Source organism: Salminus brasiliensis, chromosome 21, assembly GCF_030463535.1.
Source record: "Salminus brasiliensis chromosome 21, fSalBra1.hap2, whole genome shotgun sequence".
In the NCBI taxonomy this organism is placed as follows: Eukaryota; Metazoa; Chordata; class Actinopteri; order Characiformes; family Bryconidae; genus Salminus; species Salminus brasiliensis.
Genome location: NC_132898.1, coordinates 23,311,018 through 23,595,663, shown reverse-complemented (window position 1 = coordinate 23,595,663; position 284,646 = coordinate 23,311,018). Strand labels below are relative to the sequence as shown.

The 284,646-nt window shown below is 39.0% G+C and overlaps 13 protein-coding genes and 2 pseudogenes across 13 annotated transcripts in view; 2 read left to right on the top strand and 13 right to left on the bottom strand.

Moving 5' to 3' along the window:
• Window positions 1-4,022, top strand: part of LOC140543236 (aminoacylase-1-like) — a 10,895-nt gene extending 6,873 nt beyond the window's left edge. Inside the window, exons 12-15 of the mRNA XM_072666288.1 lie at window positions 78-146; window positions 254-333; window positions 1,148-1,208; window positions 2,001-4,022. Coding sequence (XP_072522389.1) covers window positions 78-146; window positions 254-333; window positions 1,148-1,208; window positions 2,001-2,165 — 375 coding nt within the window. The 3' untranslated portion in view covers window positions 2,166-4,022. The remainder of the gene's footprint in view (window positions 1-77; window positions 147-253; window positions 334-1,147; window positions 1,209-2,000) is intronic.
• Window positions 4,023-11,128: 7,106 nt separating this feature from the next.
• Window positions 11,129-62,564, top strand: cacna2d2b (calcium channel, voltage-dependent, alpha 2/delta subunit 2b). Its single transcript, XM_072666588.1, has 38 exons — window positions 11,129-11,464; window positions 23,266-23,347; window positions 29,291-29,407; window positions 29,693-29,752; window positions 31,521-31,565; window positions 31,704-31,827; window positions 33,603-33,734; window positions 34,093-34,150; window positions 34,321-34,371; window positions 34,788-34,887; window positions 35,138-35,299; window positions 36,093-36,203; window positions 36,688-36,766; window positions 39,851-39,900; window positions 40,172-40,261; window positions 43,830-43,895; window positions 44,814-44,888; window positions 44,986-45,060; window positions 45,612-45,683; window positions 45,952-46,023; window positions 46,213-46,274; window positions 47,356-47,432; window positions 49,261-49,321; window positions 51,589-51,686; window positions 51,892-51,982; window positions 52,128-52,190; window positions 53,002-53,105; window positions 53,343-53,441; window positions 55,267-55,358; window positions 55,666-55,713; window positions 55,819-55,890; window positions 56,368-56,520; window positions 56,928-56,980; window positions 57,453-57,508; window positions 58,160-58,286; window positions 58,585-58,694; window positions 58,984-59,066; window positions 59,560-62,564. Exons 1-38 carry the CDS (start codon window positions 11,349-11,351, stop codon window positions 59,659-59,661), a joined length of 3,288 nt encoding a protein of 1,095 aa, XP_072522689.1. The 5' UTR covers window positions 11,129-11,348; the 3' UTR covers window positions 59,662-62,564.
• Window positions 62,565-62,785: 221 nt separating this feature from the next.
• Window positions 62,786-78,354, bottom strand: LOC140543450 (myosin heavy chain, fast skeletal muscle-like). The gene is made up of 39 exons (XM_072666587.1): window positions 78,267-78,354; window positions 78,017-78,150; window positions 77,686-77,842; window positions 76,414-76,441; window positions 76,219-76,330; window positions 76,046-76,138; window positions 75,890-75,953; window positions 75,703-75,801; window positions 75,500-75,603; window positions 75,053-75,191; window positions 74,843-74,961; window positions 74,611-74,760; window positions 74,340-74,510; window positions 73,951-74,239; window positions 73,734-73,819; window positions 73,547-73,634; window positions 73,332-73,449; window positions 73,091-73,214; window positions 72,830-72,966; window positions 72,466-72,721; window positions 72,141-72,383; window positions 71,879-72,055; window positions 71,656-71,801; window positions 71,469-71,559; window positions 70,986-71,375; window positions 70,783-70,909; window positions 70,591-70,709; window positions 70,045-70,241; window positions 69,777-69,960; window positions 69,312-69,477; window positions 69,105-69,229; window positions 68,718-69,026; window positions 68,325-68,528; window positions 68,119-68,244; window positions 67,707-67,877; window positions 67,529-67,633; window positions 67,341-67,436; window positions 63,996-64,127; window positions 62,786-62,848 (listed from the first exon to the last, which is right to left on the bottom strand). The coding sequence occupies exons 1-39, from the start codon at window positions 78,337-78,339 to the stop codon at window positions 62,831-62,833; spliced, it is 5,667 nt and encodes a 1,888-aa protein (XP_072522688.1). The 5' UTR covers window positions 78,340-78,354; the 3' UTR covers window positions 62,786-62,830.
• Window positions 78,355-84,395: 6,041 nt separating this feature from the next.
• LOC140543449 (myosin heavy chain, fast skeletal muscle-like) lies at window positions 84,396-96,913 on the bottom strand. Its single transcript, XM_072666586.1, has 39 exons — window positions 96,713-96,913; window positions 96,472-96,615; window positions 96,239-96,395; window positions 96,065-96,092; window positions 94,348-94,459; window positions 94,173-94,265; window positions 94,018-94,081; window positions 93,008-93,106; window positions 92,765-92,868; window positions 92,543-92,681; window positions 92,323-92,441; window positions 92,074-92,223; window positions 91,818-91,988; window positions 91,408-91,714; window positions 91,117-91,187; window positions 90,932-91,019; window positions 90,735-90,852; window positions 90,476-90,599; window positions 90,238-90,374; window positions 89,912-90,167; window positions 89,587-89,829; window positions 89,316-89,492; window positions 89,077-89,222; window positions 88,913-89,003; window positions 88,439-88,828; window positions 88,224-88,350; window positions 88,015-88,133; window positions 87,716-87,912; window positions 87,423-87,606; window positions 87,176-87,341; window positions 86,939-87,063; window positions 86,509-86,817; window positions 86,030-86,233; window positions 85,818-85,943; window positions 85,554-85,724; window positions 85,371-85,475; window positions 85,191-85,286; window positions 84,814-84,945; window positions 84,396-84,413 (listed from the first exon to the last, which is right to left on the bottom strand). Exons 1-39 carry the CDS (start codon window positions 96,911-96,913, stop codon window positions 84,396-84,398), a joined length of 5,808 nt encoding a protein of 1,935 aa, XP_072522687.1.
• Window positions 96,914-104,233: 7,320 nt separating this feature from the next.
• On the bottom strand, window positions 104,234-114,666 carry LOC140542969 (myosin heavy chain, fast skeletal muscle-like). Its single transcript, XM_072665936.1, has 39 exons — window positions 114,579-114,666; window positions 114,103-114,236; window positions 113,853-114,009; window positions 113,721-113,748; window positions 113,478-113,589; window positions 113,297-113,389; window positions 113,138-113,201; window positions 112,940-113,038; window positions 112,740-112,843; window positions 112,516-112,654; window positions 112,300-112,418; window positions 112,056-112,205; window positions 111,802-111,972; window positions 111,416-111,716; window positions 111,217-111,290; window positions 111,052-111,139; window positions 110,820-110,937; window positions 110,604-110,727; window positions 110,022-110,158; window positions 109,671-109,926; window positions 109,348-109,590; window positions 108,901-109,077; window positions 108,658-108,803; window positions 108,437-108,527; window positions 107,968-108,357; window positions 107,656-107,782; window positions 107,457-107,575; window positions 107,162-107,358; window positions 106,875-107,058; window positions 106,622-106,787; window positions 106,409-106,533; window positions 106,022-106,330; window positions 105,747-105,950; window positions 105,335-105,460; window positions 105,079-105,249; window positions 104,892-104,996; window positions 104,716-104,811; window positions 104,425-104,556; window positions 104,234-104,254 (listed from the first exon to the last, which is right to left on the bottom strand). The coding sequence occupies exons 1-39, from the start codon at window positions 114,649-114,651 to the stop codon at window positions 104,234-104,236; spliced, it is 5,670 nt and encodes a 1,889-aa protein (XP_072522037.1). The 5' UTR covers window positions 114,652-114,666.
• An 8,144-nt stretch (window positions 114,667-122,810) lies between these two features.
• On the bottom strand, window positions 122,811-133,423 carry LOC140543091 (myosin heavy chain, fast skeletal muscle-like). Its single transcript, XM_072666105.1, has 39 exons — window positions 133,336-133,423; window positions 133,038-133,171; window positions 132,799-132,955; window positions 132,620-132,647; window positions 132,419-132,530; window positions 132,248-132,340; window positions 132,082-132,145; window positions 131,498-131,596; window positions 131,307-131,410; window positions 131,080-131,218; window positions 130,876-130,994; window positions 130,631-130,780; window positions 130,360-130,530; window positions 129,959-130,265; window positions 129,745-129,809; window positions 129,534-129,621; window positions 129,318-129,435; window positions 129,106-129,229; window positions 128,830-128,966; window positions 128,479-128,734; window positions 128,156-128,398; window positions 127,871-128,047; window positions 127,631-127,776; window positions 127,436-127,526; window positions 126,964-127,353; window positions 126,679-126,805; window positions 126,474-126,592; window positions 126,174-126,370; window positions 125,898-126,081; window positions 125,658-125,823; window positions 125,446-125,570; window positions 125,059-125,367; window positions 124,759-124,962; window positions 124,552-124,677; window positions 124,301-124,471; window positions 124,073-124,177; window positions 123,884-123,979; window positions 123,331-123,462; window positions 122,811-122,831 (listed from the first exon to the last, which is right to left on the bottom strand). The coding sequence occupies exons 1-39, from the start codon at window positions 133,406-133,408 to the stop codon at window positions 122,811-122,813; spliced, it is 5,667 nt and encodes a 1,888-aa protein (XP_072522206.1). The 5' UTR covers window positions 133,409-133,423.
• Window positions 133,424-140,797: 7,374 nt separating this feature from the next.
• LOC140543090 (myosin heavy chain, fast skeletal muscle) lies at window positions 140,798-151,982 on the bottom strand. Its single transcript, XM_072666104.1, has 39 exons — window positions 151,782-151,982; window positions 151,005-151,148; window positions 150,766-150,922; window positions 150,587-150,614; window positions 150,386-150,497; window positions 150,215-150,307; window positions 150,049-150,112; window positions 149,712-149,810; window positions 149,522-149,625; window positions 149,293-149,431; window positions 149,089-149,207; window positions 148,846-148,995; window positions 148,578-148,748; window positions 148,177-148,474; window positions 147,977-148,050; window positions 147,767-147,854; window positions 147,551-147,668; window positions 147,312-147,435; window positions 146,145-146,281; window positions 145,770-146,025; window positions 145,447-145,689; window positions 145,152-145,328; window positions 144,916-145,061; window positions 144,721-144,811; window positions 144,238-144,627; window positions 143,902-144,028; window positions 143,697-143,815; window positions 143,401-143,597; window positions 143,125-143,308; window positions 142,885-143,050; window positions 142,673-142,797; window positions 142,286-142,594; window positions 141,999-142,202; window positions 141,783-141,908; window positions 141,531-141,701; window positions 141,337-141,441; window positions 141,159-141,254; window positions 140,901-141,032; window positions 140,798-140,815 (listed from the first exon to the last, which is right to left on the bottom strand). Exons 1-39 carry the CDS (start codon window positions 151,980-151,982, stop codon window positions 140,798-140,800), a joined length of 5,802 nt encoding a protein of 1,933 aa, XP_072522205.1.
• Window positions 151,983-157,799: 5,817 nt separating this feature from the next.
• LOC140543087 (myosin heavy chain, fast skeletal muscle-like) lies at window positions 157,800-169,710 on the bottom strand. The gene is made up of 39 exons (XM_072666102.1): window positions 169,510-169,710; window positions 168,092-168,235; window positions 167,853-168,009; window positions 167,668-167,695; window positions 167,164-167,272; window positions 166,980-167,072; window positions 166,806-166,869; window positions 166,431-166,529; window positions 166,254-166,357; window positions 166,027-166,165; window positions 165,578-165,696; window positions 165,344-165,493; window positions 165,086-165,256; window positions 164,685-164,991; window positions 164,503-164,576; window positions 164,293-164,380; window positions 164,078-164,195; window positions 163,862-163,985; window positions 163,267-163,403; window positions 162,892-163,147; window positions 162,569-162,811; window positions 162,293-162,469; window positions 162,057-162,202; window positions 161,861-161,951; window positions 161,378-161,767; window positions 161,034-161,160; window positions 160,829-160,947; window positions 160,532-160,728; window positions 160,256-160,439; window positions 160,016-160,181; window positions 159,804-159,928; window positions 159,412-159,720; window positions 159,125-159,328; window positions 158,918-159,043; window positions 158,666-158,836; window positions 158,491-158,595; window positions 158,316-158,411; window positions 158,057-158,188; window positions 157,800-157,820 (listed from the first exon to the last, which is right to left on the bottom strand). Exons 1-39 carry the CDS (start codon window positions 169,708-169,710, stop codon window positions 157,800-157,802), a joined length of 5,811 nt encoding a protein of 1,936 aa, XP_072522203.1.
• A 3,259-nt stretch (window positions 169,711-172,969) lies between these two features.
• Window positions 172,970-184,922, bottom strand: LOC140543089 (myosin heavy chain, fast skeletal muscle-like). Its single transcript, XM_072666103.1, has 39 exons — window positions 184,722-184,922; window positions 183,298-183,441; window positions 183,059-183,215; window positions 182,874-182,901; window positions 182,370-182,478; window positions 182,186-182,278; window positions 182,012-182,075; window positions 181,637-181,735; window positions 181,453-181,556; window positions 181,226-181,364; window positions 180,777-180,895; window positions 180,532-180,681; window positions 180,274-180,444; window positions 179,873-180,179; window positions 179,691-179,764; window positions 179,481-179,568; window positions 179,266-179,383; window positions 179,051-179,174; window positions 178,454-178,590; window positions 178,079-178,334; window positions 177,756-177,998; window positions 177,460-177,636; window positions 177,224-177,369; window positions 177,028-177,118; window positions 176,552-176,941; window positions 176,216-176,342; window positions 176,011-176,129; window positions 175,713-175,909; window positions 175,437-175,620; window positions 175,186-175,351; window positions 174,974-175,098; window positions 174,582-174,890; window positions 174,295-174,498; window positions 174,088-174,213; window positions 173,836-174,006; window positions 173,661-173,765; window positions 173,486-173,581; window positions 173,228-173,359; window positions 172,970-172,990 (listed from the first exon to the last, which is right to left on the bottom strand). Exons 1-39 carry the CDS (start codon window positions 184,920-184,922, stop codon window positions 172,970-172,972), a joined length of 5,811 nt encoding a protein of 1,936 aa, XP_072522204.1.
• Window positions 184,923-188,181: 3,259 nt separating this feature from the next.
• LOC140543415 (uncharacterized) lies at window positions 188,182-214,281 on the bottom strand (annotated as a pseudogene).
• Window positions 214,282-217,751: 3,470 nt separating this feature from the next.
• LOC140543043 (myosin heavy chain, fast skeletal muscle-like) lies at window positions 217,752-229,032 on the bottom strand. Its single transcript, XM_072666058.1, has 39 exons — window positions 228,832-229,032; window positions 228,025-228,168; window positions 227,785-227,941; window positions 227,600-227,627; window positions 227,098-227,206; window positions 226,928-227,020; window positions 226,754-226,817; window positions 226,379-226,477; window positions 226,202-226,305; window positions 225,973-226,111; window positions 225,524-225,642; window positions 225,279-225,428; window positions 225,021-225,191; window positions 224,620-224,926; window positions 224,433-224,509; window positions 224,223-224,310; window positions 224,009-224,126; window positions 223,792-223,915; window positions 223,204-223,340; window positions 222,831-223,086; window positions 222,508-222,750; window positions 222,229-222,405; window positions 221,993-222,138; window positions 221,797-221,887; window positions 221,314-221,703; window positions 220,978-221,104; window positions 220,773-220,891; window positions 220,476-220,672; window positions 220,200-220,383; window positions 219,960-220,125; window positions 219,748-219,872; window positions 219,356-219,664; window positions 219,069-219,272; window positions 218,861-218,986; window positions 218,609-218,779; window positions 218,434-218,538; window positions 218,259-218,354; window positions 218,001-218,132; window positions 217,752-217,772 (listed from the first exon to the last, which is right to left on the bottom strand). The coding sequence occupies exons 1-39, from the start codon at window positions 229,030-229,032 to the stop codon at window positions 217,752-217,754; spliced, it is 5,814 nt and encodes a 1,937-aa protein (XP_072522159.1).
• A 3,489-nt stretch (window positions 229,033-232,521) lies between these two features.
• On the bottom strand, window positions 232,522-243,762 carry LOC140543300 (myosin heavy chain, fast skeletal muscle-like). The gene is made up of 39 exons (XM_072666367.1): window positions 243,562-243,762; window positions 242,748-242,891; window positions 242,509-242,665; window positions 242,324-242,351; window positions 241,820-241,928; window positions 241,650-241,742; window positions 241,476-241,539; window positions 241,101-241,199; window positions 240,924-241,027; window positions 240,697-240,835; window positions 240,248-240,366; window positions 240,004-240,153; window positions 239,746-239,916; window positions 239,345-239,651; window positions 239,154-239,227; window positions 238,944-239,031; window positions 238,727-238,844; window positions 238,512-238,635; window positions 237,962-238,098; window positions 237,587-237,842; window positions 237,264-237,506; window positions 236,988-237,164; window positions 236,752-236,897; window positions 236,556-236,646; window positions 236,073-236,462; window positions 235,737-235,863; window positions 235,532-235,650; window positions 235,235-235,431; window positions 234,959-235,142; window positions 234,720-234,885; window positions 234,508-234,632; window positions 234,116-234,424; window positions 233,829-234,032; window positions 233,622-233,747; window positions 233,371-233,541; window positions 233,196-233,300; window positions 233,021-233,116; window positions 232,780-232,911; window positions 232,522-232,542 (listed from the first exon to the last, which is right to left on the bottom strand). The coding sequence occupies exons 1-39, from the start codon at window positions 243,760-243,762 to the stop codon at window positions 232,522-232,524; spliced, it is 5,811 nt and encodes a 1,936-aa protein (XP_072522468.1).
• A 2,997-nt stretch (window positions 243,763-246,759) lies between these two features.
• Window positions 246,760-256,920, bottom strand: LOC140542908 (myosin heavy chain, fast skeletal muscle-like; annotated as a pseudogene).
• Window positions 256,921-268,191: 11,271 nt separating this feature from the next.
• LOC140542906 (myosin heavy chain, fast skeletal muscle-like) lies at window positions 268,192-278,800 on the bottom strand. The gene is made up of 39 exons (XM_072665861.1): window positions 278,600-278,800; window positions 278,162-278,305; window positions 277,923-278,079; window positions 277,750-277,777; window positions 277,433-277,541; window positions 277,262-277,354; window positions 277,104-277,167; window positions 276,740-276,838; window positions 276,548-276,651; window positions 276,321-276,459; window positions 276,113-276,231; window positions 275,886-276,035; window positions 275,630-275,800; window positions 275,233-275,539; window positions 275,070-275,131; window positions 274,843-274,930; window positions 274,636-274,753; window positions 274,430-274,553; window positions 274,019-274,155; window positions 273,675-273,930; window positions 273,344-273,586; window positions 273,030-273,206; window positions 272,794-272,939; window positions 272,606-272,696; window positions 272,123-272,512; window positions 271,789-271,915; window positions 271,577-271,695; window positions 271,280-271,476; window positions 271,011-271,194; window positions 270,771-270,936; window positions 270,559-270,683; window positions 270,169-270,477; window positions 269,883-270,086; window positions 269,676-269,801; window positions 269,424-269,594; window positions 269,230-269,334; window positions 269,050-269,145; window positions 268,833-268,964; window positions 268,192-268,209 (listed from the first exon to the last, which is right to left on the bottom strand). Exons 1-39 carry the CDS (start codon window positions 278,798-278,800, stop codon window positions 268,192-268,194), a joined length of 5,796 nt encoding a protein of 1,931 aa, XP_072521962.1.
• Window positions 278,801-284,129: 5,329 nt separating this feature from the next.
• Window positions 284,130-284,646, bottom strand: part of LOC140543330 (myosin heavy chain, fast skeletal muscle-like) — a 13,553-nt gene continuing 13,036 nt past the window's right edge. The window contains exon 40 of the mRNA XM_072666410.1: window positions 284,130-284,147. Within this exon, the coding sequence (XP_072522511.1) occupies window positions 284,130-284,147 (18 nt within the window). The remainder of the gene's footprint in view (window positions 284,148-284,646) is intronic.

Sequence of the window (284,646 nt, the reverse complement as noted above, 5' to 3'; positions counted from 1 at the left end):
AGTTAAATTCAAAACCAGGTAACACTAACCTGCACAGCAGAGCTGTAAACATGGCATGTATGTGTGTTTCTCTGCAGGAGTTTGAGGAGCAGATTAAGGCCTGGTGTGCGGAAGCTGGTGAGGGCATCACATATACATTTGCGCAGGTCAGTGAAAAACCTCAAATAACCACCATCTGTTGTATTTTATAGTTAATGACTGGTCAGTGATTTGTTTTGGTTTTCTTTCCCCTTCCTCTCGCTCTCATTAACAGAAATTTATGCACCAGAACACCACCTCCACAGAGGACAGTGACCCCTGGTGGCATGCTTTCAGTTCCACCTGCAAAGCCATGTAAGAAACCATCCCTCTAACAAACCAAACTATTTTCTAATATTAAATAAGAAAGTAGAATAGAATGAAAATAGACTGAGACAGACACCTTAAACCGCACCAGACCAAACTCCTTATGGTTAAAGGGGTAGTTTCTCAAGATGCACAGAACCAACAGTGGTTTAAGGCTTCCTCATTCTTATAACTTAGGAATAAACAAACAGTTTTGTGTAATTATTGTTGTATAATTACTGATTCAAAAAAGAATATACTGAAATTACTGGATATAGGAAAAAAAACACAGTTGAGGGGGGTCTTCCGGCTGAATGGCCACTTCACTGCAGGGATTGTAAAAAATTACATTTACAGAGTTACATAAAAAAAAATTACTGAAGAATGAAGAATGTCTGTCTTCTGTTATACAGTGTTTTAAATATGAAGCATCTGAAAGACCTGGCTTTTAACTTACTCGCGTTTAGCAGGCTGAAGATTTTTCACAAGATGTGTGTACTCAAATAGCTCTCTGTGCTTTGCATCAGTGATACTGTGTGACATTGTCAATGACACTGTATCCTTCTTACAGGGAAAGGCATACTTGCCAAGAAAAATGATTGATTGTGTAAGATCTTTACGCCGCACTGTATATCCAACAAGACAGGGTGGCGTTTAAATTGTTTTCAGCTTGGCTAATGTACTTTAGTCCATGTTTCTTGATAACAGTGAGCCATACAGTAACAGAACCCACAAACTTGTGAAGAAAGTATAAGACTCGCTCTAATATGGAGTGGCATGGACTCTGCTGCTGTGATGAACCATTGAACTGTGTCTCTGACAGGAACATGACGCTGCAGAAGGAGATTTTTCCAGCTGCTACAGACAGCCGCTTCATCAGGGCGGTGAGTGGCTGCTGCTGTTAGCATTTCAACAGCATTTCATCTTCCTTAGCCGAGCTCATTTCATTACCACAGTGCTCACTTCAGTCTAGAGTGTCATACATCTCTATTTCTGTCTGCAGATTGGACCAGTCTGTGACTGGGATGTATGAGACGTTTTATAGAGGCTTTTTTTTTTTTTTAATTCCAGAGAGATGCAGAAGTGTGTATGTGTATGTGAGGGAGAAAGAGAGAGAGTCTGTATTACCTGTTGTCATTATAATACATTAAAAAATTATGTTTGAATGGATGTGTTATGGCAAATAACAAGAATAAGAATATGAGGACATCATTGCTGTTACACAAAAATCTCTAGCATCAAGTTTAAAAGTAATGGAAAGACCTTCCTAACATTAGTTAAGTTATTACAATGGATTGATGGAGTGTTTATATTGGTCCTTTTATCATGACACAAAGATTCACATTATGTCGGAAAGTGAAAAACAGCATTTACAGATTTACTATTAAAGATAGATTTATTTTGGGTTCGGTTTATTCTAATTTTGGATTAGAATAATTTCAGTTATTTTCAGTTTTTTCTTATTATTGCCTATTCTACTGAATCATTTCCACTAGATAGTGAATCATTATACTGAGACACTGAGTAGCAGGCCTTAAAATCAAGACAGGGGGTTAAAAATTTAGGAACTCTTTCTGAGATGTGGTGGATTTGCCCCAGGGTGAAACAAAAGCTTCCTTTGGTCTAATGTTTTTGTGTGTGTGTGTGTGTGTGTGTGTGTGTGTGTGTGTGTGTAGGCTGGTCTACCTGCTATTGGCTTTTCCCCGATGAACTGCACCCCCATTCTCCTGCACGACCACAACGAGTTCCTGAACGAGGGAGTGTTTCTGAAGGGTATCACAGTGTACGAGAGACTGCTGCCCGTCCTGGCCTCTGTACCATCACAGAAAGGAGAGGAATAATCACACACATGCACGCACACACTCTTCTTACAAATATGCACATCCTTTGCTCTCTCTGGATCTTCCTTTTGCTCCCTGCATTAACACACTCTTTCTGTTTTCTTCTGCTCACTCTCATTTTCTTTTTCTTAGACTGCTGACTGTAGCATTCACACTTTCTTCCTTTACTTTTTTGTCTTTCTTCCTCCCCTCTTCTCTTTCATTCTCCAATCTTTTGGCTCTCCAATCTGTCTATCAACACTAGTGTTTTGCACTTTTCTCTGCTTTTTTTAAAAGCATCTTTAACACCAAAGAACAGGCTGCACCCATCCAATAAGAGACTTCAGCCACTCGTGTGCTTTTAATTCAATAACTCAGGAGAACCTCCACACAGCGCTGCTGTAGCGCTGCTGTAGCGTTGCTTCAGTTCACATAATTTTACATGTTGCTTTTCTGCTTTACAAATCCGAACTTTGTTTTAAAGAATGTAAACACTCATATCCCATGTCCGTATTTAAAGGGCCCATATCACAGAAAACCAAATGTTCCTTATTTTTTTAAATAAGGGGGTTAATATCATATGTAAACTTTATCTGTACAGTCCATATAAAGAAACTAAGCTGCTAAACATCCTGTTTTTAAGACCTGTTTTTGTGATGTCACAGAAACCAAATACAATACATCTACTATATAGACCAATTTGGCCTATAGCTGTTTAGTCTTGCTCACTCACACTGAAGTTATAAGGTGTGTCCCAATTCATGCGTTGCATCCTTAGAAAGACGTCAACGAAGGCATAGACTGTGTAGGCAGAACCAGAATGAGACAGACTACGGCGGATTTCCTGTTTGCGTCACAGCACTGCTGTCCAAGCCTTTATTGTTACAAAACGAAACTCATTTGTACCCTAATTTGCAGTAGTAATTTGTAAATTGTAGTTTATCTTTGTTTGGATGTCCTTAATATTAATGCTATATGCATATATATATTCAGAAAATGATAATAAAATACAACAAAGTTCTGCAAAAATGTGTTTATTGACATCCTCGTTGACACGCAATGAATCTCGAGATATGTAGGCTGGCGGAGGATCCACTCGACGGATCCTTCGGTACCATGGAAAAAAAGGACGTATTTCTTGGTCTCATTTGAAGGACCTACTGGACACTACTGTTACACAACCTGCTTTTAAATACAGCTTTCGAAGGATGCAGCCCTTGAATTGGGACACACTAATGGAGTGTTTCAGCCTGTACTGCATTTTGAATGAGGCGCAGCCAATCGGAACAAAGCTATTTTACATATGTCAGTCTTAAAGGGACAGTAACCAAAGCAGGCTGTTAAGTCTAAGGGATAAAGAGAGGTGGAATGTTTTTTGGCACTCAAAAATAATGATATATAGTATGATATGAGCCCTTTAAATAGCATGTCCTGTCTGTGTGAGGAGTTTATGAGGGTCTACACAGGGTCTACACATTGATTGTATAAGTGTATAAGTGCGGTAGATGTGTGTGTAAAGTTACCTCTTGGAGAATCTGATTCAGGGATGCTGTCTCAGTCTTAAAGGAACAGAAATGGGAATATAAAAAATATATATTGATGGTAGAGCTGTGTAGAAATGTCTTATGTGATTATTATAGTCAAAATGTGTTCTATAATACTGTGTCATTTAAAATCTGCTTTAAAAAACAAAAAAAAGAAACCAATTACATAAAAAATATTTGGAGAAGTTAATCTGCTTATGTTTACAATCACTTGGCCTGTAATCAGTTCAAAATTAACATGGTGAAATACTGGATGATGAATTAATTGTTTTTTTTCTATTACATGGTCATAGAGTTGATTTTTAAACCTGTTTTACTTAATTAAACACTTCAAGCCTGAATCTTACTGTTTCCTTCTTTTAATCCAGTCAACCATATCATTAAGACCACCTTCCTAAAATTGTGTAGGTCCCCCTCGTGCCACCAAAACAGCTCTGTCCCATCGAGGCCTGGACTCCACAGGACCTCTGAAGGTGCCCTGTGGTATATGGCACCCAATATTAACGTTAGCAGCAGATTCTTTAAGTCCTGTAAGCTGTGAGGTGGGGATTCTTCTAGGCATCAATGAGCCACTTCATCGGTTTTCCTTTGGAGCACTAAGTCAGTAGATACTGACTGCTGCATACCGGGAACACCCCACAAGACTGGCCTGATGTTTAGGGGATGCTCTGACCCAGTCATCTAGAACATCGCAGTTGCTTCATGTAAAAGTGTCTCAGAGCTTCTTACGCTTGTTGCTCTTTCCTTCTTCCAACTCTTCACTTTCAAAAACTGACTGTTCACTTCCTGCCTAATATATGCACTCCCGGACCAGTGCTATTGGATGCCTCTGGATTGGATACAGAAAAGCAATGTTATTCACTTTACCTGGTAGTGGTTTTAATGTCATGGCTGATAGGTGTCTATCAGTCTTTTGTGGAAATGGAAATGAAGCAAAGTGTGGCCAGTAGGGGGCAAGCATGTCCTGAGCTTAATGACCACTACAGAAAAAAATAAAATAACATTTGAGCACCCACCTGCAAATCTACCATCCTGCAGACCCCACCAATTCTCACCTCAAACTAATTCTCACCTTCAGAAGTGCTTGAAGAGCTGAATGGGCTGTATATAGATTTGGGTTGGAGCTGAAGTCTGCAGGAGCAGGGTTGGTGACCACTGGTATAATGGCATAAATAAATGTCCAAGTCACTGAACATCCCCTGGAGTTAATCAGTATTCCTGGCAACAAAAACATGAAGACCAACTTCTAACTAACTACATTAACTCAGGGTTATTTAAGAATATACATCTGGAGTTCAGTTAAATCCATCATTAAGAAAGTCATAGGTGTGTTGGTGACCTCCCTCACTAGTTTCCTTCAGTTTGTGAGGAAGGACAGATTTATATGTGCCATATTCCTTCCATTTCTTAATGATGGATTTAACTGACCTCCAGACGTATATTCTTAAATACCCCCTTTTCTCTGAGTTATGTAGTGTTCCTTGGTCTTCATGGTGTTTTTGTTGCCAGGAATACTGATTAACCAGTGACTGGACCTTCCAGACAGGCGTTTTAATACTACATTCACATTCACTGCACTCAGGTGATCTTCATTTCACTAATTGTGAGGCTACTAGAACCAACTGCCTGGGCTGCTGTTTAATTAGGTTAGTCACTTTTGGATGAATATTTATGCAATCTCTTGTTTTGCATGATCTGTTTTTATTTATTTGACATTACTTTGTAGAAACCTGATTTCACTTTGACATTCAAGAGTTTTTTCTTGTAAAAAGCCAAATGATATTGATTCTATTTATAAAGCAATGAAAGGGAAAAAACATCCAAATGGGTGACTACTTTTTATAGACACTGTATGTGGTTGTCCATAGCAACAGATGAGCTACGGCCTCTAACTGTAAACCTACACAGTGAACTTGTATGTTTCGGATAAATTGTAGGATCGGCTTAGAATATTACTTCTCTCTCTCTCTCTCTTTCCTCAGTCACACTCCATCTCTTAAAGTCTCTCACGCTTCGTTTCTCTCACACTCGTTACCTCTCTCTCTACACCCTCCTCCTCTTTCTCCCTTCTGTTTCTCGTGTTCTCTCTCTCTCTCTCTCTCTCTCTGCTGGAGTTGGAGCTGTAAGGTCAGGTTCATTACCACTGAGGAACTCCTGCGGAGAGAAAGATTAAAACCTGCAGAGGACACGAGAAGAAAGAGTGAGAACAGATTGAGGAAAAAGGAGTGAAGGAGAAGGACTGAGGGATGAGAGTGTAAAGCCTGCAGTGTTGCTGATTTTCCAGCACTTTTGCTGCCTTAACTGAAAAAAGCCACTTAGCATTGCTCAAGCAGCAACCTAGAAACCACCTAACATCTGACTACTGATGGCTTTGCAACCACTTTAGTACCTTAACACCCCAGTAACCACCAGATTGCCACCAGAAGTAGTTCCTGGGATTAAGGTACCAAGGTGATTGCTAGGGCATCACTAGTTGCTAGGTTGTTGCTACCACCTACGTACCTTCGAACTATCTGGACTGCCTACCCGGCAGGCACTGGACATCAATGTCATGCAAGAAAGACATTGGATTCTTAACATCAGATTTGAGGTTGTTGTAAAAACAACCTCAATAAACCAAAATATTTGTTTGGAAATCAAAGTCACAAATATGTCAACAAACAATATTTACTTGTTCATATTTTCTTGTAACTTAAAGACAGTGTTCATTATTCTGGAGAACAACGGTTGATATTTGAACTTAACAGCAAAACAAAAACACCCCTCCCTTCAGTGCTCCTTCGGAAGCTCCAAAACCCAAATTTTTGCAGCCGCATTGCCAAGGTAACAACACTGAGCTTGCAGACCAGAGACAGTAAACACACAACATCCAGAGTCTGAACACACCAAGCAAAACACAACAGAGTAAAAACTAGCGAGTATTAGCAAACCTGCTGCCGGCTTCACATGCTGGTTGCCGGCCTCGAACAACATCGCTACCATCCCGTTAGCACGCCAGCTGAGGTTTCCTAGTTTGCATGACCTTGCTAATGTTACTTAGCATAGCATTTCAAATTATGCATGAATATATATAATCCTATTGCTTATAAATAAACACAAACACATGCATTTTCTTCTCACTGTCTGAAATAAAATTAGAATAAACTTTTCCCATTTTAGGTCAATTAGGATTACCAAAATTATTTATATTTGCTAAATGCCAGAATAATGAGAGAGAGACATTTTTAGGACAATTTTTATTACTTTCATCAAGATCTACATTTCATTAGTATTTGGTACCATTGCCCTTAAACTGTATGACTTGGGTCAAACGTTTTAGATATCCTTCCATAAGCTTCTCACAATAATTTTGGCCCATTCTTCCTGACAGAACTGGTGTAACTGAGCCATGTTTGTAACCAGTTTGGCAGTCTGCTTCGGGTCGTTGTCCATTTGGAAGACCCATTTGCGTCCAAGACTTAACTTCCTGGCTGATGTTTTGAGCTGTATTTCCACATATTGCCATCTATTTTGTGCACCAGTGCACCAGTCCCTCCCGCAGCAAAACAACCCCACAACCCCACACATGATTCTTCCACCCCCATGTTTCACAGTTGGGATGGTGTTCCAAACGTAACAATGGTCGTTATGGCCAAACAGTTTTGTCAGACCACAGAACATGTCTCCAAAAATGAAGGTCTTTGTCCCTGTGTGCATTCTGGCTTTTTTCTGTTTCTTTTGTAGTAATGGCTTCTTCCTGGAACAGTGGCCTTTTAGCCCATGTTGATACAGTACTCTTTTCACTGTGGATAACGACACACTCTTACCAGCTTCAGCCAGCATCTTCACAAGGTCTTTAGCTTTTGTTCTTGGGCTGATATGCACATTTCGGACCAAAGCATGTTCATCTGTCTCCTTCCTGAGCGGTATGATGGCTGGACATTCCCATCTTGTTTGTACTTGCGTATAATTGTTTGTACAGATGAACGAGGCTCCTTCAGGCATCTGGAAATTGCACCCAAGGATGAACCGGACTTGTGCAAGTCCACAATTCTCTTCCTGATATCTTGGCTAATTTCTTTCGACTTTCCCATGATGTTACACAAAGAAGCAGTGTGTTTCAGTTGTGCCTTAATACATTCACAGGTGTGTCTCTAATTAACTCAGATGTTGCCAATAAACCTATGAGAAGCTTCCAAAGATATGACATCATCATATGGGCTGTCCCAAATGGTTTAAAGACATAGCTAGCTAGCTAGCAAGCGCCAGGTCCAGTCTCCCCTGCCCTCCCCTTCCCCCATCCTGTACACGAGCATGGGCAGTATGAAGTTAGCATGTAATGTTTAGAAAATGTTGGGATTTGGGTTACTTTAAACTTAAAACTAAGAACCGGTTCACTATTCATCACTATTCTACATCAAGTTGATGTTGGCATTAGACGTTGGCCTGATGTTGAATTTCAATCAGCCGCCGTTACAACCTACATTCAACATGATAACAATGTCTATCGATGTTGGTAGCTAGGTAGCCCTAATAGTCCTGCTTCACCACTGCATCTGGTTAAACAGACAGAGACTAAGAAAGGCTGTAGTATCCCTTTAACAACCCTTCATTCTGCCCCCTGGGGTTGGTGTGCGGGACGTTTCCATTTGGAGAAGATTACAGCCTGCAGCCAGGCACAAACACAAACTGCAGAAACACACAGACACAGCTCGGCAACATCCGCAACAACCACAAACCGAAGTATGTGTGTGTGTGTGTGTGTGTATGGCTTGCATGTAGAGGAGAAAGAGAACAAGTCAGTGCATTTAATCAGACTGGTGTGTGTGTGTGTGTGTGTGTGTGTCCCTCCTGCAGTGCACAGCATGGTCAGTGTGTGTCAGTAATTAGGCTGTGCAATTCAGGCCCTGGCAGCTGGATTACAGCCTGCTGCACTGTCACACACACACACACACACACACACACACACACATACTGAGTTTTTATACTCTGCTGTTAATCTTAAAAGAATAGTTTGGTACAAAACTGCTAAAATCTGATTTGCAGTTTTCCACAATCAGACAGTCTGCAGTCTAAATCTGACTTCTTTATTTTTAAAGCAGAGCTACAAGGCTAATGTAGCTAACAAGTCAGTAGTCCCCCAAATGTCCATCCACACACCTCTCACAACCCACTCAAACTGCATCTAGGTCTTCACTAAAGTGGCGCAGACTAGACGATGTGGGTTAGTATGATTTTTGCACCATGTCCTAAACTATATGGACGCCTGCTCATTGTTTCTTTCAAAATCAAGGGTATTAAAAAGGGTTTATCCTGCTTTGGTTGGGGGATCTGTCTCTACTGTCCAGGAAAGACGGCTTTCTACTAGATTTTGGAGTATTGCTGTGAGGATTTGATTGCAATCAGTGACAAGCAGTGTTAATGAGGTCAGGACGTTGGATGATCACCATCCCACCTTAAGCCCAACTCTCCAACTCATCCCATTCCAGAGAACACAGTTCCACTGCTCCACAGCTCAATGCTCCACCGTCATTCCTTAGATTCCTTAGTTTCACTGTTGGCATTAGGGATGGTGCCAATAGGTTTATGTTTATCTGCTCCAGTCCTATTCTATTGGCAATACTCTAGAGGGACTAGACAAGCTACGTGTAGGCATTTGCACATCTCTGTCAGCAATGGATGCAACGTAAAGTAGCTGAAAGCATTCATTAGAAGGGGTGTCCACAAATATTTGGACATATAGTGGATCAAATGAGTGTTAATATGCAGTACCATTTCGCATGGATAGGCCTTAGGCATGTCTACACTGGGAACGCTGAGTGTCTCCACTTTTATATTGTATTGAAAAGCTACACAGTATCAGTAGCTCACAGCCGAGAAAACCACGTTACTACTGCAATCTGAACCCCTTCAGTAATCCAGTGATTTCTCTGTGTTCCAGTGGGTTCAACTGGGAAAACTACAGTGCCCCTCTACACCGTGCAGCTGGCACATTAACAGGTGCAACGTGGGGCAGTGTGTAAAAACACCACACTCTGCTGTAACACACCTGACTCAACTCACAGAGGGCTTAACCACGAGCTGACGAGTTGACTCAGGTGTGCTGGAGCAAGATATCGTCTCTCCGAAATACAGTTACAGGACTATACAATTCCACTGACAAGAATTAAGCATCAGTGGACTACACCTATTCCCATGGTTATGTTACACCAGTTTCCACGACTACGCATCACCTATTCCCATTTTTATGCTCCACCCATTTCCTTGGTCACTCTATATCAATTTACATAGTTATGGTACACCCATTTTCATGACTATACTACATCCATGACCCGGCCCGTTCCAAAGGTTACACTACACCTATTCCCATGGTTACACTATACCTATTTCCGTAGTTATACCCCACCCACTTTCATGGTTATACACATGAATTTTCGTAGCTATGCCCCACCTATTACCATGACTACTACATCCATTTATACAGTTATGGCCACACCCATTTCCATGGTCACAGAACATACACATCCACAGTTACACAACGCCTCCTACTTCCCATATCTCAGCAAATCCATTTTTTCCCTTTTTCATGAAGTCTGTTTTCCTTCAGTATAAATCAGTTTATTAAGACCAGTAATGTAAAAAGTTGTGACAAATGGGAATTAATGTTACATCCAAACCATTTATCGTGGAGGTAACCACACCAATGCTGGAGGTATATATATATATATATATATATATATATATATATATATATATATAAACATGGGGAGTTTCTATAAAGCTGTTTGTAACACACAGTACCTGCGTAGTCAATGACTTGTAGAAGAGTTGATTCGTTTGAATCAATTATTTTTAAATGAACTGATCGATTCAATTCACAGTCCAGCTGAAGTGAATGTTTTTGTAGACAATATATTTACACAATATTTACGTTCTGGATCTGATATATGACTCTGAGACCAGCTAGCACAGCGTTTTCTCTGTATAACAGGTGGAGTAAGTGAAACGTGACAACCCGGGTAAATAGTATTCGTCCCCACCCATTGGTGCACAGTGACGTTGTCAAAAATGAAGATGTTTTAGAGGTGACAAACGTCTTAACATTAAAGCAAATGAATGATATGATGTGACGTTTTTAATATTATCAGAGACACAGACTCACTGTGCTAATCGTTTTCATTCTGATGTAGACAGATTGGCTTCTGTCCAGGGAGTTTTTTTTTTAATTAATCCATGCAGTAAAGAGAAGCAGTGAATCATTGTAAAGGTTAAAGACAGGCTTCACAAACAGATGAGAGTAAAGCTGCCTTGGCTAATCAATGTGGACTCCGTTGAGAAACCTCATTGCACATGAAGGCGATTCGAATCCATCTGCCTTAACTTTGGGAATCGGTGACTCGTTGCATCGAACGTTCGCTGAGTGGAGACGAACGGTTCCAAAAAAGAATCGGTTCGCTAAATTGAATCGAACTCTCCATCACTAGTCTCCTCACACACGCAGCATCACCGCCACAAAACCCCCCTCACGGGCATCACCAGCTTTTCTGCGCCCCCTACTACCCAAACGGAGATTATCTCTACGGTCTCCACGCCCCGGCGCCGCGGATATCTGGATATTCCTCTTCTCCCTTAAGGTTTCAAGCCATTTTGTGGACCTCGTTTTGACCGGTTTTAATGGAACATGGCGATACTGACTCGCTCCTGCAGCGTTGTCTGCTTGGTTTCCCTCCAGATTGTGCTGATCTTTATCGTGCCGTGGACCGGAGTGGAAAGCCTCACCTTTCCGCAGCATTACACGTAAGTGTTGGCACCCCTACACGACTGAAAAAAGCCGTTAACTGCTGTTTGGGATTTGAATTTGGGCTGCGCGCCAAGTTTCAGCGCGCGGCGCTTTTGAGGTAACCGTTAAAAAGCCCGAATTGAGAGATTTTAGCCTGTTAGCTTCGCGCCTCAGCTTTGTTCGCCTGTCTTTTGGTCTATTTTTCCACACTACCAGTTGCTGTAGTCGGCCACTGGTCACTTTTCGGGGCTAAACGGAGAAAGTTAATCGGTCAGCCACCGGTTTTCGCAGCTGTTACGCAATCCAGCTGTCGTTTTTCCCTCCGTGTGGGAAGTCGCTATAGCAAACTGAGCTGTTTTATTTGACAGCTCTCTGGCTGCGCGTTTTTCTCCCTGTCCCACCCGTATTCAGGCAAGCCCCGCCGCCCGCGCTTCAGTTGGGCGGTAGTGCCCCGCCCCCTCCTTTCTTGCCCACACGATGGTTACGAGTAATTAGCCAATCGCAGCGCAAAAGGCGGCACACAACTAGCCAATCGCAGCGCAGGAGTCGGAGGAGTTCCGAATACGGGTGGAAAAAGAAGCATATCGCTCCCGCTGCAGTAACGTTACAGCCTGCATTCCTCTGGTGAAGCTCAGTAATGGATGCATCCAGTTTACAGGCTTTGTCTTAAAGCCACCACTAGTTCCCTACATAGTAAGGTAGTCTGGGGAAATAAGGACAGTGATTGGATTAATTGAAAAAAAAGAGACTAAGCATGGCACATAATCATCAGCAATAATAATCCATGTATGTTCTATATAATTATATTTACATATATTTATATATTATTTTACATTTGTAGCACATTTTAAATGTTTGTGACAGAAATATCATGAAGGAATTTGGAACCGAACAAGATGTGGTTTATGGTGATCTGCATCTCATAAACTGAAGTCGAGAAGTTAGCTAGCACTGCTAACCTGTTGAGAAGAGATGCTGTTAAGTTGCTGAAACACTTCCATAAAACTTTAAACCACACATGTAAACAAACTGCACTCTTGATTTTCTATAGTACTCTTATAGTACGTACTAGATGTTCACGAGTTAGCTGACAGCTAACTGCCTATGTTCCCTGTGTGTTGAGGTGCATTGCAGGCCATCATAACCTTTCCAGCGAGGTCATTTTAACAGTTATTGCTAATGTTAGTGCTGGGGTCACATGTATTCTGCTGTCCTTTGCTCACATTCATGATGTTAGAAAGTGATTATGAGCGTGGCATGATTGTCCTGGTTTGAGAATTTCTGCTGAAACGGATCTTCAGATCTTGTGGGATTCTCAGCACAACAGTCTCTACTCAGAAGGGAAACACCCTGTTGATTAGAGAGGTCAATGGAGAACGTCCAGACTGGTTGGAGCTGACAGAAAGGCTACAGTAACACAGAAAAACACCCTGTACACTTGTTGTGAGCAGAATAGCATCTCGCAACCTTGAGGAGGATGGGCTACAACAGCAGAAGACCATGTCGAGTTCCACTTCTGTCAGCCAAGAGCAGGAAGATCAGCTGAGGAGCTGAGGCTGCAAAACGGGACAGCCTTACCGGAGTAATGTGGCCTGGTGTGATGAATGTATTTCTGCTGAGGCACACAGATGGTAGGGTCAGAATTTGACCTTATATGGAGTATGTTCCCAACATGTCTGGCTGGGTTACTGTTAGCATTGTTCTTGTGAATTTACTGCAAAAGGTTACTGTTAGCATTACTCTTCTGATCCTACTGTACAGGGTTTACTGTTAACAGTATTCTGGTGTATTTAATGCTCAGGTCACGATTGTTCGCTGGAACAGTAATCCCTAGTGTATGACTGCACACTCTCCTGTGGGACAGTCCTCCCCTCAGAATATACAGTCATGAGTGTGTGTGTATATGTGTGTGTATATGTGTGTGTTTGTGTGTGTGTGTGTGGAGAGAGAGCTCTGTTTTTGGCTGCTCTGCCTGTCTTTCTCAGGAAAAGAAGAGGGAGAGAGAGAGAGAGAGAGAGAGAGAGAGAGAGAAAGCAGAGGCACAGCCAGACTCTCTGGGGCAGCGATAAAATCCAATCACAGCATGATTTGCTGGGAGGAGGAAGCCATTGACCAATCAGAGAGCAGCTCTGTGGGGCAGGAGGAATCAGAGCTTGTTTGGGAATGATGAATCGCATAGAAGTGTGAGGAGGAGAACCACAACACACTCTCTCTTGCGCTCTCTCGCTCTCTCTAAATCCTCTCGCTATTTATTATTTTTTTATATCTTCTCATGTCTTCCTTTCCTTATATCTATCTCTCTGTATCTCTGCTTAAGTATCTGCTTCTCCACCCCCACTGCTAATGAGGCTTGGCTCCTCTGCATCTTTATCTCTCTCTCTCTCTCTCTCTCTCTGTCTTTCTCTCTCATTACCTTCTCTCTCTCTAGCTCACTCTCTGTATATCACTTTCTCTCTACCCCCCCTTTTTCCACCCTCTCTCTCCCTCTTTCTCTCTGTCTCTCTCTCTCTCACCTTCTCTCTTTTCTCATTTTATTTGTCTCTAACTTTACCTTCTCTTTCTTTTTACCCCTCTTTGTCTATCCATCCATCTATCTATGGTGGGCCCTGGGGACGGGGTGTGCCCATGGCAACCCAGTAGTTCAGCTCAGCCCAGACAACAGACAAACATGTTCAGTGAAACCCCAAATGCATATTTATTTAGAACATACACAATGCTCAATAGCCCAGTACAGTTTTACCCCTGGTTCTCACCTCCTTTTTTAGCATCTCTGCCCCTCACCCCCTGTGTCTCACCCTAGTGAGGGCTGCGTTGACTTTTTTAAGCAACATCTGGAGCATGTTGCCTTAACCAGTTCCAGGTGTGCGACATCAGGGCGGGACCCAGGCTGCAGTGAGGCCTTTGCACCCAACCCTCCTCCGCCTCCTCACCGCCACACTATCTCAAGCTTTTCTGGATCTTTCGATCTATCTATGTTTCTCTCTTTATATATATATATATATATATATATATATATATATATATATATATATATATATATATGAGATATCACATATTTATAAATATATCGCTGCTGTCCATCCTACACTGTGTCACTAATTCTGTACCTGGTCAAACACAAGATTTACATTTAAAAGTGTACCACGTTAGCAGCATGACGATGAAGCACACATGGCTGCAGAACCACTGCATTCAATTCTGTTACGCAGATAGATACCCAGATAGAAAATATGTCGCAGTTTTTCAGGTTTGTTTTTTACTCAGCCAAAGCTGAGTTGAGTAAGCTGAGTACCGGAACCAAATTCCAAGAACTGGTACCAGTAACCGTAAAATCTATACATTTATAGCACTCTCTCTATATGTCTATTTCTCTCTGCCCTCCCTCTCTCTCTGTCTCCAATAATGCTCAGATTCTGCCTGGGTTTGAAATCAAGCTGAATCGCCACGGCAACGAGCACTAACTCGTCCAATAAAGAATTAATACTGCACCAGCCAGAGCATATTCACTCTCTCTCTCTCACACACGCTCCCTTCCCCCTCTTTTCCCTCTCTCTCTCTCTCTCTCCCCCACCTGTCCCTCCAGTTTGCTTCTTTCTCTACACCTCCTTCATTGTTTCCATCCCTCCATATCTTCTCCCTTCTGTCTGCCATCCATCTGAACCTTCCCCCCCCCATTTCTCTCACTCACTCTCTTATTTTCCTCTCTCTGTGTCTCGCCCTGTGGTGTGGATGTCAGGTGAGAATGGAGAAATGGTGTAGAGCTCACTGCTACATGCTGTTATTGTGTGTGTGTGTGTGTGTGTGTGTGCATATGTAAGTGTGTCGACCCAGAGGGAGAATGAAGAAGAGTAGGACTCACTCTGAGAAAACCACAGCACTGTTTGTTCTTTACACCATCTGAGGAACACTGAGTAAATGTAGGTGATATTTGTTTTGGATTTACACAGATTATATTTTAAAAGCTGTTGGTGAGCTACCTACAAGAGGTTCTCCTTGTATACGAGTACCCTTTTAACCAGGAAAAGAACAGTTTATACATTCAGATGCTCTGAGTTGTCACCTCTATAGAACCAATGAAGAATCCATGAAGAACCTTTTTAAAAAGAGTGTAGCTCAAAGAATATCTAACCGTCAGATTTACACACCCCAAACAGCCCACTCCAAAGCTTTTCAGCATTCAAGACATGGCAAGTAATGGAAGCTTATATCCCACCAGTTAGCTGTTACACTGTTTTAGATCCTTTTAGATGTTTTAGAGGTATAGACTGTGCACTTCAGTAGTAATGTCAATGACACAGGACCAGAGGCTTGGTTCTTTAGTTTTGTGCTGGAGCTACAAGGACAATGTAGCTAACATTCAACATAAGCTTATAGCCCAACAATTAGCGTGGTGCTAACTGCATGTCTAAATCATCAGTGGAGGTGTTCTCTAACAACCTTGCTTATGTAGTTTCTGATCAATGATGCCAACCTAGCGATGACCTTTTAGGCCCCTCTAGCCAGTTATTTTAATAAAATCTTGTGACCTTTGGTCCAAACCCTATCTACTTCCCAGAGAAAAGAATCGCAAAAACTGGCTGTGAGTGTGAGGCACTCTGCAGCTCCTCTGCTCCCCAGAGACAGAGCAGCACATTCAGTCTGCATGGCAGCTCACACAGACGTGAATAAGCTGCGCATGTGCAAATAGTGCTGCCGAGGACCAATTACTAATCTGTTGGTTTCCCCTCCTTTATGTTTATTTCTGTCCCGTTTCTGAATTCTGAATTTAACATATATGTGGTGCTCATGTCTGATACATTAGTGCATATAAGTTCATATAGCTCATTAACTCATTCTGTTAAAATTTATTAAATTATAGTATTTGCATAGTTTAGCTTCATTTTTGTGAATTTCAGTCCAATAACATTTATATTTTATGGCATTTAGCAGACACACTTATCCAGAGCGACTTACAAGGTTACCCGTAATACAGAGGTGGGTCATTGCAGTGTTAGGAGTCTTGCCCAAGGACTCTTTATTTGTGTAGCGCAGCATAGTCACCCAGAACAGGAATCGAACCCCAGTCTCCTACATGGTGTGGTAGGTCAGTGGCATGTAGTGGTGTTATCTGTTGCGCCACACCAACCACTACACACTACGACTACAATAACCAGTTGCTAGTTACATACTAGTGTTGCACCAATAACGATACTGTATCAGTATTGGTGCTGATACTGGCACTTATACACAGTGTCGGGGTCAGCAGTAGAGAGCACCGATACCATGAAGCCTACTGATGCCTTACTTTTTTTTTATTACATGGAACATTTTTGTTTGCATAATTTGATATGAAACCAAATGTTTAAACAACCAATAATTATGAAACCAAAAGTTGAGTTTAAGCTGCTTGCACTAAGGTTCAGTAACTTTTTACATAGAGACTTGTACTTAAATGTGAAGTTGCTGCATAAGCACTTTCTGTTTTTAAACTGGCATTTTTCCACTGCTCTGAAATGTGAATTTTAAACACCAGTTAAAAAGCTTCTTGGTTTACAAAGATTATGCTTCCCTACTTGGTTGTGTTTCTGCATTAAGGCATTTTTTACTTTTTCAGAGCTCTGAAACTTTTCAAATGTGCAGTTACTCAACCAGTAAATGCTGTTCTTTCAAGCTTATTATATCTTATTTGGGATAAAATATTAAAAAGTACAACTCATAAAAAAGTGGAACACTATAAATATCTGGATTTATAGCCATCTACTCAAGTCAGAGTTGGTATCGGTACTCTGTATCGGCAGATATAAAAAAAAATCGGTATTGGAAGGAAAAAAGGGTATTGGTGCATCCTTAGTACATACTGTTCTTCTTTTGTAAAGATGTACGTAGTTCGTTCGGTTTGTCCTGTACAAAGAGTAAGAAATAGGCAACTAGATGTAAAGGACGGAGACCATCTGACTCTAGGCAGACTGTAAATAGGACATGATGAAGTCACAAATGTGTAAATCAGCGCATCCTGTCATCTAGGAAAACCTCTGAAAAACGTTTGGCAACACTGTTTCTTACACTGTATAACTCTCTGTTATCTATAATCATGGGCTTAAGAATGTTGGCAGAGCTTAAACACAGTAGCCAACAATAATGCACCCCACCCGCAAACTCGACTAAAATCAGTCTAGTCAAACTTGAAATTGCCTGCTACTGTTTCTAGCTGTGCTAATGTATTTTAGTACATATCTATAGATTAAAGTGAGCCCTACAGGGCGTAGGCAACCACATAGGCATTTTACAGATACTCCCGAAGAACCTTAGCCTTAGCTGAATTAACCTCTAAAATTAGCCCGTCTGAGATGTCCAAGAACATGTCCTCAGCGGTCATTCGAGGGTTATTTAAAAGATGAGTTTTAATGAAATTAATTAAATCCCTAGAAGCACACGAGACATCTGAGAGACATTGTCTGGATTGCCCTCATTAGCTAAGTGCGGCAGCTACGCTCTGTGTGGGACAGTTTTATGCCAACAGAGCCATGTTAGTCCTGAATTGTATAATACAGACTACAGATCAATGACCATTGACATTGTTTGTGCTGTTTTCCCACTAGGTGGCTGTTATTCATGGGATTCATGGGAATTGTGCTGTGTGTGTTTGTGGCATGAAAAGGCAAAGATTAAAGCCATAGCTAAAGGTTGTTAGAGGTTGGCTAACCTTTTTATGACTTTGTTTGGATTCAATCTAGTGAGAAGTCACTAGAAAAGTATCGTTCTTCTATACACTCTAAGAAGAAGGATTCTCTATAGTACTGAAATTGGACTTTTGTAACATAAGCAGAATCCATTTTCCACCAGTGTGAAGAGCCCATTTTCCAAAAGTATGCATCCAAATGGTTCTCTGAGTTGTCATGATTCTTTTTAGAGCCACTGGCCAAGCTAAAGAACCCTAAAAGCCCCATGTTTAGACACAAGGCTTCAGACAGTTACTGTTTCATTATTAAGCTAATTTGAGCCTTGTACAGTAAACCAGCTTTCTATGCTGTTTTTAGTAATGGTAGGATCGCTCTACTTAGCAACGTGTCTCTGCTAAAACAGGGCTAGTGAGGCCCGGTGGGCCTTCAATTTTTTATGACCTCACTCACTCCAGTGAAATCATAAATCGGCCTCTCCAAGGAGATGGTGTCTGCAACATATCGATGGGCGTGGAGAAAAAACAGCGCTATTCTGTTCTGCTGAATTTTATGATTCTGTGCTGTAAAGCAGAAGAGAACATTTGTTTTAAAAGCAAATAACATTAATACAAAATATATAATACAAAAACATTAATACACATGTGTTACAATGGCTGGAGGCCATTATTTGGAGTTCCCATCCAACACCTAGTTTATCTAATCTAATTAAACCCTTTTTTGTAAAGGTTTATAAAAAGAGACATCTACAGGAGGGACTGCATCTCGGGGCTGCGAGGTCTTACTTACGTCAGAAACGTTATATTTATCTCTTGTTTGTCTGTTCATTTATAGATACTCTCTCCAGCTATAAAGCTGTCTCCTCGGGTAGTTTCTCTCTCTCCTGTCTCTCGACCCAGCCTTCACCTCACAGTTGTCCTGCACATGCATTCACCCTTCATACTGGACCAGCGTGTTCTTCCTTTGTTTCACTGTATATAAACTTCATCCCTGCAGTACTGGACTTACAGCATAAACACTGGTATATTTAAGCCATATTTACGCCATCAGAACACAACGGTATGTTATATTTAACGATTATGTTATATGGTAATTGACTAAAAGTTGACTGCATTGGTATTGATCAGTTTGCTGTGTGTGTACATAATAGATCACTATTACAGTGTAGTTTATCATGCTTGCTAAATGTCAAAGGTGCAGTGATATTGATTCGTCTAACTGCACCTATAAATACTAATACAGCCTGTCAGTAGTGGAAACACTACGACAACAAATGCTGTACATATGTGAAGGCTCCAGGCCATGGTTGGGGAACACACCTGCTTCTACTCATTAGATAATTGCCATGTTTAGTGGGTGTATTACAGCAGGGGAAATCAGTGCAATAATTGGGGTGACCAGTCGGCACAGAGGACAAATTTACAGGGGAAAATTTTTTTAATGTTATTTCAAGAAATTTTGGAGCATTTATATTGGTCCATTCATCATGAAATGTAATGTAAGAAAAACTGCCAGATTCACATTTTACATGTCAGAAAGTGAAATATGAACTTTGACACTAATTTTGTTTATGCCAGTTGACACTAACAAAGTGCCATCAATTAGTGTTCTCCTCCAAGCATGTTGAGCTGTCCAGTGATGTAAGTGTCAACTCTTTTTGAATGCGGTGTCACTGAACTGATCAACAGGGAAGAGAAGCGAACACTTTTGATGTCATTGAGTGACTGGCAGTTGGCCTGGATGAAACTAACAGACGGCCAATGTGGATATCATCAAGCTGGGTGATGGGGCGGGGGGGATTGGGGCATCCTTGTGTTGTTGATGTTGTAAGTGTAAATACGCAAACTGATTTTTTACAGAAAACAAACACATATATATATATATACCAGTGATGAATGTGGGTCACATACTTCCTCTTCTTCCTCACCATCCTCTTCTGCAAATGCTTCGCAACCCGATACCATTTTTTGCTGTTTGTACTTTGGCCAAATTATGCCTTTAAAACAGCAGTTTCAGAATCGTGTTGATGCTTCACTGACTGTAACAGAGAGAATGCGGTCTCTGTCATTCCCATTCAGGGCTGGAACGCTGCTACTGCACTATGGAAATTTGGTGGAGCTGCATGAGAGCCTCTCTCCAGAACTGTGTAACGCTGCTTAGCCTGAGTCATTCTTATGTAAAATCCTCAGTCCACATGCTTCTTTACCTTCAGATGCAGCTTCTGCATCTCTCATCTCTCTTGGCAACAAATGCATGCATACAGCTGTCCATGAGGGGGTGCTCAAGGCCCGATTTGTGTTTGTGGCAGTGGTGTAAAACTGTAAGGGGAGCCCAGGATGCTGCTTTAAATACACTATATATCCAATTGTTTGTGGACACCTCTTCTGAAGGGGGCATTCAGGTGCTTTGAACTAGAGGGGTATAAATCCACCCAGCATTGAGCTGTGGACGTATGTTCTCTGGAATTATGGTGCTCCATCCAATACTTGGGATGGGTGGGGTGGTGATCTTCCAACATCCTGACCTCACTAATGCTCTGGTCACTGAATGCAATCAAATCCTCACAGCAATGCTCCAAAATCTAGTAGAAAGCCTTCTTCCTTGGACAGACCTTTTTTAATACCTTTGAATTCAGAAGAAACAATGAATGACTTTTGTCTATATATTGTGAATATGCTAGTGTTGCAAATAATGAATGAACAGTAATAACCCATAGTTATTACTGTAAGCCTTTGATAAAGCAGTTGTTAGTGATATGCTGTTGATTTAGTTTCAGATCCAGTATACCAGAATACAGAGCCAAAACAACACAAACTGGGCCACTGTCCAAATACTTATGGAGTGCACTGCAGCCCTAGTGTACGGATTCGTTGGTGTGTGTTGAGTGTCTGGCCTGTTTGGTGGTGGAGGGTATTAAGACATAACTCTGCTGAGTGTGGTTTTGTTGCTGCGCTGCTGCAGATGTGTTGTTGGTAGAGGAGGAGGATAATTGCTGGTGTGTGTTACACAGTCGGAGTGCGTTCCTCATCCTTTTATGTCTCACTCGCTGTCAGCGGTGGCTATAATAAGTGTTCCTATCCCCCATTCTCTCTGCATCTCTCTCTCCCTCCCTCCCTCTCTCTCAAAAAAGAATAAATTGGCTTTATTTACATAAACTGTAATTAACTGCAAAGTCAGTAAAGACTTGCTTAATACTAATCATCAGACATAGACAGATATGAAAATGTGCATTGGCCAATTTCTGTCTGAAACGAAAAAACATGTTTGTTATACACACCGATCAGCCATAACATTAAAACCACTGCCAGGTGAGGCGAATATATTGATCATCTGGTTCAAATGGCTCCTGTCAAGGGGTGAATATATTAGGCAGTAAGTGAACAGTCAGTTCTTGAAGGTGATTTGTTGGAAGCAGGAAAAATGGGCAAGCAAAAGAATCGGAAACACTTTGACCAAAACAGAACTGGAACGACTGGGTCAGAACATCTACAAAACGGACAAAACAGAAATCAGACGGGTCTTGTGGGGTGTTCCCGGTATGCAGTGGTCAGTACCTACTAGGGGAATCTATTTATAACGATCCATAATGAATTTACTTCCAGTATCTTTTATAGAAGCGATGTGGCTGGAAGGCAACTGGAAGTTTTTGCAGTAGGGCTGTGGTGGAAAAACGTCTCCACACAGTGGGCAGCTTGAGCGCTTGCTGAAAGGCCAGGTTTAGCATGTGGGCTTAGCTTTTCACTGGTAGGAATTTACCCTGGTTCAGCAGCAAAAGCCATGAATTTTATCAGCTAAACCTTTCTTAGTGATCTGCCGTTCCTCTGCTACACTCTTTAACAGCTCAGCCAGATGTTCATCCATGTGGTTCTCATTCACTGCTCTTGTTTGAGATGCTAGCTGCCACTAATCGGTGATAAAATGCACAGTTACAGTGGCATAAGATTCTGTTGTAATGGATGTCCATGACTCACATGTTACAGCTATCCTACCCATCTTCTTCACTGATTCCATGACTTAGCGTCAAATCCTTGGCAATAAATGTTGTGATGGAGTTTGTTATTAGCTTTAATCTTTGCCCGAGTTAGGTGGCAGCTTTGACATTGCTTGCTTGGTGGTCATCTGAGTTGGGTAACAGCTTTGACAGGGAAGCTTGCTTGATGGTCCTCTTTCAACCAGAGCACCATTAAGCAAGCTTCCATGTCAAAGCTGTCACTCAACTTTTATTGCCAAAGATTTGCATCTGTATACAGTGGAAATGTGTAATGTGGTTTCTCATGTTTGTCGTGTTTCCAAAATACTTTAGTTTGATGCAACTTGTATATAGTGTGGTTCTTTCCTTTCTCCCTTCAACTTAATAGGAGCCAAAGTGTCTCCCTAAGCCAGCATGTAATACGGAGGGTGTCGGTCAGATTTCTCACTCGTCTCTCTTATGGTCACGCCACAGACAGTCTAGACACTACACTTCCGTGCTTCCGAGATATGCATTGTTACATTCTGTCAACACTATGTTATCAATTAACTTTTAGAAAATCGATGCACATCATCTTAGAATCAGTTTTGTCCCCCACCTCTAGTACCTACCAAAAGTGCTCCAAGCAAGAACAACTGTTGAACCAACGACAGAGTAATTTATGCTCGTAGAGGTCCCTCTTCTCAACTTACAAGACTTAAAGGATCTGCTGCTAAATCTGCTCTTGGTGCCAGATACCACAGGGCCCCTTTCAGAGGTCTTTGTATCTTTCAATGGAAGTCAATGCAAAAAGTATTTCTGTTGGTTCATTTATCATGAACGTTGGACACATTGTAAAAAAAACAACTGCCAGATTCGCATTATGTCAAAAAATGTAATATGTGTGGACTCCAGTGTGAATCGTTTAGCCCCGGTGTGCTTTTACACATTCTCCCCTGCTCATCACAGGTTTGACACTTGTCTGATGTGTTGAGACCGGAGAGAAGGTGAAAAGCTGATGAAAGCCTGCAGAACCTTAAGCATCTCCAGGATCTGGAGGAGACTGAATAAAGTTAATCTGTTGAAACAGTTAAAGCTGACCGTGTTGAAACATGAGAAATTATAGATCACTGAGCAAAGTAATTACATGGAGGGATTTTACATATACTCAAAACACTGACAACTGTGTGTGTGTGTGTGTGTATTTGTGTAGAATAATGCACTGGGCCCGGCGGATAGAGCAAGAGATTGACAGAGTCCTGCAGCACATCAGTGGAGCGCAGCAGCTAAAGGCGGTAAGAGTTTGTGTGTGTGTGTGTGTGTGTGTGTGTGTGTGTGTGTGTTTGATTGGCGGATACTGTCGTTTTCCATGGAATATTCTGATGAAATAATCTTTGTGTGTGTGTGTGTGTATGTGTGTATGTGTGAGTGTATGTTAATGTCATGCCTGTCAGTAGCTGTGTGTGTGTGTGTGTGATGTGCATGTATGTGTGTGTGTTTGATTGGCAGGTAATGCTGCTTTCCACAGAGTATTCTGAGGGTGTGTGTGTATATGTGAGGGAGAGAGAGCAGTAAAAATAACCATTCTGCCTTTCCAGAATTTTCTGCCAAATATTGGTGTGTGTTATTCGGAGGCTGAAATGTCAGGCTGTGAGTCATCTCTACACTCCACCACAGCACACTTTTGTCACAGTGTGACACTAATAACTAACACTAATCAATAATCAGCCATATATCAATATGCTACATGTATTCAGTCTATTTATGCTATTTGACTAAAAGTAGCCATTAAATATTCTTCCTCTTATTAACCACAGTATTCATGACATTTATTACCATTGACAATTATTACCAAATCTAATACAGCATCTGATTATAGTTATAGATTAAGTTTGCATTAGTAAAGTCATATTTAGCGAGTAGCTTAGCGGTCTGTTGTGCTGCTACTATGGCCCAAGGGTCACATGTTCGAATCCTGAGCAATTCTGCCTTGCCATTGGCAGCCTGAGTCTAAGAGAGCACAACTGGACCCAGAATTCGATACCTGCATTAAAAGAGAGTGGACATCCCTTATAGAAAAAAATGATTCTCCAGAAACACCATCTGCATAACTTTGGGAGACTGGAAAAGCTGTCTTAAGAGGAAAAATAATATCATTTGCTACATAAAGGAAAAAGAAAGACAGACAGAAAACAAAAAAGTAATTAAAAATTAGAGATTTAGAAAATGTAATCCTAAACTACCCATCTAAATAAGCACAAAATACAATAAGAAAACTAAAATAGCAGTTAAATGAATAGACAAATAAGAGAACTAAATTCCTGCTACAAAGACTCAGGCACTAAAGCATTGAATACAGCTAATCTGGAAAGTACCTGGCAAAGCTCATTAAGCAAAATAAATAAAAAACAATAATTCCAGTGATTAAAAGAAATAAATAATACTTTTAAAATGTGTTTTTAAAAATTTCCTAAAAAACCTTCCCAAATAAACCTTCCACCTTCCTAAAAAAATACTGTCCTAAATGAACTCAAGAACAAGAACAAACACTTGAAGAACCAGTATCGCTAGAAGAATTTCATAGTGCTTTAAAACACATGCCTAACAAGGCTCCAGGAGCAGATGGATTTCCTGCCGAGTTTTACGAGCATTTTTGGCCAATCCTAACAACACTTTTTAAGAGAGTAATGCTAGAAATTAAACATAATATGATTATGTGTATGAATGTGTATTCAATATGTATAAATATTATAATATGATATATAATTACCGACAGATATGAATGCTGCAATTATCTCCCTTCATCTCAAACCGAATAAAGACCCCAATCTACCCTCCAGCTCCAGACCTCTAGCACTTATGAACACAGACACAGAAATTATAAGTAAAGCTCTAGCCAATAATGATCTGATACATCACAACCAAACGGGTTTCCTCAAAGGCTGATATTCCTCCGAGGACTATGCGTAGACTGTTGAATTTAATTGATTACACCTCTCATTAAAAACACCCATTGAAATTGTCCCCTTGGATGCAGAGAGAGCTTCTACCAGGCTGTAAATGTTCCTGGTTTGGCAGAGTTTGCAGTAACAGGTTGTCTGAATGCCTGTCGCCTGATTCCTTTCTGATGAGTTTGGACTGAAAGAGAGATAGAGATGGACCGATAGAGGGATGTGTGTCCTTCATGCTGTCTTTAAGCTGAGCAGATGGTTTGGCTGTAGATTAAAAAGTCTTAATGAGATTTTTTTCTACTTTATTTACACAGAAGCAGTGTGGACTGCTCCACCAATCAGAAACTGAGCTGTGTCGCAGAGCCCTTCCTGGACACTTTATCAAACACCCTTCTATTGTAGCTCCACCTTGCTGGTTAAGAGACTACAGCCGTTAGTGTTAGTGTCCATGCTAAAGCTTATTGTGTCAATGGAGTGTAGTCAAGCTTAAGTGCATTTGTGATTATGTAAGCATGTTATGATATACTTTGCTTCTGCAAAAAGACGAGCGCACTGTGACCAGTTTGCCAGGAAACTGTAATAAAGCTATCTACTCTAGACAACATAAACAAACATGTTGGTTACATCCAGCATCCAATGAGAAGAAAAAAAACATATAGACCTTCTCAACATCTACTGATGCATAGGTTAGCTCTGGTGTTAGCATTAGTTCATTAGCTCATGTAAACAGGTAGCCTACTTTACTTTAGCCAAAACAGAGACCTGATAAGTGAGGAGGCCGGACACTGGTTGAAATATTAATGTGAGAACACTCATCATGGCGTCTGTTTACAGATAAAGTCCCCCTTTCAACAAAAAGAGGGTGAAGGTGCTAGTGAGGAGAACAGAGTCGCCAGAACAAGCCAAAAATCAAAGATTTAGTGTCTTACTTGGCCGAACGCTACAAACTATTCACGTGGTTTTTGTCAAATTTGGTATGTTTAAAATATGTGATTTCTGGTGATTTGACCAGAATTGAGAGACCAGCTTTGATTCTTGGTCTCTCCCCATTCATAGAGATCGAAGCTTGGTCTTATTTGTGGAAAGAACTGCCTGGCGAAGTTGTAAAGATGACCACCGAGTGAACAGACTTTCCTATAAGCACTTTGCGCCTGGCCCTTCTTTTTCGTCAGTAGTAATACGCCACTGCATTGCATTATGGCATTAATTAGAAATTTGTACATACAAACGTACATAATTTGTACACTGTACATTTTAAGATATAATGAACTATATAGAGATTGGACTGCGCTGTAGATTTTAAACAACACTACAAAATGGCTGACACACTATATAGTGCACTATTTCTACCAGAAGTAAATCGTAAATTTAGTCCTGACAGTTAATAAGATTTGATTGTCTTTGGCGTAGGCCCTTTCGTCAGCACAGGTTTTGCAACATCGGGACAGCAAAAAAAGGTGTAATTAGTCTCTTAACACAGGTGGTAGCTGGTCATTGTCTGAAGAAAGGTGACGCTGCTCTTTTAGTTCTGTAAAAAGGATAGATTCCAAACACAGCTAGAGATTTTTAGCTCACAGCAGTAAACTGTTTAGACCCTCTCACACGGATTCAAAATTAAAACCTTAGTGAAAATGAGCGGCAGGTTGGGTCAAAGCTAACTGTGGTATACCTTAAATAATATCCAGATGTATGGAACCAAAAGCGGATAGTTCTGCATGCTAACATTAGCAGTGTAGGATAATAAATGTCTCAGTGATGATGTGTGAAACTACCACTGGCATTCAGTTATATGAAGCTAGTTTTTACTGGCTTGATGCCATTGCTTTAATAAATTGCATTAAAATAAAACGTCCAGTGTTTCACTAAGGATATGCACTACGATTGCTATAAGGCTGCTGTCGGAGTTAATGGATTTAATTAAATTTGCTGGTCCATTTTGATCTTCTGTGACCTTTTTTAAGGTCAGAAGCTTTTTTCTGTCGGAGTGTAAAATGAATGCCCCCACTGGCTTTGGTATTACAAAGTGGTTTCTGTAATAATATTGGACCGACAAGGCATCTGGACAAGAGCCATGGAGAATTTAAAAAGCATATAGATAATTCTGGAGCAGTCAGGCCCTGCAGTATCATAGACGCAGCACCATTGTATTATTTTGTTAATTCCTGAGAGGTTGTGACCTCTGGCTAAATGTCCTCTGGGAGAATCTATGGGGTAATGGAAGAACGTTTCTTGAATTCTAATTTTCATAATAGTTCAATTTTATAGTTAGCCACTAGCTAATTTCCATCTAACCCTAGAGTTACTTACTGGGGGAAGACTGTCCTACCCACCCAGAGAAAGAAAGAGGACAGTCTTCTCCCCGGGAATGACTGTGGCATCTGGCAACCTCCCGATGGCAGAGCCAACGTTTAGATGGCCCTGGCTACGGGTTCATTTCCATCTAATTACAACTCTAGAGTTGTCCATCTCAGCCTAATTCTAGAGTTAGCTCCTTTCTGATTTTCATGTCAGTTGAATTCTTGGATGTCCATCCAATCCTAAGCCTGGAGTAAGAACTGCTTGCTCATTTCTGTCTAACTCTATCTAGGTAATTTCTGTCTCAGCCTAACCCCAATTTTCATTCCTTGCCCTGAGTTGAATGTTCAGTCTCCAGATGGGATAGTGGGTCTTTTTTGCCAGCTGGGTGTTCAGGCCTAGAGGTCCCTGAGTGACTCTCTCTCTCTCTCTCTCTCTCTCTCTCTCCCTCCCTCTGGACTTTTCCTCTTCACTGCAGCTTCTTTTTGAGGCTGTTATGAAGCCATATGTCATAAAACTCAAAAAGAATGGCACAGAGGAAATTTCTTGGCCAGGTCTTTACTGTTATAACAAACCGTTTTTTTATGTCTGGAATGGTAACGTTCTTTATTTGAATGTATGTTTATGTAAAGAGTTATGTGTAAAGAGTTGGTGTAAAGGTGATAAGCAACGTAAAGCGCACACAAGAATTGAGTTATAAGGTTCTAAAGCATCAGCGAAGATATGAGAAGATGTAAATGAGTGCTTTACGCCGGTGGATGCTGTATATTGCGAGAGCGGATGTGTTTTCTTGTTGATTTACACGCAGGGGGCTATAAATAAACTGTAGTTATGGAAGATGGAGGTGTGGTGTGAGTGTATGTACTTCTGACAGTGTGTGTGTGCGTGTATGACGTGGAGCTGTGTGTAGGAGTCATGCCCAGTTGGACATGGTGGTATTGATCTGAGCACTAAATATTGGAGGTTCTTCCTGTGAGAAGCTCCGTTTTGTTTTTTACAGAACTAATGAGGCGCTCTCGCTCGACGGAGCTGCTTGCATAAGCATTAGCTTCTCAGTTCTTTCACTGATGGAGAAAAGACCTCTGCAACACCACTGGATAAAACCAACAGATCAGTCCCACAAAATATTTCACCCCAGAGCAAAATGTTTACGTTTCACATTCTTGATTGAGTGAAAACCATTAGCAGCCAGCTGCATGTTCGTACACTGGGTTATTATTGTCATGTAACCCCTCAACACTCCAAGGCTTATTACACACGTTACTCAGTAATCTGTGCAAACTGGTGGGGCTATTCTTTGGTAATTGAAGTTTGTAACTCAAGTAAACTGAAACTGGCTCGGAAGACACCCAGCAAACCTAAGACGAGAGTAGGAATTAGATAGGACTATGCTTCTACTTCATTTGCTGAAGAGAATAGAATAGAGGTGAAACAAATCATTGACTACACTTAAATTGTAGACTCTAACCCTAACCCTAAACCCAAACCATAACTCTAATTCTAAACCCTAACCACCAACTCTAAACTCTAACCCTAACCTATCTCTAACTCTGATACTAAACCCTAACCCATAATCCTAATCCTAATCCCTGACCCCAAACTCTAAACTCTAACTCATAATCCTAAACCCTAACATTTAAACCTAAACTCTAACTCTAAACCCAAACCTAATTCTAACCCTTACCATAATGAGCCTTACCATAAGCCCTAACCTAACACCTAAATCCTAACTCAATCCCAACCCTTAATCCCTGATCCTAATCCTTTTTTCTAACCCTAAATCCTGGCCTAACTGTTTTTATGTAGTTCCACCGAGACGTTTACGTAAACGAACATGCCCGCTGCAAGCCAGCATGCTAACTGTGAAATTAATATGGACTGGTTTAACGTGGTTAGCATGTAGAAGGTCTGGGTTAAACAGTGTCATAAATAAACTACTCGTGTAGTTACAATTGGAGAAGGAATTCTGGACTATTCTTGCCTCTGTTTCAGATTTACAGTGAGAAGAGGAGGCAATACAGCCTTGTCAGGAACAACCCTAGAGAGATAGTGGAGAAGGTGGCATCGGACATCGAGAAGCTCCTGGCAAAGAAAAAGAGAGCGCTAGAAGTGAGTAAAGCGATCTGTCTTAGTGATGCTGTTTGATTGATGTTGAAATCAGGTCATGTTCCTCCTTGATATGTGCCAGCTTGATGCTCCTGAGGTAGAATACTGCTTAGAAGCTCAGTGGCAGAGATATGAAGTGAGATACCAGCCAGTCTAATGACTGAACAGCCATGTTACAGACTCTAGTGCTTGCTGTTGGAACATTTTAAGTGTGAGAATTAGTGCTTTTTACTACTATATTACAGAAAAATTGTTATAGCAATTATAAATAATACTTTTTTCTCACAGAAACTGGCCAGTGAAGCAGAGAGGGTACAAAAAGCGCATCGATGGCAGGACAGCATCAAGGTCAGGTGGCCTGTTCATTTCTGTCACTTTATTTATTATTTTCAGTTCTCTCAGTCACTATGAAATGACAGCCTAGTTCAGCATGCACGATTTGATCATGTATAAAGTCTGGTTTAGCCTTTAAGAATTCAGGTTTAAGCTTTATGACCTGGGTTAGCATGGTTTAGTATGTGAAAGGCATGGGTCAGCATGATTGCACCACGGTCTACCATTGTTTCAGCATCTAGAAGATCTGGGTTAACCTGTTTTATCTTGTGAAAGGCTTGGATTAGAGGATGCAGAGGCCATGGCTTGGCTTTGTTTAGCATGGTTTAGCACTTAGGATCGCTTGGTTAGCCAGTTTAGCATTCCAAAGGCCTTGTTTATTCTGCTTTTGCATAAATAAGGCTTAGATTAGTGTCTTTTAGCATGTAGATGACCAGGTTTAGCCTGATTTTCCATATTAAACACTATTAACCTAAAATGGATTAGCATGCAGAAGGCTTGGGTTACCCTGGGTAATGCCGTAGAAAGCAGTGTTTAGCTTTGTTTACCATGTTGAAGGCCTAAGTTAGCCCGGTTAAACATGTAAAGGGCCTGGAATGTCTTAGTTTAGCAAGTATAAAATCTAGTTCAGTCTTTTTTAGTAAGTGTGAGTTTTTTAATTAGCCTTGTTTAGCATAATGAAGGTCTTTTTTTCCCGGTTTGGCGTGTAAAAGGCTTGGGTTAGCCCGGTTAACTTGGAGGGTGTGGGATTTTTTTTTCTGGTTTAGTGTTCACCCTGTAAGTGGCCTGGTTTAGATTTATGTCACACCATCACCAGCAGCCCGGATGCCAGTGTATCGCAGCACAGATGCTCCTGCTTTGATGTAGAGGATGCGTGATGAAGATCAGCACTGCTCCTCTTCCTCTGACCTCATTTACAGAGAGAGAGAGGGAGGGGGGAATACAAAGTGAAAGCCACCGGTTGGGGACTCCTAACAGACACATCCACACACACACACATACACAGACACACACTCATTCTGACTCATTGAGCAGTGGTAGTGATGTCCACCCTGTTACAGCTGTTGAATTGGATTTCATGCTGTAGGGCTTGAAGGTGTGCAGACAGTAGCAGCTCATTTTTCCAGCTGATTTAACCTGTTGGACTGAATTTATTGTGATAGGACTCAGAAACAGGACAGAGCCAGTTGAAGCCTCCACTGTCCACTAACATTCAGCTGGATTAAATCCAATTTAATCCAACAGGACAATTTACACAGATCAGCCATAACAATAAAACCACCAGCCTAATATTGTGTATGTCCCACTCATGCTGCCAAAACAGCTCTGATCTGTCAAAGCATTAAATCCACAAGACCTCTGATGGTGTAATGTGGTTTCTGGACACCTTCAGACATTAGCAGCAGACCCTTAAAGTCCTGCAAATTCTTAGCATCAATGACCCTGTTGCTGGTTGTCTTTTTTTGGAGCACTTTTGGGAGGGACTGTCCACTGCATACCAGGAACAACCCACAAGACCTGCCTGATGCCTTGGAGATGTTCTAACCCAGTCACCTAACCATCACAGGTCTTGTGGCTCTTGTCAAAGTGGCTCAGGTTTTTATGTATACCCAACATAACACCTTCAAGAACTGACTGTTTGCTTGCTGCCTGATATATCCACCCTTGACTGGAGCTATTGGAACCAGATTGTCAACGTTATTCACTTCACCTCTCAGTGGTTTTATTGTTATGGCAGATCAGTGTATGGTGTAATATGTGTGTATGGTTTGTGGTTTTGCAGGAGTGGGACATTGAGTACTATGACTCTAAAGCTGAGCTGGACTATGTAAGTGTATTGTTTATTTTATTTTATCTGATCATCTCTTTCTCATCACTTACTTTATTGATGCTGACTTTACTGTCAAAACCTCAGTGTGTGTGTGAGTGTACATAGATCTCAGTTTGACACTGTTTGTATCTGCAGGATGGTGATGAGATTGAAGCTCAGATGTCTCTGAAGCTGGAGTTTGTTTACGACCCAAACTTCAAGAACAACGTCAACTACTCCTACACTGCAGTGCAGATCCCCACTGACATCTACAAAGGCGGTACACATAAATGATTCCTTTTTGCAACAGAGGCCAGAGCACACTGACCCGACATTTTCCCACAAACCCTAAAATATCCAAACACTGGGTTGTTAGTCTATAGGTTTGAGCAATCTGTCCCAGAAATCTCCCCTCTCCTTCTGTATGTTCCAGCAATATGGTGTAAATTGACTTGTAATATTCTTTCAAATTTAAATGAAATGATATTTTGTATTTTAGACATCTGATCAGTTGAAATAAGATGCAAAAAATTGAAGACCCCCTTTACACCTGGTCACTTACAAAAAGTGTAAATGTTTTATTTTAAATGTTAAAACCATTTTAGCCACATGCATTTACACTTAGTAGTCAAGTGTAGTCAGAAATCAGAAAGTCAGAAGTCAGAAATCTGAAATCTGATTGCTGTGTGGGATGGAATTTGATAATTTGCTGGAGGAGTTTTAATTGTTGAATGCGTCTTGGAAAGACAAATATGTCTAATAAAGGGAGGATCTGCAAAACTCACACCTGATTGCCATCTTCTTCTCACAGGCTAATATGTTAATATTTCTATGTACTAACCTGCCAAACTCGCACTATTAAGGTTAGTATATTGTATATATTTTAGTATTAGTGTGTCGTGTGCAAGCGGAACACAGCCCTGATTTCAATTACCCTCTAAATGAACTAACACTCATAGAGGTTCCTTTTTAACGTTGGATAGTTTTGCTCAATAAATAAATGTAAAAACTGTGTGTTTTTGCATCATTGGGTTTCCTTTGTTTAGTTTAAGGACTGTAGTTTTGATCACATTTATACAGAACTACAGTTTTCGATATCATTGTAGGTTTGTTGGAGAATGTTGGGGCGGTGTGCCAGAATTTGCTATACATTGAATCTGATATACTGTGCTCTTATAATAATTCTAATAGTTCTAGTAATTATTTATAATATTGTTAATAATGTATAAGAAGGGGATTTGTGTTAGGTTTCATATGAAGAGTTCACTTGCACAAAACACATAAAGGTATGTTCAAAGAAGAAATGTCCCAGGCCAATACAGCGGATTGGGATCAGGGCTGATCCAGGCCTCTTTTAATGGCTTGGGTATTGGCTAGTGTTCAGAGCATCATATGGTGTCCTTAGGGCACCATTAATGGACATTATTGCCCATCCATTACTGCAGCAATAAGGATGTTCTCAGAAGGTAAATAAAAGAGTCTGCAGTGTGGAACTAGTTTACAAATATACATATATTACATATATCTGAACTTTTTTCATATATTACATATATCTGAAGTTTTTCTGAAACTTCTTTATGAAACTATTGTGGAAACACTGTTATACTGGTGGGAAAACCATGCGCCTTTCTTGGTTTTAAACCAAGGATACCATTTATTTGGAGATCCGCCTTGGCCTTCAGACGTTTCTGAATGCTACCATCTGTTTCCAGTCTGCAGGTGACTGTAAACTGTGAACGGAGAGAAACTCTGCAGAACACTGCAGTGGAATGTGGGAAAGATTGATAATGTTTTGAATATGCACTACCCGCAGGACTCTCCTGTGGCACGGCAGTATAATTATAGCAGGTCCAGACTTTGATGGCGTGGACTTGTCGAGGCAGGGGAAAGACCCAGCGCTGGGGGAATTAACTACAGCTAACAAAAAACTGATCTGATTTACAGAGAGTAAAGATTGATAGCTGTGGGAAATGGGAATGAAACCCAGGGTTTTTTTAAATGAATTAATGAAGTCTAATGTCTCTCTCTCTCCCTCACTCTCTCTCACTGCTGTAGCCCCAGTGATTCTGAATGAGCTGAACTGGACACAGGCTTTGGAAAGGGTTTTTATGGAGAACAGTAGAGAGGACCCTTCACTGCTCTGGCAGGCTTTCGGCAGTGCCACCGGGGTAACCAGGTATTATCCAGGTATGACCTTTGACCCCTGACCCAATAATGCCATATACTATACATATTCCTTAAACACTGTCAGAGATTTTGCAATATTCGTCACGCTCTTACACTGTAATACACAATAAACACTACAATACACTAAATACACTATTCACTGTAATGTATGTGGATACACACATACACTCTATAGAGCACACACACATGACATTGTGCCATCGCTGCAGCACCTAGGGAGCAGAGAGGGACAAGGGCCCAACAGTGGCAGCTTAGCAAACCCAGGTATCAAACCCACAAGCCTGTCATCAATAACCCAGTGTTCTAACCACTGGGGCACCACTGCCATGACAGCCAATGTATATGTTTCTGTTTGTAGCTACACCGTGGAGAGCGCCGGATAAGATTGACCTCTATGATGTGCGACGGAGACCCTGGTTAGCCTTTACTTTTGTCCTCTAAAACAACAGTCTGGCTATTTACTGTCATTAATGCTTAGCAACTTCAGCGTTATTAAAAGACAAAAGTGTATATTTGTGAGTGACCTAATTTGAATAAATTTGCTTGATTATCTGTTTGGTGAGATTTATCTGGTTGTGTTCTGCAGGTATATCCAAGGAGCTTCGTCTCCCAAAGACATGGTCATCCTTGTAGATGTGTGAGTGCCTCTACCCCTCTGTTTTATTTAGTATGTTTAGTTGTATTCACTGGTAAATTCCTGTGGAATGTAATGCTTGCGTCGGCCAAAAGGTAACATCATGACTGTTTTCGACTCACAAGAGCACATTTTAATCTTTAGTTGAGCTAAAATTCTTAAAATTTGTTTCTAGGACAAATATAGAAGTAGAAGTGTGATAATGAATCACTAAAGAATCACAACAGTCATAATTCACTTCGATATACTAAAACAAGAAGCAGCTGAAATGAAATAAGCACAAAAACCTCCACAGTGTAGCCAAATGCTGACCGTAACACCTATATGAGCTTGTTAGACATCCTGTTCTAGAGCAGTAGGCTTTAATATGGAGCTCACGGCCTCTCTCTCTCTCTCTCTCTCTCTCTCTTTCTCTGCAGTAGTGGGAGTGTAAGTGGTCTGACTCTGAAGCTGATCAAGGCCTCTGTGACGGAGATGCTGGACACGCTGTCTGATGACGACTACGTTAATGTGGCACGGGTGAGAGAGTGGAGTTCTGATGACCTTTAACCTTTTGCATTTTTCCTATGGGCCTGAAACACTGAGTCTAACACACACACACATACACACATATGCACATACACACAGAGCGTGAGAGCTTTCTAAATATAGACATTCTCACATCTCCAGGGAGTGATCTTATGACTCATTCTCTCTCTCTCTCCCTCTTACATCTCTCATTTTTCTTCCTCTCTTTCTTTCTTCTCTCTCTCTTTCTGTCTCTCTGCAGTTTAATGAAAAGGCAGAGGCGGTGGTGCCGTGTTTTAAACACTTGGTTCAGGCGAATGTGAGGAATAAAAGAATCTTTAAGGAGCATGTGTCTCAGATGCAGGCCAAAGGAACCACAGACTACAAATCCGGCTTCCGCTTCGCCTTCAACCAGCTGCTCAACGTAAGACCTTTAACAACGCCTGCAACGAAACTACAAGAAAACTGCAGTAAACTATGCGAGAGCTTCTTCACCCAGAGATCAGAGCCCAGTCCTCCCTAAGCACTGTAGACCACCTCACCTGTCAGAGAGGGGATAAAGTCACGTTAAGTCCTAAAGACTAGTGCAGAACCAGGCCGATTTGGAAAAGCTCTCAAAAGGTTTTAACCATTTAAAAACACCAGCTGCCTTACACCAATACAAACAACCAACATGACTAAAAAAAATAATAAGGGTGTTATTAAGACCTCTCCTTTCCCGTAGTTATCTCGTCAAAGATAGGAGGTTTCGTTTCGACAACAGTGATGATTTAAAAAGCACCAGCTCTTTACATTGTGTTATATATATACTTACATTAGCTTTAACATATCTACAATTTAACATATAAACACTACATTGACAAAAGTATTGGAACAGCTGCTCCTTCATTGTTTCTTCATAATCAAGGGTATTAAAAGAGTTTATCCTGCTATTGTTTGAGTACCTGTCTCTACTGTCCTACTAGGCAGTACTGTAAACTAGATTTACTAAGATTTCATTGCATTTAGTGACAAGAGACTTAGTGAGGTCAGGATGTTGGATGATCCCCACCGCACCTCATTCCTAACTCCCCAACTCCCCTAATACTAGACTTCCATAAGGAGAATTCTGGACATGCTATAATGAAACACAACTTTTATAAGGATGTTATTAGTATTCATTCTAATATCAGTGTTCATTGAGTAAACACACTCTCTGTTTCTCTCTCTCTCTGCAGAACACTAACGTACCCAGAGCAAACTGCAATAAAATCATAATGCTCTTTACGGATGGCGGTGAGGACAGGGCTCAGGACATTTTTGAGCAGCACAACTGGCCCAACAAGACAGTGAGTGTCCAGCTGTACTGACCGCTCCCCTGATAATTTCAGCTATTACAGCTATTAGTTCTTTTTCCCACTCTAATCTCCTGTACATTCTCACATATCCACTGTTGTGAAGTTGAATGTAGTTTTGTCCGACCTATAAAAGAAAGCGAGTTGGGGATGGCGTGATCTGTTTCAGGATCATTTTCTCCTGCATTGAGGGAGGGTGTTGTACTTGAGTGCTAGATGAAGTAGCTACATGCTAAATGCTACATTGATTTCTGTTGGTGTTTGGTGTCTCAGTGACAGTGATGAGCTGTTGGTTACAGCTAACTCCAATTACAGCCTGTTAACTACACCTCAGCTCCATCACTGCAGTGTGTGTAGCATCTTCGCTGTGCTCGGGTGAACGGACTCTGGCTAATTAGTGCTGCTGTCTGCATGCAGGGCTGAGCGGGTGTGTGTAATTTAGCCTGAATAAATGTGAGCTGTTTGAACTCTCCTGAAGGTGCGAGTGTTTACATTCTCTGTGGGGCAGCATAATTACGACGTCACTCCGCTGCAGTGGATCGCCTGCGCAAACAAAGGTGAGCGGGGTCTGTAAGTGTACAGTAGTTTTCAAACCCTTCTAAAGTTATTGTTGTTTTCACGCACTAGTTACATTTAATTATTTCATTGAATGATTAATTACTTGCTTAGTGTTATAATGAATTATATTTACATTCAGTCTAACTTGTTTGAGAATTTCTCTGCTCAATTTCCTTTTTTTTGTTTATTAGGGCCACCTGCAAAAGTCACTAGAGCTCTCCTCAGAAAAGCCACAGCAATAATCAATAAATATACTGATTACTATAGCGTATATATACAGTGGGGGAAAAAGTATTTAGTCAGTCACCAATTGTGCAAGTTTTCCAACTTAAAAAAATGAGAGAGGCCTGTAATTGACATCATAGGTAGACCTCAACTATGAGAGACAAAATGAGAAAAAAAATCAGAAAATCACATTGTCTGATTTATAAAGAATTTATTTGCAAATAATGGTGGAAAATAAGTATTTGGTCAATAACAAAAGTTCATCTCAATACTTTGTTATATATCCTTTGTTGGCAATGACAGAGGTCAAATGTTTTCTGTAAGTCTTCACAAGGTTGGCACACACGTTGCTGGTATGTTGGCCCATTCCTCCATGCAGATCTCCTCTAGAGCAGTGATGTTTTGTGGCTGTCGGCGAGCAACACAGACTTTCAACTCCCTCTGGAGACTGGCTAGGCCACTCCAGGACTTTAAAATGCTTCTTACGAAGCCACTCCTTTGTTGCCCTGGCAGTGTGCTTGGGATCATTGTCATGCTGAAAGACCCAGCCACATTTCATCTTCAATGCCCTTGCTGATGGAAGGAGGTTTGCACTCAAAATCTCACAATACATGGCCCCATTTATTCTTTCATGTACACGGACCAGTCGTCCTAGTCCCTTTGCAGAGAAACAGCCCCAAAGCATGATATTGCCACCCCCATGCTTCACAGTTGGTATGGTGTTCTTTGGATGCAACTCAGCATTCACTCTCCTCCAAACACAACGAGTTGTGTTTGTACCAAACAGTTCTACTTTGGTTTCATCTGACCATAAGACATTCTCCCAATAGTCTTCTGGAACATCCAAATGCTCTCTAGCAAACTTCAGACGTGCCCGGATATGTACTGGCTTAAGCAGGGAAACACGTCTGGCACTGCAAGATCTGAGTCCCTGGCGGCGTAGTGTGTTACTGACGGTAGCCTTTGTAACGTTGGTCCCAGCTTTCTGCAGGTCATTCACTAGGTCCCCCCGTGTGGTTCTGGGATTTTTGCTCACCGTTCTTGTGATCATTTTGACCCCACGGGCTGAGATCTTGCGTGGAGACCCTGATCGAGAGAGATTAGCAGTGGTCTTGTAGGTCTACCATTTTCTGATTATTGCTCCCACAGTAGATTTCTTCACACCAAGCTGCTTGCCTATTGCAGATTCAGTCTTCCCAGCCTGGTGCAGGTCTACAGTTTTGTTTCTGGTGTCCTTCGACAGCTCTTTGGTCTTCACCATAGTGGAGTTTGGAGTGTGACTGTTTGAGGTTGTGGGCAGATGTCTTTTATACTGTTAACGAGTTCAAACAGGTGCCATTAATACAGGTAATGAGTGGAGGACAGAGAAGACTCTTAAAGAAGAAGTTACAGGCCTGTGACAGCCAGATATCTTGTTTGTTTGTAGGTGACCAAATACTTATTTTCCACCATTATTTGCAAATAAATTCTTTAAAAATCAGACAATGTGATTTTCAGAATTTTTTTTTTCTCATTTTGTCTTTTATAGTTGAGGTCCACCAATGATGTCAATTACAGGCCTCTCTCATTTTTTTAAGTGGGAGAACTTGCACAATTGTTCCTAATGCTTATAATTATATTAACATATCACATTTATTCGTATGAAGCATCTTGTATATTATGTGTATATTGTAATGTGTTGTGTATTATGAAGTGAATTAGAAATGTTTAGCCAGTTTTCCTCCCCAATTTTAGATTAGTAAACTTCAATCGATTCAGTCAATTGCCCAACTCACTCGTTAGTACTCTTCCCTAATCACATGTATTGCTCCCGACGCTGGGAGGGTCAGGACTGATATACGCCTCCTCCAACACATGCACAACCAGATACTGCCTCTTTTTAACCTGCCACCGATGCAACATCACTGGGGAACCAACACTCTCTGAGAAAAGCGCCGGGTGCCCAGCTCTGACACCTGTGCCGAACTGAAGTGATGTGGGGGGAGACAGAGGAATCTACTCACCCAGCTAGAGCAAGGCCTATTGTGCTCTTTTAGGTTCCGACTGCTGATGGCCTGAGATTCTAACAAGCAATCCTTAGTCTGCTAGACCACTCAGAGCCCATACATTTTCTGCTTTGGCTGGACAATAAAGTTCTGTTCTATTCTATTCTATTACTAAACAAACATATTCAAAATGTACACAAGTTTCACCAAACTCAGTTCTGAACTCTCGTCTTTATCTTATCTTGTCTACTCGTTTCTATTAGTTCATCATAAAATCTAACATTTTACAACAGTTTGATAATAATATGACTATGAATGAATTTATTTTTTATTTTAGATTATATTATTTTTATTTGAAAAAAAAAACTGAAAATGTTCTGGAGAAGACATAAACAGACATAAACCAATTGTAAACATATATCTACATTTTTTTGAGCGGGCTAAAAGAAATGCTCCAAAACCATTAAAATAAAATGCTACTAACACATCCACAGTGCTTAATGATGTGAAATCAGCTGATGTTGGAACTGAATACATCCATGCAATACGTGTTCAATTGCATCAGCAGCTCACCTGATTTAATGTCATTAAGCACTGATTTGCCAAACCAGGTGTTGGATGAGAACTATAACTAATGGAGATGTTTTAATCAACAGAGGACTGAAACCTTCACACAGTACTGTGTATTAGACTTTGTATTATCCTTTGAATAGATGCTGTAAGTTCAGATTTTTCAGTAATTATGCATGTATTATATATAATGTATTGTATCTGCTGTTTTGTATCTAATGGAGGATGCATTAGCATTAACAATGCATTGTGGTGAAAGAACAATTCATTTTTCTCTCCTACCCCCCTCCCCCCCTCCTGCAGGTTACTATTTTGAGATTCGCTCCATCTGTGCCATAAGGATTAACACCCAGGTGAGAATGTCTCTCTCACACACACATACTCATATACATGCATAAATTGCACATTGATGCTCTGAGCACAGATTATTGATACAGAATGTGAATTAGTGTTTATTAGCATTAATAATTAAAGCTGGTCTAAGCAGCATTTTGATAGAATCCCTTTCGGCTCAGCCTGACTGCATCAGTATCCTTTATTAATACCAAGCAGCCCTGTGCTGTACTAATTAGGTCCTAAATGTCTGTGTGTGTGTGTGTGTGTATGTCTGTTTGTGTGTTATAGGAGTATTTGGATGTGCTGGGACGTCCCATGGTCTTGGCTGGGAGGAGTGCCAAGCAGGTGCAGTGGACCAACGTCTATCAGGACGCCCTGGTGAGAGAGTCTCTCTGATTCATTAAACTGTGCTCACTCGCCCCTGAGCTGCATTCTGCTGTCTTTTTGACATATGGCCACTGCTGAGGGTTCTGACTGGGCGCGTGAGATGAGCACTGACGTAGGACGGGGGTGGGGGTTGGGGGGGGGGGGGGGTGCGGCGGAGCTTATTATAAAAAAATTAGAGAGTTTTCTATAATGGCTAGTAAGGCACGAAAAATATGTGTTTGCGCGTGATCAGTGCACCAGCCCACATCCAGTAGGAGAACCAAGGAGAAACCAGCCTAAACATACACCGATCAGCCATAACATTAAAACTGTCTAACGTTGTGTAGGTACTCCTTGTGACACCAAAACAGCTCTGACCCGTCGCCAAACTTACAAGACCACCAAAGGTGTCCTTTGGTTTTTGGCACCAAGACTAATGTTGGCAGCAGATCCTTTAAGTCCTGTATGTTGTGAGGTGGGGCCTACATTAGCATCAGTAAGCCTTAGGTGCTCATGATCCTGTTGCCGGCTCACTTGTCGTTCTTCCTTGGAGCACTTTGGATCACTCCATACTGGGAACACCCCACAAGACCTGCCTGATGTCTTGGAGATGTTCTGACCCAGTCATGTAGAACATCACAGTTTGATTCCTGTCAAAGTGGCTCAGATCCTTAAGCTCACACATTTTTCCCGCTTCCAACACATCACCTTTAAGAACTCATATATCCACCCCTTGACAGAGGAAGTTGGAACCCAACAATCAATGTTATTCACTTCACCTGGCAGTGGTTTTACTGTAATGGTTGACCTGTCCCCTACTCATGGATGATTAAATCTTTTCTAGTCATGAAAGTGAAATATTTCAGTGCTGACTTTTTTGTGGTGAGATGTTGCTTCACTTTCACTGAGAACACCAGCAGAGCCCACAGAGCACAGTGGATCGGAAATTAAAATAGTGTCAGGAACTGAGAAAAGCTGCTCTGCAGGGTCACGAAGACACAAGCCTGGCAGTTTGAATTCTCCTCCAAACACGTTGAGTTTCTTTGGGAGGCTGTGTGGGCGACAGTTTGAGAAGAAACCGGAGCTGGCTTCACACTCTTCACAGAAAGGCTGGAAGGCTTGTGCTAGCCTTCTCTCTCACTCTCACACACTCCACGGTCACACCGTGCAGGAGACAGCTTCAACAAAGGGCTAGCACTGACAGGCGGAGAACAACCGAATAAGAAATGTTTCTAAAAAAGGGAAACATTTCAAACGTTTCACTCTTAATGAAGGGGTTCTTTAAGGGTTCTTTAAGAAAGGCAGTGGTTCTGTATAGATGGTTCTCCGCTGGATTACATGGCAAGTCATATACAGTACAACCTTTTTTTTTCTTAGTAAAAACATTTAAAAATGGTCAATAGAGCTACAAGGGTTCAACTCATAGAACCATTTTTCAGAATTGTAAAGAACCATTTTTGCAGAGTGTACAGCAGCTTCAACTTAGGTAACATCATATTCAAATAGAGCCAAACCTGAGGCTTAAGGGAGTCTTTTGAAGTAACCTAGGTGTAGTTGATCAGCCAAAGCATGTTTGGTGTCACTGGAGCTATGAGGCTAATGTAGCTAACAAACGCTAGAAGTTAGTAGTCACTCAAGTACACACACAAACACTCACACGTCTCAGGCTGCTCAAATCACATGTCTATATTAAGGTGGTACAGACGTGTCAACACAGTAAAGAAAGTAGTGTCTTAACTTAATAATAATGAAATAGTAATATTAATATTAATAATAAGTAATATTACAGTAAGGAATAGCAAGACTATATGCCTTAAGTTCTACTAAAGCCACTGGGAGCCTAAGTTCTGAGTTTTCTTTCTAATATTCTAAGTAGTATTCTAAGTGAATCCGGCTCCTCAGGGCCCCCAGCGTAAATGTCCAAAGTTATGAATATCTTTCCACAGTCCAATAAATGTCTATGGGGCTGGTAACTCAGGCATCGGATATAAGGAACTCAGATCTAAAAATCTGTGAAATCACAACCATAGTTCAAAGTATACTGCCAAAAAACACATCTCTTCTGTCTTAAGGCCCAGACGGTTCTCAGAGAGGCCTGATGAGTGCATTATGGATGTTTCTTTTTTAAGTTTTATCATATTTCTGCTTGTGTTTTCTTATTAAACTTGAAGCTGAATGCTTCACTTAACACCCACATTTAGTATCATCCAAAAACTCAGTATATCAAAATGTGTTTGCAGTGGCTTTAACTTATTGTTAGAAGTTTGGTTTACTTAATGTGTATGGCATTAGTTACATACTAACATTGTTAAGTTAGTACAGTGAATGTGGTTTATTGCTTACTCTCCAGAAAGCGTACTACTTGTAACAATAGTGGAACCTTTACCTTGTGCTATAAAGAACCCATTTTTAAAGCGTTTAACTCAATGACAATAAAAAGCCTGGACAGTACAACAAAAGTCTCTCAAAACTAAAGCCACCACAGGTCTAGCGCCTCCTCTTAAGTGTCTTTTCATCTCCAGTGTCTAATTTCAACAGTTAGTTTTCCCTGTGCTAATTGAGTTGAATTGATTTTTATGTTCCCCCAGAAATCAGTTTTCAAAGTATCCTCCAAAATTAAATTAACCCCTTACTTTGCTATATCGTAAGAAGGTGGGGTTATACCTAGGAATTAAGTGATTGACAGCCTTGGCTGGAACAGACCACTTGCAGAACCTCAAGTGAGTAACTGGGTACTCCATTGAACCTTCAATGGAGTAACTGGGTTGTAGTCGAGCAACTAGCATCTTGATCTACTATTGCTTATAATTTTGTGTTGTGCTGTTGGTCGCATTAACGGAAACTATTTTTTTGTCTGATGTTCGCGTTAAGTGGCTAGTGTGTTGTTAGTTGTTAGCCAGCCAGATAACGTTAGTGGAGTTAGAAGTGCTAGACTCCAGAAGAACCACAATAATGGTTATGCATAATAGCTGCTTTAGTTTACAACAGGAGAAGCCAATGAACAGTCGACTGTCACCAATCTCACCTTCATAAGCGCACACCCATAAATGTTTGTCTCTCAACTCAGCATGACAATTTTGTCTGTGCATTTACAAAGAGGTAACGTGACAGTGTTTGTCCAGTCCAGTGTTTGTTAGAAACATTAGCCTAGCACATGTCAGATACCAGACATGTCTTGGCTTACTCCTTAAATACACCATAAAACTGAATATACTACTTCTGCACTGTTTGCACTGTTCAGACTGGAAACAGCACACACTGCATTTTACCTCCTGAGGCTGCGATGATAATTGGTGAATCCATTGTGTTTGTGCTACTCTGTGTGTTCTGTTTTATTTATAATGGAAGAGCAGCCTGCCCCGGTGCTGGTTCTCAGGGATGAACAATGGTGTTGTCATCTAGCATCTGGACATTTGCCCTTTTATCCTGTCAGTTGCTCATTCATTCATTCATTAAGTGAGCTGCAGGAGATCATAACAAAGTATTTGCAGTCAAAATGTGTTCCAGCGCAGCTCTCCATGTTTCTAAAGTATACCATGTGGAAAGTATCTCTGATAGTATAATGATGTGTGTTCTGCAGGGTCTGGGGCTGGTGGTAACAGGGACGATGCCTGTCTTTAATCTCTCTATGGATGGAAACTCTCAGGTAAGAACTTATCATGGTAGCTTTAGGGCTGGGACAAAATTGATCATTTGACTGCAGTCAAGGCAAAGAAGTATCTTTCTGAATATCAATAATTTAAGTAAGACATTTAATTAAATAATTAAATTATTGATATTCAGGCAAAGTGTAGTGTATGTTGAGTTTTGTGTATCTATGTATCCATACTGGCTTAGTATTTGGCAGCATCAAGCTTAGATGGATCTTTGGATCCTAGTCTATACAAAGTAGCTAAGGTCATTTTCTGAGTGAAGCTCTTTTATAAGTCGCTCTGGATGAGAGCGTCTGCTAAATGCCTAAAAGACGTTTGAAGACAGCGTGTGACTCCGCCATTCCGACACCAAGGGGAAGTTCGTTCCATCACTTCGGTCAGTAAAAAGTCTGGATGCTTGTCTTCCATGCATTCTAAAGGATGGTGGGTCAAGCCGAGCCATACTTGAAGCTCGAAGGGCTCTTGGTACAGATTGGGTTTTGGACCACTCTTCTTTTTGCCAGCTGCTCCAGGTCTCTTAGATTTGAAGTCTCTCCACTGGTGTTCTATATGATTTAGATCTGGACTCACTGATGGCGCCTTTAGAACTCTCCAGCACTTTGTTTGAAACCATTTCTGGGAGTTTTCTGATGCTCGGGGTGATTGTCCTGCTGCAAGACCTATGACCTCTGTCGGACACCTAGCTTTCTGACACTGGGCCCTACAATGCAAGGGACAGATGCAGCAAAACAACCCTAAAATATCTTTGAACCTTTGAACAGATTTCAGGAAAAGGTGGTGCAGAGTCCCCACAAATTTGACAATGACTGTATAAAGTACTGGAAAGGCTTTGATAATAATAGTGGAATACTATTTGGTTAAAACTATCTACAAGACATTTGAACTTGTATCTAAACACTCCGTTTGTGTAGAACCAGCTGATCTTGGGAGTGATGGGTGTGGACGTCCACCTGGATGAACTGAAGAGGCTTGCACCGCGCTACAATGTGAGCTTTACTTTTACACACCGTATTCAACTTCTAGTTTCTAGTCTCATCCTCAGCTGAGAGCTGGAAACACTCACTCTTATCCTTCTGTTTCTAGCTGGGAGCCAATGGATACATATTTGCTATTGATCCAAATGGTTACCTGCTCTTTCACCCTAACCTCCAGGCCAAGGTATGAGATGTGTCTCTGATGAACATGATAATGTCTGAGCTATAATGAGGAAGAAGTCTTTCATATACACTAATAAACTTTTTCCATTGACTCTGCACATGTGTTCTGGTTCTGCATCATCATCTTTGGTTACTTCAAAAAATCAGCTGCACTTTATTCATTATTATCAAAATCTCCTCTTTGACTAGTACCACTACTACTACTACTACTACTGAGCAGCACAATATTATATTTTATAAGTTATAAGTTATATTTTAATTAAGTTGTTATATTTTCATAAATATAAATAATTCTGTTCAATGTTTACATTATTGTCATGAATTCCCACCTGAATATATTGCTCTTAAATCATTGTCAAAAATATCATTGTAATTCATTTGAATACGTTGTTTAATTTATTTTCATAAATATCCACATAAATCATTTCCGGGATGCAGACACTCCAAATATGAGCAGTACCAGTTCCAGTCCAGGAAAAGAAATTGTTTAATTAATAACTGGTTTCCTCCCACCTCTGGATGAACTGTATCCGAATCATTTTTTGGCTCCAGGTGGTTGATCTGCCTGAGCCGGTGACTCTGGACTTCTTGGATGCTGAAGTGGAAGACACCAGTAAACAAGAGGTAAAACACTGAAAACAACAAACAAAAACAAACATAAGAAAATCCCAAACACAGGTATCTTTTTTGCTGCAAGTCACTACCAGTCACAGCTCTTGATTACCAAACTTCAAACTTAAAAAACATACACACACCTGTCTTTAAACACACCTTGTGCTACTATATTATCAGATTTATAAGATTTTATTACTATATTACCTCTACAGACAAGATAATGTCAATTCTCCTATATATATCTCCAATTCTCCATTTCTCGCTTTCGTTTTTTAAGATTCGACGGCAGATGATAGACGGCAGAGCAGGCGAGATGACCATCAAGACTCTGGTCAAGGCAATGGACGAGGTGCCTAACAAGTGGTTTAAGATATGATCTACCTTTTGTGTGCAGAGATGGAGCCATATGCTAATCTCTGCCTGGAATAATTTGCTTAAAAGACTGTTTTTACCACACAATCAATAAAACCTCAATAAACCCAGTATTCTGGTTTTCCCAGAAGTGAAATTTAACTTTACTCTCTTTTACTGTGTCCAGCGTTACATAGACGAGGCAGTGAGGATATACACCTGGACACCTATCAACGACACTGACTACAGGTGAGACTTAACGTGAAAGTGCTTAAGGTTGCCTTAGTGGTTTATTAGTTAATGTTCAGATAGATTTCCAACAAAGTACGTGTCTGACAGTAGCCCTAAAAAAACATTAAAGTTACAATTTATTTATCGTTAAACAGAGCAAGTGATTGATGTTTTGGGTATATTGTGATCCATTGTGTGAGTATACACCAGTCAGCCATAACATTAATACCATCCTCTTGTGCCTACACTCATTGTGTATTCTGTATAGTTCTACAATTCCAAACTGTAGTCCATCTGTTTCTCTGCATACTTTGTTAGCCTCCTTTCACCCTGTTCTTCAATGGTCAATTCTTAACTTTGACACTGACATGTTGGTGGTGTTAGTGTGTATTGTAGTGTAGTGTACTGGTACGAGTAGATCAGACACAGCAGTGCTTCTGGAGTTTTTACACAGCCTCACTGCTGGACTAAGAACAGTCCACCAACCAGAAATATCCAGCCAACAGCCTCCAGTGGGAACTGATGACGGGCTAGAGGATCACCAACACAAACTGTCCAGGAACAGATGAGCCTCTGTCTCTGACTTTACATCTACAAGGTGGACCAGACCAGCTAGGTAGAAGTGTCTAATGGAGTGGACAGTGAGTGGACACAGTGTTTAAACACTCCAGCAGCACTGCTGTGTCTGATCCACTCATACCAACACAACACACACTAACACAGAACCAACATGTCATTGTCACTGCAGTGCTGAGAATGACCAATGACACAAATAGTAGCTGCTCTACATGGGTTCTTTGGGGTCCTGCCTATTGAAGAACAGGGTGAAAGGAGGCTAATAAAGTATGCAGAGAAACAGATGGACTACAGTCTGTAATTGTAGAACTACAAAGCGCTCCTATATAGGAAGTGGAGCTGATGAAACGGATGATGAATGAAGAAACAAGAAGGTAGTATGTAGTATTAATGTTACCGCTGGTTGGTATATATATAATTTTTCTTTGTTGTTTAATGATCATTTGTTTTATCATAATCCAAATGCTTGCTCTGATGTTTCCTGTTCATTTTTTTATTTCTGATTCTGTGCTGCCCTCTCCAGTCTGGGACTGGTACTGCCTCTGTACAGCGAGTATTACATCCAGGCTGACCTCAGTGATGTCATGCTCCAGCTGCAATGTGAGTACTTGTCCTTACACTAAAGCCATAAACTTTTTTTATGGCAGGAAAAGTAAAGTATTAAATAGAGTAGATTAAAGAAGAAATAATATAAGAATATTCCACAGGAGTGTCCTGTGCTTTAACACAGTATATAATACAGTATATAATACTGTAATAGATTTATTTTTAGGAGATCAATGTCTCATGTAAATATCTGTAACAGTAAGTCAAAAAATAGAAGCTTACTCTGCTTCAGGTATTCCAGCCATAATGTATAAAACTGCTGATAAATGTAAGAACAGTGCAAGGAATTTTCCTGACCAAGTGCAATAAACTTAAAACTAGTAAATACATCAAATATTATTGTTATAAAATTGGTATAAGAATATTATTGTAAGATTATAAAACTTATTCTCCTCCCATATATACTTTAGTTATAGTTATAGTTGTAGAGACTAAAAATGATACTTTTATGAAAAAGTAGCTTAAATAAATAATGCTAGCAAAATTATCTGCCAAAATAAGTTACTTATAACAAGCAAAACCAGTTGAACACATTTGCAATATTGTTGTTGCAAAAACATATGTTTTACACACCAGTCTGTAAAGTGCATGTATGGAAATAGTTATTTATTTATTGAAATAAACTGAAATAAGTATTTATATGTGGAACATTATTTTCCTTTAAAATAACCTGATTAGTCTGTTTATTTTAATGTGAACGTCCTTAAAAAATCATAAGATGCTAAAAACTAGTAAAAAGTAAAAATAGGTGTCTACAGACTTGACAGGCGTGCAAATGTGAGGGACCATCTGAGGCAGGAGCTGACCCACAGTTGCTGCTGGAAATGAATTAAAGGTCAGCCAGTGTGTGTCTGATTGTTGAAAGTCGTCTGAAGGTTTATGGTGCTTCGCTCGGCTTGTCAGTTCTTTTTCTGGAACAGTAGAAAGTAGTCTGTCAACACTGGATTGGTGATATTTGTTGGAGAAGCTTAGCCAGTTGGGGTCAGTATGCCGGTTGGGCAGGGGTCAGAATGCTCTAAATCGTCCAAATGATCTCAACACTAAGAAGGTTTGGGAAACTGGCCCAGATATGTGAACTTGACCTTGCTTGAGGACTGACCGGAGTCTTAAATGACAACTTGAGACTCGACTTGGCGAACTGGAACACATTCTGCTGTTTTAAAAAGAAATTGATTTACCACAGAACCCACCTTGTGTTGAGACTGAAACCTGAAACTTAACACTTGTGACTTCAGTTGTCTTGAACTCACCACTGAAATAGAGAGACCTATCCATGACAGCTTGGTGAACAAGCCAAGACTTCTGGAAGATAAACAGCACAGTGCCTGTAGGGGCGCTTCTGACTCACTCTTACCAGTCTGCTTACTGCACTCAGCTTTGTGTATATATATAGCCTTTATTCAGTCACAGCACAAACCTAAAAAGACAAAAAGTAAAAAACAATATAAAACTATTATAATTGCAACAATCACTCTGTGAAAAAGTATATATTGGTAAATTAAGTTGTCTTGATTTTGATGATGTTTCTCATTTTGAGAATAATATGTTTAAAAAACAATAAATTTATCTTCCATAGATTGGGATGATGTTGCTTGATATAATTACTTACAACAGTGACCAAAACAAATTAAATAATATAATCATAATTATAATAGTTTCTTACAATTATCACCTAAATATTAGATTTAATAATAAGCTTATCAATAACTTAGGGTAATAAATTAGGGTTGAATATTAATAACTCAGCTCTAGAGTCTCTCATGTAGGTCTAATCTAAATGTAGGTATTGTGATATACACTGTTTGTATGTGTGTGTGTACAGATCTACAGTCTCTGCTGCCCAGCTCATTCGAATCCACTGGACATGTCTTCTTAGCCCCAAGGTAAGTGTGTGTGATTATGAGAGAGAAAGAAGTAGCCAAGTTGTGTGTGTATGTGTGTATTTATGAGAGAAAATGAAATTGAGAAGTTGTTTGTGGAAAGGAAAGAGATGCTGTGTTTGTGCGTATGCGTTACAATATGATGAAGTGTTATAAACATCAAGGCATGTGATATATGAGTGTGTGTGTGTGACGGAGTGTTAAGACCAGTGAATGTGTTTGATGTATGTGTTTGTGAGTGTGTGAGTGTGTTAAGCAAGGCAGTATTTTAAAATAATTATCACAATATATAATATAATACAATATAATTCATTCCTGCTGGTGGGGAGCCAAAGCGGCCCCTGCTGGAGCAAATTCACACTGCTATACCTGCACAAATAAATGAGTGAGTTCTCAAGCTATGCTCACATGTTTTGCATTGTTGAAGTGTTGCTGTGTAACTGTGACATAGATGATCTTTTGATTGGCCCTGTATTATCCTGTATTGTAATTCATTAAGAAAGAAGTCTGAGCTGAATCACTTTTCACAACTTCAGAGCGAGTGGCAGGGCCAAACTGCTGTAGGTCGAACAGGTGGATACAGTGCCTATAAAAAAGATTCACCCCTTTGGATGTTTTCCCCTTTTCTCACTTTTATAAATGGAATCACGGTCAATATCATTTTGCTTTTTATAGAACAATTTACAAAAAAACAGATTTCTACAAGGCAATGTCAAATAAATAAACATATATAATGTTAAAGAAGTGTTTGCATAAATAAAAATAAAAATCACTAAACAATTGGTGCTAGTGGTCGGACAATTAGTGAAATGGAGATCACCTGAGCGCGGTAAATGTGTCTCAAGTGACTGTAGTGTAAAGACACCTGTCACCTTCACGCAGCTCTAAGACGAGCTTATTGAAGCAATAGAACACAATATGGAGTTTCACAATGACACACAACCTTGAGATCTATTGCTTTTATAGAACAGTTATGAGAATAAATAAAGTAGGGAATAATTTAATTGAGTTATAAATGTAACCTTTAATATGTTTTAATGTTAATTTCCTTCCGCCAGATTATAGTTCCTTTACAAGCAGCTTGTTGCTACATCACCTTCTCCAGCTCCTTACACCTTACATAGACCTACTAATTAAACTCACAGTTTTTTTTCTTGATGATTTATTTTGTTTGTTTGTTTGTTTGTTTGTTTCTGTCCTCATAAACTGAGTTTTCCAACCTCTCTTTATTTCTGTATTTGTATTGTATTATTGAACAAAACATATTTATTACTGTGACTTCTGATTGGCCATGTATTGTAACTTATTAAAAAGAGTCTGAGCTGAGCTGAGTCTGAGTCTCTGAAACACTCCTTAACTTCAGAATAGCAGTGCCAAAATAGAAAATGTAGATACAGTGCATTTACATGTGCAAGTCGTCGTAGAGCAGGTCGTTCTCACAAACTTAGTGATCGTGCAAGAAGGAGACTAGTGAGGGAAGCCACTAAGACACCTACGGCTACTCTGAAGGAGTTACAAGCTTCAGCAGCTGAGATGGGAGAGACTCTGCATACGACAACTGTTGCTCGGGTTCTTTACAAGTCAAAGCTTTATGTGTAGTATTTGGTGGCCAGATATAGCGTCTAGTCTGATTGCCAAAAAGCTCCATTTTGGTCTCATGAGACCAAAGAACCTTCTTCTAGTTGACCTTGGAGTCTCCCACATGCCTCTGGACTTGACTGTAGTCGAGGTGAAGCACCCGTCAACAGTTGTTGTATGCAGAGTCCCTCCCATCTCAGCTGCTGAAGCTTGTTACTCCTTTAGAGTAGTCATAGGTGTCTTGCCGGCCTCCCTCACTTGTCTACTTCTTGCACGGTCACTCAGTATGTGAGGACGGCCTGCTCTAGGCGTATTCACACATCTAAAGGCACTGTATCCACCTGTTCAGCGTACAGCAGTTTGGCTACTACTCACTCTGAAGTTAAGGAGTGTTACACTAACACTGACTCAGCTCAGACTGCGTTTTTAATGAGCTGCATAACATAGCAAAGATACACTGTTTAATACTATACAGGGACCAAGAGAAGTTGGAAAATGGCAGCGTAAAAATGTTTGGTTTATAAAACCATGTCATAAGCCTCCAAAGTTCTGTCAGTTTCTTTCCTAACATGGTGATTATCGCCTTTAAAGCCCTGTCATCGAATTACATGTCAATCATCAGCTGTATCTGATTACATTGCTATAACTGGCTGTGTGTGAGGGGGTTAATGTGGTGTATTGTGTCTTTGTAGGGAGTACTGTAAGCGTCTGCACTTGGCTGAGAATAACACTCAGTTTCTGGAAAACTTCCTCTCCCTGATGGTGGAAATCACGCCAGAGTCTGAGGACTGTATGTATACCTCTACATCTCTCTCTCTACGTATATCTCCTTATACAGTTTATATGTTGTAGTATTGTGTGTGTTTGTGTCCAAATGTGTGGACCCCCCTTTAAACTTTAATACCCTTAATTTCAGAAGAAACAATAAATAAGCAGGTGTCCCAATACTTTTGTCTAGTTTGTCCTTGTATATTTAAGTGTTCTGTCTCAAACAGGTGATCAAGGCCTCATTCATAACCTGATTTTGGATTCTGGTATTATCTGGCAGCTGGCCACGAGAGTCTGGAAGAACAAAGATCTGAACACGTGAGAGCATTTAGACACTCACTGATTGAATAAATACACACTGTGTATGATTACACTGATCACACAGAGTAATACACTGATCAGGACTGTGATTTGTATGGAGATGAGTTTATTGAAATAAGTGGTGTTCTTTTCTCCTGGACAGGTACGGCTTTCTGGCATTGTTCGCCATCACAGATGGAGGTGTAACAAGAGTGTATCCAAACACGTGAGTGTATGAGAAGACGCAGTTTGTGGGGCATGGAAACTGGTTAATAGGACAGCAAGACTTTTTCCAAAGTGCAGTTTTTCATAATCATTGCAGTACATGATGGTAATTGATACTAAACTGTGTTGGTTAATAAAAAATTATAATAATAATTCACTGTGCTCCTGTGGACTAAAGCGCTGTCACTACGATAATATGAATTGCTGGTTCAAATTCCAGGTCATTCTACATACCATCAGCTTCCTCCGCACATCACTCGTAGTGTGATGTTGGTCAGCACAGGTGTCTGTTAGCTGTGACTTTCCTCCAAGCGAGCTGGCTATCGAGCAATGCTGCATTAGCAGCAGTTTGTAAAAAGGTGGTGGCTTGCTTCACATGTGTCCATGAAGACGTGCTAGTCTTCATTGCTAGTATTCACATGAATAGGGATTGGGTATTTGGTCTTCCGTATTTTATAGAAAATAAAAACATTAAAATAGTGTAGTAATTATAAATAAATAAATCAATAATTTAAATTATTTGTGTAATTGCACATTCTGAAACTAGAGTTGATCTGAAGTGTTTGTGAGATTAGAATTTATATACAAAATCCCTTTTGTTTATCTAACATATTCACTTTCTTTGTGTTGTTTCATATCTTTCACGTATTTCTCATAGAATAAAAGCATTTAAACTGTTCTCTACCACATAAAATCATTTAGTAGGTTAAACTGACAAAACTTTTTTTTACCGGTCTAGACTTGCAACAGCCCTATTTTGGAAGTGTAATGTGTTTTTGTATATATCTGTGTTTATTTGTGGACCTTTTCAGAGCTGCTGAATCATGGGATGAAGATTTAGAGCCTCTAAATTCCAACTTTTACCGCCGTAGCCTGGACAATAAGGGTTACATCTTCAGGGCCCCGACACGCACATGTGAGCTACACATGACATCAGACATCAAAAACTGAACATTGTCTCAACTTTTTTTTTATGATAAAAGAACCAAAAGAAAATGACCTAAAATAAAGATAAAGAAAAATGAAAATAAAGATACAAGAAGGTTTTGTTCCGACAGTGAGGAAAGGTTCTAAAGCTGATGTATAATAAGATAAACTGACCTCTTGTTTCCCACTCACTGAACTTTTGCCTCTGTTACCTTTGACCTAAAAGCCATGGAAGACCCGTTAGTCACGGAGAATGGCACAGTAGGGATCCTCGTCACAACTGCAGTGGAGATCACCGTGGGTGGCAAAATCCTGAAGCCGGCAGGTGTGTGTGTGTGTGTGTGTGTGTTTGTGCTTTCTAAAAGGGCGAGATGTAATTCTGCCTAATGAGTATCTCTTCACAACTCTAAAGTAAAAACTGTTTCCTCAGCTCTCTGGAGTAAAGAGGTTCAGATAACAGTGTTGACTGTCCCCTATAAATATATTCATCACACTTTAAACAAAGTAATTGAACCTGTGTGTGTGTGTGTGTGTGTACTCTGAGATGGTGTATACTACAAATGTCAAGCCCCCAAGCCCTGCTCTTGAAGGACCACAACACCAAATCCACCAGGGAACTTACACGAGTTACACAAGTTTTATACACTGAAGAACCTACTTAAAATATAGTGTAGCGTTTTTGCAAGATTTTTTAAGTAAAACCAACTAAACTTTTTTTACAAAGAAACTTAAACTGACATTACTAACAATATTTTGTTTTGTTCCGTGTCTTTACTTTAGAAAATATGTCTCTCCAGTCAGTAAAATTAAGCTGTTTTTAGACTTTCTTAATATTTTAAGATGAAGTAAGAATGTGCATTAATACTACAACTGATGACTATGGCAGATTGTACTACAGCTGTATGTCAAATAAGCACTACACAAATCTTTTTTAGTAAGTCTTTTAGTGACCCTCAAAACATTTAATTTCAAGAAATGGTATACAAAACACAAAATACCACAACCACTGTATTCTTCCCTATGGATGAAAGTAAAAAATGTACAGGTGAAAAACAAAAATCCCTCAAAAATGTTTTACTTAGTAGTAGTAATGTATGTTAAAAAAACCTGCTAACAATTAGCATGCAATGCTACCTTTGAAGAGCAGGGGACAGAAGAGCTCTGCTTTCTGCTTATCCTTCAGGGCACAAAACACAGCACAGGAGTCTGATCAACAAAGGCTTCCCTGAATCAGATATAACAAAGAAAAAGAAACATTTATCAGTTAATTTTGTAGTGTGTACACTGTCAGTATGAGCTGACAATAAATAAATACACTGCAATGGATGTGGAACACTCTGCTCTCCTTTTTTTTTAAGCTTTTGAACTGTTTTTGAACTAAAAAGGCGGAGCACCACACGTAAGAACACACAGTTAACAGCTACATAATCAAATGTTCAAACTCAAAAACGACTCAAAACATGTGTCATGTGGTGTCCCAAAAAGTCTTAAAATATTTAGTTATGTATACTATAGTCACGCTGACATTCCTCAAAATTACAATGTTTCTGCAAAATTAAAAAAATGAGTATAACAAACACGCAAAATATTGGGCTGCTCATGTTCTTTTAATTAAGTGTAAATCAAGCGTGTAATTTCAAGTAAAATCTTTTAATTTTAATGAGCGATAATTACTGGACTCAATAATCATTTTTTAGAGTGTATGCTGTGTTGATTAAAAACATTTTTGTTGGGGATTATTTTGAGGCACAATGCCATGTATGTATCCCTCCAACATAAATGAATTTTAAAACACATTTTAGAACCAACAATCTTATCAAAGCTATGGAAAAAAGGTCTCAGGCATCAGGCAGTGTATTAATAACTATTTGTTGTAATAAGTTCTGTGAGGGAACTTTCAGAGGTTCAGTCTTGTTTGTTTCACCTCCACTCTGAACCAAAGTTTCACACCAAACCCACTCTGAATGACTATAATTACATCTCTTCATCTCTTCACCTCAACCACAGCTTCGCTTTGAGACACGTCTGTCTCAAAGTCTTAAATTAAACAGTGCCCCCCAGCACTAGATTCTGACTGACAGCACTGGTATAAACAGCCGCAGGTTTGTTTTGTGACGTACGTATCTGTGTATTCTCCTGTGTGTATTCAGTGGTGGGGGTTAAGCTGGACTTGGAAGCGTGGGTCGACAAGTTCAAGATCCTGGCCAGTAATGTCTCTGACAGCAGACAGGGCTCCCATAAGGTAGGGTGGACAAATACTGGACTTCAGTGAATATCAGAGTCAGAAACCACATAAGTAAGTCTTATAGAGATTCCTGAATACCTCACAGTTTGAAGAGAGTATTGGATTTAGGGTATTGCTAATTGGTGGGATGTAAGCTTTCATTTCTTGTTAGCTACATTAGCCTTGTAGTGTAAAACTAAAGAAGCAAACTTCAAACACTAAAGATGACCTAGCCAATTGGCTTTATGTAGGGTTGGGGTGTCATGTAAATTAGACATGTGTCATTCACATGTCACACGTGTATGCCTATGCTTGTATTTTACAGTGTGGTCCTTCCAGATCCTGTGAGATGGACTGTGAAGTCAACAGTGATGTAAGAAACTTTAATTAGCATGTCTATGCCTACATCAAGTAAACATATTGTATATTATGTTTGTTTACATTGTTGGTTGTGTATCTAAATCTGCTGCTATTTCAGGATCTGCTTTGTTACCTGATCGATGATGGTGGGTTTTTGGTGATGTCTAATCAGAGGGACCACTGGAAAAAGGTATTGTGCTCCAGTTCTGTAACTTTGGCTTTTCCAAAAATCCACTTGCAAGCTTACTTTAAATTTTTAACTTTCATACAGTACATGAGGATTGCAGTAGCCTCTGTTTCTGGGACATTGAACTACCTGACATGTAAATGCTGGCTGGTATTTTGTAGTCCTCATTATACAGCACTACTCAAAACCACTTAGAGCCATCAAAACCAATTTCTTCCATTTCGTTCTGGAAGCCCCAGGTGGTGCTCACCTTGCTTTTAACATCTTGTCAGTGATGATGAGCCAACGCTTAGACAGCTGGGCCACTTAAGAGCCTATTGATTATGTTATTGACTTATACCTTCATTTTCTCTAGGGCTTATTTTTCAGAACTGAATAAACACTCACTAATTACTATCCACATTTGCACACTTTTCTATTTCTGTACTTTGACACTAACTAAGTTATTTTTCTTGCTCATTCTGCTTCCCTTTCTTCCAGGTTGGGATGTTTTTTGGAGATGTTGACCCCTACCTGATGCATGCGCTCTACAATAACTCCATCTACGCCCGCCGCCAGTCATTCCAGTATCAGTCAGCCTGTGAGCCCACAGCCAGCAGCCGCACTGGAGCTGCCCCACGCTGCTTTTTCGTGGTGAGTTTTTGAGAAAACCTGTCTGTGCTGATCTGAGCTCATTACACTTCATAATCTTGCCCCTGAAATTGCATTCAGGGACTATTCAGTTCACAGTCATCCAAACAGAGACGGCCTCAGCAGGCCAAGACGTAATGTGAAAAAAAATTTGCTATTATTGAAATGGTTTTGTGCGGAACATGCTGTAGATGTTTAAAGGACACCAGCTTAGTCCTTTAAAAATGGGTCCATTTCTCTACCTGACTGGAAGGATCCTTCAGAACAGAGGAGCCTTGAAAAAAAGCTTCTGCAAACAAGATTCTGCTTTTAGGATGGGAATTTTTAGCCTTACAATGTATATGTGTGTTTTTATATATGAATGTTATCTATTCAATTCTTCCAACGGTCTCTCTGTTTTCCTTCTGTAGCCCTCTATCGCTGATGTGCTCAATATAGCTTGGTGGACGTCTGCAGTAGCTTGGTAAACATCTCTTTTTCTCTCAGTTTGGTTTATTTTTTAATCAATTTTAAATAACATTCAATTCCTTGTACATCACCAATTATGAAAAATGGATTTTCAGAAATATAAAACCAACTTGGTTGCAGATTAATATATAAAATAATATATATATGTCTTGTGCAAATTCACTAGTTTTAAATATAAGAAGCAACCATTTCCTATATCCTTGTAATCCTTTTACTGAATTACAACAAAATCTACATTGTGTTGCTTATTATTTGATAAAAAAATACAAAATTTGTTAATATGACTAGTGATTGTAAGCATTTGTACGCTTACACAGGAGAGTACATATACAGAATGTGAATGCTTGGGGCAATGCTTGTTTCTGTACGCTGCACTGTACAGGGAAACCTCAGTGGACTGCCCTACTGGTCTTCAACCTTGATCTGACTCCATACAGAGAAAAGCGTTTAACTTGTTGATGTTTCAGGTCTCTGATGCAGCAGCTTTTCTATGGCCTGGCCTACAACAGCTGGTTAAACACAGGTCAGTGTGGGTTTTTTTCAGCACACCCAACAGCCAAATGAACAATTCAAATGAATAAAATTGATTCCATACCACATATAGTGATATTTAAGTGAAATTATAATACATTTGTTAATATATGCAATATTTTTCATTATGAGAATATTGTAAGATGTTTCAATATATTTAAGCCCTTTAATGTAAGCATAGAACCACAAACAAGTGAAAAATGCTTGGACATTGGACAAAAACACTGTACAATAGTCGTACAGTAGTTGTATAATTAAAAATATAAGGTATGCTGGCAAGATTTAATAAGATTTTACTTGCTGCAAAATAATGTACTGACACAGATTTTATATGGATTGATTGTGTTTTTACTTTTGTTCATCAGAGTTTATCACAGTTCACTAAATTTCCTAATTTTCCCAACGTGCCAAACTCACAGAGCAAGCAGACCTGGGTCTGAAAAGAATGTATGAAAATTAGGGTGCACTCACAAATTAGGGTGTAGAGTGCTTGAGTTCCATGAGTCTACCTCATCAAGCAGGTCCGGGCACGGTTTACTATTGTTCACTGTATCCTTTGAATCCACACTTGTTTCAGTGAGCTACAAGTGAGAAACAGATAAGCTCTAGATGCCAGCTCTTGATCATTTAAGCTGTGTTGCAGGTGATGTTTTTGCTGAGGGGACAGATGCAAAAGGCAGCAGCAGCTGTGTGACCATCCAGAGCCAGTTCTATTTCACCAACTCCACCAACTCCTTCAACGTGCTACAGGACTGTGGGAACTGCTCCAGGTAATGCATTCGTTTTTTACACTTATGAGATGCACACACTCGTTACAGTATAGTATATTGTAGTGTGTGACACACCGGCCACCCTGTTGTTTGTTGGGATGATATTGCTGGGGCTTATTTGGTTTATTATGGAACTCTGTTGTATTTATTGTTCTCTCAGATACCATCATGGTTGGATAATCTTCTGCAACAAAAGTCCCAGTCGGGATGTTATTCACCATAAGACACAATCTTGAATGTTCTGCGGCTGAACTCACATATGGTCACTGACTGTATCTCCCTTTTCTCTGCCTGTCAGGTTATTTCATGCTAAGAGGATAGACAACACTAACCTGCTGTTTGTTGTGGCTGAAACGCTGCCCTGCAGCTCTTGTGAGATCGAGAAGCTCACACAAGTGAGGACAGAGTGTATCCTTTCAGTCTGCCCTCACATTACCTGTATATACAGTATTGCCTCCTTACTGCTAGCTACAAGTGCACCTAACCTGTACAGTCTCAGAATCACTCTTTGGTCACACTAATCTGTTGTTCCCCTATATCCTAACTGTTTCTTTACTGTTGTCAAATATATACTGTGTACAAATCTGGGAGGTTTTCCTAATTAATAACTAAGTAAGCAGGTAAATAAATAAATACTTGAGAAATACATATATACTGTGTACAAATCAGGGGGAGTTCCTTAATGTGACCTGTCCAGTTCAAGAGGAGATTCCATGTGAAGTTTTGAGTTCTGCTCGATACAGGAAAGGACCAGAAAAGTGTTTCGACTACAATGAGGGGGTGAGAGGCCTAGATGTAATTACACATTACGTACACTGTCGCTATCACACAGAAATCTCCAAAATGGCAACTTTACAGGAAGAAAAAAAAACTATAAAAATATAATAGAACATAGTAGAAGTCCATTCAAAAGATTGTATTCCAAGTCATTTTGGAGGAAAAATACACAGTTATATAACATTAGGACCACCATTTCTATCAGCTCTCCTTATCATATAGGGACACTTTGTAGTTCTATAATTACAGACTGTAGAAATAGATCTCTGCATATTCTGGCAGCCTTCTTTCACCCTGTTTTTCCAAAGGTCAGGACCACACAAGACCACCACAGAGGAGCTATTATTTGGGTGGTGACTGCAGAGGAGATACTATTTGGTCTCAGCTGCAGTGTCACTAACATGGTGGTGTGCTGGTGGTGTGCGCTGGTACGAGTGGAACACACACAACAATAATGATTTATTGTTACTTACTTTCATTTCTGTCCCCTTTTCAGGAGAACACCTCAGAATGTGGAAGGGGCCATTCCTTACACTGTCCAGTGGGCGTCCTTATCTTGGTCCAGCTGATGTTGCTTTACCCCCTTTTTCAACGTTGAGTTTCTCTCACTGCCCTTTTCCTGTGTGATTTTCTCAAACCCAATCTCACAATCTTCTCTGTTCTCACAACCTCCTCCATGTTCCCTTTTTGCTCCTGTTGTCTTCCCAAACCTCCGTGCCCCATTCTGAAGTGCTTTCTGAAAGAGCAGCTGATGTTCTCAACAAAGCCGGATGGGTTGATTGAGATGCTGTTTGTGTCTTGGTGACCTGTCGTTGTGCATATCTTCTACAGACTCCTCTGGGTCGTACATTTTTGAACATGATTTCGTTCGTTATTTTATTATCTTTTTTCTTTTGAAAAACATTATTCAAGTTGCCATAAATGTAATGTGTGCTCCGAAGCCTGCTTGCTAAGTCCAACATTTGATCAAGGACAAGGTGTTTTGGTTGTTGGATCTTGACCAGTGTTTACAATAATGATACTCTCTGTTGAAATGTAACGACGACTACAGCACTTCTTTTGAAAATGTGCATCTTGCAATCTTAAAGCTTAGCTTGTTTTTGTTTTGTTCCGTTTTTTTTTTTTTTATTAACGCCTTGCTACTTTCTGGTTTTAACATCATGCCCAGTGCTTTGTGGTTTCAACAGCCTGGGATGTTTTAAATTTACTCCAAATATTTCCCCTGTTATGCATATCTTCTCTGCCTAGAAGGCACGGCCCTTATTGGTTGTCTGCTTTGTGTAAAATAGGACAAAAGTCATATTTTGACGTTATTTGAGAAAAGATGTTCGTAGAATGTTTAAAGGGCATATATTGTGTACAAAAGTGGCTGCCTGATTTGCTACCCAACAGTGCCTTGGTGCACTACTCCTATTGGACAGACGTGTCGTAGGGGCCTTGAGTTTGGCCAATTCTGAATTCATGAGAATAGCTGAGGAAGACGATTAGTTTGAAATCTTACAGTCTTGGTTCTTTAGCTAAGCCTCTAGCATTGGCTTGGCGACATGCTCCCTCTTCTAAACTCTGGGCCTGTACCATTGCCTCTGTCTATAGGAAAGCGATACTATTTTGCCTGTGTGTTGTATTGATGTAAATATGAGGTTCTAAAACCATGCTGAGCTGAATGAGCTCAGTGTAATTTATTGTTTATTTATTTAGTTTTTCTTTGATGAAGAGAATGTTTTCTGGGGTGTTGTTTCCCTGTGCATGATGGGAAAGTGACAGTCCTTACTTCCAGGCTAATTCTAAAATGGTTTGTGTTTTGATATGTGGTGCACTGTACACTTTACCCAGTGCACTGGATATCATTTAGGTAACTATTACAAAACACTGTATGCTTGCATAAAACATCTTAAGTGATGAATTTAAAGCTGTAAGTTGATATTTAAACTTTGCAACTGTCAAAAACTAAAGTGCTTAACTGTGTCAGACCTAACACCTCACACTCGCAAAATATAGGTTCCTAAATTGTACTTTGTTCAAACATAAAATTCCGGGAAAAATATTTAACTGGGATATTATGTTTACCTGATGTAGAGGTTATTTCATCTTTAAAGTTTAAATAACCTCAGCATAAGGTGAAGGTTCTATATCTAGAACTGTAGGGTTTAAGCCAAGAACCATTTAGAAGCCTTAGTAAAATAAGTGTAAGATGTCAGGAATGATTTAGACGAGCATAAAGTAAAAGTTGTATACCCATTTAAAAGTTTTCCTAGAACTGCATGCCCAAGCCAAGAATCATGGTTCGTTTTACAGTTCTGTTTTAGTTCTATCAGATTTTCTTTTGAAGGAGGAAAAAGAGTGATCACGGTTTGTCACTTCCATGATGCCAGAAACTCATTATTCAGCCAGAATGAATACAATTCTTCATTCTTGAGCACCTTTAAACATGTGAATATGTTCCAAATTCTGTTTAAATTTTCCTATTTGAACTTTTTCCCATTTAAGAGATTTTATGTGGCTTAATTAGAGCGAAATTGGCAGAATTCACATACGATGTTTTATACAAGTGACCACAGAACTTTAATTCTCCACAGAAGCACATTCATAGCTCGGAAACTGCCCAAGACTCTACAGCCGTTGTCCTAACTGGGTACATACTTTGTTTTTTAAAAAAAAAGGTATTTCAGATATCCTGAGTTTATGTGGGATTTTTAAAAGCTTTGTTTTGATATGTATACTGCATGAAAGTATTTATTGAGATTTAGATTTTTAGAAGCGTAGTTGCGCCTAAGTTTTATGGAATCGTTTTATTTTTCCTTCAGAGATCCCGCAGTTTTAATTTGGCCAAAAGAAGAAAAAGTCAGTATCTGGCATTCCAAAGTGTTTACTTACTAGAGGCAACCTAAAAAAAGGTATTTTCAGATGGTTTAGTTTTAAATGACGTCATGGGTTACCTTAGGTCTGTGCGGATTCTCAATTGAATTGACTTTTTTAAGGACAGCTGTTTGTGTTCAGAAAACAAAGGAAACGATTTAGCAATACTGGATTTAATATTGAGTATAATTCTTCATAAGAGCACAATAAAGAACACAGAGACTGACTGAGAGAAACAGCATGACGCAGCTTCATTGTGACCATTTTGGTTTAAGGCTTGGCTTTGATGTTTGTATTGTTAAAAAAATTGCCATAATTAAGTTATTACTAACATAATCAGTATTATGTAAAAGCCTTCAGTATTACAGTGAATTGAATAATGTGAATAGGAATGTTTGTCTCCCTCTGCTTTTTTATTTATTTTTTTTTTACATTTCTTTTTGTTGAAGTTTGTGAGGGAGATGAGGGAGGTCCCTTTTTCTCCAGTCTTCCGTATTGCTCCATTTTGTACAGATGGCACAAAAATGTCCAGAATGGCTAACTTTGTATCATATTGTGTCATTCACCTCTGAGAAATTGAAAAAAAAAGAAAATGTTTATAAGAGAATTAGTGATAAAGACATTCATATTTTTCACGTCAGAAAAGTGTGATGTGTTTGTTGTTTCATGTTTTAGAGCTGATGGAAAAGCACAACACAATGAAATCAGACTTCTCTTAAAGGGCCCATATGCTATTTTTATGTTATTTTTCTTGATGACATTTCAGTTTCTCTTTATATGGGCCCTTTAATAACGTCTGAGAAATTCTATCACAAACTTAATACATAAACATCCTTTATTACTGTCACGTTGCAAAAACCTTTACCCAGCTTATTCCTTTATTATGACCATTTCCTTCTCATGTCCTTTCTCTAGTCGCCATCCTTGCCCTGAAATGAAAAAAAGAAACACTGTCAATATTTTTTATTTGTTATCTTACTTAATTCTTATTAAGCATTAGAAAACATGGTTAGCATCAAATCCATGTCACAGGTTCTCAGATGTTGTTGCACGTTATGCATGGTTTCTAAATGTTATTTTTTTTGGACTGTAGCTAACCAAATTATGTAAAAAAGAATCCTAAAATATCAAATGACTGCAGTAACATCTACCAAACAAAAACTGCTAAATTAAAGTGAAACACTGCCAAAAAAAAAATTCTGGGAGCATGAGAGTAAACACTAGGACAGAGCCAGAGACACACTCAGCAACACAGAAGAACGTTATGTGCTCTTAAGATCTACAGGTCTGAGGCCAGACTGTCCCCAATTACATAAAACATGCAAGGACACCTAAGAGAAGGTAGCCCAGGGGAAACAACAACACAATGAGTGTCAGTGACTGTAGGACATGCCCTGTATGTAAATAGAAGGTGCCAGGAGCCAATGGGAAAGATGCATATGTTTGCTGCAGAACTTATACAAAAATATAAAAGGATGAAATTCATCCTAAAATTGCAAAGTTTTTTTTTTTATGAACAATAAACCATTGTTATCTGCATGCTTGATTACAGATAATGGTTGTCATTTTAAATAAATCTAATCATATGCAAGAAAGTAGAATACTAAATACTAAATAATAGTAAAGAAATGTCATTTGTAATTATTGGCAAAGTACTTTTAAGTTGTTAATTTCTGTAATTCTACAATGTTTTGTATACAATTAAAAGAAGCAAACTAATTTAAAAATTTTTACTGTGTATGGACAACAGATGTTGTGCTGATTTCAAAGGTACCCACAGAATCCATCTCCCCTACATGTACACGTATGCCACAGAAACTTTAAAGATCTATTACTGCTGAATTTCAAACAAAGGCTTTAGTCCACATCTTCTATTTTTCCCCTGAGCTCCACTTCTGACATTTATGTGGGTTCATGTACCACCATATTATAAATTATTTAAACATCACCATTTTCAAAACACTCAGTGGGCATGTATAAATGGAATAGATTTGGGTGACTGAATTTAATGTTCAGTGTTCAAACATTCAGTGGCCTTGGAGCAACCGTCTCAAAAGGTAACCAGATGCCACTTACCTTTCCAACATCTCGGCTCTTGGCTCTCAGCTTGTTGACCTGGGTCTCAGCAATGTCAACACGCTCCTGAGCCTCCTCCAGCTCATGCTGCACCTTCCTGAACCTGGACAGGTGAGTGTTAGCTTGCTCCTCCTGCGGAAGAAGACCATTCATAAGCCATGGGTCTCATTTCCACTTCGAACAAAACCCTCAAAATTCCAGACGTCCCCTCCTCTACTTTCTGAGCTTCCCTTTACTGAATTTGTGAATTTGTAAAGTGTATGTGTTGCTGATACACTGTTTGTACTAAGTAATCCCTTATGTATAGGCAATAGAATGGGACACTCTGGACCCACCACACACGAGCCTAAGCATTGAGCTGTGGAGCAGTGGAACTATGATGGCGCTCCACCCAAAACCTTTGGGATGAGTTGGAGTGTCAGAACTCCTCATCCAACACCAGTACCTGACCTCACTGATGCTCTATTAGGGTGAATGCAATTAAAAATCCTCCTCACAGTAATGTGAGACATTTAATGTAAAATGGTAATGTAGGGTGAACATATTGACCCTGACCCTGACACTGACCCTGGGGGCCTTGGTTGTAGGACCATGGTGATGTGTGTATGTGTGTGTGTATGTGATGCTAGGAGGGAGTTAAATATCTCTGAAATCATGTTAATGAACTATGTTAACGAACATAACTATAAAAACATAACATAACAAAACTAGTAAATTGCCTTAATAGCATATGTTGATATCTCACAAGTAAAATATTATTATTATTATTAATAATAAGAAGAAAGGTCCATCTTTACTACCATTATGTTTTTATCTCCATGCCAATGTAAGAAATATATACATGAATTGAATAAAAAGCTCAGGTAAAGTCAAACTGATTTGTTACATTTGCATTTGACTTTAAGCATTTTTAGACTGAGCTCAGCTGTTTGTGGTGGGGAGCAGTTTGACTGATGTAGGTGTAGGTGCAGGTGTAGCTGCAGGTGTAGGTGTAGGTGCAGGTGTAGGTGTAGGTGTAGGTGCAGGTGCAGGTGTAGGTGCAGGTGCAGGTGTAGGTGCAGGTGTAGGTGTAGGTGCAGGTGTAGGTGTAGGTGCAGGTGCAGGTGCAGGTGCAGGTGCAGGTGTAGGTGCAGGTGCAGGTGCAGGTGCAGGTGTAGGTGTAGGTGCAGGTGTAGGTGCAGGTGCAGGTGCAGGTATAGGTGTAGGTGCAGGTGCAGGTGCAGGTGCAGGTGTAGGTGCAGGTGCAGGTGCAGGTGCAGGTGTAGGTGCAGGTGCAGGTGCAGGTGTAGGTGCAGGTGCAGGTGTAGGTGCAGGTGCAGGTGCAGGTGCAGGTGCAGGTGTAGGTGTAGGTGCAGGTGTAGGTGCCTGTAGAACAGCAGTGGCGGTGAGAAAGCCCGGACATGTAGCTACCCAGTTTAGTAACACAGAATATGTACATGTACAAGAAAAGAGGACGTCTGGTTATGTTTATTATATACAGGCGTTACTAGAAAAGGTATCAGTCAGCTTCAGTCTTTCAATGGACAGGAAGGCTTCCCGCGCTTCCCGCCAAATGTGACCTGAGAGGGCGCGCGCACTGCCTGCGCGTTATTCTGAGGTAAACTCTGCGGCAGTGAGGCAGAAATAACCGAACATAGCGAAATATTACAGAACAAATGAGGAATAAGAGAAGGAAATAAGTCATAAGGGATCATTTATCAACGCTATATAGTTTTTGGGTGATATTGCTGATTTTGTTTTTTATCAGCAATAATGTTAATTAATATTTACTGAGGTTAGAAGTAGGGCTGCCGTTACAGTGAAATTAGCGCTAGCTTCATGTTAGCAGTAAACCAAACACAGCCAGCTAATGATATTTTGGTAGGATTGTTTCTTAAAATGTTTAATTATTATTACAGTTATTATGTGTATAAACATGGGCAATGTTAACATGAAAACAGCAACAGTGAAATGTGAGTATTTAACAAACAGGGTTCTCCTAATTTCATTGCTAAACCAGTCCCTCAGTTTAGAGGAGAAGCTTTAGTTTAACTGCTATCTAGGTGAAGTGGGAAAGATTAAAAAAATTGAGGGAACAGTTTATTAGCTATATTGTTACACCTCAAAATCTTAGTTTATTAGCTATTTACTAGCTATATTTTTAATGAATTTCTACCTTGCAACTTCTGGGACTGTCAAGCTGGCAGCATTTTTATTTTGTAGTTTGGATGTCATTTTTCTGATTATCTAAAATTGTCCCCACCACTATTTTGATAGCCTGTTGATCCCAAATGTGTTTAAATTAAAATTTACTGTACTTTTCTTCTGTAAGCTCCTTTCCACTGGGTGAGAAACAGGGTTTGTATTGGGTGTAGGGTGTGTATGGTGTTTCGTTTGTACAGGTATCATAGACAGACTGTGTTATTGTTAAAAACACATTTCCCAATTATCCATACAGGCAGAGAGAGAGAGAGAGAGAGAGAGAGAGAGAGAGAGTCCAGGCCAGACAGAGCGGGAGAGATGACCAGATGACCAGGTAAGCGCTTCAGATGGGTGATTTGGTGCTGTCTAAGGCCTTGTCCCATTTCTCACACTAAGCTCTAAGCTTAGTCCCTGGAAAAAGGGGCATGGAAAGTTTAGGGCGTGTCTCAGGTCCCTTCACCTGTGTAGGACACTGCTGCTTAAATACCACAGTTGCCACAATGCTGGGTTTAACAGTTGCTATTTTAACTGTGCTGCTGACAGAACCCACACAGAATTTAGAGGGACTGGGCTGTACACTTTTGTTTGTCTAATAATACTACTAGTTAATAATAATAATAAAAAAATACCAAAAATGGTTCATAATCATGCTAGTAATAATATTACTAATTATTATTATTATTATTATTATTATACTATATATTAGTAATATGACTGTCAAACACATGCATTAAATATTTCCTTCGCGGCATTAAAGTACATGTGAAATTGCCTTTGCATCATCAATTCATATTAGCTAGCTTTTAAAATGAATAGTTTACTGTTATGTTCTCTAGTTCATAACATCATTTTGGAAACTAGCGTTCTTACAAGCTTTGTGTTGCCACTTTTACTGGCTAGCATAAATAAAGCCTAGAAATTGATGCTGGTTTAATCATTTCGCTTTAATGGTCTAATATACGTCTTGGGTAGGTCTGTAACCAAAACATATGTCGTTTCTGTATCCAAAACACATGTATAAAGGTGCCTCGCACTGTGTCTGCTATCAGAGATAGTACCATTTTTGTCACTAATGGAAGAGAAAAGTGTTTTACCATTGAAAAGAGGATTCTGGCCTGAAACGTGTACAGTGCTACAGGCATGCAGTCTTGCATTTTTACTTACAGCTTCCTCAGCCTGTCTCTTGTAGGCCTTCACCTTTAGCTGCAGCTTTTCCACAAGATCCTGTAATCTGTTCACATTCTTCTTATCCTCTTCTGTCTGTATACAAGAACAGTAGTGTGAGTTTTGTAATGCATGCAGAATGCATTAAGTCTTGCGCTTCAAAAAATAGAAGGTATTTAAAAATGTACCTGGTAGGTCAGTTCCTTTACTCTCCTTTCATATTTGCGGACCCCTTTAATTGCATCAGCACTGCGTCTCTGCTCAGCTTCAACTTCTGACTCCAACTCACGTACCTGGAATATATATTTCATACTACAGCTTCCTCCTTCTGTTTTTAATGTTTAGAATTTGCTGAATGCGACATACCCTAAATTCTAGTTTCTGGAGCTGCTTCTTTCCACCTTTCATGGCAAGACTTTCAGCCTCATCCAGACGATGCTGCAGATCCTTGACGGTAACCTCAAGGTTCTTCTTCATCCTCTCAAGGTGAGCACTGGTATCCTGTTCTTTCTTCAGCTCCTCTGCCATCATGGCAGCCTAGTGGAAAATATAAATCACAACTTTTGTTTACTCACAAATTTTGTTAATTTGTTTGTTAATTACAATACAAAATAGCAATTTAAACAAAGCAGTTTGAAAAAAAGGAATTGTTTTTGCCACTTTGTGTGTTACTCCTGCACATTTGATGTACATATGTACATACCCTCCTTTTTATATTTATATTAATTTATTACATTTACATTGACACTGGATCAGAACTGTGCAGTTTAACACTCACGTCACTTATAGCTTTTTTGGCCTTCTCCTCTGCATTTCTTGTGTCCTGGATTGTTTCATCCATCTCATTTTTTATCTGTATGAGGTCAGCGTCCATCTTCTTTTTGGTGTTAAGTAGGCTGATGTTCTTTTGGGAAAAAGAAGCCATTATTATTGTAAATAATTTAACTAATGTCAGAAGTAAATTTAAAAGCTGGCAGAACTTACCTGGGAGTGCAGTAGTGCCACACGCTCACTGGCATCCATGAGCTCCTGTTCAGCCACTTTGCAACCTCTCTCTGTCTGTTCTAGTGCTGCTCTTAGTTCCTCAATCTCTGACAGCATCAGGTAATTCCTGCGTTCGACCATGGCAACCTGCTCCTTCATGTCTTCCTCTCCTCTGATAGCCTCATCAAGGTGCAGTTGGGCATCCTGACACATTTAGAAATGAAGAGTATCCTTAGTCTATGTGTATATATAATTTCATTAACTTTTATTTTCAGTTAAAAAAGATTAAAATAATGTTAATTCTGATCCCACATTGATTGGGTTTAAGTTACTTTCAACAGTCTAACATTTCAGGGGCACAGCTTCAATAAAAAAACTATACTGGCAACATACCTTAAGCTGTCCTTGGACATTCCTGAGCTGTTTCTGGGCTTCAGCAGCCTGACGGTTGGCATGGCTCAGCTGAATTTCCATCTCGTTGAGATCTCCCTCCATTTTCTTCTTGATTCTCAGGGCATCATTCCTGCTCCTGATCTCAGAGTCCAGAGTGCTCTGCATGGACTCAGTGACCCTCTGGCTGTTCCTCTTGATCTGCTCCATCTCTTCATCCTTCTCAGCCAGCTTCCTGTCAATCTCACTCTTAAGTTGGTTGAATTCAAGCTGGACTTGAAGAATTTTGGACTCCTCATGCTCAAGTGTGCCCTGAGAAATATCATGTTCTTATTTAAAAAATCATGGATAGATTCTGTCAATCCAAAATGAAAAGCAAACCCAACATACCTCGGCTTCCTCGAGAGCAGTTTGTATTTCTGATTTCTCGGTTTCCACTGTCTTTTTTGCCTTTTCCAGCTCATGAATTGTCTTTCCAGTTTCTCCAAGTTGTTCAGTCAGATCAGAGATCTCCTCTGTTGAAATATTGGAGGGATTATGTAATCTATATGCATGCAAGTATAGCATTGCATGCATGTTTATGATTGCTTTACATACGCTGCAGATTCTTGTTCTCCCTCTTCAGGGTTTCCAGCTGGTCAAGAGCTTCCTCGTATGAGTTCTTTATCTTAAAGAGTTCAGTGCTGAGACAGCGAACCTCTTTCTGAGATCCCTCCAGCTCAGCCTGGCCTTCTTCATACTTCTGCTTCCATTCTGCCAAGATCTAAAAATGTGGAACAAAGTCTTGTTCACATGTATCTGCATATTTTTAAACATTTCTCTGTGTTTCAGCTTCTTTCCAGGGTGAAGGTGTTTGAGGTGATCACAATGATCACTGGCATTTTCGAGTTGCTTTTGCATTGTTGTGTGGATGCCAATATTTTTTAAAAAGCTGCTTAAGACAATATCCGGGCATTTCTGGATGGGGTCTTAGATTGTATGGTAACAATTCTTTCTTTTTTAAGTCAGTAATGGAGGATAAAGGGATTTATATATAAAAACAAACTCTTAATATGTTATTACCTTGTCAAAGTTCCTTTGCTTCTTATCAAGATTGGCTGCAAGTGCATTGGCTCTCACCACATCATTCATTAGATCTTCAACTTCACCCTGAAGTCTCTGCTTAGTTTTTTCCAAAGAAGTGCACTTAGAGTTCACAGCTTCAGTGGTTTCTTCAGCCTCCTGCAGACGCTGGGCAAGCCTTTTCCTTTGTGTGAATTCACAAACAGTGAAATCTTAATTAATAAAGAGATCTAATATGTTTTTATTTATTTTGTTTTTTTACACTTACTTCGACTCCTCAAGCTCCTCAGTACGTTGGATGGCATCTGTCTCATATTTGGTTCTCCACTGAGCCACCTCGCTGTTGGCCTTGGACAGTGAACGCTGAAGCTCAGCCTTGGCTTCCTGCTCTTCTTCAAATTGCTCTCTGAGCAAGTCACAATCATGACGTGCTGACTGGACAGCATGAGCCAGGGCATTCTTGGCCTTAAAAGCAACATTTGTGTGATTGACTTGATTTGATTTGTGTGATTGTATTAATGTCAGACTCTTATGCATGTTTGGACCAATTTTAAGTTATTAAAGGCTTGAATGCAACAGGGATGTTCAACTGATAAAAGTTGACTACAGTGTAGCCAACTGAATAATTAGTGCAGCATGTATTTATGCAGCAATCTATAAAGTAAGATATTTTACAAATCATCCATTATAGACTTAAGCTGAATGTATAATGTTTAGCATTTTGTCAATAACTTGTGTGTGTTTATATAGTCACAAATGAATTTGACTCAAATTAGTATGGATTATGTAAGTTAATTAACAGTTAACACTTTACCTTCACCTCCTCTTCAATGTGCCTCTTAAGATCTTCCATTTGCTGCGTGTAGGCCTGCTTTCCCCTGGTGAGCTGAGAAACTAGAGACTCTTTTTCCTCTAGTTGATGTCCAAGTTCACCTGTTTAGTAGCTTAATTTAGTGCTAGTTTAATTAAGGGAAAATTGTGAATGTATTGTATGTTTTCCACTCACCAGCCTCTTTGGTGAGTCTAGCTTTCTGAGTACTCAAGTCGTTTAACTGCCGAACGTTTTCATCAAATGTAGTTTTGAGTTCAGTCAGTTGGTCCTCAAGGGTTCGGCACATTTTCTCCAGATTAGCCTGTCAGAAAGCTTTGTTTACTATTGAAGTTTCAAACAAATGTATTTAAGTCTTATGTTAAAGCATTAAGTCATACCTTTGATTTTGCCACAACCTCCATGTTACTGCACAGGTCATCTATCTCCATTTTATATTCACTCTTCTCTTTCTCCAGCTTCTGTTTGACCCTCTGAAGGTTGTCGATCTGCTCTCCAAGCTCAGCAACACTGTCAGCTTGTTTCTTGCGGAGAGCAGCAGCTGTGGCTTCATGCTGCAGAGTGGATTCTTCTAGATCACGGCGCAGCTTCTGGAACTCAGCCTCACGCTTCTTATTCATCTCAATCTGAGCAGCAGTGGCACCACCAGCCTCCTCGAGCCTCTCACTGATCTCTTCAAGTTCCCTGGAGAGATCAGCTCTCTGCTTCTCAACTTTAGCTCGAGCTGCACGCTCAGCCTCAATTTCCTCCTCCAGCTCCTCAATTCGAGCCTAAAGGGAACCAAAAGTAATAGTCAGTTCTCTTTAAAACCTCTTCTTTTAGCCTAACAGTGAGTGAAAAAAATGATTAAACTTAAAGGTTACCAGTAATTCCTTTATCTTTTTCTGAAGTTGGGCAGTTACAGCCTGTTCATCTTCAATCTTGCTTAAAAGCTGGTTTGTTTCAAATTCCTTCCTGTGGTAGAACATTGACATGAAGAGCTATAAACACACTCTTATTTTTTATCATGTTTTAATGAATTTGGATACAATTTTTTATTTACAAACTTACTTTTTGTTTTTTTCCTCAGACTGCTGCTTGTCATTCTCCAAGTCCATTATATTCTCCTGGGCCAGTTTCAAATCACCCTCTAGCTTCCTCTTGGCTCTCTCAAGGTCCATACGGAGTTTTTTCTCTTGTTCTAGAGAACCTTCAAGCTGTGTGGGAAATTGGACATATTGTAATTGTACTCCACTGCACATAAATATTCCTGACACTGATGATAGAAACTTACATCATCAGCTTGTTGTTCGAGCTTTATCTTGGATTTAGTCAGAGTGTTGACTTTGTCTTCCTCTGCCTGGAGATCATCTAGAGTCTGTTGGTGTGCCTCCTGGAGTGCTTTCTTCTCCTTGGTGAGTTTGGCAATGCTCTCATCCTGAGTGGCCATCTCATCAGTCAAATTCCTCACCTGTGATAGATGTGATTTAATTTGCTCATTATGGCAGCATTTCCCTTACTTAGGAAACACGCAGTTAGTTTAATCAGATATCAACCTTGTTCTCAGTGGCATGTTTCTCTTTCTCCACTTTAGCCAAGGTGAGCTCCAGATCATCAATATCTTTCTTCAGCTCGGAGCACTCATCCTCCAGTTTCCTTTTCTTGGCAGTCAGCTCAGCATTGATTTCCTCCTCATCCTCCAGTCTTTCAGTTGTTTCTTTGAGTTTGGCTTCAAGCTGGATTTTGCTCTTGATAAGTCCTTCACATCTTTCTTCAGCATCAGAGAGGTTCTCACCTTCCTATTAAAACAAAAACCAATGTTTTCACAATGTATGGCCACCCAAAAAGTAATGATTATATGGTGTGTGTTTTAATACATACAGATGCCACTTGCAACTGCAGGTAATTTTTTTCCTGCAGTAGCATCACCATTTTCTCCTCAACCTCCTTTCTTTTAGCAAGAGCTTTAGCAAGGTCTTCTTTCATTTTCTCATAATTCTCCTTCAGTTGTGCTAGTTCTTTCTCAGTCTCTGCACTCTTCAGAAGAGGCTTGATCTTGAAATACAGTTTCATCCATGGCCAGTGTTTCACATTCATGAATGAGCGAGTATTATATTGAATAATGAAGATAGACTCTCTGTTGGCACATTTTTTAGAAGGCATGATTAAAGTAAAATCATATAGTATATATTGCACAACAGGTTATTATATTAGCTATCTAGTTATCTATGTCCTATATCCATACCTTCTCTTCATCATTTTGGCAAACTCCTTCCTCATGAGGTAGCCACGGCACAGAGCCTGAGTCATCGTCACTAGGTTTGCTAGTTTTTCATCTCGCATTTCCTCAAGGGTTCCTAGGAGACCAGCTTTGAAAAATACCTATCAGAAAAAAGTGACATTTATCCCAATGGAGTTTGAGGACAGTTGATACTAAAAAATACAACAAAAGTATTTGTAATAATTGTACTACCACTTTACTGTAAGTTTTGATTACATCACTTACTTTTGTGTGTCCAAACTTGTACTGGTTGTGATCTACATCAATGGAACTTAGCAGTTTTTCTGCAGCTTTCTTATTGTCAATAAACTGTCCCTCTGGGATGACACTTGCATTTAGCACTTTGTACCTGAAAAACGTATTTCAAATTTTAGCATTTAAAAGTAGCAAGGTATCTTGAGTATTAAGTTGAAGGTGTCCTATGAGTAAAAGTATTTGCCATAGGGTCCAAGTATTGTAATTGTACCTCTGCTTAAAATCACCATAAAGGATTCTGCTGGGAAATCCCTTTCTGCAAATTCTGATGCCCTCTAGCACACCATTACATCTCAGCTGGTGGATGACTAGGAAATTCTCCATTAGACCTAGACAAGGACAGAATATATTATTGGTACAGAACTTGTTGTACACTCCAGTACATGAACATGGTGCTGACCAATTGTTGATATTCAGTTCACTTACCTGGTGTCTTGGATTCATTGGGAATCAAGCATCGCACAAAATGTGGGTGAGTACTCTTCAGGTTAGTCATCAGCTTTCCCAGGTTCTCCTGTGGAAAAAGCGTAGGTTTGGAACATACCTGGTGATTTAAATCTTGCATATACACTTTAAATATTCAAAGTTTATATATTTACAAGGAAGCACACACCCGAAATAGAGCAGACACTGTCTGGAATGAACCACCCTTCTTCTTTCCACCTCTCTTACAGACACCACCAGTTTTGCTTACAGCATCTAGTTTACCATTAAAACATCCAAGTGCATCTTCATTAGTTTTTCAGTTTTATGTTTGTTTATTTGTTTATTTTAGTCAATATTTATATAATATTATTAAATATTAATCTCACCTTCAGCAGAGGCACGACTTGCATAAAGGAAGGCCAGCAGTTTGTTTGCTGATTTCTGGTACAGCTGCACAACAGAGTCATTCAGGGGGTCCTTATTCTTGTCCAACCAGCCAACAATGTTGTAGTCCACAGTTCCGGCGTAGTGCACCAGAGAGAAGTGAGCTTCTGCTTTACCCTTGGTGGGCTTTGGCTTCTGGAAAGCATTACACTTGCCAAGGTGCTGGTCGTGCAGCTTGTTCTTGAAGGATGTGTCTGTTGCCTTGGGGAACATGCACTCCTCTTCCAGGATGGAGAAGATGCCCATTGGCTGTGGAAAACATTCACTTTTTAAATAACCCGAGAAGATGATTACTTAAATATGTCTGATAACATTTATTCCTGGAGATTTTTTTTGCTAAGTAGCTTACCTTCTCAATCAGCTCAATGCAGGCAGCCAAGTCCATACCAAAGTCAATGAACTCCCACTCAATTCCCTCTTTCTTGTACTCCTCTTGTTCCAGCACAAACATGTGGTGGTTGAAGAACTGTTGCAGTTTCTCATTTGTGAAGTTAATGCAGAGCTGCTCCAAGCTGTTGAACTGTTACAGTATGCAAAATATATTTGAAAATGCCTTTTGACTATGTTCCTATTAAATATAATAATATATGATGTGACCATAAAAATGAGGAAGTACTTACATCAAAGATCTCAAATCCAGCGATGTCCAGCACACCAATGAAGAACTGTCTTGGCTGCTTTGTGTCCAACATCTCATTGATACGCACAACCATCCATAAGAACATTGTCTCATAGACTGACTTAGAAAGAGCCATGACTGAATTGTTGACCTGTACAGTCCAACAGTACACTTTGTTGAGAAAAATATTCATTAATTTTTAGACAAACAAAAAGTAATTTTCGACTCATTACCTGAGGTACAGTCTGGCCTTTGGTCACAAACTCATTTCCGACCTTCACTCTGGGATAGCACAGAGCTTTTAGCATGTCAGCTGAGTTAAGGCCCATAAGGTAGGCGATTTTGTCAGCCACTGAAGAGAAGGAAGTGATTAATCAAAAATTAAAGCCACAATTTGTATTTTATATGGATAGATTAAATTAATTCTTTGAAAAATAAATTACCCTCAGTGCCATCAGGCTCAGCCTGCTCCTCTCTCTGCTTCTGCTTGAACTTCATATTGCCATGATGCATCACAGCACCAGTCAGCTTGTAGATGTTGATTTTCTCATCAGCGCTGAAGCCCAGGATGTCAATAGCAGTCTAAACAAGAAACATGCACTTTCAGAAAAAGGAACTAAATTGCACAGTGACTGGATTGGTGTAAATCTTTTTTTTGTCCCTTTATTTGTGGTACATAAGTGTATAATTTTCAGCCTTCTTTTGGCATTCGCTACATATATCCTTGTATGTCCTTACTCTAGCTGTTATATTGTATCCTGCCGTAAAACATTGCTAAAAGCCAATGGGCAGCAGAGATTCTAATCTCCTGTGAAAAGAAATCTTAGGACAAATGTTTGCAAAGAGTACTGGTTAAACTAAAAGTCAAGTGTGCATGTTTGAGTACTTACATCAGTGGCTGTGAACTCCTCCACATCATTGATGCTTTTTACTGCAATTTCACCCTGGCTGATCATAGGGTAGTCATATGGATTGGTGGTAATGAGCAGTGCCTCTGTAAAATCAAAATTAAACGATGACTTGATAGAATATATAAAAAATAAAGTAAAATGAAAATTGGGAGGTTTATCTGAAATGGGATCAAATTCCATACCAAGCAGCTCTGGTTTGTGTCCAGTCATAAGCTGGTAGAAGATGTGGTAACTCCTTTCAGCAGACAGCTGGAATGTTACTCTTGACTTTTCAAGTAGATCTACAGGTTAGGAAAAATAATATACTGTTACACTTGAACTTATTATTAAACAAAAACATAAAACTCTGAAGCTGTAAACTTTTCTTACATGTTTCAACATCAGCAGAAGCCAGCTTTCCAGTAGATCCGAAATGAATCCTTATGAATTTACCCTGCTCATTGTGTGTCCCAAAAATATACACAATTACCACCAAGATGTATGAGCCATATTTGACAGTTATTTACTTTGCTTAAAATCACTCACGAAACGAGAAGAGTTGTCATTCCTCACAGTCTTGGCATTACCATAAGCTTCTAGCAGGGGGTTGGCCGCAATGATTTGGTCCTCCAGTGATCCCTGGAGGGATGATAGATCATTTAACAAAGAGTTTGAGCTCAGATACTATCAGATACTTGATACAAGATTTATTTACTCACCTGCATTTTACCAGTAGCGGGCTCTATCTTCTTCTGTCCAGACACTGCAATTGTCGCAAAGTATTGAATGACACGTTTTGTGTTAACAGTTTTTCCTGCACCAGATTCTCCACTGTGGGTACAACATACAGATTTGTAAATGCAGTTGAGGTATAATTTAAGAAAATTTGGTTTTGATTTGCATGAGAAGCTTACGTGATTAGGATGGACTGGTTCTCCCGATCTACAGGAGTTAAAAAACAAGAGTAATAAGTAATAAATTCACATGTACTTTTTTACTCTTTGTACACATTAGACTCTTCTAGACTGTTGTGGTGGAAGTAACCTTAGACTACGTTTACACAGCGGGTAATTTCTTTTTTTTCATATGTGACAGATTTGTTACTTGCATGGCTGTGTAAACAGCAAAACCAATTTTAATTCTGGTTATGCCACATTCATACTGGTACTAAATGCTTATACGTAGTTGATATGTGGCAATGTGACCTTAGTCTGAAAGGGTGAGTTTCCTGAAAGCGATACATTTTAGCGAATAATGAAGCAAAATTTAACAAATGAACTCAAAGAACATCTTTGTTGACTCCTCCACATTTCTAAATGTGTAATCAATAAAAATATTGATTCTGTAATCTGATTGACTGAGAGATGTTTTTAGCTGTTGTAAAAATACTCAGATGCACACATAACTACATATACAACTAACATCTTTATTAATGATAAATTATTAAAAATGCATTATTATTATTATTAATATTCAGAGGATTTATTTTCACTATTCACTAAATTATCTTCATTCTTTTTATTTACACTTTTTATTTTTATTTACACAAAGGTTTGGCTATCGCTGGTCAGATTACACATGCAGATTTTCCTTCAGAAACATTCCCCTGAACTTCAGCCAAAACCCAAGTAAAAATTCACTTTGTGAATAACGAGTAGGTTGGGTTAATAGTTAATTTCAATCAAGTTCAAGTAGGTTTTGTAAAAAAAAAAAAAAAATTAACAAACACTCCTAAGAACTAGTTAACTGGCAAAAATAAATGATAAGCATTACAAAAACTCTGATCCACTGATTAAACTGATCCAGCTTAATGTTCATCATAAATTTGCATTTGTTGAAATATTCCTTTTACAGCATCAAATGAAGTCATCAGATGATACTGTGGTTATACTTTGTTCTTGTCATTTAGTGGTCTTTTTAGTGGTTGTTTTAGTAAGTTTTTAAATAGTTGTTCACTCATTCGATGTTTACGGCACATGAAAAAAGCTGTTAAGGACAGACGTTTTGCACATGCGGGTCAGTTCAGCAGTGTGATCTGTTCAGACTGATGTCAGATGCAGCAATATGTAAAAGAAAACAATGTGAACAAACATACAAAACAGTCAGACTTGGGTTGTAATTGTGTGAATGTAACCTTAGTTGCCCAGAGAGTCATGCTGGCTGTTTTTTAGTTCAGTTTTTTATACCTGTGAGCATGAACTGGTAGGCGTTATCAGAGATGGAGAAGATGTGAGGTGGAGCTTCAATTCTCTTCTTGCCTCGGTATCCAGCCACAACAACTGCATCGTATACTGGAAGCCATTTGTAGGGGTTCACAGTGACGCAGAACAACCCTGAGTAGGTCTGCAAAAGTGTTAAATTACAAATTAACGTTTGCATATAATAACATTTGTTACAAACAGTGGTGAGTGGAATTGTCCATTTTAATTTGATGTAATTAACCCTAATTACCTGCAAAATGTTCTGGCAGAGTGTAAAAATTGAATAAATGGGCTACAAAGCTTGTTTAGTACTTACATAGATCATCCATGCTGCGTAACGCTCTTTGAGATTATACAACACAGCAGGTTCATTGAGGTGGGTCATCATGGCCATGTCTTCAATTTTGTCAAACTTAGGAGGATTCATGGGAAAGACCTCATTCTCTTTAACTGTAAGGGTCTGTTGACAAAAAACAGAAAATACTGTTGGGCAAAACATTCTAAGATAATTCCTGGATCTGGACAGATAATGATGTAAACATCTTTTACAGACAGCAAATCTACACTTACTTTGCCACACAGAGTTTCAACAGTGGCTTTTCCACCCTCTCTACTCTTTAGTGTACCCTTAAGGTACATCTCATTGGCCTCCGACACAAAGTATGCTGTTTTGGCATCAAAGGGTTTGTTCTGTGCCTCAATCCTCTCCTTTTCCGGCTTACGGAGGTAGACAGCAGCTGTGCCAAAACACTCCATGTCTTTGTCTCCCATAATTGCCTTTCGTATGGAAAAAAAGAAAGTGACGTTTCTGTTATTATATTTATTTCACAATTAGGTTTTGAGGCACACATAAATAAAATGTAAGCTGAATTTCTTTTTTTACTTTACCTTTTTAAGATGTCCTGAAACAAAAACTGTTGTCTTATGTTATGCTGAGAAGGGAAACAACATTTTTGTTGTTCAGTTATAAATAACAACACTGCAGTTATGTTTTTCTAATGTAAATGTAACATTGTGAACTACTAAATCCCTCGAAGTAACAACATGTCTAAACATTCAGAAATATTTATAGTTAGACTGTCCCCCAAGCCTTGTTTCGTATCCACCGCCTTACCTTGCCTGGGTCTCTTCTGTGCTTAGGAAATCCTTTCTCTTTTAAAGCAGTGTTTCTGTTGACTCAGCAAAAAACACGTTCTCTACTTGGTCACATAGTTTTTGTCTCTGTGGTGACTTGCACTGTTTGTAGATGCTTGCCAATAATAGATTTGTATTCAGTCCCGCTGTACTGAAGCATTGAGTGTTTCAGGAAGTAACTTTTCTATACTTTTCTATACTATTCAATATACATTTTATATATGCATCAGTGTTCAGACAGTAGCTTATCATATGTAAATGTGCCCTGTTTATAAGCCAAAACATGCAGAGAAAATCATTTTATATTTATTTCATTCAGTGAACCATCTAAATAGAGAACCTTCTTAACAATGTTAGAGTGAGGCCTTAGAAATGTCACAGCTTTATTTTAATGTGACATCGACTGTAGGAAAATCACATAGAAATCAAAGTGTCTGAGCCACCTTTAACAGTGCTGCTACCCTGTAGACAAATCTTTAAATATGACTTTAAAGTGTTAAAGTGAATTAAAGCGACAGCTTCAGCTTCAGTGGCAGGGTTTTTCTTTAAAACTATTTTTTGGCTTTAAACCAGGATGACAGTATAAAGGGTTCAATCCTCTCAGCTGTGCAGAAGGGTCAAATGTCACCGGCACATGGTAACAGGAGGTTTACGTCATGTGTTTTTGCCTGTGTGCCCACAAATGCATGTATTAGACTATTTTAGCTTGATCTAAAAACTCTGACTATTAAGAAGAGCTGCTTAAAAGTATATGTATCACAATGAATTATATTTGTCATATTTGCTAAAAATGAACTGTATCTTTTTCATTTAAAAGTTTCCTGCTACAGGGAAATAAGTGGACAAAATGAGCTTCATCTAAATTTTTTGTAAATCTTTAACAATGTTTTCATGGTATGAACTTTCGTACTCTACACCGCCTCCCAAAGAAGTGGACCTGTCTATGGTTAAAGAAAAAAAAAACACCCACCCAAATGTTTATACGTCTGTTTTTACAGTTTTGTTTGGGGGAAACCGACAGAATGTTTTTACTTAAAGAAACTGATCTGTTATCGCGCCGGTGAAGCGAATGTGATGGGTGCTTGTGAGGCTTTTAGATAGGTTAGCACTAGACTGTCGTCTTACCTGACAGCCTCACTAGTTCCTGATGTGTCCACTTCACCAAAGCTTCATAACTGAGCCATTTCTCTTGGTAAAGACTTGGTAAAGACATCTAGTGTTGGGGTTCTCCTCACAAAACAGTAGAAGAAGACGTTTGGCTGGATGTTTCAAATTTAGTGCCTTAAACCACAGACGCAGCTCCTTTTCTTTAAATATGGTGCCCCACAGGACTCCAGTCTTTTTGTTGTGTTCGAAAGTTAGCTGTGCTCTAAATAGCGTTAAATAGCTTGCTGACATTGTGGTTTAGCACAGTAAGCCACTTTATGATCAGTGTCCTCAGTAGTAGCCTACTTCAGACTGTATTTACTTTAAATACAATATGACCACAAATCATTTAATACTAAACACTAAACATTTTGCATGAAGTGAAGTGGAAGAAAGAAACTCTTGAAAGTGGGCGTGGCAAAATAAGGTGGATAGATCATATATGTTACCTATACAGTCAGTGGTTCAGTTTTTACTCTTTTAATCGTGGCTCTTGGTCATACTGCTTGTGGTATTCTTGTTGCAGTTGAAGCTCTTGTGGAAAGAATATCAGAATAGTGCATGCAGATGGCTGTGATGGACCTTTTAACTTATACCTTTTTAACTGAAGAGAAACGGACTGCAACTATGCATGTGTGTGCTCTCCAGGAATGAAGGCTGAGTGGTGAGACAGCTGGTGAATGTTAGTGCTCTTTTCCAGGATTTACTGCCTTAGCATTTTGGTGTTGCATTCAGCTGTTTTACTTGGCTTTAGGTCAACAGCTGGCTGCCCAAGTGACAAATTTGGTATGAGACTGTGAATATAATAGTTTTTAGAATAAAAGATTTCAGAATAAAAGATTTTACATAATAAATGTGGAGAGGGTTTGTTGCTGATATTAGCCCCATGTGATACCAGGTATCAGATCTGTGCCATTTCTACTTTGCTCACAGTTCACATGTACCTTTAACATGTCTCAGATGAGTATGTCATTAAGTACATAACTCGTCTGATTAAATCACTTCTGTATATATATATATAATACCTGCCATTCATAATGAAAAGCAGAGGCAGTTAGGAGAGCAAAGTTAGGCTCCCAGCTATAGCCACTAGGGTTTTAATCATGAGAGCACCTGGTACAAATGTATTGTAATCGTTTGAACACAATATAAAGTAAACCTGTTGTGTCCTACTCTTTTTTGTGCAATAGAGATGCCCACAGCTCTTTAGTCCTGTAACTAATATAACCAGTAATTAGAAGAAACTAATGTTCAGTTTAACTAAGTAGTATATTAAGACACAAATGTCATCGGTATACAGTTGCAGTTCTTGTGTTGGCCATTAACCTAATAATGGAACAAGAATAGCAGGGAGAGTATTTGATTTAATAATCTGTTCTGGGAAAACAATACACAAGTTGGCTTTAGTTCAGGGTTGGTGAACCGGGAGAGAGCAGAGTTCAAAAACCTATTAAAAGTAAGCTTACACCAGGGATCGACTGACCATCAGGAGGCCTGAGCCAATGTGTGTGTGTGGCGCAAATAGAGTGAAAAAGAGACAATTAGCATTACTGTATTCACACTGCACAAATGCTGCTTTGGAGACCACCATGGACAAGCTTTAAGTTCTGAAGTGCACATACCTAGATATTTTAGTGGTTAAACTGTATTCTCAGTATTGGTGTGTTAGTAAAGGTGTGTTAAAATGCGTATGGTAAAAGAAAAATACAAGACATGAAATTAACAAAACTATATACTATTTGTTTGGCTATCAGAGTAAGTAAAGTACAGAAGGGGCGACTTTAGAACAGGTCAGGCCTTTGCTTGGTTAGCTAGCTAGCTAAGTTAGCATGTTTATTTGGCCTAACTATAAGCTAAAGCTGTAGATGACTAGCTTCGTATAACATACTATCACCTGTTAATTAACAAGCTGTAGTGTCTTTGTGGAGTTACTATGATTGTAGTAGGTTGGGTTCAGGGCAGAAACTTTACAGGGGGAAAGTGTTGTTTGAGTGTTATTAAAACTGAACACCAGACCTAATGGTAAACTCATTCTGTGTCCTTGTATGCAACTATCTGCTTGACCTTTCGTGCCAGAGGTCTCTGTTAAGTAACTTTGATAATGCTGATGGCCAGAACATTAGCTCCAAACATCTGTTGCACAAAGGGAACAGTGACACCTCTGGCAACGACAACTCTGCTGGTTAATACATTTTCCCCAGACATTTACTATGTCCTGTACTCAAGACTGATATTAAGTGTGAAATGCGCACTTTCTTTGTTCAGAGTCAATGCAGTGTTTGTTGTCTGGAAAACGTGTGAATGACACAGAAATTAACTCCTTTTGAAATGAACAAGTGACATTGGATAGCCATGTGTCAGGCAGCCTTAAGAGATAATGAATACCCATAACTTCTCTTTTATAAGTATGATCTCACAGCATCACAGCTTGGCACCAGTGATTAAGCCTCATTGTGTTACTAAAGAACTGGAGAATCCTTTGCTCCCATAACCAAAACGACCTTCCACACAACAAACAGTTGCACCCAGTTGAAGATGTCAAAGGGCGTAAGAAACAAAAGTGAGTATTTTTCTTTTAACAGGAAGATGTTACTGACACATAACTTAATATCCACAACAGTGGCATATATTGTAAATATACAATGTAGATTGTATTGTAATTAGTTTTTTTGAAATGGCAAAACCAAAGATTTTACTTGCATTTTGCAATTTAGTTATCTGTCCTGGCAGCTGTTTAATATACATGTTTTTCATAGTAGTACTAATGTAGGTAAATGTATGTAGTAGACCACTTCACCTCTTCATGGACAGATCTTACTTGGAACTATAGTCGAGTACATTGATGTCACTAGTACACTGTTGCAGGAGTATCGCTGACATATAATATTGAAATAATAATAATATTTAATCTACATAAACCATGTTAGCATAATTGTTGGACATCTGCTTTAGTGACATGAAATATTTGCTGGAAGTTATTGCAAATACACTTTTCAGTTAAGTAGTATATTAAGTTCCAAACTTGAAATAATGGAAACATACAATTTAGATACAATTTAGTTTAGTAACTTATCTCTGCTTAAGGAACAGTGCAAACATTCATGTTGGATTTATGCCATATGTAGAAATAGGACAAATTAGCACCCTTGGTGATAACAAAAGTGAAAAATATAATTTGTCTTAAAAACATAACACAGTTATTGGTTCAATACATAGTATTGCACTGTAAGCAAGGTGATATGTTGCTATTTTGTTTTAGGGGAATCGTCATGGTGCAAAAAACACATTGTATGTATAAAACCTGCATAAAAGAAGTTTTCTTTTTTATGCAGTCAGAACACAGGGATCAAAACACAGAGTAAAACACGGTTATCTAGCAGTCAGGGTTTAAACACACAACAAAATTAACCACTGTCTGCTCCCAATGTGCATATAAACTATTAATTTTAAAATGTTTACTGTTTTTGTAAATCAATACAGTATTAAAAACTTATTGTGACATATTCAATAAATCACTATTTTTTTACACTTATATTTGAAAACTATAGTTTGCATAGACATGGCATTTAATTGTTGTCATTTTGGAGTTATTAGGTTAGGTAGATTAGCAGTAACTTTTGTAATCTCTGTGGTGTGATATCTAGGGATGTAACGAAACATGTATTTTAATTTTTTTATACTAATTTCTAAAACCGATATTTTATGTGCTACAGATGTCTAATTATTATATATCTGGAAACACTTTTATATCAATCATATTTTATGTTATATTGAATGTTTAAGAAACAGTCATGGCATTTGATTAATGTTAACTGACAAATACTCAAATTTTGTGAGGTATTTCGTTTTGTATCTCTAGTGACTACAATCTATTCCTTAAGTCCTTCCACAAGTGTAAAAATGCTATGTGCCATAGTTGACATTGCAGTGATTGCTGAAATTAGAACCTGGAATAGAGCTGGGCAATATGACCAAATTTTATTGTAGCGTGATAAATTTTGTTATCGTGATACACAATATGTTGTGATACTTGTAGTATATCTGTTTCATTAGAAACAGTGAAATGTCTGGCTTAACTGGATGAAGTGCGGCACATTTTAAATAAAAATTACTGTACTAAATAAGGGAGAGTGTTTGGATAGTTTTTAAAAATATGTCACTATAGATGGATTTTGTCCGCGATCACGTCTATCGTGATAAATATTGTGTGTTCTGAAAATGGCTCTAAATATTGTGATATAATATTTTTACCATATCGCCCAGCCCTAAACTGGAGTATAATGAAAAACATAAAATACTTAGTAATGACAAACAAGACTGGTTGGCTCTGTTTATTCTTATTGGTCTATTAACATCATTTCACAAGTAATTCATATTATATGAAGGCTTGCTATGCTGTCAGAACTGGGTTTCCATCATTCAGCCTCTTTGCCCTTGGAATAAACAGAAGAGAAGATAAATTAAAGCAAAGAAGATGGCAATGAAGCAGTCTATATTGTATACTCCAATGCGAATCTCTACAGATAATGGTTTTTCAGGTTGAATGTTTATGACAGTGTTGCCTAAGTCTGGTTCTGGTGATCTACTATACTTGGTGAAGTAAACAGTTGTAGACCAATGTGGCTGGACTTGAAAACTGGATGTTTATCTGAGGATTTTTTCTGGATTTTAATTTCTCACATGAACACCTGTTCACCTTTCACTTTCAATAAAAATGGGATGTAGTTTCAACGAACAGCATGGACATTTTTTAACAACATATGACATAAGACATACTCCAGTATACATCTTGCACATTTTTCACAATCAGATTATTCATATTTGAAAATGTACCTTTCCTGCATCACGGCTCTTGGCTCTCATTTTATTGACTTGGGATTCAGCGATGTCAGCACGCTCCTGAGCTTCCTCAAGCTCATGTTGTACCTTTCGGAATCTGGATAGATGAGTATTGGCCTGCTCTTCCTAGTAGAGAGTATTTTATTATGATATTAGGCTTATGAAGTGGTTAGTAGCTGTGCTCATCTATTTGGCTTCCACCACATTTTGAGTTCGTTTTCCACACAGGAATTGAGCCTAGCCCTAGAATAAATATTTTCTTTTTAATTGGATTTAAATGGTGTTTGGCAAACCAACCTTAATTTTACAATTCATTATAAGGATTGGGAATTACCATTGAAGATTGTACAATTACAATATAATGAACTCACAGCTTCCTCAGCCTGTCTCTTGTAGACTTTCACTTTCAGCTGCAGCTTGTCCACCAGATCCTGTAGTCTAGTCACATTCTTCTTGTCTTCTTCGGTCTGCATAGAAAAATGAATAAAAGTCTTATGTGTCCATTTTTTGTACCATCTAATTGTGATAGTATGTATAGTGTGTTTTGTTACCTGGTAAGTGAGCTCCTTCACTCTTCTCTCATATTTACGGACTCCTTTAACAGCATCAGCGCTACGTCTCTGTTCAGCTTCAATTTCACCTTCCAGCTCACGCACCTGTAACAGAGTTTTTTTCTTAAGTGCAGATTGTTAATTGTTCAAACAAAATTAGTCTTGTTTTTCAGTGCAGCTTACCCTAGCCTCCAGTTTCTGAAGTTGTTTCTTTCCACCCTTCATGGCAAGGTTCTCAGCCTCATCCAGACGATTTTGCAGATCTTTGACTGTAACCTCAAGGTTCTTTTTCATCCTCTCAAGGTGAGCACTGGTGTCCTGCTCCTTCTTTAACTCCTCTGCCATCATGGCAGCCTGAAATGATAGGGGAATATGGTTTTAATGAATGATCTTTAAGAATGCATTAGCATCAAAAATATTTCAGTTACTGGGATGTAAGACACTGACATCTGTAATGGCCTTCTTTGCTTTTTCCTCTGCATTCCTTGCCTCCTGTACTGTATCTTCTACTTCACTTTGGATTTGAACAAAGTCAGCCTCAAGCTTCTTCTTGGTGTTGACAAGGCTTGTGTTCTGATGGAAAATATTTTTAATTACTGTTCTGGAAAATCACTATTATTAGCTTGCATTATTACTGTTTAAAAATGCTTTTTGCATACTTGAGAGTGCAGAAGTGACACACGTTCACTTGCATCCACCAGCTCTTGTTCTGCCACTTTGCGGCCTCTCTCTGTCTGTTCCAGTGCAGCCCTCAGCTCCTCAATTTCTGCCATCATCAGAGTATTCCTTCGTTCCACCATGACAACCTGCTCCTTCATATCTTCCTGTCCTCTAAGAGCATCATCAAGGTGCAGTTGGGCATCCTGTGGTAGATTTGGGGAGCTGTCATTTCTGTTACTTAAAACAATAGATTAGGAGTGTCCAGTCTTATCCACAGACAGTCAGTGTGGCTACAGGTCCATGAAAGCTGGAGCACCCCTGATTCCATTTGAATCAGTTGTTTTTTTTACTTGTTAAACAGATGAGATGAAAACCTACACCAGCACTTAGCATATGTTTGGACATTCTAGTGAAGTCTGAAAGTACAGTAGGTAAGACGTAAGTAAGAGTCAGTGAAAATTAGCATGTATAACATTACCTTTAGCTGTCCTTGAATGTTCCTAAGTTGCTTCTGTGCCTCAGCAGACTGTCGGTTTGCATGACTCAGTTGCACCTCCATCTCATTGAGATCTCCTTCCATCTTCTTTTTAATTCTTAGAGCATCATTCCTGCTCCTGACCTCAGCATCAAGTGTGCTTTGCATTGAATCAATGACCCTCTGACTGTTTCTCTTAATCTGCTCCATCTCCTCATCTTTTTCTGCAAGCTTTCGGTCTACTTCACTTTTCACTTGAGTGAGCTCCAATTGAATGCGAAGAATCTTGGACTCTTCATGTTCAAGTGTTCCCTAAAGGACCATGAAGATAACATATTTTACTAACATATACTTAATTTTTACTTTTTTGCTGGGTGTGGGTTAAGTTAGTTTTAATTGAGAATTATGTATAACTATAAATCCAAATTGGTACCTCAGCCTCTTCAAGAGCAGTCTGAATCTCTGATTTCTCAGTCTCCACTGTCTTCTTTGCCTTCTCCAGTTCATGAATTGTTTTTCCAGTTTCACCAAGTTGTTCAGTTAAGTCAGAAATTTCCTCTGTGGGATTTATCAGATTGTACAAATAGTAGGTGCAAATGTTAAATGTTAGAATGTTAGAATTTGCTAATATTATAATAATTACACATTTGCATGTTTTAATGGTACACACGCTGCAGATTCTTGTTCTCTCTCTTGAGGGTCTCTAGCTGATCAAGAGCTTCTTCATATGAATTCTTCATTTTAAAGAGCTCAGTGCTAAGAGAGCGAGCCTCTTTCAGAGCTCCCTCAAGTTCAGCTTGGCCTTCTTCATACTTCTGTTTCCATTCTGCTAAATCCTGAAGGTCAAAACACATAAAACGTTTACTTGTGCTTTTGTATGTACCTTTAGGTAAAGGTACATAAAAAAAAAGACTAACCTTGTCAAAGTTTCTTTGTTTCTTGTCAAGGTTGGCAGCTAATGCATTGGCTCTTTCCACATCAATCATGAGGTCCTCTACTTCACCCTGCAGTCTCTGCTTGGTCTTCTCCAGAGAGGCACACTTGGAGTTCACAGCTTCAATAGATTCCTCAGCCTCCTGAAGACGCTGTGCAAGCTTTTTCCTGACAAGAGTGATGATGCAATGACACGTTATTGTAATTTGTTAATTTGCATCAAACGTGTACTTTTGTGTGTAAAAATAGCATTGCTTTGTGTGTTCAGTATTCGTACTTGGCATCCTCAAGCTCCTCAGTACGCTGGATGGCATCTGTCTCGTATTTGGTTCTCCACTGAGCCACTTCACTGTTGGCCTTGGACATTCCACGCTGAAGCTCAGCCTTGGCCTCCTGCTCTTCTTCAAACTGCTCTCTGAGTAAATCACTGTCATGGCTTGCTGATTGAACAGCATGAGCCAGGGCGTTCTTTGCCTGAAGGTTAATTAAATGTATTATATAAAAATTGTTTTGTATTATGTCACAGAATTATCAGAGTTCTTAATATTATACATAGTTTTAATTGCTTATACACACCTTGACCTCCTCTTCAATTTGTCTTTTGAGCTCCTCAATTTGTTGGGTATATGCCTGCTTCCCTCTGGTCAGCTGAGAAACTAGTGCCTCTTTCTCTTCTAGTTGGCGTCCAGACTCACCTTTTATTATTGAAGATTACCATTGTGATTATTACTTTATTTTGTCTTTTTCTTTATCACATGTAGTTTCATTAGATATTATGTACCTACCATTTTCAGTTTGAAGCCTTGCTTTCTGCACATTTAGGTCATTAAGTTGTCGATTTTGTTCTTCATTTTTTGTTTTTAGTTCACTTACTTGGTCCTCTAAAGTACGGCACATTTTTTCAAGATTAGCCTGTGAGTTTAAATGAAGACAATTAATATATATTTTTTGATCCTCATGTAGTCAAGAGATAGTCTCATTTTTTTCAGGGAAAGTTTACCTTTGATTTTGCCACAGCCTCCATGTTGCTGTACAGGTCATCTATCTCCATCTTATATTCACTCTTCTCTTTCTCCAGCTTCTGTTTGACCCTCTGAAGGTTGTCGATCTGCTCTCCAAGCTCAGCAACACTGTCAGCTTGTTTCTTGCGGAGAGCAGCAGCTGTGGCTTCATGCTGCAGAGTGGATTCTTCTAGATCACGGCGCAGCTTCTGGAACTCAGCCTCACGCTTCTTATTCATCTCAATCTGAGCAGCAGTGGCACCACCAGCCTCCTCGAGCCTCTCACTGATCTCTTCAAGTTCCCTGGAGAGATCAGCTCTCTGCTTCTCAACTTTAGCTCGAGCTGCACGCTCAGCCTCAATTTCCTCCTCCAGCTCCTCAATTCGAGCCTATAAAATGTTGAAAGTATTGTGAGGTTCTGCAACTTTGATTTGATTCCTTTAATTCTGTGTTTACTGAATCTTGCCGCTCACCTGAAGTTCCTTAATCTTCTTTTGTAATTGAGCACCCAAAGACTGTTCATCCTCTATTTTGCTTAGAAGCTGACTTGTCTCAAAGTCCTTCCTGAGAATGAAAGGGACATTTATCATGGATGCACAGTAAAAATTTAATCTTAAGTTGTAAGAATTGCCCTCACTTTTTGAGTTTCTCTTCTGACTGCTGTTTGTCATTCTCCAGATCCATTATAGACTCCTGAGCTAGCTTAAGATCACCTTCAAGCTTCCTCTTAGCTCTCTCAAGATCCATACGGATCTTCTTCTCTTGTTCCAAGGAGCCTTCCAGCTATAGCATTTATAAGACATTTGTTCGCATTGTGTGATAATGTAGTTGAATAAGGTTTACATTTTGATAGTGGAATACATTTTACATTCTTACATCATCAACTTGTTGTTCCAGTTTGGTTTTAGCTTTTGTAAGAGTATTGACTTTGTCTTCCTCTGTCTGGAGATCATCCAGAGTCTGCTGGTGTGCTTCTTGTAGAGCTTTTTTTTCCTTGGTTAGCTTAGCAATAGCCTCATCTTGTGAAACCATCTCTTCAGTAAGATTTTTCACCTAAATGGACAATGTATTCTTTTTTATATTCATACATTCGAATACATTAATAGTACTATAATTTTCAACATAAACTAAAATTTGTTGTAAAAACCTTGTTCTCAGTGGCATGTTTCTCCTTTTCCACTTTTGCCAAGGTGAGCTCCAGATCATCAATATCCTTCTTCAGCTCAGAGCACTCATCCTCCAGTTTCCTCTTCTTGGCGGTCAGCTCAGCATTGATTTCCTCCTCATCCTCCAGTCTCTCAGATGTTTCTTTGAGTTTGGCCTCAAGCTGGATCTTACTCTTGATGAGGCCCTCACACCTTTCCTCAGCATCTGAGAGGTTCTCTGTTTCCTGTCAGTTTTTTTGTAGCATTATTCAACTTTATTGAAAACAACCATCATTGATATGTACCACCTTTACTTTAAATACTTACAGCTGCTACTTGCAGTTGCAGGTCATTTTTCTCCTGAAGAAGTGACACCATCTTCTCCTCAAGATCTTTCTTCTTGGCCAGTGCCTTTGCCAGATCCTCCTTCATTTTCTCAAAGTTCTCCTTCATGGCAGCCATTTCTTTCTCTGTCTCTGCACTCTTCAGCAGAGGCTTGATCTTGAAGTACAACTTCATCCATGGCCAGTGTTTCACATTCATGAATGAGCGGATGTTGTATTGAATAGCGAAAATAGACTCTCTGTTAAAAAAGAAATCATGTCAGTAAACTTCATGATGAAGTATAAAAAGAATTCCAAATTGCATGTTACCTCCTCTCCATCATCTTCACAAACTCCCTCCTCATGAGGAAACCACGGCATAAAGCCTGAGTCATAGTCACTAGCTCAGCTAGTTTCTCATCACGCATCTCCTCAAGGGTACCCAGCAGACCAGCTTTGAAAAACACCTGTTGCAAGAAATTGTTATTTTATCAAAAGATTAAGGACTTTATTATTTACAAGTAATCCGAGGAGTGATATATTATCAAATATATTTTGCATTACTTACTTTTGTGTGGCCAAACTTGTACTGAGTGTGGTCCACATCAATGGAGCTCAAGAGTTTCTCTGACGCTTTCTTGTTGTCAATAAATTGACCCTCTGGTATGACACTTGCATTAAGGACTTTGTACCTTCATGCACGTGTCATAAAAATACATGAAAAATATAAATACTCCATGTTAAAATTGTGGTAAATAAGTATGTGACAAAATATATATATAATAATAAGTATGTGAAAAAGTCACACATTTTACTTGTGTGAATACCTTTGCTTGAAGTCCCCATAGAGGATTCTGCTTGGAAATCCTTTTCGGCAGATTCTGATGCCCTCCAGCACACCATTACACCTCAACTGATGTATGACCAGATGATTCTCCATCAGGCCTAGAATTTAAGAAGTATTTGAATTTTCTAGGGAATCATTTACACTCAGGGTAAATGGTGCTATCCAGATGAAGCTTACCTGGAGTTTTGGATTCATTGGGAATTAAACAGCGCACAAAGTGAGGGTGAGTGCTCCTCAAGTTAGTCATCAGTTTCCCTAGGTTTTCCTGTGGAATCAGATATGAAGATATAAACGTTTATTTATCGGACATGTTAGGTCATATACTGGCTTTCCAAAATGACCTGTCCAAAAGATTGTCTTACCCTAAACAGAGCAGACACTGTCTGGAAAGAGCCACCCTTCTTTTTCCCACCTTTTTTCCCACCACCACTCTCTGCTGTTTAGTAGACATGGCAAAATTAAATTTGTTTAATAGGTTTTGGTACCAAATTAATCACACTTTTTTGCTGAATTATTATTTGATTGATTATTAGAAGTTGTTTCAGTGATGCCAAGCAATGCTGTTTACAATTTTACTGGTAATACCAAAAGTCTGCATCTATTACTGAATAAATGAAGATTGTTGATTACTGAGATTATTTGAATTTTAATACCGTCAGCAGCTGCATGACTTGCATACAGGAAGGACAGCAGTTTGTTTGCTGATTTCTGGTACAACTGCACAACAGAGTCATTCAGGGGGTCCTTGTTCTTGTCCAACCAGCCAGCAATGTTGTAATCCACAGTTCCGGCGTAGTGCACCAGAGAGAAGTGAGCTTCTGCTTTACCCTTGGCTGGCTTTGGCTTCTGGAAGGCATTACTTTTGCCAAGATGCTGGTCGTGCAGCTTGTTCTTGAAGGATGTATCTGTTGCCTTGGGGAACATGCACTCCTCTTCCAGGATGGAGAAGATGCCCATTGGCTGTGGAAAACATTCACTTTTTAAATAACAACCCGAGAAGATGATAACTTAAATATGTCTGATAACATTTATTCCTAGAGATTTTTTTTGCTAAGTAGCTTACCTTCTCAATCAGCTCAATGCAGGCAGCCAAGTCCATACCAAAGTCAATGAACTCCCACTCAATTCCTTCTTTCTTGTACTCCTCTTGTTCCAGCACAAACATGTGGTGGTTGAAGAACTGTTGCAGTTTCTCATTTGTGAAGTTAATGCAGAGCTGCTCCAAGCTGTTGAACTGTTTGAATATATGGATGTTACCTTACTGTTCTATTGTAGAAATCTTACACTGTGAAGTGAACAGGGTAAAAAAAAATACTTACATCAAAGATCTCAAATCCAGCGATGTCCAGCACGCCAATGAAGAACTGCCTTGGCTGCTTTGTGTCCAACATCTCATTGATACGCACAACCATCCATAAGAACATTTTTTCATAGACTGATTTACAAAGAGCCATGACAGAATTGTTGACCTAGACATTCAAATGTAAATGCGTAATATTAGAATATTGCAAGTTTATTCTGATTTTTAATTCTGTCAATCACAAATGATACAGATACTACATAATCACCTGGGGTACAGTCTGGCCTTTGGTCACAAATTCATTTCCGACTTTCACTCTGGGGTAGCACAGAGCTTTCAGCATGTCAGCAGAGTTTAGGCCCAGGAGGTAGGCAATTTTATCAGCTTCTGTTTAAAACAAAGATTTTTAGTGCGTTTTTTGTCTCTATCAAAAACGGTATTCAAAATATTTGAAATGGTATTCAAACAATAGTCAGTATGTGATGTACCCTCAGTGCCATCAGGCTCAGCCTGTTCCTCTCTCTGCTTCTGCTTGAACTTCATGTTGCCATGATGCACCACAGCACCGGTCAGCTTGTAAATGCTGATTTTCTCATCAGCACTGAAGCCCAATATGTCAATAGCAGTCTGTGTGGTGCAATTGAAGAACAATCACAAATCAGAATTGGACTGTTTAATGTGTTTATGGTTGTTAAAAAACCTATGCTTACATCTGTGGCTATGAACTCCTCCACATCATTGATGCTCTTGACTGTGATTTCACCCTGGCTGATCATAGGGTAGTCATAGGGGTTGGTTGTAATGAGCAGTGCCTCTGCATTTAACAAAAATTTATTTTATTAAAAAAATTATGTTTTTATAATTGTATTATACCATAATGTGCAAATTCATATCAGTAACATGAAATCCCACATTACTAAACTGTGTTGTGTTTTAATGTCATTTCAACTTACCAATCAGCTCTGGTTTGTGTCCAGTCATGAGCTGGTAGAAAATGTGGTAGCTCCTCTCAGCAGACAGCTGGAATGTTACTCTGGACTTTTCCAGCAAATCTGTAAATTTAGTGCATTAATATTATATGATACTATTAACTATGCTATTGACTCAACTAGGGCTTCAACAACGAATGGATAAAACCGATAATAGTAGGTTATTAAAAGCGTTGGCAACGAGTTTAATTTTCGATTCGTTATGTGTTACTCGTCTTGTCATATCCGTTTATATCACCTGCGGCGCTTCATCTACGCTGGAAAAAATAAATAAATAAGAGCAAGTTGAACGAAGCGAGCCGGAGCGGAGGTGTAATCTTCAAAATAAGTTTAATATCAAGAAGTAAATACATTTTAGAATTGATACATTCTGCTTAAATCCTGAAAAGTGTGGGAGCAAAGTCACTACAATATCCAGAGTTTGTGCCGTTTTGAAGTAAGGAAACGTAACAGCGCACTCACACTATGCGAACTGGCACATGCTGTTTTTTGCTTGTTAACTGGACAATGACAGTGATAGGGTATGTGTGTCTGACTTTTATTATCAGTTTAATTTGCTTAAGCAGTGTTTAAATGTGCTTTTTTAAAAACATGTAACTTGTACACAATGGTAATTAATGATTAAGCTTCAAGTTTTAAGTATGAGTGAAGACAAACTAAAGGCAATTCATTCTGTCTCACTCCTCACCCCAGTACAGTGCAGTGTGTGCATCAGCAATGCACACATTTTTCTTTATTATTTAATGTATTGTTAATTTATGAATACATTTAATTTAATTTAATAATTGAATGTAGTATTATTGAATTAATGTTCTGTTTTCAAAGACAGAAATGTATTTTTAATCTGATTCATCTATTAATCGAAAAAAAGTTGCAGCCCTAGACTCAGCTATTAATGTTTAGTTTCATTTGTGATTCAGTTATTCTATTAATATTAAACATATTACTGATTTTAAAGTGATAATGTGTCTTACAAGTTTCAATGTCAGCAGATGCCAGTTTTCCGGTGGTACCAAAATGGATTCTGATAAATTTCCCCTAAAATTGTAAAAAAAAAAAAAAAAAAAAAGTTCACTTTCCATTCAATTTTTAAATTTATTTAGTTTTAGTTAAAAATACAGATACTTACAAAACGAGAGGAGTTGTCATTCCTCACAGTCTTAGCATTACCATAAGCCTCCAGCAGAGGGTTAGCAGCAATGATCTGGTCCTCAAGTGAACCCTAAAATACAGACTCAGCTATTCAAGAGAGAAGTCTGAACACATATTAATTACTTGTACATATATCATAAAAATGCTTGTACCTGCATTTTGCCAGGCACATGCTCTGTTTTCTTCCCTCCAGACACTGCAATTGTTGCAAAGTACTGGATGACACGTTTGGTGTTCACAGTTTTTCCTGCACCGGATTCTCCACTGTGGTTATATAATGTAAAGAATCAGAAACAACATCTAGAGAGATTTTTTTGTCAGTTCAACAACATATACTGCTAATGGACACTCAACAATACACACATACAGTGGTGTGAAAAGGTGTTTGCCCCCTCCTGAAATCGTATTTTTTTTGCATGTTTGTCACACTTAAATGTTTAAGATCATCAAACAAATTTAAATATTATACAAACATAACACAATTAAACACAAAATGCCATTTTTAAATGAAGGTTTTTATTATTAAGGGAAACATGTGTGAAAAAATGATTGCCCCCCCTCAAACATAAATTAACTGTGGTTTATCATGTCTTTCAAAAGCTGAGTTCAGTTGTTCTAGTCACAACCAGGCCTGATTACTGCCACACTTGCTCTCAAAAAAGAAATGTAAAAAAGAGAAGTAGACCAAAAGTTCCTCAAACATCTATCATTCATTACATCTGTCATTTTGAAAGCTTTGTAACAACAGTGAGAGCCATTATCCACAAATGGTGAAAACATGGAACAGTGCTAAACCTTCCGTGGAGTGGTTAGCCAAATAAAATTACCCCAAGAGCGCAGTGAGGGCTTATTCAAGAGGTAACAAAAGACCCCACAACAACATTTAAAGAACTTCATGCCTCACTTACCTCAGTTAAGGTCAGTGTTCATGTCTCACCATATGAAAGAGACATGAGTTCCAAGACGGAAACCACTGCTGAGCAAAAAGAACATAAAGGGTTGCCTCAGTTTTGCCAGAAAACGTCTTAATGATCCCCAAGACTTTTGTGAAAATACTCTATGGACTGACGAGACAAAAGTTAAACTTTTCAGAAGCCTTATGTCCCATTACATCTGCCGTAAAAGTAGCACAGTATTTCAGAAAAGGAACATCATACTAACAGTAATTTATAATAAAAAATTGCTGGTGGTAGTGTAATGATCTGTTTTGCTCCTTCAGGACCTGGAGGACTTGCTGTAGTAAATGGAACCATGAATTCTGCTGTCTACCAAAAAATCCTGAAGAAGAATGTCAGGCCACCTGTTCGAGACCTCAAGCTAAAGTGCACTTGGGACCTGCAGCAGGACAATTTGCAGAACACACCAGCAAGTCCACCTCTGAATGGCTTAAGAAAAACAAAATTAAATCAACGTCCTGACCTGAATTGAGATGCTGTGATATGACCTTTTAAAAGGTGGTTAATTCTCGAAAACCCTCCAATGTGGCCAAATTAACAATATTTCTGCAAAGATGAGTGGGCCAAAATTCCTTCACAGAGCTGTAAAAGACTCACTGGCAATTATCACTTGATTGCAGTTGTTGCTGCTAAGGGTGGCCCGATCAGTTATTAGGTTTAGGGGGCAATCACTTTTTCACACATGGCCATGAAAGTTTGGATTTTTATCCCCCTAATAATAAAAACCTTAATTTAAAAACTGCATTCTGTGTTTAATTGTGTTATCTTTGTGTAATATTTACATTTGTTTGATGATCTGAAACATTTAAGTATGACAAACATGCAAAAAAATCAGGAAGGGGGCAAACACCTTTTCACACCTGTGTACACACACACAGATATACACCCACATATTACTAATGTGCATACTCACGTAATCAGGATAGACTGGTTCTCCCTATCTGAAAGATAACATCGAAATCGAAAATGAAATGTAGCTAAATTTATCTGTATTGTATATTGATGTAAAAGCAAAATGAATACACATAATCATGATAAACCATTCATTATTATTCTTTTAGAAAACCAACAATATATAAATACCTACCCGTAAGCATGAACTGGTAGGCGTTATCAGAGATGGAGAAGATGTGGGGTGGGGCTTCAATTCTCTTTTTGCCTCGGTATGCAGTAACAACAACTGCATCGTATACTGGGAGCCACTTGTAGGGGTTCACCGTGACGCAGAATAATCCTGAGTAGGTCTGAAGATGTGAACAGAAGGTCATTATAGAGTAATCTCTCATTTAGTCTTGTTCAGTCTTTCAGTTTTAAACTTACATAGATCATCCATGCTGCGTAACGCTCTTTGAGGTTGTACAGCACAGCAGGCTCATTGAGATGGGTCATCATGGCCATGTCCTCAATTTTGTCAAATTTGGGAGGATTCATAGGAAAAATTTCATTCTCCTTGACAGTGATGGTCTGTAAAAAGAATACAATGACATGCACAGTATCTACTGTATGAACTTGTTTGAAATGACTCTTACTAGTGGTTACATTGGGAGCTCAGTATGCATACTTTTTCACATAAGGTTTTTACGGTGGCTTTGCCACCCTCTCTGCTTTGAAGAATGCCTTTGAGGTACATCTCAGAAGGCTCGGTCACAAAGAAGGCTGTTTTGGCATCGAATGGTTTGTTCTGAGCCTCAATCCTCTCCCTTTCTGGCTTCCGGAGGAAGATGGCCGCTGGGCCAAAACACTCCATGTCCCCGTCCCCCATTGCGGAACTTTAACAAAAACAAAAAATACAGAAAAAAGATTAGATAACCATGACAGGTTGCTTACATTTAGTAAAATGAAGAATAGTTCAGAGTATAGTTAAATTGTTCTGCTTTAAGAGTAAGTATTAACCAGGATCAATGTACCACATTTGCAGCATCTTTGCAATTTTGGACAAGCTGATAAAACAACAATTTTTGAAATAATAATTCACCTTAATAATCACAAATTATTATGGTTATTTATTTCATGCATTTCTGGCTGAGGTCAGTTCCCACCCCATGACACACCTACATTATTTAATTGTTGTTAATAGAAAACAACAAGTTGAGGTTGTTTTATTTACAATGAGGTTTGTTTTATTTACAATTCTTCATGAAAATAATTCCTTAGGAAGAAGGTTTAAGACCCAGCATATTATAACAGCTAATCCTATACAGGCAACAATTGAGCCCTGCAGAGAGTGCAGTAAAATATGTATTGGAATAAGTCTTTGAATTATTAAGCAGTTCATAATTGGTTCATTAAAATAGCTTCTGCTTCTCAATCAATGCTCAAAATGATTCACCTCTGCCTCCGTGCAGAAAGGAAAAAAGTCTCTGAAGTTTTTGGAGATGCTGAAAGAAAAACAATAGACATTAATTAACACTTTGGAATGAATTTTCCCTTTTTTATTTTCAAATATGAAGTACTTATCAGAATGCCTAGAAATTGTATCAATTCCCCAGAGACTATATATCAGTTGTCACTCACCTTTGCTGGCTGCCTGTGGATATTTGGTGGAGTCTGAGGCAGCTTCTTATATAGAGAGATGAATGTTCAGTCAGCAATGTTGACTTGCTCTATTTGGGCATGCCTTTTCACTCTGTTTAGGTGTGAATTTTTTGGCACACTTGATGCCTTGACTTCTGTCTATGACAATGACTCTGATGTTATTGTGTTTATATTGTACAGTGTGACCTTAAATGAGGAATCACATTAGACATTTTAAATTAACTTCAAGCTTAAATGATCTAATTGAGAAATGTACATGAGATTAACATTGAGTAAACAATGTAACAAAGTGGTTTGAGTTACTTAAATTAAATTAAATGGCAATAAGAAAATAAACCACTGCATTAAAATTATTTAGTATATTTGAAGATCTTATTCATGGCCAAGCTTTAGTATTGGCCGTTGTGTAAAAAGAAAAAAAATCTCTTACTGGAGAGCAGACATTGTTTTGGTCTTATGTTTAGCTTAATCTCCTTAATACACATTGGCTCTTGTGGAGAGCCCAGTTTAGCTGTGGAGAAGCTCTCAGATGTCACTGGAATTCTGTTTCAAGGTCCTTGAGAGCCTTTCAAATGACAAAGAAGGAAACATGGGAACAACAGTTGTTATCCTGTGAACTTGTGAGAATGATGATATTTATACCACACAACAGTCAGAGGACAGTTGTGCTGAACACCAAGTTCAAGTTCTTTTTATTAATAAATAATTCTTAATTATTGTGTTGCATTCAATGTTTAGTCATACTTCAGAACAAAAATAAATAAATAAAATGTTTGTTACAATGCAATTTATCGTATAGGTTGTCTTATTCAAATAAATACAATTATGTATATCTGTTTTAATGTTTATAATGTGCTTACATTTTTAGAATATGATGTAGACTGTATTCAGTAGATTCAGTAACAAATATGGTGCTTCATTTCAGTTCTTTGTTAGAATGTAAGAGTTGTTGGAACAGCTCCTTCTTTAAGACAACCTTGACCTTTCTCTAAGGAAGAATGCAAGTTGTCGCCAAGTGACTAGCTTAATGATTGAAATATCAGTTGTGCATACTAAGACATTCATAAAGTCACATTACAGACTGTAGACACACGCAGACTGTATTGACTCCTTCCTGATTATGCAAACATATAGGTCTGAAAGGGTGAAAACTACCCTATTTAAAAACAGTCAACTTACTGTACCTCAAATATATATTTATAGTATATACCAAATAAATCAGATAGATCATATTATATATTAAGTAAAGGAGAAGTAAACTGTAGAATCAAATCAAATCAAATATATTTGTATAGCACTTTTGACAGTAACAACTACCACTGAAACCAAGCAATAGCATTCAGCATGTGCAAATCATTGTTACACATGACAAACACATTAGGTGTGGATGGCATCTAGCTAACAATTGCTATAGCTAATATGTAACACTAATGTTATGTAGTCAGTGAAACTTCAACAAAACAACTCAATATCAAGTTGAATAATATGTTGAGGCAATTATTGCCTCTCCACAAACCCCATACTAAAATATATTTTAACCATTACTAACATTCAGAGACCACTATTATCAAAAAACTAGATCAGTTTTATTATTATTATTATTATTATTATTATTATTATTATTGCAGTTTATTTTGTTTTTTTTTTATTAATGTTTTAAAATTTAGAAGCTGACATATCCTTAAGGATGGTCTTGCAAATGTAGTTGCTTGGTCAGCTATGTCAACGCATTGCTATTTGCGAGTGAAGGACACATTTGCTATTGTGGTGTCAAGTTAAAACCTTTGGTATTACAGTGGTTTAAGCTGGGTTAGCAGAGCCACTCTTCCTAATGAAGCCATTCAAAGGTGCTTTTAAAAGACTGCATGACTGCAAGACATACTTTTTAAATTACGCTTTTGAATACACGGTTTTCTTCAATAAAAAAGTACATGTTTTAACAAGGTGAGCATGGGTATTGCATTCATTTGTGTCTTGGTTTGTGTCTTGTAATTCTCTGGCTTCTTTCTGTTTTATGATGTTTGCTCTTGATCTTTTTGTAATATTTGAATGATAATTGACACATTTTTTTTACATTTGTTCAAATGCAGATGTTTAAAAACTCAAGATCATTTTCAGTGTTTCTATATCTCAAGGATGGTGTCATAAAGGTACATATTAAAGACAAATATAAATCGATCAGTCTCATTGAGACTACCTGCCTAATATAGTGTAGGTCCCCCTCATGCCACCAAAACAGTTCGGCATGGACTCCACAAGACCTCTGAAGGTGTCCTGTAGTATCTGGAAACAAGACGTTAGCAGCAGATCCTGTAAGTTGTGAGGTGGGGCCTCCATGGATCGCATCAGTGAGCCATGGGTGCCCATGACCTTGTTGCCAGTTCACTGGTTGTTCTACTTTGGAGCACTTTTGGTAGATACTAAACACTGCATAGAAAGACACTTCCAGAAAGAAGTGTTGCTCTGGAGCAAGGTTTCAAGAGGGCAAGAGGGGCAGTGGTGGCTCAGCGGTTAGAGCGCCGGGATATCGATAACAGGGTTGTGGGTTCGATTCCCGGGCTCGGCAAGCTGCCACTGTTGGGCCCTTGAGCAAGGCCCTTTACCCTCTCTGCTCCCCGGGCGCTGGAGTTGGCTGCCCACCGCTCTGGGTGTGTGTGTGTGTGTGTGTGTGTGTGTGTGTGTGTGTGTGTGTGTGTGTGTGTGTGTGTGTGTGTGTGTGTGTGTGTGTGTGTGAGTGTTTGTTCACTACCAGATGGGTTAAATGCGGAGGACACATTTCGCTGTACAGTCCACACTGTACAGTGACGAATACGTGCACCTATACCTTTCTTAATCCTGCTATTGGCAACCCGCAGCACTGCACAGTTTCAGTATTCCTTTCCCCAACACAACTGATTCTACTCATAATTTTCTCTACAGTCAGTCAGTGATCTAAATCAGGAGTTGATCCAATCGTGCATTGATGCTAGACCACTACACCACTAGTGTATAACCCATATACAGAACAATGGGGTGATGTGTCGGCACAGCCTTTAGAAAAAAAATATTCACCTGACATTTTCCAATGTAGCAGTGATACCAAACAGGCCTGGCATATGAATGTGTGTCTGTTCATCCTATTCATCTTTATTTTGTGTGATGTACTTGATTTTCACTGTGCATTTTAGGATTAACCAATAAGAGCCTGTGGTGGCAAGACTGTATCCAGTAAAATACTGAAAATGTCTTTTTGATATTTATTTTTAAATAACCTCAGTTGTTTCATACTTTCACAATAAAAAGTTTTTATTCTTCCCCTAAAAATATTTGGCTGAAATCAGTTTAAATTAAGAATCAGTTTAAATTATATACCTTGAACTCTTCCTTAAGAATAGAATACTTTGTATGAGATATTGAGATATTGAGATGTATGAGATATTTTATGATTATACTTGTCAGTGTCCCTGTTGTTGGTTTTATACAGCAAGTTCCTTGGCCTAAAAATAGATGTACATTTACATTTAAGGCATTTAGCAGATGCTCATATCCAGAGCGACTTACAAAAGTGCTTTGCTATTTACCCAAGAAAAACATTAGCTAGTTAGAATAGATTAATAGTTCAAAGATACCTCTAAGCTTTAGACATTAATGTACATCCTTAGTATCATTAGTAGTAGTGATCATTAGTAGATGTTTATATATTTTATATATGTTTATTTAGTAACTGGTAGTTGGTAGTTGTCTGCAACATTTTTTGACATATTTATTTTTACTTTTTCCAGCATCACAGCATCTTGGCTCTCAGCTTGTTGACCTGGGACTCAGCACTGTCACCACACTACTGAGCTTCCTCCAGCTCATGCAGCACTTTCCTGAACCTGGACAGGTGAGTGTTGGCTTGCTCCTGCTGGGATAGTGAACAATGTCACTTTAGTTATTAGCAAGAAGAACATAAGAGGGTTGGAGCCAATAAGTGTGGTGGACAGAAATAATGTACAATATATGTTATGCAATGGCACATAGGCTTTGTCATCTCTTGTTTTTCAGCCTGTTTGCTGAAGCTTGTCCTTAAGATCATGCAGTCTTTTCACATTCTTTTTGTCTTCTTGACTCTTTAGGGTTTGCCTTTGATTAAGTTTTGCTTCATAGTTTGTTTTTTGTACCTGGTAGGTGAGCTCTTTCACTCTCCTTTCGAATTTACAAATGTCATTAACAGCATCAGGTCTACATCTATGCTCAGCTTCAACCTCAGCCTCCAGCTCACGCGCCTATTGTAGATAGGATGTGGATGTGGACATTTTTATATAAAAGTTAACTAAGATAACAGTGTTTTGTTTTCAGAATAAACTAAATGCACTGGTGTCCTGTTCTTTTTTTGGTTCCTCAGCTATAATGGCAGTCATCCTTTACTTGGTATAGCTTTTATGCTCAAATGTGCCCTGAAGAATGATGTTGAATGGTAAACCATTTTGCACAGAGCCAATTCTCTCTTCAAACTAGAGATGAAAAAATAAATCGGATATGTATTAGTAGAGTTTTTAGTGCTTGACAAGCAGCCTTTTTCAGTTTTGTTCCACTTTAAGCTTCACAATGCAATTCATTGTCTCTCTCTCAGCTGGTGCTCAGACTTCCACATTGTTTTAAATGTAGTTGATTCCAAAAAGTAAATGACATTTTCTATCAGGACACACTGCAGAGAACATTACAGAAGTCTTTCAAGACTTCAAACTTGGTTAAAAAATTCTTCACTGTCTTTGCTTTCTCCAGCTCATGGATGGTCTTTCCAGTCTCACTGATCTGTTCAGTCACTCTGGGGCAAGACAAAAATGCCTTGTATGAATTAAGTTTCATTAAAAAGCAACATTTGTTTATGTTCCATGTGGTCATCCTTGAGGTCATATCTGAGGACGATTGTGTGGCTTTTTGCACCAAAAATAAAATAAACATTTATTTTTATTTTTCAGTATTTTTTCTTCCCTTGAAATTAACCATATACTGTTACTGTGCCTTTAAGACTTATACACAAAAGTTTTTTGTCACTGTCTGCCTTGTATTATGTCTCATTCATTTACAAATCTCCACTTCTAGGCTGCACAATGTTAAAAATGTAGTGAGTAAAAGTACAAAAGTACAAATTTCTCTTGTGAAATGTAGAGAGTAAAAATAAAAAGTACTAAATTAAAGAAATAAAGATAATAATAAACTGTAAATGTTTGGCTAGCATATGAAAATTTAGATTTGGTTGCCTTACCACAATGTAAGCAGTTCTATCTGACTGTTTTCTTGGTATTTCATACCTCTTTTTGACCTCCACAGTTCCCCTGAACTGTAATTTCTTAATACCATTTTGCACTGTAGGAACTGTAGGCTTTTGCATATAACTATATTGTCATTACCATGGAGTAATAAATTAGTATTATACATATATAGTATAAAAAAGTTCCCAGTTAGGTTTCTCTGTTCCTAAAAGGTGCAGTTTCTGACATGTCTTAACATTTTAATATGTTAATATGCAGTTATATTCTGTAATAATTATTAATTTGGCAAACTTTGTTGAAGAGGCATGCAGTATTAGATTTTCCTCGTGAGCAAATTTGCACTTCCTCAGTTACTTTAGCCTACATATAAACAGCAGTGTTCTAACCTACTCATTTAAGGATGTTAGGTCTTATTGTTTAAAAGTTTTTATCTACTTGTGTGTAAGGGAACCTCAAATTTAAAATAGATTCATTGTTATTTAGCATAATGCTATTGTAAATAAAGTACTGCATCTTCTAACTATATTTGCAAAATGCTGTTATGAAGGGTATAGTAACAGATCTGCATTGTCAAATGAAAACACTGCTTTAATGTAAAAGGTGCTGAACATACTAAAACAATAATCACACTCTAAGTATTTTAACTGTTAAGGATAAATGAAATACATTTTGTGGGTAATGATATCATTCAATCAAATATGGAACTAAGCTTGGTGGATGGTGGATGCTTGTTACATGTGTGATGTGCCAAGTAGGCTAATTTTGTCTTTATGCCTGGTCAGAATAGTATCCGTATTTTTCCAGTGGCATTGCTGAAGACAATCTACATTTTTTGATTTGTGGTGGGCTACTGAAGTAAAGTGAAACTTTGTTCTTGCACTGGCACTCCTAAATAAAAACTTGCTGCAATTTTTAAAACAAATCCAGAAAAAAACAGGTTGAGATCATTTCTATTTGCTCTCATTGTCATGACAAATCTAGTAATCTGTTTTATGAATTAAGACCAAAGACCAGTGTATTAATTGCTGGGAGACCATTCTCAGCATAGAACTGTGGCAAGCATGGTAGTGACCGGTTGGTAAACACAGTTTATGTAATGTTAATTTTCTTTATTTGTTTATGTTTACAAAGGCAGGCCAGTATAAAATTTAGTCTGCTTTTCCTTCTTTGGAATGAAATATTTTGTATAGAATAAAAGGCAAACGCTTGATTATTGCAACAGTTTTATGATTTATTGATGTTGTGAATAGACATCAAACAAGAAATGCATATTATATGATTGCTTGTCAGTGTCCCATCAGGTGCTTGTTTTATTCAGCAATGTCCTTGCCCTAAAAATAGATGTACACATTGTTAGGAAAGCTTTATATTAGATGTGTGTGTTTACATATCAGAGAAAAAGTTCATTTTAAAGGTGTTCTATGTCACGAGTAATTGTTTTTTGTGTAATTAAATGTTTAAAATGTATGGAGTAAACCTGTTTGACTGAAAAAAAATTTACCTTTCCAGCATCACGGCTCTTGACTCTCAGCTTGTTGACCTGAGACTCAGCGATGTCAGCGCGCTCCTGGGCTTCCTCCAGCTCATGCTGCACCTTCCTGTACCTGGACAGGTGAGTGTTGGCCTGCTCCTCCTGAGAGAGTAATAAACATCACTAAGTTATTAACAGTGAGAAAGTGATTCATGCTAGATCAGAGCCAATAGGATTGATGGACTGCAAAAAAAAAATGTTTGATATATGTTATGTAGATTTACACATTGATAATGATAATGTAGATAATGACACACTTACAGCTTCCTCAGACTGTCTTTTGTAGGACTTCACTTTTAGCTGAAGCTTGTCCACAAGATCCTGCAGTCTAGTCACATTCTTCTTGTCTTCTTCAGTCTGTAGAGGTTGCCTTTGGTTAAGTGTTGCATCATTCTTACAGTCACAGTAATCAGAACATGACTGAGTTTGTTTTGTACCTGGTAGGTGAGCTCTTTCACTCTCCTCTCATATTTGCGAACTCCTTTAACAGCCTCAGCACCGCGTCTCTGCTCAGCTTCAACCTCAGTCTCCAGCTCACGCACCTAGAATTGATGTTTCATATATCAAACTAGAATTGGTAACAAAAGTATGTACAGTTTTTAGGATATGTCAAATACAACATACCCTAGACTCCAGTTTCTGGAGCTGCTTCTTTCCACCCTTCATGGCAAGGTTCTCAGCTTCATCCAGACGATGCTGCAGATCTTTGACTGTAATTTCAAGGTTCTTCTTCATCCTCTCCAAGTGAGCACTGGTGTCCTGTTCCTTTTTCAGCTCCTCTGCCATCATGGCAGCCTAATGAATGAACCATGCAGTAGGCTGCTGTCAGTTTGAAATCACATGAGTTTAAAACAAAGTATTTTTAGAACTGAACACTCACATCAGTAATAGCTTTTTTGGCCTTCTCTTCAGCATTTCTGGCCTCCTGGATTGTGTCATCCACCTCACCTTGAATCTGAACAAGATCAGCCTCCAGCTTCTTTTTGGTGTTGATTAAGCTGGTATTCTTTTGGAAAGAAAATTTAGGTAACACAAGTCAAATACTTTAATTCGGATTTAATTCAGATTTACCTTTGAGATTTTTTTGGAACAGTTATTGCATTTCTCAGTTGTATATCTCAGTTGTATATCAATCAATTATTTTTTTGAAATATAATAATCACATTTTACCCCTTTTTGTGTCAGATTACAGTGTGAAACGTGTGTAACCATGCAGTCTGCATGATAAAAGGAGATAATTTATGATATGGAATTTCAGAGAAAAAATAGTTTTTAAAATAGTTTTAAAATACCTGAGAGTGCAGCAGTGCCACACGTTCACTGACATCCACCAGCTCCTGTTCAGCCACTTTGCGGCCTCTCTCTGTCTGTTCCAGTGCAGATCTCAGCTCCTCGATCTCGGCCAGCATCAGGTTATTCCTGCGCTCCACCATGGCAACCTGCTCCTTCATGTCTTCCTGTCCTCTGATAGCCTCATCAAGGTGCAGTTGGGCATCCTGAAAAGAATCATTGACATTTCAAATAACTCTAACCATAAAAATAAAAACAGTGTCGATGTAAACAATACCTTCAGCTGTCCTTGGACGTTTCTGAGCTGTTTCTGGGCCTCAGCAGCCTGACGGTTTGCATGGCTTAGCTGAATCTCCATCTCATTTAGATCTCCCTCCATTTTCTTCTTGACTCTGAGGGCATCATTCCTGCTCCTGATCTCAGAGTCCAGAGTGCTCTGCATGGACTCAATGACCCTCTGACTGTTCCTCTTAATCTGCTCCATCTCCTCATCCTTCTCAGCCAGCTTCCTGTCAATCTCACTCTTTACTTGGTTGAGCTCAAGCTGAATGCGAAGAATCTTGGACTCCTCATGCTCAAGTGTGCCCTGAAGAATTAGATAAATGTTTAGTGTAAACTCAAATCTGTATTTAGTCATATTAAATAAATATATATGTGATGTTACCTCAGCTTCCTCAAGAGCAGCCTGGATTTCTGATTTCTCAGTCTCCACTGTCTTCTTTGCCTTCTCCAGTTCATGGATCGTTTTTCCAGTTTCTCCAAGCTGTTCAGTCAGGTCAGAGATCTCCTCTGCAGAAAGTAAGAGGAATATGTTTCTTATTTAAGATCTACCAAGCTCTAGAGATAATCTTTCTATATTCATTTCTGAGGTACATACGCTGCAAATTCTTGTTCTCTCTCTTGAGGGTCTCCAACTGGTCAAGAGCTTCCTCATATGAGTTCTTCATCTTAAAGAGCTCAGTGCTGAGAGAGCGAGCCTCTTTCTGGGCTCCTTCCAGTTCAGCTTGGCCTTCCTCAAATTTCTGTTTCCACTCTGCCAATACCTGAAAATTCAATGTGAAGAAACTAGATGCAGTGCCAACTGAGTCATTCAGCACTTATTTGGGTCTTTTTAACTAAGAGATTTTAACCTTATCAAAATTCCTTTGCTTCTTGTCAAGGTTGGCAGCTAATGCATTGGCTCTCTCAACATCAATCATGAGGTCCTCCACTTCACCCTGCAGTCTATGTTTAGTCTTCTCCAGAGAGGCACACTTGGAGTTTACAGCTTCAATGGATTCCTCAGCATCTTGTAGACGTTGTGTAAGTTTTTTTCTAAGAATATTTGCAAAATGCAGATTCACTTAATCTCAGAGTTTTGATTAATTAGATTGTGTACTTTATATAATGTATATTGTAGTTTATTTTATTAATTTACTTGGCTTCTTCAAGCTCCTCAGTACGCTGGATGGCATCGGTCTCATATTTGGTTCTCCACTGAGCCACCTCGCTGTTGGCCTTGGACATTCCACGCTGAAGCTCACCCTTGGCCTCCTGCTCCTCCTCAAACTGCTCTCTGAGCAAGTCACAGTCATGACGAGCTGATTGTACAGCATGAGCCAGGGCGTTCTTTGCCTAAAATGTAGCACACATTTCTTGTTAATGAAATGCTGCTTGGGTGCTAAAAGTGCATGAAACAAACACTTGTTGCAAATATTATATTTTAAAAGTACCTTAACTTCCTCTTCAATTTGTCTCTTGAGTTCCTCAATCTGCTGTGTGTAAGCTTGTTTTCCTCTGGTCAGCTGAGAAACAAGTGCTTCCTTCTCCTCCAACTGACGGCCAAATTCCCCTTAAAATATTTGATAAATCATTACACTAAAGTCAAACGTATAAATCGAGTTTTTATACTAATCACTTATGAGTACTTACCATTCTCCGTCTGAAGTCGTGCTTTTTGTGCACTTAAGTCATTCAGTTGACGAACATGTTCATCATTCTTAGATTTCAGTTCACTCAATTGGTCCTCAAGAGTGCGGGACATCTTTTCTAGATTAGCCTAGAACAAGGATCAATTTCCATAAAATTTTTGGGCAGAAATTAATCTGCTAAAGGCAATGGTAAATCTTGAGTGCACTCTGATTACTGACTGGTTACTAACTACTAGATTGTAAAGGGTTTTCCATTGTTAACCTCTCGGAATTTTAAATGACATCGTATTTTGCGTCTTGATATTAAAAATACCTTTGCTTTTGCCACAGCCTCCATGTTGCTGGACAGGTCATCTATCTCCATCTTATATTCACTCTTCTCTTTCTCCAGCTTCTGTTTGACCCTCTGAAGGTTGTCGATCTGCTCTCCAAGCTCAGCAACACTGTCAGCTTGTTTCTTGCGGAGAGCAGCAGCTGTGGCTTCATGCTGCAGAGTGGATTCTTCTAGATCACGGCGCAGCTTCTGGAACTCAGCCTCACGTTTCTTATTCATCTCAATCTGAGCAGCAGTGGCACCACCAGCCTCCTCGAGCCTCTCACTGATCTCTTCAAGTTCCCTGGAGAGATCAGCTCTCTGCTTCTCAACTTTAGCTCGAGCTGCACGCTCAGCCTCAATTTCCTCCTCCAGCTCCTCAATTCGAGCCTAAAAATAAGGTTTCAGGTGTTACGTGTTTCTGTTTCAAAAGGGTTTTATAATTAAAGTCTTTCAGATTAATCCACACCTGGAGTTCCTTAATCTTCTTTTGAAGCTGAGCACCCAAAGACTGTTCATCCTCAATCTTGCTTAAAAATTGGTTTATTTCAAAGTCCTTCCTGTATGACAAATATGAAATTGCAAAGAATTAATAAAACAGTAATTGCTAAAAAAACATTTTCCTGCAATGACCATCATTATATATATATATATATATATATATATATATATATATATATATATATATACTTTTTAATCTTTTCTTCAGACTGCTGCCTGTCATTTTCCAGATCCATTATGGACTCCTGGGCCAGTTTCAGGTCACCTTCAAGCTTTCTTTTAGCTCTCTCAAGGTCCATACGGAGTTTTTTCTCTTGCTCCAGTGAACCTTCAAGCTGAATTTTATGAAGACCAGTAAATGTAAAGGACACCACACAAGAACATGATTGCCAATATTTTAAATACTCAACTGATTATTTTTTACATACGTACATCATCCACTTGTTGCTCAAGCTTGGTTTTTGATTTGGTCAGAGTATTGACTTTGTCTTCCTCTGCTTGAAGATCGTCAAGAGTCTGCTGGTGTGCCTCTTGGAGAGCTTTCTTCTCTTTACTGAGTTTGGCAATGCTCTCATCTTGAGCGGCCATCTCTTCAGTCAAGTTCTTCACCTTTGTAAATTCATGAATGCAGCAAATGCTATTAATATCACATATTTTTCTGAAATTTTTTTGTTTGTAATAAAAATGTACATCTGGCTTTAATTAGCTTAACAGACTGCAAGTGATCAAGTCTGTTTTTTGTTAGTTTGTTTAGCCAGTGCCTGCTAATGTGTAAGCCCAATTGGACCTCAACATTATACATTGGATGTTCCTTTGAATGTGGTTACTAAGAGGTTATTTTTTTGTGCATGCAAGTTCATTTTTTTGACAAGCATCAACCTTGTTCTCAGTGGCATGTTTCTCCTTCTCCACTTTAGCCAAGGTGAGCTCCAGATCATCAATATCCTTCTTCAGCTCAGAGCACTCATCCTCCAGTTTCCTCTTCTTGGCGGTCAGCTCAGCATTGATTTCCTCCTCGTCCTCCAGTCTCTCAGTTGTCTCTTTAAGTTTTGCTTCCAGCTGGATCTTACTCTTGATGAGCCCCTCACACCTTTCCTCAGCATCTGAGAGGTTCTCAGATTCCTGTAAATGTAATGATTTTAGTGCCAGTGAACATTATCCAACATGCTTCAAAGTTTTACAACTTAACATTAAATTCTTACAGATGTAACTTGCAGTTGCAGGTCATTTTTCTCCTGAAGAAGTGACACCATCTTCTCCTCAAGATCTTTCTTCTTGGCCAGTGCCTTTGCCAGATCCTCCTTCATTTTCTCATAATTCTCCTTCATGGCAGCCATTTCTTTCTCTGTCTCTGCACTCTTCAGCAGAGGCTTGATCTTGAAGTACAGCTTCATCCATGGCCAGTGTTTCACATTCATGAATGAGCGGATGTTGTACTGAATGGAAAAGATGGACTCTCTGCAATTCAAAATGGCAAAAGTTTCTTTTAGTTTAGCTTTATTGCAAATCCATATATGATGTGTTTTTGCTTTGTTGTCTGAACCAACATATACCTCCTCTCCATCATCTTGACAAACTCCCTCCGCATAAGGAAGCCACGGCACAACGCTTGAGTCATAGTGACTAGAACTGCTAGTTTGTCATCTCGCATCTCCTCAAGAGTACCAAGTAGACCAGCTTTGAAGAACACCTACCAACAGATAATGATATTTAAGACTACAAAATGTTGTTTATGTACCTCTACAGAATTGATCAAACATCATGCCACATATATATTATCCTTATACCTGATTTTAAACAAGAATACATTCTCACATGAAGACATAAAGGTATTTGACTATTAGTAACACTCCCTTGTGTAGAATCTTCAGCCTGCTTGAGTCAGTATGTGAGTGAATGTGTTACAAGGCAGGCCGGAGGTATTTTGCATCTAAAAAGATGTTAAAGGGACTAAGCAAAAGATTATCTTGGCAAATATGGCACAGATGACTCAGTCATTCTGTTTACATAGAATGTCAAAAGGGACCATGCTACCTAGGAAATACTGTTTGCTACACCAAATTCTGCACTTTGTTTCAGTGAGACTGTCTTTTCAGGTGTTGTGCCTTGGATAAAAAAAAAAAGTTTTTGTGTACCTTGGTGTGCCCAAACTTGTACTGGGTGTGATCCACATCAATAGAGCTCAAGAGTTTCTCTGAGGCTTTTTTGTTGTCAATGAACTGTCCCTCTGGGATGACACTGGCATTCAACACTTTGTATCTGTATTAAAACCGCTAAGTCAGTGTATATAACAATTAAGCTATATAACGAATCGTCATAGATGCGAAAATATCTAAAGTGAATGAATTGACCTTTGCTTGAAGTCACCATAGAGGATTCTGCTGGGAAATCCCTTTCTGCAGATTCTGATACCCTCCAGCACACCATTACACCTCAGCTGGTGGATAACCAAGAAGTTCTCCATCAGACCTAAAATAGTCAGTACACTGTTACAATATCTGCAACATACCAGTTTAAAAAATATTTTGATCAAGATTAATACATTAGGATTTAAAATGCTTTTAAAGTTAGAAGCACCCATACCTGGAGTCTTGGACTCATTTGGAATCAAGCAGCGCACAAAGTGAGGGTGAGTGCTCCTCAAGTTAGTCATCAGCTTTGCCAAGTTCTCCTGCAGAAAATTCATTTTAGAGTTTGTTGTAGTTTTCAAATTATATGCTGCAGTTGTTTTTGTAAAGTTGTTCTTACCCTAAATAGAGCAGACACTGTCTGGAAGGAACCACCCTTCTTTTTGCCACCCTTCTTACCTTTGCCACCAGCATCTATAAACAATCAGAATGAATGATCATTGGGAAGTTACAGTTAGCACTGTAATTTTCTGTTGATTTGCACTAGTATCCAAATAATTATTTTAGATTTTTTTTAGAATTTGTTTGCGTACCGTCACCAGATGCATGACCAATGTACAAGAGGGACAGAAGTTTGTTTGCTGATTTCTGGTACAGCTGTACAGCAGAGTCATTCAGGGGGTCCTTGTTCTTGTCCAACCAGCCTGAAATGTTGTAATCCACAGTGCCGGCGTAGTGCACCAGAGAGAAGTGAGCTTCTGCTTTACCCTTGGTGGGCTTTGGCTTTTGGAAGGCACTGCTTTTGCCAATATGCTGGTCGTACAGCTTGTTCTTGAAGGATGTGTCTGTTGCCTTGGGGAACATGCACTCCTCTTCCAGGATGGAGAAGATGCCCATTGGCTGATGGTATCAGATTGTTTTAGTGGTAGGAATGAGGTGAAAATATGAAGTGGTTTATTATGATTATTGAATTTAAGTGGCTTACCTTTTCAATCAGCTCAATGCAGGCAGCCAAGTCCATACCAAAGTCAATGAACTCCCACTCAATTCCCTCTTTCTTGTACTCCTCTTGTTCCAGCACAAACATGTGGTGGTTGAAGAACTGTTGCAGTTTCTCATTTGTGAAGTTAATGCAGAGCTGCTCCAAGCTGTTGAACTGTTTGAATATATGGATGTTACCTTACTGTTCTATTGTAGAAATCTTACATTGTGAAGTGAACAGGGTAAAAAAATACTTACATCAAAGATCTCAAATCCAGCGATGTCCAGCACACCAATGAAGAACTGCCTTGGCTGCTTTGTGTCCAACATCTCATTGATACGCACGACCATCCACAAGAACATTTTCTCATAGACTGATTTGCACAGAGCCATGACAGAATTGTTCACCTGTGGAGTCCAGAAATATGATATGGTCCTGTGTTGATTTTTTTTTTCAATTCAAAGTCTTATTTGTTTTGTCAGTTACACAATATCTCATTACCTGAGGTACAGTCTGGCCTTTGGTCACATACTCATTTCCAACCTTCACTCTGGGGTAGCACAGAGCTTTCAGCATGTCAGCAGAGTTCAGGCCCAAGAGGTAGGCGATTTTATCAGCCACTGAAGAGAAAAAGTAAATGATTACAAACTGCTATACAGCACTGGAATGTGAAATCTTTGTGGTAATATTTTATGTTTGACTTGACTTGATGTTTACCCTCAGTGCCATCAGGCTCAGCCTGCTCCTCTCTCTGTTTTTGCTTGAATTTCATGTTGCCATGATGCATCACAGCACCAGTCAGCTTGTAGATGTTGAATTTCTCATCAGCAGTAAAGCCCAGGATGTCAATAGCAGTCTAGTTTTGGGGAAATAGAGTGAAAGGACCGTTGATAATGAGACATATCTTGCCTGTAGATTGCTAAGAGTGAAAGTGTGCTTACATCTGTGGCAATAAATTCCTCCACATCATTGATGCTCTTGACTGTGACTTCACCCTGGCTGATCATATGGTAGTCATAGGGGTTGGTGGTGATGAGCAGTGCCTCTGTGCAGAAAAAAAAAATATATAAAAAGTTAAATTATTTGATCTAAAATTTTTGAGTATAGCCATAGTAGTCAACCGACAAAGTAGATTCAATACCAAGCAGCTCTGGTTTGTGTCCAGTCATGAGTTGGTAGAAGATGTGGTAGCTCCTCTCAGCACACAGCTGGAAAGTGACTCTTGACTTTTCCAGTAGATCTGTTGATACATTTGTGTCCATTCTTAGATTTACCAGAATGTTTGGTATTTGTAACTGTGATTCATACTGCATAACAGAACACACTATTTGAAACTTACAGGTTTCAATATCAGCTGAGGCCAGTTTGCCAGTTTGCCCAAAATGAATTCTGATGAATTTACCCTGGTTTACCAAAAGATTTTATTCAGTTTTATGTAGCATTTATTATTTTTTCATTAAACATATGAAGACTTCCAAGACTGTTTGTTAGGACTTACAAAACGAGAGGAGTTGTCATTCCTGATGGTCTTGGCATTACCATAAGCCTCCAGCAGGGGGTTGGCTGCAATAATTTGGTCCTCCAGCGAACCCTAGACAACGTAATAGTTGTTTTTGAGGAAAGGCTGAGTACTGATTACTCACTGACACATGTAGAATTCCCATTCCATCGTTTCTAACCTGCATTTTGCCAGGAACAGGCTCTGTTTTCTTCTGTCCAGTCACTGCAATTGTTGCAAAGTACTGGATGACACGTTTAGTGTTCACAGTCTTTCCTGCCCCGGATTCTCCACTTGGGGAAATAAACAGGTTACAGAAACATTAAATGACTATGTCAGCAATCCTCTGTTTACATGTTTGACATGTTGAAAGGTTGTAAATAAAAGACACTGTAATTTAAACTTCTTATTAATGTGCACTTACGTAATCAGGATGGACTGGTTTTCACGATCTAGAGGAATTGTCAGAAATGTTTGAGACAACCTATACACATTTGTGAAACTAAGACTTGAAGCATTTGTACTTGATTAGTTCATTAAATCAAAACAGTCATACCTGTGAGCATGAACTGATAGGCATTATCAGAGATGGAGAAGATGTGGGGTGGGGCTTCAACTCTCTTCTTGCCTCTGTAGCCATTCACTACGACTGCATCATACACTGGGAGCCACTTGTAGGGGTTCACAGTAACGCAGAACAACCCTGAGTAGGTCTAAAGATGTAAACAGCACCATTTCCAGAAGGTCATTATGGTTCAACTCCGGTTTAACTAATGTCTTATTCTGGCATGTTTTGTTAAACTTACGTAGATCATCCATGCTGCGTAACGCTCTTTGAGGTTATACAGCACAGAAGGTTCACTGAGATGGGTCATCATTGCCATGTCCTCAATTTTGTCAAATTTGGGAGGATTCATGGGAAAGATTTCATTCTCCTTAACTGTAAGGGTCTGGAAAGGGAAGATGAGTAAATTCCAGCACAGTTTGCTGACTGTACAAACAAAATGTCAATAATTAAATTCATCTGCTGAGATAGAACAGCATCCCTTTCCTTTTTCCTTTGTTTTTAAGATTGTGTTATTAAAATGTTGCTGTTTTGGCTTTATTATGATTACATTCTTAATGTGTTTTCAGTCAGACTTTGAAAACTATAAAGGCTGGGGTATACTACTGCAGTAGTATTTAGCATTTATATCTTGGCTGCAAATCATATTTGCAAGCTAGATCCTAAGATCCAAAAATGAGATATCTAGAACTGTAATGTCATCTTCTGTCTTTTCACTTACTTTTCCACACAGAGTTTCGACAGTGGCTTTACCACCCTCTTTACTCTTCAGTGTACCCTTCAGGTACATCTCAGCAGGCTCAGCAACGAAGACGGCTGTTTTAGCATCAAACGGTTTGTTTTGAGCTTCAATTCTCTCTCTTTCTGGCTTGCGGAGGTAGATGGCCGCTGGCCCAAAACACTCCATCTCTCCATCCCCCATGATGATATTGTACTGTAGAGCAAACACAATGATTTGTCGTTTCTGCAGTATTTTTCAAAAAGCCAGTATGTTCTCCTAAAATATTGCTGTCTATACTACTTTTCATATATGCACATGTATAAATATCTGCAATAATGTGTAAAGATTTTAGGCATCTAAGCACATTATTTAAAACGATCTAGGAAAGGCAGATTTGTACTTGTAAAAAACACCAGATTATATTGGAACAGAGGCAAATACACATTAATACAGTTAAAAACTAACTTTGAAGAACAAAGATTGGTTCCATATTTCACCTTTTGCAGGCTTGTTAATTTCCATCACCAGCTTACCTGATTTACCGTCATTCAGCACTGATTTACTAAACCGATGTTGGATGATAACTATAAATAATACTAAACTCCCATGAGGAGAGCTTATAGATGTTTTAATGAACATAATCGTGTAGAACCACTACTTTCTGTGTAAAAGTTATTAGTATTTATTAAAATATCGTTTTACTAAGGAAATAAACCTTCAATGCCCAGAAATATTAATTCTAGTAAAAGTAGTGCAAGTACAATGTACACACAAAACAACAAGTACACACAATATATATATATATATATATTTATATATATATATATATATATATATATATATATATATATATATGTATATATATGTTCTTACCTTGTTTGACACCAAATGGCTGGCAGGCAGAACAGGACTGACAACACTGAAATGGAACAATGAATAGTTGAGAACCTTTATATAGAAATCAAATCAGAATACCATTTGGTTAGTTTTGCAATTATGACAAAAATGTTTTTCACCTTTGCAGGGTGCATGGGACAGCCTCAGTGTCACAGTGAGCCTCTTATATAGCACCACTGATGTTCACCCACCCTAACTGTTGAGCTACATTTGGTCATGTGTTGTGCATGATGCTCTGTTTTTGCCCTAAGTGGAAATATATTCCTACTGACAACGGAAGTGGCAACACACCCATAGTGTCAACATTGTCTTGCGATATATAAATAGGCTGTTGTTTTGTCGTTCTTTTTCACTATTTCACAAAGTATTAGTATTAGTATTAGTAATAATATATATTTCTTAAGATTTAGGAGTTTTAAGGCATGCATCTGGTGTCAGACTGATGGACTTTGGTGTGCTGTTATCATTTACAAATAAATGTTGTGTTTTTTATTTAGTATTATTTTTAATGTCACATGCCGGGCACTTTCAAAATGGCTTTGAAGTCACCAGGAAGAATCTTTTTAATGTGTTTTGGCACTGAAGAAAACCCTACATCAGACTTGGAGAAGCTCTTCAATGTCACTGGTGTTCAATTGCAAGGTTACTGCAAGCATTTCCTTTTATAAATAAGCACCAGACAGATTGCAGATGGCAGTTAAATTTCACCAATAATTATAGTTTTTACTAACTTTATTAATAATCATCTTAAGTGGCTATAATGAGAATGCACATTTACTTTTCATGTCTTGTAATAATTCTAAAAACACCCAGATATAACCTACAAACAAGTCCAACTGAAAGATGGCATTGCTTTAGCAGATCCTTATTAGGAGAAAAAACAGTTGATCCTGCATGTGACAAACTGAATTAATGAACTAAAATATTATTTTTTTAATGTAATGTTCTTATTTAGAGTAAATACTTATAAATAAATAAAACAAATAAATAAAAATAACAAAAGAACATTTACAGGTTTTTGGCTTTAAGACTTCAAGACTAAATATTTATCTGAGTTTATTCATATCCCTTATGGGTTGCGGTATACCACTTGTCAAGCAGCGCATATATATTGTATTATTGAATGTTTAACACTATATTGCACAAATGAATTAAGATGATCCAGCATGTCAGAAATCCTCCAGTGCAGTCTTCTACTTCAACATTTAAAAATGTGTTTTCATATTATCTTTGTGAACACATTGGCTAGTAAAGTAAAAAAATGCTCTGAATGCACGCAGGATGCACAGTGTAGTGTTGTAACGCATGTCTACACATACAGAAAAGTAAGTATATCACAGCCCTAAGGGTTTACACAGTCCAGATGTTAGACCCTTCAAAGCTTCCAGTGTTATTGTTCATATGTGGATGTTTAACATATGCAGGACTGTAAATTAAAAAAAAAAAAAAAAAAACATTTAAAAAAACAGTAAAAATAAGTGGACCAAAGAGCAACTGTGGACCAGAAAGCTGTTGAAAATGGCAAAAATGCTATGTTATGTAAGAATAACATTGTGTGATATTAAATGTCAACTGTCAAAACAAGTTTCAACAACTACTTTAGATTATTAGGGCTTGAAGAATGCTTTAGGAAGTCAACTGCTTTTAGAAAGAGACTCACATGGTAGTTTCCTCCTGAATAAAACAACAACAAACTTATCTTTCCAACAGCATAGTAAAAAAACACTTTTAGGAGCAAATCTTCTTTTTTGTCACTGACCAAGAACATTTTACAATGTAAGTTAGTACAACATTAAGCTATTTTGGATTTGCCTTATGTTTTTTAATCTATCACATTAGTATCAATTAGCTTACAAGGAGTTTACTCTCTAATCAAAGAACAATTAAAAAAAATACCTGTAATTTATTCTCAATACTAGACTATAGCATTTACTTCCAAATGAAACATTACACTGGATCAGCAGATGCTCACTAGGCAGTAAAGTCTCAAAAGGTCCTGCATGTGATAAACTGGATTCATGAACTGAAATTGTGAAACACTATATCTTAACATAACATTCTTATTAGGGGAAAAATACAAATATAGAAACTAGCTCAGCACTCTGCTCAGTGATCCGCTTTTGGTCTGCACAATTGGAAGTACAAAGCCATTTCTTTGTGCACCTAGGAGTCTCCCAGTTTCTTGAAAGGTACAGTGGTTTTGTTAATTTAGTCGTTTTAATTTTGTGTGCATTCATGTCCTGTAATAGTTTTTTTTAAATATATTTTTTTAATTATGTAAAAGTATATATTTCAGAAATGAGTGTTTACTTATGTGTATGTTCTGTGTTAAGATTCTCCACACAGCTTATTCTTAGGGACCATTAGAATTTTACTGTCATTACAGTTTATGTCCTTTTTTCACCTACATAAGATCTAGTTTTGAGTTGATTATGCAGTCCTCTGTGTGTCCTAAGTGCAACACTACTGTAGGAGTGACATTGCACAAATTTAGATCATCTAAATTTAGATGATTATTTAAATGATAATGATAAGATTAATAATCTCTAATCTCTGTATCTCATCAGTTTTTACCACAATAATTATATTGTATTTATCTTAGTTTATTATTGCAAAGACTATAATCTACAATTTATTTCTTCTTAGTTATACTCTAAAAAAGGGATGTAGAATGATATTTGTTTTTTGAGTGCTGGAAAACCTTTTGTAGATGGTTTATACAGACCCTTTTTGCAACTTTTTGGACCATCAGCATATAATAACATGGAAGGAAGCTTTATGGGAGGAGGAATAACTTTGGGCAGGTAGCTTCTGCTTGGTGTTAGACCCCCAGACAACCCCCCCCTCCTTTGATAAGTGGAGCTAGGAATGAAATATATGAGGAAGACAGGGTGGTGGTGGGATGTGGAAACTCTGCTGTGAACATGTGAACAAGCTGAAAATAAAATTTATATGATGCTAGATAGTGAGGAGGAAGGACTTAAGGCATGTTCCTCCTCACAAAAATGTATTTTATAACGCCGCTTAAAGGGCCCATATCCTACATATTTCCCCCCTTTGAGATCCGCCCACAATGTTTGTGCTGTTTAATGCTCCAGAAAAAAACATATTTAATTTACACTACCATTTATTACTATCCTTATCCCTTATAATTAAACAGACTGTTTCTGTTACTGTGCCATTAAAACCATTATATGAAAATGACCTCTGTTTTAATTATCCTGCATTGTGCCTATGTAAATAGGCTGGTTTATGTAAATTTGAAACAGTCTGTTTTTACAGATTAGTTTCCATGGATGGACTGTAAATGCCAGGGGGTTAAGGGGGGCGAAAAAGGCCAATTTCAGTATTATAAGATAAGATAAGATAATCCTTTATTAGTCCCTCAGTGGGGAAATTCACAGCGTCAGAGGGATAGTGTCAGGTCCGCGTCACCGCGCCCGCCCAGGGGGCAGTCCCGAGCCGCAGCCGACAGGCTTCAAGTTCAAGGACTCTTAAGTTGATGTTCAGTTGATTTCACCATTCACGGACTTAAAGTTCAGAGTTCATGTTCACGTCACATGCTTGGGACTTTTATGTTGACAGTATGTTCATGTATCACGCCATGTTTTTAGCTGTGTTCAAGTGTGTCTTATTTGTCTTCATTTATTCATTGATTTGGTTCACCTGAGGTTGTGATATTTAGGGAGCCAACCTGGTGAGTTGGCGTCTTAACATAGTCAAGGGGACCCCCGTTCACGCGGTTAGGCGGGGGCTGGGTTCCCGTAGGTGCGGGGGCTGGACGCGGCGCTTCATGGTCTGGGAGGGGTGTGGCCCCTAGGTGCTCTCCTGAGTGCCGGTCGATCCGTATGTTGGCCCTGCACAATGGCGGGATCTTCACGGGCGTAGCTTAAGTAGGCCGGTCCCAGGGCCCCGTGGTCGCCTCCGTGGTTGTTCAAGCTCCGCAGTTTAGTGGCTGGCAACCGGGGTGTCCCCGTGGGTGGGCACAATATACATAAAATAAGTCAAAAACTCTGTAGAAAAACAATATTATATACAGATTATATACAGATAATTACTGATTGACCACTAATTGCACACGTTGGGGGGGGGGTATTGCACATTGTATTGTTACATTGAGGGACCTCTTTTCCCTGAACATGTGTGGAGTTTAAGTATAAATACAACTTTTAGTTAAGAGTGACTCCTGAACTGTGAATGTTGTCCTTACTTTGGCTCATTGGCCCAGGCCTCTGACAAAAGGTGTTTCCAGGTGTAGTCTGTCTCTTTTGCCTCTCTTCCACTGCAGTGCAAAAGTTACCAAGACCACTCCACATCGTTTCACACTGGCCCCATTAGACCAGTTACGGTTTGGTTTGTATTTGCTGTGTTGCTTATTCAGGACCAGGATATTCATGGTGTCTCGTACTAATTATGTGACAGCTTCATTCTTTAGTCTTGCACTACAGCTATGAGGCTACTTACTTACTGAACTTACTGAAGCCGTAATTCGTCTGTTAGCATTGTGTAATCTGCATACATAAATCACACTCGTCTTAAAGCACACCAAGGAGGCCATTTTATAGATGTAGTATGCCAAACAATGTGTGAATTCACCTAAACTAGTCTGTTTATAACTAACGCAATGCCGTTTGACGTGTGAGTGACGACTTCAGATTACTATAGCCATGGTTTTTGCATAAAAGATCATCAAAATCAGTAGCTTGAACATAGTCCAGCACATGTTACACATCAACTTTTAATACAGAAACCCTGCAATTTGCTTTTAAGTGTTTGCCTCACAAAGGTAATACTAGCTATCAATAATCAAGCTGGGCGTGATAACACTTGAGTACCGATTTTGAAAGAGCTTGGTGGGGGGTTGTGCTAACACCTTGGTAGCACTGTTGGACGAGCCTGTTAGCCGACTCTGGTATGCTAAACTTTATTATGCTACAGTGCATTGAAGTATACTTGTCACCACATGATCTGTGCACGTGAAGAGCTAAAATGGAACAACTATATTAAATACAGTCCCTGCCATTTTCTGTACAAGAAATATAAAGACCCAGGAGCAAAAGTGACAAATATGGAGTCAGTCCCTGTACCATTAAGTCCTCCTAATGAACGGTGCTGTGGCCCCAAGTATGATTAGTACAGTTTGCTTGTTTCTTGACCAGCCTCATTTCCTTTTGGGATTCCATGCGAGGGCCTGTCTGATAAGGCTCGACTTCAGTTTGTGGCCCATGTGCCATCCCCGCTGCCTTTTCTTGATTTCTTGCTTGGCGGATAGCTGGTGGCCAGCTGGTGGCCAGCGAATGCAGATGATTCTTCACATGCAGCTGTTAATAAAGGTCTATACTTTTCTGATGGTGGTCTTGGTAGTTCTCCAGGTCTCTGCCCCATAAAGTAAGACTGCCTTCACATTTAAACATTCTGATCTTCCTGTATGTTGTCAGTAGTCTGGAGATCTAGATGTTTCTGAACTGCAAGAAAGCTGATCTGACCTTGCCAATTCTTGCTGTAATATCAGCATTGGTCCCTTGCCTGTCTATGGTACTCCCCAGTGAAGGCATTCATCTCATCCACTTCTTCTACACCGCCCAGTGTAACTGTACGCTGGCTGTATTGATCTTTAGGAGCTGTTTTTCCCCTATGAATTTGAAAATTAATGTTGTCCTGCTTCTCTGGTATTGCATGTTGCAGAATGCGTTTAGATGGGTCATTAATATAATACTTATATAAATTAGATGTGACCTCATTTGTGTGATGTAAAATATGTGACCCTTGTATATTTATTCTCATAGGACATCAGATAAAAATAAACTTCAGTTTGTTCAGGTTATGTGAAGAACTGGGACTTCTAACATTTCTGGATGCTTTTTCCTTTCACATGTCTTTGTCTTGCATCTGCTTTTGACAGACAAGACAAGACAACCATATTGATCATTTGTGACGGACACAGATGGAGTTTGGATTCTGCTTTTATCCCGTCTGTGCTGTGAAACACACACATACACACCAGTGAAACACACACAGTGGACAGTGAGCACACGTAAGCCCGGAGCAGCGGGCAGCAACTGCTATGGTGCCCAGGGAGAAGAGAGTATGAAGGGCCTTGCTCAAGGGCCCAACAGTTGCAGCTTGTCAAGCTTGGGTATCAAACCCACAACTCTGTCATCAATAGCCCGGAGCTCTAACCGCTGAGCCACCACTGGATGGTGCTTATTGCTAACTTGATGTTTAATCCTTTTTAATATGTTTTTTTTTGTTGTTCATTTTACCAAAATACTACGTGATCCTTTTATTAAAACTCTTTTTGGGCACCTAAACAGTGCAGGAGTGTCAGTAATTATTCTTGTTTAGCTTAATCTCCTTCTTTATTGGCTTATGTAAATTTAAAATATTGCAAATGAGCAAAAGCAATAGTAAAGTGGAAAGTTACAGTTTCCACTGAAGATCTCCAAAAAGTGCCCACTAGCTATATGACCACAAGTGAACATCTACAATGAAACCATTCACAGCATGTATGAGTTATATTGTACACCAGTCAGCCATAACCTTAGCACCACTTGTCCAATAGGTCCCCACAACATGGATCGCCACAACAGATCTGAGCATAGAAAGACATGGACTTCACAAGACCCTTAAAGGTGTCTTGTGTAATCTGGCACTAAGATGTTAACAGCAGATCCTTTTTGTCCTGTAATTTGTGAGATGGGGCCTCCATGAGCATTACTGAACTGGCGGCGGTTCACCAGTTGACCTTTCTTTGACCAGTTTTTGTAGGTACTGACAACTGCATACCAGAAAAAAAACCCACAAGACCTGCTTGATCGTTTAAAGATATTCGGACCCAGTCATCTAGCCATCAAAGTTTGGAAATTGTGTTTTTGATTCTCACCCTTGCTTGTTTTTCCTGCTTTAACACATCATAAGAGCAAAGGTAGTATATCCACCTCTTTGACAGATGCCACTTAGATGAAGATCATCACTGTTTTTCACTTTATCTGTCAGTGGTTCTGGCGTAATGGCTGATTGGTGTGTATATCTACACAGTTTGGAACATGTATCTGCCACTGGATTTTTGCAATGGAGATTAACTCAGAGGAAATTATGTGATTGTCATGTTTAGTTCAAATGAAGCTTCAGATGTATATCACATATATTTCATTATGATAATTACACAAAATAAGACAAGCACAGTTAATTATTTTAACTTCTGATCAGTTGAAAAAAAATGCAAATGCTCAAGTGTCTTTGTTGCAGTTTTATTTCATTTGTATATGAACATTTCACAAGTAATGCATATTATATGATTGCTTGTGGGTGTCGCTTGTGGTCTTCGTTCTTTATTCAGACGCCTCCTTTCCCTGAAAACATTAGTATAAATTAGTAAAACTCTACATTACAGACCGTAGTCTGTTCTTTACAATTGTATCTAACTCCCTCCATTGCTTTTGTCTTGTGTCTTACCATTTGAGGGGTATGTATGTACTACGAAGGGTACAAATTAAGTCACGAAATAGATTTTAAATACATTAAAATATTCTTCTATTAAGTCTGTTAACAATGGTACCCACTGACACAGTCCTGCTCAGTGGACTTCTTATAAAAAAAGGCATGGCTGTAAATATGGCCTATGACAAGTTGCTTTTGCCGAATCAGTCAGTGGCACATGGCTACCACTTGAATTTTGAACTTTATTAGTAACTTTTTTTGTGCATTTTTGTTACTTACTGTTAAACAAATCAACAGGAGCTAAATGCTGGATAACAAATCTATGTGCAATGGACACATACTACAATGTAGAAACATCTATGCTATGGTATTTATACAAACGCATTAGTGTAATAGAATATGTGAATTTACCTTTCCAGCTTCTCGGCTCTTGGCTCTCAGCTTGTTGACCTGGGACTCAGCGATGTCAGCACGTTCCTGAGCCTCCTCCAGCTCATGCTGCACCTTCCTGTACCTGGACAGGTGGGTGTTGGCCTGCTCCTCCTGTTAGAATGGCAAACATCACAAGTGTTGTTGATATGTGTACAACATTTGAATGCACAGGTGTCTGTTTTTAAAGGAAAGTGGGGGAGTTTCCCATTTTTTCCCAGTTTGCGGTGTGGGAATAAAGGGATAAAGGCTGCCGACCCAATTAACTAAACATTTTGCTAACAGCAGAGTTGCTGATCTGTGGATTGAATTTATTAGAGGTATAGGTAAAAAAAAAATCTGTAGTAGATGACTAATACATATGGCAGAATTTTGTCAAATAGAACACAATATTTTCATATATTCAGTCAGAATCTGGACCTTGATAAGTACATACAAATACAAATTTCATATGGACGTTTGCTCCCCCTCAGGCACGTATGTCTGCAATATATTTTATTCTTCCTAATGCACTGTCAAACAAATGTACACTTACAGCATCCTCAGCCTGTCTCTTGTAGGCCTTCACTTTAAGCTGCAATTTATCCACCAGATCCTGCAGTCTAGTCACATTCTTCTTGTCTTCCTCAGTCTGAAAACATTGCCTTTGATTTACCCATTGCTTGGTCAAATAATTATTTACATTTTGTGTGTTTTTCATGTTTTATGCAAGTCAATTCTGTACCTGGTAGGTGAGTTCCTTAACTCTCCTTTCATATTTGCGAACTCCTTTAACAGCATCAGCGCCACGTCTCTGTTCAGTTTCAACCTCAGCCTCCAGCTCACGCACCTAGAACACAATATATCATTAGGTAAATTTAGTTTAGCATAAATTGAAATATTACAAAGCATAATAGTTAATAACAGTAAACAATTGTATAATTTATTTTTGTATAAAGATCAGAATCAGTACCCTAGACTCAAGTTTCTGAAGCTGCTTCTTTCCACCTTTCATGGCAAGGTTCTCAGCCTCATCCAGGCGATGCTGCAGATCTTTAACAGTAATTTCAAGGTTCTTCTTCATCCTCTCCAGATGAGCACTGGTGTCCTGTTCCTTCTTCAGCTCCTCTGCCATCATGGCAGCCTAAAAATGAGCCATGTGATTGGTTTAGCTTTCTGGTTATAAATCACATAGAAAAAAAATCTATGTAGTTAAACACTCACATCAGTAATGGCCTTCTTAGCCTTCTCTTCAGCATTTCTGGCTTCCTGAATTGTATCATCCACCTCACCTTGGATCTGGACCAGATCAGCCTCAAGCTTCTTCTTGGTGTTGATTAGACTGGTATTCTATTGAAAGGGACAATTATTAAGCCCTTTGTAATTTTGTATGGAATGTCAATAGAAAATTTATAAACAAGTAGAACTTACCTGAGAGTGCAGCAGTGCCACACGTTCACTGACATCCACCAGCTCCTGTTCAGCCACTTTGCGGCCTCTCTCTGTCTGTTCCAGTGCAGATCTCAGCTCCTCGATCTCGGCCAGCATCAGGTTATTCCTGCGCTCCACCATGGCAACCTGCTCCTTCATGTCTTCCTGTCCTCTGATAGCCTCATCAAGGTGCAGTTGGGCATCCTGACATGAAAAAAATATTATAGGATATTTATTAGTAAATTCATTTATTAATTTTCTTGAACTCTCTTTCTTTTACAACAAATGCTAGAGGTTTACCTTGAGCTGTCCTTGGACGTTTCTGAGCTGTTTCTGGGCTTCAGCAGCCTGACGGTTGGCATGGCTCAGCTGAATCTCCATTTCATTTAGATCTCCCTCCATTTTCTTCTTGACTCTGAGGGCATCATTCCTGCTCCTGACCTCAGAGTCCAGAGTGCTCTGCATGGACTCAATGACCCTCTGACTGTTCCTCTTGATCTGCTCCATCTCCTCATCCTTCTCAGCCAGCTTCCTGTCAATCTCACTCTTTACTTGGTTGAGCTCAAGCTGAATACGAAGAATCTTGGACTCCTCATGCTCAAGTGTGCCCTGAAGAATTAGATAAATGTTTAGTGTAAACTCAAATCTGTATTTAGTCATATTAAATAAATATATATGTGATGTTACCTCAGCTTCCTCAAGAGCAGCCTGGATTTCTGATTTCTCCGTCTCCACTGTCTTCTTTGCCTTCTCCAGTTCATGGATCGTTTTTCCAGTCTCACCAAGCTGTTCAGTCAGGTCAGAGATCTCCTCTGCAGAAGTAAGAGGAATATGTTTCTTATTGAAGATCTACCAAGCTCTAGAGATAATCTTTCTATGTTCATTTCTGAGGTACATACGCTGCAAATTCTTGTTCTCTCTCTTGAGGGTCTCCAACTGGTCAAGAGCTTCCTCATATGAGTTCTTCATCTTAAAGAGCTCAGTGCTGAGAGAGCGAGCCTCTTTCTGAGCTCCTTCCAGCTCAGCCTGACCTTCTTCATACTTCTGCTTCCATTCTGCCAGCACCTGAAAATGACAAGTATAATGAAATGTCCATTTTAACATGTTGATGGTTAATGATGATTTGGCAAGCACTTCACCTTGTCAAAGTTCCTTTGCTTCTTGTCAAGGTTTGCAGCTAATGCATTGGCTCTCTCAACATCAATCATGAGGTCCTCCACTTCACCCTGCAGTCTCTGCTTGGTCTTCTCCAGAGAGGCACACTTGGAGTTCACAGCTTCAATAGATTCCTCAGCATCCTGTAGACGCTGGGCAAGCTTTTTCCTGAGAAAGTCAAGTTGTGTAATGTTACATTTTGATTTATTTTAAATTTGTATCATATGTCTATCTGTTTTTACTGTCCATATTTCACTTACTTGGACTCCTCAAGCTCCTCAGTACGCTGGATGGCATCTGTCTCATATTTGGTTCTCCACTGAGCCACCTCACTGTTGGCCTTGGACATTCCACGCTGAAGCTCACCCTTGGCCTCCTGCTCCTCCTCAAACTGCTCTCTGAGCAGGTCACAGTCATGACGAGCTGATTGTACAGCATGAGCCAGGGCGTTCTTCGCCTAAGGGTTTACAAGCGTTTGCTTAAGTTATTCTTGTTCAGTTGGTTGGCACTCAAAAATGGCATTTGAAACAGCTGTTTAAAATGTTTCATTTCTATAGTACCTTGACTTCTTCTTCAATTTGTCTCTTGAGTTCCTCAATCTGCTGTGTGTAAGCTTGTTTTCCTCGGGTCAGCTGAGAAACAAGTGCTTCCTTCTCTTCAAGCTGACGGCCAAATTCACCTTGAAAAATATTGAGCAAAGTAGATCTCAAAAGTCAAATAAAGATTCAATTATTTCACCTCCTTAATTATTGTGGCTCTAATTACCATTCTCAGTCTGAAGTCGTGCTCTTTGTGCACTGATGTCATTCAGTTGACGGACGTGTTCATCATTTTTAGATTTGAGTTCACTCAGCTGGTCCTCAAGAGTACGACACACCTTCTCTAGATTTGCCTACAAGTATACATAACTAAATGCTTTGACATAACATGATTTAGTAACATTTACAGATGCACATAAAACATAAATTACTCCAAAATTTAAAAACACTGCATTTAACTATAAGTAACTTAAAACCTACAGTAAACTGTATGTTTCATCTAAAGGCACACCTTTGCTTTTGCCACAGCCTCCATGTTGCTGGACAGGTCATCTATCTCCATCTTATATTCACTCTTTTCTTTCTCCAGCTTCTGTTTGACCCTCTGAAGGTTGTCGATCTGCTCTCCAAGCTCAGCAACACTGTCAGCTTGTTTCTTGCGGAGAGCAGCAGCTGTGGCTTCATGCTGCAGAGTGGATTCTTCTAGATCACGGCGCAGCTTCTGGAACTCAGCCTCACGCTTCTTATTCATCTCAATCTGAGCAGCAGTGGCACCACCAGCCTCCTCGAGCCTCTCACTGATCTCTTCAAGTTCCCTGGAGAGATCAGCTCTCTGCTTCTCAACTTTAGCTCGAGCTGCACGCTCAGCCTCAATTTCCTCCTCCAGCTCCTCAATACGAGCCTAAAAGAAATATATTAATTGTCATCCGGATCGATCTTATTGATTGTTATTAAGTATACTGTTTTCTCCAGAGATGATTTACCTGGAGTTCCTTAATCTTCTTCTGAAGCTGAGCACCCAACGACTGTTCATCCTCAATCTTACTCAGAAGTTGGCTAGTTTCAAAGTCCTTCCTGTTTTAAAAAATGTATCAGAATTAACAAGTAACCATTTTAGTGACTGAAGTTTAATTTTACCAACACATTATTTCTAATCTGTACTCTGTGATGATACATACTTCTTGATCTTTTCCTCAGACTGCTGCTTGTCATTCTCCAGATCCATTATGGACTCCTGGGCCAGTTTCAAATCACCCTCAAGCTTCCTCTTGGCTCTCTCAAGGTCCATACGGAGTTTCTTCTCCTGCTCCAGTGAACCTTCAAGCTGTAATTTAGGCAAACCAGCAATACTGAGAATGGCACAGAGGGAATCAACTATTAAATATTTTTGTCAAAGATTTGTTTCTTTCAGATCTTACATCATCCACTTGTTGTTCAAGCTTTGTCTTGGATTTGGTCAGAGTGTTGACTTTGTCTTCCTCTGCCTGGAGATCATCCAAAGTCTGCTGGTGTGCCTCTTGGAGGGCCTTCTTCTCCTTGGTGAGTTTAGCAATGCTCTCATCCTGAGCAGTCATCTCCTCAGTCAAGTTCTTCACCTGTGTGAAGACATTTTAAAATATAACATATTTCATATATAATGTTTACATATATAATGTAAATTTCTTAAAATTAAAAATACCACTAACACTGCAATATTTTCTAACCTTGTTCTCAGTGGCGTGTTTCTCCTTCTCCACTTTAGCCAAGGTGAGCTCCAGATCATCAATATCCTTCTTCAGCTCAGAGCACTCATCCTCCAGTTTCCTCTTCTTGGCGGTCAGCTCAGCATTGATTTCCTCCTCATCCTCCAGTCTCTCATTTGTCTCTTTGAGTTTGGCTTCAAGCTGGATCTTACTCTTGATGAGGCCCTCACACCTTTCCTCAGCATCTGAGAGGTTCTCGGATTCCTGTAAATGTAATGATTTTAGTACCAGTGAACATTACCCAACATGCTTCAAAGTTTTACAACTTGACATAAAATTCTTACAGATGTAACTTGCAGTTGCAGGTCATTTTTCTCCTGAAGAAGTGACACCATCTTCTCCTCAAGATCTTTCTTCTTGGCCAGTGCCTTTGCCAGATCCTCCTTCATTTTCTCAAAGTTTTCCTTCATGGCAGCCATTTCTTTCTCTGTCTCTGCACTCTTCAGCAGAGGCTTGATCTTGAAGTACAGCTTCATCCATGGCCAGTGTTTCACATTCATGAATGAGCGGATGTTGTACTGAATGGAAAAGATGGACTCTCTGCAATTCAAAATGGCAAAAGTTTCTTTTAGTTTAGCTTTATTGCAAATCCATATATGATGTGTTTTTGCTTTGTTGTCTGAACCAACATATACCTCCTCTCCATCATCTTGACAAACTCCCTCCTCATAAGGTAGCCTCGGCAAAGAGCTTGAGTCATGGTTACCAGAATTGCTAATTTGTCATCTCGCATCTCCTCAAGGGTACCCAGCAGACCAGCTTTGAAGAACACCTGTTAACATGATGTTGCAGATCAGTTTTACAAATTGTCACACTTTCAGCTTTAGGACAACTAAAAAAAAACAACTGCCTGATATTTGAAACATCCATGGTAAAATACTATTCATTTCACAGAGACATCATTCACTTACTTTGGTGTGTCCAAACTTGTACTGGGTGTGGTCCACATCAATGGAGCTCAAGAGTTTCTCTGAGGCTTTCTTGTTGTCAATGAACTGTCCCTCTGGGATGACACTGGCATTCAAGACCTTGTATCTGTATTGAAAATGACAACTTAGTAAAAGGTGTGAATTTAACATTTATTTTGAAACTTATTTAACTTTATGCATATAATGAAATTGACCTTTGCTTAAAGTCACCGTAGAGGATTCTGCTGGGGAATCCCTTTCTGCAGATTCTGATACCCTCCAGCACACCATTACACCTCAACTGGTGGATAACCAAGAAGTTCTCCATCAGACCTAAAAGGGTAAGAATTCATTTAGATATAAAATTTTGGCACTGTAATTTGAAAATCCTTTATCTTTTTCAACAAATGACATTGTAAAGAGCCCCCTACCTGGAGTCTTGGACTCATTGGGGATCAGGCAGCGCACAAAGTGAGGATGAGTGCTCCTCAAGTTGGTCATCAGCTTGGCCAAGTTCTCCTATGGAGTTTTGTGTTGGCATTTAATGTTATAACACTTCCAAATTCATTTGTATGATTTTGCTGTTTGCACATGAAAACCCTTTTTTATGCATTTCTTATTTAAATATACATTATTTCTTACCCGGAACAGAGCAGATACTGTCTGGAAGGAACCACCCTTCTTTTTGCCAGCCTTCTTACCACCACCTTTGCCACCATCTATTGACAATGAAAGTAGTCCACCATTGTGACAGTATCATTAGTGCTGCAGTTCAATATTGATTTGTATTACTATGAGAATGTAATGTTGTATTTATTTTAGTACTTATGTTTCAATACAGTTTCTGTCACCTTACCATCAGCACCTGCATGACTTGCGTACAGTAAGGCCAAGAGTTTGTTTGCTGATTTCTGGTACAGTTGTACAACAGAGTCATTCAGGGGGTCCTTGTTCTTGTCTAACCAGCCAGAAATGTTGTAATCCACAGTGCCGGCGTAGTGCACCAGAGAGAAGTGAGCTTCTGCTTTACCCTTGGCGGGCTTTGGCTTCTGGAAGGCATTACTTTTGCCAAGATGCTGGTCGTACAGCTTGTTCTTGAAGGATGTGTCTGTTGCCTTGGGGAACATGCACTCCTCTTCCAGGATGGAGAAGATGCCCATTGGCTGTTGGTATCAGATTAATTTAGTGGCAGGAATGAGGTGAACATATGGTGGTTTATGAGTGGTTTATTATGGTCCTTGAATGTAAGTGGCTTACCTTCTCAATAAGTTCAATGCAGGCAGCCAAGTCCATACCAAAGTCAATGAACTCCCACTCAATTCCTTCTTTCTTGTACTCCTCTTGTTCCAGCACAAACATGTGGTGGTTGAAGAACTGTTGCAGTTTCTCATTTGTGAAGTTAATGCAGAGCTGCTCCAAGCTGTTGAACTGGTAAGGTATAGTGATGTATTAACATGTGTAAAAGTTGTGAAACCATCGTATCACTATATAAGGAATACAGTGAACATTAAAATCAGTAAGTATTTACATCAAAGATCTCAAATCCTGCGATGTCCAGCACACCAATGAAGAACTGCCTTGGCTGTTTTGTGTCCAACATCTCATTGATACGCACAACCATCCACAAGAACATTTTCTCATAGATGGATTTACAAAGAGCCATGACAGCGTTGTTCACCTGTAGAGACCAATAGTATGCTTTGGTCCTCCTGTTGATTTTTGAAACCATTAAAAACATTGTTTTAATCTATTGGTTACATAATATCTTATTACCTGAGGTACAGTCTGGCCTTTGGTCACAAACTCATTTCCGACCTTCACTCTGGGGTAGCACAGAGCTTTCAGCATATCAGCAGAGTTCAGGCCCAAGAGGTAGGCGATTTTATCAGCCACTAAAGAGAATAAAGCGATAGTGTTATTAACTGCAGCTCAGTTCAGTAGTTAAGTCAGATTCATGTTGCGTTGAACAATATTTACCCTCAGTGCCATCAGGCTCAGCCTGCTCCTCTCTCTGCTTCTGCTTGAACTTCATATTGCCATGATGCACCACAGCACCAGTCAGCTTGTAAATGCTGATTTTCTCATCAGCAGTGAAGCCCAGGATGTCAATAGCAGTCTGGATTTGGTGAAACAGTGGATAGACCGTTGAAGATGAGACACATATTTAATAATGCCAATATGAAGTTTAGTGAACTTGTGCTTACATCTGTGGCAATGAACTCCTCCACATCATTGATGCTCTTGACTGTGATTTCACCCTGGCTGATCATATGGTAGTCATAGGGGTTGGTGGTGATGAGCAGTGCCTCTGTGTGGAAAGAATATTAAAGTCAAATCTCTTGAATATTACAAATAATCTAAAAAGGTGTTGAAATAATATTTTTAGATTTCATACCAAGCAGCTCTGGCTTGTGTCCAGTCATGAGTTGGTAGAAGATGTGGTAGCTCCTCTCAGCGGACAGCTGGAAAGTGACTCTTGACTTTTCCAACAGATCTAATTATACATCAAATGAGTATTCATGTACACTTTTACAACAAAGCACTGTATTTTCTTTTTATTTTATATTTTGTTTTTATATCTTTTACATCATGCAGAACATTTGAGTATATTTATAATCCTGAGCATATATACTTATATATAAACTTTTTTGAACACATAAAACATTTTATAAGTGGGAATTGCATTATGCGAAATAGCTTAATCCCAATAAACATAATTCCACAACTTGTGAGTTTTTGGAAATGAAACTGATAACCAGTGTTAGTCATCATTAATTTTGCATCTTTGCTTTTCTAATTTAAAGAGGCACACAGGCAGATTCGGAACACGATTTACTGCACCTGCAGGTAGTGATCAATCATGTTCCTTTAATATTACAGGATTACTTTTGTATATTTAGATGTTCCTGTACATTTTCACATCAAACAATTTAGGAATAACATGATTAACATAATTTAACAGTATTGACTGAAACTTACATGTTTCAATATCAGCTGAGGCCAGTTTACCAGTTTGTCCAAAGTGAATTCTGATGAATTTACCCTGGGGGTCCAAAAAGATGTTTAGATTAATTCATTTTTCTCCTGTGTTTTTACTATCATCTATGCAAAGTCTGAGCACTGTTTGTGGTTTGTGTGCACTTACAAAACGAGAGGAGTTGTCATTCCTGATGGTCTTGGCATTACCATAAGCCTCCAGCAGGGGGTTGGCTGCAATGATTTGGTCCTCCAGTGAACCCTAGAGATCACAGCACATATTTTAGTTAGGAAATCTCTCACGAATGCTCAGAGAATCCTGATAGAGAGATTCATTTACCTGCATTTTGCCAGGAACAGGCTCTGCTTTCTTCTGCCCAGTCATTGCAATTGTCGCAAAGTACTGGATGACACGTTTGGTGTTCACAGTCTTTCCTGCACCGGATTCTCCACTGAAGTTAGAGGAAGTGTGTTATGTTAACAATACTTTAATTCAGGATAATTAAGAATGCTGACATAAAATGACTTTCTCTGTACTCACGTAATCAAAATTGACTGGTTCTCACGATCTGAAGGACAAAATGTGGCACATTATTCCTGAATTGTTTTTTAAAGAAACAGTTTTGTACACTAATTACAGTCTTACTTGCTTTGTATTATTTAAATAATAAACTAGTAATACAGTTTTCTATTAGGCAGATTCATTAAGCAACATCATACCTGTGAGCATGAACTGATAGGCATTATCAGAGATGGAGAAGATGTGGGGTGGGGCTTCAATTCTCTTCTTGCCTCTGTATCCAGTTACAACAACTGCGTCATACACTGGGAGCCACTTGTAGGGGTTCACAGTGACGCAGAACAACCCTGAGTAGGTCTGAAGATGTGAACAGATGGTCATCATGGAGTAACCTCTCATTTATAAACAGTCTTATTCAGTCTTTCAGTTTTAAACTTACGTAGATCATCCATGCTGCGTAACGCTCTTTGAGGTTATACAGCACACAAGGCTCGTTGAGGTGGGTCATCATGGCCATGTCTTCAATTTTGTCAAATTTAGGTGGGTTCATGGGATAGACATCGTCTTCCTTGACTGTGAGGGTCTGCAAAGATTGTTTTGTTAAAAAATTGCAGTTTAATAATGTATAATCATTAATAATGTATTTTTAATTAATTTAATAATTAATAAAGTTACTTAAATGTTTACAGGAAATCCATTTACTTTGCGAAATATTGTCTTATCCTTTATCCTTTCACTTACTTTTCCACACAGAGTTTGAACAGTGGCTTTACCACCCTCTTTACTCTTCAGTGTACCCTTCAGGTACATCTCAGCGGGCTCAGCAACAAAGACGGCTGTTTTAGCATCAAAAGGTTTGTTCTGAGCCTCAATCCTCTCCCTGTCTGGCTTGCGGAGGTAGATGGCCGCTGGGCCAAAACACTCCATATCTCCATCCCCCATGATGACGTTTTACTGTGAAATTAATTAATATGTTTAGCATTTTTTCTGTACTTGGGAAAGCGGAGTACAACCTACCATACACTTTTTTTTGCTAAATGGTTGATAAATATTTGATGAAGATTATTAGTTCATTTATCTTCTCTTCCTGGTTAAGGTCACTTTAAGTCTTGATGGACAGGAATACTTCCTGGACAGTGCGCCAGGCCATCGCAGGGTGTGACAACACTCATTCACTTACACCTAGAGGAAACTGAATCTAGCCAATTTACCTACTAAGTGTGTTTGTGGAAGAAGGGAGGAAACTGGAGGAAACCAATGAGAACCTGGGACGAGCACTCCAAACTTCCCACAACTATTTTAGTTACAATGTACAAAGGATCAGTTGCAACATTGTGAACAGGTAGCTTGTTGTTTGTATAGGTGTGAGTTATGTGGCCTATACACGCTCTAACACTGAATCTAACATTACTTTTATGCTCTAAAAAAGGTCCTTATGGTGATATATGTGTCAGAGATGACAGAGAAAGACATTACTTTTTAACTCCAGGATAGAATGTATTATACATCTTACCTTTTTGTTCCCAAGTACAGAGAAGGTCTGGCGGTTTGTAGATTCTGAAATAAAAGAGAAAACAAAGTAGTAGGACAATGTGTGAATATGACATTAGAATCAAATAAATTTAAAGAATTATGCAGAAAAAGCATAAAAAAACTTAAATACATCATTCTATTCAGACATTAAGACAAACATGTCCCGTCACCTCACCTATGCAGGGTGCCTGGGGTAGCCTCAGTGCTTGGGGGAGCCTCTTATATAGCCCCTTTAATGTTCACTCAGCAGAACGTTCAGGCTATGTTTGGTCATGGATTTTTGCTTGATGTATTTCCTCCCTAAGAGGGAATGATGACGACATCCTTATGTATCATATTATACCTTAAAACACTGGCGTTCTGTGGGTGGATCACTGCATCCTTAAGGTTTTTAGGCTTAAAACAAAACAAATTTGATAGTTATTTCATAGAAATGTTGAACAATTCTTTAAATAGTTTTATAAAATTAGATAACAGGAATGTATTTTGGTTACTAATAATTTTAGAAGTAAGGCTATCCATTAATGAAATGTTTTTAAAAGAATAAACATAATCATTCCCTTCAGTGTCAGCATATTTCCTAATATCCCTAATATTTTCTAATGTTTGAAAGTCTGGTTAAAATGTAAATGGTCCATATTTGTCAATTAGTATTATTTTTAAACTTAAATGCTTGCTAGTTTAAAAGGATTCTTGGATTTCAAGAAGAGTCCTCTTTTTAATGAGGTTTGGCACTGAAGAAATCCTAGGTCAAATTTGGAGAAGCTGTGTGATCTCACTGGTGTTCTGTTGCAAGGACAGTGCAACCTTTTCATGTTATAAATAAATAAAGGTTCAGGTTTGCTCCATTTGTTTATGGTAAGTGCTAATTTTGATAAGAAACAAGGAGCAATATATATTTATCCTTTAAGTTTAATGTTCTCATTTGGAAATAATGCAGATATAGAAAGACATGCTGTCAGGGCTTGAGAATTTTAGTCCTTTCTTAAGGCAGTATAAAAGAGTTTAGCCAGCCCCCCTACGAGTTTCTCAGATGCTTGACAATGGCAGTCTCTGAAGTAAGTCTCTTCTTAAACATGTGTTAATTTTTCCTGTAACCTCTATTTTTCTGTAACTTTAGTTTTCATGATTTTTGTTTCATGAGTCTGAGTCAGGCCTGTGTACTAAGGTCAATATGGACAGTTGCTGTAATCTGTATATATTATTGTGCATATATTAGGTTTTTTTTTAAGGTTAACTGAGACTGCTAGAAAATGTTTTACCAGTATAGTTTGATTACATTAAATCTGAATAACAGATTTCTATTCCAGAATGTGCTATATTATTATATATGTAAATAATTGTGTAGTACTAAAACTGAAAGCAAAGAAGGATGGTCGCTGGATGATGGCTTTTAATGAGGTTCAGAACACATAGCTTTAAGTATTTGTTGTATACTTTGCATTTAGTGTTATGTTCTAGAAATAAAATGCATTTGTAAATCATATATTCAATGTACAAGGGTTGAAATATGAATGTGCATATAACACTGGGGCAGTAATTAAACACACTGTGTTCCAGTGGTGACTTACTGGGTTTCAAATGCCTGCTTTAATGGTCAGATGTGTGAGAGTCTTCAACTGCTCTCCATAGTCTTAAGATTCTTCAGCTCTGTGCATGAACACTTGTGTTGTTTATTTTTAGAGCCATGCATCTTTATTTTTTGAATGGTAATGGGATATTGCAGTGTGCCCTTTAACTTAAGGTGAATGCAATACTGTCTGATGTTCTTGTTGTGTGTCTGTCTGTTCTTTCTACTCTGAGGTTCAGTATTGTAGTATACAGTAAGAATTAGGTGTTTAGAGATCAAAGTAATTGCTTTAATGGACCTTAACTTCTATTTTATCAATTACCTTTTTATCTTTTCAGCTCTTGTCTGTCATACCTTGGTGCTCAGCAATGTCAGACCAGTTTCCTCAGTCAGCAACAACTCTAGCTGCACCTGGACAGGTGAGTGCTGCCCTAAGAATAGATTCCTTAAAATAGATTCTGCTGGAGAGTCTAGTCAGTAGGCTATGTATACAGGAAATGTATAGTGTTAAATCAGCACTGGAAGTGTTACTTTTTAACACTCATGGTGTTGCTTTAACACTGACAAAATTTGCTGTATACTGTAATATTGTTCTGAAACAATTGCAATGGCAAAACTGTAAAGTATATAGCCCTAAAATACAAAAAGAAATGTTTTGGTAGGTTTTGCCTATATCATTCGCTTATTTAATTGAACTAACTTTAGGGGGAGTAAACCAAATATTTTCTTCTTATTTTTTTGTTATTACTATTATTAATAATAGAGGTAGTAGTATTGGTACTAGTATACATATTATATTTGTGTAACCTTTCTCTAAATACTGAGCACCTGCATTAGGTAACATGAACAATTCTGGGAATAGTTACATTAATTACATTAATTAATTTAGCAATATTGTGACATATTCATTGATGGTAATAAGTGCTCACTTAATAGATCTGTTTTGGATTGCATGTAATACATTTCACAACTGTCCCTTTGTTTGGTTTCACCAAACAAGGTTCTATTTGTCTTGTATGCACTGTCTATGTCGCACCATGGTCCTGGAGGAACGTTGTTTCGTTTCACTGTGTACTCTGTATGTAGTTGAAATGACAATAAACCCACTTGACTTGACTTGATTTGCTTCTGTCCTTCCTTGCCCCGCATGCTCATTAGTATTTCCACCTGTCCCTCCTCTGTAGCCATGCCCTCTTTTTTGCTCTAGGTGTTCCTCATTTGTATAATTGTATGTGTAAGTACCCCTTTGTTTCAGCCTTTGGTCTTGAATGTGATCATGTGTATGTGTGTTCATGTCAGTTTCTTTGTTAGTTTCTGTGTTTAGTTTGTTCCCCAGTTTGTATCTCTTTGTATTATGTTTAGTTTTATCTTTAACAAATCTTTATCTTTAACACATACCTGTGTTTTACCATGTTCGCCTCTGCCTCCAAGCTTCACCCATCGTAACACATCGATTACTGATTTATTTTTAAAGCATTTAGTTGACACTTAATCTCATCCAAAGTTACATACAAAATGCACTGTTGTCCCCTCTGAAACTGTATCTCTAGCTATTGTGAGTGTAGAGAGTTAGAGTACAGGTTAAAAAGGTCAGCTGATACCTACATAGAATGTCATTGTAACATATTTGTCCTTGCCTAACATATTGGTCCTGGAGTTCCTCTATTTTTTCACATTTTCATAATGCAGAAATATATAAAATGATTAAAAATAAAAGTTTTCAAAATATATTATTTATTGAGGGTAAAATCTTTATCACACATGTAAAAAAGTAATTACACTCTCAGCTTAATAAGCAAGTGCATAGAAACATTTCTTGTTAAAAAAAAAGCTGTTTCAATTAAAAACATTCCAATTCCATGTTAATATTGGACCTCTTCTTTGATATATTAACAATTCTTGCATCCACTGAACTTGTGAGTTGTTTGGAGAGTTTCCTCTTGAATTGTTTTTGGCAGGATGTCAGAATAGCCTCCCAGAGCTGCTGTTTTGATGTAAACTGCCTCCCACCCTCATAGAGCTTTTGCTTGAGGATACTCCAAAGGTTCTCAATAGATTTAAGATCAGGGGAGGATGGCGGCCATACCAAGTTTCTCTCCTTTTATGCCCATAGCAGCCAATGACACAGAGGTATTCTTTGCAGCATGAAAGAGGCATGCATTGTCATGCATGAAAATGTTTTTGCTACAGAATGCATGGTTGCCAAGGTCATCACACCTTCAGGAACCCTAAAGGGGCCTACCAGCTCGTTCCCCAAATACTGCCCAAAACATGACTCTGCCAAAAAAAGTGCTGATGTTGCAGACTTTTTGGGATGTGGTGACAATCCACCAACCATCCACTATTCCATCAATCTGGACCATCCAGGGTTGCACGCACTCATCGGTAAACAAGACTGTTTGAAGATTAGTCTTCATGTATGTCTGGGCCCACTGCAATCGTTTCTGCTTGTGAGCACTGGCCATCTGTGCTCTGAATCAGCCACAGTATGATGATCATGCTTAAGTTTTTGTGAACCATCAAATGTTTTCATGCCTTTCATTTGATGCTTTTCATTTTTGGTAAACTAATTATCACAGATGTCTGAGATTGCTTTCAGTGATCCAAAGAGCCCAGAGACGCAATACCATCCATAAGTTTAATTAAAAAACAAAAAATGTAATCTTTATGACACTTAAATCCAATTTGCAAAATAATTTGGAACATGGTGTACATGGAGGAGCTAAAAAAAACAAAGCCACAGCAATAACCTAAAACAGTAACATCAAACCAGCAGATAAACATTAAAGCAGGTCAAAACACAGTATGCACAAACAGGAAAGGAACACTATAGAAAACAGGAGCAATACTTTGCAACCAAAAGATACAGGCCTTTCCACTGCAGGCCAAATGGTTACTAAGGCCATGCCGTACCATTATGTGTTGGTAAGGACCCCTTAGACCAGTTACAGGTTTCTTTCCCATTTGCTGTGTTAATAAATCAGGACCAGGACATGTGTGGCATATTTGAATAATTATTACATTTTCGTTCTCTTTAGTCTTGCACTACAACTTCTAGGCTAAAGTACTCACTGAATTTGTAGTTTATCTATTAACATTGTGTAATCTGCATGCATAAATTACACTCGCCTCAAACCACAGCAAAGAAGGCGGTTTTATAGATGCAGTATGCCAAATAATGTTGGAATCCACTTAAACTCAATGGGGTTTGACTTTTCCACGCAGTTATCACTATGCTAATGGATAGAAATTTATGTTGTCCTGACATAAAAGACGAGTCTGGCAGGGTACTGTGCTTACCCAACCCAAGTATGTTAAACTTTATTATGCTATTGTGCATTTAAGTGTACTTGAAAAGAGCTAAAATGTACTATTTTATGTATATATGTATCTATGTACTGTATATGTACTATTCATGTACTTACTAGATACAGTCTCCACCATTTGCTGTACTGTACAGCAGATTTATACGCCCTCTCACTGAACAGTTCTGTGGCCCAATGATTGACCACAGACATCCCCCCAGGGTTTGCCAGAGACACCGCAAGACATACACTGGACTGATGAATTCTTTCTTCAGTGATCTCTAGGATAATCGCTGGAATGACCTACAGGCTGATGTTTGGAAATTCAGCCTCTCTGTTTCAGCTTCTCTGTGATGAGTTCAATGATTTTTTTCCAAAAAAACCCTCTCCTACAGGATCTAGTGCTGGCAATATCAGAGAGGATTTCAGAGGTACTACACAGATATTAAGGTGCTTCACCAGTTGAACATTTGGCTACAGAATTGATCAAAGCTGAAAAAAAAAAACAAAAAAAAATATTTCAAAACCTGTGTGAATACTTACCACAGTACTCAGGCTCTGTCAAAGTAAAGCGTGACCAGCAACCTGCAAAGTATTTCTTCATGTGAAACTGCAGGGGTTCGGCCTGGTTGTTGTTCATCACATGTAACTGAAACTGGCTTGAGACTAACTGGAAATGTGGGCCTCTTTGATCTCCTCTTATGCAATAACTAGTTGAGAGAACTCATCATCATGCTTACATGCCAGCTCGGATGTACTTGTTCAACTGCGAAATGTGGCCAAAAGTGAAGGTTCATCACAACCACTGTGTGGCATGCCCCTGGGGACCACAGAAGAAAAAAAATGTGGAGGAAGGAAAAACATGGAGGAGGAACTGGGGTGGCTTTAGGCGGCAAAATAAAGGCATGTGAAAAAGGCACTCAAAACCACATGCTGCTTATGCCTCCTAAACTTCGCCTCCTACCAGGTCACCAGACCTCGCCCACAAGGAGGTGGTGCCTTTATTTTTCACCAGTTGTGTCTCTGGAGAGAACAACAACAGCCCAAGACTGACCAAAACATTTATGTTGGTCAGTCTACTGGCAGCTTATCCCTCATTCACAATGATTTCTGGGCTTGTTAGGCAAAATGGCAGCAGGTGCGCAGCATCAGGGCAGTGTGGGGTGGCAACAGCTGGGGTGTCACATTCTATAGCATACCTTAAAACTGCAAACTAAACTAAAACTGCCATCATGTGAATGATTAGTCCTTAACAGTGATAAGTGATAAGTCCTTCACAAACTTACTAACAAAAAATAAAGGTTTTGAAAGTGTTGCCACACCACAGTAGCCCAATTGAGAGCCTTATCAGTTAGGTGAGAGATTACCAAAGAAGTCCATCTGAACTAGGAGGGGAATTATTGAAATACATCAAGCACTGCACACTCGACAATTATTAGGAGTGTGACCACATTTCTAAGGGCATCCTCCTCTTGGACTGCTGACCATTGATGGCGAAAACATGCAGCTTTTGATATTTGAAACTTATTCTGACTAGTCTATACATGAATGTAAGTACATAAATGTACAAAATAAGTAGTAAAATAAAATATAATAAAAGTTAATAAAATAAAATAAAAGTATTCTTGATTCCGTTTCCAGTTGAAGTTGAACATGACAAAATACAAACACAAAATACAAACACCTGATTCTGTTTGATACAGCTTTATTGAATTGTATTTATGCATGAACAGTTAAATAGAAATGTATATTGTATCATTTCTTGTTAATGCCCAGCATGGTCTTCATCTCTTATTCTGCCTCCTTGCCCTAACAAACATTTATATAATATTAGTACATTTCAAATTTACTTTGTAGAGTTTGTCCTTTTTTTTTTTTACTAAGTACAGTTTACCTTTCCAGCATCGCGGCTCTTGGCTCTCAGCTTGTTGACCTGGGACTCCGCAATGTCAGCGCGCTCCTGAGCCTCCTCCATTTCATGCTGCACCTTCCTGTACCTGGACAGGTGAGTATTGGCCTGCTCCTCCTGTGGGAGTTACAGACACCCCAAAATGAATGTAGTTAATAGGAGTACAACATCTGCATATTATTGTCATTTTTTTTTAATTCACTGCATGAATGGACTATACAGGTCATATACTTGCACACTTACAGCTTCCTCAGCCTGTCTCTTGTAGGCCTTCACTTTGAGCTGCAGTTTGTCCACCAGATCCTGCAGTCTATTTACATTCTTCTTGTCTTCCTCAGTCTGAAAATGTCTTAATTTATTGATTGCCTGGTCTAATGATTATTCTTTTTATAGTCTGTATTTAACCATGTTATTACTGTACCTGGTAGGTGAGCTCTTTCACTCTTCTCTCATATTTGCGAACTCCTTTAACAGCATCAGCACCACGTCTCTGTTCAGCTTCAACCTCAGTCTCCAGCTCACGCACCTGTAATACAATATTTGCTCAATTTAAACCAAAAGAAATGAAAAATAATGAAGTAACTTTAATATAACTGTATAAAGTGTGTGACCTACCCGTGACTCAAGTTTCTGGAGTTGCTTCTTTCCACCTTTCATGGCAAGGCTCTCAGCCTCATCCAGACGATGCTGCAGATCTTTGACTGTAACCTCAAGGTTCTTCTTCATCCTCTCCAGATGAGCACTGGTGTCCTGTTCTTTCTTCAGCTCCTCTGCCATCATGGCAGCCTAGAGAATGAGCCATGTGATTGGTTTAGCTTTCTGTTTGTAAATCACATGGATGGAAGATCTATGTAGTTAAACACTCACATCAGTAATGGCCTTCTTAGCCTTCTCTTCTGCATTTCTGGCTTCCTGAATTGTGTCATCCACCTCACTTTGGACCTGAACCAGATCAGCCTCAAGCTTCTTCTTGGTGTTGATTAGACTGGTATTCTGTTAAAAGGCACAACTGTTAAGCCCAAACTGTAAATTTAAACAGTGAATGTCAATGAAGCAGCAAACGTAGAAGCTGACATAACTTACCTGAGAGTGCAGCAGTGCCACACGTTCACTGACATCCACCAGCTCCTGTTCAGCCACTTTGCGGCCTCTCTCTGTCTGTTCCAGTGCAGATCTCAGCTCCTCGATCTCGGCCAGCATCAGGTTATTTCTGCGCTCCACCATGGCAACCTGCTCCTTCATGTCTTCCTGTCCTCTAACAGCATCGTCAAGGTGCAGTTGGGCATCCTGATGTAAAAGTAAAAAAGGTTTTCTGAATGTCTTCCTCCACAAAGTTTCTAAATGATTGCAAGAAGATCTTGGAGGTTTACCTTGAGCTGTCCTTGGACGTTTCTGAGCTGTTTCTGGGCCTCAGCAGCCTGACGGTTGGCATGGCTCAGCTGAATCTCCATCTCATTAAGATCTCCCTCCATTTTCTTCTTGACTCTGAGGGCATCATTCCTGCTCCTGACCTCAGAGTCCAGAGTGCTCTGCATGGACTCAATAACTCTCTGGCTGTTCCTCTTGATTTGCTCCATCTCCTCATCCTTCTCAGCCAGCTTCCTGTCAATCTCACCCTTTACTTGGTTGAGCTCCAGCTGAATACGAAGAATCTTGGACTCCTCATGCTCAAGTGTGCCCTGAAGAATTAGATAAATGTTTAGTGTAAACTCAAATCTGTATTTAGTCATATTAAATAAATATATATGTGATGTTACCTCAGCTTCCTCAAGAGCAGTCTGGATTTCTGATTTCTCCGTCTCCACTGTCTTCTTTGCCTTTTCCAGTTCATGGATGGTCTTTCCAGTCTCACCAATCTGTTCAGTCAGGTCAGAGATCTCCTCTGCAGAAGTAAGAGGAATATGTTTCTTATTTAAGATCTACCAAGCTCTAGAGATAATCTTTCTATGTTCATTTCTGAGGTACATACGCTGCAAATTCTTGTTCTCTCTCTTGAGGGTCTCCAACTGGTCAAGAGCTTCCTCATATGAGTTCTTCATCTTAAAGAGCTCAGTGCTGAGAGAGCGAGCCTCTTTCTGAGCTCCTTCCAGCTCAGCCTGACCTTCTTCATACTTCTGCTTCCATTCTGCCAGCACCTGAAAATGACAAGTATAATGAAATGTCCATTTTAACATGTAGATGGTTAATGATGATTTGGCAAGCCCTTCACCTTGTCAAAGTTCCTTTGCTTCTTGTCAAGGTTTGCAGCTAATGCATTGGCTCTCTCAACATCAATCATGAGGTCCTCCACTTCACCCTGCAGTCTCTGCTTGGTCTTCTCCAGAGAGGCACACTTGGAGTTCACAGCTTCAATAGATTCCTCAGCATCCTGCAGACGCTGGGCAAGCTTTTTCCTGAGAAAGTCAAGTTGTGTAATGTTACATTTTGATTTATTTTAAATTTGTCTCATATGTCTATCTGTTATTACTGTCTCTAATTCACTTACTTGGACTCCTCAAGCTCCTCAGTACGCTGGATGGCATCTGTCTCATATTTGCTTCTCCACTGAGCCACCTCACTGTTGGCCTTGGACATTCCACGCTGAAGCTCACCCTTGGCCTCTTGCTCCTCCTCAAACTGCTCTCTGAGCAAGTCACAGTCATGACGAGCTGATTGTACAGCATGAGCCAGGGCGTTCTTCGCCTAAAATTTAGCACCCATTTTTTTGTTAATGAAATGCTGCTTGGGTACTTACAGTGCATGAAACAAACACTTGTAGCAAATATTGTATTTTATACATACTTTAACTTCTTCTTCAATTTGTCTCTTGAGTTCCTCAATCTGCTGTGTGTAAGCTTGTTTTCCTCTGGTCAGCTGAGAAACAAGTGCTTCCTTCTCCTCCAGCTGACGGCCAAATTCCCCTTGGAAAAGGTTTGAGTAGGTTAGTTAAGAAATGACAGATTGCACTGAATTATTTCACCTCTTTAGTTATTGTGGCTCTAATTACCATTCTCAGTCTGAAGTCGTGCTCTTTGTGCACTGATGTCATTCAGTTGACGGACGTGTTCATCACTTTTAGCTTTGAGTTCACTCAGCTGGTCCTCAAGAGTACGACACATCTTCTCTAGATTTGCCTATGTGTGTACATGAAATGAAGAAACACAGTGACACCTTACATTAATGAGCTTTTCATTCAAAAATGTTGCGGTGTGTCCCATATGCTTTATGTTGTGCAATCCTTCAGACACATTCCATCAAACCTGGTTTTGCATAGATGTGGATAAAACAATTCATTTCTATTTGAGAAAGTTAGGCTTTTCACCCCAATGTCAAATAAACACACCTTTGCTTTTGCCACAGCCTCCATGTTGCTGGACAGGTCATCTATCTCCATCTTATATTCACTCTTCTCTTTCTCCAGCTTCTGTTTGACCCTCTGAAGGTTGTCGATCTGCTCTCCAAGCTCAGCAACACTGTCAGCTTGTTTCTTGCGGAGAGCAGCAGCTGTGGCTTCATGCTGCAGAGTGGATTCTTCTAGATCACGGCGCAGCTTCTGGAACTCAGCCTCACGCTTCTTATTCATCTCAATCTGAGCTGCAGTGGCACCACCAGCCTCCTCGAGCCTCTCACTGATTTCTTCAAGTTCCCTGGAGAGATCAGCTCTCTGCTTCTCAACTTTAGCTCGAGCTGCACGCTCAGCTTCAATTTCCTCCTCCAGCTCCTCAATACGAGCCTGAAAGAGACGTATTCAGTCTTTAAACATTAACTGACATCAGAATATCAAATGTTACCAAATTCCCCATAAAAATCTCCAGAGATGATTTACCTGGAGTTCCTTTATCTTCTTCTGAAGCTGAGCACCCAACGACTGTTCATCCTCGATCTTGCTCAGAAGTTGGCTAGTTTCAAATTCCTTCCTGTTTAAAAAATGTACAGGAAAACAATTTAGCATTTGTCAGTGACTGGAGTCTAACAATACTGACAAATTCATTTGTAGTCTACACTCTTTGGTGATACATACTTCTTGATCTTTTCCTCAGACTGCTGCTTGTCATTCTCCAGGTCCATTATGGACTCCTGGGCCAGTTTCAAGTCACCCTCAAGCTTCCTCTTGGCTCTCTCAAGGTCCATACGGAGTTTCTTCTCCTGCTCCAGTGAACCTTCGAGCTGTAATTTATGAAAACCATGAGCTGCATTTTTAGACAAAGGGACGTAACTGTCCTGTATTACACTTATTTTATTTTAGTTAGGTCTTACATCATCCACTTGTTGTTCAAGCTTTGTCTTGGATTTGGTCAGAGTGTTGACTTTGTCTTCCTCTGCCTGGAGATCATCCAGAGTCTGCTGGTGTGCCTCTTGGAGAGACTTCTTCTCCTTGGTGAGCTTGGCAATGCTCTCATCTTGAGAGGCCATCTCCTCAGTCAAGTTCTTCACCTGTGTAAAGACATTTTTAAAGCATTAGTGCCAAATGGTGTATCTGTTTATATTACTCTCTGAATGTTCCAAATATATAAAATTTGAATATTACTTTTATATGGTAAATTAATTTAACCTTGTTCTCAGTGGCATGTTTCTCCTTCTCCACTTTAGCCAAGGTGAGCTCCAGATCATCAATATCCTTCTTCAGCTCAGAGCACTCATCCTCCAGTTTCCTCTTCTTGGCAGTCAGCTCAGCATTGATTTCCTCCTCATCCTCCAGTCTCTCATTTGTCTCTTTGAGTTTGGCTTCAAGCTGGATCTTACTCTTGATGAGCCCCTCACACCTTTCCTCAGCGTCTGAGAGGTTCTCAGATTCCTGTAAATGTAATGATTTTAGTACCAGTGAACATTATCCAACATGCTTCAAAGTTTTACAACTTGACATTAAATTCTTACAGATGTAACTTGCAGTTGCAGGTCATTTTTCTCCTGAAGAAGTGACACCATCTTCTCCTCAAGATCTTTCTTCTTGGCCAGTGCCTTTGCCAGATCCTCCTTCATTTTCTCATAATTCTCCTTCATGGCAGCCATTTCTTTCTCTGTCTCTGCACTCTTCAGCAGAGGCTTGATCTTGAAGTACAGCTTCATCCATGGCCAGTGTTTCACATTCATGAATGAGCGGATGTTGTACTGAATGGAATAGATGGACTCTCTGCAATTCAACATGACCCAGTTAGGCATTCACCTTGTTCATTGCTAACTTTGTTTTGTTTTATTAGTCTGCAGTTCCATGTAATGTTTTTCTACTGTTTGTCAAAAATCTAAATTTACCTCCTCTCCATCATCTTGACAAACTCTCTTCTCATAAGGTAGCCACGGCAAAGAGCTTGAGTCATAGTCACCAGAGATGCCAGTTTTTCATCTCGCATCTCCTCAAGGGCACCCAGCAGACCAGCTTTGAAGAACACCTATAATACATGGAGTTTTTTTTCCCCACTTTTTTCTGTGCACCCACCAGTTTGTGTTTTTAAAATATACTTGTTCACAATTGTTTTTATGAAGCATTCTGTGCTAGCGAAGAACATAATTCACTTTTTGTTGAACTTATCTATGAGAAAATTACAATAATTTGTGTAAAATTTGAATATGTATTTAATACAAAGATTCTGAATGTCTTTCTCAAAGCAGCCTAAAGGCATATAAAAAACAAAATCACTTTACATATTGAGGAATGCGACCAATCTTGAAGAAAAGACTTTTCTCTCTAATGAACAGTAAGCTTTCACCAGGTAAATGTGTTGTTTCAGACAAAGCTGATTTGATTTTCTTACCCTTCTTCTTTGTAAAATTTTCTGTTCCACCTTTAAGGACAAGAAGGTTTCATGCTGCATGTACAAAATTTGGTTTGTTTGGCTATAGTGGATTTTGTGGTGACTCTAAAATCTAACAACGAGTTGTTGTCACTGAGTTACCAGTTCAGTTTCAGGATGCATGTGTTTATCTCTCTTCTAATTAACTATGCTTTTTACTTGCAGGTCTCTCAAATGAGTTTTTACTTGACTGGTGGTCCAGATTACAACCTTGATCTTGGTGCTGCAGGCAGGACTTCAGAGGTACAGAAACTTTTATTGTTTGTTTGACACTGTCACGCCCACGCCTCCGTGCCCGCCCCGGGGACGGTCTCGGGCCGCGGCCCGCAGGCGGTCATGAACAATCACGTCATGGTCATGTTATGTTCTGGACTTTTATGTTGAAACGGACTCTTGCTTTGCACTCATTGTCGCCATTTTGGTTCTCGTTATGTTTGCGTCATGTGTCCGTTCATTGTTCATTGTGCAGGTTTCTGGCCCCATTATGGTTGCACTAAAGAAGTGCATACATTACATTTCACTAGCAAAAATTGCAATATATTCTTGTATATACAAATTGTAAATAATATGTAAATACAAGACATAACATTCATTTCAGAACTGCTCAATATTCAACATTATCACTTACTTTGGTGTGCCCAAACTTGTACTGGGTGTGGTCCACATCAATGGAGCCCAAGAGTTTCTCTGAGGCTTTTTTGTTGTCAATGAACTGCCCCTCTGGGATGACACTGGCATTCAATACTTTGTATCTGTATTAATAATAAGTAATTACTGTAAGAAGATTGAAGATTAAATAATTTGACATTTAAGCAGTAAGTGTCAAATAGGTTTAAACATTTTAAATGTTAAACTTAAGAAAGTAACCTTTGCTTGAAGTCACCGTAGAGGATTCTGCTGGGGAATCCCTTTCTGCAGATTCTGATACCCTCCAGCACACCATTACACCTCAGCTGGTGGATAACCAAAAAGTTCTCCATCAGACCTGGAGGAGCAAGAGTATGTTAGTATTTATAGTTGTATAGTTTTAAGTTTAAAAGGTCTTCATAGTTCACAAAAAAATACACTTTGGAAAAAGCCTACCTGGAGTCTTGGACTCATTTGGAATCAAGCAGCGCACAAAGTGAGGGTGAGTGCTCCTCAAGTTGGACATGAGCTTTCCTAGATTCTCCTGTGCAGTTTTATTTTACATCAGTTTAGCTACATTTGCACATTGTGATTTTTATTGTCAGCACATACAGCTCATATACATTCATGTTTTTCTAATAATATGAAATTCTCATGAAACCTTACCCTGAACAATGCAGATACCGTCTGGAAAGAACCACCCTTCTTTTTGCCAGCCTTCTTGCCTTTGCCGCCAGCATCTGTAGATAATTAATATAATCCACCATTCTATCATTAGTACTGCAGTTTCATGCTGATGTGTATATCTAAAGTTTACTATCAGATATAACTTTTATATGTATGTTTTATCACCTTACCATCAGCACCTGCATGACTTGCATACAGTAAGGACATCAGTTTGTTTGCTGATTTCTGGTACAGCTGTACAACAGAGTCATTTAGGGGGTCCTTGTTCTTGTCCAACCAGCCAGAAATGTTGTAGTCCACAGTGCCGGCGTAGTGCACCAGAGAGAAGTGAGCTTCTGCTTTACCCTTGGCGGGCTTTGGCTTCTGGAAAGCATTAGTTTTGCCAAGATGCTGGTCGTGCAGCTTGTTCTTGAAGGATGTGTCTGTTGCCTTGGGGAACATGCACTCCTCTTCCAGGATGGAGAAGATGCCCATTGGCTGTGGAAAACATTCACTTTTTAAATAACAACCCGAGAAGATGATAACTTAAATATGTCTGATAACATTTATTCCTAGAGATTTTTTTTGCTAAGTAGCTTACCTTCTCAATCAGCTCAATGCAGGCAGCCAAGTCCATACCAAAGTCAATGAACTCCCACTCAATTCCTTCTTTCTTGTACTCCTCTTGTTCCAGCACAAACATGTGGTGGTTGAAGAACTGTTGCAGTTTCTCATTTGTGAAGTTAATGCAGAGCTGCTCCAAGCTGTTGAACTGTTACAACAGATCAATATATTAGACAGTTGCAAAACGTATTAAACATGTTTATCAGAGTATTAAGAGTTTTCAAATAAAATCAGTAAATATTTACATCAAAGATCTCAAATCCTGCGATGTCCAGCACACCAATGAAGAACTGCCTTGGCTGCTTTGTGTCCAACATCTCATTGATACGCACAACCATCCACAAGAACATTTTCTCATAGATTGATTTGCAAAGCGCCATGACAGAATTGTTCACCTGTAGAGACCAATAGTATGCTTTGGTCCTCCTGTTGATTTTTGAAACCATTAAAAACATTTTTAATCTATTGGTTACATAATAGCTCATTACCTGAGGAACAGTCTGGCCTTTGGTCACATACTCATTTCCGACCTTCACTCTGGGGTAGCACAGAGCTTTCAGCATGTCAGCAGAGTTCAGGCCCAAGAGGTAGGCGATTTTATCAGCCACTAAAGAGAATAAAGCGATAGTGTTATTAACTGCAGCTCAGTTCAGTAGTTAAGTCAGATTCATGTTGCGATGAACAATATTTACCTTCAGTGCCATCAGGCTCAGCCTGCTCCTCTCTCTGCTTCTGCTTGAACTTCATATTGCCATGATGCACCACAGCACCAGTCAGCTTGTAGATGTTGATTTTCTCATCAGCAGTGAAGCCCAGGATGTCAATGGCAGTCTGGATTTGGTGAAACAGAGTGGATAGATCGTTGAAGATGAGACACATATTTAATAATGCCAATATGAAGTTTAGTGAACTTGTGCTTACATCTGTGGCAACGAACTCTTCCACATCATCAATGCTCTTGACTGTGATTTCACCCTGGCTGATCATATGATAGTCATAGGGGTTGGTGGTGATGAGCAGTGCCTCTGTGTGGAAAGAATATTAAAGTCAAATCTCTTGAATATTACAAATAATCTAAAGAATGTTGAAATAAGACTTTTATATTCCATACCAAGCAGCTCTGGCTTGTGTCCAGTCATGAGCTGGTAGAAGATGTGGTAGCTCCTCTCAGCAGACAGCTGGAAAGTGACTCTTGACTTTTCCAGTAGATCTGTTGATACATTGTTAAGTTTTAAGGAGCATATTTTTAATGCTTTGTCTAAACATGGCTTTGTAAAAACACTGTGCTATTGTAAGATCTAAAGGATGAACTGTGATCTTTTTCCAAATTTAAATTCCCCATAAGATGTGCATAAATGTAAAATATTTACATGTTCAGAAAAAGCTAATGGGGAGTCACAATGTGATTCACTACATAAAAGGATTTATTTATAGTGAATAAAACTTACATGTTTCAATATCAGCTGAGGCCAGTTTACCAGTTTGTCCAAAGTGAATTCTGATGAATTTACCCTGGGGGTCCAAAAAGATGTTTAGATTAATTCATTTTTCTCCTGTGTTTTTACTATCATCTATGCAAAGTCTGAGCACTGTTTGTGGTTTGTGTGCACTTACAAAACGAGAGGAGTTGTCATTCCTGATGGTCTTGGCATTACCATAAGCCTCCAGCAGGGGGTTGGCTGCAATGATTTGGTCCTCCAGTGAACCCTAGAGATCACAGCACATATTTTAGTTAGGAAATCTCTCACGAATGCTCAGAGAATCCTGATAGAGAGATTCATTTACCTGCATTTTGCCAGGAACAGGCTCTGCTTTCTTCTGCCCAGTCATTGCAATTGTCGCAAAGTACTGGATGACACGTTTGGTGTTCACAGTCTTTCCTGCACCGGATTCTCCTCTGAAGTTAGAGGAAGTGTGTTATGTTAACAATACTTTAATTCAGGATAATTAAGAATGCTGACATAAAATGACTTTCTCTGTACTCACGTAATCAAAATTGACTGGTTCTCACGATCTGAAGGACAAAATGTGGCACATTATTCCTGAATTGTTTTTTAAAGAAACAGTTTTGTACACTAATTACAGTCTTACTTGCTTTGTATTATTTAAATAATAAATTAGTAATACAGTTTTCCATTAGGCAGATTCATTAAGCAACATCATACCTGTGAGCATGAACTGATAGGCATTATCAGAGATGGAGAAGATGTGGGGTGGGGCTTCAATTCTTTTCTTGCCTCTGTATCCAGTTACAACAACTGCATCATACACTGGGAGCCACTTGTAGGGGTTCACAGTGACGCAGAACAACCCTGAGTAGGTCTGAAGATTTGAACAAAAGGTCATCATGGAGTAACCTCTCATTTATAAACAGTCTTATTCAGTCTTTCAGTTTTAAACTTACGTAGATCATCCACGCTGCGTAACGCTCTTTGAGGTTATACAGCACACAAGGCTCGTTGAGGTGGGTCATCATGGCCATGTCCTCAATTTTGTCAAATTTGGGAGGGTTCATGGGAAAGATTTCGTCTTCCTTAACTGTGAGGGTCTGTGAAGTAAGAAGGATTGTAGTATTACACAAAAGTCACCTGAACACAGTTTACATCAAGTTTATGTAGGTATATGGAGTTTGCAGCAGTGTGCAGTACATACATGTTAGAAGTAATAGATTAAGATTAAGTGGCTTATTTCATATTCAAGTATTGTATATTAAAATATGTACGTAATCAAAAACTTTCTGTGGCCTCACATTGTATATGAAGGTTTTATAAACTTCTTAAATAATTACTTTGAATAAGTATTAATTATATTATTATTATTATTATTATTATTATTATTGTTAATAATAATAATACAAATAATTATAATACTACATTTTTATTAAGTAATTAAAATGTGTTATGATAAAGTAATTTATAATGTTTTTTTGTTTAAAATAAAAGACTAAAGCTCCAGAATGAGGAGTGCAACCAATTGCAATGAATTATTACTGCCTCTGTATGACTACAGTTTACTCACAAGTGCACTTATTTATACACCAAATTAAATAAATTAACTAAAATCAAATTGTTGATTGAATTTGGAGAAAATGTAACTAGTGTACATCTCATATTTTAATCAGTTTTATTCATAAACCACAGAATATGGTGAACAACAATCTCATAATTCATGTTTCACTTACTTTTCCGCACAGAGTTTCGACAGTGGCTTTACCACCCTCTTTACTCTTCAGTGTACCCTTCAGGTACATCTCAGCAGGCTCAGTAACAAAGAAGGCTGTTTTAGCATCAAAAGGTTTGTTCTGAGCCTCAATCCTCTCCCTGTCTGGCTTGCGGAGGTAGATGGCCGCCGGCCCAAAACACTCCATCTCTCCATCCCCCATGATGACGTTTTTCTTTGAAATTAATTATTGTCATTGTTTAATTGCTTGTTTGGTTGATTAGTACATAGATCGACAATGTCACACTAATCAGTACATATTTTTTTTTTTGCTCAAAAAATGTTTGGATCAAGCTTCCTGTCTTAAATCAAATGCTACAAATGACTTGCAAAATGAAAATGCAAACTTTAATTTGGGACATTTTAAAGTGGCAGCTCAGAAGTAGGGATAATTTTGATAAAGGTTGTAGTATTTCCCAAAAATAAAGTTACATTTATGCACACATAATGTACATTTCTGTGCCGGTTAGACACAATCTAAATATATGCACAGGAGGGAAAAGAGATTTTGTCAATCACTGGTAAGCAGTAAGAAATATGTATTTTTCAAGTTATATATTACCTTTGCCAAACTCTAAACGACATCAGTAGTAAGCTTTTGGTGAATGAGAAAATGAAAATGATAACTCTAACAGTGTATTAATTTAAGTTTGACCCTCATCTACTTTGTACATCTGACCTTTTTGTTCCCAAGTGCAGAAAATGCCTGGCAGCTTGTAGATTCTGAAAGAATACAGAAAAAAACTGTTGTAGAACAATAAGAAAATATGACATTAGAACAAAAATATTTTTAGAATTGTGCAGGAAGAGCATTCAAAAAAACTAAAATACATCATTCTATTTAGACATTAGGACAAACACGTCCTGTCACCTCACCTATGCAGGGTGCCTGGGGTAGCCTCAGTGCTTGGGGGAGCCTCTTATATAGCCCCTTTAATGTTCACTCAGCAGAACGTTCAGGCTATGTTTGGTCATGGATTCTTGCTTGATGTATTTCCTCCCTAACTGGCAATGATGACGACGTCCTCATGTATCAAATTATACGTTTAAAACACTGGCGTTCTGTAGGATCTGTGGATCACTCCATCCAAGTTTTTAGGCTTTGAAACAATTTAATCAGATAAAACTTTCTTTAATCAGTTTCATTAAATTAGATTTAGATTAGTTTATTTTGTTTACTAATAATTTTAGAAATTAGGCTATACATTAATGAAAAGAGTATACATAATCAGTCAATTTAGTGTCAGCATATATCCTATGTGAAGGTCTGGTGAAAATATAAATGGTACATAATTGTTAATAAGTTTTATTTTTAAGTTTAAATGTGTGTGAGTTTTAAAATCATTCTAGGTTTACAAGAAGAGTCCTCTTTTTAATGAGGTTTGGCACTGAAGAAATCCTAGATCAAATTTGGAGAAGCTGTGTGATCTCACTGGTGTTTTGTTGCAAGGTCAGTACAACCTTTTCATGATATAAATAAATAAAATGCCCCTCAGTTTCTAAACAGAAACTTTATCACCTTAGTTTGTAATCTGTCAATCCACCATTTTTCAAGTTTACTCATTTTTCTTTATGTAACAAGAAATACACAGCAAATCTCTGGCAAGTATCGAACACACTTTAATATTGTGTCCTCTTTTCAAGTATTAATTACAACAATTGATTTGAAATGTGTGATATAAACACAAAAGGAATTAAAATACATGTATTATTTGGTACAAAGTTTGTATCTCATCTGAGTACCAAACTTTGAGTGGGTTTTGAATTTTTTGTATTCTATTATTAAACCAACTGACTGACCTTAAATACTAAGAATCCTGAGAGAGCTGAGTGCTGCCTATTTTGGAAACCAGAGTATTCATTTTATAATAAAAATAAAGATTTATTACTAATAGCAGTTTATAACGCTTATTTCCAAATGAAATATAATATGTCCTTGGCAGACATTACTAGGCAGTGAAAGTTCAGAGGCCATTGCTTGGAGTGAGCTGGAATCATAAATTGAAATTCTGAAATGCAATATCTAAGTTTAATATGCTCATTTGGAAATAATGCAGATATAGAAGACCATGCTGTCATGGGTTGAGAATTTTAGTCCTTTCTGAAGGCAGTATAAAAGATTTTAGCCAGTCCCCTTAAGAGTTTCTCAGATGCTTGACAATGGCAGTCTCTGAAGTAAGTCTCTGAACATCTAAACCTATTTGTCAAGACTTTCTTTAGCTTTAATGTTCATTAATTCTGTATTAGATGGAGTCAGGCCTGTGTACAAAGGTCACTAGGGACAGTTGCTGTAATTTGTGTATATTGTTGTGCATGTATTGTTCTACATTTTTTACATTATCTGACAATAGATAAAGAGTTAAAGTATAATGACTTTAAATTTTTCATTTAATTCATTAAATTAAATTAGAATAACGTTTTCTATTAGCTTTTCAATAATTTTCATTCATGAGCTCATTATAATGTCAATTACAAATTTTTTCTCAAAAAATTGCCATTAATGGCAAGTCAGTCATCGTACAGCACCAAAACTGAATACAAAGATGCATAGACACTACTTTTAATGCAGTGTGAAAGTGTTTATTTAACAGTTATCGAACATCATGCCCTTAATGTTCTAGTTCGATCATGCATTAAAGTGTCTTTTTTTTCTGATCATTAAACTATAAGTGTTGTGCCCGTAACACTGGGACAATAATTTAACACACAGTGTTACAGTGGTGATTGGGTTCCAGTAATTACTGGGTTTCAAATGCCTGCTTTAATGGTCAGGTGTGTGAGAGTCTTCAGCTGCTCTCCAGACTAAGAGACCTTTCAGCCCTGTGAGTGAACACTTGCATCGTTTATTTTTAGAGCCATGCATCTTTATTTTTTGGATGGTCAAGGAATATAGCACTGTGCCCTTTAACTTAAAAGGTTAATGCAATACTGTGTACTGCTCTTGTGGGATGCTCTTTTTTTAGCATTGATTGATTTATTATCTAAAGCTCTTCATTTTCTCTCTGTCTAGTTCTTTGTGTATTGTTTTTATATTGTTTTTGTATTTGTTTGTTTGTTTGTGCTGTGCGGGTTGACCTAAGGCCGATGGGTTCCTCGGACTGAGTCTTGGTTTCTCCCAAGGTTTCTTCCTCTTAGTATGAGGGAGTTTGTCCTTGTCACTGTCACTACCACCTCTATTGTGGTGCTTGCTCATGAGATTATACCATTAACTACTTTATAACTTTCAATAGCCTTCTCCTGCTTTGTGGGCATTAAATATTTTAATGTTCAGATGCATGCAAGAACCCACTGCTCCTGTTGTAAATTATACATTTGCATCACCTGGTCTTTTATAAAAATGTAAGTAAACAAGCCATAACGCTAACAAGCTAACTAAGGTTTAGGTGGTTTAAAAAAGGTTAGTTTGCCTTTACTACTATTATTCACTTCCTCAGATAACTTGGTTTAACTTAGCAGTGGATTTGACAACACTGCATTTAACAAAACACTTGGAACCTTATTGTACTGCTCTTCTCAATGCAGCCCTTTAGCCAATAGGTTCTACTAACTCATCAATTTACAATATAGTCTAGCACTGACACCTGCTTGCTTCATTGTGCAGCGCATTCGATGTTCCTTTTCTCTGTCATTGTCCTCATTCAAAACCATAGCTTTCTAATAATAATATGAAAGTGTGATACAATCTTACCCTGAACAGAGCAGATATTGTCTGGAAAGAGCCTCCCTTCTTTTGACCCTTCTTGCCGCCTTTCCAGCATCTGCAGATAATTAATTACTATGTCTAAAGTTTACCATCAGATATAATTTTGTATTTATGTAGAAATATTTTTTTTCAAGTTACCGTCAGCAGATGCATGAGTGGCGTACAGTAAGGCCAGCAGTTTGCTTGGTACAGCTGCACAACATCATTCACAGGGTCCTTGTTCTTGTCTAACCAGACACCAATGTTGTAGACCACAGTGCAAGACTATTAAAGACCTTGTGATTTTGTTTACAAATTAGCTTGTCACCTGAGGTACAGTCTGGCCTTTGATATTTGATATCAGTGGGGCTTCAGTTCTCTTCTTGCCTCTGTATCCAGCTTCAACAACTACATTACACACTGGCAGCCACTTGTAGGAGTTCACAATGACATAGAGCAAGTGTCTGAATAGGTCTGAAGATGTAAACAATAAAGATTTCTTAAGATTATGGTGACCGTTACTAGACAGTGAAAGTTCAGAGGTCATTGTTTGTGATGAACTGGAATCATAAATTGAAATTGTGAAATGCAATATCTTAGTTTAATATTCTCATTAGGAATTAATGCAGATATAGAAGCCAAATGCTGTCAGAGGTTGAGAATTTTAGTCTAGTAGTTTCTGAAGGCAGTATAAAAGAGTTTAGCCAGACCCCCTAAGAGCTCCTCGGTTGCTTGAGAAGGAAGTCTCTGATCATTACAACCCCATTTTGCACATTTGTCTGTATTGTAGGCTGTTTATCTGTATGGTGATTTAAGTATACACAGAGACTAGTAAGCGTCCATGTAAGCGACTCAAATATGAAAAGTTGTTGTAATCTGTAACTGTTCATTTATTCACAGTAATTGACAGATGTATTGTGTTTGCTGACAGTGTTGCAGTTCTTCAATCAAATTACATATGCTTTTTTAGTAAAGAGATGTGGTACAGTTTATTTACATAGGTTTTGTTTATTATTTTTATTGACAAGGACAAAACTTTTACACATTAAGTGTCCCAGTGATGAGTTGCTGGGTTTTAAATACATGCCTTCAGATGTGTGAGAGTATTGAGCTGCACTCACTTCATCATGAACACTTGCCTTGTTTATTTCTTCTGTGGTCATGGAATCACATAGCATTGTTCCCTTTAACATGTGCTGTCTGCTGTTCTTGTTGGATGCACCAGAGTCCATTTGAAGCAAACCCCAGAGCACCAATTTCAGGAGGACCAGAGATCAGTGCTCTGGACCACTCTGGGGCTTGAAAACAGCTTTCACATTTAACCATACTGGTGGAGCAATTGCTCCCAGGTCCAGAAAAACACCCTTAGATGGAAATGTATGCACATGTATATGAGTTTTGTCACCTATTACCACTTCATCTTCACAACTCTTTGCTGTGATGACTTTGAATCAGCACTCAGCGGTGTAAGCACAGTGTTACATGTGGACAATGTTACAATGTATTTTACGGAGTGATGCCCTACTCAGTAAAATACATTCTAGTTATTGTTAACAGACAATTTATAAGATAATTTATATAGCTTTCATGAATGTCATGACTAATGGTATTTGAGAAAATGATAATACCACTTCTCATAAGACAAAAGTGTTTTAAGATATAAAAAAAATCAAGTAGATTCTGTGGTAGAGTGGGATCAATCCTCTTCAATTCAATTCTCAATGTGGCTACATGTTAAAAGGAATAAAAATACTGTTAAATTTAATGTAAAAACAATGGAGAAAACCTTAAACAAAAAGTTTAAGAAACCTTAAATCAACTTGAAATGGTAAGGCTGTTTATTAACAGCATAAGAGTTATTTGTTAAACTTAGGTTGGTCACAGCTGAGGTTTAAGATTTAAGATGAGGCTGAGGGCTTCCAGTCACTTAGACTGCTCAATTGTCAAGGAAAACAGATGAGCAGAGCTCAGGAAAAAATGTGAAGAAAACAAAAGTACGAATCAGCGCTGAACAAACGAGGGGAAACAAAAATGTGAAGCAGAGCTTCAAAACAACAAGGGAATCTAACTTTTTATATTTGAATGAGCGTTATGTGTTTCATTATGTCAACTGTAAACACTTGCATGAGGATATTGCAATAAGTGCATGAGTGATCCTTCTGAATTTTCTTTAACAAACATACAAACAACTGATGGTTTTTGCTGCAGTTTTATTGAACTGAAATTGTGAAATTGGACATTGAACAAGAAATGGATATTATATCATTGCTTGTTAGTGTCTGGTATGGTCTTCATCCATTATTCTGCCACCTCCTTGCCCTGAAACACAAGTATCCTTTATTAGCAAAACTCTAAATCTTATAAAGTCTATTGTGGTTTTTAATGACATCTTGAGCTAAGAGTGATTTGATAAAGTTATCTAACGAATTAGAACAACAAGTGGAGAAGAACAAGGAATTATTTTAACTCAAAACTAACCATGTTAAAACATGTATTACTGTGATGTTAATTAAAATTCCACTGTTGGAATACATTTTTGACCAAGTAAAATGTACCTTTCCAGCATCGCGGCTCTTGATTCTCAGCTTGTTGACCTGGGATTCAGCGATGTCAGCACGCTCCTGAGCCTCCTCCATTTCATGCTGCACCTTCCTGTACCTGGACAGGTGAGTGTTGGCCTGCTCCTCCTGTGAGTAAAAAACATCACCTATTTTAGTGTTTTTAGTATGAGTACAGTATCTGCATGTTCATCTGTGTATTTGTGTCATGTATTGTAATGCACCACATGAAGCAGATTATACGATGCACACTTACAGCTTCCTCAGCCTGTCTCTTATATGCCTTTACTTTGAGCTGAAGCTTATCCACCAGATCCTGCAGTCTATTCACATTCTTCTTGTCTTCCTCAGTCTGAAAAGGATGTTCTAATTTAAGGGTTTACTTTATGTAAAATTATTCTTAAAGCCAGTCTGTTTTTATATTTCTGTACCTGGTAGGTGAGCTCTTTCACTCTCCTCTCATATTTACGAACTCCTTTAACAGCATCGGCACCACGTCTCTGCTCAGCTTCAACCTCTGTCTCCAGCTCACGCACCTAGAACAAATCTGAATTAGTGAAGGTCACAAAATCACAGGTTCTTTAATGCACTGTTGATAGAACATACCCTAGACTCAAGTTTCTGGAGCTGTTTCTTTCCACCCTTCATGGCAAGGTTCTCAGCCTCATCCAGGCGATGCTGCAGATCTTTGACGGTAACCTCAAGGTTCTTCTTCATCCTTTCCAGATGAGCACTGGTGTCCTGTTCTTTCTTCAGCTCCTCTGCCATCATGGCAGCCTTAAGAATGAGCCAGGAAGTGGGTTTAGTGTTGTCATTGTGAATCACATAGGCAGAAGATCTATGTGGTTTAACACTCACATCAGTAATGGCCTTCTTAGCCTTCTCTTCAGCATTTCTGGCTTCCTGGACTGTATCATCCACCTCACCTTGGATCTGGACCAGATCAGCCTCAAGCTTCTTCTTGGTGTTGATTAGACTGGTATTCTGTAGAAAAAGAAAACAGTATTTAATCATTTGAAGATGATTATAAAAGTAAATGTAAGGTTCTAAGATTGTTGAACGTACCTGAGAGTGCAGCAGTGCCACACGTTCACTGACATCCACCAGCTCCTGTTCAGCCACTTTGCGGCCTCTCTCTGTCTGTTCCAGTGCAGATCTCAGCTCCTCAATCTCGGCCAGCATCAGGTTATTCCTGCGCTCCACCATGGCAACCTGCTCCTTCATGTCTTCCTGTCCTCTAACAGCATCGTCAAGGTGCAGTTGGGCATCCTGATGTGAAAGTAAAAAAGGTTTTCTGAATGTCTTCCTCCACAAAGTTTCTAAATGATTGCAAGAAGATCTTGGAGGTTTACCTTGAGCTGTCCTTGGACGTTTCTGAGCTGTTTCTGGGCCTCAGCAGCCTGACGGTTGGCATGGCTCAGCTGAATTTCCATCTCGTTAAGATCTCCCTCCATTTTCTTTTTGACCCTGAGGGCATCGTTCCTGCTCCTGACCTCAGAGTCCAAAGTGCTCTGCATGGACTCAATAACTCTCTGACTGTTCCTCTTAATCTGCTCCATCTCCTCATCCTTCTCAGCCAGCTTCCTGTCAATCTCACTCTTTACTTGGTTGAGCTCCAGCTGAATACGAAGAATCTTGGACTCCTCATGTTCAAGTGTGCCCTAAAGAATGATGTAAAATATTGGTAAATTGCAAATTCAGATTCCTGCAACTTAAACTCATTAAGGTTATGTGTAAACTTCACCTCAGCTTCTTCAAGAGCAGTCTGGATTTCTGATTTCTCCGTCTCCACTGTCTTCTTTGCCTTCTCCAGTTCATGGATGGTCTTTCCAGTCTCACCAATCTGTTCAGTCAGGTCAGAGATCTCCTCTGCAGAAGTAAGAGGAATATGTTTCTTATTTAAGATCTACCAAGCTCTAGAGATAATCTTTCTGTGTTCATTTCTGAGGTACATACGCTGCAAATTCTTGTTCTCTCTCTTGAGGGTCTCCAACTGGTCAAGAGCTTCCTCATATGAGTTCTTCATCTTAAAGAGCTCAGTGCTGAGAGAGCGAGCCTCTTTCTGAGCTCCTTCCAGCTCAGCCTGACCTTCTTCATACTTCTGCTTCCATTCTGCCAGCACCTGAAAATGACAAGTATAATGAAATGTCCATTTTAACATGTAGATGGTTAATGATGATTTGGCAAGCCCTTCACCTTGTCAAAGTTCCTTTGCTTCTTGTCAAGGTTTGCAGCTAATGCATTGGCTCTCTCAACATCAATCATGAGGTCTTCCACTTCACCCTGCAGTCTCTGCTTGGTCTTCTCCAGAGAGGCACACTTGGAGTTCACAGCTTCAATAGATTCCTCAGCATCCTGCAGACGCTGGGCAAGCTTTTTCCTGAGAAAGTCAAGTCGTGTAATGTTACATTTTGATTTATTTTAAATTTGTATCATATGTCTATCTGTTATTACTGTCCCTAATTCACTTACTTGGACTCCTCAAGCTCCTCAGTACGCTGGATGGCATCGGTCTCATATTTGCTTCTCCACTGAGCCACCTCACTGTTGGCCTTGGACATTCCACGCTGAAGCTCACCCTTGGCCTCCTGCTCCTCCTCAAACTGCTCTCTGAGCAGGTCACAGTCATGACGAGCTGATTGTACAGCATGAGCCAGGGCGTTCTTCGCCTAAAATTTAGCACCCATTTTTTTCAGTCATTAATTTGTGAAATTGGGTGCTTGGGTGTTAAAGTTGGGTCAAATTGGCAATATTGCATTTTAATAGTACCTTAACTTCCTCCTCAATTTGTCTCTTGAGTTCCTCAATCTGCTGTGTGTAAGCTTGTTTTCCTCTGGTCAGCTGAGAAACAAGTGCTTCCTTCTCCTCCAGCTGACGGCCAAATTCCCCTTGGAAAAGGTTTGAGCAGGTTAGTTGAGAAATGACAGATTGCACTGAATTATTTCCCCTCTTTAGTTATTGTGGCTCTAATTACCATTCTCAGTCTGAAGTCGTGCTCTTTGTGCACTGATGTCATTCAGTTGACGGACGTGTTCATCACTTTTAGCTTTGAGTTCACTCAGCTGGTCCTCAAGAGTACGACACATCTTCTCTAGATTTGCCTATGTGTGTACATGAAATGAAGAAACACAGTGATACCTTACATTAATGAGCTTTTCATTCAAAAATGTTGCGGTGTGTCCCATATGCTTTATGTTGTGCAATCCTTCAGACACATTCCATCAAAGTTGGTTTTGCATAGATGTGGATAAAACAATTTATTCTCAAATTTCCATTTGAGAAAGTTAGGCTTTTCACCCCAATGTCAAATAAACACACCTTTGCTTTTGCCACAGCCTCCATGTTGCTGGACAGGTCATCTATCTCCATCTTATATTCACTCTTCTCTTTCTCCAGCTTCTGTTTGACCCTCTGAAGGTTGTCGATCTGCTCTCCAAGCTCAGCAACACTGTCAGCTTGTTTCTTGCGGAGAGCAGCAGCTGTGGCTTCATGCTGCAGAGTGGATTCTTCTAGATCACGGCGCAGCTTCTGGAACTCAGCCTCACGCTTCTTATTCATCTCAATCTGAGCAGCAGTGGCACCACCAGCCTCCTCGAGCCTCTCACTGATCTCTTCAAGTTCCCTGGAGAGATCAGCTCTCTGCTTCTCAACTTTAGCTCGAGCTGCACGCTCAGCTTCAATTTCCTCCTCCAGCTCCTCAATACGAGCCTGAAAGACACGTATTCAGTCTTTAAACATTAACTGACATCAGAATATCAAATGTTACCAAATTCCCCATAAAAATCTCCAGAGATGATATACCTGGAGTTCCTTAATCTTCTTCTGAAGCTGAGCACCCAAAGACTGTTCATCCTCAATCTTGCTCAGAAGTTGGCTAGTTTCAAAGTCCTTCCTGTTTAAAAAATGCATCAGGAAAACTATTTAGCATTTGTCAGTGACTGGAGTCTAAAAATACTGACAAATTCATTTGTAGTCTACACTCTATGGTGATACATACTTCTTGATCTTTTCCTCAGACTGCTGCTTGTCATTCTCCAGATCCATTATGGACTCCTGGGCCAGTTTCAAGTCACCCTCAAGCTTCCTCTTGGCTCTCTCAAGGTCCATACGGAGTTTCTTCTCTTGCTCCAGTGAACCTTCAAGCTGTAATTTATGAAAACCATGAGCTGCATTTTTAAACAAAGGGACGTAACTGTCCATTATTACACTTATTTTATTTTAGTTAGGTCTTACATCATCCACTTGTTGTTCAAGCTTTGTCTTGGATTTAGTCAGAGTGTTGACTTTGTCTTCCTCTGCCTGGAGATCATCCAGAGTCTGCTGGTGTGCCTCTTGGAGGGCCTTCTTCTCCTTGGTGAGCTTGGCAATGCTCTCATCCTGAGAGGCCATCTCCTCAGTCAAGTTCTTCACCTGTGTAAAGACATTTTTAAAGCATTAGTGCCAAATGGTGTATCTGTTTATATTACTCTCTGAATATTTGAAATATTATTTTATATCATAAATATTAACCTTGTTCTCAGTGGCATGTTTCTCCTTCTCCACTTTAGCCAAGGTGAGCTCCAGATCATCAATATCCTTCTTCAGCTCAGAGCACTCATCCTCCAGTTTCCTCTTCTTGGCGGTCAGCTCCGCATTGATTTCCTCCTCATCCTCCAGTCTCTCATTTGTCTCTTTGAGTTTGGCTTCAAGCTGGATCTTACTCTTGATGAGGCCCTCACACCTTTCCTCAGCGTCTGAGAGGTTCTCAGATTCCTGTAAATGTAATGATTTTAGTACCAGTAAACATTAACCAACATGCTTCAAAGTTTTACAACTTGACATTAAATACTTACAGATGTAACTTGCAGTTGCAGGTCATTTTTCTCCTGAAGAAGTGACACCATCTTCTCCTCAAGATCTTTCTTCTTGGCCAGTGCCTTTGCCAGATCCTCCTTCATTTTCTCATAATTCTCCTTCATGGTAGCCATTTCTTTCTCTGTCTCTGCACTCTTCAGCAGAGGCTTGATCTTGAAGTACAGCTTCATCCATGGCCAGTGTTTCACATTCATGAATGAGCGGATGTTGTACTGAATGGAATAGATGGACTCTCTGCAATTGAAAATGACCCAGTTAGGCATACATCTTATTTAGTGCTACGTCTGTTTTATTTTAGTTTGTAGCAATTCCATTTAAAGGGTTTCTGCATGTTTGCCTCAATCCAAATATACCTCCTCTCCATCATCTTGACAAACTCTCTCCTCATAAGGTAGCCACGGCAAAGAGCTTGAGTCATGGTCACCAGAGATGCCAATTTCTCATCTCGCATCTCCTCAAGGGTACCCAGCAGACCAGCTTTGAAGAACACCTATGTACAGATGATGTGAAAATATTCAGGGTGAATTATGTGAGTGGTGGGAGCGGAGCGAGGCGTGGATTTTTACAAAGCTGTTTTCTCTTGCTCCAATATTGCGCCAGTGTAACGTGATTTTGGCCCATAATGCAATTTCTTCCAAAATGATTATGTCTAGTCAATATGCTGAATTTTGCCTGATCTTTTGTTTTATATGTCTTATTGTGTTGATCTGAGTGGAAAGCATTTCTCTACCAGTTGTACCATGTATGTCTATGTATGTAACAAACAAACATTAATTTAATTATTTTGATTAATTTGAATATGAAAGGGGCACTGTTGTTTTTATGTTGGTTTTTAGTAGCTTCATACGGAAGCTTTTTTACAGAATATTTTACAATTTATTTCTTAACAAGGACATGATTAGTCTTTCTTGCAGATTTTTTATAACTAGTATTAATGGAAGCACTTACTTTGGTGTGCCCAAACTTGTACTGGGTGTGGTCCACATCAATGGAGCCCAAGAGTTTCTCTGAGGCTTTCTTGTTGTCAATGAACTGCCCCTCTGGGATGACACTGGCATTCAATACTTTGTATCTGAATGAAGAAGATTTATAATCGTTTTTTAAGTTTAGCAGTAATTATTACATTTGTTTTAGAGTTTTAAATAGTATGATTAAGAAAACGACCTTTGCTTAAAGTCAGCGTAGAGGATTCTGCTGGGGAAGCCCTTTCTGCAGATTCTGATACCCTCCAGCACACCATTACACCTCAGCTGGTGGATAACCAAGAAGTTCTCCATCAGACCTGGAGGAGCAAGAGTATGTTAGTATTTATAGTTGTATAGTTTTAAGTTTAAAAAGTCTTCCTAGTTCACAAAAAATACACTTTGGAAAGTGCCTACCTGGAGTCTTGGACTCATTTGGAATCAAGCAGCGCACAAAGTGAGGGTGAGTGCTCCTCAAGTTGGACATGAGCTTTCCTAGATTCTCCTGTGCAGTTTTATTTTACACCAGTTTAGCTACATTTGCACATTGTGATTTTTATTGTCAGCACATACAGCTCATATACATTCATGTTTTTCTAATAATATGAAATTCTCATGAAATCTTACCCTGAACAATGCAGATACCGTCTGGAAAGAACCACCCTTCTTTTTGCCAGCCTTCTTGCCTTTGCCGCCAGCATCTGTAGATAATTAATATAATCCACCATTATGAAAGTATCATTGGTACTGCAGTGTTATCCTGATGTGTATGTCTAAAGTTTACTATCAGATATAATTTTGTACCTTACCATCAGCACCTGCATGAGTTAAATACAGTAAGGACAGCAGTTTGTTTGCTGATTTCTGGTACAGCTGCACAACAGAGTCATTCAGGGGGTCCTTGTTCTTGTCCAACCAGCCAGAAATGTTGTAATCCACAGTGCCGGCGTAGTGCACCAGAGAGAAGTGAGCTTCTGCTTTACCCTTGGCTGGTTTTGGCTTTTGGAAAGCATTAGTTTTGCCAAGATGCTGGTCGTGCAGCTTGTTCTTGAAGGATGTGTCTGTTGCCTTGGGGAACATGCACTCCTCTTCCAGGATGGAGAAGATGCCCATTGGCTGATGGTGACAGACTGTTATTAGTGCCAGTAAAAGCAACATTGCATTGTTTATTGTTTTTTTTGAAGGTTGTCATTGATTCTACACAACTTACCTTCTCAATCAGCTCAATGCAAGCGGCCAAGTCCATACCAAAGTCAATGAACTCCCACTCAATTCCCTCTTTCTTGTACTCCTCTTGTTCCAGCACAAACATGTGGTGGTTAAAGAACTGTTGCAGTTTCTCATTTGTGAAGTTAATGCAGAGCTGCTCCAAGCTGTTGAACTGTTACAGCAGATCAATATATTAGACATTTGCAGAACTGGAGAAAAAGGTTTATCAGAATTTAAGAATTTAAGAGCAAATACTTACATCAAAGATCTCAAATCCAGCGATGTCCAGCACACCAATGAAGAACTGCCTTGGCTGCTTTGTGTCCAACATCTCATTGATACGCACGACCATCCACAAGAACATTTTCTCATAGATAGATTTACAAAGAGCCATGACAGAATTGTTCACCTGTAGAGTCCAAAAATATGCTTTGGTCCTGTGTTGATTTTTTGAAGTCTTATTTGTTTTGTCAGTTACACAATGTCTCATTACCTGAGGTACAGTCTGGCCTTTGGTCACATACTCATTTCCGACCTTCACTCTGGGGTAGCACACAGCTTTCAGCATGTCAGCAGAGTTCAGACCCAAGAGGTAGGCGATTTTATCAGCCACTGAAAAAAAGTGACGGTTAGTTTTTAAAAATGGAGCTTTCTATTGTGCTTCAAAATATACCCACCTAAATTGTGTGATATAGTTACACTTTTTAAATTGAATTGATGCACCTCAATTGTTCAATTGCCATGATCCATAAATGGTAATTCTCATTACAGTAGAGGTACTCGAGGGGAATTGTATTGTTTGAGCTTGCTATTGGTATTGATTGACTTTTGCCTGCACTACTATGATTTTTTTGCAGTATGAAATTAAGAAGTGTGTATAAATAATGTTAAAAACACATTATCAGTACATACATTCTTGATTGACCTAAATAACATGTTTACCCTCAGTGCCATCAGGCTCAGCCTGCTCCTCTCTCTGCTTCTGCTTGAACTTCATATTGCCATGATGCATCACAGCACCAGTCAGCTTGTAGATGTTGATTTTCTCATCAGCGGTGAAGCCCAGGATGTCAATAGCAGTCTGGATTTGGTGAAACAGTGGATAGACCGTTGAAGATGAGACACATATTTAATAATGCCTATATGAATTTTAGTGAACTTGTGCTTACATCTGTGGCAATGAACTCCTCCACATCATTGATGCTCTTGACTGTGATTTCACCCTGGCTGATCATATGGTAGTCATAGGGGTTGGTGGTGATGAGCAGTGCCTCTGTGTGGAAGAAATAATAAAGTCAGTCTTTCAAAAATTACATGAAAAAGACTAAGACTTTTATATTCCATACCAAGCAGCTCTGGCTTGTGTCCAGTCATGAGCTGGTAGAAGATGTGGTAGCTTCTCTCAGCAGACAGCTGGAAAGTGACTCTTGACTTTTCCAGTAGATCTGTTGATACATTGTTAATTTTAATTAGATGCAGCATTTTGTTAATGCTTTGTGTGTGACTTAAAATGGTTTAGAAAAAAGACTGTGACACTGAAACGTCTATTCTGTGAAGGTTCCACATCGATTGGATGTCTGCCATGTGTATTTTCATTGCAAATTCCCATTTAGATTTGCAGAAATCTGATGTTTATCTCCATGTTTTACAAGTAACTAGGAAGTCACATTATGATGTACAGAACTACATAACATTCTTCACCTGTACTGAATGAAACTTACATGTTTCAATATCAGCTGAGGCCAGTTTGCCAGTTTGCCCAAAATGAATTCTGATGAATTTACCCTGGAAATCCAAAAGGATGTTTAGATTAATTATTTATTCTTTTGTTGTGCGTTTTTATTACACTTGCTGAGAGTAAATCTGGGGATCTAACAGTATTTGTTTGTACTCACAAAACGAGAGGAGTTGTCATTTCTGATGGTCTTGGCATTGCCATAAGCCTCCAGCAGGGGGTTGGCTGCAATGATTTGGTCCTCCAGTGAACCCTAGAGAACACAGCACATATTTTAATGAGGAGTTCTCACACAAGTGCTTCCTTGTAATCTTCCTTGAAATCCTGTTTGTCTTTTCATTTACCTGCATTTTGCCAGGAACAGGCTCTGCCTTCTTCCCACTCACTGCAACTGTTGCAAAGTACTGGATGACACGTTTGGTGTTAACAGTCTTTCCTGCACCAGATTCTCCACTGGGGATATAACGAGATTTAACAACCAGTGATTAACACTGTTGCCTGAAGTAAAGTCTTACTTACTTTGCCCTTTCTTACTCTTTTCAGGGATTTTTTTCAAACATTAATTGAAAGTTTATTTTATCTTTCACATAATTGAATAAACTATCACATGACCAATTTGAGCTTTTTGTAATTATCAGAAAAATCAGCATAATTAGAAAAGAAAATTAGAAAGGGACTTGGAATGTTTAGCAAGACAATACGGAGTGAAACCTCAGTAGTTTTTGACCAATAATGTTTTTAGAAACCTTTAAGTGACTGAATTAGCCTTTGAATATTTAAAACGAGGATGCATCAATCAAGAATACAACAATAACAAAGCTTTCATAGTGTTATATGTCTGCACTTACGTAATCAGGATGGACTGGTTCTCACGATCTAAAAGAAAATATAGCACATTATTCCTTATACTCCATTGTTACAGTATAAGAGTGCAGAAACACTTTGTCAGAATGGTTACAGTCGTACTTTGCTTCTCTTACATCAATTGATCTGTGAATATTGTTTTTCCATTTAAAAACAAATGGCATCATACCTGTGAGCATGAACTGATAGGCATTATCAGAGATGGAGAAGATGTGGGGTGGGGCTTCAATTCTCTTCTTGCCTCTGTATCCAGTTACAACAACTGCGTCATACACTGGGAGCCACTTGTAGGGGTTCACAGTGACGCAGAACAACCCTGAGTAGGTCTGAAGATGTGAACAGAAGGTTATCATGGAGTAACCTCTCATTTATAAACAGTCTAATTCAGTCTTTCAGTTTTAAACTTACGTAGATCATCCATGCTGCGTAACGCTCTTTGAGGTTATATAGCACACAAGGCTCGTTGAGGTGGGTCATCATGGCCATGTCCTCAATTTTGTCAAATTTGGGAGGGTTCATGGGAAAGATTTCGTCTTCCTTAACTGTGAGGGTCTGTGAAGTGAGAAGGATTGTAGTATTACACAAAAGTCACCTGAACACAGTTTACATCAAGTTTATGTAGGTATATGGAGTTTGCAGCAGTGTGCAGTACATACATGTTAGAAGTAATAGATTAAGATTAAGTGGCTTATTTCATATTCAAGTATTGTATATTAAAATATGTACGTAATCAAAAACTTTCTGTGGCCTCACATTGTATATGAAGGTTTTATGAACTTCTTAAATAATTACTTTGAATAAGTATTAATTATATTATTATTATTATTATTATTGTTAATAATAATAATTATTATTATAATAATACATTTTTATTAAATAATTTAAATGTGTAATGATAAAGTAATTTATAATGTTTTTTTGTTTAAAATAAAAGACTAAAGCTTCAGAATGAGGAGTGCAACCAATTGCAATTGTCAGGTCTGCGTCGCCACGCCCACCCCGAGGGCGGACCCGAGCCGCGGTCCACAGGCTTCAAGTTCAAGGACTTTTATGTTGACAGCATGTGCATGTTCATCTGTATCACGTCTTGATTTGGGCCACCTGAGAGCTGGGGTATAAAGGGAGCAAACACTATCTTCTCGTTGCCGAGAATTGTTCTTGCCACGCCGAGCTGTATGTTGGCTTCAGGTTACGAGGATTCTAGGTGTGTTTATGGTGTTCGCTAGAGTACACTCTTTAAGAGCCGGTTCATGTTCTGGGGAAGTTCGCTTCCTGGCTTATCGGTTTGTCGCCTGTGGGATACGGCGTCCGATTCCCTCAAGTTCGAGTGTTGTAAGTTCAGTCATGCCTGACGAGTGCGGTTTTGTTTTACTGGTCTTGCCAGTGGTTTTACGTTCTACTCTTCCTCCCTTCTGTTGGTTTGCCCCATCTTGCTTTGCTCCCTGGCTACCTACCAGCCTCAGGTGGCTTTCAGGTTCAGCCCACGTTGTTTTGTCACGTTTGTCTTGTTTATCCTTTATCACTGATTATTGCTGCACTCTTGTGTTTTCCCCTGTTTAATTTAATAAATCATGCATTGCACCGTCCCTGCGAGTGTTCACCCGTCAATGTCTAGCCTAGCCAGCATGACAGCAAAGAATTATTACTGCCTCTGTATGACTACAGTTTACTCACAAGTGCACTTATTTATTCAGCAAATTAAATAAATTAACTAAAATCAAATTGTTGAGAAAATGTAACTAGTGTACATCTCATATTTTAATCAGTTTCATTCATAAACCACAGAATATGGTGAACAACAATCTCATAATTCATGTTTCACTTACTTTTCCGCACAGAGTTTGAACAGTGGCTTTACCGCCCTCTTTACTCTTCAGTGTACCCTTCAGGTACATCTCAGCAGGCTCGCACACAAAGAAGGCTGTTTTAGCATCAAAAGGTTTGTTCTGAGCCTCAATCCTCTCCCTGTCTGGCTTGCGGAGGTAGATGGCCGCTGGGCCAAAACACTCCATCTCTCCATCCCCCATGATGACGTTTTACTGTGAAGTTAGATGTTTGTCATTTCTGTTGCAAATTCACATTGGCATGCTTCATGAATGACTTATTTTGTAGTGAACTGCAGCTCTCTGGATCTCCTGGCATTTTTCAATGTTATCTCTTTTTCTTCTAGTTTGGTTGAATCTTATATAGGCTAGTGACATGTAGAAGAAGTTACTTCGCACAAGTTACCTTTTTTCCCAAGTATAGGAAAGTGGTTGGCAGTTGTTTGGCAGTTGAATCTTAAAGATGAAAACAAGACAAGTAGTTAAGAAATGATTGAAGATCAGAATAAAATACATTATAAATACTAATAAGTGATTAGTTTTATGAGAATGTTTCTACGAAAATATATCAAGTAATTAACATCATGTACTCACCTATGCAGGGTGCCTGGGGTAGCCTCAGTGCTTGGGGGAGCCTCTTATATAGCCCCATTAACATTCACTCAGCAGAAAGTTCAGGCTATGTTTGGTCATGGATTCTTGCTTGATGGATTTCCTCCATAAGTGGCAATGATGAGGGCATGCTCATGTATCATACTTTAAAGTACTGGCGTTCTGTATTAGGCTCATTTCAGTAAACCTAATTTCTATACAGAACTTTTCTAACAAGGCTATAATCTTGAAAATCAGGCCTTTTTTGAACAGTTTTGATCAGTATTTTTTTAAACTTTTGGGGGGCTCATAAAAGTCAGAAAAGAGGATACACACTAATTAATAATATTGTTTCAAATAATGGGCATGATTAATCCCTTCAGTGTCAGCACATATCCTAATGTACTGTGTAAAAGCCATGTGGACATGCAAATGGTCCATATTTTTCTTCCAGTTTTATTTTTAAGTTTGCATGCTAGCCCATTTAAAAGGATTCTAGGGTTAGAAGAAGAGTCCTCTTTTTAATGAGCTGTGTGATCTCACTGGTGTTCTGTTGCAGGGTCAGTGCAACCTTTTTAGGTTATAAATAAATAAATTGGCCGTCACTCTATCCTGAACTTTTATTACCTAGTTATCTGTCAATTCATCTGTATTTAAGTTTTGGCCAAAACAATTTTTAAAAGATGATTTTCATACCAGAGTATAACACTTATTTCCAAATGAAATACAATATGTCTTTGGCAGACCATTACTAGGCAGTGAAAGTTCAGAGACCATTGCTTGTGATGAACTGGAATCATAAATTGAAATTGTGAAATGCAATATCTTATGAGTATAATATTCTCATTAGGAATTAAAGCAGATATACAAACCAGATGCTGTCAGAGGTTGAGAATTTTAGTCCATTTCTGAAGGCAGTATAAAAGAGTTTAGCCAGACCCCCTAAGAGCTCCTCGGTTGCTTGAGAAGGACAGTCTCTGAAGTAAGTCTCTGACCATAACAACCCCATTTTGCACATTTGTCTGTATTGTAGGCTGTTTATCTGTATGGTGATTTAAATGTACATGGGGACCAGTCAATGTAAGAGACTCAAATATGGACAGTTGTTATAATCTGTAATTGTTCATTTATTCACAGTAATTGACAGACAGTGTAAGATAGCAATAGGCATCGCGACTCACATTGCGCAGGGTGTGACATTCGCCCTTCATCTCTATGCAATAACACTTACCTCGTTTATTTTCCTCGTTTATGGTCATGGAATCAAATAGCATTGTACCCTTTACCATGTGCTGTCTGCTGTTCTTGTTGGATGCATTTGTGTTGTAATAAACAGATGACATTATGGTTAAATTGCTTGCTTTAATTGATGCTTAAATCATAAACATAGTTCATCATTTGACTTTTTTGATTGTTGGCAATTAAAACTCTTTATCTTCACCTACCAGAATGAATAGACATATTAAATCTTCGCAACTCTTGGCTGTGATGAATTTAATTTAGTACTTATCATCATTCCATTATCAATACCAACCATTGTTGATGATTTTGGGGGGAGTGGTGGCTTAGCAGTTAAAGCACTAGGCTACTGATGACAGGGTTGTGGGTTTGATACTCTGGCTCATCAAGGTGCCACTGTTGGGCTCTTGAACAAGACCATTAACACTTTCTGCTCCCCGGGCACCACAGCGATGGCTGCCCACCCCTCCAGGCATGAGTGCTGACTGTCCACTGTGTGTCCTTGCTGATTACTGTGCATATCTGGTATATGGTACAAATGGGTTAATGGTGGTTATTATGGATGTCTTGGTCTTTGTAAGCACTGTGGACAAGTGAGTGATGCCCTGCCTCATAAAATACATTCTAATGAAGATTTACAGATTTGGAATATATATATATAATTGATCTGATTAGGCATGTCATGCCTGCAATATATGCTGTAACTGGATCTCCCTTCCCCAAATTTGGTCCCTCCCTATATCACATGGCCCCCAGGCTGAGAAGGTGAGGATGAGGGCTTCTCATCATTTTCTTGAATTGCTCAACAGGTCAGGTTTAGCCTTTAGGTCATAACCTTTTAAATTGATTTGTTTGTTCGATTTTGTATTTGTCAATGAAATTCATTGCAAATAAATTCAAATACAGTAAAAGTTTTGTATGCAGTCTGACAGTGTCATTTGCAATTAAGGCATTTAGCAACTTACACAAGTGCTTCACTGTTTACTCAAATACCCATAGCTAGTTTGTATAGACTAGGATCCAAAGATAACTTGCTTAGCTGCTTAGATACTTCTAAATACAAACGTTAGTATAGAGACCATAATACTCAACACTACACTTTGCCCAAGTACTCTCCAAGTACTGTCATCTTTCCACTAATTGAAGAGGCATTTAGCTGGTGTTTTTTAATTGAATTGTTTTATCGACTTTGTATTTATCAATACTAAACACATGAAATTTATGAAAAAAATCAAATACAGTACAAGTAAGATTTGTGTGCAGTCTGACAATGCCATCTTATTTAGAAGTCTTTTATTTGATGTTTGACTTCAAGTGATACACCTAGAATCCTAATTGTTGTTTTTCTATCAAACCACTCCTTTGTTGTGGAAATATGAAACACTGATTTTTATCAACTTGTAATCAATCACTTTTTATATGTTATTGAAGGAGTTACGTTATGTGGATTAGTACATCTACTGTGAACACTTACATGACTGCATGCTCTTTCTGAATTTTGTGCAATACAAAAAATACAAACAACTGATGGTTTTTCCTGCAGTTTTATTGAACTGAAATTGTGAAATTGGACATTGAACAAGAAATGGATATTATATCTTTGCTTGTTAGTGTCTGGTATGGTCTTCATCCATTATTCTGCCACCTCCTTGCCCTGAAACACAAGTATCCTTTATTAGCAAAACTCTAAATCTTATAAAGTCTATTGTGGTTTTTAATGACATCTTGAGCTAAGAGTGATTTGATAAAGTTATCTAACTGAATTAGAACAACAAGTGGAGAAGAACAAGGAATTATTTTAACTTAAAACTAACCATGTTAAAACATGTATTACTGTGATGTTAATTAAAATTCCACTGTTGGAATACATTTTTGACCAAGTAAAATGTACCTTTCCAGCATCGCGGCTCTTGACTCTCAGCTTGTTGACCTGGGATTCAGCGATGTCAGCACGCTCCTGAGCCTCCTCCATTTCATGCTGCACCTTCCTGTACCTGGACAGGTGAGTGTTGGCCTGCTCCTCCTGTGAGTAAAAAACATCACCTATTTTAGTGTTTTTAGTATAGTACAGTATCTGCATGTTCATCTGTGTATTTGTGTCATGTATTGTAATGCACCACATGAAGCAGATTATACGATGCACACTTACAGCTTCCTCAGCCTGTCTCTTATATGCCTTTACTTTGAGCTGAAGCTTATCCACCAGATCCTGCAGTCTATTCACATTCTTCTTGTCTTCCTCAGTCTGAAAAGGATGTTCTAATTTAAGGGTTTACTTTATGTAAAATTATTCTTAAAGCCAGTCTGTTTTTATATTTCTGTACCTGGTAGGTGAGCTCTTTCACTCTCCTCTCATATTTACGAACTCCTTTAACAGCATCGGCACCACGTCTCTGCTCAGCTTCAACCTCTGTCTCCAGCTCACGCACCTAGAACAAATCTGAATTAGTGAAGGTCACAAAATCACAGGTTCTTTAATGCGCTGTTGATAGAACATACCCTAGACTCAAGTTTCTGGAGCTGTTTCTTTCCACCCTTCATGGCAAGGTTCTCAGCCTCATCCAGGCGATGCTGCAGATCTTTGACGGTAACCTCAAGGTTCTTCTTCATCCTTTCCAGATGAGCACTGGTGTCCTGTTCTTTCTTCAGCTCCTCTGCCATCATGGCAGCCTAAAGAATGAGCCAGGAAGTGGGTTTAGTGTTGTCATTGTGAATCACATAGGCAGAAGATCTATGTAGTTAAACACTCACATCAGTAATGGCCTTCTTAGCCTTCTCTTCAGCATTTCTGGCTTCCTGGACTGTATCATCCACCTCACCTTGGACCTGAACCAGATCAGCCTCAAGCTTCTTCTTGGTGTTGATTAGACTGGTATTCTGTAGAAAAAGAAAACAGTATTTAATCATTTGAAGATGATTATAAAAGTAAATGTAAGGTTCTAAGATTGTTGAACGTACCTGAGAGTGCAGCAGTGCCACACGTTCACTGACATCCACCAGCTCCTGTTCAGCCACTTTGCGGCCTCTCTCTGTCTGTTCCAGTGCAGATCTCAGCTCCTCAATCTCGGCCAGCATCAGGTTATTCCTGCGCTCCACCATGGCAACCTGCTCCTTCATGTCTTCCTGTCCTCTAACAGCATCGTCAAGGTGCAGTTGGGCATCCTGATGTGAAAGTAAAAAAGGTTTTCTGAATGTTTTCCTCCACAAAGTTTCTAAATGATTGCAAGAAGATCTTGGAGGTTTACCTTGAGCTGTCCTTGGACGTTTCTGAGCTGTTTCTGGGCCTCAGCAGCCTGACGGTTGGCATGGCTCAGCTGAATTTCCATCTCGTTAAGATCTCCCTCCATTTTCTTCTTGACTCTGAGGGCATCGTTCCTGCTCCTGACCTCAGAGTCCAGAGTGCTCTGCATGGACTCAATAACTCTCTGGCTGTTCCTCTTGATTTGCTCCATCTCCTCATCCTTCTCAGCCAGCTTCCTGTCAATCTCACCCTTTACTTGGTTGAGCTCCAGCTGGACACGAAGAATCTTGGACTCCTCATGTTCAAGTGTGCCCTGAAGAATTGTGTAAAATATTGGTAAATTGCAAATTCAGATTCCTGCAACTTAAACTCATTAAGGTTATGTGTAAACTTCACCTCAGCTTCCTCAAGAGCTGTCTGGATTTCTGATTTCTCCGTCTCCACTGTCTTCTTTGCCTTCTCCAGTTCATGGATGGTCTTTCCAGTCTCACCAATCTGTTCAGTCAGATCAGAGATCTCCTCTGCAGAAGTAAGAGGAATATGTTTCTTATTTAAGATCTACCAAGCTCTAGAGATAATCTTTCTATGTTCATTTCTGAGGTACATACGCTGCAAATTCTTGTTCTCTCTCTTGAGGGTCTCCAACTGGTCAAGAGCTTCCTCATATGAGTTCTTCATCTTAAAGAGCTCAGTGCTGAGAGAGCGAGCCTCTTTCTGAGCTCCTTCCAGTTCAGCCTGACCTTCTTCATACTTCTGCTTCCATTCTGCCAGCACCTGAAAATGACAAGTAGAATTAAATGTCAATTTTAACATGTTGATGGTTAATGATGATTTGGCAAGTGATCACCATAATGATCACCTTGTCAAAGTTCCTTTGCTTCTTGTCAAGGTTTGCAGCTAATGCATTGGCTCTCTCAACATCAATCATGAGGTCCTCCACTTCACCCTGCAGTCTCTGCTTGGTCTTCTCCAGAGAGGCACACTTGGAGTTCACAGCTTCAATAGATTCCTCAGCATCCTGTAGACGCTGGGCAAGCTTTTTCCTGAGAAAGTCAAGTTGTGTAATGTTACATTTTGATTTATTTTAAATTTGTATCATATGTCTATCTGTTATTACTGTCCATATTTCACTTACTTGGACTCCTCAAGCTCCTCAGTACGCTGGATGGCATCGGTCTCGTATTTGCTTCTCCACTGAGCCACCTCACTGTTGGCCTTGGACATTCCACGCTGAAGCTCACCCTTGGCCTCCTGCTCCTCCTCAAACTGCTCTCTGAGCAGGTCACAGTCATGACGAGCTGATTGTACAGCATGAGCCAGGGCGTTCTTCGCCTAAAATTTAGCACCCATTTTTTTTCAGTAATTAATTTATGAAATTGGGTGCTTGGGTGTTAAAGTTGGGTCAAATTGGCAATATTGCATTTTAATAGTACCTTAACTTCCTCCTCAATTTGTCTCTTGAGTTCCTCAATCTGCTGTGTGTAAGCTTGTTTTCCTCTGGTCAGCTGAGAAACAAGTGCTTCCTTCTCCTCCAGCTGACGGCCAAATTCCCCTTGGAAAAGGTTTGAGCAGGTTAGTTGAGAAATGACAGATTGCCCTGAATTATTTCCCCTCTTTAGTTATTGTGGCTCTAATTACCATTCTCAGTCTGAAGTCGTGCTCTTTGTGCACTGATGTCATTCAGTTGACGGACGTGTTCATCACTTTTAGCTTTGAGTTCACTCAGCTGGTCCTCAAGAGTACGACACATCTTCTCTAGATTTGCCTATGTGTGTACATGAAATGAAGAAACACAGTGACACCTTACATTAATGAGCTTTTCATTCAAAAATGTTGCGGTGTGTCCCATATGCTTTATGTTGTGCAATACTTCAGACACATTCCATCAAACCTGGTTTTGCATAGATGTGGATAAAACAGGTCATTTCCATTTTAGAAAGTTGAGCTTTTCACCCCAATGTCAAATAAACACACCTTTGCTTTTGCCACAGCCTCCATGTTGCTGGACAGGTCATCTATCTCCATCTTATATTCACTCTTCTCTTTCTCCAGCTTCTGTTTGACCCTCTGAAGGTTGTCGATCTGCTCTCCAAGCTCAGCAACACTGTCAGCTTGTTTCTTGCGGAGAGCAGCAGCTGTGGCTTCATGCTGCAGAGTGGATTCTTCTAGATCACGGCGCAGCTTCTGGAACTCAGCCTCACGCTTCTTATTCATCTCAATCTGAGCTGCAGTGGCACCACCAGCCTCCTCGAGCCTCTCACTGATCTCTTCAAGTTCCCTGGAGAGATCAGCTCTCTGCTTCTCAACTTTAGCCCGAGCTGCACGCTCAGCCTCAATTTCCTCCTCCAGCTCCTCAATACGAGCCTAAAAAATATATATATTGATTGTCATCCTGATCAATCTTATTGATTGTGAGTATAAGTATACTGTTTTCTGCAGAGTTCATTTACCTGGAGTTCCTTAATCTTCTTCTGAAGCTGAGCACCCAACGTCTGTTCATCCTCAATTTTGCTCAGAAGTTGGCTAGTTTCAAAGTCCTTCCTGTTTGAAAAATGCATCAGGAAAACAATTTAGCATTTGTCAGTGACTGGAGTCTAAAAATACTGACAAATTCATTTGTAGTCTACACTCTTTGGTGATACATACTTCTTGATCTTTTCCTCAGACTGCTGCTTGTCATTTTCCAGATCCATTATGGACTCCTGGGCGAGTTTCAAGTCACCCTCAAGCTTCCTCTTGGCTCTCTCAAGGTCCATACGGAGTTTCTTCTCTTGCTCCAGTGAACCTTCAAGCTGTAATTTATGAAAACCATGAGCTGCATTTTTAAACAAAGGGACGTAACTGTCCATTATTACACTTATTTTATTTTAGTTAGATCTTACATCATCCACTTGTTGTTCAAGCTTTGTCTTGGATTTGGTCAGAGTGTTGACTTTGTCTTCCTCTGCTTGAAGATCATCCAGAGTCTGCTGGTGTGCTTCTTGGAGAGACTTCTTCTCCTTGGTGAGCTTGGCAATGCTCTCATCCTGAGAGGCCATTTCCTCAGTCAAGTTCTTCACCTGTGTAAAGACATTTTTTTAAACATTAGTGCCAAATGGTGTATCTGTTTATATTACTCCCTGAATATTTGAAATATTAAATTAAATGTGAATTTATTTTTTATATAATAAATATTAACCTTGTTCTCAGTGGCATGTTTCTCCTTCTCCACTTTAGCCAAGGTGAGCTCCAGATCATCAATATCCTTCTTCAGCTCAGAGCACTCATCCTCCAGTTTCCTCTTCTTGGCGGTCAGCTCAGCATTGATTTCCTCCTCATCCTCCAGTCTCTCATTTGTCTCTTTGAGTTTGGCTTCAAGCTGGATCTTACTCTTGATGAGCCCCTCACACCTTTCCTCAGCATCTGAGAGGTTCTCAGATTCCTGTAAATGTAATGATTTTAGTACCAGTGAACATTATCCAACATGCTTCAAAGTTTTACAACTTAACATTAAATTCTTACAGATGTAACTTGCAGTTGCAGGTCATTTTTCTCCTGAAGAAGTGACACCATCTTCTCCTCAAGATCTTTCTTCTTGGCCAGTGCCTTTGCCAGATCCTCCTTCATTTTCTCATAATTCTCCTTCATGGCAGCCATTTCTTTCTCTGTCTCTGCACTCTTCAGCAGAGGCTTGATCTTGAAGTACAGCTTCATCCATGGCCAGTGTTTCACATTCATGAATGAGCGGATGTTGTACTGAATGGAATAGATGGACTCTCTGCAATTGAAAATGACCCAGTTATGCATACATCTTATTTAGAGCTACGTCTGTTTTATTTTAGTTTGTAGCAATTCCATTTAAAGGGTTTCTGCATGTTTGCCTCAATCCAAATATACCTCCTCTCCATCATCTTGACAAACTCTCTCCTCATAAGGTAGCCACGGCAAAGAGCTTGAGTCATGGTCACCAGAGATGCCAATTTCTCATCTCGCATCTCCTCAAGTGTACCCAGCAGACCAGCTTTGAAGAACACCTATGTACAGATAACATGAAAATATTCAGGGTGAATTATGTGAGCGGTGGGAGCGGAGCGAGGCGTGGATTTTTACAAAGCTGTTTTCTCTTGCTCCAATATCGCGCCAGTGTAACATGTGATTTTGGCCCATAATGCAATTTCTTCCAAAATGATTATGTCTAGTCAATATGCTGAATTTTGCCTGATCTTTTGTTTTATATGTCTTATTGCGTTGATCTGAGTGGAAAGCATTTCTCTACCAGTTGTACCATGTATGTCTATGTATGTAACAAACAAACATTAATTTAATTACTTTGATTAATTTGAATATGAAAGGGGCCCTGTTGTTTTTATGTTGGTTTTTAGTAGCTTTATACAGAAGCTTTTTTACAGAAGATTTTACAATTTATTTCTTAACAAGGACATGATTAGTCTTTCTTGCAGATTTTTTATAACTAGTATTAATGGAAGCACTTACTTTGGTGTGCCCAAACTTGTACTGGGTGTGGTCCACATCAATGGAGCCCAAGAGTTTCTCTGAGGCTTTCTTGTTGTCAATGAACTGCCCCTCTGGGATAACACTGGCATTCAATACTTTGTATCTGAATGAAGAAGATTTATAATCGTTTTTTAGTTTAGCAGTAATTATTACATTTGTTTTAGAGTTTTAAATAATAAGATTAAGAAAATGACCTTTGCTTAAAGTCAGCGTAGAGGATTCTGCTGGGGAAGCCCTTTCTGCAGATTCTGATACCCTCCAGCACACCATTACACCTCAGCTGGTGGATAACCAAGAAGTTCTCCATCAGACCTGGAGGAGCAAGATTATGTTAGTATTTATAGTTGTATAGTTTTAAGTTTAAAAAGTCTTCCTAGTTCACAAAAAATACACTTTGGAAAGTGCCTACCTGGAGTCTTGGACTCATTTGGAATCAAGCAGCGCACAAAGTGAGGGTGAGTGCTCCTCAAGTTGGACATGAGCTTTCCTAGATTCTCCTGTGCAGTTTTATTTTACACCAGTTTAGCTACATTTGCACATTGTGATTTTTATTGTCAGCACATACAGCTCATATACATTCATGTTTTTCTAATAATATGAAATTCTCATGAAATCTTACCCTGAACAATGCAGATACCGTCTGGAAAGAACCACCCTTCTTTTTGCCAGCCTTCTTGCCTTTGCCGCCAGCATCTGTAGATAATTAATATAATCCACCATTATGAAAGTATCATTGGTACTGCAGTGTTATCCTGATGTGTATGTCTAAAGTTTACTATCAGATATAATTTTGTACCTTACCATCAGCACCTGCATGAGTTAAATACAGTAAGGACAGCAGTTTGTTTGCTGATTTCTGGTACAGCTGCACAACAGAGTCATTCAGGGGGTCCTTGTTCTTGTCCAACCAGCCAGAAATGTTGTAATCCACAGTGCCGGCGTAGTGCACCAGAGAGAAGTGAGCTTCTGCTTTACCCTTGGCTGGTTTTGGCTTTTGGAAAGCATTAGTTTTGCCAAGATGCTGGTCGTGCAGCTTGTTCTTGAAGGATGTGTCTGTTGCCTTGGGGAACATGCACTCCTCTTCCAGGATGGAGAAGATGCCCATTGGCTGATGGTGACAGACTGTTATTAGTGCCAGTAAAAGCAACATTGCATTGTTTATTGTTTTTTTTGAAGGTTGTCGTTGATTCTACACAACTTACCTTCTCAATCAGCTCAATGCAAGCGGCCAAGTCCATACCAAAGTCAATGAACTCCCAGTCAATTCCCTCTTTCTTGTACTCCTCTTGTTCCAGCACAAACATGTGGTGGTTGAAGAACTGTTGCAGTTTCTCATTTGTGAAGTTAATGCAGAGCTGCTCCAAGCTGTTGAACTGTTACAGCAGATCAATATATTAGACATTTGCAGAACTGGAGAATAAGGTTTATCAGAATTTAAGAATTTAAGAGCAAATACTTACATCAAAGATCTCAAATCCAGCGATGTCCAGCACACCAATGAAGAACTGCCTTGGCTGCTTTGTGTCCAACATCTCATTGATACGCACGACCATCCACAAGAACATTTTCTCATAGATAGATTTACAAAGAGCCATGACAGAATTGTTCACCTGTAGAGTCCAAAAATATGCTTTGGTCCTGTGTTGATTTTTTTTTTTCAATTCAAAGTCTTATTTGTTTTGTCAGTTACACAATGTCTCATTACCTGAGGTACAGTCTGGCCTTTGGTCACATACTCATTTCCGACCTTCACTCTGGGGTAGCACAGAGCTTTCAGCATGTCAGCAGAGTTCAGACCCAAGAGGTAGGCGATTTTATCAGCCACTGAAAAAAAGTGACGGTTAGTATTTAAAAATGGAGCTTTCTATTGTGCTTCAAAATATACCCACCTAAATTGTGTGATATAGTTACACTTTTTAAATTGAATTGATGCACCTCAATTGTTCAATTGCCATGATTCATAAATGGTAATTCTCATTACAGTAGAGGTACTCAAGGGGAATTGTATTGTTTGAGTTTGCTATTGGTATTGATTGACTTTTGCCTGCACTACTATGATTTTTTTGCAGTATGAAATTAAGAAGTGTGTATAAATAATGTTAAAAACACATTATCAGGACATAAATTCTTGATTGACCTAAATAACATGTTTACCCTCAGTGCCATCAGGCTCAGCCTGCTCCTCTCTCTGCTTCTGCTTGAACTTCATATTGCCATGATGCACCACAGCACCAGTCAGCTTGTAGATGTTGATTTTCTCATCAGCGGTGAAGCCCAGGATGTCAATAGCAGTCTGGATTTGGTGAAACAGTGGATAGACCGTTGAAGATGAGACACATATTTAATAATGCCTATATGAAGTTTAGTGAACTTGTGCTTACATCTGTGGCAATGAACTCCTCCACATCATTGATGCTCTTGACTGTGATTTCACCCTGGCTGATCATATGGTAGTCATAGGGGTTGGTGGTGATGAGCAGTGCCTCTGTGTGGAAGAAATAGTAAAATCAATCTTTCGAAAATTACGCCTAACATGAAAAAGACTAAGACTTTTATATTCCATACCAAGCAGCTCTGGCTTGTGTCCAGTCATGAGCTGGTAGAAGATGTGGTAGCTCCTCTCAGCAGACAGCTGGAAAGTGACTCTTGACTTTTCCAGTAGATCTGTTGATACATTGTTAATTTTAATTAGATGCAGCATTTTGTTAATGCTTTGTGTGTGACTTAAAATGGTTTAGAAAAAAGACTGTGACACTGAAACGTCTCTTCTGTGAAGGTTCCACATCGATTGGATGTCTGCCATGTGTATTTTCATTGCAAATTCCCATTTAGATTTGCAGAAATCTGATGTTTATCTCCATGTTTTACAAGTAACTGGGAAGTCACATTATGATGTACAGAACTACATAACATTCTTCACCTGTACTGAATGAAACTTACATGTTTCAATATCAGCTGAGGCCAGTTTGCCAGTTTGCCCAAAATGAATTCTGATGAATTTACCCTGGAAATCCAAAAGGATGTTTAGATTAATTATTTATTCTTTTGTTGTGCGTTTTTGTTACACTTGCTGAGAGTAAATCTGGGGATCTAACAGTATTTGTTTGTACTCACAAAACGAGAGGAGTTGTCATTTCTGATGGTCTTGGCATTACCATAAGCCTCCAGCAGGGGGTTGGCTGCAATGATTTGGTCCTCCAGTGAACCCTAGAGATCACAGCACATATTTTAATGAGGAGTTCTCACACAAGTGCTTCCTTGTAATCTTCCTTGAAATCCTGTTTGTCTTTTCATTTACCTGCATTTTGCCAGGAACAGGCTCTGCCTTCTTCCCACTCACTGCAACTGTTGCAAAGTACTGGATGACACGTTTGGTGTTAACAGTCTTTCCTGCACCAGATTCTCCACTGGGGATATAACGAGATTTAACAACCAGTGATTAACATTGTTGCCTGAAGTAAAGTCTTACTTACTTTGCCCTTTCTTACTCTTTTCAGGGATTTTTTTCAAACATTAATTGAAAGTTTATTTTATCTTTCACATAATTGAATAAACTATCACATGACCAATTTGAACTTTTTGTAATTATCAGAAAAATCAGCATAATTAGAAAAGAAAATTAGAAAGGGACTTGGAATGTTTAGCAAGACAATACGGAGTGAAACCTCAGTAGTTTTTGACCAATAATGTTTTTAGAAACCTTTAAGTGACTGAATTAGCCTTTGAATATTTAAAATGAGGATGCATCAATCAAGAATACAACAATAACAAAGCTTTCATAGTGTTATATGTCTGCACTTACGTAATCAGGATGGACTGGTTCTCACGATCTAAAAGAAATTATAGCACGTTATTCCTTATACTCCATTGTTACAGTATAAGAGTGCAGAAACACTTTGTCAGAATGGTTTCAGTCGTACTTTGCTTCTCTTACATCAATTGATCTGTGAATATTGTTTTTCCATTTAAAAACAAATGGCATCATACCTGTGAGCATGAACTGATAGGCATTATCAGAGATGGAGAAGATGTGGGGTGGGGCTTCAATTCTCTTCTTGCCTCTGTATCCAGTTACAACAACTGCGTCATACACTGGGAGCCACTTGTAGGGGTTCACAGTGACGCAGAACAACCCTGAGTAGGTCTGAAGATGTGAACAGAAGGTTATCATGGAGTAACCTCTCATTTATAAACAGTCTTATTCAGTCTTTCAGTTTTAAACTTACGTAGATCATCCATGCTGCGTAACGCTCTTTGAGGTTATATAGCACACAAGGCTCGTTGAGGTGGGTCATCATGGCCATGTCCTCAATTTTGTCAAATTTGGGAGGGTTCATGGGAAAGATTTCGTCTTCCTTAACTGTGAGGGTCTGTGAAGTGAGAAGGATTGTAGTATTACACAAAAGTCACCTGAACACAGTTTACATCAAGTTTATGTAGGTATATGGAGTTTGCAGCAGTGTGCAGTACATACATGTTAGAAGTAATAGATTAAGATTAAGTGGCTTATTTCATATTCAAGTATTGTATATTAAAATATGTACGTAATCAAAAACTTTCTGTGGCCTCACATTGTATATGAAGGTTTTATGAACTTCTTAAATAATTACTTTGAATAAGTATTAATTATATTATTATTATTATTATTATTATTGTTAATAATAATAATAATTATTATTATAATAATACATTTTTATTAAATAATTTAAATGTGTAATGATAAAGTAATTTATAATGTTTTTTTGTTTAAAATAAAAGACTAAAGCTTCAGAATGAGGAGTGCAACCAATTGCAATTGTCAGGTCTGCGTCGCCACGCCCACCCCGAGGGCGGACCCGAGCCGCGGTCCACAGGCTTCAAGTTCAAGGACTTTTATGTTGACAGCATGTGCATGTTCATCTGTATCACGTCTTGATTTGGGCCACCTGAGAGCTGGGGTATAAAGGGAGCAAACACTATCTTCTCGTTGCCGAGAATTGTTCTTGCCACGCCGAGCTGTATGTTGGCTTCAGGTTACGAGGATTCTAGGTGTGTTTATGGTGTTCGCTAGAGTACACTCTTTAAGAGCCGGTTCATGTTCTGGGGAAGTTCGCTTCCTGGCTTATCGGTTTGTCGCCTGTGGGATACGGCGTCCGATTCCCTCAAGTTCGAGTGTTGTAAGTTCAGTCATGCCTGACGAGTGCGGTTTTGTTTTACTGGTCTTGCCAGTGGTTTTACGTTCTACTCTTCCTCCCTTCTGTTGGTTTGCCCCATCTTGCTTTGCTCCCTGGCTACCTACCAGCCTCAGGTGGCTTTCAGGTTCAGCCCACGTTGTTTTGTCACGTTTGTCTTGTTTATCCTTTATCACTGATTATTGCTGCACTCTTGTGTTTTCCCCTGTTTAATTTAATAAATCATGCATTGCACCGTCCCTGCGAGTGTTCACCCGTCAATGTCTAGCCTAGCCAGCATGACAGCAAAGAATTATTACTGCCTCTGTATGACTACAGTTTACTCACAAGTGCACTTATTTATTCAGCAAATTAAATAAATTAACTAAAATCAAATTGTTGAGAAAATGTAACTAGTGTACATCTCATATTTTAATCAGTTTCATTCATAAACCACAGAATATGGTGAACAACAATCTCATAATTCATGTTTCACTTACTTTTCCGCACAGAGTTTGAACAGTGGCTTTACCGCCCTCTTTACTCTTCAGTGTACCCTTCAGGTACATCTCAGCAGGCTCGCACACAAAGAAGGCTGTTTTAGCATCAAAAGGTTTGTTCTGAGCCTCAATCCTCTCCCTGTCTGGCTTGCGGAGGTAGATGGCCGCTGGGCCAAAACACTCCATCTCTCCATCCCCCATGATGACGTTTTACTGTGAAGTTAGATGTTTGTCATTTCTGTTGCAAATTCACATTGGCATGCTTCATGAATGACTTATTTTGTAGTGAACTGCAGCTCTCTGGATCTCCTGGCATTTTTCAATGTTATCTCTTTTTCTTCTAGTTTGGTTGAATCTTATATAGGCTAGTGACATGTAGAAGAAGTTACTTCGCACAAGTTACCTTTTTTCCCAAGTATAGGAAAGTGGTTGGCAGTTGTTTGGCAGTTGAATCTTAAAGATGAAAACAAGACAAGTAGTTAAGAAATGATTGAAGATCAGAATAAAATACATTATAAATACTAATAAGTGATTAGTTTTATGAGAATGTTTCTACGAAAATATATCAAGTAATTAACATCATGTACTCACCTATGCAGGGTGCCTGGGGTAGCCTCAGTGCTTGGGGGAGCCTCTTATATAGCCCCATTAACATTCACTCAGCAGAAAGTTCAGGCTATGTTTGGTCATGGATTCTTGCTTGATGGATTTCCTCCATAAGTGGCAATGATGAGGGCATGCTCATGTATCATACTTTAAAGTACTGGCGTTCTGTATTAGGCTCATTTCAGTAAACCTAATTTCTATACAGAACTTTTCTAACAAGGCTATAATCTTGAAAATCAGGCCTTTTTTGAACAGTTTTGATCAGTATTTTTTTAAACTTTTGGGGGGCTCATAAAAGTCAGAAAAGAGGATACACACTAATTAATAATATTGTTTCAAATAATGGGCATGATTAATCCCTTCAGTGTCAGCACATATCCTAATGTACTGTGTAAAAGCCATGTGGACATGCAAATGGTCCATATTTTTCTTCCAGTTTTATTTTTAAATTTGCATGCTAGCCCATTTAAAAGGATTCTAGGGTTAGAAGAAGAGTCCTCTTTTTAATGAGCTGTGTGATCTCACTGGTGTTCTGTTGCAGGGTCAGTGCAACCTTTTTAGGTTATAAATAAATAAATTGGCCGTCACTCTATCCTGAACTTTTATTACCTAGTTATCTGTCAATTCATCTGTATTTAAGTTTTGGCCAAAACAATTTTTAAAAGATGATTTTCATACCAGAGTATAACACTTATTTCCAAATGAAATACAATATGTCTTTGGCAGACCATTACTAGGCAGTGAAAGTTCAGAGACAATTGCTTGTGATGAACTGGAATTATAAATTGAAATTGTGAAATGCAATATCTTATGAGTATAATATTCTCATTAGGAATTAAAGCAGATATACAAGCCAGATGCTGTCAGAGGTTGAGAATTTTAGTCCATTTCTGAAGGCAGTATAAAAGAGTTTAGCCAGACCCCCTAAGAGCTCCTCGGTTGCTTGAGAAGGACAGTCTCTGAAGTAAGTCTCTGACCATAACAACCCCATTTTGCACATTTGTCTGTATTGTAGGCTGTTTATCTGTATGGTGATTTAAATGTACATGGGGACCAGTCAATGTAAGAGACTCAAATATGGACAGTTGTTATAATCTGTAATTGTTCATTTATTCACAGTAATTGACAGACAGTGTAAGATAGCAATAGGCATCGCGACTCACATTGCGCAGGGTGTGACATTCGCCCTTCATCTCTATGCAATAACACTTACCTCGTTTATTTTCCTCGTTTATGGTCATGGAATCAAATAGCATTGTACCCTTTACCATGTACTGTCTGCTGTTCTTGTTGGATGAATTTGTGTTGTAATAAACAGATGACATTATGGTTAAATTGCTTGCTTTAATTGATGCTTAAATCATAAACATAGTTCATCATTTGACTTTTTTGATTGTTGGCAATTAAAACTCTTTATCTTCACCTACCAGAATGAATAGACATATTAAATCTTCGCAACTCTTGGCTGTGATGAATTTAATTTAGTACTTATCATCATTCCATTATCAATACCAACCATTGTTGATGATTTTGGGGGGAGTGGTGGCTTAGCAGTTAAAGCACTAGGCTACTGATGACAGGGTTGTGGGTTTGATACTCTGGCTCATCAAGGTGCCACTGTTGGGCTCTTGAACAAGACCATTAACACTTTCTGCTCCCCGGGCACCACAGCGATGGCTGCCCACCCCTCCAGGCATGAGTGCTGACTGTCCACTGTGTGTCCTTGCTGATTACTGTGCATATCTGGTATATGGTACAAATGGGTTAATGGTGGTTATTATGGATGTCTTGGTCTTTGTAAGCACTGTGGACAAGTGAGTGATGCCCTGCCTCATAAAATACATTCTAATGAAGATTTACAGATTTGGAATATATATATATAATTGATCTGATTAGGCATGTCATGCCTGCAATATATGCTGTAACTGGATCTCCCTTCCCCAAATTTGGTCCCTCCCTATATCACATGGCCCCCAGGCTGAGAAGGTGAGGATGAGGGCTTCTCATCATTTTCTTGAATTGCTCAACAGGTCAGGTTTAGCCTTTAGGTCATAACCTTTTAAATTGATTTGTTTGTTCGATTTTGTATTTGTCAATGAAATTCATTGCAAATAAATTCAAATACAGTAAAAGTTTTGTATGCAGTCTGACAGTGTCATTTGCAATTAAGGCATTTAGCAACTTACACAAGTGCTTCACTGTTTACTCAAATACCCATAGCTAGTTTGTATAGACTAGGATCCAAAGATAACTTGCTTAGATGCTTAGATACTTCTAAATACAAACGTTAGTATAGAGACCATAATACTCAACACTACACTTTGCCCAAGTACTCTCCAAGTACTGTCATCTTTCCACTAATTGAAGAGGCATTTAGCTGGTGTTTTTTAATTGAATTGTTTTATCGACTTTGTATTTATCAATACTAAACACATGAAATTTATGAAAAAAATCAAATACAGTACAAGTAAGATTTGTGTGCAGTCTGACAATGCCATCTTATTTAGAAGTCTTTTATTTGATGTTTGACTTCAAGTGATACACCTAGAATCCTAATTGTTGTTTTTCTATCAAACCACTCCTTTGTTGTGGAAATATGAAACACTGATTTTTATCAACTTGTAATCAATCACTTTTTATATGTTATTGAACGAGTTACGTTATGTGGATTAGTACATCTACTGTGAACACTTACATGACTGCATGCTCTTTCTGAATTTTGTGCAATACAAAAAATACAAACAACTGATGGTTTTTCCTGCAGTTTTATTGAACTGAAATTGTGAAATTGGACATTGAACAAGAAATGGATATTATATCATTGCTTGTTAGTGTCTGGTATGGTCTTCATCCATTATTCTGCCACCTCCTTGCCCTGAAACACAAGTATCCTTTATTAGCAAAACTCTAAATCTTATAAAGTCTATTGTGGTTTTTAATGACATCTTGAGCTAAGAGTGATTTGATAAAGTTATCTAACTGAATTAGAACAACAAGTGGAGAAGAACAAGGAATTATTTTAACTTAAAACTAACCATGTTAAAACATGTATTACTGTGATGTTAATTAAAATTCCACTGTTGGAATACATTTTTGACCAAGTAAAATGTACCTTTCCAGCATCGCGGCTCTTGACTCTCAGCTTGTTGACCTGGGATTCAGCGATGTCAGCACGCTCCTGAGCCTCCTCCATTTCATGCTGCACCTTCCTGTACCTGGACAGGTGAGTGTTGGCCTGCTCCTCCTGTGAGTAAAAAACATCACCTATTTTAGTGTTTTTAGTATAGTACAGTATCTGCATGTTCATCTGTGTATTTGTGTCATGTATTGTAATGCACCACATGAAGCAGATTATACGATGCACACTTACAGCTTCCTCAGCCTGTCTCTTATATGCCTTTACTTTGAGCTGAAGCTTATCCACCAGATCCTGCAGTCTATTCACATTCTTCTTGTCTTCCTCAGTCTGAAAAGGATGTTCTAATTTAAGGGTTTACTTTATGTAAAATTATTCTTAAAGCCAGTCTGTTTTTATATTTCTGTACCTGGTAGGTGAGCTCTTTCACTCTCCTCTCATATTTACGAACTCCTTTAACAGCATCGGCACCACGTCTCTGCTCAGCTTCAACCTCTGTCTCCAGCTCACGCACCTAGAACAAATCTGAATTAGTGAAGGTCACAAAATCACAGGTTCTTTAATGCGCTGTTGATAGAACATACCCTAGACTCAAGTTTCTGGAGCTGTTTCTTTCCACCCTTCATGGCAAGGTTCTCAGCCTCATCCAGGCGATGCTGCAGATCTTTGACGGTAACCTCAAGGTTCTTCTTCATCCTTTCCAGATGAGCACTGGTGTCCTGTTCTTTCTTCAGCTCCTCTGCCATCATGGCAGCCTAAAGAATGAGCCAGGAAGTGGGTTTAGTGTTGTCATTGTGAATCACATAGGCAGAAGATCTATGTAGTTAAACACTCACATCAGTAATGGCCTTCTTAGCCTTCTCTTCAGCATTTCTGGCCTCCTGGACTGTATCATCCACCTCACCTTGGACCTGAACCAGATCAGCCTCAAGCTTCTTCTTGGTGTTGATTAGACTGGTATTCTGTAGAAAAAGAAAACAGTATTTAATCATTTGAAGATGATTATAAAAGTAAATGTAAGGTTCTAAGATTGTTGAACGTACCTGAGAGTGCAGCAGTGCCACACGTTCACTGACATCCACCAGCTCCTGTTCAGCCACTTTGCGGCCTCTCTCTGTCTGTTCCAGTGCAGATCTCAGCTCCTCAATCTCGGCCAGCATCAGGTTATTCCTGCGCTCCACCATGGCAACCTGCTCCTTCATGTCTTCCTGTCCTCTAACAGCATCGTCAAGGTGCAGTTGGGCATCCTGATGTGAAAGTAAAAAAGGTTTTCTGAATGTTTTCCTCCACAAAGTTTCTAAATGATTGCAAGAAGATCTTGGAGGTTTACCTTGAGCTGTCCTTGGACGTTTCTGAGCTGTTTCTGGGCCTCAGCAGCCTGACGGTTGGCATGGCTCAGCTGAATTTCCATCTCGTTAAGATCTCCCTCCATTTTCTTCTTGACTCTGAGGGCATCGTTCCTGCTCCTGACCTCAGAGTCCAGAGTGCTCTGCATGGACTCAATAACTCTCTGGCTGTTCCTCTTGATTTGCTCCATCTCCTCATCCTTCTCAGCCAGCTTCCTGTCAATCTCACCCTTTACTTGGTTGAGCTCCAGCTGGACACGAAGAATCTTGGACTCCTCATGTTCAAGTGTGCCCTGAAGAATTGTGTAAAATATTGGTAAATTGCAAATTCAGATTCCTGCAACTTAAACTCATTAAGGTTATGTGTAAACTTCACCTCAGCTTCCTCAAGAGCAGTCTGGATTTCTGATTTCTCCGTCTCCACTGTCTTCTTTGCCTTCTCCAGTTCATGGATGGACTTTCCAGTCTCACCAATCTGTTCAGTCAGGTCAGAGATCTCCTCTGCAGAAGTAAGAGGAATATGTTTCTTATTTAAGATCTACCAAGCTCTAGAGATAATCTTTCTATGTTCATTTCTGAGGTACATACGCTGCAAATTCTTGTTCTCTCTCTTGAGGGTCTCCAACTGGTCAAGAGCTTCCTCATATGAGTTCTTCATCTTAAAGAGCTCAGTGCTGAGAGAGCGAGCCTCTTTCTGAGCTCCTTCCAGTTCAGCCTGACCTTCTTCATACTTCTGCTTCCATTCTGCCAGCACCTGAAAATGACAAGTAGAATTAAATGTCAATTTTAACATGTTGATGGTTAATGATGATTTGGCAAGTGATCACCATAATGATCACCTTGTCAAAGTTCCTTTGCTTCTTGTCAAGGTTTGCAGCTAATGCATTGGCTCTCTCAACATCAATCATGAGGTCCTCCACTTCACCCTGCAGTCTCTGCTTGGTCTTCTCCAGAGAGGCACACTTGGAGTTCACAGCTTCAATAGATTCCTCAGCATCCTGTAGACGCTGGGCAAGCTTTTTCCTGAGAAAGTCAAGTTGTGTAATGTTACATTTTGATTTATTTTAAATTTGTATCATATGTCTATCTGTTATTACTGTCCATATTTCACTTACTTGGACTCCTCAAGCTCCTCAGTACGCTGGATGGCATCGGTCTCGTATTTGCTTCTCCACTGAGCCACCTCACTGTTGGCCTTGGACATTCCACGCTGAAGCTCACCCTTGGCCTCCTGCTCCTCCTCAAACTGCTCTCTGAGCAGGTCACAGTCATGACGAGCTGATTGTACAGCATGAGCCAGGGCGTTCTTCGCCTAAAATTCAGCACCCATTTTTTTCAGTAATTAATTTATGAAATTGGGTGCTTGGGTGTTAAAGTTGGGTCAAAGTGGCAATATTGCATTTTAATAGTACCTTAACTTCCTCCTCAATTTGTCTCTTGAGTTCCTCAATCTGCTGTGTGTAAGCTTGTTTTCCTCTGGTCAGCTGAGAAACAAGTGCTTCCTTCTCCTCCAGCTGACGGCCAAATTCCCCTTGGAAAAGGTTTGAGCAGGTTAGTTGAGAAATGACAGATTGCCCTGAATTATTTCCCCTCTTTAGTTATTGTGGCTCTAATTACCATTCTCAGTCTGAAGTCGTGCTCTTTGTGCACTGATGTCATTCAGTTGACGGACGTGTTCATCACTTTTAGCTTTGAGTTCACTCAGCTGGTCCTCAAGAGTACGACACATCTTCTCTAGATTTGCCTATGTGTGTACATGAAATGAAGAAACACAGTGACACCTTACATTAATGAGCTTTTCATTCAAAAATGTTGCGGTGTGTCCCATATGCTTTATGTTGTGCAATACTTCAGACACATTCCATCAAACCTGGTTTTGCATAGATGTGGATAAAACAGGTCATTTCCATTTTAGAAAGTTGAGCTTTTCACCCCAATGTCAAATAAACACACCTTTGCTTTTGCCACAGCCTCCATGTTGCTGGACAGGTCATCTATCTCCATCTTATATTCACTCTTCTCTTTCTCCAGCTTCTGTTTGACCCTCTGAAGGTTGTCGATCTGCTCTCCAAGCTCAGCAACACTGTCAGCTTGTTTCTTGCGGAGAGCAGCAGCTGTGGCTTCATGCTGCAGAGTGGATTCTTCTAGATCACGGCGCAGCTTCTGGAACTCAGCCTCACGCTTCTTATTCATCTCAATCTGAGCAGCAGTGGCACCACCAGCCTCCTCGAGCCTCTCACTGATCTCTTCAAGTTCCCTGGAGAGATCAGCTCTCTGCTTCTCAACTTTAGCCCGAGCTGCACGCTCAGCCTCAATTTCCTCCTCCAGCTCCTCAATACGAGCCTAAAAAATATATATATTGATTGTCATCCTGATCAATCTTATTGATTGTGAGTATAAGTATACTGTTTTCTGCAGAGTTCATTTACCTGGAGTTCCTTAATCTTCTTCTGAAGCTGAGCACCCAACGTCTGTTCATCCTCAATTTTGCTCAGAAGTTGGCTAGTTTCAAAGTCCTTCCTGTTTGAAAAATGCATCAGGAAAACAATTTAGCATTTGTCAGTGACTGGAGTCTAAAAATACTGACAAATTCATTTGTAGTCTACACTCTTTGGTGATACATACTTCTTGATCTTTTCCTCAGACTGCTGCTTGTCATTCTCCAGATCCATTATGGACTCCTGGGCGAGTTTCAAGTCACCCTCAAGCTTCCTTTTGGCTCTCTCAAGGTCCATACGAAGTTTCTTCTCTTGCTCCAGTGAACCTTCAAGCTGTAATTTATGAAAACCATGAGCTGCATTTTTAAACAAAGGGACGTAACTGTCCATTATTACACTTATTTTATTTTAGTCAGGTCTTACATCATCCACTTGTTGTTCAAGCTTTGTCTTGGATTTGGTCAGAGTGTTGACTTTGTCTTCCTCTGCTTGAAGATCATCCAGAGTCTGCTGGTGTGCTTCTTGGAGAGACTTCTTCTCCTTGGTGAGCTTGGCAATGCTCTCATCCTGAGAGGCCATCTCCTCAGTCAAGTTCTTCACCTGTGTAAAGACATTTTTTTAAACATTAGTGCCAAATGGTGTATCTGTTTATATTACTCCCTGAATATTTGAAATATTAAATTAAATGTGAATTTATTTTTTATATAATAAATATTAACCTTGTTCTCAGTGGCATGTTTCTCCTTCTCCACTTTAGCCAAGGTGAGCTCCAGATCATCAATATCCTTCTTCAGCTCAGAGCACTCATCCTCCAGTTTCCTCTTCTTGGCGGTCAGCTCAGCATTGATTTCCTCCTCATCCTCCAGTCTCTCATTTGTCTCTTTGAGTTTGGCTTCAAGCTGGATCTTACTCTTGATGAGCCCCTCACACCTTTCCTCAGCATCTGAGAGGTTCTCAGATTCCTGTAAATGTAATGATTTTAGTACCAGTGAACATTATCCAACATGCTTCAAAGTTTTACAACTTAACATTAAATTCTTACAGATGTAACTTGCAGTTGCAGGTCATTTTTCTCCTGAAGAAGTGACACCATCTTCTCCTCAAGATCTTTCTTCTTGGCCAGTGCCTTTGCCAGATCCTCCTTCATTTTCTCATAATTCTCCTTCATGGCAGCCATTTCTTTCTCTGTCTCTGCACTCTTCAGCAGAGGCTTGATCTTGAAGTACAGCTTCATCCATGGCCAGTGTTTCACATTCATGAATGAGCGGATGTTGTACTGGATGGAATAGATGGACTCTCTGCAATTGAAAATGACCCAGTTATGCATACATCTTATTTAGAGCTACGTCTGTTTTATTTTAGTTTGTAGCAATTCCATTTAAAGGGTTTCTGCATGTTTGCCTCAATCCAAATATACCTCCTCTCCATCATCTTGACAAACTCTCTCCTCATAAGGTAGCCACGGCAAAGAGCTTGAGTCATGGTCACCAGAGATGCCAATTTCTCATCTCGCATCTCCTCAAGTGTACCCAGCAGACCAGCTTTGAAGAACACCTATGTACAGATAACATGAAAATATTCAGGGTGAATTATGTGAGCGGTGGGAGCGGAGCGAGGCGTGGATTTTTACAAAGCTGTTTTCTCTTGCTCCAATATCGCGCCAGTGTAACATGTGATTTTGGCCCATAATGCAATTTCTTCCAAAATGATTATGTCTAGTCAATATGCTGAATTTTGCCTGATCTTTTGTTTTATATGTCTTATTGCGTTGATCTGAGTGGAAAGCATTTCTCTACCAGTTGTACCATGTATGTCTATGTATGTAACAAACAAACATTAATTTAATTACTTTGATTAATTTGAATATGAAAGGGGCCCTGTTGTTTTTATGTTGGTTTTTAGTAGCTTTATACAGAAGCTTTTTTACAGAAGATTTTACAATTTATTTCTTAACAAGGACATGATTAGTCTTTCTTGCAGATTTTTTATAACTAGTATTAATGGAAGCACTTACTTTGGTGTGCCCAAACTTGTACTGGGTGTGGTCCACATCAATGGAGCCCAAGAGTTTCTCTGAGGCTTTCTTGTTGTCAATGAACTGCCCCTCTGGGATAACACTGGCATTCAATACTTTGTATCTGAATGAAGAAGATTTATAATCGTTTTTTAGTTTAGCAGTAATTATTACATTTGTTTTAGAGTTTTAAATAATAAGATTAAGAAAATGACCTTTGCTTAAAGTCAGCGTAGAGGATTCTGCTGGGGAAGCCCTTTCTGCAGATTCTGATACCCTCCAGCACACCATTACACCTCAGCTGGTGGATAACCAAGAAGTTCTCCATCAGACCTGGAGGAGCAAGAGTATGTTAGTATTTATAGTTGTATAGTTTTAAGTTTAAAAAGTCTTCCTAGTTCACAAAAAATACACTTTGGAAAGTGCCTACCTGGAGTCTTGGACTCATTTGGAATCAAGCAGCGCACAAAGTGAGGGTGAGTGCTCCTCAAGTTGGACATGAGCTTTCCTAGATTCTCCTGTGCAGTTTTATTTTACACCAGTTTAGCTACATTTGCACATTGTGATTTTTATTGTCAGCACATACAGCTCATATACATTCATGTTTTTCTAATAATATGAAATTCTCATGAAATCTTACCCTGAACAATGCAGATACCGTCTGGAAAGAACCACCCTTCTTTTTGCCAGCCTTCTTGCCTTTGCCGCCAGCATCTGTAGATAATTAATATAATCCACCATTATGAAAGTATCATTGGTACTGCAGTGTTATCCTGATGTGTATGTCTAAAGTTTACTATCAGATATAATTTTGTACCTTACCATCAGCACCTGCATGAGTTAAATACAGTAAGGACAGCAGTTTGTTTGCTGATTTCTGGTACAGCTGCACAACAGAGTCATTCAGGGGGTCCTTGTTCTTGTCCAACCAGCCAGAAATGTTGTAATCCACAGTGCCGGCGTAGTGCACCAGAGAGAAGTGAGCTTCTGCTTTACCCTTGGCTGGTTTTGGCTTTTGGAAAGCATTAGTTTTGCCAAGATGCTGGTCGTGCAGCTTGTTCTTGAAGGATGTGTCTGTTGCCTTGGGGAACATGCACTCCTCTTCCAGGATGGAGAAGATGCCCATTGGCTGATGGTGACAGACTGTTATTAGTGCCAGTAAAAGCAACATTGCATTGTTTATTGTTTTTTTTGAAGGTTGTCGTTGATTCTACACAACTTACCTTCTCAATCAGCTCAATGCAAGCGGCCAAGTCCATACCAAAGTCAATGAACTCCCAGTCAATTCCCTCTTTCTTGTACTCCTCTTGTTCCAGCACAAACATGTGGTGGTTGAAGAACTGTTGCAGTTTCTCATTTGTGAAGTTAATGCAGAGCTGCTCCAAGCTGTTGAACTGTTACAGCAGATCAATATATTAGACATTTGCAGAACTGGAGAATAAGGTTTATCAGAATTTAAGAATTTAAGAGCAAATACTTACATCAAAGATCTCAAATCCAGCGATGTCCAGCACACCAATGAAGAACTGCCTTGGCTGCTTTGTGTCCAACATCTCATTGATACGCACGACCATCCACAAGAACATTTTCTCATAGATAGATTTACAAAGAGCCATGACAGAATTGTTCACCTGTAGAGTCCAAAAATATGCTTTGGTCCTGTGTTGATTTTTTTTTTTCAATTCAAAGTCTTATTTGTTTTGTCAGTTACACAATGTCTCATTACCTGAGGTACAGTCTGGCCTTTGGTCACATACTCATTTCCGACCTTCACTCTGGGGTAGCACAGAGCTTTCAGCATGTCAGCAGAGTTCAGACCCAAGAGGTAGGCGATTTTATCAGCCACTGAAAAAAAGTGACGGTTAGTATTTAAAAATGGAGCTTTCTATTGTGCTTCAAAATATACCCACCTAAATTGTGTGATATAGTTACACTTTTTAAATTGAATTGATGCACCTCAATTGTTCAATTGCCATGATTCATAAATGGTAATTCTCATTACAGTAGAGGTACTCAAGGGGAATTGTATTGTTTGAGTTTGCTATTGGTATTGATTGACTTTTGCCTGCACTACTATGATTTTTTTGCAGTATGAAATTAAGAAGTGTGTATAAATAATGTTAAAAACACATTATCAGGACATAAATTCTTGATTGACCTAAATAACATGTTTACCCTCAGTGCCATCAGGCTCAGCCTGCTCCTCTCTCTGCTTCTGCTTGAACTTCATATTGCCATGATGCACCACAGCACCAGTCAGCTTGTAGATGTTGATTTTCTCATCAGCGGTGAAGCCCAGGATGTCAATAGCAGTCTGGATTTGGTGAAACAGTGGATAGACCGTTGAAGATGAGACACATATTTAATAATGCCTATATGAAGTTTAGTGAACTTGTGCTTACATCTGTGGCAATGAACTCCTCCACATCATTGATGCTCTTGACTGTGATTTCACCCTGGCTGATCATATGGTAGTCATAGGGGTTGGTGGTGATGAGCAGTGCCTCTGTGTGGAAGAAATAGTAAAATCAATCTTTCGAAAATTACGCCTAACATGAAAAAGACTAAGACTTTTATATTCCATACCAAGCAGCTCTGGCTTGTGTCCAGTCATGAGCTGGTAGAAGATGTGGTAGCTCCTCTCAGCAGACAGCTGGAAAGTGACTCTTGACTTTTCCAGTAGATCTGTTGATACATTGTTAATTTTAATTAGATACAGCATTTTGTTAATGCTTTGTGTGTGACTTAAAATGGTTTAGAAAAAAGACTGTGACACTGAAACGTCTATTCTGTGAAGGTTCCACATCGATTGGATGTCTGCCATGTGTATTTTCATTGCAAATTCCCATTTAGATTTGCAGAAATCTGATGTTTATCTCCATGTTTTACAAGTAACTGGGAAGTCACATTATGATGTACAGAACTACATAACATTCTTCACCTGTACTGAATGAAACTTACATGTTTCAATATCAGCTGAGGCCAGTTTGCCAGTTTGCCCAAAATGAATTCTGATGAATTTACCCTGGAAATCCAAAAGGATGTTTAGATTAATTATTTATTCTTTTGTTGTGCGTTTTTGTTACACTTGCTGAGAGTAAATCTGGGGATCTAACAGTATTTGTTTGTACTCACAAAACGAGAGGAGTTGTCATTTCTGATGGTCTTGGCATTACCATAAGCCTCCAGCAGGGGGTTGGCTGCAATGATTTGGTCCTCCAGTGAACCCTAGAGATCACAGCACATATTTTAATGAGGAGTTCTCACACAAATGCTTTCAGAATCCTGTTTGTCTTTTCATTTACCTGCATTTTGCCAGGAACAGGCTCTGCCTTCTTCCCACTCACTGCAACTGTTGCAAAGTACTGGATGACACGTTTGGTGTTAACAGTCTTTCCTGCACCAGATTCTCCACTGGGGATATAACGAGATTTAACAACCAGTGATTAACACTGTTGCCTGAAGTAAAGTCTTACTTACTTTGCCCTTTCTTACGCTTTTTAGGGATTTTTTTTCAAACATCATTTGGAAGTTTATTTTATCTTTCGCATGATTGAATAAACCATCACATGATCAATTTGAGTTTTTTGTAATTATCAGCAAAATCAGCATAATTAGAAAGGAAAATTAGAATAGGAATTGGTATGTTTAGCAAGACAATACGGAGTGAAACCTCAGTAGTTTTTGACCAATAATGTTTTTAGAAACCTTTTAAGTGACTGAATTAGCCTTTGAATATTTAAAACGAGGATGCATCAATCAAGAATACAACAATAACAAAGCTTTCATAGTGTTATATGTCTGCACTTACGTAATCAGGATGGACTGGTTCTCACGATCTAAAAGAAATTATAGCACGTTATTCCTTATACTCCATTGTTACAGTATAAGAGTGCAGAAACACTTTGTCAGAATGGTTACAGTCGTACTTTGCTTCTCTTACATCAATTGATCTGTGAATATTGTTTTTCCATTTAAAAACAAATGGCATCATACCTGTGAGCATGAACTGATAGGCATTATCAGAGATGGAGAAGATGTGGGGTGGGGCTTCAATTCTCTTCTTGCCTCTGTATCCAGTTACAACAACTGCGTCATACACTGGGAGCCACTTGTAGGGGTTCACAGTGACGCAGAACAACCCTGAGTAGGTCTGAAGATGTGAACAGAAGGTTATCATGGAGTAACCTCTCATTTATAAACAGTCTAATTCAGTCTTTCAGTTTTAAACTTACGTAGATCATCCATGCTGCGTAACGCTCTTTGAGGTTATACAACACACAAGGCTCGTTGAGGTGGGTCATCATGGCCATGTCCTCAATTTTGTCAAATTTGGGAGGGTTCATAGGAAAGATTTCATCTTCCTTAACTGTGAGGGTCTGTGAAGTGAGAAGGATTGTAGTATTACACAAAAGTCACCTGAACACAGTTTACATCAAGTTTATGTAGGTATATGGAGTTTGCAGCAGTGTGCAGTACATACATGTTAGAAGTAATAGATTAAGATTAAGTGGCTTATTTCATATTCAAGTATTGTATATTAAAATATGTACGTAATCAAAAACTTTCTGTGGCCTCACATTGTATATGAAGGTTTTATAAACTTCTTAAATAATTACTTTGAATAAGTATTAATTATATTATTATTATTATTATTATTATTGTTAATAATAATAATACAAATAATTATAATACTACATTTTTATTAAGTAATTAAAATGTGTTATGATAAAGTAATTTATAATGTTTTTTTGTTTAAAATAAAAGACTAAAGCTCCAGAATGAGGAGTGCAACCAATTGCAATGAATTATTACTGCCTCTGTATGACTACAGTTTACTCACAAGTGCACTTATTTATACACCAAATTAAATAAATTAACTAAAATCAAATTGTTGATTGAATTTGGAGAAAATGTAACTAGTGTACATCTCATATTTTAATCAGTTTTATTCATAAACCACAGAATATGGTGAACAACAATCTCATAATTCATGTTTCACTTACTTTTCCGCACAGAGTTTCGACAGTGGCTTTACCACCCTCTTTACTCTTCAGTGTACCCTTCAGGTACATCTCAGCAGGCTCACACACAAAGAAGGCTGTTTTAGCATCAAAGGGTTTGTTCTGAGCCTCAATCCTCTCCTTGTCTGGCTTGCGGAGGTAGATGGCCGCTGGGCCAAAACACTCCATCTCTCCATCCCCCATGATGACGTTTTACTGTGAAGTTAGATGTTTGTCATTTCTGTTGCAAATTCACATTGGCATGCTTCATGAATGACTTATTTTGTATTGAACTGCAGCTCTCTGGATCTCCTGGCATTTTTCAATGTTATCTCTTTTTCTTCTAGTTTGGTTGAATCTTATATAGGCTAGTGACATGTAGAAGAAGTTACTTTGCACAAGTTACCTTTTTTCCCAAGTATAGGAAAGTGGTTGGCAGTTGTTTGGCAGTTGAATCTTAAAGATGAAAACAAGACAAGTAGTTAAGAAATGATTGACGATCAGAATAAAATACATTATAAATACTAATAAATGATTAGTTTTATGAGAATGTTTCTACGAAAATATATCAAGTAATTAACATCATGTACTCACCTATGCAGGGTGCCTGGGGTAGCCTCAGTGCTTGGGGGAGCCTCTTATATAGCCCCATTAACATTCACTCAGCAGAAAGTTCAGGCTATGTTTGGTCATGGATTCTTGCTTGATGGATTTCCTCCATAAGTGGCAATGATGAGGGCATGCTCATGTATCATACTTTAAAGTACTGGCGTTCTGTATTAGGCTCATTTCAGTAAACCTAATTTCTATACAGAACTTTTCTAACAAGGCTATAATCTTGAAAATGAGGCCTTTTTTGAACAGTTTTGATCAGTATTTTTTTAAACTTTTGGGGGGCTCATAAAAGTCAGAAAAGAGGATACACACTAATTAATAATATTATTTCAAATAATGGGCATGATTAATCCCTTCAATGTCAGCAAATATCCTAATGTACTGTGTAAAAGCCATGTGGACATGCAAATGGTCCATATTTTTCTTCTAGTTTTATTTTTAAGTTTGCATGCTAGCCCATTTAAAAGGATTCTAGGGTTACAAGAAGAGTCCTCTTTTTAATGAGTTTTGGCACTGAAGAAATCCTAGATCAAATTTGGAGAAGCTGTGTGATCTCACTGGTGTTCTGTTGCAGGGTCAGTGCAACCTTTTTAGGTTATACATAAATAAATTGGCCCTGTCACTTTATTCTGAACTTATTACCCAGTTATCTATAAATTCATCTGAATTTAAGTTTTTCATTTCTTCATTAGTTCTTTATGGCCCACTGTGATAAAAAGTCTGTTAAAAAACTGTTAAGTTAATATCTGTATTTAAAGCATGCGTCAACAGTAGTTTTTAATTTAACATTTCAAATATATTTGTTATTTGATACCAGACTGGTTTACTACCTTCTTCACTAAAGTCTTCAATGTCCTACATTGCTGAATTTGAGTTGTTTCTCTTTTTTTATTTCCATACAAATATGTAATCAAAGGGCTAACTGAGCTTAGATACTAAAGATTCTAACTAAGCAGTGTGCTCTCACTTTGGCCAAAACAATTTTTAAAAGATGATTTTCATACCAGAGTATAACACTTATTTCCAAATGAAATACAATATGTCTTTGGCAGACCATTACTAGGCAGTGAAAGTTCAGAGGCCATTGCTTGTGATGAACTGGAATCATAAATTGAAATTGTGAAATGCAATATCTTAGTATAATATTCTCATTAGGAATTACCGCAGATATAGAAGCCAAATGCTGTCAGAGGTTGAGAATTTTAGTCCACTTCTGAAGGCAGTATAAAAGAGTTTAGCCAGACCCCCTAAGAGCTCCTCGGTTGCTTGAGAAGGACAGTCTCTGAAGTAAGTCTCTGACCATAACAACCCCATTTTGCACATTTGTCTGTATTGTAGGCTGTTTATCTGTGTGGTGATTTAAATGTACATGGGGACCAGTCAATGTAAGAGACTTAAATATGGACAGTTGTTATAATCTGTAATTGTTCATTTATTCACAGTAATTGACAGACAGTGTAAGATAGCAATGGGCATCACGACTCACATTGCGCAGGGTGTGCGATAGCGCCCTTCATCTCTATGCAATAACACTTACCTCGTTTATTTTCCTCGTTTATGGTCATGGAATCACATAGCATTGTACCCTTTACCATGTGCTGTCTGCTGTTCTTGTTGGATGCATTTGTGTTGTAATAAACAGATGACATTATGGTTAAATTGCTTGCTTTAATTGATGCTTAAATCATAAACATAGTTCATCATTTGACTTTTTTGATTGTTGGCAATTAAAACTCTTTATCTTCACCTACCAGAATGAATAGACATATTAAATCTTCGCAACTCTTGGCTGTGATGAATTTAATTTAGTACTTATCATCATTCCATTATCAATACCAACCATTGTTGATGATTTTGGGGGGAGTGGTGGCTTAGCAGTTAAAGCACTAGGCTACTGATGACAGGGTTGTGGGTTTGATACTCTGGCTCATCAAGGTGCCACTGTTGGGCTCTTGAACAAGACCATTAACACTTTCTGCTCCCCGGGCACCACAGCGATGGGTCAATGGTGGTTATTATGGGTGTCTTGGTCTTTGTAAGCACTGTGGACAAGTGAGTGATGCCCTGCCTCATAAAATACATTCTAATGAAGGTTTACAGATTTGGAATATATATATATAATTGATCTGATTAGGCATGTCATGCCTGCAATATATGCTGTAACTGGATCTCCCTTCCCCAAATTTGGTCCCTCCCTATATCACATGGCCCCCAGGCTGAGAAGGTGAGGATGAGGGCTTCTCATCATTTTCTTGAATTGCTCAACAGGTCAGGTTTAGCCTTTAGGTCATAACCTTTTAAATTGATTTGTTTGTTCGATTTTGTATTTGTCAATGAAATTCATTGCAAATAAATTCAAATACAGTAAAAGTTTTGTATGCAGTCTGACAGTGTCATTTGCAATTAAGGCATTTAGCAACTTACAAAAGTGCTTCACTGTTTACTCAAATACCCATAGCTAGTTTGTATAGACTAGGATCCAAAGATAACTTGCTTAGATGCTTAGATACTTCTAAATACAAACGTTAGTATAGAGACCATAATACTCAACACTACACTTTGCCCAAGTACTCTCCAAGTACTGTCATCTTTCCACTAATTGAAGAGGCATTTAGCTGGTGTTTTTTAATTGAATTGTTTTATCGACTTTGTATTTATCAATACTAAACACATGACATTTATAAAAAAAATCAAATACAGTACAAGTAAGATTTGTGTGCAGTCTGACAATGCCATCTTATTTAGAAGTCTTTTATTTGATGTTTGACTTCAAGTGATACACCTAGAATCCTAATTGTTGTTTTTCTATCAAACCACTCCTTTGTTGTGGAAATATGAAACACTGATTTTTATCAACTTGTAATCAATCACTTTTTATATGTTATTGAACGAGTTACGTTATGTGGATTAGTACATCTACTGTGAACACTTACATGACTGCATGCTCTTTCTGAATTTTGTGCAATACAAAAAATACAAACAACTGATGGTTTTTCCTGCAGTTTTATTGAACTGAAATTGTGAAATTGGACATTGAACAAGAAATGGATATTATATCATTGCTTGTTAGTGTCTGGTATGGTCTTCATCCATTATTCTGCCACCTCCTTGCCCTGAAACACAAGTATCCTTTATTAGCAAAACTCTAAATCTTATAAAGTCTATTGTGGTTTTTAATGACATCTTGAGCTAAGAGTGATTTGATAAAGTTATCTAACTGAATTAGAACAACAAGTGGAGAAGAACAAGGAATTATTTTAACTCAAAACTAACCATGTTAAAACATGTATTACTGTGATGTTAATTAAAATTCCACTGTTGGAATACATTTTTGACCAAGTAAAATGTACCTTTCCAGCATCGCGGCTCTTGGCTCTCAGCTTGTTGACCTGGGATTCAGCGATGTCAGCACGCTCCTGAGCCTCCTCCATTTCATGCTGCACCTTCCTGTACCTGGACAGGTGAGTGTTGGCCTGCTCCTCCTGTGAGTAAAAAACATCACCTATTTTAGTGTTTTTAGTATGAGTACAGTATCTGCATGTCATGTATTGTAATGCACCACATAAAGCAGATTATACGATGCACACTTACAGCTTCCTCAGCCTGTCTCTTATATGCCTTCACTTTGAGCTGAAGCTTATCCACCAGATCCTGCAGTCTATTCACATTCTTCTTGTCTTCCTCAGTCTGAAAAGGATGTTCTAATTTAAGGGTTTACTTTATGTAAAATTATTCTTAAAGCCAGTCTGTTTTTATATTTCTGTACCTGGTAGGTGAGCTCTTTCACTCTCCTCTCATATTTACGAACTCCTTTAACAGCATCGGCACCACGTCTCTGCTCAGCTTCAACCTCTGTCTCCAGCTCACGCACCTAGAACAAATCTGAATTAGTGAAGGTCACAAAATCACAGGTTCTTTAATGCGCTGTTGATAGAACATACCCTAGACTCAAGTTTCTGGAGCTGTTTCTTTCCACCCTTCATGGCAAGGTTCTCAGCCTCATCCAGGCGATGCTGCAGATCTTTGACGGTAACCTCAAGGTTCTTCTTCATCCTCTCCAGATGAGCACTGGTGTCCTGTTCTTTCTTCAGCTCCTCTGCCATCATGGCAGCCTAAAGAATGAGCCAGGAAGTGGGTTTAGTGTTGTCATTGTGAATCACATAGGCAGAAGATCTATGTAGTTAAACACTCACATCAGTAATGGCCTTCTTAGCCTTCTCTTCAGCATTTCTGGCCTCCTGGACTGTATCATCCACCTCACCTTGGACCTGAACCAGATCAGCCTCAAGCTTCTTCTTGGTGTTGATTAGACTGGTATTCTGTAGAAAAAGAAAACAGTACTTAATCCTTTGAAGATGATTATAAAAGTAAATGTAAGGTTCTAAGATTGTTGAACTTACCTGAGAGTGCAGCAGTGCCACACGTTCACTGGCATCCACCAGCTCCTGTTCAGCCACTTTGCGGCCTCTCTCTGTCTGTTCCAGTGCAGATCTCAGCTCCTCAATCTCGGCCAGCATCAGGTTATTCCTGCGCTCCACCATGGCAACCTGCTCCTTCATGTCTTCTTGTCCTCTAACAGCATCGTCAAGGTGCAGTTGGGCATCCTGATGTGAAAGTAAAAAAGGTTTACTGAATGTCTTCCTCCACAAAGTTTCTAAATGATTGCAAGAAGATCTTGGAGGTTTACCTTGAGCTGTCCTTGGACGTTTCTGAGCTGTTTCTGGGCCTCAGCAGCCTGACGGTTGGCATGGCTCAGCTGAATCTCCATCTCATTAAGATCTCCCTCCATTTTCTTCTTGACTCTAAGGGCATCGTTCCTGCTCCTGACCTCAGAGTCCAGAGTGCTCTGCATGGACTCTATAACTCTCTGGCTGTTCCTCTTGATTTGCTCCATCTCCTCATCCTTTTCAGCCAGCTTCCTGTCAATCTCACCCTTTACTTGGTTGAGCTCCAGCTGGACACGAAGAATCTTGGACTCCTCATGTTCAAGTGTGCCCTGAAGAATGAAGTAAAATATTGGTAAATTGCAAATTCAGATTCCTGCAACTTAAACTCATTAAGGTTATGTGTAAGCTTCACCTCAGCTTCCTCAAGAGCAGTCTGGATTTCTGATTTCTCCGTCTCCACTGTCTTCTTTGCCTTCTCCAGTTCATGGATGGACTTTCCAGTCTCACCAATCTGTTCAGTCAGGTCAGAGATCTCCTCTGCAGAAGTAAGAGGAATATGTTTCTTATTTAAGATCTACCAAGCTCTAGAGATAATCTTTCTATGTTCATTTCTGAGGTACATACGCTGCAAATTCTTGTTCTCTCTCTTGAGGGTCTCCAACTGGTCAAGAGCTTCCTCATATGAGTTCTTCATCTTAAAGAGCTCAGTGCTGAGAGAGCGAGCCTCTTTCTGAGCTCCTTCCAGCTCAGCCTGACCTTCTTCATACTTCTGCTTCCATTCTGCCAGCACCTGAAAATGACAAGTATAATTAAATGTCCATTTTAACATGTTGATGGTTAATGATGATTTGGCAAGCCCTTCACCTTGTCAAAGTTCCTTTGCTTCTTGTCAAGGTTTGCAGCCAATGCATTGGCTCTCTCAACATCAATCATGAGGTCCTCCACTTCACCCTGCAGTCTCTGCTTGGTCTTCTCCAGAGAGGCACACTTGGAGTTCACAGCTTCAATAGATTCCTCAGCATCCTGCAGACGCTGGGCAAGCTTTTTCCTGAGAAAGTCAAGTTGTGTAATGTTACATTTTGATTTATTTTAAATTTGTATCATATGTCTATCTGTTATTACTGTCCCTAATTCACTTACTTGGACTCCTCAAGCTCCTCAGTACGCTGGATGGCATCTGTCTCATATTTGCTTCTCCACTGAGCCACCTCACTGTTGGCCTTGGACATTCCACGCTGAAGCTCACCCTTGGCCTCCTGCTCTTCCTCAAACTGCTCTCTGAGCAGGTCACAGTCATGACGAGCTGATTGTACAGCATGAGCCAGGGCGTTCTTCGCCTAAAATTTAGCACCCATTTTTTTCAGTCATTAATTTATGAAATTGGGTGCTTGGGTGTCAAAGTTGGGGCAAATTGGCAATATTGCATTTTAATAGTACCTTAACTTCCTCCTCAATTTGTCTCTTGAGTTCCTCAATCTGCTGTGTGTAAGCTTGTTTTCCTCTGGTCAGCTGAGAAACAAGTGCTTCCTTCTCCTCCAGCTGACGGCCAAATTCCCCTTGAAAAAGGTTTGAGCAGGTTAGTTGAGAAATGACAGATTGCACTGAATTATTTCACCTCTTTAGTTATTGTGGCTCTAATTACCATTCTCAGTCTGAAGTCGTGCTCTTTGTGCACTGATGTCATTCAGTTGACGGACGTGTTCATCACTTTTAGCTTTGAGTTCACTCAGCTGGTCCTCAAGAGTACGACACATCTTCTCTAGATTTGCCTATGTGTGTACATGAAATGAAGAAACACAGTGATACCTTACATTAATGAGCTTTTCATTCAAAAATGTTGCGGTGTGTCCCATATACTTTATGTTGTGAAATACTTCAGATACATTCCATCAAACCTGGTTTTGCATAGATGTGGATAAAACAATTAATTTCCATTTGAGAAAGTTGAGCTTTTCACCCCAATGTCAAATAAACACACCTTTGCTTTTGCCACAGCCTCCATGTTGCTGGACAGGTCATCTATCTCCATCTTATATTCACTCTTCTCTTTCTCCAGCTTCTGTTTGACCCTCTGAAGGTTGTCGATCTGCTCTCCAAGCTCAGCAACACTATCAGCTTGTTTCTTGCGGAGAGCAGCAGCTGTGGCTTCATGCTGCAGAGTGGATTCTTCTAGATCACGGCGCAGCTTCTGGAACTCAGCCTCACGCTTCTTATTCATCTCAATCTGAGCAGCAGTGGCACCACCAGCCTCCTCGAGCCTCTCACTGATCTCTTCAAGCTCCCTGGAGAGATCAGCTCTCTGCTTCTCAACTTTAGCTCGAGCTGCACGCTCAGCTTCAATTTCCTCCTCCAGCTCCTCAATACGAGCCTGAAAGAGACGTATTCAATATTTAAACATTAACTGACATCAGAATATCAAATGTTACCAAATTCCCCATAAAAATCTCCAGAGATGATATACCTGGAGTTCCTTAATCTTCTTCTGAAGCTGAGCACCCAACGACTGTTCATCCTCGATCTTGCTCAGAAGTTGGCTAGTTTCAAAGTCCTTCCTGTTTGAAAAATGTATCACAATTTAGCATTTGTCAGTGACTGGAGTCTAACAATACTTACAAATTCATTTGTAGTCTACACTCTTTGGTGTTACATACTTCTTGATCTTTTCCTCAGACTGCTGCTTGTCATTCTCCAGATCCATTATGGACTCCTGGGCGAGTTTCAAGTCACCCTCAAGCTTCCTCTTGGCTCTCTCAAGGTCCATACGGAGTTTCTTCTCTTGCTCCAGTGAACCTTCAAGCTGTAATTTATGAAAACCATGAGCTGCATTTTTAAACAAAGGGACGTTACTGTCCATTATTACACTTATTTTATTTTAGTCAGGTCTTACATCATCCACTTGTTGTTCAAGCTTTGTCTTGGATTTAGTCAGAGTGTTGACTTTGTCTTCCTCTGCCTGGAGATCATCCAGAGTCTGCTGGTGTGCCTCTTGGAGGGCCTTCTTCTCCTTGGTGAGCTTGGCAATGCTCTCATCCTGAGAGGCCATCTCCTCAGTCAAGTTCTTCACCTTTTAAAGACATTTTTTTAAACATTAGTGCCAAATGGTTTATCTGTTTATATTACTCTCTGAATATTTGAAATATTAAATTAAATGTGAATTTAATTTTTATATCATAAATATTAACCTTGTTCTCAGTGGCATGTTTCTCCTTCTCCACTTTAGCCAAGGTGAGCTCCAGATCATCAATATCCTTCTTCAGCTCAGAGCACTCATCCTCCAGTTTCCTCTTCTTGGCGGTCAGCTCAGCATTGATTTCCTCCTCATCCTCCAGTCTCTCATTTGTCTCTTTGAGTTTGGCTTCAAGCTGGATCTTACTCTTGATGAGCCCCTCACACCTTTCCTCAGCATCTGAGAGGTTCTCAGATTCCTGTAAATGTAATGATTTTAGTACCAGTGAACATTATCCAACATGCTTCAAAGTTTTACAACTTGACATTAAATACTTACAGATGTAACTTGCAGTTGCAGGTCATTTTTCTCCTGAAGAAGTGACACCATCTTCTCCTCAAGATCTTTCTTCTTGGCCAGTGCCTTTGCCAGATCCTCCTTCATTTTCTCATAATTCTCCTTCATGGCAGCCATTTCTTTCTCTGTCTCTGCACTCTTCAGCAGAGGCTTGATCTTGAAGTACAGCTTCATCCATGGCCAGTGTTTCACGTTCATGAATGAGCGGATGTTGTACTGAATGGAATAGATGGACTCTCTGCAATTGAAAATGACCCAGTTATGCATACATCTTATTTAGAGCTACGTGTTTTATTTTAGTTTGTAGCAATTCAAATATACCTCCTCTCCATCATCTTGACAAACTCTCTCCTCATAAGGTAGCCACGGCAAAGAGCTTGAGTCATGGTCACCAGAGATGCCAATTTCTCATCTCGCATCTCCTCAAGGGTACCCAGCAGACCAGCTTTGAAGAACACCTATGTACAGATGATGTGAAAATATTCAGGGTGAATCATGTGAGCGGTGGGAGCGGAGCGAGGCGTGGATTTTTACAAAGCTGGAAAGTCACTGTTTTCCTTTGCTCCAATATTGCGTCAGTGTAACATGTGATTTTGGCCCATAATGCACTTTCTTCCAAAATGATTGTCTAGTCAATATGCTGAATTTTGCCTGATCTTTTGTTTTATATATCTTATTGCATTTATCTGAGTGGAAAGCATTTCTCTACCTGTAGTACCATGTATGTCTATGTATGTAACAAACAAACTTTAATTTAATTACTTTGATTCATTTGAATATGAAAGGGGCCCTGTTGTTTTTATTTTGGTTTTTAGTAGCTTTATACGGAAGCTTTTTTACAGAAGATTTTACAATTTATTTCTTAACAAGGACATGATTAGTCTACTAATCTATACTAAACTAGTATTAATGGAAGCACTTACTTTGGTGTGCCCAAACTTGTACTGGGTGTGGTCCACATCAATGGAGCCCAAGAGTTTCTCTGAGGCTTTCTTGTTGTCAATGAACTGCCCCTCTGGGATAACACTGGCATTCAATACTTTGTATCTGAATGAAGAAGATTTATAATCGTTTTTTTAGTTTAGCAGTAATTATTTCATTTGTTTTAGAGTTTTAAATAATAAGATTAAGAAAATGACCTTTGCTTAAAGTCAGCGTAGAGGATTCTGCTGGGGAATCCCTTTCTGCAGATTCTGATACCCTCCAGCACACCATTACACCTCAGCTGGTGGATAACCAAGAAGTTCTCCATCAGACCTGGAGGAGCAAGAGTATGTTAGTATTTATAGTTGTATAGTTTTAAGTTTAAAAGGTCTTCCTAGTTCACAAAAAAAATACACTTTGGAAAGTGCCTACCTGGAGTCTTGGACTCATTTGGAATCAAGCAGCGCACAAAGTGAGGGTGAGTGCTCCTCAAGTTGGACATGAGCTTTCCTAGATTCTCCTGTGCAGTTTTATTTTACATCAGTTTAGCTACATTTGCACATTGTGATTTTTATTGTCAGCACATACAGCTCATATACATTCATGTTTTACTAATAATATGAAATTCTCATGAAACCTTACCCTGAACAATGCAGATACCGTCTGGAAAGAACCACCCTTCTTTTTGCCAGCCTTCTTGCCTTTGCCGCCAGCATCTGTAGATAATTAATATAATCCACCATTGTATCATTAGTACTGCAGTTTCATGCTGATGTGTATGTCTAAAGTTTACTATCAGATATAACTTTTATATGTATGTTTTATCACCTTACCATCAGCACCTGCATGACTTAAATACAGTAAAGACAGCAGTTTGTTTGCTGATTTCTGGTACAGCTGTACAACAGAGTCATTCAGAGGGTCCTTGTTCTTGTCCAACCAGCCAGAAATGTTGTAGTCCACAGTGCCGGCGTAGTGCACCAGAGAGAAGTGAGCTTCTGCTTTACCCTTGGCTGGTTTTGGCTTTTGAAAAGCATTACACTTGCCAAGATGCTGGTCGTGCAGCTTGTTCTTGAAGGATGTGTCTGTTGCCTTGGGGAACATGCACTCCTCTTCCAGGATGGAGAAGATGCCCATTGGCTGATGGTGACAGACTTTTATTAGTGCCAGTAAAAGCAACATTGCATTGTTTATTGTTTTTTTTTAAGGTTGTCGTTGATTCTACACAACTTACCTTCTCAATCAGCTCAATGCAAGCGGCCAAGTCCATACCAAAGTCAATGAACTCCCACTCAATTCCCTCTTTCTTGTACTCCTCTTGTTCCAGCACAAACATGTGGTGGTTGAAGAACTGTTGCAGTTTCTCATTTGTGAAGTTAATGCAGAGCTGCTCCAAGCTGTTGAACTGTTACAGCAGATCAATATATTAGACATTTGCAGAACTGGAGAAAAAGGTTTATCAGAATTTGAGAATTTAAGAGCAAATACTTACATCAAAGATCTCAAATCCAGCGATGTCCAGCACACCAATGAAGAACTGCCTTGGCTGCTTTGTGTCCAACATCTCATTGATACGCACGACCATCCACAAAAACATTTTCTCATAGATAGATTTACAAAGAGCCATGACAGAATTGTTCACCTGTAGAGTCCAAAAATATGCTTTGGTCCTTGTTGTTTTTTTTTTCAATTCAAAGTCTTATTTGTTTTGTCAGTTACACAATGTCTCATTACCTGAGGTACAGTCTGGCCTTTGGTCACATACTCATTTCCGACCTTCACTCTGGGGTAGCACAGAGCTTTCAGCATGTCAGCAGAGTTCAGACCCAAGAGGTAGGCGATTTTATCAGCCACTGAAAAAAAGTGACGGTTAGTTTTTAAAAATAGAGCTTTCTATTGTGCTTCAAAATGTACCCACCTAAATTGTGTGATATAGTTACACTTTTTAAATTGAATTGATGCACCTCAATTGTATAATTGCCATGATTCATAAATGGTAATTCTCATTACAGTAGAGGTACTCAAGGGGAATTGTATTGTTTGAGTTTGCTATTGGTATTGATTGACTTTTGCCTGCACTACTATGATTTTTTTGCAGTATGAAATTAAGAAGTGTGTATAAATAATGTTAAAAACACATTATCAGGACATAAATTCTTGATTGACCTAAATAACATGTATACCCTCAGTGCCATCAGGCTCAGCCTGCTCCTCTCTCTGCTTCTGCTTGAACTTCATATTGCCATGATGCATCACAGCACCAGTCAGCTTGTAGATGTTGATTTTCTCATCAGCCGTGAAGCCCAGGATGTCAATAGCAGTCTGGATTTGGTGAAACAGAGTGGATAGACCGTTGAAGATGAGACACATATTTAATAATGGCAATATGAAGTTTAGTGAACTTGTGCTTACATCTGTGGCAAGGAACTCCTCCACATCATTGATGCTCTTGACTGTGATTTCACCCTGGCTGATCATATGGTAGTCATAGGGGTTGGTGGTGATGAGCAGTGCCTCTGTGTGGAAGAAATAATAAAGTCAGTCTTTCGAAAATAACGCCTAACATGAAAAGGACTAAGACTTTTATATTCCATACCAAGCAGCTCTGGCTTGTGTCCAGTCATGAGCTGGTAGAAGATGTGGTAGCTTCTCTCAGCAGACAGCTGGAAAGTGACTCTTGACTTTTCCAGTAGATCTGTTGATACATTGTTAATTTTAATTAGATGCAGCATTTTGTTAATGCTTTGTGTGTGACTTATAATGGTGTAGGAAAAAGACTGTGACACTGAAACGTCTATTCTGTGAAGGTTCCACATCGATTGGATGTCTGCCATGTGTATTTTCATTGCAAATTCCCATTTAGATTTGCAGAAATCTGATGTTTATCTCCATGTTTTACAAGTAACTGGGAAGTCACATTATGATGTACAGAACTACATAACATTCTTCACCTGTACTGAATGAAACTTACATGTTTCAATATCAGCTGAGGCCAGTTTGCCAGTTTGCCCAAAATGAATTCTGATGAATTTACCCTGGAAATCCAAAAGGATGTTTAGATTAATTATTTATTCTTTTGTTGTGCGTTTTTATTACACTTGCTGAGAGTAAATCTGGGGATCTAACAGTATTTGTTTGTACTCACAAAACGAGAGGAGTTGTCATTTCTGATGGTCTTGGCATTACCATAAGCCTCCAGCAGGGGGTTGGCTGCAATGATTTGGTCCTCCAGTGAACCCTAGAGAACACAGCACATATTTTAATGAGGAGTTCTCACACAAATGCTTTCAGAATCCTGTTTGTCTTTTCATTTACCTGCATTTTGCCAGGAACAGGCTCTGCCTTCTTCCCACTCACTGCAACTGTTGCAAAGTACTGGATGACACGTTTGGTGTTAACAGTCTTTCCTGCACCAGATTCTCCACTGGGGATATAACGAGATTTAACAACCAGTGATTAACACTGTTGCCTGAAGTAAAGTCTTACTTACTTTGCCCTTTCTTACTCTTTTCAGGGATTTTTTTCAAACATCATTTGGAAGTTTATTTTATCTTTCGCATGATTGAATAAACCATCACATGACCAATTTGAGCTTTTTGTAATTATCAGCAAAATCAGCATAATTAGAAAGGAAAATTAGAAAGGGACTTGGTATGTTTTGCAAGACAATACGGAGTGAAACCTCAGTAGTTTTTGACCAATAATGTTTTTAAAAACCTTTAAGTGACTGAATTAGCCTTTATATTTAAAACGAGGATGCGTCAATCAAGAATACAAAAATAACAAAGCTTTCATAGTGTTATATGTCTGCACTTACGTAATCAGGACGGACTGGTTCTCACGATCTAAAAGAAAATATAGACCGTTATTCCTTATACTCCATTGTTACAGTATAAGAGTGCAGAAACACTTTGTCAGAATGCTTACAGTCGTACTTTGCTTCTCTTACATCAATTGATCTGTGAATATTGTTTTTCCATTTAAAAACAATTGACATCATACCTGTGAGCATGAACTGATAGGCATTATCAGAGATGGAGAAGATGTGGGGTGGGGCTTCAATTCTCTTCTTGCCTCTGTATCCAGTTACAACAACTGCGTCATACACTGGGAGCCACTTGTAGGGGTTCACAGTGACGCAGAACAACCCTGAGTAGGTCTGAAGATGTGAACAGAAGGTTATCATGGAGTAACCTCTCATTTATTAAACAGTCTAATTCAGTCTTTCAGTTTTAAACTTACGTAGATCATCCATGCTGCATAACGCTCTTTGAGGTTATACAGCACACAAGGCTCGTTGAGGTGGGTCATCATGGCCATGTCCTCAATTTTGTCAAATTTGGGAGGGTTCATAGGAAAGATTTCGTCTTCCTTAACTGTGAGGGTCTGTGAAGTGAGGGAGGATTGTAGTATTACACAAAAGTGCAAGTCACCTGAACACAGTTTACATCAAGTTTATGTAGGTATATGGAGTTTGCAGCAGTGTGCAGTACATACATGTTAGAAGTAATAGATAAAAATTAAGTGGCTTAGTGGCATGATTTTGCAGTTTGTCATGATTTTAAAAACATATTGGTCTAATTACTTTAGATTTCATATTGTATTTCATAAGTATTGTATATTAAAATATGTACTTAATCAAAAACTTTCTGTGGCCTCACATTGTATATGAAGGTTTTATAAACTTCTTAAATAATTACTTTGAATAAGTATTAATTATATTATTATTATTATTATTATTATTGTTAATAATAATAATACTAATAATTATAATAATACATTTTTATTAAGTAATTAAAATGTGTAATGATAAAGTAATTTATAATGTTTTTATGTTTAAAATAAAATACTAAAGCTCCAGAATGAGCAGTGCAACCAATTGCAATGAATTATTACTGCCTCTGTATGACTACAGTTTACTCACAAGTGCACTTATTTATACACCAAATTAAATAAATTAACTAAAATCAAATTGTTGATTGAATTTGGAGAAAATGTAGCTAGTGTACATCTCATATTTTAATCAGTTTCATTCATAAACCACAGAATATTGTGAACAACAATCTCATAATTCATGTTTCACTTACTTTTCCGCACAGAGTTTCGACAGTGGCTTTACCACCCTCTTTACTCTTCAGTGTACCCTTCAGGTACATCTCAGCAGGCTCACACACAAAGAAGGCTGTTTTAGCATCAAAAGGTTTGTTCTGAGCCTCAATCCTCTCCTTGTCTGGCTTGCGGAGGTAGATGGCCGCTGGGCCAAAACACTCCATCTCTCCATCCCCCATGATGACGTTTTACTGTGAAGTTAGATGTTTGTCATTTCTGTTGCACATTCACATTGGCATGCTTCATGAATGACTTATTTTGTAGTGAACTGCAGCTCTCTGGATCTCCTGGCATTTTTCAATGTTATCTCTTTTTCTTCTAGTTTGGTTGAATCTTATATAGGCTAGTGACATGTAGAAGAAGTTACTTCGCACAAGTTACCTTTTTTCCCAAGTATAGGAAAGTGGTTGGCAGTTGTTTGGCCGTTGAATCTTAAAGATGAAAACAAGACAAGTAGTTAAGAAATGATTGAAGATCAGAATAAAATACATTATAAATACTAATAAGTGATTAGTTTTATGAGAATGTTTCTACGAACATTTATCAAGTAATTCACATCATGTACTCACCTATGCAGGGTGCCTGGGGTAGCCTCAGTGCTTGGGGGAGCCTCTTATATAGCCCCATTAACATTCACTCAGCAGAAAGTTCAAGCTATGTTTGGTCATGGATTCTTGCTTGATGGATTTCCTCCATAAGTGGCAATGATGAGGGCATGCTCATGTATCATACTTTAAAGTACTGGTGTTCTGTATTAGGCTCATTTCAGTAAACCTAATTTCTATACAGAACTTTTCTAACAAGGCCATACTCTTGAAAATGAGGCCTTTTTTTAACAGTTTTGATCAGTAATTTTTCAAACTTTTGGGGGCCTCATAAAAGTCAGAAAAGAGGATACACACTAATTAATAATATTGTTTCAAATAATGGCCATGATTAATCCCTTCAGTGTCAGCAAATATCCTAATTTACTGTGTAAAAGCCATGTGGACATGCAAATGGTCCATATTTTTCTTCCAGTTTTATTTTTAAGTTTGCATGCTTGCCTGTTTAAAAGGATTCTAGGGTTACAAGAAGAGTCCTCTTTTTAATGAGGTTTGGCACTGAAGAAATCCTAGATCAAATTTGGAGAAGCTGTGTGATCTCACTGGTGTTCTGTTGCAGGGTCAGTGCAACCTTTTTAGGTTATACATAAATAAATTGCCCCTGTCACTTTATTCTGAACTTTTATTACCCAGTTATCTATAAATTCATCTGAATTTAAGTTTTTCATTTCTTTATGGGTTCTTTATGGCCCACTGTGATAAGAAGCCCGTTAAAAAACATAAAAACTGTTAAGTTAATATCTGTATTTAAAGCATGCGTCGACAGTAGTTTTAATTTAACATTTCAAATATATTTGTTATTTGATACCAGACTGGTTTACTACCTTCTTCACTAAAGTCTTCAATGTCCTACATTGCTGAATTTGAGTTGTTTCTCTTTTTTTATTTCCATACAAATATGTAATCAAATGGCTAACTGAGCTTAGATACTAAAGCAGTGTGCTCTCACTTTGGCCAAAACAATTTTTAAAAGATGATTTACATACCAGAGTATAACACTTATTTCCAAATGAAATACAATATGTCTTTGGCAGACCATTACTAGGCAGTAAAAGTTCAGAGACCATTGCCTGTGATGAACTGGAATCATAAATTGAAATTGTGAAATGCAATATCTCAGTATAATATTCTCATTAGGAATTACTGCAGATATAGAAGCCAGATGCTGTCAGAGGTTGAGAATTTTAGTCCACTTCTGAAGGCAGTATAAAAGAGTTTAGCCAGACCCCCTAAGAGCTCCTCAGTTGCTTGAGAAGGACAGTCTCTAAAGTAAGTCTCTGACCATTACAACCCCATTTTGCACATTTGTCTGTATTGTAGGCTGTTTATCTGTATGGTGATTTAAATGTACATGGGGAAAAGTCAATGTAAGAGACTCAAATATGGACAGTTGTTATAATCTGTAATTGTTCATTTATTCACAGTAATTGACAGACAGTGTAAGATAGCAATGGGCATCACGACTCACATTGCGCAGGGTGTGCGATAGCGCCCTTCATCTCTATGCAATAACACTTACCTCGTTTATTTTCCTCATTTATGGTCATGGAATCACATAGCATTGTACCCTTTACCATGTGCTGTCTGCTGTTCTTGTTGGATGCATTTGTGTTGTAATAAACAGATGACATTATGGTTAAATTGCTTGCTTTAATTGATGCTTAAATCATAAACATAGTTCATCCTATGATAGTTCGTCCTCCGACTTTTTTGATTGTTGGCAGTTAAAACTCTTTATCTTCACCTACCAGAATGAATAGACATTTTGTCTCCAGTTTCCTATTAAACCTTCGCAACTCTTGGCTGTGATGAATTTAATTTATTACTTATCATCATTCCATTATCAATACCAACCATTGTTGATGATTTTGGGGGGAGTGGTGGCTTAGCAGTTAAAGCACTAGGCTACTGATGACAGGGTTGTGGGTTTGATACTCTGGCTCATCAAGGTGCCACTGTTGGGCTCTTGAACAAGACCATTAACACTTTCTGCTCCCCGGGCACCACAGCGATGGGTCAATGGTGGCTATTATGGGTGTCTATATATATAATTTAACTGATTAGGCATGTCATGCCTGCAATATATGCTGTAACTGGATCTTCCTTCCCCAAATTTGGTCCCTCCCTATATCACATGGCCCCCAGGCTGAGAAAGTGAGGATGAGGGCTTCTCATCATTTTCTTGAATTGCTCAACAGGTCAGGTTTAGCCTTTAAGTCATAACCTTTTAAATTGATTTGTTTGTTCGATTTTGTATTTGTCAATGAAATTCATTGCAAATAAATTCAAATACAGTAAAAGTTTTGTATGCAGTCTGATAGTGTCATTTGCAATTAAGGCATTTAGCAACTTACAAAAGTGCTTCACTGTTTACTCAAATACCCATAGCTAGTTTGTATTGACTAGGATCCAAAGATAACTTGCTTAGATACTTCTAAATACAAACGTTAGTATAGAGACCATAATACTCAACACTACACTTTGCCCAAGTACTCTCCAAGTACTGTCATCTGCGGGACTAATAAAGGACTATCTTATCTTATCTTATCTCATCTTTCCACTAATTGAAGAGGCATTTAGCTGGTGTTTTTTAATTGAATTGTTTTATCGACTTTGTATTTATCAATACTAAACACATGAAATTTCAAATACAGTAAAAGTAAGATTTGTGTGCAGTCTGACAATGCCATCTTATTTAGAAGTCTTTTATTTGATGTTTGACTTCAAGTGATACACCTAGAATCCTAATTGTTGTTTTTCTAACTATCAAATCCTTTGTTGTGGAAATATGAAACACTGATTTTTATCAACTTATAATCAATCACTTTTTATGTTATTGAAGGAGTTACGTTATGTGGATTAGTACATCTACTGTGAACACTTACATGACTGCATGCTCTTTCTGAATTTTGTGCAATACAAAAAATACAAACAACTGATGGTTTTTGCTGCAGTTTTATTAAACTGAAATTGTGAAATTGGACATTGAACAAGAAATGGATATTATATCATTGCTTGTTAGTGTCTCGTATGGTCTTCATCCATTATTCTGCCACATCTTTGCCCTGAAACACAAGTATCCTTTATTAGCAAAACTCTAAATCTTATAAAGTCTATTGTGGTTTTAATGGCATCTTGAGCTAAGATTGATTTGATAAAGTTATCTAACTGAATTAGAACAACAAGTGGAGAAGAACAAGGAATTATTTTAACTTAAAACTAACCATGTTAAAACATGTATTACTGTAATGTTAATTAAAATTGGAATACATTTTTGACCAAGTAAAATGTACCTTTCCAGCATCGCGGCTCTTGACTCTCAGCTTGTTGACCTGGGATTCAGCGATGTCAGCACGCTCCTGAGCCTCCTCCATTTCATGCTGCACCTTCCTGTACCTGGACAGGTGAGTGTTGGCCTGCTCCTCCTGTGAGTAAAAACATCACCTATTTTAGTGTTTTTAGTATGAGTACAGTATCTGCATGTTCATCTGTGTATTTGTGTCATGTATTGTAATGCACCACATGAAGCAGATTATACGATGCACACTTACAGCTTCCTCAGCCTGTCTCTTATATGCCTTTACTTTGAGCTGAAGCTTATCCACCAGATCCTGCAGTCTATTCACATTCTTCTTGTCTTCCTCGGTCTGAAAAGGATGTTCTAATTTAAGGGTTTACTTTATGTAAAATTATTCTTAAAGCCAGTCTGTTTTTATATTTCTGTACCTGGTAGGTGAGCTCTTTCACTCTCCTCTCATATTTACGAACTCCTTTAACAGCATCGGCACCACGTCTCTGTTCAGCTTCAACCTCTGTCTCCAGCTCACGCACCTAGAACAAATCTGAATTAGTGAAGGTCACAAAATCACAGGTTCTTTAATGTGCTGTTGGTAGAACATACCCTAGACTCAAGTTTCTGGAGCTGTTTCTTTCCACCCTTCATGGCAAGGTTCTCAGCCTCATCCAGGCGATGCTGCAGATCTTTGATGGTAACCTCAAGGTTCTTCTTCATCCTCTCCAGATGAGCACTGGTGTCCTGTTCCTTCTTCAGCTCCTCTGCCATCATGGCAGCCTAAAGAATGAGCCAGCAAGTGGGTTTAGTGTTGTCATTGTGAATCACATAGGCAGAAGATCTATGTAGTTAAACACTCACATCAGTAATGGCCTTCTTAGCCTTCTCTTCAGCATTTCTGGCTTCCTGGACTGTATCATCCACCTCACCTTGGACCTGAACCAGATCAGCCTCAAGCTTCTTCTTGGTGTTGATTAGACTGGTATTCTGTAGAAAAAAAAAAATACAATTTAATCCTTTGAAGATGATTATAAAAGTAACTGGAAGGTTCCAAGATTGTTAAACGTACCTGAGAGTGCAGCAGTGCCACACGTTCACTGGCATCCACCAGCTCCTGTTCAGCCACTTTGCGGCCTCTCTCTGTCTGTTCCAGTGCAGATCTCAGCTCCTCGATCTCGGCCAGCATCAGGTTATTCCTGCGCTCCACCATGGCAACCTGCTCCTTCATGTCTTCTTGTCCTCTAACAGCATCGTCAAGGTGCAGTTGGGCATCCTGATGTGAAAGTAAAAAAGGTTTTCTGAATGTCTTCCTCCACAAAGTTTCTAAATGATTGCAAGAAGATCTTGGAGGTTTACCTTGAGCTGTCCTTGGACGTTTCTGAGCTGTTTCTGGGCCTCAGCAGCCTGACGGTTGGCATGGCTCAGCTGAATCTCCATCTCATTAAGATCTCCCTCCATTTTCTTCTTGACTCTGAGGGCATCATTCCTGCTCCTGACCTCAGAGTCCAGAGTGCTCTGCATGGACTCAATAACTCTCTGGCTGTTCCTCTTGATTTGCTCCATCTCCTCATCCTTTTCAGCCAGCTTCCTGTCAATCTCACCCTTTACTTGGTTGAGCTCCAGTTGGACACGAAGAATCTTGGACTCCTCATGTTCAAGTGTGCCCTGAAGAATTGTGTAAAATATTGGAAAATTGCAAATTCAGATTCCTGCAACTTAAACTCATTAAGGTTATGTGTAAACTTCACCTCAGCTTCCTCAAGAGCAGTCTGGATTTCTGATTTCTCCGTCTCCACTGTCTTCTTTGCCTTCTCCAGTTCATGGATGGACTTTCCAGTCTCACCAATCTGTTCAGTCAGGTCAGAGATCTCCTCTGCAGAAGTAAGAGGAATATGTTTCTTATTTAAGATCTACCAAGCTCTAGAGATAATCTTTCTATGTTCATTTCTGAGGTACATACGCTGCAAATTCTTGTTCTCTCTCTTGAGGGTCTCCAACTGGTCAAGAGCTTCCTCATATGAGTTCTTCATCTTAAAGAGCTCAGTGCTGAGAGAGCGAGCCTCTTTCTGAGCTCCTTCCAGCTCAGCCTGACCTTCTTCATACTTCTGCTTCCATTCTGCCAGCACCTGAAAATGACAAGTATAATGAAATGTCAATTTTAACATGTTGATGTTTAATGATGATTTGGCAAGCCCTTCACCTTGTCAAAGTTCCTTTGCTTCTTGTCAAGGTTTGCAGCTAATGCATTGGCTCTCTCAACATCAATCATGAGGTCCTCCACTTCACCCTGCAGTCTCTGCTTGGTCTTCTCCAGAGAGGCACACTTGGAGTTCACAGCTTCAATAGATTCCTCAGCATCCTGCAGACGCTGGGCAAGCTTTTTCCTGAGAAAGTCAAGTTGTGTAATGTTACATTTTGATTTATTTTAAATTTATATCATATGTCTATCTGTTATTACTGTCCCTAATTCACTTACTTGGACTCCTCAAGCTCCTCAGTACGCTGGATGGCATCTGTCTCATATTTGCTTCTCCACTGAGCCACCTCACTGTTGGCCTTGGACATTCCACGCTGAAGCTCACCCTTGGCCTCCTGCTCTTCCTCAAACTGCTCTCTGAGCAAGTCACAGTCATGACGAGCTGATTGTACAGCATGAGCCAGGGCGTTCTTCGCCTAAAATTTAGCACCCATTTTTTTCAGTCATTAATTTATGAAATTGGGTGCTTGGGTGTTAAAGTTGGGTCAAAGTGGCAATATTGCATTTTAATAGTACCTTAACTTCCTCCTCAATTTGTCTCTTGAGTTCCTCAATCTGCTGTGTGTAAGCTTGTTTTCCTCTGGTCAGCTGAGAAACAAGTGCTTCCTTCTCCTCCAGCTGACGGCCAAATTCCCCTTGGAAAAGGTTTGAGCAGGTTAGTTGAGAAATGACAGATTGCACTGAATTATTTCCCCTCTTTAGTTATTGTGTCTCTAATTACCATTCTCAGTCTGAAGTCGTGCTCTTTGTGCACTGATGTCATTCAGTTGACGGACGTGTTCATCACTTTTAGCTTTGAGTTCACTCAGCTGGTCCTCAAGAGTACGACACATCTTCTCTAGATTTGCCTATGTGTGTACATGAAATTAAGAAACACAGTGATACCTTACATTAATGAGCTTTTCATTCAAAAATGTTGCGGTGTGTCCCATATGCTTTATGTTGTGCAATCCTTCAGACACATTCCATCAAACCTGGTTTTGCATAGATGTGGATAAAACAATTCATTTCCATTTGAGAAAGTTAGGCTTTTCACCACAATGTCAAATAAACACACCTTTGCTTTTGCCACAGCCTCCATGTTGCTGGACAGGTCATCTATCTCCATCTTATATTCACTCTTCTCTTTCTCCAGCTTCTGTTTGACCCTCTGAAGGTTGTCGATCTGCTCTCCAAGCTCAGCAACACTGTCAGCTTGTTTCTTGCGGAGAGCAGCAGCTGTGGCTTCATGCTGCAGAGTGGATTCTTCTAGATCACGGCGCAGCTTCTGGAACTCAGCCTCACGCTTCTTATTCATCTCAATCTGAGCAGCAGTGGCACCACCAGCCTCCTCGAGCCTCTCACTGATCTCTTCAAGTTCCCTGGAGAGATCAGCTCTTTGCTTCTCAACTTTAGCTCGAGCTGCACGCTCAGCTTCAATTTCCTCCTCCAGCTCCTCAATACGAGCCTGAAAGAGACGTATTCAGTCTTTAAACATTAACTGACATCAGAATATCAAATGTTACCAAATTCCCCATAAAAATCTCCAGAGATGATATACCTGGAGTTCCTTAATCTTCTTCTGAAGCTGAGCACCCAACGACTGTTCATCCTCGATCTTGCTCAGAAGTTGGCTAGTTTCAAAGTCCTTCCTGTTTGAAAAATGTATCAGGAAAACAATTTAGCATTTGTCAGTGAATGGAGTCTAACAATACTGACAAATTCATTTGTAGTCTACACTCTATGGTGATACATACTTCTTGATCTTTTCCTCAGACTGCTGCTTGTCATTCTCCAGATCCATTATGGACTCCTGGGCCAGTTTCAAGTCACCCTCAAGCTTCCTCTTGGCTCTCTCAAGGTCCATACGGAGTTTCTTCTCTTGCTCCAGTGAACCTTCAAGCTGTAATTTATGAAAACCATGAGCTGCATTTTTAGACAAAGGGACAAAACTGTCCATTATTACACTTATTTTATTTTAGTTAGGTCTTACATCATCCACTTGTTGTTCAAGCTTTGTTTTGGATTTAGTCAGAGTGTTGACTTTGTCTTCCTCTGCCTGGAGATCATCCAGAGTCTGCTGGTGTGCCTCTTGAAGGGCCTTCTTCTCCTTGGTGAGCTTGGCAATGCTCTCATCCTGAGAGGCCATCTCCTCAGTCAAATTCTTCACCTGTGTAAAGACATTTTTTTTAAAACATTAGTGCCAAATGGTGTATCTGTTTACATTACTCTCTGAATATTTTAAATATTATTTTATATTATTAATATTAACCTTGTTCTCAGTGGCATGTTTCTCCTTCTCCACTTTAGCCAAGGTGAGCTCCAGATCATCAATATCCTTCTTCAGCTCAGAGCACTCATCCTCCAGTTTCCTCTTCTTGGCGGTCAGCTCAGCATTGATTTCCTCCTCATCCTCCAGTCTCTCATTTGTCTCTTTGAGTTTGGCTTCAAGCTGGATCTTACTCTTGATGAGCCCCTCACACCTTTCCTCAGCATCTGAGAGGTTCTCAGATTCCTGTAAATGTAATGATTTTAGTACCAGTGAACATTATCCAACATGCTTCAAAGTTTTACAACTTGACATTAAATTCTTACAGATGTAACTTGCAGTTGCAGGTCATTTTTCTCCTGAAGAAGTGACACCATCTTCTCCTCAAGATCTTTCTTCTTGGCCAGTGCCTTTGCCAGATCCTCCTTCATTTTCTCATAATTCTCCTTCATGGCAGCCATTTCTTTCTCTGTCTCTGCACTCTTCAGCAGAGGCTTGATCTTGAAGTACAGCTTCATCCATGGCCAGTGTTTCACGTTCATGAATGAGCGGATGTTGTACTGAATGGAATAGATGGACTCTCTGCAATTGAAAATGACCCAGTTATGCATACATCTTATTTAGAGCTGCGTGTTTTATTTTAGTTTGTAGCAATTCCATTTAAAGGGTTTCTGCATGTTTGCCTCAATCCAAATATACCTCCTCTCCATCATCTTGACAAACTCTCTCCTCATAAGGTAGCCACGGCAAAGAGCTTGAGTCATGGTCACCAGAGATGCCAATTTCTCATCTCGCATCTCCTCAAGTGTACCCAGCAGACCAGCTTTGAAGAACACCTATGTACAGATGATGTGAAAATATTCAGGGTGAATCATGCTAGCGGTGGGATCGGAGCGAGGCGTGGATTTTTACAAAGCTGTTTTCCTTTGCTCCAATATCGCGTCAGTGTAACATGTGATTTTGGCCCATAATGCACTTTCTTTCAAAATGATTATGTCAATATGCTAAATTTTGCCTGATCTTTTGTTTTATATATCTTATTGCGTTGATCTGAGTGGAAAGCATTTCTCTACCAGTTGTACCATGTATGTCTATGTATGTAACAAACAAACTTCAATTTTATTACTTTGATTCATTTGAATATGAAAGGGGCCCTGTTGTTTTTATGTTGGTTTTTAGTAGCTTTATACGGAAGCTTTTTTACAGAAGATTTTACAATTTATTTCTTAACAAGGACATGATTAGTCTACTAATCTATACTAAACTAGTATTAATGGAAGCACTTACTTTGGTGTGCCCAAACTTGTACTGGGTGTGGTCCACATCAATGGAGCCCAAGAGTTTCTCTGAGGCTTTCTTGTTGTCAATGAACTGCCCCTCTGGGATAACACTGGCATTCAATACTTTGTATCTGAATGAAGAAGATTTATAATCGTTTTTTTTAGTTTAGCAGTAATTATTGCATTTGTTTTAGAGTTTTAAATAATAAGATTAAGAAAATGACCTTTGCTTAAAGTCAGCGTAGAGGATTCTGCTGGGGAATCCCTTTCTGCAGATTCTGATACCCTCCAGCACACCATTACACCTCAGCTGGTGGATAACCAAGAAGTTCTCCATCAGACCTGGAGGAGCAAGAGTATGTTAGTATTTATAGTTGTATAGTTTTAAGTTTAAAAGGTCTTCCTAGTTCACAAAAAAACATTTTGGAAAGTGCCTACCTGGAGTCTTGGACTCATTTGGAATCAAGCAGCGCACAAAGTGAGGGTGAGTGCTCCTCAAGTTGGACATGAGCTTTCCTAGATTCTCCTGTGTAGTTTTATTTTACATCAGTTTAGCTACATTTGCACATTGCGATTTTTATTGTCAGCACATACAGCTCATATACATTCATGTTTTTCTAATAATATGAAATTCTCATGAAACCTTACCCTGAACAATGCAGATACCGTCTGGAAAGAACCACCCTTCTTTTTGCCAGCCTTCTTGCCGCCTTTGCCGCCAGCATCTGTAGATATAGTCCACCATTCTATCATTAGTACTGCAGTTTCATGCTGATGTGTATGTCTAAAGTTTACTATCAGATATAACTTTTATATGTATGTTTTATCACCTTACCATCAGCACCTGCATGACTTAAATACAGTAAAGACAGCAGTTTGTTTGCTGATTTCTGGTATAGCTGCACAACAGAGTCATTCAGGGGGTCCTTGTTCTTGTCCAACCAGCCAGAAATGTTGTAGTCCACAGTGCCGGCGTAGTGCACCAGAGAGAAGTGAGCTTCTGCTTTACCCTTGGCTGGTTTTGGCTTTTGGAAAGCATTACATTTGCCAAGATGCTGGTCGTGCAGCTTGTTCTTGAAGGATGTGTCTGTTGCCTTGGGGAACATGCACTCCTCTTCCAGGATGGAGAAGATGCCCATTGGCTGATGGTGACAGACTGTTATTAGTGCCAGTAAAAGCAACATTGCATTGTTTATTGTTTTTTTTTAAGGTTGTCGTTGATTCTACACAACTTACCTTCTCAATCAGCTCAATGCAAGCGGCCAAGTCCATACCAAAGTCAATGAACTCCCAGTCAATTCCCTCTTTCTTGTACTCCTCTTGTTCCAGCACAAACATGTGGTGGTTAAAGAACTGTTGCAGTTTCTCATTTGTGAAGTTAATGCAGAGCTGCTCCAAGCTGTTGAACTGTTACAGCAGATCAATATATTAGACATTTGCAGAACTGGAGAAAAAGGTTTATCAAAATTTGAGAATTTAAGAGCAAATACTTACATCAAAGATCTCAAATCCAGCAATGTCCAGCACACCAATGAAGAACTGCCTTGGCTGCTTTGTGTCCAACATCTCATTGATACGCACGACCATCCACAAGAACATTTTCTCATAGATAGATTTACAAAGAGCCATGACAGAATTGTTCACCTGTAGAGTCCAAAAATATGCTTTGGTCCTGTGTTGATTTTTTTTTTTCAATTCAAAGTCTTATTTGTTTTGTGAGTTACACAATGTCCCATTACCTGAGGTACAGTCTGGCCTTTGGTCACATACTCATTTCCGACCTTCACTCTGGGGTAGCACAGAGCTTTCAGCATGTCAGCAGAGTTCAGGCCCAAAAGGTAGGCGATTTTATCAGCAACTGAAAAAAAGTGACGGTTAGTTTTTTAAAATGGAGCTTTCTATTGTGCTTCAAAATGTACCCACCTAAATTGTGTGATATAGTTACAGTTTTTAAATTGAATTGATGCACCTCAATTGTATAATTGCCATGATTCATAAATGGTAATTCTCATTACAGTAGAGGTACTCAAGGGGAATTGTATTGTTTAAGTTGGCTATTGGTATTGATTGACTTTTGCCTGCACTACTATGATTTTTTTGCAGTATGAAATTAAGAAGTGTGTATAAATAATGTTAAAAACACATGATCAGGACATGAATTTTTGATTGACCTAAATAACATGTATACCCTCAGTGCCATCAGGCTCAGCCTGCTCCTCTCTCTGCTTCTGCTTGAACTTCATATTGCCATGATGCATCACAGCACCAGTCAGCTTGTAAATGCTGATTTTCTCCTCAGCGTTGAAGCCCAGGATGTCAATAGCAGTCTGTATTTGGTGAAACAGAGTGGATAGACCGTTGAAGATTAGACACATATTTAATAATGCCAATATGAAGTTTAGTGAACTTGTGCTTACATCTGTGGCAATGAACTCCTCCACATCATTGATGCTTTTGACTGTGATTTCACCCTGGCTGATCATATGGTAGTCATAGGGGTTGGTGGTGATGAGCAGTGCCTCTGTGTGGAAGAAATAGTAAAGTCAGTCTTCCGACAATTACATGAAAAAGACTAAGACTTTTATATTCCTTACCAAGCAGCTCTGGCTTGTGTCCAGTCATGAGCTGGTAGAAGATGTGGTAGCTCCTCTCAGCAGACAGCTGGAAAGTGACTCTTGACTTTTCCAGTAGATCTGTTGATACATTGTTAATTTTAATTAGATGCAGCATTTTGTTAATGCTTTGTGTGTGACTTAAAATGGTGTAGGAAAAAGACTGTGACACTGAAACGTCTATCCTGTGAAGGTTCCACATCGATTGGATGTTTGCCATGTGTATTTTCATTGCAAATTCCCATTTAGATTTGCAGAAATCTGATGTTTATCTCCATGTTTTACAAGTAACTGGGAAGTCACATTATGATGTACAGAACTACATAACATTCTTCACCTGTACTGAATGAAACTTACATGTTTCAATATCAGCTGAGGCCAGTTTGCCAGTTTGCCCAAAATGAATTCTGATGAATTTACCCTGGAAATCCAAAAGGATGTTTAGATTAATTATTTATTCTTTTGTTGTGCGTTTTTATTACACTTGCTGAGAGTAAATCTGGGGATCTAACAGTATTTGTTTGTACTCACAAAACGAGAGGAGTTGTCATTTCTGATGGTCTTGGCATTGCCATAAGCCTCCAGCAGGGGGTTGGCTGCAATGATTTGGTCCTCCAGTGAACCCTAGAGAACACAGCACATATTTTAATGAGGAGTTCTCACACAAATGCTTTCAGAATCCTGTTTGTCTTTTCATTTACCTGCATTTTGCCAGGAACAGGCTCTGCCTTCTTCCCACTCACTGCAACTGTTGCAAAGTACTGGATGACACGTTTGGTGTTAACAGTCTTTCCTGCACCAGATTCTCCACTGGGGATATAACAAGATTTAACAACCAGTAATTAACACTGTTGCCTGAAGTAAAGTCTTACTTACTTTGCCCTTTTACTCTTTTCAGGGATTTTTTTCAAACATTAATTGAAAGTTTATTTTATCTTTCACATAATTGGATAAACCATCACATGACCAATTTGAGCTTTTTGTAGTTATCAGCAAAATCAGCATAATTAGAAAGGAAAATTAGAAAGGGACTTGGTATGTTTTGCAAGACAATGCGGAGTGAAACCTCAGTAGTTTTTGACCAATAATGTTTTTAGAAACCTTTAAGTGACTGAATTAGCCTTTGAATATTTAAAACGAGGATGCGTCAATCAAGAATACAAAAATAACAAAGCTTTCATAGTGTTATATGTCTGCACTTACGTAATCAGGACGGACTGGTTCTCACGATCTAAAAGAAAATATAGCACGTTATTCCTTATACTCCATTGTTACAGTATAAGAGTGCAGAAACACTTTGTCAGAATGCTTACAGTCGTACTTTGCTTCTCTTACATCAATTGATCTGTGAATATTGTTTTTCCATTTAAAAACAATTGACATCATACCTGTGAGCATTAACTGATAGGCATTATCAGAGATGGAGAAGATGTGGGGTGGGGCTTCAATTCTCTTCTTGCCTCTGTATCCAGTTACAACAACTGCGTCATACACTGGGAGCCACTTGTAGGGGTTCACAGTGACGCAGAACAACCCTGAGTAGGTCTGAAGATGTGAACAGAAGGTTATCATGGAGTAACCTCTCATTTATTAAACAGTCTAATTCAGTCTTTCAGTTTTAAACTTACGTAGATCATCCATGCTGCGTAACGCTCTTTGAGGTTATACAGCACACAAGGCTCGTTGAGGTGGGTCATCATGGCCATGTCCTCAATTTTGTCAAATTTGGGAGGGTTCATAGGAAAGATTTCATCTTCCTTAACTGTGAGGGTCTGTGAAGTGAGGGAGGATTGTAGTATTACACAAAAGTGCAAGTCACCTGAACACAGTTTACATCAAGTTTATGTAGGTATATGGAGTTTGCAGCAGTGTGCAGTACATACATGTTAGAAGTAATAGATTAAGATTAAGTGGCTTATTGGCATGATTTTGCAGTTTGTCATGATTTAAAAAAAATATTGGTCTGAAGTACTTACTGTAGATTTCATATTGAAGTATTGTATTTTAAAATATGTACGTAATCAAAACTCAAGAAAATGAACTTCTTAAATAGTTACTTTGAATAAGTATTCATAATTAATTTATTGTTTATTATTATTTTTATTATTAATAATAATAATTATTATAATAAATATTAATTAAAAATTGTAATTACACAGTAATTTATAAAGTTTTATTTTTTGTTTTAAATAAAATACTACAGCTCCAGAATGAGGAGTGCAACCAATTGCAATGAATTATTACTGCCTCTGTATGACTACAGTTTACTCACAATTGCACTTATTTATACACCAAATTAAATAAATGAACTAAAATCAAATTGTTGATTGAATTTGGAGAAAATGTAACTAGTGTACATCTCATATTTTAATCAGTTTCATTCATAAACCACAGAATATGGTGAACAACAATCTCATAATTCATGTTTCACTTACTTTTCCACACAGAGTTTGAACAGTGGCTTTACCACCCTCTTTACTCTTCAGTGTACCCTTCAGGTACATCTCAGCAGGCTCGCACACAAAGAAGGCTGTTTTAGCATCAAAAGGTTTGTTCTGAGCCTCAATCCTCTCCTTGTCTGGCTTGCGGAGGTAGATGGCCGCTGGGCCAAAACACTCCATCTCTCCATCCCCCATGATGACGTTTTACTGTGAAGTTAGATGTTTGTCATTCCTGTTGCAAATTCACATTGGCATGCTTCATGAATGACTTATTTTGTAGTGAACTGCAGCTCTCTGGATCTCCTGGCATTTTTCAATGTTATCTCTTTTTCTTCTAGTTTGGTTGAATCTTATATAGGCTAGTGACATGTAGAAGAAGTTACTTCGCACAAGTTACCTTTTTTCCCAAGTATAGGAAAGTGGTTGGCAGTTGTTTGGCCGTTGAATCTTAAAGATGAAAACAAGACAAGTAGTTAAGAAATGATTGAAGATCAGATTAAAATACATTATAAATACTAATAAGTGATTAGTTTTATGAGAATGTTTCTACGAAAATTTATTAAGTAATTAACATCATGTACTCACCTATGCAGGGTGCCTGGGGTAGCCTCAGTGCTTGGGGGAGCCTCTTATATAGCCCCATTAACATTCACTCAGCAGAAAGTTCAGGCTATGTTTGGTCATGGATTCTTGCTTGATGGATTTCCTCCATAAGTGGCAATGATGAGGGCATGCTCATGTAGCATACTTTAAAGTACTGGTGTTCTGTATTAGGCTCATTTCAGTAAACCTAATTTCTATACAGAACTTTTCTAACAAGGCTATACTCTTGAAAATGTTTCTATTCTTTTTAAACAGTTTTGATCAGTATTTTTTTTTTACTTTTGGGGGGCTGATAAAAGTCAGAAAAGAGGATACACACTAATTAATAATATTATTTCAAAAAATGGCCATGATTAATCCCTTCAGTGTCAGCAAATATCCTAATGTACTGTGTAAAAACCATGTGGACATGCAAATGGTCCATTTTTTTCTTCTAGTTTTATTTTTAAGTTTGCATGCTTGCCAGTTTAAAATTACTCTAGGGTTACAAGAAGAGTCCTCTTTTTAATGAGGTTTGGCACTGAAGAAATCCTAGATCAAATTTGGAGAAGCTGTGTGATCTCACTGGTGTTCTGTTGCAGGGTCAGTGCAACCTTTTTAGGAAATAAATAAATAAATTGGCCGTCACTCTGTCCTGAACTTTTATTACCCAGTTATCTATCAATTCATCTGAATTTAAGTTTTTCATTTCTTTATGGGTTCTTTATGGCCCACTGTGATAAGAAGTCCATTAAAAAACATAAAAACTGTTAAGTTAATATCTGTATTTAAAGCATGCGTCGACAGTAGTTTTTAATTTAACATTTCAAATATATTTGTTATTTGATACCAGACTGGTTTACTACCTTCTTCACTAAAGTCTTCAATGTCCTACACTGCTGAATTTGAGTTGTTTCTCTTTTTTTATTTCCATACAAATATGTAATCAAATGGCTAACTGAGCTTAGATACTAAAGATTCTAACTAAGCAGTGTGCTCTCACTTTGGCCAAAACAATTTTTAAAAGATGATTTACATACCAGAGTATAAAAGTCATTTCCAAATGAAATACAATATGTCTTTGGCAGACCATTACTAGGCAGTGAAAGTTCAGAGGCCATTGCTTGTGATGAACTGGAATCATAAATTGAAATTGTGAAATGCAATATCTTATGAGTATAATATTCTCATTAGGTATTAACGCAGATATAGAAGCCAGATGCTGTCAGAGGTTGAGAATTTTAGTCCACTTCTGAAGGCAGTATAAAAGAGTTTAGCCAGACCCCCTAAGAGCTCCTCAGTTGCTTGAGAAGGACAGTCTCTGAAGTAAGTCTCTGACCATTACAACCCTATTTTGCACATTTGTCTGTGTTGTAGGCTGTTTATCTGTGTGGTGATTTAAATGTACATGGGGACCAGTCAATGTAAGAGACTTAAATATGGACAGTTGTTATAATCTGTAATTGTTCATTTATTCACAGTAATTGACAGACAGTGTAAGATAGCAATGGGCATCACGACTCACATTGCGCAGGGTGTGCGATAGCGCCCTTCATCTCTATGCAATAACACTTACCTCGTTTATTTTCCTCGTTTATGGTCATGGAATCACATAGCATTGTACCCTTTACCATGTACTGTCTGCTGTTCTTGTTGGATGCATTTGTGTTGTAATAAACAGATGACATTATGGTTAAATTGCTTGCTTTAATTGATGCTTAAATCATAAACATAGTTCATCATTTGACTTTTTTGATTGTTGGCAATTAAAACTCTTTATCTTCACCTACCAGAATGAATAGACATATTAAATCTTCGCAACTCTTGGCTGTGATGAATTTAATTTAGTACTTATCATCATTCCATTATCAATACCAACCATTGTTGATAATTTTGGGGGGAGTGGTGGCTTAGCAGTTAAAGCACTAGGCTACTGATGACAGGGTTGTGGGTTTGATACTCTGATAACACTTTGATAACACTTTCTGCTCCCCGGGCACCACAGCGATGGGTCAGTGGTGGTTATTATGGGTGTCTTGGTCTTTGTAAGCACTGTGGACAAGTGAGTGATGCCCTGCCTCATAAAATACATTCTAATGAAGGTTTACAGATTTGGAATATATATATATAATTGATCTGATTAGGCATGTCATGCCTGCAATATATGCTGTAACTGGATCTCCCTTCCCCAAATTTGGTCCCTCCCTATATCACATGGCCCCCAGGCTGAGAAGGTGAGGATGAGGGCTTCTCATCATTTTCTTGAATTGCTCAACAGGTCAGGTTTAGCCTTTAGGTCATAACCTTTTAAATTGATTTGTTTGTTCGATTTTGTATTTGTCAATGAAATTCATTGCAAATAAATTCAAATACAGTAAAAGTTTTGTATGCAGTCTGACAGTGTCATTTGCAATTAAGGCATTTAGCAACTTACAAAAGTGCTTCACTGTTTACTCAAATACCCATAGCTAGTTTGTATAGACTAGGATCCAAAGATAACTTGCTTAGATGCTTAGATACTTCTAAATACAAACATCAGTATAGAGACCATAATACTCAACACTACACTTTGCCCAAGTACTCTCCAAGTACTGTCATCTTTCCACTAATTGAAGAGGCATTTAGCTGGTGTTTTTTAATTGAATTGTTTTATCGACTTTGTATTTATCAATACTAAACACATGACATTAATAAAAAAAATCAAATACAGTACAAGTAAGATTTGTGTGCAGTCTGACAATGCCATCTTATTTAGAAGTCTTTTATTTGATGTTTGACTTCAAGTGATACACCTAGAATCCTAATTGTTGTTTTTCTATCAAACCACTCCTTTGTTGTGGAAATATGAAACACTGATTTTTATCAACTTGTAATCAATCACTTTTTATATGTTATTGAACGAGTTACGTTATGTGGATTAGTACATCTACTGTGAACACTTACATGACTGCATGCTCTTTCTGAATTTTGTGCAATACAAAAAATACAAACAACTGATGGTTTTTCCTGCAGTTTTATTGAACTGAAATTGTGAAATTGGACATTGAACAAGAAATGGATATTATATCATTGCTTGTTAGTGTCTGGTATGGTCTTCATCCATTATTCTGCCACCTCCTTGCCCTGAAACACAAGTATCCTTTATTAGCAAAACTCTAAATCTTATAAAGTCTATAGTGGTTTTTAATGACATCTTGAGCTAAGAGTGATTTGATAAAGTTATCTAACTGAATTAGAACAACAAGTGGAGAAGAACAAGGAATTATTTTAACTCAAAACTAACCATGTTAAAACATGTATTACTGTGATGTTAATTAAAATTCCACTGTTGGAATACATTTTTGACCAAGTAAAATGTACCTTTCCAGCATCGCGGCTCTTGGCTCTCAGCTTGTTGACCTGGGATTCAGCGATGTCAGCACGCTCCTGAGCCTCCTCCATTTCATGCTGCACCTTCCTGTACCTGGACAGGTGAGTGTTGGCCTGCTCCTCCTGTGAGTAAAAAACATCACCTATTTTAGTGTTTTTAGTATGAGTACAGTATCTGCATGTCATGTATTGTAATGCACCACATAAAGCAGATTATACGATGCACACTTACAGCTTCCTCAGCCTGTCTCTTATATGCCTTTACTTTGAGCTGAAGCTTATCCACCAGATCCTGCAGTCTATTCACATTCTTCTTGTCTTCCTCAGTCTGAAAAGGATGTTCTAATTTAAGGGTTTACTTTATGTAAAATTATTCTTAAAGCCAGTCTGTTTTTATATTTCTGTACCTGGTAGGTGAGCTCTTTCACTCTCCTCTCATATTTACGAACTCCTTTAACAGCATCGGCACCACGTCTCTGTTCAGCTTCAACCTCTATCTCCAGCTCACGCACCTAGAACAAATCTGAATTAGTGAAGGTCACAAAATCACAGGTTCTTTAATGCGCTGTTGATAGAACATACCCTAGACTCAAGTTTCTGGAGCTGTTTCTTTCCACCCTTCATGGCAAGGTTCTCAGCCTCATCCAGGCGATGCTGCAGATCTTTGACGGTAACCTCAAGGTTCTTCTTCATCCTCTCCAGATGAGCACTGGTGTCCTGTTCTTTCTTCAGCTCCTCTGCCATCATGGCAGCCTAAAGAATGAGCCAGGAAGTGGGTTTAGTGTTGTCATTGTGAATCACATCGCAGAAGATCTATGTAGTTAAACACTCACATCAGTAATGGCCTTCTTAGCCTTCTCTTCAGCATTTCTGGCCTCCTGGACTGTATCATCCACCTCACCTTGGACCTGAACCAGATCAGCCTCAAGCTTCTTCTTGGTGTTGATTAGACTGGTATTCTGTAGAAAAAGAAAACAGTACTTAATCATTTGAAGATAATTATAAAAGTAACTGGAAGGTTCTAAGATTGTTGAACGTACCTGAGAGTGCAGCAGTGCCACACGTTCACTGGCATCCACCAGCTCTTGTTCAGCCACTTTGCGGCCTCTCTCTGTCTGTTCCAGTGCAGATCTCAGCTCCTCGATCTCGGCCAGCATCAGGTTATTCCTGCGCTCCACCATGGCAACCTGCTCCTTCATGTCTTCTTGTCCTCTAACAGCATCGTCAAGGTGCAGTTGGGCATCCTGATGTGAAAGTAAAAAAGGTTTACTGAATGTCTTCCTCCACAAAGTTTCTAAATGATTGCAAGAAGATCTTGGAGGTTTACCTTGAGCTGTCCTTGGACGTTTCTGAGCTGTTTCTGGGCCTCAGCAGCCTGACGGTTGGCATGGCTCAGCTGAATCTCCATCTCATTAAGATCTCCCTCCATTTTCTTCTTGACTCTGAGGGCATCGTTCCTGCTCCTGACCTCAGAGTCCAGAGTGCTTTGCATGGACTCTATAACTCTCTGGCTGTTCCTCTTGATCTGCTCCATCTCCTCATCCTTCTCAGCCAGCTTCCTGTCAATCTCACCCTTTACTTGGTTGAGCTCCAGCTGGACACGAAGAATCTTGGACTCCTCATGTTCAAGTGTGCCCTGAAGAATGATGTAAAATATTGGTAAATTGCAAATTCAGATTCCTGCAACTTAAACTCATTAAGGTTATGTGTAAACTTCACCTCAGCTTCCTCAAGAGCAGTCTGGATTTCTGATTTCTCCGTCTCCACTGTCTTCTTTGCCTTCTCCAGTTCATGGATGGACTTTCCAGTCTCACCAATCTGTTCAGTCAGGTCAGAGATCTCCTCTGCAGAAGTAAGAGGAATATGTTTCTTATTTAAGATCTACCAAGCTCTAGAGATAATCTTTCTGTGTTTATTTCTGAGGTACATACGCTGCAAATTCTTGTTCTCTCTCTTGAGGGTCTCCAACTGGTCAAGAGCTTCCTCATATGAGTTCTTCATCTTAAAGAGCTCAGTGCTGAGAGAGCGAGCCTCTTTCTGAGCTCCTTCCAGCTCAGCCTGACCTTCTTCATACTTCTGCTTCCATTCCGCCAGCACCTGAAAATGACAAGTATAATGAAATGTCCATTTAACATGTTGATGGTTAATGATGATTTGGCAAGCCCTTCACCTTGTCAAAGTTCCTTTGCTTCTTGTCAAGGTTTGCAGCTAATGCATTGGCTCTCTCAACATCAATCATGAGGTCCTCCACTTCACCCTGCAGTCTCTGCTTGGTCTTCTCCAGAGAGGCACACTTGGAGTTCACAGCTTCAATAGATTCCTCAGCATCCTGCAGACGCTGGGCAAGCTTTTTCCTGAGAAAGTCAAGTTGTGTAATGTTACATTTTGATTTATTTTAAATTTGTATCATATGTCTATCTGTTATTACTGTCCCTAATTCACTTACTTGGACTCCTCAAGCTCCTCAGTACGCTGGATGGCATCTGTCTCATATTTGCTTCTCCACTGAGCCACCTCACTGTTGGCCTTGGACATTCCACGCTGAAGCTCACCCTTGGCCTCCTGCTCTTCCTCAAACTGCTCTCTGAGCAGGTCACAGTCATGACGAGCTGATTGTACAGCATGAGCCAGGGCGTTCTTCGCCTAAAATTTAGCACCCATTTTTTTCAGTAATTAATTTGTGAAATTGGGTGCTTGGGTGTCAAAGTTGGGTCAAAGTGGCAATATTGCATTTTAATAGTACCTTAACTTCCTCCTCAATTTGTCTCTTGAGTTCCTCAATCTGCTGTGTGTAAGCTTGTTTTCCTCTGGTCAGCTGAGAAACAAGTGCTTCCTTCTCCTCCAGCTGACGGCCAAATTCCCCTTGGAAAAGGTTTGAGCAGGTTAGTTGAGAAATGACAGATTGCACTGAATTATTTCCCCTCTTTAGTTATTGTGGCTCTAATTACCATTCTCAGTCTGAAGTCGTGCTCTTTGTGCACTGATGTCATTCAGTTGACGGACGTGTTCATCACTTTTAGCTTTGAGTTCACTCAGCTGGTCCTCAAGAGTACGACACATCTTCTCTAGATTTGCCTATGTGTGTACATGAAATGAAGAAACACAGTGATACCTTACATTAATGAGCTTTTCATTCAAAAATGTTGCGGTGTGTCCCATATGCTTTATGTTGTGCAATACTTCAGATACATTCCATCAAACCTGGTTTTGCATAGATGTGGATAAAACAGGTCATATCCATTTTAGAAAGTTCAGCTTTTCACCCCAATGTCAAATAAACACACCTTTGCTTTTGCCACAGCCTCCATGTTGCTGGACAGGTCATCTATCTCCATCTTATATTCACTCTTCTCTTTCTCCAGCTTCTGTTTGACCCTCTGAAGGTTGTCGATCTGCTCTCCAAGCTCAGCAACACTGTCAGCTTGTTTCTTGCGGAGAGCAGCAGCTGTGGCTTCATGCTGCAGAGTGGATTCTTCTAGATCACGGCGCAGCTTCTGGAACTCAGCCTCACGCTTCTTATTCATCTCAATCTGAGCAGCAGTGGCACCACCAGCCTCCTCGAGCCTCTCACTGATCTCTTCAAGTTCCCTGGAGAGATCAGCTCTTTGCTTCTCAACTTTAGCTCGAGCTGCACGCTCAGCTTCAATTTCCTCCTCCAGCTCCTCAATACGAGCCTGAAAGAGACGTATTCAGTCTTTAAACATTAACTGACATCAGAATATCAAATGTTACCAAATTCCCCATAAAAATCTCCAGAGATGATATACCTGGAGTTCCTTAATCTTCTTCTGAAGCTGAGCACCCAACGACTGTTCATCCTCGATCTTGCTCAGAAGTTGGCTAGTTTCAAAGTCCTTCCTGTTTGAAAAATGTATCAGGAAAACAATTTAGCATTTGTCAGTGAATGGAGTCTAACAATACTGACAAATTCATTTGTAGTCTACACTCTTTGGTGATACATACTTCTTGATCTTTTCCTCAGACTGCTGCTTGTCATTCTCCAGATCCATTATGGACTCCTGGGCCAGTTTCAAGTCACCCTCAAGCTTCCTCTTGGCTCTCTCAAGGTCCATACGGAGTTTCTTCTCTTGCTCCAGTGAACCTTCAAGCTGTAATTTATGAAAACCATGAGCTGCATTTTTAAACAAAGGGACGTAACTGTCCATTATTACACTTATTTTATTTTAGTTAGGTCTTACATCATCCACTTGTTGTTCAAGCTTTGTCTTGGATTTAGTCAGAGTGTTGACTTTGTCTTCCTCTGCCTGGAGATCATCCAGAGTCTGCTGGTGTGCCTCTTGGAGGGCCTTCTTCTCCTTGGTGAGCTTGGCAATGCTCTCATCCTGAGAGGCCATCTCCTCAGTCAAGTTCTTCACCTGTGTAAAGACATTTTTAAAGCATTAGTGCCAAATGGTGTATCTGTTTATATTACTCTCTGAATATTTGAAATATTATTTTATATCATAAATATTAACCTTGTTCTCAGTGGCATGTTTCTCCTTCTCCACTTTAGCCAAGGTGAGCTCCAGATCATCAATATCCTTCTTCAGCTCAGAGCACTCATCCTCCAGTTTCCTCTTCTTGGCGGTCAGCTCAGCATTGATTTCCTCCTCATCCTCCAGTCTCTCATTTGTCTCTTTGAGTTTGGCTTCAAGCTGGATCTTACTCTTGATGAGCCCCTCACACCTTTCCTCAGCATCTGAGAGGTTCTCAGATTCCTGTAAATGTAATGATTTTAGTACCAGTGAACATTATCCAACATGCTTCAAAGTTTTACAACTTAACATTAAATTCTTACAGATGTAACTTGCAGTTGCAGGTCATTTTTCTCCTGAAGAAGTGACACCATCTTCTCCTCAAGATCTTTCTTCTTGGCCAGTGCCTTTGCCAGATCCTCCTTCATTTTCTCATAATTCTCCTTCATGGCAGCCATTTCTTTCTCTGTCTCTGCACTCTTCAGCAGAGGCTTGATCTTGAAGTACAGCTTCATCCATGGCCAGTGTTTCACATTCATGAATGAGCGGATGTTGTACTGGATGGAATAGATGGACTCTCTGCAATTGAAAATGACCCAGTTATGCATACATCTTATTTAGAGCTACGTCTGTTTTATTTTAGTTTGTAGCAATTCCATTTAAAGGGTTTCTGCATGTTTGCCTCAATCCAAATATACCTCCTCTCCATCATCTTGACAAACTCTCTCCTCATAAGGTAGCCACGGCAAAGAGCTTGAGTCATGGTCACCAGAGATGCCAATTTCTCATCTCGCATCTCCTCAAGGGTACCTAGCAGACCAGCTTTGAAGAACACCTATGTACAGATGATGTGAAAATATTCAGGGTGAATCATGTGAGCTGGAGCCTCACTGTTTTCCTTTGCTCCAATATCGCGCCAGTGTAACATGTGATTTTGGCCCATAATGCACTTTCTTCCAAAATGATTATGTCTAGTCAATATGCTGAATTTTGCCTGATCTTTTGTTTTATATATCTTATTGCGTTTATCTGAGTGGAAAGCATTTCTCTACCAGTTGTACCATGTATGTCTATGTATGTAACAAACAAACTTTAATTCAATTACTTTGATTCATTTTGTTTTTATGTTGTTTTTTAGCAGCTTTATATGGAAGCTTTGACAAAACAAAGATTTTACTATTTTTTTCTTAACAAGGACATGATTAGTCTACTAATCTATACTAAACTAGTATTAATGGAAGCACTTACTTTGGTGTGCCCAAACTTGTACTGGGTGTGGTCCACATCAATGGAGCCCAAGAGTTTCTCTGAGGCTTTCTTGTTGTCAATGAACTGCCCCTCTGGGATAACACTGGCATTCAATACTTTGTATCTGAATGAAGAAGATTTATAATCGTTTTTTAGTTTAGCAGTAATTATTACATTTGTTTTAGAGTTTTAAATAATAAGATTAAGAAAATGACCTTTGCTTAAAGTCAGCGTAGAGGATTCTGCTGGGGAATCCCTTTCTGCAGATTCTGATACCCTCCAGCACACCATTACACCTCAGCTGGTGGATAACCAAGAAGTTCTCCATCAGACCTGGAGGAGCAAGAGTATGTTAGTATTTATAGTTGTATAGTTTTAAGTTTAAAAGGTCTTCCTAGTTCACAAAAAAAATACACTTTGGAAAGTGCCTACCTGGAGTCTTGGACTCATTTGGAATCAAGCAGCGCACAAAGTGAGGGTGAGTGCTCCTCAAGTTGGACATGAGCTTTCCTAGATTCTCCTGTGCAGTTTTATTTTACACCAGTTTAGCTACATTTACACATTGTGATTTTTATTGTCAGCACATACAGCTCATATACATTCATGTTTTTCTAATAATATGAAATTCTCATGAAATCTTACCCTGAACAATGCAGATACCGTCTGGAAAGAACCACCCTTCTTTTTGCCAGCCTTCTTGCCTTTGCCGCCAGCATCTGTAGATAATTATTATAATTCACCATTGTATCATTAGTACTGCAGTTTCATGCTGATGTGTATATCTAAAGTTTACTATCAGATATAACTTTTATATGTATGTTTTATCACCTTACCATCAGCACCTGCATGACTTAAATACAGTAAGGACAGCAGTTTGTTTGCTGATTTCTGGTACAGCTGCACAACAGAGTCATTCAGGGGGTCCTTGTTCTTGTCCAACCAGCCAGAAATGTTGTAATCCACAGTTCCGGCGTAGTGCACCAGAGAGAAGTGAGCTTCTGCTTTACCCTTGGCTGGTTTTGGCTTTTGGAAAGCATTACATTTGCCAAGATGCTGGTCGTACAGCTTGTTCTTGAAGGATGTGTCTGTTGCCTTGGGGAACATGCACTCCTCTTCCAGGATGGAGAAGATGCCCATTGGCTGATGGTCACATACTTTTATTAGTGCCAGTAAAAGCAACATTGCATTGTTTATTGTTTTTTTTTAAGGTTGTCGTTGATTCTACACAACTTACCTTCTCAATCAGCTCAATGCAAGCGGCCAAGTCCATACCAAAGTCAATGAACTCCCACTCAATTCCTTCTTTCTTGTACTCCTCTTGTTCCAGCACAAACATGTGGTGGTTAAAGAACTGTTGCAGTTTCTCATTTGTGAAGTTAATGCAGAGCTGCTCCAAGCTGTTGAACTGTTACAGCAGATCAATATATTAGACATTTGCAGAACTGGAGAAAAAGGTTTATCAGAATTTAAGAATTTAAGAGCAAATATTTACATCAAAGATCTCAAATCCAGCGATGTCCAGCACACCAATGAAGAACTGCCTTGGCTGCTTTGTGTCCAACATCTCATTGATACGCACGACCATCCACAAGAACATTTTTTCATAGATAGATTTACAAAGAGCCATGACAGAATTGTTCACCTGTAGAGTCCAAAAATATGCTTTGGTCCTGTGTTGATTTTCTTTTTCAATTCAAAGTCTTATTTGTTTTGTCAGTTACACAATGTCTCATTACCTGAGGTACAGTCTGGCCTTTGGTCACATACTCATTTCCGACCTTCACTCTGGGGTAGCACAGAGCTTTCAGCATGTCAGCAGAGTTCAGACCCAAGAGGTAGGCGATTTTATCAGCCACTGAAAAAAAGTGACGGTTAGTTTTTAAAAATGGAGCTTTCTATTGGGCTTCAAAATATACCCACCTAAATTGTGTGATATAGTTACACTTTTTAAATTGAATTGATGCAACTCAATTGTTCAATTGCCATGATTCATAAATGGTAATTCTCATTACAGTAGAGGTACTCAAGGGGAATTGTATTGTTTGAGCTTGCTATTGGTATTGATTGACTTTTGCCTGCACTACTATGATTTTTTTGCAGTATGAAATTAAGAAGTGTGTATAAATAATGTTAAAAACACATTATCAGTACATGAATTCTTGTTTGCCCTAAATGACATGTATACCCTCAGTGCCATCAGGCTCAGCCTGCTCCTCTCTCTGCTTCTGCTTGAACTTCATATTGCCATGATGCATCACAGCACCAGTCAGCTTGTAAATGCTGATTTTCTCCTCAGCGTTGAAGCCCAGGATGTCAATAGCAGTCTGGATTTGGTGAAACAGTGGATAGACCGTTGAAGATGAGACACATATTTAATAATGCCAATATGAATTTTAGTGAACTTGTGCTTACATCTGTGGCAATGAACTCTTCCACATCATTGATGCTCTTGACTGTGATTTCACCCTGGCTGATCATATGGTAGTCATAGGGGTTGGTGGTGATGAGCAGTGCCTCTGTGTGGAAGAAATAATAAAGTCAGTCTTTCGAAAATTACATGAAAAAGACTAAGACTTTTATATTCCATACCAAGCAGCTCTGGCTTGTGTCCAGTCATGAGCTGGTAGAAGATGTGGTAGCTCCTCTCAGCAGACAGCTGGAAAGTGACTCTTGACTTTTCCAGTAGATCTGTTGATACATTGTTAATTTTAATTAGATGCAGCATTTTGTTAATGCTTTGTGTGTGACTTAAAATGGTTTAGAAAAAAGACTGTGACACTGAAACGTCTATTTTGTGAAGGTTCCACATCGATTGGATGTCTGCCATGTGTATTTTCATTGCAAATTCCCATTTAGATTTGCAGAAATCTGATGTTTATCTCCATGTTTTACAAGTAACTGGGAAGTCACATTATGATGTACAGAACTACATAACATTCTTCACCTGTACTGAATGAAACTTACATGTTTCAATATCAGCTGAGGCCAGTTTGCCAGTTTGCCCAAAATGAATTCTGATGAATTTACCCTGGAAATCCAAAAGGATGTTTAGATTAATTATTTATTCTTTTGTTGTGCGTTTTTATTACACTTGCTGAGAGTAAATCTGGGGATCTAACAGTATTTGTTTGTACTCACAAAACGAGAGGAGTTGTCATTTCTGATGGTCTTGGCATTACCATAAGCCTCCAGCAGGGGGTTGGCTGCAATGATTTGGTCCTCCAGTGAACCCTAGAGAACACAGCACATATTTTAATGAGGAGTTCTCACACAAATGCTTTCAGAATCCTGTTTGTCTTTTCATTTACCTGCATTTTGCCAGGAACAGGCTCTGCCTTCTTCCCACTCACTGCAACTGTTGCAAAGTACTGGATGACACGTTTGGTGTTAACAGTCTTTCCTGCACCAGATTCTCCACTGGGGATATAACGAGATTTAACAACCAGTGATTAACACTGTTGCCTGAAGTAAAGTCTTACTTACTTTGCCCTTTCTTACTCTTTTCTGGTTTTTTTTTTAAACATTAATTGGAAGTTTATTTTATCTTTCGCATAATTGGATAAACCATCACATGACCAATTTGAGCTTTTTGTAGTTATCAGAAAAATCAGCATAATTAGAAAGGAAAATTAGAAAGGGACTTGGAATGTTTAGCAAGACAATACGGAGTGAAACCTCAGTAGTTTTTGACCAATAATGTTTTTAGAAACCTTTAAGTGACTGAATTAGCCTTTGAATATTTAAAACGAGGATGCATCAATCAAGAATACAACAATAACAAAGCTTTCATAGTGTTATATGTCTGCACTTACGTAATCAGGACGGACTGGTTCTCACGATCTAAAAGAAAATATAGCACGTTATTCCTTATACTCCATTGTTACAGTATAAGAGTGCAGAAACACTTTGTCAGAATGGTTACAGTCGTACTTTGCTTCTCTTACATCAATTGATCTGTGAATATTGTTTTTCCATTTAAAAACAAATGACATCATACCTGTGAGCATGAACTGATAGGCATTATCAGAGATGGAGAAGATGTGGGGTGGGGCTTCAATTCTCTTCTTGCCTCTGTATCCAGTTACAACAACTGCGTCATACACTGGGAGCCACTTGTAGGGGTTCACAGTGACGCAGAACAACCCTGAGTAGGTCTGAAGATGTGAACAGAAGGTTATCATGGAGTAACCTCTCATTTATAAACAGTCTAATTCAGTCTTTCAGTTTTAAACTTACGTAGATCATCCATGCTGCATAACGCTCTTTGAGGTTATACAACACACAAGGCTCGTTGAGGTGGGTCATCATGGCCATGTCCTCAATTTTGTCAAATTTGGGAGGGTTCATAGGAAATATTTCGTCTTCTTTAACTGTGAGGGTCTGTGAAGTGAGGGAGGATTGTAGTGTTACACAAAAGTGCAAGTCACCTGAACACAGTTTACATCAAGTTTATGTAGGTATATGGAGTTTGCAGCAGTGTGCAGTACATACATGTTAGAAGTAATAGATTAAGATTAAGTGGCTTATTGGCATGATTTTGCAGTTTGTCATGATTTCAAAAAAATATTGGTCTGAAGTACTTACTGTAGATTTCATATTGAAGTATTGTATTTTAAAATATGTACGTAATCAAAAACTCAAGAAAATTAACTTCTTAAATAGTTACTTTGAATAAGTATTAATAATTAATTTATTGTTTATTATTATTTATATTAGTATTATTATTATTAATAATAATAATAATAAATATTAATTAAAAATTGTAATTACACAGTAATTTATAAAGTTTTATTTTTTGTTTTAAATAAAAGACTAAAGCTCCAGAATGAGGAGTGCAACCAATTGCAATGAATTATTACTGCCTCTGTATGACTACAGTTTACTCACAAGTGCACTTATTTATACACCAAATTAAATAAATTAACTAAAATCAAATTGTTGATTGAATTTGGAGAAAATGTAACTAGTGTACATCTCATATTTTAATCAGTTTTATTCATAAACCACAGAATATGGTGAACAACAATCTCATAATTCATGTTTCACTTACTTTTCCGCACAGAGTTTCGACAGTGGCTTTACCACCCTCTTTACTCTTCAGTGTACCCTTCAGGTACATCTCAGCAGGCTCACACACAAAGAAGGCTGTTTTAGCATCAAAGGGTTTGTTCTGAGCCTCAATCCTCTCCTTGTCTGGCTTGCGGAGGTAGATGGCCGCTGGGCCAAAACACTCCATCTCTCCATCCCCCATGATGACGTTTTACTGTGAAGTTAGATGTTTGTCATTTCTGTTGCAAATTCACATTGGCATGCTTCATGAATGACTTATTTTGTAGTGAACTGCAGCTCTCTGGATCTCCTGGCATTTTTCAATGTTATCTCTTTTTCTTCTAGTTTGGTTGAATCTTATATAGGCTAGTGACATGTAGAAGAAGTTACTTCGCACAAGTTACCTTTTTTCCCAAGTATAGGAAAGTGGTTGGCAGTTGTTTGGCAGTTGAATCTTAAAGATGAAAACAAGACAAGTAGTTAAGAAATGATTGACGATCAGAATAAAATACATTATAAATACTAATAAGTGATTAGTTTTATGAGAATGTTTCTACGAAAATATATCAAGTAATTAACATCATGTACTCACCTATGCAGGGTGCCTGGGGTAGCCTCAGTGCTTGGGGGAGCCTCTTATATAGCCCCATTAACATTCACTCAGCAGATAGTTCAGGCTATGTTTGGTCATGGATTCTTGCTTGATGGATTTCCTCCATAAGTGGCAATGATGAGGGCATGCTCATGTATCATACTTTAAAGTACTGGCATTCTGTATTAGGCTCATTTCAGTAAACCTAATTTCTATACAGAACTTTTCTAACAAGGCTATAATCTTGAAAATGTTTCAATTCTTTTTGAACAGTTTTGATCAGTATTTTTTTTAACTTTTGGGGGGCTCATAAAAGTCAGAAAAGAGGATACACACTAATTAATAATATTATTTCAAATAATGGGCATGATTAATCCCTTCAGTGTCAGCAAATATCCTAATGTACTGTGTAAAAGCCATGTGGACATGCAAATGGTCCATTTTTTTCTTCTAGTTTTATTTTTAAGTTTGCATGCTAGCCCATTTAAAAGGATTCTAGGGTTACAAGAAGAGTCCTCTTTTTAATGAGTTTTGGCACTGAAGAAATCCTAGATCAAATTTGGAGAAGCTGTGTGATCTCACTGGTGTTCTGTTGCAGGGTCAGTGCAACCTTTTTAGGTTATACATAAATAAATTGGCCCTGTCACTTTATTCTGAACTTATTACCCAGTTATCTATCAATTCATCTGAATTTAAGTTTTTCATTTCTTCATGGGTTCTTTATGGCCCACTGTGATAAAAAGTCCGTTAAAAAACATAAAAACTGTTAAGTTAATATCTGTATTTAAAGCATGCGTCAACAGTAGTTTTTAATTTAACATTTCAAATATATTTGTTATTTGATACCAGACTGGTTTACTACCTTCTTCACTAAAGTCTTCAATGTCCTACATTGCTGAATTTGAGTTGTTTCTCTTTTTTTATTTCCATACAAATATGTAATCAAAGGGCTAACTGAGCTTAGATACTAAAGATTCTAACTAAGCAGTGTGCTCTCACTTTGGCCAAAACAATTTTGATGATGATTTACATACCAGAGTATAAAAGTTATTTCCAAATGAAATACAATATGTCTTTGGCAGACCATTACTAGGCAGTGAAAGTTCAGAGGCCATTGCTTGTGATGAACTGGAATCATAAATTGAAATTGTGAAATGCAATATCTTAGTATAATATTCTCATTAGGAATTAACGCAGATATAGAAGCCAGATGCTGTCAGAGGTTGAGAATTTTAGTCCACTTCTGAAGGCAGTATAAAAGAGTTTAGCCAGACCCCCTAAGAGCTCCTCAGTTGCTTGAGAAGGAAGTCTCTGAAGTAAGTCTCTGACCATTACAACCCCATTTTGCACATTTGTCTGTATTGTAGGCTGTTTATCTGTATGGTGATTTAAATGTACATGGGGACCAGTCAATGTAAGAGACTCAAATATGGACAGTTGTTATAATCTGTAATTGTTCATTTATTCACAGTAATTGACAGACAGTGTAAGATAGCAATGGGCATCACGACTCACATTGCGCAGGGTGTGCGATAGCGCCCTTCATCTCTATGCAATAACACTTACCTCGTTTATTTTCCTCGTTTATGGTCATGGAATCACATAGCATTGTACCCTTTACCATGTGCTGTCTGCTGTTCTTGTTGGATGCATTTGTGTTGTAATAAACAGATGACATTATGGTTAAATTGCTTGCTTTAATTGATGCTTAAATCATAAACATAGTTCATCATTTGACTTTTTTGCCTAAATAAAACTCTTTATCTTCACCTACCAGAATGAATAGACATTTTGTCTCCAGTTTCCTATTAAACCTTCGCAACTCTTGGCTGTGATGAATTTAATTTAGTACTTATCATCATTCCATTATCAATACCAACCATTGTTGATGATTTTGGGGGGAGTGGTGGCTTAGCAGTTAAAGCACTAGGCTACTGATGACAGGGTTGATTACGCATGTCATGCCTACAATATATGCTGTAACTGGGTCTCCCTTCCCCAAATACATTAAAAGTTTTGTATGCAGTCTGACAGTGTCATTTACATTTAAGGTATTTAATTTAGCAGACGCTCTTATCCAGAGCAACTTACAAAAGTGATTCACTGTTTACTCAGAAAAATACCCTTAGCTCGTTTGTATAGACTAGGATCCAAAGATAACTCTATGCTTAGATACTTCTTAGTAAAAAATGTGGTATGGAGACCATAATACACAACACTACATCTCAGAGTACTGTCATCTTTCCACTAACTTAATAGTCATTTAGCTGGTGTTTGACTTCAAATGATAGACTGAGAATCCTAATTGTTGTTTTTCTAACTATCAAACCACTCCTTTGTTGTAGAAATATGAAACACTGATTTTTATCAACCTGTAATCAATTACTTTTCATATGTTATTGAAGGAGTTACGTTATGTGGATTAGTACATCTACTGTGAACACTTACATGACTGCATGCTCTTTCTGAATTTTGTGCAATACAAAAAATACAAACAACTGATGGTTTTTGCTGCAGTTTTATGGAACTGAAATTGTAAAATTGGACATTGAACAAGAAATGGATATTATATCATTGCTTGTTAGTGTCTGGTATGGTCTCCATCCATTATTCTGCCACATCTTTGCCCTGAAACACAAGTATCCTTTATTAGCAAAACTCTAAATCTTATAAAGTCTATTGTGGTTTTTAATGACATCTTGAGCTAAGAGTGATTTGATAAAGTTATCTAACGAATTAGAACAACAAGTGGAGAAGAACAAGGAATTATTTTAACTTAAAACTAACCATGTTAAAACATGTATTACTGTGATGTTAATTAAAATTCCACTGTTGGAATACATTTTTGACCAAGTAAAATGTACCTTTCCAGCATCGCGGCTCTTGGCTCTCAGCTTGTTGACCTGGGATTCAGCGATGTCAGCACGTTCCTGAGCCTCCTCCATTTCATGCTGCACCTTCCTGTACCTGGACAGGTGAGTGTTGGCCTGCTCCTCCTGTGAGTAAAAAACATCCCCTTTTTTAGTGTTTTTAGTATGAGTACAGTATCTGCATGTTCATCTGTGTATTTGTGTCATGTATTGTAATGCACCACATGAAGCAGATTATACGATGCACACTTACAGCTTCCTCAGCCTGTCTCTTATATGCCTTCACTTTGAGCTGAAGCTTATCCACCAGATCCTGCAGTCTATTCACATTCTTCTTGTCTTCCTCAGTCTGAAAAGGATGTTCTAATTTAAGGGTTTACTTTATGTAAAATTATTCTTAAAGCCAGTCTGTTTTTATATTTCTGTACCTGGTAGGTGAGCTCTTTCACTCTCCTCTCATATTTACGAACTCCTTTAACAGCATCAGCACCACGTCTCTGCTCAGCTTCAACCTCTGTCTCCAGCTCACGCACCTAGAACAAATCTGAATTAGTGAAGGTCACAAAATCACAGGTTCTTTAATGCGCTGTTGATAGAACATACCCTAGACTCAAGTTTCTGGAGCTGTTTCTTTCCACCATTCATGGCAAGGTTCTCAGCCTCATCCAGGCGATGCTGCAGATCTTTGACGGTAACCTCAAGGTTCTTCTTCATCCTCTCCAGATGAGCACTGGTGTCCTGTTCTTTCTTCAGCTCCTCTGCCATCATGGCAACCTAAAGAATGAGCCAGGAAGTGGGTTAAGTGTTGTCATTGTGAATCACATAGGCAGAAGATCTATGTAGTTTAACACTCACATCAGTAATGGCCTTCTTAGCCTTCTCTTCAGCATTTCTGGCCTCCTGGACTGTATCATCCACCTCACCTTGGATCTGAACCAGATCAGCCTCAAGCTTCTTCTTGGTGTTGATTAGACTGGTATTCTGTAGAAAAAGAAAACAGTACTTAATCATTTGAAGATGATTATAAAAGTAAATGTAAGGTTCTAAGATTGTTGAACGTACCTGAGAGTGCAGCAGTGCCACACGTTCACTGGCATCCACCAGCTCCTGTTCAGCCACTTTGCGGCCTCTCTCTGTCTGTTCCAGTGCAGATCTCAGCTCCTCAATCTCGGCCAGCATCAGGTTATTCCTGCGCTCCACCATGGCAACCTGCTCCTTCATGTCTTCTTGACCTCTAACAGCCTCATCAAGGTGCAGTTGGGCATCCTGATGTGAAAGTAAAAAAGGTTTACTGAATGTCTTCCTCCACAAAGTTTCTAAATGATTGGTTTACCTTGAGATGTCCTTGGACGTTTCTGAGCTGTTTCTGGGCCTCAGCGGCCTGACGGTTGGCATGGCTCAGCTGAATCTCCATCTCATTAAGATCTCCCTCCATTTTCTTCTTGACTCTGAGGGCATCGTTCCTTCTCCTGACCTCAGAGTCCAGAGTGCTCTGCATGGACTCTATAACTCTCTGGCTTTTCCTCTTGATCTGCTCCATCTCCTCATCCTTCTCAGCCAGCTTCCTGTCAATCTCACCCTTTACTTGGTTGAGCTCCAGCTGGACACGAAGAATCTTGGACTCCTCATGTTCAAGTGTGCCCTGAAGAATGATGTAAAATATTGGTAAATTGCAAATTCAGATTCCTGCAACTTAAACTCATTAAGGTTATGTGTAAACTTCACCTCAGCTTCCTCAAGAGCTGTCTGGATTTCTGATTTCTCCGTCTCCACTGTCTTCTTTGTCTTCTCCAGTTCATGGATGGACTTTCCAGTCTCACCAATCTGTTCAGTCAGGTCGGAGATCTCCTCTGCAGAAGTAAGAGGAATATGTTTCTTATTTAAGATCTACCAAGCTCTAGAGATAATCTTTCTGTGTTCATTTCTGAGGTACATACGCTGCAAATTCTTGTTCTCTCTCTTGAGGGTCTCCAACTGGTCAAGAGCTTCCTCATATGAGTTCTTCATCTTAAAGAGCTCAGTGCTGAGAGAGCGAGCCTCTTTCTGAGCTTCTTCCAGCTCAGCCTGACCTTCTTCATACTTCTGCTTCCATTCTGCCAGCACCTGAAAATGACAAGTAGAATTAAATGTCCATTTTAACATGTAGATGGTTAACGATGATTTGGCAAGTGATCACCATAATGATCACCTTGTCAAAGTTCCTTTGCTTCTTGTCAAGGTTTGCAGCTAATGCATTGGCTCTCTCAACATCAATCATGAGGTCTTCCACTTCACCCTGCAGTCTCTGCTTGGTCTTCTCCAGAGAGGCACACTTGGAGTTCACAGCTTCAATAGATTCCTCAGCATCCTGTAGACGCTAGGCAAGCTTTTTCCTGAGAAAGTCAAGTTGTGTAATGTTACATTTTGATTTATTTAAAATTTGTATCATATGTCTATCTGTTATTACTGTCCCTAATTCACTTACTTGGACTCCTCAAGCTCCTCAGTACGCTGGATGGCATCTGTCTCATATTTGCTTCTCCACTGAGCCACCTCACTGTTGGCCTTGGACATTCCACGCTGAAGCTCAGCCTTGGCCTCCTGCTCTTCCTCAAACTGCTTTCTGAGCAGGTCACAGTCATGACGAGCTGATTGTACAGCATGAGCCAGGGCGTTTTTCGCCTAAAATTTAGCACCCATTTTTTTCAGTAATTAATTTATGAAATTGGGTGCTTGGGTGTTAAAGTTGGGTCAAATTGGCAATATTGCATTTTAATAGTACCTTAACTTCCTCCTCAATTTGTCTCTTGAGTTCCTCAATCTGCTGTGTGTAAGCTTGTTTTCCTCTGGTCAGCTGAGAAACAAGTGCTTCCTTCTCCTCCAGCTGACGGCCAAATTCCCCTTGGAAAAGGTTTGAGCAGGTTAGTTGAGAAATGACAGATTGCACTGAATTATTTCACCTCTTTAGTTATTGTGGCTCTAATTACCATTCTCAGTCTGAAGTCGTGCTCTTTGTGCACTGATGTCATTCAGTTGACGGACGTGTTCATCACTTTTAGCTTTGAGTTCACTCAGCTGGTCCTCAAGAGTACGACACATCTTCTCTAGATTTGCCTATGTGTGTACATGAAATGAAGAAACACAGTGATACCTTACATTAATGAGCTTTTCATTCAAAAATGTTGCGGTGTGTCCCATATGCTTTATGTTGTGCAATCCTTCAGACACATTCCATCAAAGTTGGTTTTGCATAGATGTGGATAAAACAATTCATTTCCATTTTAGAAAGTTGAGCTTTTCACCCCAATGTCAAATAAACACACCTTTGCTTTTGCCACAGCCTCCATGTTGCTGGACAGGTCATCTATCTCCATCTTATATTCACTCTTCTCTTTCTCCAGCTTCTGTTTGACCCTCTGAAGGTTGTCGATCTGCTCTCCAAGCTCAGCAACACTGTCAGCTTGTTTCTTGCGGAGAGCAGCAGCTGTGGCTTCATGCTGCAGAGTGGATTCTTCTAGATCACGGCGCACCTTCTGGAACTCAGCCTCACGCTTCTTATTCATCTCAATCTGAGCAGCAGTGGCACCACCAGCCTCCTCGAGCCTCTCACTGATCTCTTCAAGTTCCCTGGAGAGATCAGCTCTCTGCTTCTCAACTTTAGCTCGAGCTGCACGCTCAGCCTCAATTTCCTCCTCCAGCTCCTCAATTCTGGCCTGGAACATACTCATTCTTTAAACATTAACTGAAATCAGAATATAAAATGTTACCAAAATTCTAATATATAAAAAAAGATGATTTACCTGGAGTTCCTTTATCTTCTTCTGAAGCTGAGCACCCAACGACTGTTCATCCTCAATCTTGCTCAGAAGTTGGCTAGTTTCAAAGTCCTTCCTGTTTGAAAAATGTATCAGGAAAACAATTTAGCATTTGTCAGTGACTGGAGTCTAACAATACTGACAAATTCATTTGTAGTCTACACTCTTTGGTGATACATACTTCTTGATCTTTTCCTCAGACTGCTGCTTGTCATTCTCCAGGTCCATTATGGTCTCCTGGGCCAGTTTCAAGTCACCCTCAAGCCTCCTCTTGGCTCTCTCAAGGTCCATACGGAGTTTCTTTTCTTGCTCCAGTGAATCTTCAAGCTGTAATTTATGAAAACCATGAGCTGCATTTTTAAACAAAGGGACGTAACTGTCCATTATTACACTTATTTTATTTTAGTTAGGTCTTACATCATCCACTTGTTGTTCAAGCTTTGTCTTGGATTTAGTCAGAGTGTTGACTTTGTCTTCCTCTGCCTGGAGATCATCCAGAGTCTGCTGGTGTGCCTCTTGGAGGGCCTTCTTCTTCTTGGTGAGCTTGGCAATGCTCTCATCCTGAGAGGCCATCTCCTCAGTCAAGTTCTTCACCTGTGTAAAGACATTTTTTTAAACATTAGTGCCAAATGGTGTATCTGTTTATATTACTCTCTGAATATTTGAAATATTATTTTATATTATAAATATTAACCTTGTTCTCAGTGGCATGTTTCTCATTCTCCACTTTAGCCAAGGTGAGATCATCAATATCCTTCTTCAGCTCAGAGCACTCATCCTCCAGTTTCCTCTTCTTGGCGGTCAGCTCAGCATTGATTTCCTCCTCATCCTCCAGTCTCTCATTTGTCTCTTTGAGTTTGGCTTCAAGCTGGATCTTACTCTTGATGAGCCCCTCACACCTTTCCTCAGCATCTGAGAGGTTCTCAGATTCCTGTAAATGTAATGATTTTAGTACCAGTGAACATTAACCAACATGCTTCAAAGTTTAACAACTTGACATTAAATACTTACAGATGTAACTTGCAGTTGCAGGTCATTTTTCTCCTGAAGAAGATCTTTCTTCTTGGCCAGTGCCTTTGCCAGATCCTCCTTCATTTTCTCATAATTCTCCTTCATGGCAGCCATTTCTTTCTCTGTCTCTGCACTCTTCAGCAGAGGCTTGATCTTGAAGTACAGCTTCATCCATGGCCAGTGTTTCACATTCATGAATGAGCGGATGTTGTACTGAATGGAATAGATGGACTCTCTGCAATTAAAAATGACCCAGTTAGGCATACATCTTATTTAGAGCTACGTCTGTTTTATTTTAGTTTGTAGCAATTCCATTTAAAGGGTTTCTGCATGTTTGCCTCAATCCAAATATACCTCCTCTCCATCATCTTGACAAACTCTCTCCTCATAAGGTAGCTACGGCAAAGAGCTTGAGTCATGGTCACCAGAGATGCCAATTTCTCATCTCCTCAAGGGTACCCAGCAGACCAGCTTTGAAGAACACCTATGTACAGATGATGTGAAAATATTCAGGGTGAATCATGTGAGCGGTGGGAGCGGAGCGAGGCGTGGATTTTTACAAAGCTGTTTTCTCTTGCTCCAATATCGCGCCAGTGTAACATGTAATTTTGGCCCATAATGCACTTTCTTCCAAAATGATTATGTCTAGTCAATATGCTGAATTTTGCCTGATCTTTTGTTGATCTGAGTGGAAAGCATTTCTCTACCAGTTGTACCATGTATGTCTATGTATGTAACAAACAAACTTTAATTCAATTACTTTGATTCATTTTGTTTTTATGTTGTTTTTTAGCAGCTTTATATGGAAGCTTTGACAAAACAAAGATTTTACTATTTTTTTCTTAACAAGGACATGATTAGTCTACTAATCTATACTAAACTAGTATTAATGGAAGCACTTACTTTGGTGTGCCCAAACTTGTACTGGGTGTGATCCACATCAATGGAGCCCAAGAGTTTCTCTGAGGCTTTCTTGTTGTCAATGAACTGCCCCTCTGGGATAACACTGGCATTTAATACTTTGTATCTGAATGAAGAAGATTTATAATCGTTTTTTAGTTTAGCAGTAATTATTACATTGGTTTTAGAGTTTTAAATAGTATGATTAAGAAAACGACCTTTGCTTAAAGTCACCGTAGAGGATTCTGCTGGGGAATCCCTTTCTGCAGATTCTGATACCCTCCAGCACACCATTACACCTCAGCTGGTGGATAACCAAGAAGTTCTCCATCAGACCTGGAGGAGCAAGAGTATGTTAGTATTTATAGTTGTATAGTTTTAAGTTTAAAAGGTCTTCCTATTTCACAAAAAAAATACACTTTGGAAAGTGCCTACCTGGAGTCTTGGACTCATTTGGAATCAAGCAGCGCACAAAGTGAGGGTGAGTGCTCCTCAAGTTGGACATGAGCTTTCCTAGATTCTCCTGTGCAGTTTTATTTTACACCAGTTTAGCTACATTTACACATTGTGATTTTTATTGTCAGCACATACAGCTCATATACATTCATGTTTTTCTAATAATATGAAATTCTCATGAAACCTTACCCTGAACAATGCAGATACCGTCTGGAAAGAACCACCCTTCTTTTTGCCAGCCTTCTTGCCGCCTTTGCCGCCAGCATCTGTAGATAATTAATATAATCCACCATTCTATCATTAGTACTGCAGTTTCATGCTGATGCGTATGTCTAAAGTTTACTATCAGATATAACTTTTATATGTATGTTTTATCACCTTACCATCAGCACCTGCATGACTTGCATATAGTAAGGACAGCAGTTTGTTTGCTGATTTCTGGTACAGCTGTACAACAGAGTCATTCAGGGGGTCCTTGTTCTTGTCCAACCAGCCAGAAATGTTGTAATCCACAGAGCTGGCGTAGTGCACCAGAGAGAAGTGAGCTTCTGCTTTACCCTTGGCTGGCTTTGGCTTTTGGAAAGCATTACATTTGCCAAGATGCTGGTCGTGCAGCTTGTTCTTGAAGGATGTGTCTTGAAGGATGTGCACTCCTCTTCCAGGATGGAGAAGATGCCCATTGGCTGATGGTGGCAGACTTTTATTAGTGCCAGTAAAAGCAACATTGCATTGTTTATTGTTTTTTTTGAAGGTTGTCATTGATTCTACACAACTTACCTTCTCAATCAGCTCAATGCAAGCGGCCAAGTCCATACCAAAGTCAATGAACTCCCAGTCAATTCCTTCTTTCTTGTACTCCTCTTGTTCCAGCACAAACATGCTGCTCCAAGCTGTTGAACTGTTTGAATATATGGATGTTACCTTACTGTTCTATTGTAGAAATCTTACATTGTAAAGTGAACAGGGTAAAAAATACTTACATCAAAGATCTCAAATCCAGCGATGTCCAGCACACCAATGAAGAACTGCCTTGGCTGCTTTGTGTCCAACATCTCATTGATACGCACAACCATCCACAAGAACATTTTCTCATAGATAGATTTATAAAGAGCCATGACAGAATTGTTCACCTGTAGAGTCCAAAAATATGCTTTGGTCCTGTGTTGATTTCTTTTAATTCAAAGTCTTATTTGTTTTGTCAGTTACACAATGTCTCATTACCTGAGGTACAGTCTGGTCCTTGATCACATACTCATTTCCGACCTTCACTCTGGGGGAGCTTTCAGCATGTCAGCAGAGTTCAGACCCAAGAGGTAGGCGATTTTATCAGCCACTGAAAAAAGTGACGGTTAGTTTTTAAAAATGGAGCTTTCTATTGTGCTTCAAAATATACGCCCCTAAATTTTGTGATATAGTTACAGTTGTTAAATTGAATTGATGCACCTCAATTGTATAATTGCCATGATTCATAAATGGTAATTCTCATTACAGTAGAGGTACTCAAGGGGAATTGTATTGTTTGAGTTTGCTATTGGTATTGATTGACTTTTGCCTGCACTACTATGATTTTTTTGCAGTATGAAATTAAGAAGTGTGTATAAATAATGTTAAAAACACATTATCAGGACATAAATTCTTGATTGCCCTAAATAACATGTATACCCTCAGTGCCATCAGGCTCAGCCTGCTCCTCTCTCTGCTTCTGCTTGAACTTCATGTTGCCATGATGCACCACAGCACCAGTCAGCTTGTAAATGCTGATTTTCTCATCAGCGTTGAAGCCCAGGATGTCAATAGCAGTCTGTATTTGGTGAAACAGTGGATAGACCGTTGCAGATGAGACACATATTTAATAATGCCAATATGAAGTTTAGTGAACTTGTGCTTACATCTGTGGCGATGAACTCCTCCACATCATTGATGCTCTTGACTGTGATTTCACCCTGGCTGATCATATGGTAGTCATAGGGGTTGGTGGTGATGAGCAGTGCCTCTGTGTGGAAAGAATATTAAAGTCAATCTTTTGAAAATTGCACCTAACATGAAAGACAGAAGTAAAATCTTAGACTTTTAGATTCCATACCAAGCAGCTCTGGCTTGTGTCCAGTCATGAGCTGGTAGAAGATGTGGTAGCTCCTCTCAGCAGACAGCTGGAACGTGACTCTTGACTTTTCCAGCAGATCTGTTGATACACTGGTATACTTATTCTTTCTTATTAATATGCAACATATTTTGTATATTTTGACAGAAGCACAATTGAGTTTATGTGTTCATGGAGTGACTGAAATGATGTAAAACTTACATGTTTCAATATCAGCTGAGGCCAGTTTGCCAGTTTGTCCAAAATGGATTCTGATGAATTTACCCTGAAGATTAAAGAGATGTTTTATTTATTCTACCTGAATAGTTTTCATTATATTCTGTGAACATAGAAACGGTTTCAGCACTGTTTGCACTTACAAATCGAGAAGAGTTGTCATTCCTGATGGTCTTGGCATTACCATAAGCCTCCAGTAGGGGGTTGGCTGCAACGATCTGGTCCTCTAGTGAACCCTAGAGTTCACAGCACATATTTTAATGAGGAGTTCTCACACCAATGCTCTGTGAATCCTGAAAGGGTGATTAATTTAACTGCATTTTGCCAGGAACAGGCTCTTGGACCTTCTTCCAAGTCATGCCAACTGTAGCAAAGTACTGGATGACACATTTGGTGTTCACAGTCTTTCCTGCACCAGATTCTCCACTGAAGACAGACAGATATATGGGGTTTATATAAATGAATAAATATATAAATATATGTAGATCTCGGTTAAATGAAAGTGTACACTTACGTAATCAATATGGACTGATTTTCACGATTTAAAGAAAAAACAAGACATTAATTTCTATTCCATGTACAGAGGGTCTTTGAAACTTGGAACAGTTTTAATTGAATAATGAATAATTTTTTACCACCTCATTTCTGTTTTGGTGGTTAAAAAACATCATACCTGTGAGCATGAATAATGTGGGCATTATCAGAGATGGAGAAGATGTGGGGTGGGGCTTCAATTCTCTTCTTGCCTCTGTATCCAGCCACAACGACTGCATCATACACTGGGAGCCACTTGTAGGGGTTCACAGTGACGCAGAACAACCCTGAGTAGGTCTGAAGATGTGAACAGAAGGTCATCATGAAGTAACCTCTCATTTATAAACAGTCTAATTCAGTCTTTCAGTTTTAAACTTACGTAGATCATCCATGCTGCGTAACGCTCTTTGAGGTTATACAGCACACAAGGCTCGTTGAGGTGGGTCATCATGGCCATGTCCTCAATTTTGTCGAATTTCGGAGGGTTCATGGGAAAGATTTCATCATCCTTAACTGTGAGGGTCTGTTAAATGAATATAGTGTTACTCAACTCTGCAGTTTGTATTAAGAGGAGTGTAGGTCTCTGGATTTTGATATTCGATATTTGCAGTGCCCAAACATGCAGGCATAAAGTGACGATTTAATGGCTTTTATTACATGATCAAATAGATTAATTTTCACTTACTTTTCCGCAAAGAGTTTCGACAGTGGCTTTACCGCCCTCTTTACTCTTCAGTGTACCCTTCAGGTACATCTCAGCGGGCTCACACACAAAGATGGCTGTTTTAGCATTAAAGGGTTTGTTCTGAGCCTCAATCCTCTCCTTGTCTGGCTTGCGGAGGTAGATGGCCGCTGGGCCAAAACACTCCATCTCTCCATCCCCCATGATGGCAGTTCACTATTGTGTGTATATATATATATATATATATATATATATATATACACATTAGTATTGATTTAAATAATGAAATGTGTCAGTGATTCCTTTTTGTGTGTACAAGTATTTAACCAATCTGTAATACAAATATGTCAGTGGGATTTTGAAGAGGCTTTCTAGACATATCTATGAACATATACATTAAAATTATTGTATGTCAGTTACAGAGTTACAGAAACCTGGAACTAAGGAAACATGACATGATGCCAAAAAGTTTTCATAGTGCTTCATTTCCCACAGCAGAGTATAACATTAAAATGACAGGTATTCATTACCAGTATTATACCATAATATTCCCCTCCAAATGAAATGTAATAGGTATTTGGCAGGTGCTTGTAGGGCAGTTGTCACGCCCGTGCCGCCGTGCCCGCCCCAGGGGCGGTCTCGGGCTGCGGCTCACAGGCAATCTAGAACTCCCCCTTCAAAGTCTTGTCATGTTCATGTCATGTTTAGTTATGTTCTGGACTTTTATGTAGAAAAGGACTCTTGTGTTGACACCCATCGTCGCCATCTTGGTTTTAGGTTGTGTTACACCTGTGGGCTGGTGTATTTAAGGAGGGCTAGTGTCAGCTGACGGTGGCCGAGAATTACTCTTAGTGCACCGCATGCACCCAGGTTATTGAGTTCACGGTAGAGACTCAGGATTCATCGGTCTAGTCTGTAGAGTCCATCCTCGTACAGAGGACTCTTTCAACCTAGCTAGCTTAGCAGGGAAAGCTAACTAGCTAGGCAGCTCTCGTCTCAGGGTCCATTAGGGACCTACTGCAGGTCTGCGGCGATCTCTCGCCAAGCTTCATAGGTTCAGCGAGCTTGGGTCCAGGAGCTCCGGGAGTGAGCGACTCTCCAGCTCGTTTCAGCAGTTAGCTCTCCTCATCGTCGGACCGGATCAGTCGTCTAGGTTTGGCGGCTGACTCCTCACCCTCTAAAGTCTAGTAAGTTCAATGCGCCTGATTAGCGCTACTCTTTATGTCCTAGTTCTTAGTTTTCCCAGGCTCGGCTTGGAAGTTTATGTTTCTGAGTAGCGGTATTGGCTCAGCCCCGGCAGCTAGCACAGCCCTAGTGCTTCACCAGCCCCAGGTGTGTTCTTTTGGTTTGCCCAGTATTGTTTGTCACGGTTGTTGTTTCTGTTCCTCCTTATCCCTGGTAATCATTGCTGCATTTCTGTTTTGTTTATGGTTTATTGTGATCAGTAAACTCTCTCGCCTTGGTCCATCCCCTGCGAGTGTTCACCCATTCTTGTCAGACCGTGTGGATCATGACAGAATCCTCGGCCGAATACCCCCGAACAGCGGGGATGGATGCCAGAGATCTAGCTGCTCGCACCCAAGGACAAGTCTTGGGGCAGCAGCAGCACTCTCTACAGAGTATTTCCGAGGCCGTTGGTCGCCTGAGGCAGCAACAGGCGAACCAACGGCAGCTAGTCGCCCAACTAGTGGGTGACATCCAGAGGCTCACGAATCGTTTACAGATTTCGTTGGAGCCTGCTAGTCTTCCCAGCCAAGTCACCAGTCCGTATCCGATGGACATTCCAGATACGTATTCAGGCGATCCAGAGCTTTGCAAGGGGTTCTTGTTTCAGTGCTCGGTTTATTTATGTAGTCAAGGAACCAGCACTGACCAGGCGAAGGTCGCCTTTCTTGTATCCCATCTCGCTGGAGAAGCTCTGGATTGGGCCATAGCCACCTGGGAGGAGCTTAGCGTGGAGCCCTTCCTGGAGTACCTGAAGCACTTCAAGGCAGTGTTTCGGCGTCCTCGAGGGGGGCTCACGCCGGGCGACCTGTTGCTGTGGCTGGAGCAGGGCAGCAGGTCGGTAGCCCACTATGCACTGGAGTTCTGCTCCTTGGCTGCGTGTAGTGGGTGGAGTCACGCCGTGCTGGCTGCCTAGTTCCGCAACGGGCTTACCCCCCGTTTGCAGCAGGAGTTGGCGGCCCAGCCCCCCTGTCAAGCCACGGAGGCGCCCAGCGCGCCCTCACAGGTCACGGAGGTGGCCCAGCCCACCAGTCAAGCCAAGGAGGCGGCCCAGCCCGCCAGTCAAGCCACGGAGGTGCCCATCGCGCCCTCCGAACTCAAGGAGGGGCCCTCTCAAGCAGTGGCTTCTGCGCCCCCTGTTGGGCAAGCAGGGCCAGCTGTCCCAGGTTCAAGGTCTGGTCTGGTGGTGGTACCCAGGACTGCCCCAAAGCGAGTGGTACCAGCTGCCCAAAGTCCAGCAAAGGCGGGGCTTGCTACCCCATTGCCCTCGAGGACAACGCCCTCCGCGTCGGCTCCTGCAATGAAGATGGCGCCCTCCGTGTCGGCCCCATCGACATCTACACCGCCCCCTTCGAAGACTGCGTCCTCCGCCTCAGCTCCGGCGTCTGCCAAGGCGTCCTCCACGGCAGTGAATGCGGTGACGGCGCCCACCGCGTCAGTTGTAGAGCCTGCGGCCCCCAGGATTGCGCCTGCCTGGGGCACTGATCATCATCGGCCCCCGGGGGGGGTGGTCCGCAGTGGATTCGAGCCAAAGACACATAGACCCTGTTAAGTGCAAGCTTATAAGCCGTTGCATGTGCTTGTTTTGATTTGTATAGTAAAATCATGAAACTTAATATTACATCTTATTAGGAATAAATACAAGAATAGCAACCAATCTTTTTCTTAGAGATCTAGTTCACTTCTAATTGCAGTGTTAGTTTGCCAGGTGCAGACAGTTTTAGGCATTTGTGTCCATTCTAGGGTGAATATCTTGTCGCTGTTGAACAGAAATGTATCTCCAAAATGGAAAAAACCTTCTTTACTTTCAGTGGAGGTCAAGGAAAAAAGATTTTATTCCAAGTCATTTTGGAGCATTTCTATTTGTCCATTTATCATGCAATTCTGACACAATATAACAAAACAACTGCCAGATTTCCATTATGTATAAAAAAGTCAAACACAGCAAAAATTACGATTTTATTTTATCCTACAGTGGTGACATTTCAGCATGACTTTATTCCACCAAGTATGTTATACACACAAACTGTGTTTGTGTGAGTCTTTTTACAGTTATAGCATACGTACTGTATTAAATACAGTTAATTAATAGGATAGATAGATCTTGAAATACAAGGCTTGTAATATTGATTGCAAACCTTATAGTGTATGCGGTACTCACATGCCCTTATATAATCCATATTTGTCTGTTAATCAAATATTATAGCACAAATGAGCACAGATGACAGGTGACTTTTTTGATGTATTTATGCATTTATATGTAGAAAGTTTTTGTTTAAAAAAAAAAGGTTATCCAACAGGCTTTTCATCTATTTTGTCTAACATGGGCAATGAATAGGACAGAATCTGCCAAAATTATTATGCATATGCAAACATTCTGTTAAAATTATGAATTATGAATTGAGTTTCACAGTAATACAAACATGTAATTGAATATGTGTTGATGAAACCAGGACTGTGTGTTTGACCAGTATAAGCACAGAGTTTTGGGATACTTTGTATAAATGACTCGACTGTAGGACCTGCCAGGACCACCCTACTAGAAATATTTAGAACCTGTGCTTCCTCAGCTTGTTTTTTGTAGACCTTTCTTGTTGAACTTGAACTGTGGTTTTCTCATAAGCTGCTGCAGTATGGCCAATTATTTTGATGTTCTCGCCCCTAATTTCAGGGGTATTCTATTAAATGTTTTTAAAACATAAAATTTCGAAGCTGTCAACTATTTCAGAGATCTATTAAGCCATTATGGTTAACTATTTGGACCATGTTCTTGGATGTTAAAGGTATAACAGAACTTTATTTAGTGATTCATTAAAAGTATATGTCCTTTTCAACGTTGGTGAAAAGAAGATTTTGTTTGTCATTGTTTTTATAAGAGGGTTGCAAATTCCAACATGCAACACACAGGTATAATTCTTGCTATTCTTGTACACATGTAGAATTTCCTCTTTGTGTTCCTCCTATATTTGCCCTTTCTCTTTACCTTCAAAATGGATATACTGCTAGTGCTGCTTTGTTTAAAATACATTCTTAGATCCTGTTATACATTTATTTCCATCATTTAATATTGCACTTACTCACTGTGCTAAAGATTAAACAAAGTTGGAAAACATATCTTTAACTTTAACTAATCTCAACCTTTCTAGTATCTCGGCTCTTTGCTCTTAGCTTGTTGGTCTGGAACTTGATGTCAGCACCGTCTTGAGATTCATGTAGTTCATGGACACGGCTCCCTGATCCTAGACAAGTGAGTGTTGGCTTCTTTATTCTGTAATTTTGAGAACTATGAACCCAGTTAGTTGAATGGAGTGTAGTATGTTTACACTCTTCTGTTCTACCTCAGTCCACAGATATAAACCTTGAGTTTGGGTTCAAATTAAAGTTAATTTGTCCCATAATCATATATGGTACGATTAGCAATGAAATGCTTTGATAACTGCCCACCCACATGAGGGTTTCATTGGTTTTTAAATCTGACATTCTAACTTTTCTTGGTATTTCTTCAAGCTTCTTCATTGCCCTCTTTGCCCAGCTTTATCTTCTTCAGACTAAAGCTCACATTCCTGTAAATGCTGATTTATACATTAAAGATGTACAAGATGTTTCTACCTTGAAATATAAAAAGGGTTTCATGAGTTAGCATAGGTCACAGAGGCTACAGAAGCCATAGTGTGCTCACCAAATGCTAAAATCTGAAGTACATCTTGTGCCAGTCTGTGGCAAAGCATAATCCCACATGACACACACATGACATTAAGGACATGACACACACAGTACACTTAAAAGATCTTGAGCGCCATTAAAATGGTTTTGCAAAAGTAATTTGATGATGACAGGACTGTAAGGTTTTGTAAGAACATTGTAAGAGTGCCAATATCTTACAATAACAACACAAAAAAAATCTCTGCGTCTACATCTATGTGCCTCATCTCTAAACAGTGTATAAGGATTTAATGATGAGCTCCAGTGTCCTGTAATTAATTCTCTGTCAGGTCTCAAAGTAAAGTTTTCAAATTTATGGGTTCTGGCATGAGAGAGAAAACTTGATCAGATGTGGAGAAGCAGTCTAATGTCCCTGGTGTTCTATTGCAGGGACTCTGCAAGCTTTGCATATTACAAATAAATAAAGTGCCCTACTTTTTCGAGCCAGACATAATCCTCTACACATCAAGTATACTGCAGAATATATGACGTGCCTTATCCTATTGTCAGGAGACCAGGAATTCAGTCCCAGTAATACCCTGTCTTTCTCTATTTCTATTTTCCAAAAAAAGCATGAATGGCAGTCTAGAAAAATGGAAGGCAAAAGAAGCACATGCAGTCTCTGGGCAGGTTTGGGATATTGAAAGGCAAACATATTTGCAACTGCTCTGCTTTCTGTGCTAGGTTCTTTTTTCTGGAAGCATCTGCTGTTTGTTTTTTGAAACGGTTGGATTTTTGGCTTTACGTTTGGCCAGCAGGGGGGATCAGATTAACATGACTGAATCCCCCCCCACCCCCACCCCCCAGATTTATTGCAAAGCCAAAGCTGTAACATTCAGGTACTTCCAAAATGAAAATAATATGCTTTTGGCAGATACTTTTGCATGTGGTAACCTAGATTAGAAATGTGAAACACAATATCATATGTTCTTACAAGGAATAAATACAAATATAGAAACAGGCTCAGCAGTGGTCTCAGGAGTCTGCTGTGGGTTTAGATTGTACACACTTGATTATTTAGTTCACTTTTGAAGGCAGCGCAAAAGACCGTATCCATGTACTTGTCCCTGTGAGGTGCAGTTGTCCTCTGAAGTGAGTGTTTATGTTAATTTTCAGATTCTTATTGTTTGGATGCTAACATTGTGTATTATTTTGGTGCTTAGTAGACTGCCTACTAGAAGTAGCGAATAGTGAACAGGCGCTGTATTATGTATTACATATGTATCATGTAAAATATATGCTTACTATTATGAACTATCACATTCTTATTTTAGAAATGGCCCTGTGTTACATGCATAAAGGTATTTGGTCTTAATTGTGCTTCAGCATGAACAAGATGTATATTGTGCAGTGTCTGTGAGACTACTGGCCAGTTTTAGAAGAATATTAGACAGATGATTGAGGCTTTGGCATTGTCATTATAGCTTCAACTCTATGAACATGTAAGACTCATGAGGTTTGACATGATGTCACAGATAGAAATGCTGTACATAATGTTGGAAGAACATACAGAAGACTGATTCGTTGTATGGTATGTAAATTATGAACATATTTACTGAAACTTCAGCTTCAGTAATTTTTGGTGAATATTATGTGCACTTTCATGATCAAGTGTAAATAAATGTGCAACCTTGAAGAAACCAAATGGCTTTTTGCTGCTGTTATGTACAAAAATATTTATCATATTGTAACATGGTGCTCACCTATAGCAGGGTTTGAACCCAGACCGCCGTGTTGGCGGCTGACACTCTACTAAGTGACCACAATCACGTGACGAATGGCCCTATCTGCAGAGCACTTGATTTCAAAGCAGGCAAAACTGAAGAGAAAATAAAGCCACCTGGGTGGAAAGAAAACAAACGCTGTGTCTAATGCGAGGGCAGGAAAACAAACAAAGGCTGCCAGGGGAGAACGCTGGTCACCTCGAAAACCTTGAGGAAAATCTAACTACAGATAAAAGGACCTCCTGAAAGAAAAAAGGGAACTGAGATGTTACAGGGAAGGCAGACACTCCTGCCTTCCTCTGTTAAACAAGTGTATGTGTGCAAACACGCACACACATAACAAAACTTTAGACAGTGGGAAACAAACACAGGAGGAACACACAAAGGAGAGCGAGACCCACTCTTCCTTCAGCTTGAGAAGGTGGCTGATATAAACACTCAGCAAGAGTCAAAAGATCCAGCAGTGGGCAACTGAATCTGAGTGCTTGTACAGCCTTTTGCCCAGGTGTGGTGCGTTGGGCTTGATTGCTGGCTGGTGTGACTCGGGGCCTCCCCCTGGTGGCAGAAGGAGGCCTTGACCTAGAGCTACCCCTTACACATATAGAACAATCCCGTATGAAAGCGGACACGTAATTGCTTCCCTGCTCTAAAATGTTTTCCTCCAACAACCTGCCAGAGATAGACTTAATCAGAAACCTCTTTAGCTAACTGTCAACTATGAATTTAGGTTCATCTTTGCCACCACAAGAAAGCCCTCCATCACTACCTCCCGTGGAAGATAAAACAGAAACCCCAAAAAATAAGCGTATATACCGTTTTGATGGTGAGAACCTCAGCTGCCAGAGTTATATTAAGACACTGGAAATCACCCACATGTCCAACACTCCAAGAGTGGAAAATCCACAGTGAGACCACATCATAAGAGGTTACGTTAGCTAGAATAAGGGGCAAAAGGCCTGTGGAACTTTTAACTAACAGCTTTATTATAAGACTAAAACTAAGGGATGTTTATATACCTTTACCAAATAAAGTTCATACCATTAGCCATTATTTAGTTTAACATTTAACAATTTAACATAATGACAGATTTTGTGATTTTATGCATTCACAGGTTAAAATACAAGGATGCAAAGGGTTTATGTTTATAACTTATGTCAACAGTTATGTGTGAAATTATTATTATTATTATTATTATTATTATTAGTTCAAATTAATTTATATTCCTTATTTATTATTGTACTCCTTATAATTTATTCCTTATATTAATATTTTTCAAAATGAAAATGTACCTTTCCAGCATTATGACTCTCAGCTTGCTGTCCCAAATTGTTTAAAGGCAGTAATCTTAGTGTATGTAAACTTTTGACTTAAAAATTGCCTAAAAGAATTCCCTCTCTCATTATTCTGGCATTTAGCAAACAGAAATAATTTTGGTAATCCTAATTGACCTAAAACGAGAAAGGTTTATTCTAAATTCATGTCAGACAGTGAGAAAAAAATGTATGTCTTTTTATATAGAGTATATAAACCTCTGGTTTCTACTGTATATATAAGCCATCATGACTTTTGGTATCATTGCAATAATGGTTTTTAAAATTAAGGGGATATTATTACTAGTCACAATTTATTCCCTTCCAAATGAAATGTAATAGGCCTTTGGCTGATGCTTATGAGACAAATGTATAAGCCATTGCATGTGATTCATATATTAAAATCATGAAACTCAATCTTACAAGATGACCTGTCATATTAAATATAAAGTCAAATATAGCAGCCAGTCTTCATCTTTGTGGTTTGCTGTCAGCCACAAGAATTCTACTGCGCCTCTGATTGAAGTATTAAAGGGATTAGTCTCACTGAATAAGAGTTTCCCAGGTAACGACAGTTTCAGGGGTAAGAGACCTTAAAAAAGTATGATAAAGTCGTAATTATTGAAATGAAAGGATGAAGACGTTTCTAGTGAAATACTCTAACTAAGACAGGGATTATGATGTATACATCTTCACCAACAGCATCAAGGACATGAAATGTAACTTTAGTATAAAAGTAAACATTTATCCAAATGCAAACCAAATGAAACTAAACATGGTGCACTTTTTATTGTCAGTTCAGCACTGATTATGTCCATTCTTTTAAGAGTTTATATTAAACAATCACGGCATAATGTTGTAGTTATTGTTTTATATACTGATGTGCATTGATATACACAGTCATTTAGCCAGGACTCAATCATATGTTGATTGATAATATAGCATGTCAGCACAGCCGTGCTTATTATGAGTCTACATCTAGAAATGGTTTCAGAGTTGGTCAAAGTACTCTCTCATTGGCCAGAAAAGAGATGTAGTCGATCTGGAGTGTGGCTTAAGCTTTAAAAAATAATCATTTATTGTCACCGTTGCAACAAAAGCTCCGATCTCCAAAATAGTAACTTTACAATGGAATAAACTAAAATGTAACAATGAATGAAAGTCAAAGTTAAACAATTTTAATCTGACATTTACACAGAATGTAAGCTGGTCTTTTAACTGGTCATTTTGAACCAATAGAAATGCTCCAACCCCAACCCTAAAGAGAAAACTTGATCAGAAGTGCAGCAGCAGACTAATGTCCCCGGTGTTCAGTTTCAGTCACTGCAAGCTTTGCATTTTCAAAATAAAATTTACTGTACTTGCTCCACCCAGACAGAAAACAAAAACTATTTAGATTAAGGAAAAAATAGCAACTACAATTCATACAAATTCAATGTGTAACATTGTAAAAATGAAATTAACCTACAGAAAGAGATCATTGATATTTTTTACCTGAAATGGGTGCACATACAGAGCTGAAATTCCGTTTAGAAAATTTTGATAATGATGGTTATTTTTATTATAATTATTATTAGTAGTAGCAGTAGTAGCAGTATTGTTGTTATTAATGTAATTATCTGACAGTGTACAAAGAGCTAGAAAACTGTAGCTCAGGACAGTAGAAATGATTATATTTTGGACTCTAGCTTTTGCCAGCAGGGGGATCACATTAACATGGCTAAATTCATGACTCAGATTTATTGCAAATGCCAGGCTATAACATTTACATCTAAAATGAAAATAGGGTGCTTATGCCAGATGCTCTGGATTCATAAATATGAAACCCAATATCATACATTTTATGTTCTTATTAGGAATAAACACAAATAGCAACAGACTCAGTAGTGGTCTCAGGAGTCTGCTGTGAGCTTAGATTGTACACACTTGATTATTTAGCGTACTTCTGAAGACAAGTGCAAAAAACTTTATTTGTGTAGCGTAAGACTCTCCAGGTCCTAAGAGGTGCAGTCGTCATCTGAAGTAAGTGTCTGTATTCCTGTTATGAAGAGGCTTATATTGTGTAATCAGTGTCGTTTTGGTGTTCAGTAGAGTGGTGTAGAGTGAGGAAAGTGGTGTAGAGTGAACAGGTGCTGTATATGTGTGTTACATGTGTTTTATTAAAGGCCTGTGTTCCATTCATAAAGGTATTTGGTCTTAATTAGGAAAAATGGAGCTTCAACATGAACAGGATTCTCTTATTCTTTACTGATTGAGCTTCTGGAGGGTATTAGACAGATGACTGAAGATTTTGTTTTTAGTTCATTTATTGTTTTCTGTTGTTTTTCAAGCCATTTTGGATGAAGAAGGTACATAAATGTATGTTAGAGGCTTAAAGTGATGTAGTACGCATCACTACTGATCACAGTTGTCACAGTCAGTACTTGAATAGATCAGTATACTGCATACATTCTTTCATTCTTTTCATTCAAGAGCTATTGATTAATCTTAGCCTAGTGTTTAAGAGTACCATGTCTAAATTATTTTTAATTGAACAAGGTTTTCTTACAGTAAATAGTTTGGTTTGGGGCGCTGAGAAGCAGCTTGCTGTAATTGATGTCACTTTTCTTCCAAAATTTAACTTTCCCAAAACAATGTGGAGTGTGCATGTTTTAGCAGATGGTTGTTTATTGTTTCTTTGTGTCTGTATATGGAGAACTTTCCAAAATGACAACCACGTTATGTTAGCATTTAGCTTTTAACTTTTAATCATTCTCCTTCACCGACATTGGCCTGATTTAAAGTCTGGAGTTAATCCACAGAATAGGACTTAGTAAATACTTGTTGTTAGTAGTTCATTTTTTTCTGAACATCTCACCACATGCTTTCTACTGCTGCCCTGACATCCTTTATTGCATCATTAGTGGCAAGAGCATTGTACAGATATATCTAAGGTAAAGCACTTATTGGATTTATAGCTTCTTTACTGTTACAAAAATGTAAATTTTTGGTCAAAGCTAAGATACGCAAGATTCAAGTTCATCGTCTATTATATAGTGTACACTACATGTCCAAACAGTATCCAGGCGACTTTCTAGTTACTATTCTGTTATATTATCCTCATTTGCACTTATTGCAAAATCCCTTGGGCTGGGTCTGTGACATTTTTCATCTTGTCCAGTTAAGCACTGCTTCTGTGCTAGATAAGTCAACCTTGTACAGAAGTTATATTCTTCTTCCAGCACTCCACCTTTTATTCTTTATTTTAAAAAGCACCATTGTGTGAAGTTGAACATAAGCATTCAACCAGTTGATTTTCAGCATTTGTATGTGAATACTTGATTTTATGTGAATTTAGTTGTTTTGTAGCATTTAGTTAAATGAGTGATTTAGTAAAAGGATCAGGCTCAAAACTAAGCTGACACATGAAAGTGATTGAGCAGTAGGATTTTTACAAGTATTCTTTATTTAAGGACAAAAAACAAGAAACTCATATTATATGATTGCTTGTTGGTGTGTGACTTGGTCATCGTCCTTTATTCTGCCTCTTTGCCCTGAAAATAATTAAATGTAATATTAGTAAACTTCACATTACAAAGTGTATATTAGTAACAGTTATTATTATTATTATTATTATTATTATGTTATAAATGTAATAGACTTAAGGAAGAGCTACATTGGGATCAATATATATTTTCTGCTTTTTAGACAACAATAACTAGATACCTGGTTGGAGCTGGAATAGGGCTTTAACCCATAATGCTCTGTGACCTTTATAACACCCTATGGATTACAAATTGGTAACTACATGCAGAACAGAGCAAACTGGCTGAATTGTTTCTACTCAGTGGGGGGGGTGGGGGGGGTGGGGGGGGGGCAGCCAGGAACCACCAAGTAGTTTTAGAGGTTACTGTTCTTATTTTGGGAACAGCAATACGTGCAGCTATTCCTCATTTTAGATATACGTTTTTAGGATTTTGTTGTTTCCTATTGATTATTTAAGATTATATTAAGAAAATGGGCATAGAATAGTTTAAATAATTGTACACAATTTTAGTGTGAAATGTTTTCTTTTATATATATATGTAGTTTATAGTATTAAAAATATTGATGCCATTGATGTTTTTTGAACAAAGATCCTAAAAAGTTACTGGACAATTCCTCAATTGAAGTTTACCTTTCCAACATCGCGGCTCTTGGCTCTCAGCTTGTTAACCTGGGACTCTGCAATGTCAGCACGCTCCTGAGCTTCCTCCAGCTCATGCTGCACCTTCCTGTACCTGGACAGGTGAGTGTTGGCCTGCTCCTCCTGTGAGAGTTACAGACAGCCCTTTTAATTTGTGAGTAAAATATCTGTATGCTGAAAGATGCAGGTCGTACAGTGACACACTTACAGCTTCCTCAGCCTGTCTCTTGTAGGCCTTCACTTTAAGCTGAAGCTTATCCACCAGATCCTGCAGTCTACTCACATTCTTCTTGTCTTCCTCAGTCTGAAAAGGAAGTCCTTGTTTTAGACTTTGCTTTATCTAATACTTATTCTTAAGCTACTCTATGTTACCAAGCTAATTCTGTACCTGGTAGGTGAGCTCTTTCACTCTTCTCTCATATTTGCGAACTCCTTTAACAGCATCAGCACCACGTCTCTGTTCAGCTTCAACCTCAGACTCCAGCTCACGCACCTGCAATACAAAATTTGCTCAATTTAAACCAAAAGAAATTAAAAATAATGAAGTAACTTTAATATAACTGTATAAAGTGTGTGACCTACCCGTGACTCAAGTTTCTGGAGCTGTTTCTTTCCACCTTTCATGGCAAGGCTCTCAGCCTCATCCAGACGATGCTGCAGATCTTTGACTGTAACCTCAAGGTTCTTCTTCATCCTCTCCAGATGAGCACTGGTGTCCTGTTCTTTCTTCAGCTCCTCTGCCATCATGGCAGCCTAAAGAATGAGCCAGGAAGTGGGTTTAGTGTTGTCATTGTGAATCACATGGGCAGAAGATCTATGTAGTTAAACACTCACATCAGTAATGGCCTTCTTAGCCTTCTCTTCAGCATTTCTGGCCTCCTGGACTGTATCATCCACCTCACCTTGGACCTGAACCAGATCAGCCTCAAGCTTCTTCTTGGTGTTGATTAGACTGGTATTCTGTAGAAAAAGAAAACAGTATTTAATCATTTGAAGATGATTATAAAAGTAAATGTAAGGTTCTAAGATTGTTGAACTTACCTGAGAGTGCAGCAGTGCCACACGTTCACTGGCATCCACCAGCTCCTGTTCAGCCACTTTGCGGCCTCTCTCTGTCTGTTCCAGTGCAGATCTCAGCTCCTCGATCTCAGCCAGCATCAGGTTATTCCTGCGCTCCACCATGGCAACCTGCTCCTTCATGTCTTCCTGTCCTCTGACAGCCTCATCAAGGTGCAGTTGGGCATCCTGACATAAAGGGGATCGGGATTATTGTATGCTTTAAGCTTGAAAGTTTAAACATTATTGCAAGAACACACTGGACCTTCACCTTGAGCTGTCCTTGGACGTTTCTGAGCTGTTTCTGGGCCTCAGCAGCCTGACGGTTTGCATGGCTCAGCTGAATCTCCATCTCATTAAGATCTCCCTCCATTTTCTTCTTGACTCTGAGGGCATCATTCCTGCTCCTGACCTCAGAGTCCAGAGTGCTCTGCATGGACTCAATGACTCTCTGGCTGTTCCTCTTGATTTGCTCCATCTCCTCATCCTTTTCAGCCAGCTTCCTGTCAATCTCACCCTTTACTTGGTTGAGCTCCAGCTGGACACGAAGAATCTTGGACTCCTCATGTTCAAGTGTGCCCTGAAAAATGATGTAAAATATTGGTAAATTGCAAATTCAGATTCCTGCAACTCAAACTCATTAAGGTTGTGTAAACTTCACCTCAGCTTCCTCAAGAGCTGTCTGGATTTCTGATTTCTCCGTCTCCACTGTCTTCTTTGCCTTCTCCAGTTCATGGATGGTCTTTCCAGTCTCACCAATCTGTTCAGTCAGATCAGATATCTCCTCTGCAGAAGTAAGAGGAATATGTTTCTTATTTAAGATCTACCAAGCTCTAGAGATAATCTTTCTGTGTTCATTTCTGAGGTACATACGCTGCAAATTCTTGTTCTCTCTCTTGAGGGTCTCCAACTGGTCAAGAGCTTCCTCATATGAGTTCTTCATCTTAAAGAGCTCAGTGCTGAGAGAGCGAGCCTCTTTCTGAGCTCCTTCCAGCTCAGCCTGACCTTCTTCATACTTCTGCTTCCATTCTGCCAGCACCTGAAAATGACAAGTATAATTAAGTGTCCATTTTAACATGTAGATGGTTAATGAAGATTTGGCAAGCCCTTCACCTTGTCAAAGTTCCTTTGCTTCTTGTCAAGGTTTGCAGCTAATGCATTGGCTCTCTCAACATCAATCATGAGGTCCTCCACTTCACCCTGCAGTCTCTGCTTGGTCTTCTCCAGAGAGGCACACTTGGAGTTCACAGCTTCAATAGATTCCTCAGCATCCTGCAGACGCTGGGCAAGCTTTTTCCTGAAGAGACCAAGTACGGTTATGTTTTTATTCCGTTCATTTGTCATGGATATTTCCTTTTTGTTATTGTTTAGGATTTGCTTACTTGGACTCCTCAAGCTCCTCAGTACGCTGGATGGCATCGGTCTCGTATTTGCTTCTCCACTGAGCCACCTCACTGTTGGCCTTGGACATTCCACGCTGAAGCTCAGCCTTGGCCTCCTGCTCCTCCTCAAACTGCTCTCTGAGCAGGTCACAGTCATGACGAGCTGATTGTACAGCATGAGCCAGAGCGTTCTTTGCCTAAAATTTAGCACCCATTTTTTTCAGTAATTAATTTGTGAAAATGGGTGCTTGGGTGTTAAAGTTGGGTCAAATTGGCAATACTGCATTTTAATAGTACCTTAACTTCCTCCTCAATTTGTCTCTTGAGTTCCTCAATCTGCTGTGTGTAAGCTTGTTTTCCTCTGGTCAGCTGAGAAACAAGTGCTTCCTTCTCCTCCAGCTGACGGCCAAATTCCCCTTGGAAAAGGTTTGAGCAGGTTAGTTGAGAAATGACAGATTGCACTGAATTATTTCACCTCTTATTATTATTGTTATTGTGGCTCTAATTACCATTCTCAGTCTGAAGTCGTGCTCTTTGTGCACTGATGTCATTCAGTTGACGGACGTGTTCATCACTTTTAGCTTTGAGTTCACTCAGCTGGTCCTCAAGAGTACGACACATCTTCTCTAGATTTGCCTATGTGTGTACATGAAATGAAGAAACACAGTGACACCTTACATTACAGCTTTTCATTCAAAAATGTTGCGGTGTGTCCCATATGCTTTATGTTGTGCAATACTTCAGACACATTCCATCAAACCTGGTTTTGCATAGATGTGGATAAAACAGTTCATTTCCATTTTAGAAAGTTGAGCTTTTCACCCAAATGTCAAATAAACACACCTTTGCTTTTGCCACAGCCTCCATGTTGCTGGACAGGTCATCTATCTCCATCTTATATTCACTCTTCTCTTTCTCCAGCTTCTGTTTGACCCTCTGAAGGTTGTCGATCTGCTCTCCAAGCTCAGCAACACTGTCAGCTTGTTTCTTGCGGAGAGCAGCAGCTGTGGCTTCATGCTGCAGAGTGGATTCTTCTAGATCACGGCGCAGCTTCTGGAACTCAGCCTCACGCTTCTTATTCATCTCAATCTGAGCAGCAGTGGCACCACCAGCCTCCTCGAGCCTCTCACTGATCTCTTCAAGTTCCCTGGAGAGATCAGCTCTTTGCTTCTCAACTTTAGCTCGAGCTGCACGCTCAGCTTCAATTTCCTCCTCCAGCTCCTCAATTCTGGCCTGGACAAAACATAATCATTCTTTAAACATTAACTGAAATCAGAATATCAAATGTTACCAAATTCCCCCAAAAATTCTCCAGAGATGATTTACCTGGAGTTCCTTTATCTTCTTCTGAAGCTGAGCACCCAAAGACTGTTCATCCTCAATCTTGCTCAGAAGTTGGCTAGTTTCAAAGTCTTTCCTGTTTTGAGAATGCATTTAAGTTATTCAAGTTATTCAAGTGCATCATATTTTGTCAGTTGATTTGTTTGTCCTCAGTACTCTTTGTTGATACATACTTCTTGATCTTTTCCTCAGACTGCTGCTTGTCATTCTCCAAGTCCATTATGGACTCCTGGGCCAGTTTCAAGTCACCCTCAAGCTTCCTCTTGGCTCTCTCAAGGTCCATACGGAGTTTCTTCTCTTGCTCCAGTGAACCTTCAAGCTGTAATTTATGAAAACCATGAACTGCATTTTTAAACAAAGGGACGTAACTGTCCATTATTACACTTATTTTATTTTAGTTAGGTCTTACATCATCCACTTGTTGTTCAAGCTTTGTCTTGGATTTAGTCAGAGTGTTGACTTTGTCTTCCTCTGCCTGGAGATCATCCAGAGTCTGCTGGTGTGCCTCTTGGAGTGCTTTCTTCTCTTTGGTGAGTTTAGCAATGCTCTCATCCTGAGCAGTCATCTCCTCAGTCAAGTTTTTAACCTTTATGAAAACATTAGGAAACTCTATTTTTATAAAGTGTGCAGTAGGACTTATTTCACATTCGATAGAATATCTATATATATATTTTAATGAGCTTGCAGTGAATAACACTGTAGTTTTATGTTACAGATATTAACCTTGTTCTCAGTGGCATGTTTCTCCTTCTCCACTTTAGCCAAGGTGAGCTCCAGATCATCAATATCCTTCTTCAGCTCAGAGCACTCATCCTCCAGTTTTCTCTTCTTGGCGGTCAGCTCAGCATTGATTTCCTCCTCATCCTCCAGTCTCTCAGTTGTCTCTTTGAGTTTGGCTTCAAGCTGGATCTTACTCTTGATGAGGCCCTCACACCTTTCCTCAGCATCTGAGAGGTTCTCGGTTTCCTGTTAATTTTCATGTTTTGTTGATATTGATTAATATTAAGTTATCTAGACTCCAATGAAGTTGACCAACTTGACTTTAAATACTTACAGCTGTAACTTGCAGTTGCAGGTCATTTTTCTCCTGAAGAAGTGACACCATCTTCTCCTCAAGCTCTTTCTTCTTGGCCAGTGCCTTTGCCAGATCCTCCTTCATTTTCTCAAAGTTCTCCTTCATGGCAGCCATTTCTTTCTCTGTCTCTGCACTCTTCAGCAGAGGCTTGATCTTGAAGTACAGCTTCATCCATGGCCAGTGTTTCACATTCATGAATGAGCGGATGTTGTACTGAATGGAATAGATGGACTCTCTGCAATTCAACATGACCCAGTTAGGCATTCACCTTATTTAGAGCTATTATTGTGTTTTTTGTAACATCTTTCTGCATTAAAATATACCTCCTCTCCATCATCTTGACAAACTCTCTCCTCATAAGGTAGCCACGGCACAAAGCCTGAGTCATGGTCACCAGAGAAGCCAATTTCTCATCTCGCATCTCCTCAAGGGTACCCAGCAGACCAGCTTTGAAGAACACCTACCAGCAAAAAATTAAATATTACAAACCCACTTTTTATTCCTTACCTGCTAATGCTTTGTTTTAGAAAGTGTCTGTTCACTGCTACTATTTACTTCACATATAGGATATTTAGTTCACTCAAGCATATAGGCATATAGTAGGAAAAAAAATCTGAATATGAAATGAATGTCCCACGAACATAAAATATCATTAATGTACATGAATATACACGAACTAATGACAATATAACTGTACAATATCATAATTATTTTAGCTGCACAGCATCACTTACTTTGGTGTGTCCAAACTTGTACTGAGTGTGGTCCACATCAATGGAGCCCAAGAGTTTCTCTGACGCTTTTTTGTTGTCAATGAACTGTCCCTCTGGGATGACACTGGCATTCAGTACTTTGTATCTGTGTTGAAAACGACAACTTAGTAAAAATGAAAAATTCATTCTGAAACTTGTTTGACTTGGATGAATTCAAAGAAATTGACCTTTGCTTAAAGTCACCGTAGAGGATTCTGCTGGGAAATCCTTTTCTGCAGATTCTGATACCCTCCAGCACACCATTACATCTCAGCTGGTGGATAACCAAGAAGTTCTCCATCAGACCTGAAAGAGCAAGAATTATTGTTACCATGTATGTTTAATTTATGGATGTGAAGATAAGAACAAAAAAATAAATTATAGAGAGCATCTACCTGGAGTCTTGGACTCATTAGGAATCAAGCAGCGCACAAAGTGAGGGTGAGTGCTCCTCAAGTTGGTCATCAGCTTCGCCAGATTCTCCTGTGGAGTTTTATGTTGCCATTTTATTTCATGGAGGTTTACAGCTAACATGTATGCAGATTGGAGTTTTTTTGTTGTTAACACATGCTGCCTCTTCTTGTATTCATTTTATAATTTTGTATTATGTTGCTGTTCTCACCCTGAAAAGAGCAGACACAGTCTGGAAGGAACCACCCTTCTTCTTGCCACCCTTTTTACCACCTTTTCCACCAGCATCTATAGACAAAATCAGTTACAATTATGACATTGTGTACATTGCATAAAATGTCAATGATGTCTAAATATGTTTTCCACAATCTTACCATCAGCAGATGCATGACTTAAATACAGGAAGGACAGCAGTTTGTTTGCTGATTTCTGGTACAGTTGTACAACAGAGTCATTCAGGGGGTCCTTGTTCTTGTCCAACCAGCCAGCAATGTTGTAATCCACAGTTCCGGCGTAGTGCACCAGAGAGAAGTGAGCTTCTGCTTTACCCTTGGCTGGTTTTGGCTTCTGGAAGGCATTACATTTGCCAAGATGCTGGTCGTGCAGCTTGTTCTTGAAGGATGTGTCTGTTGCCTTGGGGAACATGCACTCCTCTTCCAGGATGGAGAAGATGCCCATTGGCTGATGGTGGCAGTGACAGAGAAACATTGCATTACTAGCGGTCAAACTATTACTATTCTATTGAAGCTTGTTGACTTTATGTAGACTAACCTTCTCAATCAGCTCAATGCAAGCGGCCAAGTCCATACCAAAGTCAATGAACTCCCACTCAATTCCTTCTTTCTTGTACTCCTCTTGTTCCAGCACAAACATGTGGTGGTTGAAGAACTGTTGCAGTTTCTCATTTGTGAAGTTAATGCAGAGCTGCTCCAAGCTGTTGAACTGTTTGAATATATGGATGTTACCTTACTGTTCCATTGTAGAAATCTTACACTGTGAAGTGAACAGGGTAAAAAAAAATACTTACATCAAAGATCTCAAATCCAGCGATGTCCAGCACGCCAATGAAGAACTGCCTTGGCTGCTTTGTGTCCAACATCTCATTGATACGCACGACCATCCACAAAAACATTTTCTCATAGACTGATTTGCAAAGCGCCATGACAGCGTTGTTCACCTGTAGAGTCCAAAAATATAGTTGATTATCTATTGCTTTTTCAAACCCTTCGTGTGGCTTGTGTAACAACGTCTTACCTGAGGTACAGTCTGGCCTTTGGTCACAAACTCATTTCCGACCTTCACTCTGGGGTAGCACAGAGCTTTCAGCATGTCAGCAGAGTTCAGGCCCATGAGGTACGCGATTTTATCAGCCACTGAAGAGAAGATGATTGTGTTAATAATTGAAATATAACAGTTTATTTTTTGTAGTGGGACCTTTATTGTGACAATACATTATATTTACCCTCAGTGCCATCAGGCTCAGCCTGCTCCTCTCTCTGCTTCTGCTTGAACTTCATATTGCCATGATGCATCACAGCACCAGTCAGCTTGTAGATGTTGATTTTCTCATCAGCGGTGAAGCCCAGGATGTCAATAGCAGTCTGGATTTGGTGAAACAGTGGATAGATCGTTGAAGATGAGACACATATTTAATAATGCCAATATGAAGTTTAGTGAACTTGTGCTTACATCTGTGGCAATGAACTCCTCCACATCATTGATGCTCTTGACTGTGATTTCACCCTGGCTGATCATATGGTAGTCATAGGGGTTGGTGGTGATGAGCAGTGCCTCTGTGTGGAAGGATAGTAAAGTCAGTCTTTTGACCAACTACTTCTGAGTACAGCTGTTCTAAAGAGACCAATAAAGTAGATTCCATACCAAGCAGCTCTGGCTTGTGTCCAGTCATGAGCTGGTAGAAGATGTGGTAGCTCCTCTCAGCAGACAGCTGGAAAGTGACTCTTGACTTTTCCAGTAGATCTGTTGATACATGAGTTCTTTCTTTTACCAAATTCAACTGCATGTGCTCATCCACTTTCTACTTTTACAGCCATTACAGAGTCATTCAGTATATCACAGTCTTGCATATTTTTTAGGTTAATTTTTTTTTCTAGTTATTCTGTTTCCACTGCAAATTCCCCTCAATGTGTACAGACATTTCATGCACATTTGCCTTGTTAAATCATAGAATTGAGTAAACACCATTAACTCAACTGCATACTGGGATACCCCTGGTGAAACTTACAGGTTTCAATATCAGCTGAGGCCAGTTTGCCAGTTTGTCCAAAATGAATTCTGATGAATTTACCCTGAAGATTGAAGATATGTTTTATTTATTATACCTGAATAGCTTTCATTATATTCTGTGAACATAGAAACAATTTCAGCACTGTTTGCACTTACAAATCGAGAGGAGTTGTCATTCCTGATGGTCTTGGCATTACCATAAGCCTCCAGCAGGGGGTTGGCTGCAATGATTTGGTCCTCTAGTGAACCCTAGAGGTGACAGCAGATATTGTAGTGAGGAGTTCTCACACCAATGCTCTGTGAATTCTGAAAGAGTGATTCATTTACCTGCATTTTGCCAGCAACAGGCTCTGCCTTCTTCCCAGTCATGCCAACTGTAGCAAAGTACTGGATGACACGTTTGGTGTTTACAGTCTTTCCTGCACCGGATTCTCCACTGGGGATAGATATTAGTTAGAGTCACATTTCTCTAAATTTGTAAACAGAATAACGCCCATGTCTGTGGGGACTGGTACCATTACCCAAATGTAAGGAAAACGTTTATCTTCTGTAGATTTAAGTACCTTAAAGAAAACACTTCAAAGCCACTAAAAGTTTGCACTGGTGAAAGTTGATAAGTAAATATTAATATTTGAATTACTTACGTAATCAGGACTGACTGGTTTTCACGATCTGAATGAAAATATGAAGACGGTCATTATTCAAGTTTCTTGAATCATCAAAACTGTAAGTGCAGTCTGTGAAGATTAGACTGACAAAACTATTGACTTACTTTAATCATGAATTCCTTTTTTCCATTAAAGTGGAAACATCATACCTGTGAGCATGAACTGATAGGCATTATCAGAGATGGAGAAGATGTGGGGTGGGGCTTCAATTCTCTTCTTGCCTCTGTATCCAGCCACAACAATTGCATCATACACTGGGAGCCACTTGTAGGGGTTCACAGTGACGCAGAACAACCCTGAGTAGGTCTGAAGATGTGAACAGAAGGTTATCATGGAGTAACCTCTCATTTATAAACAGTCTTATTCAGTCTTTCAGTTTTAAACTTACGTAGATCATCCATGCTGCGTAACGCTCTTTGAGGTTGTACAGCACACAAGGCTCGTTGAGGTGGGTCATCATGGCCATGTCCTCAATTTTGTCAAATTTGGGAGGGTTCATGGGAAAGACTTCGTCATCCTTCACTGTGAGGGTCTGTGAAGTGAGAAGAAATGTAGTATTAAACATAAGTACAGTTTTGAAATGAATGTAGGTCTCTGGACCTTGTGATATTTAGCACTGTGCAGAGCATACATGTACAGACCGGTTTAATGGAGTTAATTACTTTGTAATCTTATTGTCATGACTACTAAGAAAGTTGGACGTTAATGTGGCTGCACATCGTCTATAAAAATAAACTATAATATCTTTATTTATTCATTACAAATGTTCAGAGATTCTCAGCTAGTCATACACTGTGAACCATAATGTCATTCATGTTTCACTTACTTTTCCACACAGAGTTTGAACAGTGGCTTTACCACCCTCTTTACTCTTCAGTGTACCCTTCAGGTACATCTCAGCAGGCTCACACACAAAGACGGCTGTTTTAGCATCAAACGGTTTGTTCTGAGCCTCAATCCTCTCCTTATCTGGCTTGCGGAGGTAGATGGCCGCCGCCCCAAAACACTCCATCTCTCCATCCCCCATGATGGCAGTTTACTGTTATTGTAAATTATAGACACATTGTACTGTAATTATAGACACATTGTCCTTAGTGATGTTACAGTATTAACTAATTACTTTATTAAGTATTATCTTTATTAAGATAGATCTAAGATAGATGTAATTAATAATGACCATATTAAGATTATTATTGTACAGTCAAGTATACAGTACCTCTAAATTATACTTAATTATAAAATATACTTATATACTTATAAATGTATTATTATACTTAAGCTGTTGTAATATTTATGCTTCTCAGCATCTTACATTGTTTAATATTTAATTACTGTTCATTGTAGTTCTGACAACACATTAATATTTTTTGTAAAATAATAACTAAGAACTAAAGATACGTAGAAATGAATACGATTCCTAGCCCTGATATTTACCTTCTTTTTCACAAAGAAGAGAAAACACAGTTTAGCTGGCAGATCGTGGACACTGAAAACAGAGCAACAAGACAAACAAATTAACTTATTTTCTAAGAAATTGAAAATGCAACATTCAACATGACAAAAAAACACAGTAACTTCCATACCTGTGCTGGTTGCTTGGTGTAGCCTCAGGACTTGGAGGAGCCTCTTATATAGCACTGCCACTGTTCACTCAGCAGGAATGTGTAGCTACATATGGTCATGTAGCATGGCTTGATGTAATGTATTTCTGCCCCTAGGGAATGAGGGAATAATATTACTGTATATGTCAGTGTTGTTTAACAGAATCACGTTTAAACTTACAAATTACATTCAAACAATGAATGTTGTGCAAAGCTGATGATAGTCATTGTATGTATATATATATATATATATATATATGTATGTGTGTGTGTGTGTGTGTGTGTGTGTGATAAAGTATGAGATTACAAGAAAGTTCTTCTTGCACAATTGTAAATATTTATCAATTTAATTTGCTTGATTTTAAAGAGATTCTTAAAGGCCAAATCTTTTTTGTGTTTTAGCACTGATAAGGCACCAAGATCAGCTGTGGAGAAGCACTATGATTAAACTGGTGTTCTGTTTCAGTCCCTGCACATTCAGCATTTTCTAAATACAGTCTTATACAAAGATTACACCTCTGTTCAAATTACACATTGAGGTTCTAAGTGTAAATAAGTGAATAGATTCTCTACAGGAAATACATAAAAACATAAAAAAAACATAAAAAGAAAAAGTTTAATACATTACAAAAATAAAACATCATAAAGTCTAATATTGCAACCAGTCTTCATCTTTGTGGTCAGCTGTCAACCACAAGAATTCTACTGTGCCTTTGATGATGTATACATCTTGACACACACCATCTAGGACATTAATTTAGCATATATTAAGTGAAATGCAACTTTAAAATCAATGTTAAAATTGATCCAGATGCAAACCAGTTAAACTAAACATGGTTTACTTTTCCTTGTGAGTTCAGCACTTATTACTTCATTCTATTAATAGCTAAAGTTTTTAAGAGTCTATATTAAACAATTACAGCATATGTTGTAGTTATTAATTTACATACTGTAACGTTAAAAAAACCCTGCAACCTTTTGGCATATGCATTGATATACATAGTCATTTAGCCAGGACTCAATAACATATTGATTGATAATATAGCATTATCTAGCTTATGAGCCTACATCTAAAAATGGTTTCAGAGTTGGTACTCTCTTATTGGCCAGAAAAGAGCTGTAGTCAATTTAGAGTGTGGCTTAAGCTTTAAAAAATAATTTATTGTCCTTGTTGGAACAAAACTAAAATAAACTAAAATTAAACAATTAATAGAAGTCAAACTGAGTTATACAGAGTAAAAGCTGACTTGGAGGTTTTAGGAGAAAGCAAGGATATATGTTCATACTTTATAGAGTCTATTTTAGCTGTCTATATATATAAATGTGTGTGTCTGTATGTGTGCACATTCAGAGCTAAAATTCCATTTGAAAAAATTTGATAATTAATTGGATAATTTATTTTTTTTATTATTATTATTATTAGCAGTAGTAGTAGTAGTAGAGGTAGTAGTGGTAGTTGAAGTAGTAGTAGTGGTATCGGTGTTATTACTGTCATTATCTGACAGAAAACTATAGACTCAAGACTGCTCCTCCTCATGACTCTGATTTATTCTGATATATTTATTGCAAATGCCAGAAATGAAATCATCTAGCTATATATATATATATATATATATATATATATATATATATATATATATATATATATATATATATATATATGTGTGTGTGTGTGTGTGTGTGTGTGTGTGTGTGTGTGTGTGGTTTCAATCTGCTATCACAGGGGTTACGGTGTTGCTTGTAATATTGACAGTAGTAAATTGTATCAGTAATTCAGAGCTCACAGTTCATTTCAGTAAAACTGGAGTGATGTGTTTCCTGTTCAGAATGAGAGTTTCTGACAATAAATTTGAATGTTGAGCATTTTTAGATCATGTAAACACAGAATCATCAGTAAAGATCAGTTAAAGAGGAGCCCTTTCATTTAAAATGAAATGACGTAGAAATGACGGCCACTTGGGGTCCTGTGGAAAGAGGTTAATTCTGTATGTGTGGACTGAAGTTCAAGTCATAGTTTTATGAGTTCTGGCACTAAAGAGAAAACTTGATCAGAAGTGCAGCAGCAGACTAATGTCCCCGGTGTTCAGTTTCAGTCACTGCAAGCTTTGCATTTTCAAAATAAAATTTACTGTACTTGCTCCACCCAGACAGAAAACAAAAACTATTTAGATTATATAAGAAAAAAAACAACTACAATTCATACAAATTCAATTTGTAACAGATTGTAAAAATGAAATTAACCTACAGAAAGAGATCACTGATATTTTCTTTTACCTGAAATGGGTGCACATACAGAGCTGAAATTCCATTTAGAAAATTTTGATGATAAAATTTTGTTAATGATGGTTATTTTAATTATAATTATTATTAGTAGTAGCAGTGTTGTTGTTATTAATGTAATTATCTGACAGCGTACAAAGAGCTAGAAAACTGTAAACTGTTCAGAGGACAGTAGAAATGATTATATTTTGGACTCTAGCTTTTGCCAGCAGGGGGATCACATTAACATGGCTAAATTCATGACTCAGATTTATTGCAAATGCCAGGCTATAACATTTACATCTAAAATGAAAATAGGGTGCTTATGCCAGATGCTCTGGATTCATAAATATGAAACCCAATATCATACATTTTATGTTCTTATTAGGAATAAACACAAATAGCAACAGACTCAGTAGTGGTCTCAGGAGTCTGCTGTGAGCTTAGATTGTACACACTTGATTATTTAGCGTACTTCTGAAGACAAGTGCAAAAAACTTTATTTGTGTAGCGTAAGACTCTCCAGGTCCTAAGAGGTGCAGTCGTCATCTGAAGTAAGTGTCTGTATTCCTGTTATGAAGAGGCTTATATTGTGTAATCAGTGTCGTTTTGGTGTTCAGTAGAGTGGTGTAGAGTGAGGAAAGTGGTGTAGAGTGAACAGGTGCTGTATATGTGTGTTACATGTGTTTTATTAAAGGCCTGTGTTCCATTCATAAAGGTATTTGGTCTTAATTAGGAAAAATGGAGCTTCAACATGAACAGGATTCTCTTATTCTTTACTGATTGAGCTTCTGGAGGGTATTAGACAGATGACTGAAGATTTTGTTTTTAGTTCATTTATTGTTTTCTGTTGTTTTTCAAGCCATTTTGGATGAAGAAGGTACATAAATGTATGTTAGAGGCTTAAAGTGATGTAGTACGCATCACTACTGATCACAGTTGTCACAGTCAGTACTTGAATAGATCAGTATACTGCATACATTCTTTCATTCTTTTCATTCAAGAGCTATTGATTAATCTTAGCCTAGTGTTTAAGGGTACCATGTCTAAATCATTTTAATGAACAAGGTTTTCTTACAGTAAATAGTTTGGTTTGGGGCGCTGAGAAGCAGCTTGCTGTAATTGATGTCACTTTTCTTCCAAAATTTAACTTTCCCAAAACAATGTGGAGTGTGCATGTTTTAGCAGATGGTTGTTTATTGTTTCTTTGTGTCTGTATATGGAGAAATGTCCAAAATGACAACCACGTTATGTTAGCATTTAGCTTTTAACTTTTAATCATTCTCCTTCACCGACATTGGCCTGATTTAAAGTCTGGAGTTAATCCACAGAATAGGACTTAGTAAATACTTGTTGTTAGTAGTTCATTTTTTTCTGAACATCTCACCACATGCTTTCTACTGCTGCCCTGACATCCTTTATTGCATCATTAGTGGCAAGAGCATTGTACAGATATATCTAAGGTAAAGCACTTATGTAGAATATATTTATGTAATAGTTTTCATCTGGTGAAAAGCCATTCTTGCGGTCTGCAGCTGTGAGCTCCTTTCTTCTTGGATTTATAGCTTCTTTACTGTTACAAAAATTTGGTCAAAGCTAAGATACGCAAGATTCAAGTTCTTCATCTATTATATAGTGTACACTACATGTCCAAACAGTATCCAGACTGACTTTCTAGTTACTTATAATTCTGTTGTATAATACACTTGACTAATAAAGCTCCATAAAATACCATTAAAATTATGGATTTAAAGAATGAAGCTCCATTGACTTCTGTTGGGACAAGTTTGGCTGTTGGTCATGCAGACATAATCGACCAACACCAGTACTGGCCTCACTAATGTTGTTGTGAGGGAATGGAATCAGATCCTAGCAACAACATTTCAATGTCTAGTGTGAAGTTTTAGAGGACTTCTTACTGTTTCAGAATTAAGGCGAGCCATTTCTGAGAAATTTGCTTCAGAGTTTAGATTATATTAGGTGTTTAAGTTATTATTTCTATTTGAGTGCATTTTGTAAACTTAGTTTACTTTTTGTTTTTCAGTTGATTAACATTGCTTGGCAGTCCAGGATGCAGCATGCACCCAAAATTCCTCCATTTTGGGCGAGGCCTGCGGTAGTGACATTTTTCATCTTGTCCAGGTGAGCACTGCTTCTGTGCTAGATAAGTCAACCTTGTACAGAAGTTATATTCTTCTTCCAGCACTCCACCTTTTATTCTTTATTTTATAAGCACCATTGTGTGAAGTTGAACATAAGCATTCAACCAGTTGATTTTCAGCATTTCTATGTGAATACTTGATTTTATGTGAATTTAGTTGTTTTGTAGCATTTAGTTAAATGAGTGATTTAGTAAAAGGATCAGGCTCAAAACTAAGCTGACACATGAAAGTGATTGAGCAGTAGGATTTTTACAAGTATTCTTTATTTAAGGACAAAAAACAAGAAACTCATATTATATGATTGCTTGTCGGTGTGTGACTTGGTCATCGTCATTTATTCTGCCTCTTTGCCCTGAAAATAATTGCATATATCATTAGTAAACATTAATTCACATTACTAAAGTAAAATGACTAACTTTATTATAGTAAGAATGGTATTCACCACCTTGGTATCACTTATCATATAAATACATATTTTTGCTTTTTAGACAACAATAACTTAAAACTACATACCTGGTTGGAGCTGGAGTAGGGCTACTTAACCCATAATGCTCTGTGACCTTTATAACACCCTATGGATTACAAATTGGTAACTACATGCAGAACAGTGCAAACTGGTTGAATTGTTTCTACTCAGTGGGGGGAACAGCCAGGAACCACCAAGTAGTTTTAGAGGTTACTGTTCTTATTTTAGGAACAGCAATACGTGCAGCTATTCCTCATTTTAGATATACGTTTTTAGGATTTTGTTGTTTCCTATTAATTATTTAAGATTATATTAAGAAAATGGGCATAGAATAGTTTGAATAATTATACACATTTTAGTGTAAAATGTTTTCTTTTATATATAT

What these genes read in the sequence shown, in the direction of transcription:
- LOC140542906 (XM_072665861.1), bottom strand. Translation starts at nt 278,800, where the DNA reads ATGGGGGATGGAGAGATGGAGTGTTTTGGGGCGGCGGCCATCTACCTC. An exon ending in CTGGATTTGAGATCTTTGAT is followed by an intron (nt 275,801 to 275,885) that starts GTAAGTATTTTT and finishes ATATTCAAACAG; the next exon opens with TTCAACAGCTTGGAGCAGCT. An exon ending in AGAAGATAAAGGAACTCCAG is followed by an intron (nt 272,513 to 272,605) that starts GTAAATCATCTC and finishes TGTTTTGTCCAG; the next exon opens with GCCAGAATTGAGGAGCTGGA.
- LOC140543043 (XM_072666058.1), bottom strand. Translation starts at nt 229,032, where the DNA reads ATGGGGGATGGAGAGATGGAGTGTTTTGGCCCAGCGGCCATCTACCTC. An exon ending in ACACAAGCCAGAGCTGCTTG is followed by an intron (nt 226,306 to 226,378) that starts GTAAGGAATATA and finishes TCTTCCACACAG; the next exon opens with AGGCACTGCTCATCACCACC. An exon ending in GCATTGAGCTGATTGAGAAG is followed by an intron (nt 224,927 to 225,020) that starts GTAAGTTGTGTA and finishes TGTCACCATCAG; the next exon opens with CCAATGGGCATCTTCTCCAT.
- LOC140543449 (XM_072666586.1), bottom strand. Translation starts at nt 96,913, where the DNA reads ATGGGGGACGGGGACATGGAGTGTTTTGGCCCAGCGGCCATCTTCCTC. An exon ending in TAAAAACCTTATGTGAAAAA is followed by an intron (nt 96,616 to 96,712) that starts GTATGCATACTG and finishes TTCTTTTTACAG; the next exon opens with ACCATCACTGTCAAGGAGAA. An exon ending in AAGGCCAGACTGTACCCCAG is followed by an intron (nt 92,224 to 92,322) that starts GTGATTATGTAG and finishes TTGAATGTCTAG; the next exon opens with GTCAACAATTCTGTCATGGC.
- LOC140542969 (XM_072665936.1), bottom strand. Translation starts at nt 114,651, where the DNA reads ATGTACCTGAAGGGTACACTGAAGAGTAAAGAGGGTGGTAAAGCCACT. An exon ending in TGCAACTGCAAGTTACATCT is followed by an intron (nt 109,591 to 109,670) that starts GTAAGAATTTAA and finishes TTACATTTACAG; the next exon opens with GAATCTGAGAACCTCTCAGA. An exon ending in CCAAAAAAGCTATTACTGAT is followed by an intron (nt 105,250 to 105,334) that starts GTGAGTGTTCAG and finishes TTCATTCATTAG; the next exon opens with GCTGCCATGATGGCAGAGGA.
- LOC140543087 (XM_072666102.1), bottom strand. Translation starts at nt 169,710, where the DNA reads ATGGGGGATGGAGAGATGGAGTGTTTTGGCCCAGCGGCCATCTACCTC. An exon ending in CTGGATTTGAGATCTTTGAT is followed by an intron (nt 165,257 to 165,343) that starts GTAAGTATTTGC and finishes CTGCTGTAACAG; the next exon opens with TTCAACAGCTTGGAGCAGCT. An exon ending in GTCAAGATGATGGAGAGGAG is followed by an intron (nt 163,148 to 163,266) that starts GTATATTTGGAT and finishes TTTCAATTGCAG; the next exon opens with AGAGTCCATCTATTCCATTC.
- cacna2d2b (XM_072666588.1), top strand. Translation starts at nt 11,349, where the DNA reads ATGGCGATACTGACTCGCTCCTGCAGCGTTGTCTGCTTGGTTTCCCTC. An exon ending in CTAAAGCTGAGCTGGACTAT is followed by an intron (nt 31,566 to 31,703) that starts GTAAGTGTATTG and finishes TTGTATCTGCAG; the next exon opens with GATGGTGATGAGATTGAAGC. An exon ending in CATGTCTTCTTAGCCCCAAG is followed by an intron (nt 49,322 to 51,588) that starts GTAAGTGTGTGT and finishes GTGTCTTTGTAG; the next exon opens with GGAGTACTGTAAGCGTCTGC.
- LOC140543300 (XM_072666367.1), bottom strand. Translation starts at nt 243,762, where the DNA reads ATGGGGGATGGAGAGATGGAGTGTTTTGGCCCAGCGGCCATCTACCTC. An exon ending in TGGCACTGCTGCACTCTCAG is followed by an intron (nt 233,748 to 233,828) that starts GTACGTTCAACA and finishes CTTTTTCTACAG; the next exon opens with AATACCAGTCTAATCAACAC. An exon ending in TCCAGAAACTTGAGTCTAGG is followed by an intron (nt 233,301 to 233,370) that starts GTATGTTCTATC and finishes GATTTGTTCTAG; the next exon opens with GTGCGTGAGCTGGAGATAGA.
- LOC140543090 (XM_072666104.1), bottom strand. Translation starts at nt 151,982, where the DNA reads ATGGGGGATGGAGAGATGGAGTGTTTTGGGCCGGCGGCCATCTACCTC. An exon ending in GCATTGAGCTGATTGAGAAG is followed by an intron (nt 148,475 to 148,577) that starts GTAAGCTACTTA and finishes TGTTTTCCACAG; the next exon opens with CCAATGGGCATCTTCTCCAT. An exon ending in TCCAGAAACTTGAGTCACGG is followed by an intron (nt 141,442 to 141,530) that starts GTAGGTCACACA and finishes ATTGTATTACAG; the next exon opens with GTGCGTGAGCTGGAGACTGA.
- LOC140543089 (XM_072666103.1), bottom strand. Translation starts at nt 184,922, where the DNA reads ATGGGGGATGGAGAGATGGAGTGTTTTGGCCCAGCGGCCATCTACCTC. An exon ending in AGAGAACAAGAATTTGCAGC is followed by an intron (nt 175,099 to 175,185) that starts GTATGTACCTCA and finishes TTACTTCTGCAG; the next exon opens with AGGAGATCTCTGATCTGACT. An exon ending in TGAAAGAGCTCACCTACCAG is followed by an intron (nt 173,582 to 173,660) that starts GTACAGAAATAT and finishes CATCCTTTTCAG; the next exon opens with ACTGAGGAAGACAAGAAGAA.
- LOC140543091 (XM_072666105.1), bottom strand. Translation starts at nt 133,408, where the DNA reads ATGTACCTGAAGGGTACACTGAAGAGTAAAGAGGGTGGTAAAGCCACT. An exon ending in ACACAAGCCAGAGCTGCTTG is followed by an intron (nt 131,411 to 131,497) that starts GTATGAAATCTA and finishes CTTTCCACACAG; the next exon opens with AGGCACTGCTCATCACCACC. An exon ending in AGAGACAGGCTGAGGATGCT is followed by an intron (nt 123,463 to 123,883) that starts GTAAGTGTACAT and finishes CCATTCTAACAG; the next exon opens with GAGGAGCAGGCCAACACCCA.
- LOC140543450 (XM_072666587.1), bottom strand. Translation starts at nt 78,339, where the DNA reads ATGTACCTTAAGGGTACACTAAAGAGTAGAGAGGGTGGAAAAGCCACT. An exon ending in AGGAGTTCACAGCCACTGAT is followed by an intron (nt 75,192 to 75,499) that starts GTAAGTACTCAA and finishes TTTCTTGTTTAG; the next exon opens with ACTGCTATTGACATCCTGGG. An exon ending in GGAGAACAAGAATCTGCAGC is followed by an intron (nt 69,230 to 69,311) that starts GTATGTAAAGCA and finishes ATATTTCAACAG; the next exon opens with AGGAGATCTCTGATCTGACT.